Source organism: Emydura macquarii, unplaced genomic scaffold (genome assembly GCF_026122565.2).
Source record: "Emydura macquarii macquarii isolate MOO-44397 ecotype Brisbane River unplaced genomic scaffold, CSIRO-AGI_Emac_v2 contig_1253, whole genome shotgun sequence".
NCBI classification, from domain to species: domain Eukaryota; kingdom Metazoa; phylum Chordata; order Testudines; family Chelidae; genus Emydura; species Emydura macquarii.
In genome coordinates this window covers 50,021,858-50,265,650 of record NW_027131390.1, presented here as the reverse complement: position 1 = coordinate 50,265,650, position 243,793 = coordinate 50,021,858, and the positions used below count along the sequence as shown (strand labels likewise).

At 41.8% G+C, this 243,793-nt stretch overlaps 5 protein-coding genes across 15 annotated transcripts; 1 reads left to right on the top strand and 4 right to left on the bottom strand.

Moving 5' to 3' along the window:
* Positions 1 to 2,961: 2,961 nt before the first annotated feature.
* Positions 2,962 to 38,544, top strand: RPE (ribulose-5-phosphate-3-epimerase). Of its 6 annotated transcripts, none has more exons than XR_010919795.1 (7): positions 2,962 to 3,115; positions 13,563 to 13,642; positions 14,456 to 14,595; positions 15,439 to 15,573; positions 15,766 to 15,852; positions 16,353 to 16,889; positions 38,014 to 38,544. XR_010919795.1 is itself a non-coding variant. In XM_067548739.1 (7 exons), the coding sequence occupies exons 1-6, from the start codon at positions 2,991 to 2,993 to the stop codon at positions 16,473 to 16,475; spliced, it is 690 nt and encodes a 229-aa protein (XP_067404840.1). In that variant the 5' UTR covers positions 2,962 to 2,990; the 3' UTR covers positions 16,476 to 16,512; positions 38,014 to 38,544. The 6 variants fall into 6 exon arrangements, 3 of the variants coding, with proteins under 3 accessions (XP_067404840.1, XP_067404841.1, XP_067404839.1); XR_010919796.1 differs by lacking the exon at positions 38,014 to 38,544 and adding an exon at positions 21,140 to 22,616; XM_067548739.1 differs by having other exon boundaries at positions 16,353 to 16,512.
* Positions 21,607 to 112,822, bottom strand: KANSL1L (KAT8 regulatory NSL complex subunit 1 like). Of its 5 annotated transcripts, XM_067548733.1 has the most exons (17): positions 111,618 to 111,942; positions 108,123 to 108,206; positions 106,155 to 106,273; positions 104,444 to 105,540; positions 87,575 to 87,716; positions 83,282 to 83,479; positions 80,077 to 80,198; positions 63,190 to 63,394; positions 47,091 to 47,253; positions 42,007 to 42,117; positions 40,116 to 40,253; positions 38,610 to 38,731; positions 37,178 to 37,302; positions 30,661 to 30,715; positions 25,128 to 25,240; positions 23,989 to 24,169; positions 21,607 to 23,400 (listed from the first exon to the last, which is right to left on the bottom strand). In XM_067548733.1, the coding sequence occupies exons 3-17, from the start codon at positions 106,170 to 106,172 to the stop codon at positions 23,152 to 23,154; spliced, it is 3,039 nt and encodes a 1,012-aa protein (XP_067404834.1). In that variant the 5' UTR covers positions 106,173 to 106,273; positions 108,123 to 108,206; positions 111,618 to 111,942; the 3' UTR covers positions 21,607 to 23,151. The 5 variants fall into 5 exon arrangements, with proteins under 5 accessions (XP_067404834.1, XP_067404837.1, XP_067404836.1 ...); XM_067548736.1 differs by lacking the exons at positions 106,155 to 106,273; positions 108,123 to 108,206; positions 111,618 to 111,942 and adding an exon at positions 112,721 to 112,822; XM_067548735.1 differs by lacking the exons at positions 106,155 to 106,273; positions 111,618 to 111,942 and having other exon boundaries at positions 47,091 to 47,211; positions 108,123 to 111,179.
* A 1,347-nt stretch (positions 112,823 to 114,169) lies between these two features.
* ACADL (acyl-CoA dehydrogenase long chain) lies at positions 114,170 to 138,989 on the bottom strand. Its single transcript, XM_067548732.1, has 11 exons — positions 138,873 to 138,989; positions 133,722 to 133,883; positions 128,588 to 128,725; positions 127,953 to 128,117; positions 126,873 to 126,939; positions 124,695 to 124,859; positions 124,284 to 124,385; positions 122,774 to 122,887; positions 120,109 to 120,236; positions 117,704 to 117,790; positions 114,170 to 115,121 (listed from the first exon to the last, which is right to left on the bottom strand). The coding sequence occupies exons 1-11, from the start codon at positions 138,941 to 138,943 to the stop codon at positions 115,028 to 115,030; spliced, it is 1,293 nt and encodes a 430-aa protein (XP_067404833.1). The 5' UTR covers positions 138,944 to 138,989; the 3' UTR covers positions 114,170 to 115,027.
* A 15,899-nt stretch (positions 138,990 to 154,888) lies between these two features.
* Positions 154,889 to 175,619, bottom strand: MYL1 (myosin light chain 1). 2 transcript variants are annotated; one of them, XM_067548729.1, is made up of 7 exons: positions 175,377 to 175,619; positions 162,133 to 162,160; positions 158,725 to 158,868; positions 157,253 to 157,426; positions 156,621 to 156,698; positions 155,940 to 155,992; positions 154,889 to 155,196 (listed from the first exon to the last, which is right to left on the bottom strand). In XM_067548729.1, the coding sequence occupies exons 1-6, from the start codon at positions 175,512 to 175,514 to the stop codon at positions 155,964 to 155,966; spliced, it is 591 nt and encodes a 196-aa protein (XP_067404830.1). In that variant the 5' UTR covers positions 175,515 to 175,619; the 3' UTR covers positions 154,889 to 155,196; positions 155,940 to 155,963. The 2 variants fall into 2 exon arrangements, with proteins under 2 accessions (XP_067404830.1, XP_067404832.1); XM_067548731.1 differs by lacking the exons at positions 162,133 to 162,160; positions 175,377 to 175,619 and adding exons at positions 162,421 to 162,445; positions 163,257 to 163,358.
* A 28,145-nt stretch (positions 175,620 to 203,764) lies between these two features.
* On the bottom strand, positions 203,765 to 234,217 carry LANCL1 (LanC like glutathione S-transferase 1). Its single transcript, XM_067548728.1, has 10 exons — positions 234,112 to 234,217; positions 233,712 to 233,808; positions 229,570 to 229,687; positions 216,891 to 217,098; positions 211,888 to 212,023; positions 211,281 to 211,427; positions 208,524 to 208,706; positions 207,838 to 208,014; positions 207,257 to 207,329; positions 203,765 to 206,319 (listed from the first exon to the last, which is right to left on the bottom strand). The coding sequence occupies exons 2-10, from the start codon at positions 233,790 to 233,792 to the stop codon at positions 206,243 to 206,245; spliced, it is 1,200 nt and encodes a 399-aa protein (XP_067404829.1). The 5' UTR covers positions 233,793 to 233,808; positions 234,112 to 234,217; the 3' UTR covers positions 203,765 to 206,242.
* Between the last annotated feature and the right edge of the window lie 9,576 nt (positions 234,218 to 243,793).

Genomic DNA, 243,793 nt, shown 5'->3' with positions numbered 1-243,793 from the left:
GTCTAGGTGTATTTATATGTACATGTATGTGCATAAGAATGTCACAGGATGTATTTGAAATAATACTATTGCCTAGATTTCTGAAGGAAAGAAAACTGTTACAGAAGGAAAATATGACATAGGTTTGATGCTGATCTGTAATTTGTTTGGAAGTTCAAAAAACATTAAAACTAGAAACTCTTGTTAAATTGAAACCTTAAAACCAAGTATAAGTTTATAAATGGTGTAATTCCCTCCCAATCTCCAAACTAGGGCATTCTCTTTGAAATTTGAACAAATCTGAAGCTTTAACAAAGTGTTTTTTTGACTTCCCATTGCCAAAGAAATGTTTAAAAGGAGAGAAACAAAATATTGGAGAAGAAACCAATTTCAATAGACCAACCTTCATAACCACAACCAAGTGGATATGTGATTAAAATATTATCTCAGGGCAGTTAAACAGGACATTACCTTCTCGTTTGCATTTGCTGTTGTATTGGGAAGTAGTTAAGTCTTGCAATGAAAGGAAGGCAGTCTTGCTGTGCCAACCACAGGGAATAGATTTGATTTGAAGCAAATGTGTTTTCAGAGCTTAAGGCAAATTTCCTTAGATAGAACTTGATAAAAACATGTCAAATTATATAATTTTCCTACATTACAACTGCATAATTCATTTTCAGAATCAATGCAACTGGAAAACAAAAATCCACATTAGTAAAATGAAAGCCCTTTAAAAATAATTTGAAAAATTACAGACCCAAAATCTTACAGGTGTAAAATGAGAAAACTATCTACTGTACTTCCCAAAAGTACCTAATTGCAAAGTCTGTGATGTGAACCAAGTGACCAAAGACCAGGGATAAAATACAAATAATAGAGATGTCTGAATTATGTTTATGAGAGAGATTATAAGAGTTTAATGTTTGAATATGCACAAATAATAAAATATATTACAAACATTTAATGTGGTGTGAGATTTTTGTTAAGGCATTACTGTAGTAAGAAGTGAGAGCTTAAGGCCTGTAAAACAGGCTAAGGCTTAAATGGAAAAAGCTGAGTGAACAGAAGTATAAGGGGTCACTCAAGTTAACTGAAACTGGTACAGGAAAGTGCTGATACTGCAAGACTGCCAAAATATTACTAAAATATGTAGCAGGTATAGGAGGTACCAAGATACTAACTCTCTGAAATGACACTTTTATGGATAGAAATGATACATGGAGTGGCGGTGCCCAAATCAGCCAATCAATGGCAAAAGGTGGTATTAGTCAAGAGGGTGGCAACTACCTACGTCAAAGGGGGCAGAACGAAAGAGTATGTAACAGTGTATAAAAGAGGGTGTCAGAAGGAATACCGGCATCCGGTCTAGGGGATAACGGAAAGTCCCGCCGTTGGGCCGAGACCATTGTAACGCCGCCCATGCGAAACTGACCCAGAGATACTCTGTAAGTCATTTGTCATTGTACCGCACGCAATAAACCTGGCCTGGGTGCCTTCGTTGCTCAGCTAACCTGTGGTCGTTTCGACTCATTTGATCATGAGAGCCGTCTCAGTTTCCTGGCCAGAGCTGGGACAGCATCTACACACGGACACACGCACGCAGCCTACACTGATAAACATCGGTGACCAACACACCGATTACCACAATTACTATGGCTACTTCTTCCAGCGAGGACCTCCATCTTTCTGAACTGTTTTGTCTTCCCTGTGGAGCTGCTATTCTCTGATATGTTTCCCCTGCAATTCCCTCCAAGTGCCCAACAGCTAACAACCAATGTGGTGCATTTGCCATGTTGGGAGGCCTGTCTAACATTTATTGCATTCCATTCTTCTTAACAGATTACTTTGGAAGTTCAGCTAATAGTCCCCCTTTCTTTTATTTTTCCTAAGTATTTGTCTGTCTCCGCCTCAACTGCTGCTGACTCATCCTTAGGGTAGGTTAAAAAAAAAAAAAAACCCTGCTTTGGCCTATATGCGATACAAAGTTGGGTGAAAGTGGCAGGCTGGGCAAAGTGTGTGGGAACGTGGGAAAAGGTGAGTTCAGCTGACGACGGCATCCCCGGGTTAGGGTGACTCTGGTGGGCTGCATTATGCTATGAAAGCCGATGCCCGACTTCCATGCAGGCAGCAGGGATGGAGGCTGCCCTAGCCCGGCGTGGTGACTGGACCTCAGCGGACCTGGCTACGAGCAGAGCCGGTCAGTGACAGAGCTGGGGGCTGCGAGCGGAGCCGGTCAGTGCCGGAGCCGGGGGCTGCAGAGGGCGTGACGGAGCAGGTCAGGTCAGTGACGAAGGTGGGGGCTGCGAGTGGAGCTGGTCAGTGACGGAAGCGGGGGCTGCAGAGGGCATGACCAGAGATGGTTAGTGACGGAGGCGAGGACTGCGAGCAGAGGCAGTCAGTGATGGAGCCAAGGGCTGCAGAGGGTTTGACAGAGTAGCTCAGGTCAGTGACAGAGGTGGGAACTGCAGAGGGCATGACCGGAGATGGTCAGTGACGGAGACGAGGACTGTGAGCAGAGGCGGTCAGTGATGGAGCCAGGGGCTGCAGAGGGCGTGACAGAGCAGGTCAGGTCAGTGACGGAGCCGGGGGCTGCCAGCAGAGCCGGTCCGTGACAGAGCCGGGGCTGCAGAGGGTGTGACAGAGCAGGTCAGTGAGGGTCTCTCTCTCTCTCTCTCACACACACACACACACAGCTGCCAGCTAAGCCCTGGGGCAGGGCCGGCTCCTGAGCGGCCTGTGGGAGGGGCCTTTCCTGCCCTCCATCATGGTCTTTGCCCCACCCCCCTCGCGCCGGGAGGGGAGGGCAGGGCAGGGCAACCTTTCCCCGGCGCCGTGTTGCATTGTGGGGCGAGTAGTTCCCGCCGTTCTCCAGGCAGCGGCGGCCGAAGAACTACACCTCCCAGGATCCTCGGGGGAGGGGGGGGTAAGGCGGTTTTTTTCCGTCGTGTCGCGCCTGCGTGCTGCTCGTTTACTTACCTCTGGGCTGGGTGAGGTCGGGTCACGGTGTGGGCATGGCGGCGTCGGGTTGCCGGATCGGGCCGTCCATCCTCAACAGCGACCTGGCGGCGCTGGGCGCCGAGTGCAGCCGCATGCTGGACTCCGGGGCCGATTACCTGCACCTGGACGTGATGGACGGGTACCTAACTGCCGCCGCGAGCGCGCGAGCCCGGCCCTGGCCTGAGGCGGCTGCCTCTGGTCTCGGCGGCCCTGGCCGTTCGGTGCGCGTGACGGGCGGGCGGGCTGCCCTCGCGCCTCCCCCCTTGCCGCCCCCCCCCCCCCCCCCGGACCGCTGTGTTCGGTGGGCTCCGCGCGCGGGCGGGTGGTCGGTTTGCGGAACTCGTGCTGGAAGGGCCAGGAGCTGCCGCGCGCGCATCAGGCGCCTTTCGCTCCGCGGTCGCGTGGCTGGGGGAGGAGAGGCGGGTTGTCAGCGACGAACGAACCGCTCGCGCCCGGGCAAGCCGAGCCGGGGGGAGCCCTGCCGCGAGCTCGGGGGGGGGGCGGTTCAGGTGCACCTCTGGGCTGAGACCCGGGCAGGCGCTAGGACCCGGGGCTGGGCTCCAGCGGCAGCGCCACCCCAAAGTCTCTAAGGCGATTAACCCACCTCTTCCTCTCCCTCCCCTTCCTCTGAGGCCGGGCTGCCGCCGCGCCGTGTAGACGTAACCCAGTGCGGCTGTGTCTGGGTGAGGGGCTAGGCTGCCGGGCATCCACGGCCGGCGGCGGGCTTGTGCCAGCCCGTCCGGTTGGTGGTAACGCTCCCCTTGGCTAATGGTTAGCAACCCGGAAGTGTGTGTTTGCCCCATAGCAGGGCAGGGATGGCAGGCCCTCGAGGGGTCAGCTGTGCCAGCCTCTGCAGCCGTCCCTGACCGTGTCCCTCCAACCTGGTCTTAAACGTTTCCCGGGCCGGGGCTTCCACAGTCTGCCTCGGAGTCTTATCCCATTGCGGTTAGCTGCCCTTGTAACCTGAATCCCGCTTACTGCAGCTTGTCAGGTGCTGCCTGAGCTAGGCCAGCAGGCGGGCAGGACAGTGCATCACTGGCCTCTCTACAACAGCTCCTAACATAGTTAAGACTGTTACCAGGTCCCCCTACAATCTGCTTTTCTGAAGACTAAACGTGCCCTGTGTTCTCTCTTCGAGAGTTGCTCATATGCATTCCATGTAGGTGAGTGCGCGCCCCGTGCACGAGCCTGCAGAAACTTTTCTGCCCTAGCAACCGCAGCGGTCGGTCCCGGCGCCCCCTGGAGTGGCGCGCGCATAGCGCGGTATATAGGGCGCCACCGACCGCGCGGGCCCCCAGTTCCTTCTTTCTGCCTGTGACGGTCAGTGGAACGTCTGCCCCTTGCCTTTAGCAAGTAGCAACCTAAACCATTATATTGTAGATAAGTTCTTTGTTATTTTTATAGTACATAGTTAGTGTAGATATTAAGATAGTGTAAATAGTTAGCCCTTAGGGGCTCCCTTTGGGGCCATGCCGGGCTCCACCGGGTTTAAATCTTGTGCGGCTTGCGGTAAGGTGTTCTCCGTCAGCGACCCCCATGATCGCTGTCTTCGGTGCCTCGGAGAACAACACCGCAAGGACAAGTGCCGCATATGCAAGGCATTCAAACCCCGCACTCAAAAAGATAGAGACGCTCGCCTCCGGGCGATCTTGATGGAGACGGCACTTCGCCCCGACTCGGAGCCGTCCAGATCACCTACGGCACCGAGCGTCTCGTCGGTGCGCAGCGCACCATCGGCACCGACAGCAACATCATCGGTACTGCCTAAGACGGCACCGAAGAAGAAAAAACGGCCAACGGCCGTATCTATGGACTCCCCCCTGCGACCGGTACAGCAGGGGGTGATGCAGGAGATGCCCCAGCCACGTGCCGTTGAAATTGTCCCGGCACCAGCATCTCCTCGTAGAGAGCCTCCCCCGACCCCGGGGGGTGGGGGAGCGCCTCTACAAGGGCCGTCGACGCCTGAGGCGTTCTCAGCAGCACGAGCCCTCATGGCCTTGCCCACGTCTCTGTCCCCCCCTCGGCCGAGGGCATCGGGGACAGCGTCTCGGGGTAAGCCCGCACTGGGCTACTCCGGTGGGAGGTCGAGACGGGACTCGGTGTCTCCCCCCAGACGGTCGGGGAGAGGGAGAGCAACATCCTCCCCCCCCAGCTCCGACCGTGAGTCGTCGAGCTCCTCCAAGGCACAGCACCGTGGGTGCTCTGGAGGTTCCCGGGAGAGCTCCGCATCCGATACAAGAGCTTCGGAGCCCCGGCGCCGCTCAACGCGGCGGGGAAAGACCCGGACGTCGGAGCCACGGCACCGCTCCCGCTCATCTTCGGGCTCTCGGCACCCCCTTCACCGGCTCCGGTGCCAACACAGACTACAGATCGTCCCCGATCATCGGAACGCAGCCCGGTGCGGATCCCGGTGCCCCAGCCACGGCACCGGTCTCGATCCCCGGCAACACGCGGAGAGAGGCAACGGGACACCCCGCCACATAGGGCCCGTTTGCGTTCCCAAACCCCGAGCCCATCCCGCCGTTCGTCACGCGATGCCCCTACTTCGAGCCCGCATCGCCCTCCGGCACCGAGGGTTCGAGAGCGGTACCGACACGAATCAACTAGTCCGGTACGCTCGAAGGCATCAGGGCAGACTTCGAGGCACTACCACCGTTCCCGATCCCCGGTACCGAGAGACATCATACGGTACCGAGATAGATCGAGGTCGCCAACTTGCTCTCCGACGCGTCAGGCGGCACCGAGAAAGGATGCGGCGCACCAAGGGCGTTCTGAGGCCTTGGTACCGAGGGAAGGCCGTTACCATCAGCGCCCAAGGCCCTTCTCTCGCAGCCCGGTGCACCGCCATCGGCACCGGGACGTCTCCCGGTCTCGCTCCCGTAGCCCCAAGCGTGCCCCGGCACCAGGCGCCTCTGCACCGGACACCTCTCCGGTACCGCAGCTTACCACGGAGAGACGACGCTCGAGAAGTCCTAGGGGCCACACCGGCAAACGCCGCTATAAATCGCGGAGGTACTCCTCTTCCTCCAGCAACTCTCCGTCTCCCCGACGCAGCAAGCACCACCACCGCTCCCCTTCATCGCGCAGCCTGTCTCCATCTAAAGGGCAACGCAAAAAGAGCCGGAGATCTCCAAGCCCGGCTCACCCACCCATGCCACCTTACCCGGTACCGGACCCGGTACCGACATGGGGACAAGGCCCATGGCAGTGGCCTTATTGGGGACCTTGGCCACCTCAGACAATTCAGGGGACGGGGTCACTCCCCTCCTCAAAACCTCAACCTCCTCCCCCACCCCAGGGCGGACCGCAGGAGGAGCGCTCGCAAGGGGAGGAACAGTCGTTGGAGTACGAGTCCGACCCTCTGGAGGGGCCCTCCACGGGTCCACTATTGCAGTCCTCCTCCTCTTCCCCCCTGATACAACGTCCAGGGATCAGAGGACCCCCTTGCCTGATTTTAAGGCGCATCAGGAACTCCTTAAGAGGCTGGCGGACAACCTTAAAATAGACCTCAAGGAGCTCTCGGAGGAGGAGGACCCCATTTTTGGTATCCCGGCCTCTGCGGGCCCGTCTAGAGTTGCGCTCCCAGTACATGACCGGGTACTGAAACTGGTCAGGCCCATCTGGGAGACTCCTGCCTCGGTGGCTCCAACTTCAAAAACTGCGGAGCGGAAATACTATGTACCGCAGCAGGGTTTCGAGTACCTTTACAACCATCCAGCCCCGGGCACGTTAGTGGTAGACGCCGTTAATCAGAGGGAGCGACAGGGTGCCCAGGCTAATACTCCCAAAAATAAGGAGTATAAAAAATTAGACCTTTTTGGGAGGAAGGTGTACTCGACCGCTGCTCTTCAGCTCCGCATAGCAAACCACCAGGCTCTTTTGGGACGCTATAATTTGAACCTGTGGTCTTCGCTCCAGCGGTTTACGTCGGCCCTTCCTCAAGATCTCGCACTGGACTTTACCACGGTGCTTCAGGAAGGATCAACAGTAGGGGGCGCTACACTGCAGTCTGCCAGCGACGCGACCGATGCGGCGGGTAGGGCCATGGCGTCCGGCATAGTTATGCGCCGGTCGTCCTGGCTGCAGTCCTCAGGCCTCTCGAACGAGGTACAACAGGCCATTCAAGATCTGCCCTTTGAAGGCACAGGCCTGTTCTCTGATAAGACAGACAGCAAACTGCACGCCCTGAAAGACTCTAGGGCCACCCTGAGATCATTGGGGTTGTATGTGCCGCAAGCGACGAGGCGCCAGGGTAAACAACAACCCCAGAGGCAACAACAAACCGCTCCTAGGCTGCCCCCCCGCCAACCTCAACCTAGGAGAACCGGAGACCGATTCAGGCAGAACAACCGCCGAAATCGCTCCGGGCCGGCCAAAGGCTCCCAATCAGGGCCGCGCAAAAATGGCAAGCGCCCTTTTTGATGGCACGCTCGGGAGCGGCACCTCTGCCATTCTAACGGCCCTCGTAGCCGACCAGGATCTCACCCTACCCTTCAAAGACAGACTTCGGCCTTTCCTCCAAGAGTGGCGAGGCATAACCTCAGACCGCTGGGTGTTAAGTGTGGTGCGGAGAGGTTACGCCCTACAGCTCTCGGCTTTCCCACCGGACTCTCCCCCTACCCCGTCCCTCTTCAGGGACCCCTCTCATGAGCAACTCCTCCTTCAGGAGGTCCGCTCCCTGCTCCGCCTAGGGGCAGTAGAGGAAGTCCCACCTATGGAAAGGGGCAGGGGGTTTTATTCCCGGTATTTTCTTATCCCCAAGGCAAAGGGGGCCTCCGGCCCATTCTGGACCTCCGCCGCCTCAACAGGTTCATCAGGCGGCTCAAGTTCCACATGGTCTCCCTAGCCTCCATCATTCCCACACTGGATCCTGGGGACTGGTATGCCGCTCTCGACTTGAAAGACGCATATTTTCACGTGTCTATCCTCCCTGGCCACAGATGTTTCCTACGGTTCATGGTAGCTGGTGGCCACTACCAATTTGCAGCCCTCCCCTTTGGCCTTTCCTCAGCGCCCAGGGTCTTCACCAAGTGCATAGCAGTGGTAGCGGCCTATCTGTGGCGCAAAGGGGTCCAAATCTTCCCCTACCTAGACGATTGGTTACTTCGGGGGAGGTCCAGACTCCATGTAACCAACAGTTTAGCCCTAACGTGCGCGACATGCAACAGACTGGGGCTGCTCATAAACGAGCAGAAATCCACGCTGACCCCAGTACAGCGCATAGAATTCATTGGGGCCACCCTAGATGCAGTACAGGCCAGGGCCTTCCTTCCACTACCCCGATTCCAAGCTATGACAGCCATTATACTCGAGCTACAGAGATTCCCCACGACAACAGCCAGACGCTGCCTTCAGCTGTTGGGACACATGGCGGCATGCACATATGTGGTAAGGCTGGCTCGTCTCAGACTCAGGCCCCTGCAGGGGTGGTTAGCGTCAGTTTATGCCCCAGCCAGACATTCTCTGGGCAAGATAGTCACTGTCCCACCCCAGGTCCTAGCGTCCCTGAACTGGTGGACAGACCCGAGACACGTGATAGAAGGAGTTCCATTTGCAGACATGGTCCCCTCTGTAACACTGATTACAGATGCCTCCGACATCGGATGGGGAGCCCACATTACCCACAACCTGAGTACTCAAGGCCAATGGTCAATGCAAGACAGATTGCTCCACATAAACATTCGGGAGCTCCGAGCCGTGCTTCTAGCCTGCAAGGTTTTTCTCCGCTTTCTCAAGGGGCGGGTGGTGCAAGTCCTTACCGACAACACCGCAACGATGTTCTACATCAACCGACGGGGGGGGGCACGCTCCTCGACCTTGTGCCACAAGGCGCTGCAACTATGGGACCTTGCGGTGAGAAACGATTTCCATCTGGTGGCGTCTCACCTCCCAAGGGTGAGGAAGGATGAGGCAGACCGCCTCAGCAGGTCGTTCTTACCCCGCCACGAATGGTCGCTTCATGGGGAGGTTACAGCGTTTCTCTTCCGCAAGTGGGGAGTTCCCCATCTGGACCTCTTTGCCACGCTACAGAACAGGAAATGCCCGCTATTTTGCTCCCTGCGCGGGCGCGAACAGAACTCCATTTCGGACGCGTTCCTGATAGACTGGTCGGGGCCACTTCTCTATGCGTTTCCACCGATTCCACTGCTCCCCAAGGTGCTCTTGAAAGTCAAGAGGGACAGAGCGGATATCATCTTGATCGCACCGGCATGGCCGAGGCAGCACTGGTACAGTATGCTGCTCGACCTCTCCATCGCCACACCGATCCCGCTCCCGAGACGATACGATCTCCTCTCCCAGGAACAGGGTCGCCTGCTCCACCCAGACCTGGACTCCCTCCACCTGACGGCATGGAGGCTCCATGGCTAATGGAGGGAGAGAGGGCTTGTTCCGCACAAGTCCAAAGCGTCCTGCTGGGGAGCAGGAAACCTTCCACCCAGGTTGTATACCGGGCAAAGTGGAAACGCTTCACTTATTGGGCACAGTCACGTGGCATTTTGCCTCTGGACTCAACCATCCAGGCCATCTTAGACTACCTCCTACACCTAAAAATGCAGGGCCTTGCCCTGGCCTCCCTAAGGGTGCATCTGGCGGCCATCTCGGCCTTCCATTGCCCAGTGGAGGGGAGGTCTATATTTTCTCACCCGATGTCCATCAGGTTTCTCAAGGGAATAGAGAGGTTGTTCCCACAAGTTCGTGAACCTCTGCCTCTCTGGGACTTAAATCTAGTTCTCACTATTCTCACAGGTCCCCCCTTCGAGCCTATGGCTACATGCCCACTTCTGGTCCTGTCATGGAAGGTAGCCTTCCTGGTAGCCATTACATCGGCTAGAAGGGTCTCCGAGCTAAGAGCCCTAACCTCAGACCCTCCTTACACGGTGTTTTATAAAGATAAAGTGCGACTGAGACCTCACCCGGCCTTCCTGCCTAAGGTGGTGTCCCAGTTTCATTATAACCAGAATATCTTTCTCCCCGTGTTCTTTCCCAAACCACACGGATCGGAGGAGGAGCGGAGATGGCACTCACTGGACGTCAGGCGAGCCTTAGCTTTCTACATAGACCGGACCAGGCCGTTCCGGAAGTCCACGCAACTCTTTGTCGCAGTGGCGGACCGCATGAAAGGCTCACCCGTCTCCACCCAGTGCATCTCCTCCTGGATCACCACTTGCATCCGCACCTGCTATGAGAGGGCGAAGGTACCACTCCCGGGACCGATTACGGCGCACTCAACCAGAGCCCAAGCCACCTCGGCGGCTTTTCTGGAACGAGTGCCCCTGCAGGATATCTGCAAAGCTGCAACCTGGTCATCGGTCCATACCTTCACCTCCCATTATGCCATCGTGCAACAAGCAAGAGAAGACGCAGCAGTTGGCAGAGCCGTGCTGAGAAGGGCTTCGCGCCACTGACTCCTTCCCACCACCAAAGATATGGCTATATAATCACCTACATGGAATGCATATGAGCAACTCTCAAAGAGAGAAAACAGGGTTACTTACCAGTAACTGTTGTTCTTCGAGATGTGTTGCTCATATCCATTCCAAACCCACCCTCCGTCCCCGCTGTCGGAGTCGGCAGAAAGAAGGGACTGGGGGCCCGCGCGGTCGGTGGTGCCCTATATACCGCGCTATGCGCGCGCCACTCCAGGGGGCGCCGGGACCGACCGCTGCGGTTGCTAGGGCAGAAAAGTTTCCGCAGGCTCGTGCACGGGGCGCGCACTCACCTACATGGAATGGATATGAGCAACACATCTCGAAGAACAACAGTTACTGGTAAGTAACCCTGTTTTTCAACCTTTCATCATAGGTTGGGTTTTCTGAACCTCTTACCATGTTTGTTGCTCTCTCGAATCTCTCTCCATTTTGTTCACATCTTTCCTGCAGTGTGGTGCGCAGACTGGACAAGTACTCCAGCGTGGGACAGTTACCTCCCACGCCTTACATTATGACACTCATGTTAATACATCCCAGAAAGATACTTGCTTTTTTTGCAAGTGCATCATATTGCTGACTTATTCAATTTATGATCCACTAGAACCGCAAGATCCTTTTCAGCTACATGTACTTACAGTCTACTCAGCTATTCCTGTTGCATACCTACCTGTGCATTTGATTTTTCCTTCCTAAGTATAGTACTTTGCACTTTATTGAATTTCATCTTGATTTCAGATCAGTTCTCTAATTTTTCAAGGTTGTTTTGAAATCTAATTGTGTCCTCTAAGATGCTAGTAACCCTTCCCATCTTGGTATCATCTGCAAATTTTATAAGCATTCTGTTCCGTTAGCCAAGTTATTAAAATATTAAATAAGCTGACACCTGCTCGATCCCATTAGATACGTTTCTCCCCCCCCCCCCCCCCCCAATTGACAACACACTGTTGATAACTACTCTTTGAGTATAGTCTTTCAACCAGATTTGCACCAAATAATTTCATCCAGATTGCATTTCCCTAATTTGATTTATGAGAATACCATATGGAATTGTGTCAAATGCCTTACTAAAACAAAGACGTCACATCTAGCTTACTCTGTACCCACTAAATCAGTAACCCTGTCAAAGAAGGAAATTAGGTTGGTTTGGCATGATTTGTTCTGAACACATCCATGCTGGCTATTCCTTATAACCCTATTATACTCTAGGTGCTTACATACTGATTGTTTAATAATTTCCTCCAGTATCTTTCCAGGTATTGAAGTTAGGCTGACTGGTCTATAATTCCTCAGAGCCTCTTTGTTTCCACTTTTAAAGACGTGCTATGTTTGCCCTTCTCCAGTCCTTTGGGACCTCATCTATCCTCCAGGACTTCTCAAAGATAATTGTTAATGGTTCCAAAATTGCTTCAGCTAGTTCCTTAACTACCTTAGGATAAATTTCATCAGGCCGTGCCAACTTGAATGTATCCAGCTTATCTCAATATTCTTTATGTTCATTTCCCATTTTGGCTTGCATTCCTTCCCTCCTTAATATTGTGTTAAATATCTGGTGACAATGTTTTTAGTGAAAACTGAAGCAAAATAGACATAAAACACCTCTACCTTCTTGATGCTGTCTGTTATTAGCTTTCCTTCCCCATGGAGCAAATGACCTGTGCTTTCCTTTGTTTTTCTCTTGTTCCTAATATATTTATAGAACCTTATTGGCTTTTATGTCCCTTGCTAGGTGTAACTCTACTGTAATTTTAGTGCATAGAGCACAAATCTGGGTGGCAGGATTTCTGTGTTAGAACTGGCTGGGTCACTATGGGTAAGCACCTTTCTGTGCCTCAGTTTCCCCACTAGTAAAATGGGGATAGGAATTTTTTTTTTTTTTTTTGCTTACAGGGTGTTGAGCATTGCCAAATGTTTAGAAATGCTTTGAGGTCTCAAAGGGCACTGTAATTGGACAGTGTAAATAAGATTTAAAGAAAAAGAGAGACTAACTCTTCTAATGCGGTACCATTAAAAAAATCCATCTGCATTCAGGGGTAATGAGGCTAAAATATCCTATCGACTAGAGTCAGGAGGAAGAGGAGGAAATGTGTTTAAAAGTGGAAGCAGCTTCTGAAAAAAGGAACCTAAATGGGAAGGTCAAGACAATTTCTGCTGCTGTCAATATGGCGCCAGATTGAGAGCTGCCTCTGTGTTACTTATTTTCTGTATTACTGCATCTGAAGAAGAGAGCTGAAGTCTCTCGAAAGCTTATGCCTGCAAATATTAAATTTGTTAGTCTTTAAAGTGCCACAGATCTCTTGTTGTTTTTGCTGTATACAGACTAACACGGCTACCCCCTGGAACTTATCTTAGAGTGTTATATTGCCACTCATCACCATAGTATCTGAATGCCTTTCAGGAAAAATAGATTGGTCATAGAGAAGTCCCTAGAAAACTTCATGAATTATCTGGCTGCTTTTCCATTCACCATCCCTTTTGTTGTTTCAAGGAGATAGACTGTGTTCATGAAAACTGGAATCTAGAAGCCCCATAATTTCTTTAGGGACAAATGTATAAAGAAAGCATTACTGAGTAACAGCATTCTCTCTTAGAGTGCACTTAGAGTGGCAATCTCACTGAAAGCTCTGAGGAACCTGTTGCACCAGATTTCAATCTTTTTAAATTTGTCTTGGTTTCTTCCCTAACAACTTGTTTGCCATTAAAAACTTGATTCTGATGTTATAAAACTAAAAACATTTGAATGCCAAATTTCTGTACTCACACTGAATAGATTATTTTGTATTATGATGATATTTAGAAGCCTGGACTGAAACTAGGAGCTGAACAAACACATAATAAGAGACAGTCCTTTCTCCAAGAGTTTACAGTCTAAATAGGCAAGACAGAAAAAGGGTGGGAGGGAAGACAGGCAGACACACATGACTATTTGCTGAAGGTGTAAATCCCCATCTCCTGCTCCTTAGCCTGTTCCCTATCTACTAACTACACTGCTTCTTGAACCCAAGTCTAAAGATTTTTATTTTTAAATATAATTTTTGTATATTTCTCATGAATGTAGGTCAATATAAAATGCCTTACTTTAGTCACCCTAAAGTGAAACTATATCAAGCCTAAGAACCACAGCTTTTTTAAAAATAAAGTGTCTTTTCTAATTGATAGGCACTTTGTTCCAAACATCACGTTTGGCCACCCTGTAGTAGAGAGCCTTCGAAAGCAGCTGGGTCAGGATCCTTTCTTCGGTAAGGACTTCATTTTTCCAAACTCTTGAGTAACGTGTTATATTGACAGAGGAAAACACAAAACATTGTGCATTTGAATCCTCGCCTGTGGCCCATAAGCACAGGCCACAGCTGGTGGTGTAGCCTCAGAAGAATTATTTGCTGCCAGTTGTTCCCAGTCCTGGGACAGGTTTTGTGCTATCGTGGTTTAGAATAGCCTTGCCTCAGGGGGCCATGATGGCGGCAGGAATCAGTGAAGTGTGGTTACAACATCCCGCCTTCCACATGAGGGTAAAGACGGGGGTAGGGTTGAGCCAGTTATGTCAGATGAGGGTTTCCCCAGCTTTCCAACCCCTTCCTCGGACTTGAGTGCACAGGAGCCATGTCCTGGCCCTCACACTAGGTGATGACCAAATATCTATGGCCAAGCAAAATGCTGTAAAAATATGGTTTTCTTTTTAGCTAAACTAAGCCCAAGGAGGAGAATGTATTACGTGGGCTATTGGTTTTTTTCAGTAGTTTAAAGAAACACTCCCATGTGGCATGTTACCCTGTATAATCTTAGTAGTAATTATTACTAAATATATCCAAATATCAACTTTGAGTATGGATTTATTTTGTATGAATGAACATGCACTCGTTTGAACAGCGCACACTGTTGCTACTCTTTTGCAGCTTTAAGCGCAGTTTTGAATGTTTATCTTTTGTAATCACTCTAAAGAAACTGATACGATATATGAATTACAGATAATATGCATATTGTAATAGTTTAGTCCACTGATGAATGCCAGGTGTGTTTTGTTTACTCATGCTTCTTTTCTTGATTCCTTTCAGATATGCACATGATGGTTGCCAAGCCAGAGCAGTGGGTGAAACCAATGGCAGTAGCAGGTGCAAACCAGTACACCTTTCACCTAGAGGCTACAGACAATCCAGGGGCACTGATAAAAGACATTCGGGAAAATGGGATGAAGGTGAGGAGTTGGTGTGGCAAGAGTAGAGTGCGCATTGCAGTAGCTGCCTCTTGTCTGGCACTGAAAGATCCGGATCAGTGGTTCTCAAAATGTTTGTACTGGTGACTCACTTCACATAGCAAGCCTCTGAGTGTGTCCCCGTGGGCTCCCTATTCCCACTTTGCCCCTAACCCCTGTAACCTCCTTCTGCACCCACCTGGGGAAACTGAACTGCATGCATGGAGGGGCTAGTGTTGGTGCTTGCTCCCACCCTGAAAGCTGTTCCTCCGTGCACCCCTAGGAGACTGAGGGGGAAATGAGGAGCAATGTCAGGGCTTCCTGTATTCAGGTAATTTTTCCCACTTGGGATGCGTAAGGGGAGGATAGAGAGCAGCAGCTCCTGATGCTTGCATCACTGCACAGCTCCAGGTAGGGAAAGTGATCTGGATGCAGGGAGCCCTGGTGTTGCTTCTCACTTCCCTTCCACAGTCCCCTGGAGGGGTGGGGTATCACTGCATGCTCTCTCACCCTCATGTTTCTTCCTCAGGAAGAAAGAGGGAGGCTCACAGCTCGTGACCCCCTACAATCCACTCATAACCACCTGAGGGGTTGCAACACCCAGTTTGAGAACCAATGATCTGGACAATAATGTTTTTGAGGACTAAAGAAATGAAAGCAAGTTATATTTGAACAGAAGTCTTAATCTTGCTTTAATGCAGTAATCAGTACCTTTTTGCCTTAATTGATCCTACAGAATATTTCAAATACTGTTCAAAATATTTAATTATTAAAGTGTGTAGTGATCAGTATCAAAGCCAGTGCTATCAGCACTGCATTTTCATTTATCTTTTCCTCCTTCCATAGGTTGGCTTGGCCATCAAACCTGGTACTGTAGTTGAGTATTTAGCACCATGGGCCAATCAGATAGACATGGCTTTAGTGATGACAGTGGAACCTGGATTTGGAGGGCAGAAGTTCATGGAAGACATGATGCCAAAGGTTGATACTGATTTTGTTTTATTAAATGGAAACTAATCTGTTTTGCTCTCTACAACTTGAGGACTATAGGTGTGTGATAGGAAGGGAGATAAGATTAACAAAACTTCCTTCATCATTTAAATGTTACATCTGAATGTAAAGCCCAATGCCTAACTTTTGTCTTTTTTTTTTTTTTTTGTATGGGCTCATTAGGTTCAGTGGCTCAGGACGCAGTTTCCTTCCTTGGATATTGAAGTGGATGGTGGAGTAGGGCCAGACACCATCCATAAATGTGCAGAGGTAAGGTTTAAAAATGGAACAGCACTGTGGGACTCTCCTTATTTTAAGACATTAATTCTGTGCATGAGAGTGCAATCTCCCTGCTGGGTTTTTTGTTTTGGCCATTTCTTTTCAGATAAGGACCATGGTAGTAGGTTCACTTTCTCATCCTATGGCCACCAAAAGTTCAAAGGGGCTTTTGGTCAAAAAACTTAATTAAGCTGGTGCCCTTTTTTAGGTCGTGTATTCCAAACCATCACCTAAAATACACTACTTGTTTTGTCAGCTTCTGCTGGGATAGAACCATTGCAGCAGAACTATTTAGGGGAAATCATACTCTTTTTCTCACTGGCATGGGTTTTTTTAAAGTACAGAATCTGTGCTGAGAGTCTTGTGTAATGGTGTTTATGCATGCTGCACCCTGACAATTGTCACCTAGCTTTTCCACTATAGCAATTAAGAGTGTATTGAGATTATGTGGTGATGGTCTATATTACAGCTGGCTGTTTAACCTCTTCCAGGCAGGGGCAAACATGATTGTGTCTGGCAGTGCTATTATGAAAAGTGAAGATCCTAGATCTGTCATCAACCTCTTAAGAAATGTGTGTTCAGAAGCTGCTCAGAAACGCTCCTTGGACCGATGAGACCAACTCATGACAAGAAAGCTTGTGTCTTAACTACGTAAGTAGGTTCTAGTCAGGTGTGGAAACATTGCTGCTGAAGCAGGACTGCAGCAATGAAGAATTGTTCCTTCAATGAAGCAAGCAGACAGTTGCTATCCCTTACGTTGCCTGGAGGCTCATTTTCTAGCAAATACCATAACAGGGATTGGATTGAAACAAAACAGAGGGGATAACGTGTGGAAGAATAAGAGTCTGCTCTGTGCCTTCTTACAAAACTGTTTCAAATAAAACAGTTCTTGCTAAGTCATCTTCTGACTAACAAAACTCATCCATTGGCTGTCAACTCAGTGTTCAAATACTATGTGCACTACAGGATAAACCAATCTACCCACAGAAAGAGCACCCTTCCTGAAATAAGATCACTGACTTAGACAGGTATGTACACCCAATAAAGTTATATTTCATTCTCAAAGTAGTGGGAGCTAAAATAGTTTGTCAAAGGGGAAGCTAAGTCTAGACCTTGTTTTCATATGTGGAATCCTTAACAGTAGCTAGTGAAAACTTCCCAAGTTAAATGATCGAAAGGTGTAGCCATTGATTCCTGAAGTATTTTTACAACACCATGTATCTGGCAACACCACTATTCTACAATGAGTAAGCAGTGTGCTTTGATGGGTTAACAAAGCTTAATTATTGAAGAATGAGCAGCCATATTTGTACACAAGCTCATGGAGACTCTAAAAGCTCGGCCTTTGCATGCTAGTTATTCAAATATTTACTAATACTCTCCTGTGACTAATCATAGGTAAATGTAATCCTCTGGCAACTCTTCCACGGCTGGAAGATCCAGCAGCTATCTCAGTTGTTGCCTGTGGATAAAATATCTGGTTAGAATTTTTTAAAAAATGCAATAACCAGCATACCTGATTTACAGAGAAGCCTCTGCCACTGGAGACAAAATAAGATACTCTGAACCGCTGCAGTAGATTCATGGTATGGATCCAGTTTCTAAGCACTGATCTTAGTCGAGAGAGAGGTAGGACTGGCTAAGCGCAGCACAATGGCTGTCTGTCTAAAAAACCATGTTGGACATGGATGTACAAGAAAGAGAGCCCCGTTTTAGTGCTGCTTAAAGAAAGTGATTAGCGGGAACTTTCTGCACACACCTTCTTCCCGGTACTGCAACTCATGCAGTGGTAAAGGGAGATGAGATACTAAGGGTCTACATTGGGGGCCAGAGGGTAAAGGCAGCTTTTGTAAAGATAGCCACTCTAGCTCCCTCAGTAAAAGCAGATGTGAGTATACAGTGACACCAAACTGCTCTAACCTAAGATCTCCAGTTACATAGTGCTGCTTGGGGACTGAGGCATGTTTGTGAAGCCTGGTCTGAACCAAACCACATCAGGGATAAATGTCACTATAGATCAGGACAAACTTGCTGTGCACCGCTTTGCCATAATTCAGTCATACGGTACCCCTAAAACATTCCCTCCACTGTTACTTACAGGAAGTCCTAGGATGTCATTTAACAGTCCACACGGCCTTTCAGTTAAAAAAAATATTATGGTCTACCCCAAGCAGCACTATGTAACTGGAGATCTTAAGTTAGAGCAGTTTGGTGTCCATATCTTTGTCAGTGGGCTTGAGCACGTGGTGTAAAATGCCTGCGTGCCTTAGGGCTGCATTTTAGGGGAGAGGGAAAAAACACCCAGGAAGACCACCTCCCCCTTCTTTCCAGCAAAGTGGGTTGCTGCTAACTGTTCTTACTCCACCCTCCTTTGTAAGTGGGGCCTCTTCCTTTCCAGAGCTCCTTATTACAGGTAAGGTTAAGGGAACAGCTATTAGTCACCATGGAGATTATTACTTCCACCTATGCTTAATTATGTTTTACTCCTTACCAATTGCCCATTTTCTCAGTATATTAGCAAGCAAACAAAAATAACTAGCTGTACATAGACCATTTTCTGTCCTGCATGCCTTTCTGCACTTAAAAATAAGTGATGCAAACATGCTTACATACAGGAAACAACAGCTGGACACAACCTCATCAATGAAAGTACATACTGAACAGGGAGATATTCATGTCTGATTAGGGAGCCAGATGGAAAAAAGCACTTCTAGTGTAAAGCCAACCACACAACCCAGTCAGGGGTCATAGGGTTTGACTGTAACTCACCTCTCCTAAGGGAGAAGTTTGGCTTAAACTTTCATGCCCAAATCAAATGTCCAGATATTGCCTGCAGATCAGTCCCATACCATTCAATCTATGAAAGGCCAAATGAGGACCACAGCACTTACTCATACAAGAAAGGTAAAATACTGTGGAATTCATTCTTTTAAGGTAAACTTCTATAACATCAGTCTCATGATTCTTTATATGGATGCATTCATGCAGTAAATAAATGTTCAACAATAAAAGGGCAGGGATACCAAATTCACATGTAACAGGTATCACTGGGACTAAAATGAGTGCCAGTTGAGAATTATTTGTCCCAAAATAGGCAAAATTGCAATGGAGAACCAATAAAACCACCTAGACTGTAGCATCAAAGCAAACTTTTGTGCACTACTGGAATAGCAGTCAAAGATGCAATTGATATTCTGTAACAAGAAAAGGGTCTTATGGTGCCTGCTATTGTCAATAGAGGAGAATATATAAGAATCCGGATGTGCAATTCAATCCTTACTTGGATGTAGGGTCCTCCAAAGGAGAGTACTGCAAGCAAGCATCTGAACACAGTCAGAAACTATGTTCTGCTCACCACATCTGAGGAATTTCTGCCCTTCCCATGCTTTGATGAAGGTCATGGATCTGAAGGAAGAGGATGTGAAACCTCTCGTAACAGGTCCAGAAAGGGAAAAACAGAGAGCTGAAGAATGCCTTTTGACCCAAAATGGTAAACAAATATACTAAAACAAGACACAGGTCCAATAGTGCCTGAATGCATAATGCTCAGTACTTTACTGACGAGCAGCTATGGGAGGATGGGGAGAGACTTACCTGTTTTAGCCATTATTCCTTACAACTCAACAGCTAAAAGACAAAAAGTTGAGGACATTTTTGGATGTTTAAGGGCGATAATATGAGGGGAAAAACTGAGGAAGGGGCTTTATGGCTTTTTTTTTTTTAAACCTCAGCCATGAACTGTGCATCTAGCAGTTCTCAGCCTGCTGCTAGAACTTTAAAAGTTCATGTGACACAATACACAAAATATAGGTGGGGGAGAGAAGGGAAACTGATAGAAGCCATGTCATGAGAGAGAAAGGTTGCATCTATTATACCCATAAATTTTTATTATTAACGATTGCAGACTACAATAGATGTGTACAGCAGATGTAAAGAAACAAAAAAGAGGGTGACGATGGGACTGAGTTCAGTTCCTAGCTGGGTCACAGACTGCCTGTGTGGCCTTCAGCAAGTCACTTTGTTTCTCTCTCTGTTCTCCATCAGTAAAATGGGGATCATCATAATACTTTTATCCCACCCTGTCTTGGCGCTAGACTGTAAGCTATTTGGAGCAAGGCCTGTTTATTCTAATGTTTTGTACAGATCCTAGCATAATGGGGCCTTGATCTCAGCTGAGGCTTCTAAGGGCTAGGATAATACAAGTAATTAGTATCATCCCTAGCCCCAAGAGTTTTCAGTCAGAGAGATGAGGGGAGAGATGACACTCAAGGAGGTTTATAACAATAAGTTGAGTTTGCTGGAGAACTTGGGGAGTAGTGAAATGAGATTTGAAGGAGACGTTATGTGGTGTGGAGGCTAGGTGGGGAGGGAGGGGGAGACTAGGCACTTGGGGCAATGGAAGAAAGCACACAGGTAATTATGGAAGGCTGCAGAGGGAGCTGGAAGGATTTACAGAGGGCAGGACTGGAATGGAGTGGTAAGTAAAGAGAAACTAAAACTATTCTATTCTTGCCTTATGTCTTGGAGTTCAATGGATGCAGGTGGTCTGCGAGTCTGCTCATCGGCAAATTATTTTGCTGTCAAATGTGGTTTCTATCAGGTGAGATGTGGACTATACAAGCAAAGTTTCTGATGGAAAAGAAGCCTTAAATATTTGCATAGGGAGGAAATATAAAAGGAAAGTTAAAGTTCTGCATTTTGCATCCTGTTTTTCAGACTCTTTCTTTCCCATCTCATCTTTGCCAGGGTGGTTTCATTACTTTTTTGGAAAGGTTTGCCTGTTCACACAATGGGTAGGGGAGAGAGCATCTGAATAGGGACAAAGAGGTTGTGTGTATCCTCTTTACTAGCAATCTCCATTTGTGTGGGCCCTGGAGCTGGCCAGATTAACAAATACAATCTTTAGAAAAGGATGTTAATACTGCTCAATAAAGGAAATTGCCAGGAGCTACTCAGGAGCAATGGAAAGATTTCCCCATCCTACATGATATCATTGGTCCTTACTGATTTTATGGAGCAAGTCTCTCATATCCAAATCCTCAAAAGCAATGCAGCAAGCTGCCCAACAGCCCACTAAGCCGTACAGCTTGGTTAGTAGTCCTACTCAAAAGTTTACTTCAGCTTTAAAATATTCTCTTAACATTAACAGAGAACTCTTCTTCAGGATCCTGGCTGATTCAGACTTCATTATTAAGTCAGTAATTCTCACCTTTAGTTCCCCAGGTTCTGCATGCAGGGAGTTCATGTAACTGATCTGCTTGCTCTGCCTGATACCCAGATCCCAGGACTGCTTCTCATACTGCCAAACAGGTCAGACAGAGCAGGCGGCACTGAGCAAGCTATAAAGCTGCATGACGGGAGCTATCAGGATCTGAGCTGCTCCTATCTTCATTCTGAAGGAGCAGGGGACTGGAGAAGAAAAGAAGAAACTCACTGCACCCTGCTCTCCAACTCACATTCCCAGCAGCAGCCAAACGATGAAGGAGAGAGAAATAAGAAATACTCCATTCCACCCAGAACTAGGAAGAAGGGATTACAGTGAGGAAGATGACCACAATCTGAGAGCCAGTTACTTACTAACTAACTAACATCAACAAATGCAATACTTTGTGGCTCCCGCAAAGCCATTAAAAGACAAAATAGGTCTTCAGCTCTTAAAGATACATACCACTTGTTTTATGTCACAGCCCACTGAAGGGAATCTAAGAACTTCCATCATTAATCAAATTCAGACTATACACAGTGTATGGAAATAACTTTTAATTAAAAAAAAACCTTGCATTGAAGATTATTGTATCAGACATTGAGGCAAGATTTGAGTTTAATTTTCTGGACAAACCAGTGTTAAAAAAGATTTAAAATAAATCAAAATGTGCAATAAACTACAATCTAGCATAGGCTGTAGTGTTGAAACTTGACTGAAATTTTTTCTGATGTCCAGCGTATATTTCCAGTCAATCTGACAGGAAAAAAATTTAAGTTTGACACTAACAAACGGGTCATCTGTCAGTACTGGATATTACTAGCTAAGGAAAATGTTGCAGAGACGCCTATAGTTGCCTTCAATTGATGTACACAGAAAAACTTCCTGCTGACAGTGGTTTATACATACATTCTACTGGTGTCAAACTATTGTTCTGCTACAAGAATACCGTTGTATAATCAGTTCTTGTATGCTTTGTCTTTTATTAGCATCACTTGAAGATGCACAAATTCTAAAACCTGTAATTCAGAATGTATGAATTTAAACAATTTGCTTTTGATTTCTCACAGTGAAATGGCTGGGAATTTAAAAATCAATCTATATTTAGAAACATTGTGAAAGGGTTTTTTTATGCTCTTCTGATGTTAATAATGTTTTCCTTTCTGGTTAGTCATTATACTTGGTAGAACCTTGCAAGGTATCGCTTAGAAATCGTAACAAGTCTATTTGTTGATAAGATATTACAGCACATAGCGTTATTAGTTACATTAGCTACTGTAGATCTAGGAGTTAGGTCTCCAAATATTTAGTGATCCAAAATTAAATTCAGAGCTGCATCTTCATTTAATTCAACCTTTCCTCACCACTCCTAGGCTTCTCTACTCCCCCTGTGACTGAAACGTTTGAATAGTATAGTAGAGAAATCAACTATTGAAATATAGTGATATATTTGTGTTAGTGTTTGAGGATTTCTGCATGAAGCTGCATAACATTAATGAGAGTTAAATGAGTAACTCATTTTAAGCCAAATAAAAGACTTCTGGAAGTGTAATTTAAAACTACTGGTACTTAAATACCCAAGGATTTCAGACATGCATTTAAAGTAGGGCAGATCTTTGCCACATGCTCACGCCACCAAATAAAACAATTTTATTTAAAATTACCCCTCCACCTTACTGTTTTTTCAAGTAGTTTTTCTGTGTTTTGAAGTTGTTTAAAGGAATCAAGTATGTTCTGCTGTCCCAGAATCCATCAGAACCATAAATACATTTGAAAGAAAAAAAGGAAGAATGTGGCAATATGACAACAGAAAGCACTAAACTGTGCCAGATATTTAGGTGTGACCACTTTCAACACGGGGAATACTAGACTTCCAGTTCGAAATAATTAGTTTCTCTTGTGGTTCAGGAAAAAGAAAGCGTTGCGTTTGGGATTTTATCCTGCCTATTACAAAGCAATAAAAAAAAATATATGCTGCTAATGTACAGTATTTGAATTGTGCTGTTATTTCTTATGTGAACAACAGATTTTACCTTACAATTTTCTCTGCCTTAATTGGCTTTCTTAATGAACCACATTATTCCCTGTCACCTGTGTTTTCTTGTTCTGCAGAGTCCCAGGAAAACACTTTTGCAGTCTTCCAGCTCTTCTGCTGATTGTTTTTTTGGTGGCTGACCATTGGTTGGCAAACCGATGGAAGTATATGAAGTGCAGAGGGAGTCACTGGGGAAAGCTGCACTTGAACTTTCAGTCTGATTTGTTATTTGGTCTTGGCACCATAAGGTTTCTATGTCTTCATCCTTTAACGGAAAAACCCGAAGTTCCCACAGCTCAGACTGAAAGGAGTAGTGAAAAGAGAAAAAAAAGAGGGGTCTTGGTTAGCTATGTGCAGAATGATTCTGTTATTAAGTAACAAATGAGTCTTGTTCTTTACAGGGCTTAGAAGGATCTTCAGATACAGGGAAGAATACCATTCTGTTGGGTACCACTTTTCAATGTAGCATGGCTTAATAAAGCACAACTTCAATTTTCCACTGTTAAGAACATCTGTTGCAATCATAATCAGTACTATTTAGAACCCGAATTGGCAACTGCTCAAGAAAAGCTACAGAATATATCAGTAGAGCACCTGCTACTCTCTTGTCTTTGAGGCCAAGACATTTTGTCCCAGTAGTGAAAGTTTTGTCTGCGGTTCCTATTCTGTTGCCAAATCAAAGACTTAATTTGCAAGTGATCTCAATCTGGTAATTTGCAGAAGCTCTAAATGCAATCCAAAAATTAGGGTAGGAAGTTATATGTCTAAGTGGCAACAGAGATGACATGCACACTTACATATGCAATTTTAGGGCCTGATCTAAGACCCACTGAAGTCAGGGAAACTGGGGGCACTCGATCGGGCCCTTAGTTACTAAAAACCACCATACCTCTGCTTCTTGGTTTTCCTTTGAAGATTGTGGGTCCCTTAAACAAACAGAACTGTGAATTTCTGAAATAAAGTCAGAAGCAGCTTCAGTAGCACAACGCAGTGAGGCACATGAGTTGCGATGGCTTTCTTTCAGTACTGGATCTTGTCCCTGCTGTCCGTCAGCATTTTTGCTATAAGATCTAGTGCAAGACAAAACGAGAAATTAAGTTTTTGTTTAGTAACTGCTCTGTCAAATGACTGGAAAGAATTCAGATTTTGTTTTTTAAAGAGGGGAAAATAGGCACTACTCTAAGGCCATGTCTATATGTACAGCACTTGCTGTACCGATACAGCCATGCCTCTACAGCACGTCTCATGAAGATGCTCTATGCCAACAGCAGAGAACTCTTCCGTTGGTATAATAAAACTACCCCCACGAATGTCAGAAGCCATCAGCTGAAGAAGCTCTCTCACCAACATAGCGCTGTGCACGAGTGCTTATGTCAATGTAATTTATGTCGCTCATGAGGATGGAATGTTCACGACCCTGAGTGACAAAACTACAGCCTATGTCGACAAAACTTTTAATGGCTTCTTATTTATATGCTTAGAAGTAAAGATAACCTGAAAAACAGAACTCTAAAGTAAAGCTGACTTTGGTATAAAATAATTACATACATTTTAATATCTTTAACAGTATTTTTTGAAAGTACAAACTTAACAGAATCCAGTACTTGAAGTGTAATGAATTAGATATATTACTCTGTCTTAGGTCCAGAGAAGTCACACACCATTCTTTTATCTACATCAGAGATTATTGAGTGAGAAGTGACCTCCTATTTATTTGACTAAGGAAATAATTATTGAGCATTGCAGCAAACAGCAGCAATGTGATGAGTTCAGAAAGTGCTAAGATTTTATTTATTTTAATATGCCAATCCAGATTTTCTTTACATTTAAAAGATTAAAAGCTATATAGTTTTCCTTAACGAGCAACAAATTAAATGCTATGATACTGTACATAGTAAGCTATTTGATGGGGAATACTCTCACTTTCAAAGTTGCTTCACTCTGATAGAATTTCTAAAAGCTGCTGTGTTAACAATAGAAAATCTCAATGATTCTGTAGGAGTCCTGCATGTATGACAATACACCTGCCTGCTATTTCTTCTGGGCCATCGGCTCTGCTCCCACAACAACCACCTTGCTTTCTCTCTCTCTTCATATCTTGCATGACGTGAAGAAAAAAGTTCATCTGATACATCTTCGATCTGTAATTATAAATGAGAGATAGCTGCTGCCATGATTACACTAAAAATGAAGACAATGGTCTTATATATAGTCAGGTGAGGAACCAGTCACACAGTACAGAATGTGTACTGGAGGATGCAAACTGAGGGTATGGTAAACTATATGCTTATGTTAAATTACCACAGAAAAGTGCCACTACTTGATACATAGTAACTTTTTAGCCTAGTTTAGACATTGGGAGAGGAGAGAGGGTGAACTCAGGTTGATATAAAAATTACTGGACACCCCTATGGGAATAATCAAGAACTTTTTAAAAAAAAGTCAGGGCTACACTAGATTGAAAAATATGAGCAGCTGGGTTACTTACTTGTAAGTTTAAGTAAAGTCAAGTAATCAGCAGATGTATAGGACACTGAAGAAGTGAAGTACAGCACTTAAGATATTTTCCTTCTTAGATATAAACTATCAGTTTCTTTTAGAGCCAATCAAGTTTTAAAAAGAGAGCATGTGTATCCACAGGTAAAGCCACTTCCATTCTTCAAAAATTGGCTCTGCAGAGACCCAAGAGACCCAACTTTCAGAGAATAATCAATAGCAGCAGTGTCCAGACGAAGGGCCTGAAAGTGCTTAACTGAAAAAAGACTTGAAATGAGAAAACAGTCTTTCATCCTTCAGTTGGGCTTCCATTTGAAAGACTAGTGCTGGGTAAACTGAGCTTTGTGCAACAACCGTACAAATCTATTAGGGCACCATGGCAAAGGTGAGATGGAAAGGCACATACAGCACTGCCAAAAGAGCCCTTCTCTGAGCACTAGAACTCCTGCTTACTCATATCCTGATAGTTTACCCTATCATATGTATCCAATTTAGACAGTCTCTGAACAGAGAATGCCTCCTCCTTGGATGTCTCACCAAATATGAACAACTGAGATGATTTTTCTAGAACACTTGGACCTATCCAAATTTTCAAGCCTGGCCTGACCAGACATACGACGAAGCTTTCAGAGGACTGAGGGGTGAATTCAGATAACACCTCGAGCAAAAAGCTGGAGTGACGATAGAACACAAGGTTGTCTTTATGAAATCATTTAAATGGCGGATAACCCATAAGGGCCTAGATTTTGCTCAGACCTGATGGCTACCATATCTGCAACTAGAAAAACAATGTTAGAACCCACTAAAATTGCTTGAAGAGAAAATCTAAATATACCTTGGCAAATTCCAGGAGCCCAGGAGGTTATGAATGAAGCAACAAGTCTAAGTTAATGTTTCACAGAACAGTGCATTGGGTGGAGGGGAAATAACAAGATACTCGTGCTACAGGAGAGTGGGAAACAGCAATGTGCTTTGACCACAGAGTAATGCAGGTGTGACCTCACTAAGAGTAAGACCACATTCCTACTATGAAACCAAGCAGAAAACAGTTACCATTTCAACACAAAAGATTACTTAGTGAATGGTTTGCAGAACTCCAGCAAGATGCTTAGATCCAACCTCATTGGAATTTTGGTTGCTCAGTTAAGAACAAGATCCAGCCTGCTGGGTGAAGCCCTCTGGATCCAGACACCTCCACTTTGAGAGAGTTTGACTCTTCCTTCTTTTGCAGCACACTGAAAGCTGAGAAGAACAAGGGTACACACAAAGAGGAGCTGTGTGTTGTCCTCCTCAAGATACTTTAGGACCAGTTCACAGGCCCGCTTGCTGGCATAATTTAGAACAGTTTCAGGACTGCTCTAATCTACTCCGGCTGCCAATGGTCCAAAAATTCGCTTTAGAACCTCAGGATTGTCAGAGAAGGGTGCTAAGGCCACACCTTGTTTTAAACAATGAATGTTTTATTATTTGCACTGTTCTACTGGTTAATCCAATAAAATATTCCATTTTGTAAGTGTGCCTGAAGATGTTGCAGAATCTTCAGTCAGGTGCCATGGAACTGAGCACTAATTACAGATTTTTAGGTTTGTTTTGCCAAAGAGCACATGGGATGCTGGTAACACCCTACAGCGGAGGACACACAGCCATGTGGTTTCTGCTGTAACCGTGCTAGGCACATGATTTTACAGAATGGATGAGGGAGTTTGTAGCTGTATTAGATGGGCATGCAAACTATTACAGCTGTGTTATTATGCTGTGGTAAATCTATTCGAAAATAGCACTCCTTGGTCAGACTCCACCCCATAACTTCACTGTGAACTAACCCCAGCCACACTGATAATATATAAAGTATTTGTCTCTACTGAAACAAACAATTACTAAATAAACTGCTACTTTTGATTACCATTATCTTTGGCCATAGCCTTCCAACTTAGACAATATTAATTTCAAAACCCCACATTAAGGCAACAATAGATTACAAATTTCAACACAGAAATCAGGAAATTCAAAAGCTACAGTTCCAAAACCAGGGTTTTGGAATATTCTATGTTGGCAGATATAACATTGGTATTGGAACCTTAATATTTACATTTCCTGACTTCTATGTTTAAACTTGTCAAGCAAAATTTTCAAAAGTGACCAGTGATTTTGGGTGTCTAATTTTTGTGTGCCCAACTGATCTTCAGAAAGGACTGAGCCCCCACCCTCTGAAAAATCTGGCCCCTATAAAGTGTGTCAGATTGGCCACCCAAAAATCACTAGTCGCTTTAAAATCTTAGCTCTAATTTTATTGCATTAACATAAGCTTTTGCATTAAGTTTTCTTTTAGCGCTTAGAAGAAATAAAGATGAAATAAAAGGTGGGAAAGCCCTTTCTTGTAGAACTATGGAGTGATGCAACTATTTTGTGCAACTCCTCAGGTTTTAAATTGTATATATATATATATATATATATATATGCAAAGAAGCTAGTTGTTGAGCAATCTATTAGTGACACAGGTAATTCGATAATGGAAAACCGAATAGAAATCTCACCCTTTATATGCACCAGTACATCTTTACCACTTATATCTTTCACAAAAATTATATTTTTTAACTGAAACTTGCTTGATTGTAGTGTCAGGAACAATGTGTGTGTGAATGCAAGTGAGAGTAAGTCAAAAAGAGAAAAATGCAATTGTTTGGGTTTTAGACAACTGGGGAAAAGGGAAATTATTTACCACTATTTCTGATTTTTCAAGTCTCGTTTCTCAAGCTACCCAGTAACTTTAATGAAAGTAAAGAGGTATCAGAGCAAGTAGACGAGCTTACCCCAACAAGTCTATTTCCTCTAATCAGAGAGCTTCCAAAACAATACTACAATTCCAATATAGCAGACACTCTCCAAAGGGAGGAAGAAAGGTAGGATGGGAGAAGACAAACAGAAATTGTCAGTAATTTTCCTTTATCTGATGTATGTCTTCTGCAGGAGGTAGGCTTACTTTATTGTGCTGCTCGAAGCACTTTCTGGCCAAACGAAGTGTCCCCTGAAGTTCACTGGTTCCACAAGTAACACCAAATGAAGGAGTAGTGATGTGACCCAGTAGCTGCCATGCAAATTTTAGAGATGAATACCTCAGTTCTTTCAGCCAAAGAGATGATTGTAACATAACAGGAGCTCTATACGGAATCAAAAGTGCACAAGAGTCCTTAGAGTCTTGCAGCAGGCCGCTCTGAGTGAAGAGTGTGTTCCTTAAGATCCTGGAAAGAGGGAAGTCAATGGCTGTGGAAAACTTTTTTTCTTTGATACCAGGTCTAAAGGAGGAGGAGGGATAAGAGTGCTGAGGGAACAAGTTCTTGAGCAAGAAGTGCTCCAAACAGCTTAATACCCTTGTAGGAAAGGTCTGCTATGTGCTCAGTGCAGCCTTCCTGCTCCAAAGGCAGATATAGCAATTCCTATAGCTACTGCTAAATCTATGAGCCTATCAAAGGCAGCATTAACCAGGAAAAAGGCAGCCTAGGTAGAATCTGTAAGAAAACCAAGAATCTCATCAGCTAAGTTAAGGGAAGCAGACACTAGGATAGAGACAATCTCTTTCTCTCAAGCCCAGAATACAATGCCAAATGAGTGTAGACAGAAGTCAACAACTAGGACTTACTGGGCTCTGCAAAGGGAAAGATTGGCCTTCTTGTCCCTGGAGACTAGAGAATATGTAGGCAAAGTACATTTTCAGAGGGACAAGAGGTGGTGTCTACTTGGGGGAAAAAATATTTTATCCTCTGTGACATGGAGTATTTTCTATCCAAGTGACTAAAGCCAGGAGATCATTTGTTTATCTGATCCCACTCCTCAGAATAAACTGCAGGAGTGCTGCAGGGGGAGGTACTATCTCTTCAGTCTTGGCGGGAGAAAGAACCCCCTTGAAAAGTTGTCTCCTTGGCTAGTTTATTGGAACATCTAACCCCCATGTAGAAGGGGCCCTCAGAATACAGGGCTCTAGAAAGGATATTCTCATCCAGGATGGTACCAATATCTTTGTTTGGGACCAAGCTCTGGATGTTGGTCTTGGAACAGCTATGACTACTGTTAGTCCAAGTAGAGATCAGGCAAGTGGTACAGGTCAGTGATAGTGATTAGAGAGAGAATTCGGATACTTCCAAAGATTTCAGGAAGGTAGCAAAAATGGCAGATTTCTTGTTAGACATTTGAACCATAACAGAGGAAACGTTAGCAGAACCAGGGGGAGGAACCACAGACTGGAAAATGGATCTGATCTTTTCACACTAGGCCTGGGAAATGCCCTGCATGCCTGACTGGAGGAAAGAAAGCTCCCCAAACCAATAAGCCCAGGCGATGCAGTGAAAGAGGCAGGCTGGCCCATACTCCTGAAGGAACAATAGCAGTGGGTGATGAAGAAATTGTTCCTGGTGTGCTGAGGAGTGTGCTGCAGGCTGCATTGCTTCAGAAAGGAAACAGGAAGGAGAAATGGATCACTCCCACCAATGGAAAACCAAACTACAGGGGAAGGAGTAGGCAAAAGAGCTGAAAATAACTTAGTCCCACTCACCCACCCTCAGAACCTTGCCTCAAAAGGTGCAGGTTCTGAGATAGAGAACCTTAGGTGCCTCAACTCTTTGTATATTCTTTCATATCCCACTCTTCTTTCTTTTTAATCCTTAGAGCTAAAAGAAAAAGAAAAAAGAAAAAAAAAAAAAAAAACGGGTGCAAGAAGCCAGAGGCCAATGCGTCATGTTTCTAGGATATGGGCAGGCTGCTGCTTATATACTAGCACTGACTCCCAGTTCTTTCATCTTGCTTCCTAATGGAGATTCACATTGCTATCACCCACTAGTGTTGCCACTGAAAGGTAGGTAGGATGGGAGAAAAGACATCTGACAAAATAAGTATATAAAACACACTTGTTCACACAAAAGCTTAGACGTGTTTTTACATTGATAGTTAATACAAATCAGCTTATTTTTAAAATTTCAAGCTTACCAGGGGTTTTCATGAAACCAGTGACTATTGAAAACGTACACTGAGAAGCCATATATTAAACTGTTGGTTTCATTAAAATGCAGCCTACCTCTTCTTCATCTAGATGAGGTTGTTCCAGAGGATGAAGGTCAACAACTCTCCAGCTTTGAATGAGAAAAGGCTAGTTAGTACAAGGTTAGCCAAATTTAGCCTTTTATCACTTCAGCAGTGAAATAAGATAGTTCTCTCTTCGAGTGATTGCTCATATCCATTAGGTGTGTGCGCACCCCGTGCACAGATTCCCAGAACTTTTTTCCCTTAGTTAGCTCCGTAGTGTCGGCTTAGGTGCCCCCTGGAGTACCGCACTCCTGCCACAGTACATAGGGCGCCGCCGACCCTGTGGCCCCTCAGTTCCTTCTTTCCATCTGTGACGGTTGCTGGAACGCCTGCCTCTTGCATACCGCAAGTAGCATCCCTTATAGCTTTGTTATTCGAGTTCTTGTTCATTGTTTTCTTAGTGATTAGCAGTAGTTAAGTTGTAGAGTTAGTGCCCTTAGGGGCTAAAGCTGAGCCATGCCTGTGTGCAAAATCCTTCCCCGTGAGTGACCCTCACGACCGTTCCCTCTGATGCCTCGGGGAGCAACATAGAAAGGAGAAATGTAGGATCTGTAGGTCCTTCAAGCCACGGACCCAGAAGGAGAGGGACACAAGGCTGAAGGCGATCCTAATGGAGTCCGCGCTTCGCCCAGTCTCCGAGCTGTCGCATTCTCCAGCGGCACTGAGTGTCTTGTTGGTGTGGAGCGCTCCACTGGAACCGTTGTCGGCACCGAGGAAGAAGAAGCGGCCGGAGGCCGCACACATGGACTCCACACTGCTCCCGGGAAAGCAGGGGGTACAGCAGGAGATGCCCCAGCCACGTGCTGTGGGGAGTACTCCGGCACCGGCATCTCGCAAGGAGCCTCCCCCGACTCCTGGGGGTGGGGGAGCGCCTCTGCAAGGGCTGTCGACACCGGAGGCTTTCGCTGCGGCACGCGCCCTCATGGGCCTGCCCATACCTTCGTCCCCCCCTCGGCAGAGGGTTCCAGGACCAGTGTCTCGGGGTAAACCCGCGTTGGGTTGCCCTGGTGGGTGGAAGAGACGGGAGTCGAGGTCACCCCCCAGACAGTCAAGGAGGGTTGAAAGTGCAGGCTCTCCTCCTAGCTCCGACTCAGAGTCATCAAGCTCCTCGGCACCGTGGCACCGAGGGTGGTCGAGGGACAAACGCTTGAGGCGAAGACGTTACAGTTCCACCTCGAGTGGGGACCATAGCTTGGGCTCTGGTAATCCGGTGCGGAGCCCAGCTCAACACCGATCCCCAACGCTGCCTGCCTCGGCACCGCGTGATATGTCACGCTCCATATCTGCGTCGTGACGACACAGGTGTCACCGCTCCCATTCTAGATCTGGGAAGTGTCGCCGTAAGTCTTCCAGACGGAGGGGGCGTTCCACCTACAGCTCCTCCAGTAGCTCCTCTCCTCGTCGGCACCGCAAACACCGGCTCCGGAGGTCATCGTTGTCCTGGAGCCACTCCCCTTCCAGGACCCATAAGCACAGGTCAAGCGGCTCGGGTTCCAAGGGGCGACGCCTGGAAATGACCCAGCAGGTTCCTACACCTGCACCTTCATGGCCCCAAGGCCCCTGGCAATGGCCATATTGGGGGCACTGGGGTACACAGATGGGTCAAAGGACCGCCTCTGTTCACTCCTCGGTGGCCCAACCAGTACCCCCACCGACCTGTCCACAGGAGGGCCACCCCTCGGAGGAGGGGTCTGACCCAGAGAAAGGTCCTTCTACAGGGGCCCTTCCACAATCCTCCTCCTCTCCGGATGAGGCGGCAGCCAGGGACCATAAGGCCCCCCTCTGACTTCCGGGCCCACCAGGACCTTCTGAGGAGAGTGGCGGACAATCTCGGTTTAGAGATTAAAGAATTGTCGGAGGAGGAGGAGGAGGACCCCGTCTTCGGGGTTTCTGAGACAGCAGGCCCATCACAACTGGCCCTTCCTGTCCATGAGAGGGTGATGAAGATAGCCAACACCCTCTGACAAACCCCCTCCTCAGTGGCCCCCACTTTGAAGGGTGCTGAGCGCAAATACTATGTACCTAAGGAGGGGTTTGAATTCCTTTATACGCACCCCGCCCCAGGTTAGCTCGTAATGGATGCAGTGAACCAGTGGGATCGCCAGGGTGGCCAGGGCAACACCCCGAAGGACAAGGACAGCAAGAAGCTGGACCTCATCGGGCACAAGATGTATTCCACTGTGGCCCTACAGCTGAGGGTCGCTAACCATCAGGCCCTCCTGGGGAAATACAATTTGAATCTCTGGTCCTCTCTGCAGAGGTTCTCCTTGGGGTTGCCCCCGAACCAGGCCACAGACTTCGCCACGGTATCGCAGAAAGGGGTGGCGGTGGCTAAGGTGGCACTTCAGTCGGCTAGTGATGCAGCAGATGCTGCTGGCAGGGCGATCGCTTCAGCCATCGTCATGCGCCACTGCTCTTGGCTCCAAGCTTCCAGCCTGTCCCAGGAGGTCCAACAGTCAATACAGGATTTCCCCTTTGATTACACCGGCCTCTTCTCTGAGAGGATGGACGAAAAGCTCCACGCCATAAAGGACTCATGAACCACCCTGAAGTCCCTAGGACTATACACCCCCGAGGCCTCAAGGCGCCAGGCCCACCCTCAGGCCCAGAAGCAACCGCAGCCTCCAACAAGGCTGCCCCCCCAGACCTGCTCAGCCCCAGGAGGGGTTGGGCGCGGTACCGTGCACCCAGTCACCGCGACCGTCAAGGGCCCTCCACGGGGTCTCAGCAAGGCCCAAGCAAGGGCAATACTGCTAATAAAAGATTTTGACGGGGTACACGAGGGTGGCACTCCTCCGTTCCCACTGGATCGCTCCAAGTTATTTACCCACAGGCTTCGGCCTTACTACGCCGAATGGGAAGTCATTACCTCGGACCAATGGGTTCTTGGCATAGTGCTCAGGGGCTATGCCTTACAACTTACGGCCTTCCCCCCAACTCTCCCCCTACCCAGTCCCTCTTCAGGGACCCCTCTCACGACCAACTCTTCATACAGGAGGTCAACTCCCTCCTCACGCCCGGTGCTGTAGAGAGGTTCCTCCACAGGAACAAGGAAGGGGATTCTACTCACGGTACTTCCTAATCCCCAAGGCCAAGGGGGGCCTGAGGCCAATTCTGGACCTCAGACGTTTGAACAAGTTTGTCAGGTGCACCAGGTTTCATTTGGTTTCCCTAGCCTCCATTATTCCTGCCCTAGATCCAGGGGATTGGTATGCCGCCCTCGACCTGAAGGACGTGTACTTTTCATATCACTATCCTTCCAGGTCACAGAAAGTTCTTAAGGTTTATGGTAGCTGGATGCCACTACCAGTTTGCAGCCTTACCCTTTGGCCTTTCGTCCGCCCCAAGGGTGTTTACAAAATGCACGACAGTGGTAGCGGCCCACCTGCGCCGCAGAGGGGTTCAGATATTCCCTTACCTGGAGGACTGGCTGATCCGGGGCAAGTCCAGGGCCCATGTGAGGAACAGCCTGGCTCTTACCTGCACCACATGCACCAGACTGGGGCCGCTCATCAACGAGCAGGAGTCTACTCTTACCCCGGTGCAGCGCATAGAGTTCATAGGGGCCACATTGGATGCTGCCCAGGCCAGAGCCTTCCTCCCTCAGACTCGGTTCGAGACAATGACCGCCATAATCAACGATCTGCACAAGTCCCCCACGACGATAGCCAGGCACTGCCTTCAGTTGTTGGGACACATGGCGGCGTGTACTTATGTGGTGAGGCTTGCTCGCCTCAAGCTCAGGCCTCTCCAAGGGTGGCTGGCCTCAGTCTATGCACCGGCTAGACACCGGCTAAACAAGGTGGTCACAGTTCCCGCCCAGGTACTGTCCTCCCTGGACTGGTGGGAGGGACCCTGGGGAGGTTCTGAGGGTCATTCCCTTCAGAGACTTGGCCCCCTCAGTGACTCTGATAACGGACGCCTCAGACGAGGGTTGGGGTGCCCACATCAGCAAGGACCTGAGCACCCAGGGGCTATGGTCACCAGACAAGAGGGCTCTCCATATAAATGTCAGAGAGCTCAGGGCAGTCCGCTTGGCCTGCATGGTCTTCATCAAATTCCTGAAGGGCAGGATGGTCCAGGTCCTTACAGATAACACGGCGGCCATGTTTTATATAAACAGACGGGGGGAGTGCGCTCCTCGGCTCTTTGCCAGGAGGCTACTCTTCTTTGGGACCTTGCGGTGAGGCACAATTTTCACATATCTGCCTCTCACCTCCCGGGAGTCAGGAACGATGAGGCGGACTCCCTCCACCTGACGGCATGGAGACTCTGTGGCTGACGGAGGGAGAGAGGGCCTGCTCGACGCAAGTCCAACAGATTCTGCTGGGCAGCAGAAAACCTTCCACTCAGGTTACATTCCGGGCCAAGTGGAAGCATTTTACCTGTTGGGCGGAGTCCCGGGATATCCCACCGTCTGGATCGCCCATACAAGCGATTTTGGAGTATCTGCTCCACCTGAAGCTCCAGGGTTTAGCACTGGCTTCCCTAAAAGTGCATCTGGCAGCTATCTCAGTTTTTCACCAGCCGATGGAAGGGTGTTCCCTGTTCTCCCACCCCATGTCAGCTAGGTTCCTCAAGGGGGTGGAGAGGCTGTATCCCCAGGTCCGTGACCTGATGCCTCCCTGGGATCTAAACCTGGTCCTCGCCATGTTGACAGGACCCCCCTTCGAGCCCATGGCCACATGCCCGCTGCTCGTCCTCTCTTGGAAGGTAGCCTTCCTGGTAGCCATTACATCGGCTAAGAGGGTCTCTGAGATAAGAAATTTGACCTCGGAGCCCTCCTACATGGTCTTCTACAAAGATAAGGTCCAACTGAGACCCCACCCGGCTTTCCTGCCTAAGGTGGTGTCTCAGTTTCATTATAACCAGGATATCTTCCTCCCTGTGTTTTTTCCTAAACCGCACGGTTCGGAGGAGGAGTGGAGATGGCACTCCCTGGATGTCAGACGAGCCCTGGCCTACTACATCGAGCAGACCAGGCCATTCTGGAAGTCAACACAGCTGTTCGTGACAGTGGCGGACCGGATGAAGGGCTCACCTGTCTCTACCCAGCGCATCTCCACCTGGATCACCGCCTGCATCAGGACCTGTTACGAGCGGGCGAAGGTGCCGCTTCCAGGAGCTGTGACAGCGCACTCAACCAGAGCCCAGGCCTCATCTGTGGCCTTCCTGGGAAGAGTGCCCTTGCAGGACTTCTGCAGAGCAGAACCTGGTCGTCGGTCCACACCTTCACGTCCCACTACACCATAGTGCAGCAGGCGAGAGAGGACGCGGGCTTTGGCAGGGCCATGCTGATGAGAGCAACTCACTGTTGACTCCTACCCACCTCCAAGGTATGGCTATTTAAACACCTATAATTGAATGGATATGAGCAATCACCCGAAGAGAGAAAACAGGGTTACTTACCAGTAACTGTTGTTCTTCGAGATGCGTTGCTCATACCCATTCCACACCCACCCTCCGTCCCCACTGTCGGAGTCGGCAGAAAGAAGGGACTGAGGGGCCGCAGGGTCGGCGGCGCCCTATGTACCGCGGCATGAGCGCGGTACTCCAGGGGGGCGCCTGAGCCGACCCTATGGAGCTAGCTAAGGGAAAAATGTTCCGGGAATCTGTGCACGGGGCGCGCACACACCTATAATGGAATGGATATGAGCAACACATCTCGAAGAACAACAGTTACTGGTAAGTAACCCTGCTTTCTGTTCCTACTCAGTGTCATTTTCGGGGTCTTAGTCAATAGCACAATGCTGCAGTGCTTGTGCTGCAAACTGTAACGAAATGTCTACATTCAAGTAAAATGATTTTAGTTTAAATAAAAATCATGAAAACTTGTCTACCAACATTAGTTTCTAGAATATCTTTTTTTTTTTTTTTCAATACAGAAACTGAGATCCTTAACATTGTCCTGTTAATATTATTTTAACCTTTAAATAAAACCAGCCCAAACCTGAAACCCAACTCATAAATTTGCAGATAAAAGGACTAGGCATTGCTCGTTTAGATGATTTACTCATTATTTAGTTTAACAAACTTTTTTAAGCTGTTCCAAGAATCAAAGATCTATATCTTTTAAACAAATTTGCAGAACCACATATCAGGAATAATGAGGTTATTGCTGCATGAAAAAATTAAATTCAATCCATAAAATCAGATTTTTTGTTTAAAAAATGTATGTATGTGTATTTCTATGCATTTTACTAGGGGGTGCTTTTTCTGCAGAACTAAAATAAAAAAGAGATAGCAATCTCCAATTAACTACTTAGAGAGACAATCTTCTTAAAAACACACTTCTGTCTGTAATGAGTACTAGAATTAACATTAGACAAAAACATTCCTCTATTTTTACAGTCTGCTTACTTTGTGCAGCAGACACCACTTTGTGTGCGGTCAGTCTGACCACTACCCTTGGATTTTAAGTCAATCTTACACCCCCCCCCCCCCACACACACACACAAAAAATCTGTAGGGGTCCAGGGTACCTGCAAAAAGGGAAAAAGTGAACATACCTTGGAGTAAGGATTTCTTTGTATTGCAGCTTCTCCAATTTAGAGGGAGCAACCAGTGACATAGGAATAACAATATTGTCTATATCATAGGAGCTCTCACTTCTCAGTCTCCGCCTCGAGTTATGCTGTATAACAATTAATGCAAAGGAGTCATTAATGATAATAACTGTATGTTAACTGTAAGACAACAGAACTAAATTTTGTTGTTGTTGTAAATTTAGCAGATAGACAAAAGCAGAGTGACTTTTTAGAATGAGTTTTTCAAAAGCACTCAGTTTTGGATGAACTCTCTTCCCATTGAAGTCAAAGGGAGTTTTAACACTGATTTCACAATTACAGTTAATGCTGAGCGCCACATTTGACAATTCCACTCTTAATAGCGATATTCTTCATAATGTTCAGGCTATACTGAAGGCATTCTAGGATAAATCTACCTACCTATAATCTGACCACTCCACAGATGTTCTTATATTCGATAAAAATAAGAATTCCAAGAGGACAGAGCCTAAATGTAGTATATGAAGTGAATTTATCAATGTAAAATAATCTAGATGGAAAATATTTTTCTGAAAATCTGTAGAAATCCCTTTGTAAGTATAGGGACATGATGAAATTTTCTCAGCATTTTCCTCGTTGGGGCTATCCAACCTCTCCTCTCAAATGTGTGGACTGACTATTCTGGATTACAGTAAATTGTTTGAGTTTAAAATAGGATTCAATCTAAATTACAGAACTGTCTGTTTTCAACTAAAAAGTGTGTTTCAGAATAAATCACTTTCTTTCATCAATTATCAGGTATTTGTCAAATTGTAAGTCTTCTTATTTCTATCCTACAGAATTCCAAAGTTCCACAACACTGAAACCTGAAGACTTCTAGGATGAAATTCTCGGCCACTCGTAATGGGAAGCTTGGCATTGATTTCAATGGGACCTCGATGTCACCTCTACACTACAAACTCATCCACCACTTTACCAGAGGCTTTGCTAGAAGTTCAGTAAATAGGAGTTTCAGATAGTCAAGTTTTGGTAAATCAAGATGCAACAGGATAAAGTACCATACCTGTATTTACACTGCCAGTCAATATTGTATAGCTCCATCAGGAGGAGACGTTGTAATAGCCACCAGTTACAGTTCCAGTGGGAACATAAATCTTAATTCATTTCATTAGTTTTAAATGCAGGGATTTTTTAATAGTTCTTACTGAAAAACTAATTACACGGTGTGTGAAATACTTATCTTTGAAAATGCATTTCTATGTTTTAGGAATATTCCCTTCCCAATACAGACTAGCCATCTCACTCTAACAATGCATGTGTAAAAATATGTAAAGCAAAATAAAATGTGAAAGGTTTGTATTTTTTATTTACTAATGTGCACAACTCTCTGGTGATGATTTAATTAAATCCATCAGTATATTCATTTTTGGTTTACCTGTAATGAGGTGTTTTGGGTCGATCTAGACATCAGATTGACATGGGTCACTGCAGTAAAATTGTTATGGGATTCTGGTTCTGCATGTTGAAAGGAAAAACCTTCAAATCTGTTACTTTCTCCTGCCACAAAAAGATTTTGGAAGGGAAAAAAAAAAAAAAAGGAAGGATTTTTTGGGTCTATTATGTTAAAAGCATTCTCCACAGTGTAACAAATGAGGCCTTTTCTGGAAGCCCACAGCTGAACACCTGAGATTTCATGAACACCTAACAACCAGTTGTAAAAATCCATCACAAATTCATTCCCATCATTATCGTCCCACAAAAACTGCCTCTCTATTTCCAGGTGATAACTCCCTGTTGGAAGCAGCCTCATCATGCCAGATCCTGCCTCCTTAACAGAAGCTATCAGACTACACACAATCCAATAGCAGTCAGGTTGGAAATAATCTTGGACATCATCTGACTAGAGAGAGTGTAGCCTTCCCTGACTGGCCTGCATATCACATAGTCATTACAGCTCCCAATCAGCTTTTCCATAACCAACAGTTTCTCCTTGTCTGATGGCTAAGTGGAATTGACAGCAAAGATGACAAAGGCAAAGTTTGTTTCCTCACCTGCAAGTCTGATTTCTCTTAGTGTAGATTCCACGATCATTCTAGACGTATCATAATTCCTGGGTTTTTTTAATTCAATATCAACATATATAGCCCCTCCTCCCCTTTTGGGGGGGCTCTAAAAGCAAACTACCATCGTTCCCAATTTTCTCTTATCCTGACTTGAAGGAAAAGACGAGAATCCCACACTAAACTAAACATATTTAGAACACTAACTAAGCATAAAGAGGGTCTGTCTAGAGCAGTATATCCAATGCAGAAGAAAGAGTTAAGAGCAGATCCTAGATAAAACATCGTAATGCACTGCATGGTTCAAGTGTATGAACTCTCATCACGTAAGCAGCTCTGCAACTTCTTGGCATGGAGCTTTTATTTTTGGCCTTGGTCACCAGGCTGCTGACTTTCCTCATGGATAATTTCTCCTAGACAGAGCCCAGATTAGGAATAAATATGTAGCACTAATGAGCTAGAGCTTCTGCTGCTATGCAGAAATGTATTGAATAAGAGCATGCTGGAATCAGGAAATTGCCCAATCCGGGTGATAAGATTTTTTTTTTTTTTTTTTTTTAAATCAATGAAATTGTCAGAACACCACAAAATTTACCAGGTTCATAATGGTATGCGAGTGGTTCAAATTGTTGCGTTCAGGGAAATGGAAGAGAGAAAAACAAGCAGAAAATGGCATGCCTTAAATGGCGTACATTTATTATTTGTATAATGCATAATTAGCCTATTTCCCCCATCCCTGTAAAATACAATTTCATAAAGTGATCCACTAATTTATTTGAAAAAACAACTTTGAATAACGTGTGTGGCCCAATGATAAAATACACTCATTTAAGGGTATTTTCAGAAAAAGCAGTAGATTATACACTCTATTTTCCCCTTACCTATCGCTGTCTCACTTAGATGCCTTTTCTTTCTTTCCTCTGAAAACTGTTCAGATGTTCCTGACACTGCTTGAGGTTTGGAGTTAAGCAAGTAGCCACTGCTCCATTGTTTGAGAGAAGCACTAAATTGATTATATTCTACAAGAGAATAAGCATTTGCAAAGTTTCAGATTTGTTTTCATTAGATGCAATTTCTAGTCAAGCTCACTTTACAAACAATAATGAAAGAGATATAGGTACTTATAATCAGAAACATACAAAGTAAATAGTAGAACAATTTTGGAATGTGTGGACACAAAGAATTCAAACCATGGGGGCCAAATTCACCTCTCAGTTATGCTGGTGCAATCATATTGACTTCAATGATTTACCCTAGTGTAACAGAGGAGCATCTGGCCCTTTGTGTCTTTTTTGCTCATAACCATACTACAGCAAGAGTTAATTCACATTTCAGCTAGCATTAACTCATATTTCTAAAAGGACCATTTATATTTAAGCAGTTAGAGATGTAAGAACAGCTTTAATATCAAGCATGTGGCAAAAAAGCAGTTAAGGTGGAACAGGCTCAATGTCTGGTACAGTGGAGATAAGGGATATGATGTAAGGCAGAGTTTCTGCTGGATGCAATACTTTACTATCCCACAGAGCTCATGTAAAACAGCCTTATTTCAGCTGCTGCTGTTACCTTTTTATGCCATACATATACCATTTTAATAAGCTTTTCAGTATACACACCAACTTTTCCTTTATCTCGACAAAGCCTAATCAACAGAGAATAAATACTAGGCAGCTGACTGACTAGTTGATTAACCAAAGAAGTTATTTACAGGGTAAGAGACAGACAAATGTATAGCTTTAAGTTAAACTCACTCAAGCCCTGATTCAACAAGGTACTTAAACAGTCCCATTGACTTCACTTATGCATGTAAGTACTTCACTGAATCAAGGCCTTGGCTTTAACTTTTCCAGCAAACTGGCATCAGTTTGCAAGGATTCTGGGGATGGTCCACCCCCTTATTTTTGTTCTGCTATAATATTATTAGTTTATCAGTTGATAGTTAAAGCAAAGTCAGTGTGGATACAGTTATACTTGTATGAAGGTGCTTATATCAGCATAATTTATTCCTGAATGGGCATAAACTAAAGAATATACTATACCTACATATGCACCTTCATACTGGGATTGTACTACTTTGCTCAGTTTCTAAACTAATATAGTTATAGCGGTACAAAAAGGGTGTGTAAATAAGCCCTCAGTGACCATTTGGAGGGGATTATCAAATTTCTGAGCTAATTCTGACTGCAGAAGAATATGTTAACGAGAGCAATCAGCAACAGGACTATAAATTATTTCCAAGGAGTCTCTACATAATTTGCTTAGCAAGGGCTAAATGAATTAGATGAGTCAACAGCATATTGGTGTGAAACACCTTTTGGCACTGGTTGGTTTTATATTCTCACAAATACAATATACTGGGTGGGAAAATATGGGCCTCTGTGGCATTTGAGCTTTGGCCACTTTGCTACCTCCATCTGAACGCGGGGTGGAACATTTTAATCTTTGCATAGTTCCCTCACAAATTCTTGGGAACTGGTGCAGAAGGCCACACTAAAGGACAACCAGGCATGTTTATGTAGATCCAGTGGCTCTCATGCTTCCCTCCTCCTAACTCCCATGCCTGTTATCCTCCCCAATATCCAATCTTGTGATCTGTTTGAATTGTAAACTCTATTAGGCAGGGACCATGCTTTTACTCACTACATGGATAGCATACACACCTCAAAATACTCAATCATATTTAAGGCAGCATCTAGCAATGCAAAAAGAAAACTTTGAAAAACTAGCTAAATATTAAATCTTGCACACATTAAAATATTTTGCATCACATACCACTGGATGGAGACATTTTAAACTCTGCCCCTAGTGCTGACGTGTCAACAGGATCTCCTTTGAACTTGTCCTCCTTTAACAATGTTTCAAAATATATATGAAGAGGAATATCTAAAAACAAAGGAAGAGGTGTATATCTCTCTCTCTCTCTCTCTCTCTCTCTGAGACCATACTCAGCTATGGACCCAGGAGTTATAGATTTGGTATTATATTTCTGAAATGTATGTATGCCGTCTATTATATTCTGTACAAACAAACAGTATTGCTGCCTCAAGCCCACCAGCTCACAGAGTGATGGTGGGGCAGGACAAGCCCTGACACAACTTACTGACTGCATGCGCTGGACCAATGTCTTCAGATAGTGAACTGCTGAGGAGCCAACAGGATACATTTAAAAAAGGACAAAAGTGAAGCTTGCTTATAAGCAGTAGTAACAGAGTCATTTTTGTAGAACTGAAATATTAGTTCCCTGGTGCACCCTGCCATAAACGTGGGGGACGAGGCGGTTGGTGAGGGTACTCAAAGTAAGAAATGAAAGATGCAGACGTGAACTATGGCCTGGTCTACACTGCCAGTGTATTGCGGCAGAAGTCGACGGGAGATACGCAAGCTACAGAGTAGCTTCCTAACTTCTACTTACTGCGGTGTCCCCACTGTGCTGTGCCAACAGAAATGCCCTGTGGTCGACACAGCGTTACTCTTCTTGCAGGGGATGGATTAATAGCGTCAACTTCCAGGTTTGATTCAGTGGGTCTCCACTGCCACTCAATCATGCAGAATCGATCCTGCACTGCCAACAATGCCACTGGCAGCGTAGACATACCCTCTGATGTGAAGTTATTTCTGCCAATCTTTCATTTCTGTCCACACAGAATGTCTTCACTGCCAAAAGATGTACATTTGTTTTTAACAGCGGGATAGTTAGTGGAGACCAGGCACCTGTAATTTTTACTGTGTAGTAGCTAAGTGACATCAACACTATGCCCCCTGCCTGTGACTGACTTCACCTAGCTACCTTGCACTAAAAATGATAGGTGCTCGGTCTTCACTAGGATTTTACAGAGGCATGACTAATGCATGTTGATCATCCCACTGTAAAAATAACCCACCTAATTTTAGCAATGAAGACAAAGCCATAAAGAAAACAGCCAGAAGGTGAGGGGATCATAGGCTAACATGACTCAAAGCACTCCAATGATCTGATGGCTTGTTTAGTCTTGAAAGTTAAGTCCGATTAAGTAAGGGTGTGAATTTAAAGCACAATAGTTATTCCTAAATAACTTCATGTGTAGGTACTCTTATTCTGGAATAAGACTGTCCACACAAGAAGTTATTCAGGAATAGCTATTCCAGAAATCTACTTGTGTAGACAAACCCTAAAGAATATGGCATGGACATACAGCCAGGGTCTTGTCCCCTTTCTGCACCCACAGGTGCTCAAAAGTCAGTGCTGTGGAGAGCACATGTTGCACTTTTTTGTGATTTGCTAAAGGCTCATTCTAGTCCTCTGAGTAGAATTATTTGTTATTTTTAAAAAATTGCTATTGCTGAATGCCCTGGGGGTAATTTCAAGGTAGGTACCCTATTTCTCTCTCCAACAAAGAAGGCAACAGGGAACTCCAGTTTGCTTCCTGGGGGAGAATTAGTCTGCAAAATATCTCAAGTGCTTAGGAAGTTAGCCATTGTAAAAAGACAGGACTTACAAAAGACGTTTCTGTTTGAAAAGCCCTTCAGGAAACAAATTTACAAAAAGGGAGCAAAGAGAAGAATAAAGACTTTTTGTGCTTGGAATAAAGAAAGGTAAAAAGTCAAGGGAGGTAAGCTTGACAGCTGGGAAATTAAGAAGAAAAAGGAGACTAATTTAAATAGCCAAAGCATGAACAATAATTTCCCAACATTTACATACGACCTTAATCTCAAGCGCCTTGGAGATCTGCAAATACAAAAATCTTTCTACAAGCAATTTTTGCTAACCAAAAAGAACAATTTATTTCAGTAATTGGTAGTGATCTAAGTAAGTTCTTTGTCACAGGATTAATGGGGACCTACAAAAGGTATTTTTAAAATGGGGCTTGTACATTTTCTGCTTCTTTATGAAGTATAAAATGCCAGAAAGGTTTATTTTTCCTGGGTTTTTTTTTTTTTTTTTAAACTTAGAAACATTATGACTGTCTTCCCTGCTTGCTTTTTTTGGGGGGGAAGGCATGTAACAAGGGAGTGTGCAAAGAAGGTGAGAAGATCACCTCCTGGATGCCTCAGAGTTTGTGTATTATGTGCTCCCACACTAAAATTAAAAGTGATAAGGATATCAGCCCTAATCTATCCATAGGATCTGGACAGACTCAGCACACACCATTTTCATATTCTCGTTCAAGATATGTTCCATGCAAGTCTACCAGTTGTCTAGGTACAGATATACATGGATGTCTATATGCCTGAGATATGCTACAGCCACTGACAAGTACTTAGTAAATATCCATATTGCTGTAGATATGTTGGAGGGCAAGACTGGGTACTAGTAGAGACTTACGTATACAAAAGCAAAAATATTTTGCTGAGTCAGTCCAACTGCATTATCTTATTAAATTGCCTACAAAATGGAAAGTCCTGATCCTGTCTTGAGAAGCAAAAGTAGGAATGACAGAAGCCAGTGTCAGCATATGGAACTTGAAATTCCTGATGGAAAGCTCACTAAGTTCCATAATGGGATAAAGACAATTGCCACCTTCTCCTTGCTCTCTGTTCTGTTAAGGAACTTTTTTTTATGGCTCCCATTCTTAAGAAGGAATCCATCCCTGCTCTGAGCAGTGTCTTATGAGAGAGATCTCTGAAAAGGGACTTGCTGCTAAGACATAAATCAAATGGTCCCTGAAAGGAGGGATCAGGAAGGTAGATGAAATGAAGACCAGTCCTAAGCTCGTGACAATATATCAAATGTGAGGCCTGCCAGACACAGAGAGTGTAGGGACAACATATACTACAGCCTAGCCTCTAAGTGCTTTTCTTTATTCTGTCTCTTGTAATTGGTGAGGCTGAAGTTTCTGGGAAGGAGGGTAGAAAGTCCCCAAAAGAAAGGTGTTGTCTTTGGTATCAGAATGAAGATAACGTAACATCCCTCTTCCTCTGTTCAGGCTGAATAAGCCCAGTGGCCTTGTAATAATCTAAATGTCCTTCATTTTCTCTATTTTTGTGCTGAACAGATCATCTTCTTAAAAAAGGAAAGATCTTCAGTTTTGTTGTGACTCATCTGGGAGGCTGGAAAACTTCAGACAAGAATAATGGTGAAGGTCAATGCCGGATACAGCTAACCTGTAAGAGGCATTAGAAACACTATAGGACACACTGAGAGCAAACTTGGACACTACAGACCCCCTTTGAGACAATGCTCTTTGCTATCTTCTTATGCTCTTCAAGGAGCTGGTCTAGCAGTAGAAGCAACCAGTGTATGGGTCAGGAATACAGGAGGGGCCAGAGAGACTTTTAGAACCAAACACTGACAGGACTAAGACTGCCCGTACATTCCCCCTGTTCATGATGGTGTCTTCTCATCTTTAATAGGGTGATTAGAGACCTCAAGAACATAAAAGATTCCTCAGCATTTTAATTTTCTGTGCTCTTATTCTTAAGGTTGAAGAGACTGATCCTAACTCTGGAAAGAATGTCCTGACTCAGGGCTCAGACAGACCCAAGGAGGCCCCAGCATGAACAGCCTCAAGTTCAGTCATCCTCTGTGCTTAGGGAGCCCTGAACACCAATGGAGTTCCTGCACTGGCCAGTTTCTGTCTAGAAACAGCTTTCCTGTCAGCTGAAGAAGTCTCCAATGAAGGCCGTGGGAAGGTAAATCCAACTCCAGGAACATGAAGAGGCATGAGACACACTCAAAGACTCACAGATAGACAGGCTTTAACCAGAGCCAAATCAGCCATGATACTCATAATGCCAAGTCAGTGTCAAACATGTTTTACTCATAAAACATTCATTTTAAAGAAAAAAAGTCTATGAACTCCTAGAAATATTCAAAAAATGAAAAACCTTTAACTACAGAACCACCAGAAAAACACTTGGAAAAAAACAAATAAAGCTCTTTGTGAATGGAATGAAAGGCCTGTGCCCAAAGCTAGCCATGAAAACAGAAATGCACGGTCCTTTCTGCAGCCTCAGCCTCAAACATTCAGTGCCAAGAGAAGGTGCTTGTGATTCCAATGGGCTTTGTTTTCTTGAAGGGTCATGAATTTCTTTGATGCCACAATGCGTATTTTTCATATGGGAATATACAGAGGCAATTTCTTCTGAAGTAGTAAAGATTCTAACTATATTACCCTGGCCACATTGCAGATATGCGGTATTTTTTATTTCAGTTCTCCTGGTTTAAATGTTAAATATATAGCATAACATATACTTTAATGTGCAATGCTATTGAGTTAGTGTCCCTGTCAGAGCATACCAGTTCTGAATTTCCTGACTGATTTTTTCACCACCAACCTTAAAACATTGCATTTATAGTATGAGTATTTCATATATTTATCTTAAAGGGATATCATCAACTGAAATTTATTCAAAAACAGTAAAAATTAGTTTTAAGCTCTACACTTGTCCAAGGTCCCCAAATATGTTTTACAATCAAGTCTGCCTTACCTTTTTAAAAAGAAACAACATATCTCACCTATCACTGCATGGAAGACCTACACAACCAACAAGATGAATTGGCTAACTGTGCAAGAGAAACAGTTAAATACTAAATGCTATCAAGCGTACAAAATAAATTAACTCAAAAAGAAAAATATTCTTCCCCTCTAGCGTCTTTCTGTTGTTGTCATTTTAATTGGTACACACATCTGTAATAGATGCAATATTTTAGAAAGCAGGATGTAATTTTAAGTTGACTATGTCCCTGTAAATTATACTAAAGTCATTTGTCAGAGAGCCTTTTGGCAAGTAATAAACAAGCAAGAAGTATTTCTTTTAAGAGGTTCTTTCATAACCAAAGCTTTAAACGTTTATAAAAACTAAGTCAGACCATAAATTTTAGGATTTTTACAATACAATTTGCTGTTCTGTTGGGAATATGGAATTGGATGTCTCACCTGAGGGGAATGATAAGACAGGATGAAAAGAGGAGTCCAGCTCTGGTAAATGTGGTAGTATTCTGGACGTTGTACTATGCTCATAACCGCTCCAAGTGGAGGCTGGAGCCATGCAAGGCATCTGTGTATTATATGGAAACGAAGCATCTTTAGGTGGCAAAGCCTGCAAGGATATTCACAGAAACATCATTTGAAATGTTAATTTTCCTTTATTCACTCTGTAAAACTGAGCCAAAGAGATAGATACTTTAGTTAGACAAATGACTCAGTGCTATGTAAATCAGAAACAAACACTCTCAAACAAACTTGGATTAGCATAGAAATGATAACTAACTAGTCTGGGAAAGTGATTTGGGACTGTGTATACTGTATCTAAATAAAAAATTAATTTGCTTCATTTGCGGCTAGGAAACTGTAACAGAGTAGCAGCAATTTATTTCCAAAGTAGTTTCCAAATCAGAAGGCAATTGTTCCCAATCAATAATAAAATTTTGGTACTCCCTATGACCAAGAAATAAAAAAGCCAGTGTAGTAGTTAATTTTCAGGCACAACAAATGTGATCGGTACATACAAGGGAAATATTTTTGACATTATAATACCAAACTAAACATCTTTTATTCAGCTTAAACAACCTTAATATCATAGTACCAGTACATCTCCATACATTTTTTAATTTTTACACAGAAACCCAACTACACAGAAAGTTATTAACATTAAAAATTGATTTGAGCATGCCATACATTTCCACAAAGCCTCAAAGAGGAAGGTGAAATCTCTGTCTCATAGAAACTAAGAAATCTAAGAGACAGCGTAAAGAAAAAAACCCCAACACAAAACACAGGAATAATGCAGGAAAGGGATGCAGTGGGGAGTAATGAAGAGAACATGGGGGGAATTTCTAGGAGGAGGAGCGATCTGAAGGAAGATGAGAGAGAGAGAGAGAAGAGTGTTGGCAAACAAGAAAGTAACTGATCTAAGTGCAGAGAACTGGATGATGGATGGTGTAAAAAGTAGGTGGGAGAAAGACGAAGGTAGCAGTAAGGTAACGATGTGCTGAAACTAGGAAGAAATGAGAGCAAAGGGGGAAAGATTATGCTGAGCTTTGAAAGCAAGGGATGAAGATCTTTAATCTGATAGGATGTCTCACAGGCCAACTGAAGGACTGGGAGCAGTGGCAGAGGAAGATAACAACTACAAGAGATGTCGATGCTTCATAAAAAGTTTCATATAAAAACAGTACCGTTCATTTCATTTTCAGCATAAACAGATCCTAAAGCTGAAGATTGTGTCTTCCTCCTAAATAGCTGAACGCTTTCACACACATTCTGTTTTCAAATTGTCCAAAATGGCTCTTAGCAATTTTCACATTCCAGATAATAAAGTCTGTCCTTCAGTAGAACCTTGCTCAGGGGGCAGAGAGGGGAGCAGCACAGGGGAACAGGGACACATTATGGGCATTTCAAGGCCTCCTGCAACAACAGCTTATTTAAGTAGGACCATTTCCCTTCTCTTGCATTGTGACTTCATCTTAATGATCAATAGCAATAGTGGACATATGTGAATTCTTTGTTTTCTTGACGCGTATCTTCGTGATGTGAAGGACAAACATATAGCCTGACTTTTGTTGTCAGATGACCAAATGAACAAGGCAAAGGTACATTTGTAATTTTAACCTCCCTTTCTTCCTAGATTCAGAGAGTAGCAGTCCCCTTAAAACTCACTGCTTTCTGCCCAATGAGTCATCCCAATAAGCAATATGTCATCAATATTCTCATTCATCAATGCTGAAGACTAATTCTACCTATGGCATTAAGTAAATCCATTCCCCCCCCCCTCCCTCCACACGCATAACAATGGCTCTGATAAGTCATTCCAGTATTCTTAGTTAAGGAGTAAAATAAAACTTTTGGAGACCATTCAGTATTAAATAAAAAAGTTTTTCTCCCCCTTCCCTCCCCCTCCCCCCCAATAAGCAGATTCCCTACTCCAGCATTGGTCACAGGGGCTTTTAAACTAAACAACACAGTGCATGGTAGGGTTTTAGCACATGGGATCTCTGATTGCTGTGGGTTACGCATTGCAGGTTTATTCAAAGGAAGCTATATTTCCTGGTAAAATAAATTTATGATTATAGCCAGGATCCTCTAATCACGTGTATCCATGTTCAACTTAAACATGAGCAGTCCCATTGAAGTAAATGGGACTATTCGTATGTTTAAAATTAAGCATGCACATTAAGTGTTGGCAGGATTGGAGCTTCATCTGGACATCCCACAAATCTTACTAAGGGTGGCCCCCTTGAAGAAAGAGGGAAAAAACTGAACACCAACAAACGTTGAAACGTATTTAAACACCATAAACAAACAAACCTGAATGGCTCACAGGAAGCCACTCTGGCTTTGGTTTTTAAAACTGCACAAAAATAAATGACCTGATCCATACTTACAATTTATACCAGCATAGCTATATCGGTCAGGGAAGTGAAAAAAAACACACCACCTGGTAACATAGCTATGCTGACAAACCCCCCAGAGCAGATGCAGCTATGCTGATAGAAGAGTGCTTCTGTAAGCATAGCTAACGTCCTTCGGGAAGATAGTATTCCCACACTAGCAGAAAAACTCCCACTGAAGTATGCTCTCTCTACCCTAGAGAGCTACACTGGCATAGCTATGCTAACATAGCCTCTGTAGCATAGATATAGATTAGATATAGCATAGATATACCCTGTATTTCTTTTAGAGACTATTACATTTCTAAAAAGCCAATACAATCTCTTGGATATGTATTTTTCAAATTGCCTTATCAGCCTATTTACTTGAGAAACCTAAATGACTCCAAGGAGAAATAAATCAAATCTTTCTGGTAAATTAATCTTTCACATTAGATCTATTTTTCTTTAACCATTAATTATTGGACTGAAACAAAACCCAGAAAATACACAGATAAGGCTGACATCTTTAAAATCTAGAGTTTGTCTTTCCTGCCTTTAAGTCAGTTTGATGCCCAACATTATTTAGGTCTGATGAAGTCTGTTTTTTGACCTGCTTTGAAGTGTGTACAGAAATATTCTTCAAATTCTCAATCTATTTAAGAATAGTAATTAAATTTATAAACAGTGGCTACGGGACTATTGTTTTTATTCATGTTCTCTGCCGTAAATCAACTACAGGGACCCTATTCCCAAATTAGCGTTCGGATCATTCAGTGCAATGTTACATAAACAAGGAAGTAAAAAGAAACAACCCTATATTAGCCAATTTGTAATTCAAGAGAAAATAATGATTAACACACACAAAAGAAGAAAACTTCTAGGAAGAGATTTTATTTTCAAACTCCAAAGAAGGTTACTACAAACAATGAAGAATCGAGAAGAATTTGATCTTGCACTGTTAGGAATGTCACTTATTACAGTTGGTTGAAAACTTTCTGACAGAACCATTTTCTGTTGGAACATGCTAATTGAACTAAAAATCAAAATGTCTTGCAGGAACTTATTGATTTTGTTGAAATTTTTTATGAGAAATTACCTAAGTGGTTTGTTTCAATATAGTTAAAATGCCTCATTCTGACTTATAATATCTGAAAGTCAAAATGAAAAGTTGAAATGAAGCACTTCAACACTATCAAAATGAAACTTTTTGATATTTCAATATTTCTGAAACAATTTTGGGGGGAATTTTCATTTGGGAAACTTCGATTTTTCCATTACAATTCAGGACAAAAGGAAATTATAAAATGTCAGAAATTCCCACAAAATGAAAATTCTGAGTTTTGACCATCTCTAGCCATTATCCCCCCAGAGCTCCAACAATTGACAAGTGGTTCATAAATCCTTGGGGTATTCTCAGTAAAGAATCTGAGCATCTTAGAAAAGAGATATCTACCAACTACAGCAATCTTTTTAGAAAAAACCTCTGTGGAAACCCAATTCCTTTATCAGTTTCTTTCCCAAAGAGCTTGCATATATCCAAATGTCTCTCTCCCCCCAACCACTCCACCTTTTTTCCCTTGAAAATGCCTATGAAATCTAAGGTGTAATGTCATTCCTAGTATCTGCTTCAATAACAAGAGTATGGTTGTATTAAAAATAAGGAGATACAGTGTATTTAAAAGGAACTCCGTTTTTTTCTGTTCTTCAAAGTCTATGAAAAGTAAAGAAGATGCTTATAGAATGACAATAAAAAGTATAAGAAGTTTGTTATTTTAAAACTACCAGGGAAAAATGCTTACACCCCAAAGAAAAGCCAATTCACTATCCATGAATGCTAATCCACTCACCCAGCTGTTTATCTTCAGCACTATTTGACTTTGTTGCAGAAGAAATCAGAAAGGGCAAGCAGAAACTATTCCCAAATTCAAAACACATCCTGATCTAAAGAGATTATTTGTATCTTGTTAGTGTGATAAACTGATGATGAATCAATTCAGAGAGTGAGATTACTGCTTTTGTTCTGGGTGGATTAATAAACTGAACAGTGTTGCTTAAGCAGCAGTTACATTAAGAAAGGAAAAAAAGCTTATTACAGTGAAACTTGGCATAAATTTAGGGCACAGTCTTTTGCATTTCAAGTATTAGAATTAAATACTATTCAGAATCAGTATTTGTAACAGAAAAATCAAAGAGCAAAATGTGTTAAGACTCTTGTACATTTCTGAACAATTCTTGAAAGTGTGCCTAAATACAACAAAATAGCATTGAGCTCTGCTGTTACAACCAACTGGCCAAAATTCAGCTCTTGGTTACACCAATGTAAACTGGAGTAAATCCAATGAGTTGGAGTTTCCTCAAATATTCTCCATATACTAGATGGCAGGTCTGCTTTAGATTACGCTTGTGAGGAGCCCAAACACGGCTGAAAAGAAAACACTTCCTCAGAGATGCAATCAGAAATGAAAATCTAGTTGAAAATATGAAGGAAGAGGATGTCCACCCATTACAGATATCAGATTAAAGCCAATACTCAAGAAATCAGTAGTCAACTAGAATTCAGGGAGTTTGAAATGGAATTTTAGGATTATCCTAATGTGAAGTTGCTGCATTTCAAAATGGGATGCCAGCAGCTCCAATTAAGCACCAAACAAACTGCAAACAATTGTTTGTCTTTCTTTTTTTTTGGTCAAGAGTGCTTTATGCATTCATATAGGCAGAGTTAAAGTGGACTTTTCGGTGAAATATTTCTTTATTCATTATACTTTTTTTTGTTTTAATAATAGAACCTAGTGTCAAGATCAGCTCATTGGCCTCTCCTCCGAGCAGAATACTTCATTTATTCCATAAATGACAGAAGTGCATACAAGATAGATACACAAATGTCTCATTCTGCATGATGTACTGAATGTTTCATCTAACAAAGTAAAATCATTGCTGTTTCTAAACTGTAACTATTTTGATTTTATTATTACAAGTCAACTCTAGCTCTCTCTGAAACTATGTATGGTGACACACTAGTCAGCTTTAAAGGCCTAAAGCATTTTACCTCCAGCTATTACATAGGACGATTCTGGTGGAAAACAGAGTAACTGGCCAGGCATGGAGAAAAATGTTTGGAATACTCTTACATATGAATATTTGCTCAGCGCTTGCTATGTATGCATACATATCTATCTACATAACATGTCAGAATGCCTAACGTGTTGGAATGCCACTAATATACCCAAAGACCATAATATATGTTATTCACCATTAGTTATGAATAAAATCTGGGATGGAATTCCCTGCATTGTCCCACAAATGTAAAATCCATAGAGCCTTCCTATAACATTGCTTGCAAGACTGTATATACTAAGGCTATAATTGAAGAGTTTTACCAAACACCTAACTGGGGTAATTTTCAATCTCTCTCCTCTGTGCCTCTTTGGAGGACCACACAAAATCACGTAGCTAGAGTGAAATTAACACAGTTCTTTATAGTCAAAAACTAATAATTAAAAACAATTCTCAATCTCTGTATAGCACTAAATTTATGGACCCATAAACTCAAACTATTTTAGACTGAGATTGTAAATGCTGCAGACAGAAGTCTTCTATTTATTCACATGACAGGTAGACTACAGCCAATGGCAGTGCAAGCTGCCCTATGAGGGCGAGAGGGAATTGGTCTGTCGATGGCCTCTCTATTAAGACTGCCAATAAGGATACTGTAATGGAGGGTTTTGTGGTGTAGAGAAGTTTGACAAGGAACTGAACTGAGACTATCAAATTTCACAAAACATCTATCAGATGATAATAAACCAACCTGTTCAAATTCAAATGTCTGGTCTAAGGTCATAAAAAGATCTGTAACCATTTCCATTTTCATGGGCCATCCATTCCCTCACAGATGCTGACTAAAATTTTTCTTTCCAGTCTGAGCCATATTATAATACACACAGAGCATTAGAAAGATTAGCCTGTTATTCAGTGGGAGTTGTGTGTTTTGCCTGAAACACTGACCTTTTATTTTTAATTGAAAAGAAAATCAACTGAAAATGGAAGTTCTGTGTGTCATCATTGACCAGTTAAATAAAACAAAGGAAAGATCATTTCGTAATTTTACTGACAAATTTTGAAAAAATTCTGTCAGGTAGGAATTAAAAGAACGGATTTATGGTCAGGAAAACATCAAAAGGAAATATAAAAATTCTTTGCTGCAGAAATCTGAAAAGAACCATGCTAGATCCTTACTGCTGAGAAACCTCCTTTCCTGGATTGATTGGCTGCCAGGAAAACCATATAGTGTTCCAACTTTAATGCTATTTTCCCATTAGATAACACATAAACCCACTGGGGCTACAGGGTTATAGATCTCTTCTTTCTGAATAGGATTTTTATTGTTAAAACTAGAAGCTTTAGGCTGTTTTGTTCCAATTTTGTCAGCTACTACTTGTATTTACAGAATGGTGACTGTATTCTCCAGGGAATGTACTGCTCCCCAGCAGACTAATCAAGAAGAAACCTTTTTCCATTTCTACAAAGCATTTTGTAGAAGTAGAATTGATCATCTACTTGAAACAAGTTTGCAGGAAAGTTGGCAACACAAGGGCACTCCTTATATTCATTGCTTTTTTGAGACTAGCTGTGCCAAGCAGCTATGCACAGACAACTGGTGCAGTCAACATCTGGGGATACCAAGCAAAAGATCAACAGAATACTTTCAGTGCAAATGAAGGAGGAAAATTACTTCAATGTATGGAAGACAGCTCCAGAAGAACATGTTGGACCGTATTATTACCCTAAAGAAACATTCCTTTTAAAAATGTATTTGCTGAGTAAATTAGAGACAGAAAGCAGGTAATTGTAATAATGATTCACAAAGAAATCTACATGAGTATCTTGTACCAGCATGTGAGTGGCAATATGGCTAGATTTTCCTGGAAGAGATTCAAATACAGTCTACAAAACAGCTTACAAATATTTATATATCATTTCTCTCTCGCTCATCTCCCTTCTCCCCCCCCCACCACCACTCCCTACAAGCAAAATGGGGTGGAAACCTCAAAATGCATTCATTAGTCTAAGTAACTGCATGTTCATACTGTATTAACTCTTACCTTCCTCCCACCCCTCCCTGCATTGCTGTCAGTTCCTGTTTTTGTCTTAATTTAGATTGAACAACAGTTTGTATTAACGTAATGCAAAGAAGCCCCAATCAGGATCAGAACATATTAAAACACTCCCTGACCTAAAGAATTTAAAACCTAAAATAAAACCAGAAGAGAGATTCTGGCTTTACTTATTGTAATAACCATATAACAGAACTGCCAACCTTCAACTTTCAAAAATCATGAGCTGGGCCCTAAAAAGAGATTTAATTTTTTTTTTTTAAATTATTGTTTTTTTAATTTGCCTTCTGTTTTCTGAGACTTGAGGGTACACACTCACTTCATGTTTTTGGAAGTTTTTTTTGAAACCAAGAAGGCTAGAAACTTTAAAAAAAAACCCTGGGATTCTTATGTAATCACAAGACTCCAGTTGCTGGCTCTTTAGAGGGAAAAAACTTACCGCAAGAGTTGACAACACTACTATGATGTAATTTTTACTTCACATGGCTATTCCCATTACGTGTGGGAAATACTGATGCTCTGACCTACATCTATTTGAATGCACACCTTTTCAACAGTAATTCACCTTTAGTACATTATTTATAAATTTGAGTTGGTCCAGACAGCCAAGTTTGTCAAGTTTAACCAGTAGATGGAGACACAGAACACAGAAATTTTAAGACAAGGAGAAACATAGTACTTCTCACACTGACAATGAAAAGCCTAGGGCAGCTTCAAAAAGAAAGAACCTAGTTTGGGAATATTCAGATTCTCCACAGCCTTTTACCTTGTATAATCATTTATAACTGTGTAAAGGGAGTGTGACATGGTTATAAAACACCACCAATTCAGATGTAAGAAACTACTTAAGGTGCAAAACAGCGGATAAGAGCTCTGTGTAAGCTCGAAAGCTTCTCTCTTTCACCAACAGAAGCTGGTCCAAGAAAAGATATTACCTCACCCACCTTGTCTTTCTAATTAGGACCAGAGGCATTTAATAGTGTGGAGAGATTAAACACAAAGACCAAGAAAGCAAGAACTGTGGGTTTACCTGGGATGTTACACGAAAAACTACCAAAATCAAATGTAGAGGCAAGAACAAATTCTCTTTCTGCATTATTATTAGCCATATACACTACAGCAGACAGCACAGATACATTTCTAACAAATACACTAGAACATATATCATGTAAAAACAACAATAAAATGGTGAACAACTGAAAAGGGTACTAGAAGGATGAAAGCTTTTTATTATTTGGCCAAGTTGAGACTAGAACTTAAGCCTTGTGCTTTTTTGCCCACAAAGTAAACACTTCTTGAGAGAAGTCTAGTTTTATTAAGTTGCAGTCCTCTCAACCCATTGCTTCGAAGCACTTTCAAGTAAGGGAACTGCATGCTATCAGTCACAAAAAACGGGTTGTGCCTGCAAGAAGCAACCACTGCATGGCTTAAGACAAGATGCAACAACAGGTGGGTGACATAAGCAGCAGGAGAGGAAAGGAGAACAATGGTTAGTGGTAAGATTGTGTGGCTGAATGGGTTAGCTAGCACTCTATTTGATATCAACTAAGTTTAAAGCTTTTTGGTGTTTAATTAAAATTTCTACCTCTGCCTACTTCAGATCTAAAAAAAACAAAAAATAGAAAAAACAAAAAACCTTCTGCTAGTTTCCAGGAGTTATTTTTAATTTTGCCTTTGCATATTTTCAATTATATTTAAAATTAAACCACTTCCTATTACCAGATTGTCTTTTTAAATTATATTTATCGCTTTAAAAACTTAAAATAATACCAAGCAATACAAACAGCTCCCTGGTTGCAACCTCTCTCTTATCCACCACCAATTTCTCCACATTTCCATAACTCCATTCTCCCCATAATTCTTAAACATTTATGTAGCTCTCAATATCACTGTGAGCAAAGTAAGTTATCATCTCCATTTAGTGGATGCCAAAATATATACGGAGAAAGTTTACAACTTGCTAATTGTCAAAGCAAATGAGTGGCAGAGCCACAGCTGGAATTCAGGAGTTCCTGGTCTTCCAGTCTAACACACCATACACTTTCTGTGTCTGTGATGTACAGAAACATACTAGCCTGGATTCTACAGTTCCGTAATTGTTCAAAATCATCTTGAGAAACAGCATGCATGTATTACAATCAGACCTTCCATTTTGAAAGATGGTTTGGTAACAATGACTTACATATTGATTCTTGAGGTCAAGAAATGGCCTAAATGTCTAGTAAGATCTTTTGAAAAACGAAATAAAAATAGAAGAAGAACAGAATAGAATTTATCCAAAGATCGACACTGAAGCAAAATAGGATTTAACAGTTGCTCAGAAAACTGATATTTATTAGGTTTTGGAATTAGTGAAGAGTCTTCAAGAGAAAGTCCCTTTAGGAATCAGAGGAAAAACTGACTGCAGAGCAAGAAAAGACCAATTTCTCACCTACAGGTCAGTGGTAGTACTCAGTCATGCTGAACAGGAAAAGCCTGGCCCAAAGGGACGAACAAGCTTCGGAGGATATTAGGAATCAGCAAATGGTTGTAAAAGAGTCAGATGAGCCTGTCCTATTAGATTTATTTGTTATCCCATCTCTCCCAACCTCCAATAGGCTGCTTGTTTGTCTCACCCATTTGTTATTTCTTGTCTTTCAAATTGTACAGATTTTTGTGGCAGGATTGTCATTTACTATGCTTGTACAGTGCCTACCTATCACAAAGGGATCCTACCAAGTTGTGTCATTGAGGTGCTACCACAATATAAATGTTACGTAATGATAAATGAGATCAGAGCCAAGCAGAGGAGTATACAAAAGGAGCTCTTTTCTGCAAAAGAAGAAAATAGCAAAACAAAGGACGGTGTAGAGAGACTCACTTGGAATTAGCACTGAGAGATTCCAGGACATAAATATCTGAGAACGATCACAAGTATTTCTATAGCACTGTAAATCTACATGGCACTGCAAAGAACACCACACACACAGTCCTTCTCCCAAAGGCCTTACAATCTGTCAGTAGGACAAGAAATCAAGAATAAGGCACTATACATTTTAGCAATATAGAGATTAACTAAAAATAGCTTCCCAAAAGATGATGGTGGGCAAGAGGCAGCATTTGGCAACTGGGAAGCTGAAAGTTATTCCAAGCATGTGGGGGCAATATGAAAGGGTGTAAAAAATTGCCTATAACCACAGAATAAAGCAACCCTGGTCAAACTATTATACCAGAGTTACTTGATCCGTTCAATATAGGAAGTCAGATTCAGAGGATGCTTCTTAACACCAGTCCCAATATTAACAACTTTGCTTCACAGCAACAGTCCTGTCCCATTGTCTTTAATGTTAATTGGATTCGGATGCTGGCAACAGACGTGCCACTTAGCAACATTTTGGAAGAAAGACCTGAGCTTCAGGCAGGTATGCACAGCTGCAGCCATGAAGGAAGTGCTGCCTTCCCTGCCTGCAGCCAATGCTCAGCACATCCCAGTGCTTCTTTATCTACAGCCCTGCACCGGGCCTGGGACCTGCTGCCCACACAGGAGGCTGAGGCACTCTCATCCCTGCCCTACCAAGGAGCTTCTGCTGACGTCCCACTGCTGTGGCTGAGGTTGGATGGGGAGGCTACAGGCAGAGCAGCAATGGGGAGGGGTTTGAAGCCAGGGTTTATCACAGGGTATGAGGTACTTTGGGCCCACGGAGCCGCACAGTACTTCTCCCTGCATTCTTCAGGCTATGCCTGCCTTGACACCAGGGACCTGGGTTCAGCATGTCCCAGCACTTCCTTCCCTGGGCTGCAGAGACCCCAGGAAGGTTTGCATGGGGATGTGCTGAGCACCAGTCAGAGGAAGGTGTGTGGAGCTGCAGCCAGTGAATGCACATCCCAGCACTTTCTTCCCTTTGCTTATTGGCAGCTCTCGGATAATAGCCACTTTTTTCCTGGGAACGGAGATGGTTGCTAATAAGCGGAATCTACTGTAATTAGTTATCGCATCTCAAATCTAGCTAGAAGGATCTTCAGACAATGTAGTCATCTTTAAATTATCTCAGTCAAATTACTCCATTGTATTACTTCATCCACCACCATTCTGGGACAATGGCATCCTGGAAAATGTTATTAAAATGAGCTAGTAAGAAGTTGGAAGGAGACCAAGGGAGGAATAGTTTCTTTACTTCTCAGAAAGAAGATAGTCCAGTGGTTAGGATGCTAGTTTGGGACTCAAGAGACCCAGGTTCAGTTCCCTGCACCTTCACAGATTTCTTTTGTGATATCTGGTAAGTCACTTAATCTCTCTGTACCTCAGTCCTCCATCTGTAAAATGAGGGAGACCGTACTTCCCTATTTCACAGGAATGTTGTCAGGCTGAATACATTAGAGATCGTGAGGTGCTCAGATACTATGGTAATAGGGGCCATATAAGTACCTAAAATAAAAAGAATATGGTCATTCCTTGATAGAGAAACCAGTGTCACATTACTAAATTGAATTAAGAATTCAGTATGAAACTTCATATATCCCTTTAAGATTAAATCCATCTCTCTCTGTGCAAGATCATGCAAATTTGCTGAGCTATATTGGTAAACTGATAACTGCATTGTCTGGCAAAATAACTGCCAATCTCAGGGGCCAGTGCCCATTTTGAAGCCTTATCCTTAGAAGTTCTGCCTAATCGAACAATCAGCCTGGGCTGATACTCAGCATTCTTCTACTTCATGCTGAACAATCCAATCAACGGCTGGGTAATCAACCGTGGCAACTATAAGACTAAAAGAATGTGACAGCAAGGCTGCTAGGCCACTGAAAGAATAAGATTTCTTGAGGGAAGCAATACACTGATGACAGCTCTTAATTCGAGGACTTGATATCTATTTAATTTAGGTTGTCAGAACATATTTAAAATGCCCAGTCTGATTTTGTCACTTACTTCCTTGGCAGGATTTATTTTCCTTTGTTTCCAATAGAGACATTACATGCCTAGCTTTTTCTTTCTTTCTCCTTAATTTTTAACATTTTAAATTAATTTGATGCTTATGAAAGGCCCTAGAATGACAGCACAGGAGCACCACATCTTTTTCCACCCCCCTCCAGAGAGCAGATATAGCACACAGCAGCAGCAGTACAAACTTCTCCCTTCTGCCCCTTCAATTTGCCTCCGAGTGAGAGGGAGCTGCTCTAGAGGCAAAAGTTCAGTACACTCTTCTAGGCACATGTAGGTCCTTTACTAAGACCTGGTCTACACTTACTGGCAAATTTGGCAGCAGTTGATGGGAGATATGCAAGCTACTTCACATCAACTTCCTAAAGTCCACTCTGCGCGCCCTCTCCAGTACACTGCGCTGATGGGAAACATGTTCCTGTCGACACAGCATTACTGTTTTTCCGGGGGTGGATTTATTAAATCGATTTCCAGATCAACTGAGCAGGTCTTCACTTCCCTAAGATATACCCTAGACACACCCTAAGATTTCCAGTTAGCACAACTGTGATAATGGTGATGTGAACACCCATCCCCTGGAACCTGGACTAAAGCTATCAGACATTTGACATAAGCCTTCACATAGCTTTCTGATTGTAGGGACTTTCAGTTACTACTTAACTGGTCTGAATTTGAATTGGCAATCTAGAGACACAAGTCTCCGTTATCCTATTATCAACTCCTTGGGCTACAGAAGTGCCAAAGCAGAGATACCACCATACAAGCAAAAGTTTCAGAAATGAACAAATAACTTTTCCATCTATAAAGCCCACTGCTAAAAACGTATCTAAAAACTGGACTTTGAAAAGGCTACTAGGAACTGAATCCAGAGATTCAGAAATGGTCCGATTTAGGCCCATGTTACGGTTCCTTTGTGCTGCAGAAGTGACATAAAAGGAACCTTAAAGCCATTCTCAATGAGTAGATAAGGATTCCTCCAAGCTGAGGGAAACCTTCAGCAGGTGTGAAGCTAGCTCCTGGCCTCTCCCTATAGATGTATAAGTATAGGTGGAGGGACCATCAAAGCACAGTGCATTCCAGCAATCCTCACCTATATAATAGTCCATAGGGAGCTATCACATGCAAACTATAGTGGCCAATCTAGGCTTGTCCAGACTAAGACTTAAGGTGTTAGCCAATGCTCTAAATAACATATTTGAAAACCGAGTAGACAAGGTATGCTGTCTTTAACACATAGTGAACTGGTTGAGCGAAAGCCAGGGGATGGCAGGGAGTCTTTTACTAAACTGTCTTAGCATGTAGCACATGTTGAAGTGTACACTAGAGCTGTAGAAGACAGTAGCTAACTCCTAACACCACACCTTTAAATCCTCATATGTCTAACTTGCAGCCAGTACCATCTCTGTCCCCAGACAGTCCCACAATCAAAGAAAGAGAAAAGGGGAGTAGAGCCACATTTGCCTTCCACCTCTTAGTGGCCCCATGCTCTGGTCCTGCACAGCTAAAAGGTCACTGCCTTTCTGTTCACACATACCTACTTGTATTAATGTTTCTATTGGCTCCCCGCCCAAACTGCCTTTGGTCAGCACTGTAGTAACTTTGGGTCATATTTTCAAAGGTATTTAGATACCTAAAGACACAGGTGGCACTTCTGAAAATCCCACTACGCACCTATCTGGGGATCATTAGGCTTAAAACTCTAGATCTGTGCAGAGAAAGGTCATTCAGTTTCATGGAGGATTTTGTTATTTCAAAATTTAGTTTTGTTCCTATTTGGAAAAGCAGTACACCTGACTGGCTGTGCCACAGCCGCAGATCCTGGAAACCCTGGCAGCTCCGGCTGAGCCAGGAGCCTCCAAGCTTGGAGGCCAGCACTCTCAGCACCCAGTGGGCTGAACGGGAGACAGCAGCCTGGAAGCAACTCTGCAGCAGCCCGCCAAGCAAGCCACAGAGAAGTTGGGAACTTAAAAGCCCCACTCAATGGCAGTGTGCCAGGTGAACCACAGAGAAGCTGAGAGGCATGGAAGCTTAAAAGCAAGGGCCCCCAGAGCTTCCAGGCTCTTGGTTGCCCGGCAGTTCGCCACGCGGGCTGCTAAACTGCTGGAAGCCCAGGTTGCCAAGAAGTTGAATGAGTGAGATGGTAGGAAACCAGAAAGGTTTCAGAGAGAAAACTGCCTATTTTTCATCAGACCTTTGTCAAAATCAAGCCACCTTCACGAAACATTTTGATTTCAATGAATCAGCATTCTCCTATGGAACAACACTCTGCCAGATAATTTCTGACCAGCTCTACTAAATACCTTTGTAAACCTGGCCCTTTTTGGTGCAGAGAGGTGGAGATCTTTTCATTAATCTAAGAAGAATATACTGTATAACAACTTGAAATCTTGCTTCTTAATGGCAATGACTTAACCATTGTATCTATAGATATCTGATCATATTCAGATTAAAAAAGTCTTGCTTATCTATTCATGTGGTGAAATCGTGGCTCACTGATATCAGTGGGAGTGTTTCCATTGACTTCAATGAGGTCAAGATTTCACCCACGCGTTTATTATGCTTTCCCTTAAGGGGTTATCAGTACTGCCATTATAATTTTCATATATCCATTGTCTCTCTTATTTTCAGAGGCTTTCAGAAAATTTAATTTGCAGGATTAAAGATGACATACTATTGGAAACAATTAAAAACCAAAACAAATTTCACGTTAGTATAACCATATGTACACACAAAAAAGTAGTTCACTAGTGCCCTTCTCTTCTATAACTCCAATGCAACTTTAGACTGGAAATGCTAACAGGCTGTATATTATTATGGTGCAAAAGCACCATTACAAGACAGTGTCTAAAAGGTACAGAAAGGTCGTGCAAAGCATCAAAGCCCCCTAGGAATAATGCTGCTCTAATGATGACCTTACAACTAATTGGAAGATAGAAGACAATTCAGCTCTTCAGGAGCAAAGGGCAAACTCACTCAGTATTCATAACGTTTGGAATCACAGTGTATTCCTGTTATACTGAACATGACTACAAACAGCATTTGTTTTACTCAAGTAGCAGTCTAAAATAGATTTTTCCACATTAAGCATTTAATTCAATTCAGTTTCTTTGTAATGGACAAAATCTTAATTAATAACAGTCAGTTGTAAGGCACTACTGATGCTATGAAGGAGCAAGCAGAACTGGTTGGGAATGGCAAAAACGGAAACAAGATTAAGATATAGCAGTTTAATTTCCCACACAATAATGAACTACCAGCTGTGTAAACTTTCTTTAGTTAAACAAATACTCTAAAAGCAAACAGCTAGCAGATTTATGTTGTAGCTTGTTTCCTCAACAGTAAGGTCTCCTTAAAGAAATCATTAAATCATCCCACCCCTGACTGTAAAATGAACTGTAAAACAAATGCATGATTTGAGAAGGCAGGGTTCTAATCAATTTTTACTTTCAACTCCTTAACTGTGAACTCCTGCTGACACAGCTAAACTCCTGTCATATGTACTGTACACTCGCTGATTGTACTTGAACAATCAAAACAGCAGCACATAATATACTATTATACCAGACTGACACATGCAGACACTGCCAACTGGAATCTTGGATTTTGTCTTCTAAACAGAGAGGAGACAGCTTTACCTGTTGATTCCAACAACATGCATTGCTCATTCTGTACAGTTTCCTCTTCTGGAAACTATGAAGTGGCCTTGTTCGGGCAGATGTGCTCATGATAGTTACAGATGGAGATCTTAGCCTTGTCCTGTCTTTTCTTCTTTTTTTGATGTGCTGATGATCAAGCAACCGGCTACTAGAAGATGACATTTCCTCTCTGTTGTCTGAAGCTCTGAAATGCCATGAAAACAGTGAAATCAGTCAAAAAGGTCAAGAATGCTCAATATACAAAGACAACCTCTTAAAAGTAGTAGATTTACACACTAAAGCATGTTAGCCCCATAATTGTAGAGGCACTCACAAGTAACACGTGTGTTTTAGCATACTATTCCAAGATATCACAACTGGTGGCATAAGAAGTTTATCCTTGGTTTGTTAATATAATGAACTTCCTTTTGTTACACTCTGAGGAATTCTGTATTTATCCTGTTCACATTTTCTTTTCTAGTCCCAAAACCTATGCTAAAACGGAGTTTAAGATTAAGAGTACATAACAGTTCCTGGAATTATAATGCTTGCTTTTGGAATAACTACAGCAACTCAGTAATGCCTTAATTTTACCTTAATACTAAGAACTCTATAGCTCAATTCATGACATTTCCCTATTTATCCACATTCCACTGAAGTCAATGGAATTACATCAGTGTGAGTGATGGAAGAATCAAGTCCATTACCTTGTTGTCTCAATGTAGCATGGCTACTTAAACTAAATTTCAATTATTTGGCAAATGTAACTAAATAGAAAAAAAAACTACTATAAATCAAGGCTCATTCAGAATAGAAGATATCAGCCTAATGGGACAAAGTGGGATACATTTTATCAAAATCAAACTCTATTTTGCATTGTGTTCAACACGTCTCAACTTGCCGAAGACAAGCCTAAGGAATTGCATTCTAGACAACAGCCCCGCCCAGGAAAAGCATTTGACATCTTGCTAAAGGACTCTCTCTTAGAAGCCATCAAGACAGCAATCTGGAGCCACTGGATTTGATTGTGTCTCAATTAATGCCTCCCACCCCCAGACGAACAATGTTTTTTCTACACAGGGGCCCACACCTGAGTAGGGGAGGGAGGCTGGAGTCTTCCATTAGAGCACATGGTAAGGAGACTAAAATTCTATTCTATTCGGAGGAGGATTTACAGGGGCGGGGAGGAGAGAGAGAAAGAAAGAAAAAGAAAGAAAAAGGCACGCGCACACACCCCGGAGGGGAAGGACTCCACCCAGTCTAAACACAGACCCTGGACTCCCAGATGGGGTGAGATCAGACCAGGACAGGACAGGGCACATCTCCAGGCTTCTTATTGTTTTCAAAGATCTGGTACTTATTCTGGATAAGAAATTCCATTGCTAAACCTATATTCCTTGTTGACAGGTAGCGCCTGAATGAGTTAAAATAGAAGCCCAGAGAGCCATCAGCCGAAGAACAGCATGTGTAAGTGAGTGGGGGGGCTCAAACACTAGTTTCAGGGTCTAGGGAAGCTGGACTGCAGAGTCCCATCCACCAAGAAAAGTCCCAGGCATAAAGTCTGAGCCTGGGAATGTGCCTTACAGACAGAGTCAGCTAGAGTTACTAGACTCTGTCCAGAGCCAGTTGGTTTTGAAGCACATGGGACCAGTGATTAAATCCCTCGCAACAGGATAACGTCCATTCAGAAGGGTACTGGGCTAGGTTGTAACATTTATCCTCTGTCACGCATGGATTTCTCCAAGGGTAAACATCATCTCCCTAGCCTGAACCACATGCACACTGCTTAAAAACCAACATTCATTAGCATCCAGTATTTTAAAAAGGAACAAAAACTATAACGTGAGAAAGTAATAAAAAGCAAAAAATAGTACAAGCACCATATACATAGTAGCAGACATGACTGAAAGCAGCTATATTGCAAAATTAAAGCTAGTTTGCCTCAATAGGCCAATTTCAATGCAGAATCCAAAATACCCTCCACGTGGGTGGGATTGAATCAATGAGCGCGCACTGTATTTTTATAGTATCCTGTTTTATTATGTTGCTGTAGCAACATCTGCCTGCAAAATTAAAGGCTCACTACTAAAAGCACTCAACTGTGCATTATTTTTACATCAGAAGACCACAAACAACAAAACATTGAATTGCCTGAGAAATGTCAGCAGATGAGATATTCAGGGCCTGATTTCATAATAAGTAATCTTTTTTCACCAACTCTTGTTATTTTTTTAATCTTGTTTGATAAAATCCACAAATCACAGATTGCTTATACAACTGTTAAGTAATAACAGGCAATGAAACAATAGAAATGAGCTCATTACAACACCAGCTATCAATCTTTTCTAACAACTAGCTCTAAGCAAAACAGAGCTCTACAAAACAGGACTGTGCCTACAAGACATTTCATTTATTATAAAACAATTGTATTATAAAAATGTATACTGTATTACATACAGTGCCTTGAAAGGTATGAAGGGTTTTTTTTGGCATGAAGCACAATGACTACTTTACTTATCAGTGATGGAGTTAAGCAGGCGACACCAAGTGCTAATAAAACCTTTATACCACCCAATACTATCATATATTTTGTACAGTATGTGTCACATATTAACAAAAAATTAGGAAGTTATTTTAAAAATTGGTTTATCTTTTTTTAAATGACCGTTTCCTTCCACCTGCAAAGTCACATTATTTTCACTACAAGCCCAAATGTACACACTTATGAGAACAAGAACTTCTTTTAAAGCCTGTACAAATTTATTTAAAATAGCTTTTCTATACATAAAATTGTCACTACTTTATACAGTCTGATCTCTCATGACATAACTAATGTCCAATTTCCTGGACAAAGGTGACCTATTTCTGGGATCCTGCTTATCCCCTGTAGCATCTCTATCTCCTAAACTATTATATCCCCTACTACAATACACACACACACACACTCTCTCTCTCTCTCTCTCTCTCCAATGATCACTTCCATACCTCACCAACCCTTGAAGCCTCCTTGCCCTGTGGACCTTTGCCCCCTCTCCATGTTGCCCAGGTCACCTGCTCTTCCTCTTCCATTCCTCCCCTTAACATTTCCTCTTGATGTTCCCTGACTCTTGTTCCCCATGTCATTTAAAAAAGGGTGACATTTGCCACTATCGATAATTATCAGAGTTTAAAAGTTGAGCTATGTAGAAGAGAATGTGGACAGTTAAGCTGGGCATTAATAGGAGGGGCTACAGAGTTAGACTACACAGCTGAGGAGCTGGGATGGGTGGCAGAGGCCCCTGCCATTTAGTCCTCCTGCTTAGCTTGGTTGCCTGATACCAGAGCCTAAACCAGCAGCCTCGTTCTATGGATCCTTTCCCCTTCCTCCAAGTCCCAAACTCCATTCCACAGTGAAGGTCTTACACATTGTACTTAATTTTTAACTGTTTTTCTCCTCTTATTTTATTAATGCTACCATTAATAACCAACAGAACGAACTATGAAACTGAGTAAGGAGAAGGAGAAGTGGTCCAAGAAAGTGGGAAGATAGGCTTAGACTTGGCACTGGGGAATGGGGCAGCACAGTCAATAACTCACTAAGAAGCCCAGCTCCCCAGTCCCTGTGAATTCTGCCTCCTTAGCCTCGCTGCTCTGTCCGGCTCTTCAATTGCCTGACTAATGTCCTTGCCAGCTCCTCCCACTACCTGCTATTAGACTCCCCATATCCATGGAGGTACACACTGTGGCTGTGCTTTCTGACAAATTCTTGGTACCAGAGGGTAAAGTTCTCAGCGCCAGCAGTACTGTTCGGGGCTCCAGTACAAAGTCTGTTGCACTGACAAGTTATCTAGATGGATTCCCCAACCCAGATTTGAAGCATTCATTCCTATAAATGGAAATTCAGATGGCTGTCAAAATGAAACAGACTGGTGACTGACGAGCTAGGCAGCAACTTTGCAGAAAAGGACCTGGGGGTAACAGTGGATAAGAAGCTGGATATGAGTCAGCAGTGTGCCCTGGTTGCCAAGAAGGCTAATAGCATATTGGGCTGCATTACTAGGAGCATTGCCAGCGGATCGCGGGAAGTGATTATTCCCCTCTATTTGGCATTGGTGAGGCCGCATTTGGAGTGTTGTGTCCAGTTTTGGGTCCCCCACTACAAAAAGGATGTGAAGAAGTTGGAGAGAGTCCAGCGGAGGGCAACAAAAATGATTAGGGGCTGGAGCACAAGACTTATTAGGAGAGGCTGAAGGAACTAGGCTTGTTTATTCTGCAAAGAAGAAGAATGAGGGGGGATTTGATAGCAGCCTTCGACTACCTGAAAGGGGATTCCAGTGAGGATGGAGTTAGGCTGTTCTTAGTGGTGGCAGATGACAGAACAAGGAGCAACGGTCGGTCTCAAGTTGCAGTGGGGGAGGTCTAGGTTGGACATTAGGAAAAAGTTTTTCACTAGGAGGATGGTGAAGCACTGGAATGGGTTACCTAGGGAGGTGGTGGAATCTCCATCTTTAGAGGTTTTTAAACTGCGGCTTGACAAAACCCTCGCTGGGATTATTTAGCTGAGGTTAGTCCTGCTTTGAGCAGGGGGTTGGACTAGATGACCTCCTGAGGTCCCTTCCAACTCTATGATTGTATGATTCCATGAAAGGATATTAGAAGTCAACCACCACCAGGTGTGGAACTCTTGAATTTGTTATGGCACTGTCAACAGTACTTGTAGATTGCCCTTTCTTGTTCTGAAACTGATGCTTAGCCACAATGGCAGAGCCCACATTCTCAGTAAGAGAAACAGACTCATGTATGTGCAGACCATAAGCTCAGAATACTCAAAAGGTTATTTACATGCCATGTGGCTCCACCTTTATTGAAGCTATGTATTTTTTTAATGCGTCTTTCCACGTAAGAAAGCAGCCAACACTTTAGAGTTAAAAACTGCTCTTATGCAAGTTAGGCTCTATGTCTGAGTGAAGGCAAAGTTTTATGCAGAAAGAATTGGGGAATTCTCCCATAAGGAGAGGCAATTTTTGATTTAGTCCTAAGTGGCACACAGGATCTGTTCCAAGAAGTTAACACAGTTGAACTGCTTGGCAATACTGACTATAACGTAATTAAATTTAACATCCAGGGGAGAGGCGGGGAAGTATCAAAGAAACCCACTACAGTAGCATTTAACTTCAAAAAGGGGAACTATACAAAAATTAGAAAACTAATTCAATGGAAATTAAAAAGAATATGACAAATGCCTGCAAACTAAAGGGAAATCTTAAAAACACCATAATAGAGGTGTATACCCCAAATAAAAAATATTAAAAAGCCCATAGGAGTCAAAAAAATGCCACCATGGCTAAACAGAGGAAAAAAGAGCAGCTGTAGACAAAAGGACATCTTTTAAAAATTGCAAGTCAAGTCCTACTTAGAAAAACAGAAAAGAGCATAAATTCTGGGATGTGAACTGTAAAATATAATTAGGTAGGCCAAAAAAGAATTTAAAGAGCAGCTAGCAAAAAACTAAACAGCAAAAAAAAAAATTGTAGGAATATCAGAAGCCTGCCAAACAATCAATGGGATCACTGGACAATTGAGGTGCTAAAGGAACATTCAAGGAAGAAAAGGCTGTTGTGAATGAGCTAAATGAATTATTCTGTATCAATCGTCATTATAGAGGATGTGAGGGAGATTCCCACACCTGAGCCATTCTTTTTAGATGACAAATCCAAGGAACTGTCCCAGATTCAGCTATCAATAGAAAAGGTTTTGGAATTAATTTAACAGTAGTAAGTCACCAGGACCAGATGGTATTCATCCAAGAGTTTTGAAGGAACTCAAATATGAAATTGCAGAACTACTAACTGTGGTACATAACTGTAGCAAGGCGCTGTGGCCTTCTTCGGAGCCTGGGCCCGAGGAAGGGTCGCTCTGCCCCCGCTGGACAGAACCAGCCCCTGCAGGCCCAGCCACCCGGAAGCAGAGGGGTGCAGCCAGGCCCAGGGCTGGCAGTATAAGAGACAGGCCCAGTAGCTCAGTGGGGAGAGAACTGCCACTGGAGGCAGATGTGCTGTCCCGCCCCACCAGCTGCAACCAAGGCCTGAACTGGGCCGGGCCTCCACCCCAAGCAAACGCCTCCCGGAGCAGAGGCCCTGGGAACAGCCCAAGCGGCCAACTACTAAGGGCCCCCTAGACTGGACTAGGCCTAAAGGCCCCAAGGACTGGGCCAGGCCTCTGGGCCCCCATGACTGGACCAAGCCCCCTGAGACTGAGGGCTGGGAGATCCCCCCCCGAGGCTGGCCCTGATCTGGAGGAGCTGCTGGACGCCGAACCCCCAGAGACGTGACAGGGCCTGGAGGAGCTGCCTGAGGCCGGGCCATCCCCCGAGCCCTGTGACCTGGAGGAGCTGCCCCTCACAGAGGAGCTCCCCGCCTTGCCACCGCTGGACGAGGAGGGTCTGGCGGGCCAACCCCGGGCCATGTATCCCAGTGACCCCGAGGACCTGGCCGACTCACATACCTGGGGATACATGGAGGAAGTGGCCCAGGGATGGCCATAGCCAGTGGCCGGAATCAGGAGTGGAACCCCTCCATCAACGTGTTGCGGCGGGACACCCGCTGACTCAGTGGCGAACGCCTTTGTCACTGATAGGGCCCTGGGCTGGAACGCAGTGGAGACAGGTGGGCCTGCGTCCCCCTACCCACTTCCCTAGCCACCCCAGGAGAACATGCTCTCCATTCCCGCTACCGAAAACGAATCTTCTTGCTTGCCCGCCCGCCCTGCCCGAGGGCCGGGGCAATAGACTGCTCGCTTGCCCGCCCGCCCTGCCCAAGGGCCAGGGCAATAGACTGCGTAAACAGCCCGCCTGTGGGAAAGCTCCTAAACCTCTGCTAATTCCCCTCAGCAGACGCGCTGTGGCCTTTCTCGGAGCCTGGGACTGAGGAAGGGTTGCGACGCCCCAGCCGAACCGTGCCGGCTGCTTCTACAATAACCTACTGCTTAACTCAGCCTCTGTACCAAACAGCTGGCAGATAACTAATGTGATGCCAATTTTTAAAGAAGGCTCCAGAGGTGATCCTGGCAATTACAGGCCGGTAAACTAGCTCCAGTAGCATTAGAATTCCTTGAGGAGGGTCAACAAACACGTGGACAAGGGTGATCCAGTAGATATAATGTATCTGAACTTTCAGAAATCTGATCTGACAAGATCCCTCACTAAAACTCTTAAGCAAAGTAAGGAGTCCTGGGATAAGAGAGAAGATCTTCTCATGGATCAGTAACCGGTTAAAAGATAGAAAACAAAGGATAGAAATAAATGGTCAGTTTTCACAATAGAGAGAAGTAAACAGAGTACCCCAAAAATCTGTACTGGGTCCAGTGCTGTTCAATACATTAATAAATTATCTGGAAAAAGGGGGAAAAAAACAATGAGGTGGCAAAGTTTGCAGATGAAACAAAATTACTCAAGATAGTCTACTCTGGACTTAACTACTTCCGGCTACCAAGGGATCTCACAAAACTGAGTGACTAGGCAACAAAATGACAAATGAAATTTAATGTTGATAAGTGCAAAGCAATGCACAAAGGAAAACAAAATCCCCAACTCTCCATACAAAATGATGGTGTCTATATTAGCTGTTCTTCTTGAAGTGATGGCCCCTATATGTATTCCAAACATGGGCGCGCATGCACCGGAGCATTTCTGTAGCAGTGTCTGTTGACCCACACATGCATCGTACATTGCCTTGTGCTCAGACAAGGTTATATGAGGTCATGCAGGACAGCGCCCCTTCAGTTCCCTCTTACCGCTGCATGATTGGAATCGGAATCCTTGTTCCTCCATGCTGTCAAGTGCACGGCAGGGTTTTCAAGCTGACTGTTATATTGTACAGATTGTTGTCTGTTCCCGTAGGTGTGTTGTGTGAAGTATGACATGGTGACGTAGGCACCAGTTCCACAGCTGTACTGCTTCTTGACAGAGGATGGGTGATCTAGCGCCACTCTGTTTACATATATGACTGCCATAATGTTGCCTGAGAGAATGTGTATGTGTCTAGACTGAACAAAGGGCAAAAGTGCCTGACAGGCACACTGGACTGCACGTAGCTCCAGGATTCTGATGTGCATCCATGATTCTCTAGGGGACCAGAGGTCTTGTGCCGTATGGCCCTATATGTGGGCAACCCAGCCTACAAGGGAAGCTTCTGTGGTCAGATTAGTATGGGGGAGCAGGGAGGTTGCAGGGGGTGCCTGCCATGACCTTGGCACTGATGCATTTGCCCAGACTGCCCAGACTGGTGAGTAGTTCCCGCAGCCTCAGGAGAGTGATGAGGAGTTGGCCTCGGGATGATGCCACTAACAGCCAATTGTCCAGGTAACGAAAAAGGGAATGGCCCGAGTGTCTCATATGCGCCACCACCACAGCGAACACCTTTGCAAACACTCGAGGGCTGGTGGCAATCCCAAAGGGGAGTACGCAGAATTGGTAATGGGAGTGTCTCACCATGAAGTGAAGAAATTTGTGGTGGGCAGAGTGGATGGCCACACAGAAGTATGCATGCTTCATAGCGAGAGCTGTGAACCATGCTCCAGAGGGAAAGGAGGAAACAATATGGTGGAGGGTAGTCATTCGAAAGCAGAATTTATGGATGAATTGGTTTAGTGTCCGCAGATCCACAATGGGGTGGAGATCTCCTTTTTTCGGTATGAGAAAATAGGGAGAGTAGAAGCCATGGCCCTGATAGTGTCGTGGGACTTGCTCTATAATTCCTTTTTCAAAAAGGGTGCATGCTTCCCCTTATAGGAGGTCTAGTTGTGCTGGGAATGTATGGTGGGCCTGGGGAGGGTGGTGAAGGGGAAAGATATAGAATTCTATCAGATATCCCTTGTGTAGCACCAATTGATCAGCAGTGATCCTTCTCCAATTGTGAGCAAAGAAAGCAAACAATCAGGGAAGCTGGAGGAGGGTGGGGAAAAGGTTCATGGATTTCTATGTACGAATCAAAAGGATGTTTTGAGGGTTGTTGATGCGAGGTAGACGCCATAGAGATGGAGGCAGTGTAGAATCTCGGCTATTGTGACCACTGGCATTGGCGCATCTGGCCCTGCTGACATGGTTGGTGGAAGGATGGCCTGTTCCGGTAGCAGTTGGGGGCCAGAATATATAGGTCCAATGACCTCAGTGTGGCTTGGGAGTCCTTGAGTGAGTGCAGAGTCTCATCGGTTTTGTTGCTAAACAACTTTTGGTTGTCAAAGGGTTTGGACCTTCTTCAGGAATCCCCATGCCTGTAGCCAGGAGTCTTGTCTGAGCTGTACCCCTGTGGTCAGGGAGTGCACCACCATGTCTGCTACAATCAATAGCTGTCTGGAGGGTGACCTTGGGTCAGCAACTTGCCCTCATCAATGAGGGATCTGAAGTCACTTTATCTTTCCTCTGGCAGGGAGGCTTGGAACTCTGCCAGCTTTGCATAGCACCAGATGTTGTACTTCACTAGTATGGCTTGGTAGCTAGCTATTCTAAATTGTAAGTCTGACGAAGAGTAGACCTTCCTCCGAATTAGGTTGAACTTCTTGGCCGCCTGATCTGGAGGGGTTGTTCTGAAGTGTTGCTGGCTGGTATACTGCATTGCTGCCCGCACTACAAGGGAGTTAGTTGTGGGGGGTGGACAAACAGAAAATCGATGACCTTGGCTGGACAAAATAGTGCCTCTCTGCATGCTTAGGTATAGGGATGCAGAAACGTGCCAGACTGCTTGGGCTGGTTGAAGGATTGCTTTATGAATTGGAAGTGCAATCTGCGAAGGGCATGTAGGTTGCAAGATAGCCAAGAACTCGTTTTGAGGATCTTTTACGTCCTCTGCCGTGAGGTTAAGGGCTGTAGCCATCCAGCAGAGGAGGTCCTGATACTGCCCTTAATCATCCGGAGGGGAGAGTATTGGAGGAATGAGTGGCTTGTCTGGGGATGATGATGCCCCAATTGGTATTGGTGGTTCTGCCAGTGTAGGGGGCATAGTCGAGGTGCATGGCTCTTCGTAAACAGAGGGAGTGTACTCTGATGGAGACCTGTAGTGTTGTGGTGGCACTTCGTGGCTATGGTAAGGGTCTGGTGATGTCAGTAAAGCCAAGCATGTTGGTCCCTTCGCATCAGCAGGCCATGCAGAAAACAGAACCAGTGCTGGGCCACTACATATGATGGCAAGTATGCTTATTGTCGATACTGCAGGCTATGAGGTGGCGAGAAGGATGGCCCCGGTTCTGATGACCACTCCGAGTCAGAGTGGCGTTTGGGAAATGGTGAGGCCATAGGAGCCGGCGTTGCTGGTCTGGTCATTGCTGGCTGTGTGGGTGTGTCAGTTGTCATGGCAGCCGCAGGCTCTGGACTGTCCGGGTATTATGTCTTCCGTTCCGCTTTGGATTTCTTTGGAGCAGGCATGTCTCTGTGACAGTGTGCGACTTCTTGCCTGGCTTGTCACGGCTCGGAGAGGTAACGCTGCGCTTGGAGGTGGATCTTACCAGAGATTCCCCCCATGTCCATGTCTATGCTTCTTATGCATTTTATGGGTCGTATTTGGTGCTGGTTGTACCATTGGTGTCGGATCAATGGGGAGCATACGCACTGCCGATGCGGCCAGGCGTTCCGATGGTCCATTGGTGCCACTTTTGAGAATGCAAGTGGATGCACTGCCTCCTCTATTAGGTGTTTTTGGAGTCACAGTTCTCTAGCCTCTCTGGTTCGTGTTGGGAATGAACAATACAGATGGAGCACCAAGCAATAACATGGGTCTCACCATGGCTACACAGGCAGTGTTGTCACCAATTGAGAAGGATCCTGGGCAAGAAGCACAATTCTTAAACCTGACCTGTTGGGACATAAATTAACCTATGACTGTCCCTAGACTAACTAAATTTTTTGTGTGTGTATGTGTTTTACTACTACACAAACTATGTTCTAACTACAACTATAAAGAATACAAACTTTTTTGTTTTTAGCTACACAGTTCAAAGGCAAAAAGGAGAGTTGTTCCAACTCTGGCCATGCGGCAGTAAGAGGGAACTGAGGGGGCATCATCCCATGCATGGCGCATGGATCAGTGGAGACTACTCCAAAGAGTTCTGGCTCTGGCGCATGGCATGCATGCGCATCCACGTATGAAAGCCACAAAGGGACCAGCAGTCGAAGAACCTTTAATAATAAAGTAGATCCAGAGCCAGATGTTCCCTCCTCGTGCACTGAAGGCATTTGGCGTGCTGGTCCATCTGGACATTTTCTCATGACACACTCCATCTGCATCCAAAATTGTAGGACACCAGGACAGCAAATGGCAACAGAATGTACTATTCTAGAACAGGAAATGGATGATGTCCAGATCAGAACTCACAGACAAACACCAATCTGGAATTGTGCAATGATATGGACCTACCTGTCTTAAGCCAAGCACCAAACTTCCAATCAATTTTAAATGTTGTTTAAATATAACCTATCAAATAAATAGAAACATTTATTGCACTGCAATGCAATCAAGATGAATAACCGTTCAGAGACTCCAATGCTTAGCAGCAGGAAAAAGAACAGAGCTCTTTGAGACTAGATCCTTTATATATCTTTTCCCACTTTGGATACATGTAGGGATGCATGCACACATGTGCAATCCCAACTGTCATTGCTTTCTAGACAAAGAGGAGCTAAAATGCATTCTCCCAACAATGAGGATCTGTCAAGAGGTATTTCTCAAAAAAGAACTTTCAAAAGAGAACAGTCCTAGCAACTTTATTTAAAAGGGAAGGTTACCATGAATTGTTTGTTTGTTTATTCTTTCCTTCTGCTGGCTAGGGAGCTGCATTAAGCAAAGTTGGAAATAGCAAAAAACTCATTCTCATGCAAGTTTTCCTCAGCAAGGTTGCTTCTTTGAAGTTAATGAACTGGGTACAACTCACAGAGCAAATCTTATCCCCTCTTCAGACACAGATGGCTCTCTGTCTATAGTTAAACAGTAAGTTTTTGTTCTGCTGAGAAGGAAGGATACAGTGAGTCCATGAACAGGGTCTGCACACCCCCCCTTGCACACACCACAGTTCTGCAATGGCTGCCTGTGCGCCACATAGGGTGGGAAGGATGGGGCCACTGAATCAAACATTAGGGATATATCTACACTGCAGCAGGGAGTGAGCCTTTAGCCCAGGTGCTCCGGCCTGGGCCACAATGTCCGCATTGCTAGAGTAAGCCTGTCTAGTGGGGCTGGGAGGTTCACGCCCATCTGCAGTGTAGACACACTTTAGGTGGACCTACCAACCAAACCCTCCTGCAGCAGAGGGTTGCAGAAGCAGGTGCAGCAAAGCTCTGCTACCACTCCATGCACTGGCAAAAGCCTTCGTGTAGGGCAGAACGTTTTGCCCTCTATGAATTAAAAGTCAATCCAACCAACACAAGTGGTTTGGGCAGGAGACAGGAAGTCAGAAGCCCCAATATTTGGTTTTCAGTGTGTTCAATTAGTTTGTATGGACTGCTCTCTCTCTATCTACTGTAGTATTTCACTGCTTTGCAGCTTTCATTCTACCTTCTGTCCTCTGACAAGTAGTAAATGCTTCTTCAGAAAACAGTGCCTCTCTCCATGATAACTATTACACACATTTGAAAGGTAGAGAAATAGGACTCACTGTTTTGAAAAACACTCTAAATTTACTGTCAGTGATTCATTTATTTAAATTGATAAAACAAGAGGAACGTGTATGAACAATAGGTGCCTCCAACAAATATAAGAAACACCAGCCCGTAACATAGTTCTACTAAAAATCAAACAGCACAAATAAATCCAATTCCTTCTTCCCTTATATTTCACCCCACACGATATTTCCCATTTCAGTTTCTATTTGTATTCTAAACCTCAGTTCAACTTGTTGACAGTTTTACATTACTTGCAAACAATGAAAAACCTAGAATCCCTATAGCAAGTACATGACAGTGCCCTCTCTCTCCCCACAAGTTTACATCTTTTAGGCTAAGACATGACAACAAAGCTATACTAGCACAGTAGCATACAGCAAAGGGCAAGGAATTCCCCCCCCCAGCACGCCTCCCCCCACACCAAGTATAGTTTAAAATTTGGCAGATCCCATTCTAAAAGGATAGTTCAGAAAATATTTCTAGAAATAAATTTGGTTAAATAAACAAAGATAACATCTGAAATCATGATGTTATGGTTAAAGCACAGGACAAGGAGTCCGGAGACTTGTCTTCTACTCCAAACTTTGCCACAAACACCCTCTGTGACTTTAGGCGAGTCACAAGAGGCCTATTTTCCACAGATGGGAAGCACTCTCTTTTTCCACTGATATCTCCTCCTGATTCGTACTGAGAAAGTAGGGCAATCAGCTAGTTATCTTAGGTGCCTGTATATGAACGCAAGAAGTCTGGGAAACAAGCAGGAGGAATTGGAAGTCCTGGCACAGTCAAGCAACTATGATGTGATTGGAATAACTGAGACTTGGTGGGGTAACTCATGTCATGGATGTTCAGGAAGGACAGGCAGGGGAGAAAAGGTGAAAGAGCTGCACTGTATGTAAGACAGCACTATGACTGCTCAGAGCACCAGTATGAAACTGGAGAAAAGCCTGTTGAGAGTCTCGGGGTTAAGTTTAGAGGTGAGAGCAACAAGGATGATGTTGTGCTGGGCGATTGTAATAGACCACCAGACGAGGAGGATGAGGTAGACAAGGCTTTCCTCAGACAACTAGTGAAGGTTTCCAGATCACAGACCCTGGCTCTCATGGGGGACTTCAATCACCCTGACATCTGCTGGGAGAGCAATACAGCAAAGCACAGACAATCCAGGAAGTTTTTGGAGTGTGTTGCGGACAACTTCCTGGTGCAAGTGCTGGAGGAACCTACTAGGGACATGCTCCTCTTGACCTGCTGCTCACGAACAGGGAAGAATAGGTAGGGGAAGTAGAAGTTGATAGTAATCTGGGCAGGAGTGACCAGAAGAAGGTTGAGTTCAGTATACTGACAAAGGAAAGAAAGGAGAACAGCAGAATATGGACTCTGGACTTCAGAAAATCAGACTGACTCCCTCAGGGAGTTGATGGGCAGGAACCCTTAAGAGGCTAATATGAGGGGGAAAGGAGTCCAACACAGCTGGCTGTATTTTAAAGAAACCTTACTGAGGGTACAGGAACAAATCATCCCGATGTGAAGAAAGAATAGCAAATATGGCAGGCGACCAGCTTGGCTTAACAAAGAAGTCTTCTGTGAGCTTAAACACAAAAAGGAAGCTTACATGAAACGGAAGCTTGATCAGATGATCAGGGAGGAGTATAAAAATACTGCTCAAGCATGCAGGAGTGAAATCAGGAAGGCCAAAGAACAGTTGGAGTTGCAGCTAGCAAGGGATGTGAAGGGTAACAAGAAGGGTTTCTACAGGTATATTAGCAAAAAGGTGGTGGTCAGGGAAAGTGTGGGCCCCTTAGAGAATGGGGGAGGTCACTTAGAGACAGATGATGTGGAAAAAGCTGACGTACTCAATGCTTTTTTTGCCTGAGTCTTCACAGATGAGGTCAGCTCCCAGATGACTGCACTGGGCAACACAGAATGGGGAGGAGGTGAGCAGCTCTCAGTACTGAAAGAACAGGTTCAGGACTATTTAGAAAGGCTGAACATGCACAAGTCCATGGGGCTGGATGCAATGCATCCGAGGATGCTGAGGGAGTTAACTGATGTGACTGCAGAGCCATTGGCCATTATCTTGGAAAACTCGTGCCAATCGGGGGAGATCCCAGATGACTGGGAAAAGGCAAATATAGTGCCCATCTTTAAAAAAGGGAAGGAGGATGCGGGGAATTACAGGCTGGTCAGCCTTATCTCAGTCCCTGGAAATATCATGGAGCAGGTTCTCAAGGAATCCATTTTGATCGACCTGATTGCCTTCTATGATGAGATGACTGGCTCTGTGGATGCGGGGAAAGCAGTGGACATGATATACCTTGACCTAAGCAAAGTTTTTGATATGGTCTCCCACAGTATTCGTATCAGCAAGTTAAAGAAGTATGGGTTGGATGAATGGACTATAAAATGGATAGAGAACTGGCTAGAGTATAGGGCTCAACGAGTAGTGATCAATGGCTCCATGTCTAGCTGGCAACCGGTCACAAGCGGAGTGCCCCAGGGGTCGGTCCTGGGGCCGGTTTTGTTCAACATCTTTATTAATGATCTGGAGGATGGGGTAGATTGCACCCTCAGCAAGTTTGCAGATGACCCTAAGCTAGGGGGAGTGGTAGATACCCTGGAAGGTAGGGATAGGATACAGAGTGACCTAGAAAAATTGGAGGATTGGGCCAAAAGAAATCTGATGAGGTTCAACAAGGACAAGTACTCTTCGGATGGAGTCCTACACCTAAGATGGAAGAATCCCATGCACTGCTACAGACTGGGGACTGACTGGCTAGGCAGTAGTTTTGCAGAAAAGGATCTGGGGGTACAGTGGACAAGAAGCCAGATATGAGTCAACAGTGTGCCCTTATTGCCAAGAAGGCTAACGGCATATTGGGCTGCATTAATACGAGCATTCGCAGCAGATCGAGGGAAGTGATTATTCCCCTCTATTCACCACTGGTGAGGCCACATCTGGAGTACTGCATCCAGTTTTGGACCTCTCACTACAGAAAAGATGTGGACAAATTGGAGAGAGAGTCCAGCTAAGGGCAACAAAAATGATTAGGGGACTGGAGCACATGACATATGAGGAGAGGCTTGTTTAGTTTGCAGAAGAGAAGAATGAGGGGGGATTTGATAGCAGCCTTTAACTACCTGAAAGAAGTTTCCAGGGAGGATGGAGCTAGGTTGTTCTCAGCGGTAGCAGGTGACAGAACTAGGAGCAATGGTCTCAAGTTTCAGTGGGGGAGGTCTAGGTTGGATATTCCGAAAAACATTTTTAACCAGGAGGATGGTGAAGCACTGGAATGGGTTACCTAGGGACGTGGTGGAATCTCCATCCTTAGAGATTTTTAAGGTGTGGTTTGACAAAGCCCTGGCTGGGATGATGATTTAGTTGCGGTTGGTCCTGCTTTGAGCAGGAGGTTGGACTAGATGACCTCCTGATGTCCCTTCCAATCCTAATCTTCTATGATTCTATGATATCAACAACAGTTGTGGGTACTCAGCATCTCTGCAAAAACAGGTTACTAATTTTTCAAGATCACACCCTCTGTGCTTATGTTTTTTGTAAAATAAGGATAGTACTTACCTCAATTTTGTTCTGAAGCTAATGTTTATTAGTACAGTACTTTAAGAGCTTTGAATAAAAGATGCAACTTGTAAACAAGTGCAAAATGACATTACTGAAACTTTTTTTGCTAATCATTTCACACGATAATCTGCTATAATGCTGCAGGAAAGTAAATTTATCAAAAGGATTCATCAATCATGGAATGTTTGTGATATATAATTATGACACCTTAAAATGTTTTTTCTTCTTTAAGAAGTGATTTCATTGTTAAAAATGGCAGGAATCACCACATATTAGAGGACTGTTCTTAGAACAACATGCTCCAAAGTCTAATCAATTACATCACTTTCCCCAGAAGAATTTATTCTGCATAATAAATACAATTTTAAGTTCACAAAAATGAATGATCTTCCTTACTGTGTTATTTTTACCCCACTTCACAACTGTGTTTGTCATATGAAGCTTTCAACTTGTATATAATGGACTGTGGAATTTATGGCAACTTCAGTAACAAAACTGGTGAACTATTTTAATGTCAAAAGCAAGCTGCTACCTTTATTTAAATTTATTAAAATAAAGCACTTTCCTTTTTATATTTACTATTGTAAAATTACTAGTTTCAACTGACTTAACATTCCACAGAAACTGCTGAAGTTACAGACTAACCTGTTCTCAAGAAACAAAATTACACCACATTGTCACCTACCTGAGAGAGATGCCATTGACCAGCTGTTTATGTTTACAAGACTTGGAAGAGAGAGGCGAGGAAATGGGGGACAGATTGAGTGGAGCAATTAGATTATTGATGATTTCACTCAGCTGAGCACTCTGAAAGACAGTAGCCAAACTTTTCATTCAGACTGAGCATTAATCTAAAAGATGTTCCCTCCCACCCCGATTCCATTTAGTATTCTTGATCTAGTTTTCTCCATGATGAACAAATAAATACAAGATTTCTGTACATATCAAATATGCTATGCTTGTTATTTCACAAGTCTTTGAACTTTTAAAAGCAATAGATTGTGTTTGCTGAACCACTGCCAAGGACACAGTTTAGACATTTTTAGAGCAGGATATTTAAGAAAAACATTAAACCTGAATTTTTAAGTCACCTGTAAAACACACTAACTTTCATATATGGGTTACTAAATAGCAGAAGAAACTTTGCAGCTAATGGTACAGCTGCAATTCATGACTTCTGAACTCAGCATCCAGATTGTTTCAAGAGAAAAAAAGTCTGGCTGCTTACTTGTTATCATATGTTCTGTTGGCTGATAAATAAAAGTTTGGTCATTGAGAAAATCTTCTTAGTTGCTCACTTCAGTTGAGAAAAAGTATAATAATGAGCAGTATAGCAACATTCAGAGCTAATAGAAACCAAAGGATGCTAGAAATTATATAAATTCATATCTTCATTCTTATTTACTGGTATGTTCAAAAACCATATTGAAAGTCCTCATAACAAAAATCATGATTTAAGAATTGCCTGAAACACAGATGCAGTTCATTCGTTAAGATTAAGAATTTCTTCTTGTAAAGTGATGAACTATAGACAGAGTCCAGATAATATTTCACAATGTCTTTGTGTTTTAAATGTCAAACCTTACTGGTTACTCGGACATTAAATGTAGTCACTGGCTTATATACAGGTGAAACTGACTACTGGGTTCTAAATAGTCTGACTTCGCTAATGATGCATAAATTATGTATACCTGAAACAGCAGACACATGCCTATCTTTTTTATTTATTAGGATTCACTATTCCATAAATAAGATTATTTAAAGCAAGTGTTCTTAAAGGTTTCATAAGAAGTCTTATTTGTACTTTCAAGGATTAAAGTATATGAAAGAAAACACTTTTTCCATTTCATTTTTAGTCATGCTTCTTCTGAAAAATTACTATTTAAGAGATGTAACAATATATTTTACATATGTGAATAAAATCACCAAGGCAGAAAAAAAAGCAGAGAAATAGCAAGTTAGTTTTAAAGTCTGAAACAAAGCAAATAAGATGCCAACAAAACATTAACAAGCTGTATACAGCCCTGATACCAAAACCAGATGAACACAAAAGCACAAGCATAGCTGCAGATGTTTAAAGGTATAAGGGAAAATAATCATGAATTGAAATGTGGTTCTGTTCTGAAAAACAACTGTAAAAATGGCATTATTAAAGGGTTCCAGGTTTATCGTGTCTCACCAATTCATATCAGTTTTTCTTTTTTAGTTCACAAATAAGAAGAAGATTCTTCTTTAAATGAAGGCATCCTTTAGAGATGGAGTTACAGAGGTATAACTGAAGGCACAGTTTGGCCTACAGCATCTTTATTGCTGGAGATAAGTTAAAAAAAATCCAAACTTGTCTCAGAACCTAGGTTGATTTAAAGCAGTGTTTCTCAATTAAATTTGGCCACGGAACCCTTTTGAACTCGATAAATAATTGCAGAACCCCCCAAACTCTTAACAGTATTTTTACATATGGGGCCAAAAAAAAGTCAAAATAAGCAAATTATATACAAACAACTAGGTCAGCGTTTCTCAATTAAATTACACTCATACTCGATACCCTCCGCCGAAAAATCTGGGACATCTTCCCTTTTTTGGTGGCGCGGAGAACAGCTGCTCACGGAACCCTAACAGTGTTCCCGCAGAACCCCAATTGAGAAACACTGATTTAAAGAATTGGCAGTTAGATATATTATCTTTTTATTTATAATCTGAGCAAATATGACATGGAATTAGTTAGAATAAATAAGGAAGACCATTATTTCAGTCATTTTTCAGATTTTTCACTTTTAAAGCTGTCGAAGTATTTAGGTACTTCAAAACACCTCCGATGTTAAGATCAAAGTAATTGCTTTAAAGGTGTTCTGCAAAGAACTGAAATGTTGATTGCTCCAAGTAAGCAGGTTAAGAGGGGACATTCTAAAAATACCCTCCAGTTTACTTTGTGTCTTTGCTAGCAGGTTGTATATTTCCTGCTTCATTGTTTCCTCTGTTTGATAGGTCTCTTTCACAGCAAATAGGAGAGGCAACTTTATAAAATTAGGAAAATGTGATGATAAAGTCACAAAATCTTGGCAGGGGCAGTCAGGAACAGGTGTAGTACCTGAAACTACTTTTATCTCACTTTTTAAAAAGTTGACTAGATTTCTCAGTGATACATCTGAAAGTATGATCGATCTTATATTTTCTTTGTTTGGCGTAACTAAAAGCAAGTTTTACTCCACACTATCCTAACCAGTTTTCCTATAGCTCCTCCAACAACCTGATCCCCTATATCTTTAATTGCGTACTTCGAAGGTTTTCCTTTCCCTATTAGAGTCTACACTACATTTCCTAGAATACAACTTAGAAATGAATATTTGGGACACTGTGCATCAAAATCTGGTTCTCAGCTATGCCTATGATATGCCAGTGAAGTCAGTGGTGTTACAGAGCTGTAACTGTTCACAGAATTGGCCCTATGTTTGTTGGGGAGAGCTGGTGAACCATGTTTTTTTTAAAAATGGAACTTATTTTTACAGAAAAGTTGCACTCAGTTTCAGGACTATAATTGTGTGAAATGATAAACAGTAGCAAACATGCACTAAACTGAATCCTTATTAAGGACAAGCATTTCCATGGAGAACTGTTAGAGCTGTTGTGCGGAAACCCAATGTTTATCTCTGTTATGCAAGAGATGGCCAAGTTGATTAAATCAAAACAGAATTACAGACACTTCAGGAATGAAAAGTTAATTTGTAAACCTAGTGACCAATTTATTTATCTAAGACCTTAAATTCATCAGCAACCACTGTTAGGAATGTGAAATATCTTTACGGTTCTGTGAATAACTGCTGCATAGCTTGCCCTAATTCTGTAAAAGGTCACTTGGCTCCATTTGACACTCAGATCTTATTTTATTTTACCTGTTTTTCTATGTTTCGTAGAAGTAAAGTAGGGCTGCTTGGTGACATTTCAAAATCGTGTTCCGGAAAAGAATCCTGTCTCTCAAGAGTAGTTTGAGAATTCCCTGTGGTGTTTAATAAAGCTTCTGGGTTTGTCAATTGTGTTTGCTTCTTCATAATGTCTTTTGGAAGCGGGAATTCTTCTAAGATCACCATCCCCTAGACAACAGCAATTGAAAACAGTTGGTGGACAACAAATTAACCCTCCTCAATCATTTTCAAGTGACAATCAACTCTGGAACATATCTTTTAAGCCCACAGCAATTCTTTGGAACAGTTTTGAATGTGCCTGGGGCATACAATACGTAAATAATACTTCATGCATTTAAGCAATAGTAAAGCTGTAACATTCATTTTTTTCTTTAGCAGCACTAAACCTACAATGTGTCATAGGACTGCCTCAGAGCCTGTGCCAACTTTAAAATTACAAATCCATACTTGATTGCATCAAGTATGTGATCCTTTGCCTGCTGTTTTAAGATGATCGGTTTCCTTTTTGAAGAAACAAAAAACCAAGCCTTTGATTTCCAAGTTAGTTAACATCTTTACAGCTGAGAGGTTTACTCTGAAAGTCCTTAAAATGTTCCCTTTCCCTTCTCCCCCGCCGTTGCCGCCCACACAAAATGTCAAGGTTTCTCTCCCCAATCCATCAAAGTTTGAAACAAAACAAACAGCCTTTCACCATAATTCAAGATAAATGGTTTTTTTTAAGTTATGCATTTTCTTGGATTTGTATTTATGGAGGCAACAACCCTATATAAAATAGTTCTTCTATGAATCTCATTGTTTTTCAAGGCCATCTGCAGGAATACAATATCAGCCTCAATATATTTTTGTGGTATCTCATCTGGAGTATAAATAGTTCAAAAAAGATAAATATCACCTTTCACAGTAATGAACACCAGATGTTTAAAAACAAAAACAAAAAACCCCAGCCTCTTTGTTCTCCACAAGAAAGATTACAAAAAGCATTCAGATAAGTTTCCTAAAATAAGAAACTGCGAAGTCAGAGACATTATAGCATACAGTAAAATAAAACAATAACCAAAACAGAGCTTTGAGACAACCAAATCTATTTCCTCAACTGGTCATGCTAAACTGCCATTAGCCTGAACTTATATGTTTCTTTCTTTTCCATTTGGCAAAAGTCTACAGAAACTTGGAGGCACTAGCTGGGAGTGTAATTCTGGTACTGAGAGCTATCCAGATATCAATCTGAGCTACTATTCAGTGATGAAAGAATGGGATCTTCCAACTTCACCTTCTCATGTTTTGGTTTCTAGTGAGAGTGCTCATTTAAAAGTTATGTAGGTTGAAGGAATGGCCTGGTATGGAACTCAATCAAGAACACTCTTATTATTTCTAATATCCAATAAGAGAATGGTCTCTGCCTTTGCTGAGGCTCCTGTGATGCTTCCGTGTTTGTGTTTTTATTGGATGGTCCTCCCTAACATCACACGGACACCTTGAGTCCTGCCTCAATGGCAACTAGCCCTAGAATCTGAAAAAAACCCAAATCCTTATTCTAGAAGGAAAGCTGGGAGGGACACAAGCAACACGGAATTGCCCTTATATTCTTGAATCTCTCCATTGTTCAAACTAAACAGCAAGATGAGCACCCAAGAGCAAAGTTAGAGACTGAAGAGCTGTTGCAGTGAACCTAGGTGTGGTAACCTATATGTCCACTGAAACAGGTACTCCATCAGGTTGGACCTGGCTTCTCTGTGCTAATTATCAGGAGATGGTCCAGGTGTGAGTAAAGCTTATCCCTGTATAAGTGTACTTGGACATTATCATATGATAATTTGTGGACCACATAGCCACAGCAGCTGAAAATTAGGCCTTGTGAAAGAAATGTGAAGAGGCCTTGTGAAGAAGGCCTTGTGAAGAAATCCAGCTTCTTTGAATCCTTTTCTCGGGTCAAAAAGGAGCATCTGCCAGACTTGAATCTCTCTAATGCAAGATGACAGTCACAGACCTTGGTTCATGGTGGATGAAAAACAAAATTCAAATCCTTTTTGCTACACTTTGTAAAGGTAATCGTGTCTCTTTACCATAGCAAATATTGAAGTAGATTCAAACTACATGTTTTTCTCTTGTTCTAAAAGTCTTTTGTTGCCATTCCCATCAATGTTCCCCTTGATTTCTAGTATGTAGCTTATTTATTACTTGTTTTGTGCGGGAACTGAAAAAGGCACAAAGCATGATTTGGTTGTAGTAGATGCTCTACAAACAAAAAGAAAGACACACAGTCTCTGCTCTGAAGAGTTTACAATCTAAAACTCCAAATTCAAAGAGTAGAAGAAAAGAAAAGGACATAAAAGCCACAAGATGCAGGTAAACAGTCATTTAAAAAAAATTTTTATTAGAATTCTGTTTTATTTTTTAACTAATATATTGCACAACTGGAGTGGGGGGAGGGAAAAGAAGGAAAGGAAAGGAGTTAACGGAAAGAAGAGACTTAAAAAGAAAGGCAGGGATGGGAGACATTAAAATGAGAGGGCAGGTGAGGGAAAGGAAGAGGAAAAAGGAAGAGAACAGAGAGAAGGCTGGAGAGAAATATGGAGGGTAAGGAGAGGAGGCTGGAAATACAGGGACTGTAAGCAGAAATGGTCCAAAAATGGAAGTGAACATTGCCACAAAAAATTACAATAAGAAGGTAATGGTTTTTGGTTGGTCAAAAAAATGAGAACCTGGAGACCAGAACATACACAGTTTTGGCAACAGAATAGTTTTTGGTTTTCAGCTAAATTTTTCTGGGTGATTTCTCTCCAATGACGAGTCTCTCTCGGCTCCCTAGAGCCCTGTACTTCCTCCTCTGAATTCATGGGGGTGGAGAAGAGGGGGACTGCCACAGGGGTCTCCCTCACCCCACTTTAGTCTAGTGTTCAAGCTAGATGTTTCATCTCCCCAAAACATTGTAAACTCACATTGTTTTATATTAAAAAAAAAAAATCAATCTTAAAATTGTAGAATTAAAAATTTAGTATTAGAATTTGTGTGCTAAGTGTTCTACCTGTCAGCCGGGAGACAGAAAAGAAAGAGGTCATCAATCAGCCCTCATGCCTTTTCATAGCTACTACATTGGTATAATATTGATACTGTACAAATCAAGTCCCAAATTATTTTAAAAACTGAAACAGGATAAACAATCTAAAAGGTAAAGGAAACAGATATCGACATTCACTAAGTGACATAAAGCCAAATATTGAACAACACCGTTGATAAAAGGGACTGAACAGCTGCAAAAAAGGATGCCACTAAAAATATAGAGCTGAATCATCCCTTCCATGGCAGAAGCAGAGAGAAATTCCAATCCGAGGAGAGAGACCCAGATGTGAGGGAGGAAGTGTCACTTCTGCAGCATTATCCCCTGGGAAGGGATGGGCTGGGGAGCATGGCAACATACTCATACAACTAAGGAATTACAGGAATAAGAATACTGGCTCTTAGTAACTACCATTTTGCATATTTCTTCCCATTCCCACAGCCATGCTCATACATTTAGTGTATGACTAGGTGCCCCAAGAATAAGTGCAGAGGCCATCCATATAGATACTACATGGATTTCAAGAATTCCATGGGTGGACCTTCTAGATAGTTCCATAGAGGGAGAGGAAAAGGCAAGCCCCAGAAACTCTTTCTACCACTGCCACTACAGCAGGAACAATTAGTGAGCAGGAACTTGCAGAGTTTTTGGCTTCCTATGCAGGGAAAGAGTTGGCTAACCTACAGAACTGAAGTGCTAAATCATGCTATTCTTAGCATAACATTCCTAAAACACAGTTTAGCAATTGTGACTTCCTTACTTTTTATTTTAAACCTGTACAAACAAAACAGTTGATATCAGACTGTAATTCTAATTCTAATTAGCACTTGACATGTTCAATGCACTTTACAAACATTAACTAATTAATCCTCAAAATATTTTTGTATGATAAGCATGTGAAAATTACGGTTTCATTTTTATAGATAGGGAAACTAAAGTCACTTCCCCAAAGTCACTGAGAGTCAGTGGCAGAGCAGGGATGGGAACTCAGGAGTCTCTGACTCCCAACCCTGTGCTCCCACCCTCTAGATAACCATGCTTCTTTTTTTCCTGATATCTTCTCATTAACCTTTGTAATTATTTGCAATACTTTGCTGGGATACCAGAGCTGCTTTAAAAAAACAAAACAAAACAAAAAAACCTCTTACTGGAGACACTATAAATGGATTATTTGAAGAGCCCATTTATGAGCACACAGACAATACCTTGGTGGCATGTATCTGCCTGTGAAGGTCAGTTAGTTGTTGGATTTTGTATTCTAACTCCGAAATCTGGGTTTGAAGCCATGTCCAGCGGCAGCCAACTTTAGCTCTATCTACAAGCCACTTCCATTCAGAACTATGGTTGCTGTGAAGAAGATGAAATACTGGTTAGTCCAAGAATAAAGACAAGCACTTTTTCATAAATGCACGTTCATAAACTGCTGCAAGCATCTCACTTGCCTTCAGAGAACATCTAATTAGATTAACACAATACCACATCAACATCTCATTTACTTCACTAAGACTGGTACAAGTTTCTTGCACCCAACATTATATTCACCATTTAACAGATATTGCAACTTTCCTATAAGCAGCTTTTTTTCTGTTGTGAAAATTAAAGCCAAAATCAAGAGTGGGTGGGTGAGATTCTGTGGCCTGCATTGTGCAGGTCAAACTAGATGATCATATTGGTCCCTTCTGACCTTAGAGTCTATGAGTAACTACTGAACTAGATTAGTTAATGTAAGTTACAGATTTTAAAAGAATTCCAGTAAACCTACCAGCAAAAACCAAAACATTTCTACTTCTGTCAAGTCAAACTGACTTCCATAAGCCTCCAGAAATGTCATCTCACTGACAATTCTATTCTAATAATGCACGACTCAATAGTTAGCAATTATATATGTCATGCTATTCAAAGCTGTAACTGTACTGTAGGTTAGTTTTATTTTATTCTTTTGTTTTTTAACCAATTTTATGAGCACAATTACAGAATTGTGTGATTCGACTTACTTTTTTTTAAAACCTCTCTTTGGACTGTTAAATTACCTACTTGTACAATATTTAATGACTCGTAGAGTTCTAAAATAGACCTCTTGATATTATTAAGCCAAGTTCATCCCAGGTGTCAATGAATTTTGTTCAATGTGCCTACTAAATAAATATATCACATATGGTACTTCACCACTCCAAGTGTCATTTTAACATTCGAATGTATTTGAGCCACAAGGTCACAAAATGCAGTATGTCTTCATTAACACCCTCCTATTAACCGTCCAGATGGAAAAAAATTAAAATATAAACTGATATGTTTTTACGCAAATTGACAAGCAGAGAGCCACAGCTAATTCAGAGGCAAAATAAAAGCAAGACTTGATGCCTGGCCCTTTTGGGAAGGTATGCTGTAGTCAAGTTTTTGAGCTCAAAACAGGAGTAATTAATGAAATTCTATGTTCTGTATTATACAGGAGGTCACACTAGATGTTCTAATTGGCTTTAAAACAAGAGAAAAGCCTAAACCCACTATGAACAGAAATAATTTTGGAGGGAAAAACAAGAGCCATGGGGTCAAATTCATCCCTACATTGACCCTGGGGCTGGTACAGAGACACTGCAGTTTTATTGTTTCAGGGTAAGCACTGTGCCATCTAGCTCAATTGTATTAAAAGAGAATAACATTTCATACTATAGAAAAGCCCTTAGTAAAACCAGGGAAGATCAGATCTGACAACCCTAATATTTCTAAGATAAAAAATAGGCAGATAAAAAAAGCTTTGAAAGCCATACCATAACCTTTCAGTTTTCTTTATCTAACATAAAGAAGCAAAAAGAGCAGAATCATTCTTAAGTCACCTTTAAAAATACACTGTTCACCCCATTTTAACGTACACAGTCTTCCAGCTACTGGGCACGAAAGCTATATGTAACTTATACCCTCACTCATCAATAAATGAATACAAAGGAATCTGAGTCTTAACTTTTTCAATGCATCTGAATTGGGTTCCTGAAGTCAAAGTACTTTAAAGCAGTAATCTAGATTCAGTTTGTGAACTAATGAAGTGAATGAATTCTAACTGAAAAATAGAATGGATCATCTTTAATCAAAACTGAATAAAGCCTGAGAATCTGCAGAAAAACTGACTAGAGTACATTCCATTTACAAGTTTTATGAATTCCCAACAACAAGCTTCGTACTAGCAAAAAAAATCATATGTTGTCAGTTCATGATGTTCTAAACTTTTGGTGATCCCTTATTCTCATTTCTCTTGCTTTATCCAATTATTATCGTTATTATCTTATAGTAACCTGCTTTGATTACTTTTGGGTTAGCCTGTCTCTCATGATAGAAACAGTAAATAATATTTCATATTTGTATTGATTAAAAGTCAAAAAATTAATGTAAAGGGAAAAAAAAATCAGAGCCACTCATGGAACAAGTCAGAGTTAAATATAATAGCATGATAAAGTGACAAGGGGTGCCTGGAATAATTATAGTTCGTCTCAGTGCCCTATGATGGTTCAAAAAGTTACCAGAAGGAAAACAGCTGCTTAAGGAGGATATATCAAGTCCCCTAATTAATCATTTCAAGGAAACAGTACAGTGTAGCTGAATGGATATAAGGAGACTAACAGAATATGCCACTCATTGGAGAGATGCTTGTTTCTGCTCTTTTCCCAGTAAGAGGGGGGAAGCAAGGCTGAAGAACTGAGGGAGATATTACAAGAAATCCCAGAGCTGGAATTTGCAAGCAATGTGTTAGGCTTAAAGGCCCAAATAAAATGCAACACAGTTTATGGAAGAGGGGCAAAGAACAGTCATGTTCTAATATGAAAATTAAGCAAGAGGAAAAACTCTCTTCACCAAGAACAACACAGAATGAGAGAGAAAGTGTCTACACAACTGGAAAGAGGGGGAATGAGCCCTAGTTAGTCTTATGTTATCCATATGGTATGAAGATATCCATGCCCAGATACCAAACCATAATGAATAAAGGAGCATTAATTGATAGAAACAGATCATCATCCATTGTAGTGTATCTGTGCCATTACCCTTCACATTAAAAAAAAATGTATTATTATTTTGCAATATTAGATCTTGGACTAACTGTATTTACAGCCAATTCTGCCATCAAGTATGTATTTGTCATTCCCTCAAAAGTCAAAGCAAGCTGCGTGTCTGAGAGCAGACTCAGCCTTAGAATAGATAGAATAGATTAATAGTAAATATACACTGTATTTAAATTTTCATAACATTGTTCAATTAGACTGCAATATATATATGCCCTTAGGACACCCTGTAAGGAAGTGGCTAGAATACGGTAGTATGATTTATTGGTATGTTGGAATTATCCGTTTGTTTATTAGCTATGTTTTGTGTCACATGACTAGATTATAATTGTTCATACTTTTGGGAAGTTTTTGTTGCAACAAAACTGGGTATCAGGATTGCCAAGTTTTATTCCCAACTCTACCATTAACTTGCTGTGTGATCTTATGCTAGTACCATCTCTAAAACTGGCATGTTAACCTACCTCACAGGCATTGTGAGGCTTGTTTAATTGTTTATAGACTATTCTGACATCCTTTCATAGAAGTGGCTGTTCACATCAAAGCTTATTTTTGTAATTTAATTGACAAAAAGTAACAAGCCACTATTCCAGAACAAAAAAATCCCTCACTCCACTGAGCTTGGTTGGAACAGATATTTTATTCACTCAGGAAGTCACAGATCGCAAGTTCTGCTTGCCTCAATCTTATGATTAGGCTAGGAAGAACTAGGTATTTATCAGTAAATGTTGATTTCACCTCATACACACATGCCAACAAAAATATTTCTATCTATAATAATCACAATGAACAGATAAGTTATGAAAAATGATGCTCGAGAACTTACTGAAGTTTGATTTAAGGATATTTGCTTTGTGATATTTTGACATGTGATGTTGACAATTTGTGTTTTAATGGTTAGAAAGCTTTAACTTTTTTAATCTCAATATCTACTGTCATTAAATAATTATTGTCTAGCCCCCTCTATTGTCTGACACCCCTGAAATTGCCCACAACTGTGAAAGTTTGAAAAAAATAAAAAAATCCTTAAGACTCATAATTTTGCCCAACAGTGAAAACTGAGATTGATAAAAATAGAAAAATGCTTAAGAATAAAATTGATATCTATTGAAATTATAAAAAAACAAAAATTTAATTCCGCCAAGCCTACTTATGATGGACATGAGTAGCGCGCACACACAATTTATCCATATATTCCTTTCCTATAAAGGATAAAAGCGAATGGGATAAAATGATGATGAGGATGAAGTACTAGATATTCTGTATAGTACACAGTTAACAAGTTAAGTCATCCCAATAAAGTGGCATGTAGAGGATCGTACTCACAGTGAAACCATAGGGAGGGCAGGCTATAAGAAGACCATGCAGGGGGGATGCTGCACTCCTATACGTATCTCTGAACTCTACCTGTTGGCTGAATGTGTGCATGAGGGGGGAGAAGTTGTCTCAAGGCAGGGCCAGAGACCTCAATAACTGAAAATCCACAGAACAAAGCTCCATGAAGGAGTACAAAGCAGTTTGTGGCTGCTACTATAAACCAAGAGATTATAGTAGATGTTACAGAGTGGAAGCCCCACGCTCTGGTTCTACATTGGGAAAGACAAGCAAGGACGTTTCTGTACATCACAGTCTGTGTATGTCTTCACTACAAAAATGTACTCCGTTTTTGTGCTGGCAATAGGAGTTTGATCCCATCCTCATACACTTACAGACAACAATACCAAGCATTTTCTCCTGTGTACAACCCCAGACCAATAGCAATGCCACATTTTCAGGGTTCTCCACTTTTCAGTTTGCTAGAAAGATGAAACATTACTACTTCCAACTCAAACATAGTCAGAGAGTAAATTATATGTTTACAATGTGTTAAATGATTAAGCAAACACACCACTTAGAGCAGAATTGCTGCTTTTACCTTAGTTACAATTATATTCTAATATAGTAAACTGATTTTGTTTAATGGCTACATTTTATTTAAAATTTTCCCACATGATATGCTGGAACTATTTCAAAGAAGCAATTTTTCATCTGAAACACTGATTTGAATTTCTACTGTTTTGGTTAAATTGCAGCAGTCAATCCTTTGTGACTTGCATGGAAGAAAACAAATAAATGCAGAAGAAAAACCAAATCCACAAAAAGGTCAGACAAATGCAAGGAGTCAGAGCATAATCAAATCTATAACTAGAAGAAAGAACTTGGGGCTGGCAGTATAGGGGCAGTGCATTACAAGTCCATGAAGAAATTCATTCTCCAGGTCAGTAGAGGCAGCCTGAGCCTGGAGTGGCACTAAATGAAACCAAAATAAATGTATTACTACTACGAGCCACACCCAGCTGTCCTGGAGTGGAAGGACAGATTTTAGCCCAAAAGCTGTTGATAGGACAAATGTGTTGATAGTATAGATCATCTTTCCCCCCCATCCTCAAACCCTCTATATCCCTGCCCCCTACAAAGGGGAAAAACAAAAAGCAAAAAACAGAATTTAAGCATGGAAAGTACCTGCAATTATATTTTAAAATAATGAGATGAAACCAGCAAGAATTTTTTCAAAAAAAAAAAAAAAAAAAAAAAAAAAAAAAAAATTCATTTTACACATGCTACCATTCATCAGTGGGCTAGGATTTATGTTTTACCCAATATCTATAATTAAGCAGTGCCAAAAAAACAAAAAAAGGCAACTTAACTATATGAAGAGAAGAACTGTTAGCAAAGTAAAGCAGCAGCCTCATGCTATGCATATACATTTTATTGTGAGGGATTTCCTGCTTCTGTAAATATAGTTTGAAAAATAGGTCTTAAGTAGAAAAGTAGTAGTAACGAACAAGCAAATTAAGGAGAATTTAGGATGCAGAAGGAACACAGGATCAGGTTTTGCAGGGCTAGTCCAAACATGGAGGTTGCTGAGAAGTCATTAGATTGGGCCATGCATATCTTCAAAGGGCAGTATGTGATGTTCTCCATCCACCTGCCTATGCCCTGGTCCTATGCCCTGAAAACTGTGGGGGAATTGAGTCTCATCAGGGATGAAGGGATTGGACAGCATAAAAAGCATGCCCAGACTGGTATATGTGTTTGTGGGAAAAGAGTTAATGGACAATGAATGGAAGTTTCATATTAAACAGAAGGAGGCACAAGCTGCAATGTGCCCCCACCAGTGTTATGAGAAAGCAGTAAGACCAGCCTCAAATGTACAGAATCATGAATGAGACCTCAACAAGGAGATTGGTTTAAATATGAGATTTTTAATAAGTAATAAATCAATTTTTGCCTGCCTAATTTTTTCATCTTTAGGGTGACACCATTCACACTCAGTTTGTTTGTGATCATCTCAGATTAAAACATTAAACATTAAATACATATACAAAAATGCAACCTCCTTATTTAGTACTCAGAGTTGACTCAGCTTATCCTCTCCTCCATCCTACGAGAGTAGCTTTCATTCTGTCTCTCTCTAGCCCCACCCTTCCTATCCTTAGAAAAGGGGATAGAAAGGGACAGAATGGCAAATGTCTAGAGCATGCATCCATGATCCCCCCACCCACCCTCTAAGTGCACTTAACCCTTTTATTTCCTCCTTTTCCTTCAGTCTCCTACCCCTCATATTTTCTCTCTGCCATGCCACATTCCCCTGAACCCCCTTTCAGTCTACCTCCTGCTCCTCACATTCCTCTGAACTCCTCCCGTCCCAGTCTGCTCCCCACATTCCTTTGGTACTTCATTTTTATAATGTTTCACCTCTCTACTGCCTCCACACACTCATTTCTAGCAACTCCATATTCTATCATCGCCTGTTTGGTCCTCACATACTGACTACGGGGGCCACCATCTTTCCTGGCAACAGCTAGCTTTCAGACTCACTGAAAATAAAGGAACATGGCCATTTCAGAGGAGAGCACATCTTTGCAAGTTTAAAGGTAAAAATCAGAAATTCTTGAGAACCCTTAAAAATTAGCCAAATATCACAAGTCAAGTGATAAAATCATGAGAGACAGCAACTCTGGAAAGTGACCGGCAGCCTGATTCCCCAGGGGGGAATAACTAATTAGATACATACAGCTATAAAACAGCTCATACTCCACAGCACCTAGCACTGCAGCACAAACAGTAAACATCAAACTAGCATTAGCAGGCCCCCATGACTGAAACTGCATGTTTGACAGAACTGTCTGAATTGGCCCCGATGTTCCTTGCAGCATTTTACACCAGCATTACAGCCAGCTTCATTATGGCCCCAACACACAGCTAAGCTCAAAAAATGATCAGTTTGAATATAAACATTGCATTGCAGGTCATTATGGTAAACGCATGGTTCCTATTATATTTCAACAGTGAAATTTCATTTTCCTCCAAAAATTGATAGTCAGACATTACTTATGAAGATAAGTAAAGACAGAATATGTTGAAGTACACACTAAAGCATAGTTATGTTGAATAATGAAAGTATTTTAAATGAGATTAGCCATTAGTTTTAGGTATGAAATAAAAAAGCCCAAAACAAAAACTAACACATACAATGGCTGAACAAACATGTCCAATTTATGAAATGACCTGTAAATGCTTTCTCAAGGACTAAATCTTCTAGCACGCCTACCTAATGTTTGTTCTCAGAATGAACTAACACTGGTCACCGCTGAAGCATTAATTCCCCTGGACCAGTTAACTATAACTGCATAATTTAAAAAATGACTGCTGTTTTATGTGTTCAATGTATTGCGTACATTCCAGGCAGTCAAAATTTGTTTAAAAAGGTGAAAACATAAACTGTAACAAATAGCACCCTCTGATATCATATGTAATTACCACCACATAACAAAACACTGTTTACTTTGACAGCTCAATATTGCTCTTTGCCCATCACAGAAGAATGAATACAGAGAAAACAGGATAATATGCTGTTATAACTACCACCAGACAAAGCTATGCACAGAATATCAATTGAATCAGACCTCAATGGAACTCTGAAATATACTGCTATTTCTAAAAATATCTGTAATCACTTAAATCTTCTGGAGCTTCCAGCAATATTATCCTTCCTGGAATTTAACAGATTTTTTTCTTTTAACGTGATAATTGTTTTTCAGCATAACAGTACATTGCTTCAGAACAGATGAGTTACTGTTCTCCATATCATCTACAGACATCAGTCACTGCTTATCACAACAATTTCTGGCACCTATTCCTGATCCCTCCATCCCAGATATACTGTTATCAGTTAGTACCTTCAGAACTGCATCCAATAATTACATATTCAAACACACACACTCACATGCTTCACAACTTGTTTTCCAACTTGAATAACTTCAAGCAACTGAAGGTTTAAAAGTTCTAAAGAGGGTAAACACCAACTGATATATGACACTGAAATTATCAACTCTGGCAGAGATTACAATTCATTTTCAGGGAACTGATGTCATATTGATATACAGGGGGGAAAAAAAACCAGTCAAGTATGATTTCTATTTCTGTATCTCCACATATCAGTTCAGAAGATACAGGAGTAAATGGCAATCCCCCGAAACAAAGCAAACCAAGCTATAGAAGAGATCTGAGAGTGAAACTGAAGAAAAATGGAAGATCTCTAGACAGGGATGACTGTCTTGAGAACCTGGCAACCAAAAGCTTTATTCACCTACAGAAGTACACATGTTGAGCCTTTAATACTTGGAGAAAGTTTAAAAGGAGAATTGCATAGCAGCCTTATATGACTCCTCGTTAAGAGTTGTTGTATATTCCAACCTAACAAACTACAACAACAAATACTATCTACAGTGGGACAAGATAGTGTTTGCAGATATGGAATTGCTGAATACACATAATCACCCAGCTAGAGAAGTCTTGAATGCTTGGTAACCTGAATTAGGGCTCAATACAAAAAATGCATTCAGTTGGGCAGAAATCCATGGTATAGAACAGTCTGAAGCTGTTAGGGTAATTGGTTAGGTAACCCAACAGATTCTTTCCATTTCTAACCCAGGATTCTATTTAGATAACTGATCATTTTAGAGCTCTGCATGGTAAAAGGCCAATTTATAGGTTCAGATTGAACATTAATTCCTCTGGAATTAGCAACCTGTGGAAATACAATTAAGCATTAACCTTGCCACATTTAGAAACAATCTCTCTCTCTCTCCTTAGATCTCTAGCTCTAAAGGTTCAATAATGGGCATCATAAAGCCTCTTATACCTTCAACTACCTCAGTGCCTTCCACTAAACTTTAGAATCTTTAAGACAAGAACTATGAGGAAGAGGAGAAGGTAAGCACGAAGTGAGAATGTGCAGAGGCAAAAACCCTCAAAGAATCATATTTACTGGTGACATCTCTTTCTGCTTTTGAAATGTCCTCTTTATATTCCTATGATCTAACTAGAGTACAACCCCCAAGAATGTTGGCTGAAGAATTCCAAGTACTCAAATATTGCAACACTGCCCCTGAAAAATAAACGTGGTCTAGATGCAGTCAAGAAGGGAGTGCTATGTAAGTGCGAGAACAGAACTCCAGATGTCAGAACTACATATATCTACAACAGAAACATTATAGAGGAAGGCCATCACTGCTGCTTTAGCCCTACTAGACAGTCAATCCTAAAACCATCAGATAACAACACACTATGCAACATGATATTCTTTAGCTAATCTAATACATTTTAAACAGGCACGAAGTGAAAATAGCATTCCCATTACCCTCATCTCCAAATGTTATAGAAACGTTTGCTGGCTTCCTTAATATCTTAATTCTGTCCAAATAAAATCTTAAAAGCCTCAATACCTAGGGGTATGAAGCACACTTACTTCTTGCAAGAAGATTCCAGACAGAAAATTTAGAGACTGATGGTCTGGTTTAAAAGGAATTCAGACACTAGGTAAAGCATTTAAGATGAAGTAGAAACTATGTCTTTATGGAATGCATGAAGGGAGACAGCTATAAAATCCTGCAAACTCATTCACTTTTCCTCACAGATATATCAGCTTTTATTATTTATAACACTTCCCTTACCTAAATGACATCTTTAAACTTTAAATAACTAGGCCAAGATATTTAAATGTGGGTACTAAAGTTAGATTCCTAACTCAATATTTAGTTGCCTAAACAAGGCCCTGTTTCACTAAAGCACTAATACATTTTTAATTTTACCACATGCCTAAAGTTAAACACATGCTTAACTGCTTTCCTAAAAAGGGCCTGACTGTCCTGATTTTTAAAGGTGCTGAGCATGTGTAGCTTCCACTGAAACCAATAACATCTATAAAATGAAGATAATTCTCTCCTATTTAACAGGAGTGTTACAAAGATAAATTAATTACTCTTTGTGAGGTGATCAATTACTATGAGGAGCACCATGCAAAAAGCCTATAATTAAAATAGCCAATTTACATAGATTAGTAAAATACAAAGCCAATTTACTACAGGAATAAAACTGTTTTCAATGTTCCATTGAATTAGGTTTGTGAGGTTATCAAGTATGCACATGTGTGTAATTATTAAATTTTCTGATCTGCCACACTATGTTAACTGATTGTGTATTAATTCGTCATTTTCATAACAACAATGCCAAGTTTTTATTTAATGTGCATTCAAAACTTATCTAACTAGAAGGCTTTGACATTCTTGGGTTTGAGATCCTTGCAAGTCACGACATGTCAAACTTTCTCCCTTACATTAAAATCTTGCAGTCTGCTTCCAGTAGCTGTGAAGATATTAATATAATTATATGTTAGAAATCAGTATCTTTACTTGCAAGCACCCTGCTTTCATATGATAAGACATCATCCTTGCCCAAAGCACAAGTTATTATTGCAATAAGTCAATAGTCAAAGTGAAAATGAATATGTGTAAAACCTTAAAGAATTTTTATGCTTGTCTTACAGAAAACAAGCCAATTTAAATGGACTATATTCTGGAATAATACGTTCTACTTTACTATTTGGAATATAAGAATATAGAAGTCTTGCTTTTCTCTTCCTCCATACTAATGGTAATTCTCCTCTAGTACTCCAGGGAGGGACAGCCAGTAATAGAGAGAGATTAGACTTTGTGAAAAAAATAATTTATAAACATTTAAAATCAGCATGTTAGCAGCTATAAATTTATATTGATTTGAGTACGCAAGAATAAATATATCTTAGTCTTTTATCCCAAGATGAAATTTCCTGGACTTGTATAGTAAAGATGAATTAAATGCTGAATACTCAAAACCATAGTTGATTTTTGACCTTAAGATAAAAAAAAATTGCCAACAAATAAAAATAAGAGCAGCATTCAGTCCTAGAAGACTTTTTGCAATAAAGCTCAATTTTCATCTCAGATGTGTGGTGTATTGCTGCACATTTTGAACAATTAGGCCCTGATCCTATTAAAAAAAACTGCAAAAATTGACTTTTTCTACCTTTTCCAAGATTCAAAGTCAAAAGGTTCCTATCATCCCAGACTCTGAAGCAGAGTGCCTGTCCATGCTCTCTACAGGTATGCCTCGTGAACTCAACTGATGTTGCTTAACAAACAACCACAAGGCTAAAAAAAAACCACTTAGAACAGATTAGATCTGGAGACAATCTAATCCGGGGGTTGGTCTAGATGACCTCCTGAGGTCCCCTTCCAACCATAATCTTCTATGATTCTAAGACATTAGGCAGAGAGTATTTTCTTCCTCAAGAAATAAATGTGTGAAACAAAAGCAAACTTACCATCTTTTCTCTCTCTAACCAGACACCCAAAGAAAAAGATCAATTACTGTCTCCATACATTCAGATTTACAGAAGAGTTGCCAGATGCAATAAACCAAGGTATGTCCTGACAAAGCAGTGGATGCTGGGGAATTTCTTGATAAGGGTTTAGCAATTTGACATCTGGGCAATATCACAAGGCCCAAATTGGTTTTGAACAGAGCTTCAGAAATGGGACAAGGGAGCTCTTCTTATGGTTACTAGGAATTCACATCCAGTTTCTGGAACGATTCAGTAAATCTGGTGAACAGTCATCTCATACAATGGTGCCTTCACCTGAAGATCATCCAAGTACTGTCCTGTTGTTTCAGGATGGCAACTAGCACAACAAGCAGCTATGTGAACCCATGAGAAGTGGAAATGGGCCAAAGGACATTGCTTGGGACTGATGCTGCTCATTAACAATTACAAAGTTTAGGAACTATTGGTGGCAGATAGATCATCATCATGTTCCAATGTTACTTGAAATCTATGGAGCATAAGAAGTTTCTGGGAACTATTTCTTAGATCACAAGATCTGAAGTAGCCATTCTGAAATGAGTTTTATACTCTTGAGAGGATGAGAATGGATAGATCCAGAATCATAGCAATAATTCCAGATCCTTATATCATCATGAAGAACCTGGAGCTGAAACCGAGTCTCCCTCTCTTGATGAGACAGATTATTGTTCTGCTAAACAGTCCACAAATGTTTGTTTTTTCATATCAGATTGAGAGAGGAGGTGAAAGCAAAAAAAATTACACATGAGGAAACTAATTTAATTTTCATAGTGAGGCCACTGACTGGTATGGACATTGCTCACGAGTTAGATACGCTCATTCCACTACAGTGGAGACAGGTTAGGCTTTTTTTTGCCATTTTTTCCTCCTCAGAGTTCAGATTCCCTTTGCTGCAAGACCACACTCTGACCTAAGGAGATGACTACCAAAGTTGAAGCTACATTAACTGGCAGAAAACAACCCCACTGTTGTAGATTACAGAATTAACAGAATTAAATTGCACAGAATATACAAATTTAGTTTTATCAAGAATATTAACATATAGTGAGAATCTTTCAAGATCAATGGAGGCCCTCCATTATGAGAAATAAAGATTACAAGTAAGGAAACTAATACACTTCTCATACACAGTAATTACATTACTTATGGAAAGCAGTAAGAACCAGCTCCTACAGATCTAAGAAACATCAAATACAGTGCAATACAAATCCATCTAGGAGAAATAAAATGTTATGTGCTTTAGTCTAGGGCAGCCATTTAAGATGAAGAGAGAAGGGCAAATGGTTGCATTGCAAGTCTTACTGTTCTCCACAACAGAAAAGACTGTGAGAGTTTCACATGAAGTGTATTTTCAGTAACTGAAAACTGTTGGCCTTGCTTTTATGGTTATATCAGTGCAGTTCACCAGGCAGGTCTGCAGAAGGCAGATAGGTAGAAAACCCTGGGAGGAGATAGAGGATGCTAAAGGAGAAACCTCATATCTGCAAGAAACTTAGGAAAGGTGAAAAAAGTCAGTGGTTCCAAGATTGGCATAGCAGTGAAAGAGAAAGACAGATGCAGGACTAGTCTTCACTGTAGTATTAGCTCAATTCACAACTCAAGTATTACTCTAACCCGACTCCCATCCACACATAAAGATCTCTAACTCAAGTTAAGATTTGCTTTCAACCAGGTTCAATTCTGTGCTCTGCCATGGATTCCCTATGTGACCCTGGACAAATCACTTAGCCTCCCTGTGCCTCAGTTCCCCAACTATAAAATGTGGATTATAGCATATGCCTACTTCACAGGGAAGTTGTGAGGATAAATACATTAGAGATTGTGAAGTGTGAAGTGCTTTGAGATCTACTGAGGAAAAGTGCTATATAAAAGAGATAGGCATTATTAATATTATTAAACTCTAGCTAGCCCATCAGGGTGTGGATTAAACCTCGAGAGTTGCTGATGCTGGAACTACTAATGAAGTGGGGATTAAGCTACTCTGTGCTGCTTCTTCAGAATTCTGCAGTGGGGACTGCCATCACTGGAGCTAAGCTAACTCAAGAGGAATTAATCTGAGCTAACACTGCAGTGAAAACAAACCTGACAGATAGCTGTGAATGTAGAACAAACTGAAGACAGAAAAGAGGAAATAAAACAGATGAAGGACTGACAGGATTAGAAATTGAACCACTCTTTGCAAGTAAAAAAAACAAAAACAAAAAAACTAGTCTTACTCTAAGTCTTAGATTATTTCCTTCCCTTTGAAAATTAGAGAGTAAATTAGTCATCAGTTTTCCCATTCAATTCACATAACCATGAAGTAAGAATCTCAGAGCCAGCACTATTATTCAAAAGTTCAAAACTAGCAGCTAAGAACAAGTATGTTGTTTCTTCTCCACTGGGAGGAGTTGGTGATGTTATTTTTCCATTTAAAACATTTCAAAGGGAGCATAACATTTGGTCATTTTAAAGATTAGTGTGTGCAAGTAAAAGTTAGTTGGCAATTCCTTACATTTTGGTCTGATATTTAATACAACAATATGTACCATTTTCACAACAGACAGAAAAATTAAAATGCACTTTGTCATCTTTCCAGACTCAAATAGTTTCACAAAAGACAAAAACAACATGATTAATTTAACACTACACTGCAACTACTGTACTATTTTAACAGGAGCTAATAAATGTATAATAAGGGACAGAGCCCTTTTCAGCAGGGCCTGAGATCCAGTGCAATTTAAGATAAAACTTTCCTGGTTTTTACTGAATGTTGTGGTTTTCAAAGGTCAAACTAAGAGACAGAAATATTGTAATATACATTTATTAACTCTAACTTTAGGACTTAGAAAAAGAGTTACCAGACACCTACTAATCAGTGAACAAACCTACTAATCAGAGGCCATTACAAAAGACTGGAAAATCCATCAGCAAATCCAAGGACAACCCCCTATGAGAAGTCCAAACCTAAGAAGCTGGAAATGTAATGGGTGATGGGATTCCTACCAAGTTGCTGTCCCTAGACCCTGCTTGGAGGCTCTGTCTTTTATGTCAATCTCTGACTAGCAGGTATCTAACACATTTGAAATCCTGCTCAACTATTTTTAGCCACTGGGAGCATGCCCGCTTCCCTACCTTACCCCTGGCCTCCTGGGGTGTGTCTACATTGCAGCAGGAAGGTGTCATTCCAGCAGGGTAGACATACATGCGCTAGTTCTGCTCAGGCTAACACCTACAAATAGCACTGTGGCTATGGCAGCACAGAGAGCAGCACAGATATTTGTAGGTGCTAGCTGCAGCAGAGCTAATGCATATATCATAGAATATTAGAGTTGGAAGGGACCTCAGGAGGTCATCTAGTCCAACCCCCTGCTCAAAGCTGGACTAACCTCAGCTAAATCATCCCAGCCAGTGCTTTGTCCAGCTGCAGCTTAAAAACCTCTAAAGATGGAGATTCCACCACCTCCCTAGGTAACCCATTCCACTGCTTCACCACCCTCCTAGTTAAAAACTTTTTCCTAATATCCAACCTAGACCTCCTCCACTGCAATTTGAGACCATTGCTCCTTGTTCTGTTATCTACTACCACTGAGAACAGCCTAGCTCCATCCTTCCTGGAATCCCCTTTCAGGTAGTTGAAGGCTGCTATCAAATCCTCCCTCATTCTTCTTTTTTGCAGAATGAACAAGCCTAGTTCCCTCAGCCTCTCCTCATAAGTCTTGCGTTCCAGTCCCCTAATCATTTTTGCTGCCCTCCACTGGACTCTCTCCAACTTGTCCACATCCTTTTTGTAATGGGGGGCCCAAAACTGGACACAATTCTCCAAATGCAGCCTCACTAATGCCAAATAGAGGGGAATAATCACTTCCCTCAATCTGCTAGCAATGCTCCTACTAATGCAGCCCAATATGCTATTAGCCTTCTTGGCAGCCAGGGCACACTGCTGACTCATATTCAGCTTCTTATCCACCATAACCCCCAGGTCCTTTTCTGCACTTGTCCTTGTTGAACCTCATCAGATTTCTTTTGGCTCAATACTCCAATTTGTCTAGGTCCCTCTGTATCCTATCCCTACCTTCTACAGTATCTACCACTCCCCCTAGCTTAGTGTCATCTGCAAACTTGCTGAGGGTGCAATCCATCCCATCCTCCAGATCATTAATGAAGATGTTAAACAAAACCGGCCCCAGCCCAGACCCCTGGGGCACTCCACTTGTGACCAGCTGCCTGCTAGACACGGAGCCATTGATCACTACCCGTTGAGGCCGATGATCTAGCCAGTTCTCTATCCATTTTATAGACCATTCATCCAACCTATACTTCTTTAACTTGCTGATAAGAATACTGTGGGAGACTGTATCAAAAGCTTTGCTAATATGTCTACCTGTCTGGGAATCACATCTTCAGCTGCTGTGTAGACATACCTCTAGATGCTGCAAGGTAGCAAAATGTCTATGCTCTTAACCCCAGCATCCATTTTTTTATTTCTCTTCCCCTGAGAATAGTTTTAATGCCTTCCTCTGACTATTCACAGATTTCCAAAGGCAAAGTAGAATGAAATTGACATGATTCTTGTCAGTTCAGGGCAGCCCAGAGTTCTGATTAACAATACTGAAAGTGATCCCTGTCCTTAATTGAACTCTGCCTGCCCCCGCGCTCCACACCTCCTTGGGAAAAGTATCAGTAACAAAAGAGGCACTACTGGGATCTGTACAGAGACTCAGGAAGACAACTTTAAAAAGATATCCTCTGACTCAATTGATGAAATCATAAAAACAAGATTTTTTTTAAAAAAAAACTTTACATTCTCTAGAAAGTGGATGTTTTGATTCCCACCAGACCAGAGAGTTTCTTACTCATGCCAGTAAGTGTTAAAGGCTTGAAAAATCCACTTTACTCAATACTAATTCTTATTAATCCAAAAGAATAAAATTAAATATCTAGATTTTACAAAACAAATGCCAAAATTTGTTCTCATTTACAGCACTGACCTAATTAAGTTACTCTGGTACAGTGCTTAACACTCTTATCAATGCTATGATATCAATAAATACCACAGCAATGCGAAGTGTTGCTCTCTGTATGCTACAACTTAATAAAATATTTGTCTCTTTAATATTCTATTTATTGAACAGCAAATTTAGGGCTGGATCCTGCCAAGCTTTGCTCACATGAATGGTCCAATTGACTTCAGTAAGACTAATTGCTGAGTAAGGCTACACACATGAAAAAGAGCTTGTAGGTCCAGACTCTTTAATTTCTGGGTTTGTAATAGCTGTTAAATAAATACATCAGAAGTCTAGCAATAGTTTAACACTTACGCTTCCACTGTTTTTCTGACAGTCTGTTCATCACAATCTTCATCTGAGCTGCTGCAAGTGGCATCAGAGTCCAGATCTTTCTCCATGTGAGACAACAGCCCTGCAGCAGAGTGTGCAAAACCCCAGATTTCACCAGGTTTAATGCTGAATCCATTCTCTGTGTCTTTAGCTGAATTATTCTCCAAGTTAGTAGTACTGTTTTCTGTCCTAATTTCAGTGCATCCAAAGGAGCTACTGTCCAAAAATCTGGTTGGATCATGAAAAACTTTCATTCTTTGGAGCTGATGTTTCACAAAGGATTTCAGCTGGTGATCACAGTGTTTGACAACATGCTTTGCCAGGAGTATTTGTAAACGTTTCTGAGCTCTTTTGGCCCGACTGAGCACAACTTGTTGCTTACTGACACACTGAAGTAAGTGAGCACTCAACTCCTCTTCTTTACAAGTGGGGGCACAGCTCACAATCACTTTTGAAGGTTCATGCACAACTTGGTGCAATAAATTCCCTTTTTCTGTCTCAGCATGTACTAGTAGAGCCTTACCCAAAAAGCCATTCTTCCGGTACCATTTACAGTTTTGAACCTGCATTTCTTCTGCATTACTGGATTCTGCCAAATTCTGGGTCATAAGTAAAGTTTCCCCACTGACCTGCTCTTCAGGTTCTGAATTATTAATCTGACTGACCTGTGTGGTAGCACCATTATGTAGTGGATTTCTCATCTTGGAGCAGTTGTGCTCTTCTGAATTCCTTTGCTTACCATTTTTGTTTTTTATATTGAACTGAGAATTTGTGCTCATTAATAAGACAGATTGATAATGTCTGGAAGACTGTGGAGAACCAAAGTGTTTTACACTGAAGATATCATTACTGAGGTTGGGCTCAGTAGTGGGAAACCCCAGGACTGAGCAAGTAATCTGTGTGATAGAATCCTCCTTTATCGTCTCTTCGACTGCTCTGGAATTTTCCATGCACAAAGTTGTATCAGACTCCATAGCTCTAGAGGACAAAGAAGGTGACAAGTGGATACCATGACCTTTTGTTGCTGCCTCTCTGAGGGCTGGTGTCATTATAGCTATTGTAGGTAGTTTACAGCAAACCTGAAAATAACATGGGATATATAAATTGTCTAATTTTTAATTACAATATACAAATAAAAGACCATTCCAGATAATGTTTATTTTTTATTCTTTTAAAAATAATTTTAAACCTAACCAACTAATGCAAATTCATCTGACAGACAGGGCCTGACTGGATTCCCTCAACAGCCAAACAAGAACAATTTTTCAGTATCAGGCAGGGCTGGTTTCTAATGCAATAAACAGCTTCCACTTCCAGCAGAAGTTCTTCACTGCAGGCACCTTCCCAACTGACCAGTTCCTTAGGTTCACAGGAGCAGGGTTTCTCAGTTGTGCACACTAGGAGGAGAGAGTCTATGACCAGCTTGAGGTCTTAGGCAAGCTGAGACAAGACAGTGGCAGGGAGGCTAAAAACCCATGGGAAACAATAAGTTTGTTGAAAAGGTGACTATAGGGCAGTGCTCCTTGTTTTCTCCCTTATCTTAGGAGTTCCGCTGGCTGGGTGCCTTCTCCAGTAGCCTCCCTCTACTGTTGTCAGTTTCATTGGCCTCCACAGCCATTGCCTAGCTCACTTCTCAAGTCTCAGGTCTTGTTACATGATTGAAGTCTGAAAGGTCACAATCATCTCACTGTACCTTAGTGCTCCCTCCCATTTACTTGTTTCCATCTGTTGTCTTTCTTCTTATAGGTTGTAAGCTCTTTGGGGTTGTACACTGCCTCACATACTGAGACCCTGGTCAGGGGGTCTTTGGTACTACCACCATACAAATACAAAAAATAAATATTAAAATACAAGCTTTAGCTTTGGAGAATGAGGTATTTTGTTGTCTACAGCTATTGTTTGTATTGAACTAACACTACCCTCCCCTGGGGAGGTCAGCTATAAATCCTGGCTGGGGCTCAATAGAATGCCTCTTATAAGGAACTGCCTAGAAGATGCACTGAATCAAAACTCAGGCAGTGATTAGGGTCCTTAATCTCCAGACTTGTCAACATTTTTAATGAAGGGCTGAGAGATGATTTCTCAGCATTTTTTTTTTATAACTATAACATTTAAAATGTTTAAAAGTAATTGGTCTTTAGAACATTAAGTCCATTGTAACAAAGCTTTTTGTCTGGCATATCTTTTAATTTGGGGAGCTGGGGGCTTGGGGTTAGTGTTTTTCCCTTATCTCCGACAAGTGTGTGAAAGAATTGTGATAAATGGAAAAGATATAGATGAAGTTGCTAACATTTAAAGCAGGGGCAGAAGTCAGGCTTTCTGCAGCGTTTACAAGCTTACCATCCCACTGTAAGGCTTACGAAAGCCCCGAAAGGAGTCCCTGCATTAAATTTTCTTCGACTCTCAGCAGAGGATATCTTAAAGGGATAAACCTGCCAATTTGTTTGCTTTCATAATTACATCTTCCTTTTCTAAATAAAATATCCTCCTCCACTACTGTGAAATACCCATATAAAACAGAAGGGAAACTGACTATACACAAAGAGCAGTCAAATGCACAAAGTAAACAAATTGAAAACAAAGACAAGTTTCATATATGCCTATATACCCTAAGATTCTATTCAGAACAATATAGTACAAATTTTTCACACAGAAATGTGATGTTTGAAGCATATCCTTTCAGTTCCGCTGCAAGCTCCCTAAATTCCAATAAATACAATTTGCAAATTTTTCATAGATTTGGGAAAAAAACATTGAAAACTCAAATTAATCCATCAAGTTTGACCAAATTAGCAGAAGGCATTACTCCTGATGGAAGAAAATGCAAAAAAAACCAGATTTTGAGTTCCTGAAGCAAGCTGCTTGAGCTACAACATGGTTAAAAATGGCAGAAAATCTTTTTCAATGGAAAAAACACCTGATTTTTCAAAATGTCCAATAACCGTTCCACACGTTCCAAAACATATCATATGATTATCTGCCACAGCAGAAAATATTCAGGCTTTTATTTTGTTTCTGTGCAGTCAGAGCTAAAAACCAGTATAATTCCAACCCTAACTATGGAGTTTACTATCTCTCCATAATACGCTCTGAAAACAAAGACAACCTTGTCAGTGATACAGGACTGAAACAAAGCATCATCCATGAGACTAAACATTTTTCATTAAAACTGTCTTGAGCTCCATGAAAACTGCACATTTTTCCTTTTGACAAGTTTGGGGTATTTTGTTGCATTTTGGCACCAAGTAGTAAAAATAATTTCACTCCACCCTCATTGAAAGTAAGCCGCTAGGACCAAGCTCTTTCCTTCTCATAAAGAAGCAAGTACTGTAATATGAGGTTTGTGAAAAGGCAGAAATTTTACACTGGAAAAAGCTTTCTTGTCAAAGTAATACTTTCTGAAGATATTTTTCCATTGTCTAATACTTTAGGTTTCCACACTAGAGCAATAAAAATGTTACTAAACTGACAAATAAGTTATTTTTAATTATTTGAAGTTCAACTGTTATCTAACTGTTGGTTTTTGACATTGAGAATCTGGTTTAAAAAAATGTAAAAGAAAGGACTGGGAGAATATTTTTTCTTTTAAGAAACAAAAGTAGCTTACATACACGGTAGAGCAACCAATGTTTAAAATGACTATGTTTATCCTCACTAATACCTTAATTATACAGCAAGATGTAGCCAAGAATTTCAGTTTTGTACACAGCATAAGGGCTCCTTCTGATCCACACCCTTGCACCTACTATAGCACACAAAAACAACATTTAAAAAAAAACACCTATTTAAATTATCATGAATATTATCCAATCCCCAACAGTCACTATTCTTCAATTCCTCCGCACCAAGCCCCACTTATCTTCTACTTCTCTTAATTTTGTCTATTATTTTCTCATTTTCTCTCACCATCTTTTTCTTATTTCTGTACTTTTCTAATCCACTCCTGACCTCCTTTGAGGCTCTTCTTTGTAACCCACTACATTGGCCTGCTATTTTCACATGTTTAAAGGGATGCATTGAAGACTTAAGTAAAATAATGTCTTCATATTGGCTACTAACACCAGCTTGGATTATTAAAAATAAAGAACTTTTAAATTCTATTTACTTTTACATGGGGAAATATTGATTTACTTTGGGTATTTCTCTAAGAACAAATAATGTAGAAAGATTGGTCAGTTTCACTTTTGTTTATAGCTCCTATCACTTTATGATTCTCATGCACTTACATACTGCTGAGGCTTTCGTTTGTTTCACAACATTTCAGAAAAATCTTGAAATATAAAGGTTTTACTGATTATTTTCTAAACGAAATCAGTATTTTTATTGAAAATGAAGTTCTCTTCTAAACCCATCTGTGCACTCCTACCCTTCTTCCCACATTTTGAAATCAAATTCTAAAAATTTAGCCTCAAACTAGCCTGCTTAAAGAAACACTATCAACTTGACAACCTTTTTTTCTCTTTTGTATCAACCTTACTTACAAGTAACACTTCAAGTTACTATAACAAAGAATAGAGAAATTGCAAATATTTTTATTTGTTTTATGAATTTACAGTATTTCATGTATAGAAACTTTTACTGTTTCTTCTACACAAGTTAGTATTTTACAAATGAGAAGGCATTTTAAAAAAATAGAAATATGAGATTGTAAAAATAAAAGTTTGCCTGAGTCAGGGCTTTGTGTAATACCACAAACTACATTTAATAGTCTTTGAAATGACTACAATTCAAGTTGATAGCATCCCTTTAAAAGACTTGTTCCTGAAAACCATTATTCATGCAATAGCCATTTAATCAATGGGACTCTTTGAGGAATAGAAATTTGCAGTAATGATGATTGAAGAGATGCTGGCCCAAACTGGATGCCTTGGTTAGGGTTATGAAGGGCAAAGAGAAGGTCACACAACCACTTGGGACTCTACACTGACCTAAAAGAAAAAAGATATAATTCAAGTCGGCAGCTTTTGTTTTTTGTTCAAAAGCAGTACAGATACGGACTATGAATATGTAAACATTTTACTATTTTCTTCTATTAATAACTCTGAAAAACAGGGCAATGTGGGGAGTCTCTGTTTTCAACAGCTCTTACTGTGCAGTCAATACTATACAGAGGGAGCTGTGAACTCAAGCATTATGTACTCCCTAGCAGTTATAAGTCATAAATTACTCACCTTTGAAAAACGCACACCTAAGTGGTCTCTCTTTGAACACAAAGGGAGCTCAAGTTAAGACAGACCACCCACACTGTTTTAATTACACAAAACATCAAAAAGGACAGACTTCAAGTGGAACTTATTACTATTCGTTTATGATAAATCCATAACTCATTAAAAGCCCTGAACAGAGTAGATTTTTCCCCTTGTTCCTCAATTATATTGAAACCAGGATATCACGTTATTCCAATATTTCAAAATCTATCACCACTATCATTAACTATCAGTTCAGGAGCATGTTTTAATATTTAATTGTTTATTTGTAACAGAACATTTAATATAACTGGCTTTTCAAATCTATCGTGCTAAAATTAGGTAGGTTGGGGGTTTTTTTGCATTAAATGGATCGCTCAAGGCTTTCAACATATTGTATATATGTCTCTAACACAAATATTTGTATTTCTTCTAAGTACATTACAAGCTCCATAAAGAAACTGTATGTTATTTCAATGATCCCTTTGAATCAGTCAGTGTATGAAGAGGTTCCATGAAATGTTTTTTAAACAAGACCAACTTAGGGCTTATTCTCTTGTTAACATGTGGATAATTTATATTTGCAATTCCATTAACATTTATGGGAGTTCCCAATGTGGACCAATGGGATAAAAGAGCCTTTTGGGTGAATAGGTCAGTCTTCTGTGTTTATGTGCTTGCTCTCTCAGTGACATCATACATTTTCCAGTTTTATTTTTCAAGAAGTTTCATGGAAATTTTTTGGTCAATCTTAGGAAACATTTACCTTTTAGAAGGAGGCAGAGTGTAATAATTAGACCAGGGGACTGTTTTTGACTCCACATATGACCATGGGCACGTTTTATACCTACACAGTAACTGTATGTTCCTTACCGTAGTATGTGAGTGCCTCACAATCACTTTTTTATCCTTAAAATATCCCTGTGAGATAGGGAAGCATTACTCTGTTTTACAGATGAAGAACTGAGTCATAGGGTAGTTTAAATGACTTGCTCAAGGTCACACAATACATCTGCAAGGATTCTTGAGTTCCGGTCCAGTGCCTATCCATTGATGTTTTAGATTACCCACACCACTCAAAAATGATCGGTGATTTTGGTACTTGGGATAGCCTGGGCCTGATTTTGAGATGTCCTGAGTATCCTAACCTCCAGACCAAGGCAATGGAATCTGATAATTAGGCTCAAACGGGGCACCCAAAAATCACAGGCTACTATTGAAAATGCCCAGCTGGAAAATCAGTACACTGAAACAATGCCTATACCTTCTTCATTGTACTGTTGGGCGGCTTGAAGTATCATGTGCACCTATTATGCTATATTACAATTAGTACTTGTAGATCACTTTGGGTTCCTTGACTGGAAAGAGCTGTACAAGGACAATGTATTAATACCTCATCCAAGACCTTGACAGAAATTGCAGCAAAACAGCCAAGGAAAGAACAGTAGTTATGGGAAAATAAAACAAATCACAGAAGAAAGCAGAATAGCACAAAGAGGCACCTGAAAACTACAAAGTGAACACCCTTCCAAAACTCAACAAACTAAAGTGGAAACTGACACTGTATGTATAGACAGTTTTGTTGTTTTTCTTGTATAACCAAAGTAATAATTAATGTACAAAGTAAACAAATTAGAAAGACAAAAATTCTACTCTATTTCAGTTAATCTTAGATGTTACCTATAACTATACTCTGTAACAGTATTTCAGACAGAACTGTGATTTTTTCAAAATAGCATCCCTTTAAGGATAGAGTACATCATCCTTTTCTATACATTTCCTAAATTTTGTCACTTTTAATTTACAACCCAGACATGCTCCAAAATTAGTTTTCTTGTATCTGATTTTATCCAACTCTATACTAGTCTGAGAAAGTTCATGTTTTAACTAGCATTTTCCTAAAGAAAAATTGGAATTCTGTAATGTTAAACAGTTTTATTTTTATCACATCTGTAAATTCCAGCACTTACGGAAGATATGGAGAGAGCAAATTTAGCCATTTAGGGCATTTACAGATTCAGTTCCAGCCTTCAAAAACACTTTCCTTGGTAAAGTACCCAGCAAAGAACAAGTGACTTTCTTTTCCCCACCACTTTCTCTGAAGTGGCCTACATTCGGATCCACGACACATGTTGCATTTTATAGACCAGATCGGAAACCCCACTGTTTTCAAGAAGCTTCATTTAAACACATTTCGTAATTATTACCGACCGGCAGTTGTTTTGTTTGTTTGGTTTTTGGTGAGAGCAGTGTGCTGGCCGGTATTCCACACTGGCTACATGGGCACAGGCGGCAACTGGTTTCCCATGGGGATAAATGATAAACAGAGGAGAAAGCCAAAAAAATGCCCTCCCACCGCCCCCCCACATTCCGTTCCCTGCCTCCAAGCGTCCCATCGCTTCCCGACCTGCAGCGCATGTCCCCCCACGCACTGTCCCGTCCGCCCCCAGCTGCGGGAGTGGAGGCGAGCCGACGACGCCCCCTCCCCAGCACGGGGCGGGGCCGCCCCCTCTGGCAGGACACGAGCGACTAGCCCAGCCACGGGAGGGGGAGATTTAGCAGCAGGGAAAGGCTGCCTCCGCACCTCATTCCACAGACTCCGCCCCTACACACTACATCCCCGCCCACTGAAGCCTATAAGCGCTTCCCATTGGCCGCCCTCCTGACACGCCCCTTTGCCCCTCTCCGCCGGACACTGAAGGACGGGGCGGGGCCTGGCTGGGCCGTGTCTTGTGCGGGCGGGGCATGGCACAGAGCGGGGCAGCTGGAATGCGCCGCGCTCTCCACACGCCCGTTTCCCCCCCACCCGCGACCCAGGCCCCGCCGCCTCCCCCTCAGCGTCCAAGCCCCGCCCCATCTTCGGCCCTGCCCCCGCCTCAGTCTCTTTCTCTCGCTGTTCAATATTTATTATTGGGAACGAGCCTCGCCGCCCGCCTGTGCCTGGGCTGGGGCGGCCGCGGGAACCAACCGCCTCTCGGAGCCGCTGCCCAGACGGCAGGGCACCCACACAGCCGCGGCTGCGCCCGGCTCAGCTTCCAGCTCACGCCGGCCCCGGAGCCACACGCACACTTGCCTGCACGCCGGCGCCGCTCTCTGGCGTCCCCACAGCGGCAGCGACGACGGCGGCGCCTCCCGCCCGCCAGAGGCGCGCGCGCGCGCTCTCTCTCTCTCTCTCTCTCTCTCCCTGCCTCTGTTTAAATAACAGTCAGCAGCTCCCCGTCCCTCGACTAAAGGCGTCTGGGTCTGGCCCGGGCGGGGGCGGGGCCTCCTCCAGGGGCAGAATCGGCCAATCGGCAGCCGCAGGGGTGGAGTTATGCAAAACGAGGGAGGGGGCGTGTCCTAAGGCGGGCTGTGTGGCACGTATGGGGGTGGGGGGTTGAGAGCGCGCAGCCGGCAGTCAGGCGGGGCTGCCTGCTCCAACCCTCGCCGGGGCCTCCCGTTGTAACCCCAGCACGTGCACCCACGCGGAAGGAGCCTTCGTACGTCCCCCCTCCTCTAGTAGCTGCAGGTTCTCTAGGAGCCTCTTCCACCTTTCTTCCTTCCCTCCTTCAGGACCACCCACAAGAATTTTCCCGCTGTGTTTCTCCATTCCTGGAGTAATAAAACGAGAAAAAGCAGAGGCACGAACATGCACCACAGCCTCCTTTACACTGGCTGCTAGATATCATCTTCCTTGGAAGCCATACACTACAACCAGTGCAAAGGCTTCTAGGGCAGGTGCAAATGCAACAGGTAAGGACTCCCAAGTTCACCTAGATATGCATTGATACAGCCTTATACTCTTTCAATATGCCTACATTGCAAGGACATACATACTGTGCCCATGATGGAAAAAATAAGGTACAATATGTGTATCAATTTGGTCAAGTTTTTGGTCTATCACTTTTAATTCTGAATGAATTTAGCACTTATAGAATTTAAATGCGACTGACAGGCCTAGAGACTTAAATCTGTTAATCCTAACAGTAGTTTTAGCACTAGCAAAAGCAGCCATAAATTTTTCTTACTATCCCAAAGTTTTTCATTCCTAATATGACAAGTTCACCCTCTAACGTAAGTGGTTTGATCCTGTCTCCATTCAGTTCCTGGCTTCTCTGCTAAACGTGACATTAATAAGCTTACCACTTGTGGCATTGTCTTTTTAAACCATAAACTCATTTGCCATACTACAGAAACCATAATGTTATTACTGCTTATTTCTAAAAGATAACAGATTTGTAAAATGCATCGTAGTCAAATCACTAGTTACACATTTGGCTTAACAAAAACCACAATTATATAGTTGTGTAATTAATTCAAAACAAATATTTAAAAGCTGTAAAAGCCTACATTAGCAGCACTTTTACTCAGATACCAAATCTCCAACTGATGTCTGCAAACTAATTGTGAATTGGCCAATAAGCCTTTATATTTATAGAGATCCTCTCACACATTCTTTAAAAATCAGAGGATATGCTATGCTGAACTATAAAATGTGCCTTTTCTTACAAACCATATCAAACTATGGATGTAACCAGGGCACTTCTAAATAATTATTTTATTATATTTTACTTCTGATATTTCAAATAATGCAGAACATTGGTACTTTGCATTTAAAAATTTTATTAAGCTTTTGTATACAAAATAAGTACATATTGAAATAAGGCAATTTGAGTTTCGTTGTCAGACTTATTACATTTTTGTAATTCATTATAAAGCTCAAAAATGAAGATCACTCACTCATTTGTTCTCATCACCACAAATGAATGCAATGCAAAAAGCCAGATGATTGTAGGAGGAAAATCAATTATATTCCCAAACAGATAAATTATTAAACAGAGGTAGGTGGCAGAGAGTCAGTGATAGGCCCAAGTTCTACAGTTACATTTAACAGTGTAAGTCCAAAGTTGTGATTTTAATGTGGTTGGGTTTTTGCTTTTTTTAAAAACACCCCAGCTATTGTTTACTTTCCAGAAAGAAAGTGGTTTCTTTGACAATCTGATTGTGTTTAATTCTGAACATTTAGGACTGGATTTAATATAATGATATTCTGTTTCAAAGATTAAGTTAATTGTAACATTCCAGAGTGACCATACTTTTCACTACCAATACATACAAACAGATCTTCCTGCCTCTAAGACTTTTTTGAATCATCCAAAGGATTAGTCCTAGTGTTTTCCACCAGGGAACAGAGCATTACAAATTAATTTTCATTAAATATTACAGACCACAGATACAAACAGCCCATTTTATTATTGTAGTTTAACTACAACAGTTTTTAACAATGGTTCCTTTTTCTCAATAAAATATACTACATCTTCTTCCTGCATTCTGGTGCCTGATTTAATACCATATTAATTGTGCCAGGATTCAGGAAGCTGTCTCCAGCAAAGCCAGATGCCTATTTATCAGTCACAATGTCTCTAGCAATGAGCTCTTTCATTATTTCATTGGTTCCACCGTAGATTGGCTGGACACGAGAATCCACAAAAGCTCTGAAAGAGTGAGTGGTTAAAGAGATACTTTTAAAAAATAATCATGTGCAATATGATTTAATAAATTGTTAATAAATGGGAAAATCTCTTTAAAGATCCAGCATATTTCAAGTGTGATTTGTCTGAGTGAAAACTCAGATCCTCTTTCAGGATATTTTATTAAGGAGAAAACAAAAGCACAGTGGAGTTACCATCTGGGTTGCTTAGGTTGTTATCATTTGACCACATCTTGTCATCAACTTTCAAATAAGGGAACTTGTGCTTTAATTGTCATACTGCAATTTGTCAGTATTATGCTGGTAGAGAAGTGAAAACATGTGAAAGGATTATAATCTAGGTTTAAGTGAAGTTAAAAAAACCTGACTCAGCAGCATGTATGGGTTTGGCAGACTGTTTCTCAAGTTGAAATGAGTAAAATTAAGATTTTCTGATTTCCCCAACAGAAGTGTTCAAAATCCAACTCATTAAATTCTAGAAACTTTCACCAATAAATGAAAAAAAACTGAATATACTTGCTGATACTCAATATGCATTGATGATAAAAACATGGAAATTAAAATGAGCCCAAGTTTCATTTGTCCTGTTGTGAAAAGATCAGAAAAATATATAGCATGGTAACTCCAATACAAATTGCTCTTTTAAAAATGGCCTATCATTCCCTTTTACAATGGTAAATGATTTCACAGAAAAAATATCCTCCGCTGGAGTTAAGTTTGTATATATCTAGACGCTACTTAAGGGGCAAGGGAAACTGAATATTGTAGTTTTCTTTATACCTAGAATGAACTTTTTAAACAAATGTTAGAAATCCTAGAAATGAAAAAGTATGGAAATATATAATTAATTCAAACCACCTTAACTCTGTCCTATCCTCTTTTGCATGTAAGATGAAGGTAATATTACTAAAGACTTTTGATGAAGGTCATCCTAATAAAGGTTTTTAATTCACAGCTTGAGGCTGTGGACATCTTAAATCCACAGAGCATTAATTTTGGAAATATGTTTGACATACAAATGTGATCACCTGCTACCTTGCAATCCTGTAGTGCGTAACAAACCTTATTTGATTCATAAGCCCCATGATGTATGATTGCTGCTTTCCTCTGCCAAGTCTCACAGAGTAAGAACATGTTTATATTTGAAACCTTGTACATCTCTGGAGAACTGTCCCTCAGTGGTCACTTGTGGTTAAAAGATTTTTTCCCTTTATTTTCTATGTGTTTCTTTTCTATAGGCTACCTAGCAAAATTATCTTTTATTTTTTTCTGTGCTTCCCTCCTTTTTATAATTTAAAACATCTTTTATATTCTGCACAGCAACATCTCCTGGTGTTTGCCCTCCCTTTCCCAATTCTTTTATCATTTAACTTAAAATGGGGAAGGGAGGAATCAAGCACTAAATTAACAGCTGTGGAGACTGAAACCCTCCATTTACCCACAGCACATGTACAACACGTGAGATGTAATCTCGCCTGCACTGCCTTACCAGTGTGCTTCTCTGCCCTGAGAAAGAGACCACGCCTCTAGGTCCAAGATAGTAATTCAGGTGCCATACTCACTGAATCCATTCCTTGCTGACAGGGCTTCTAATTGTGTAGTGGGTTCTTACTAAGGTGTGAACATTTGCCCACTAGGAAATGAACTGAAACTACCAATTCATTTCAGACAGGCCACTGAACAGCCATCAGACAGCTACAGCTTTTAATCACTGCTGACTTCAGCTTTATCTGAATTGGTGACTGAACCCAACAATGAAAGGCTCTTGATCTCCAAGCCATCCAGTTCTCCTTTCCCCATAGGTTGGGGACTAAGCTGTGCTCCTGAATATACTGTAGCCCGGGCAGTAGTGTAGGGAAATGGATAAGAATCCTGCTAATTTTACTCCGTGAAGCACTAAACAGCATCACAACCACAACTCTCCCCAAAAAGTAATTTTTAAATTCAGTATCCATGAAAATATAAGACTCCCACAGCTCTGCAACATTTAAAAACCCATACTTAGGTTCCCTGCCAGACAGTTACTACCAGTACATAACAACAGGAGCCCTAAAAACCTGCGTAGGGATTGCTAGATATGCAGATAATATAATGGAGTTCTGTACTGTAGAGTCACTATTTACTCACAATGGAAGGAATAATAATTTCAAAATGTGACTATGCACAATAATAAAGAGAAAAAAAGTTACCTTAAAGCAGCATTAACAAGGTAAAATGTTATTAAAGGGAAACAACTTGAAATCAGGTCCGTTTAAAAAAAAACTGAGTTAGAAGTAATTTCTGACAATTCATCTGCCCTAAAGTCCTGCCATTTTTTGAAGGTTTTACTATGAGACTTTTTTAAAATGACTTTCTCCAGTATCTGCTATGAGAAAGATACAAACAAAAGAAAAGCTGCCTAATTGATTATACAGAGGAAATAGTAAACCAGCTATCCAAAAGGCATTTCCTTCAAATGTATTTGTAAACTGCTTTATATTAGTAGTGATTGCTTTCCCTCCCCATTTACAAATACATGTGAAGAAAATGCCTCATTTCACTTTGCTATTAATTTCTCATCATTCAAGACTGACATGTTACACTTACTTTGCAATTGGATACTCCCACATGTATCCCCATCCTCCATGGAGTTGTACACACTGAGTAGCCACACTGTTCTGGAGATCAGAAGCCCTAAAATGGCAAGAATAGACGTTTGTTTTTGAAGCATGTATGCTACTAAATCTATAAACAAGTAAAACAAACATTTAACTGTCAAACTTTTCTTATATAGAATATCCTTATCCAGAATGTTAAGGAATTATCACAAATTTTTTTATTTTTTTTTTTAAACAAAGAGGACAAGAAAGGAGCAGCAACTGACAAATGGTTTAACTTTAATAATTCAAGAATTTGGCTTTTCTTATAGAACTTTCATAAAGGAGGACTTTCAAATACAGACAAGTTTGTTGATTGGCATATACAACATGAATAAGCAAAAGGAAAACAAAGAGGTTGATTTTTAAAACAATGGGTGTTCTTCCCTTTCAGCGAAGTCATAATGTTATTTGTTCACAGCCTTTTTCCTTTGGCAATATACTAGGATACCCTCTGTACACTGATAATACCTGATGATGCCTTTTTTTTTTTTTTTTAAATGCTAAGAATCTCTACGTTGCACTTTTAAAATATAAATGCTGGCTAATAGACGCTCCAGTAGTTTTCCCTCCACCCCCATTTAGCTGTCTCTATAATGTTATGTACTTTCCTAGCAGAATTCGATACACTTTCTTATCCTAGACAGCATGTGATTTGTTCCCTGCATTTTCTCTTTTGAAAGCTGCTTGCTTGCAGTTATATCAAAAACTCAATAAATATAAATTTTATAAAACCGCACAGGATTTTGACTGTACTTTGGGATCAAGCAAAAGGTAATAGTAAGTCATGGAAGACATACTGTTCAAACATGTAACTTCAATAATAGCAAAAGGAATATGAAAAACAATTAGTCAAGTCAATTTCCATTTTATGTAAGAGTACATAAAATTTTCTCTTCTCAAGCTTGCTCCACTGCAAACTTTTCTCTTGAATTATATTACACCAGGTTTAACCCTGAAATGGTGTCTTGCTGAAACTATCCATCCTAAATAGATTTTCAGATTCATTTAAATAAGTACTGTAACTATATCATCATGATAAAACCTATAGATTTTTCAACAGAAATCAGCAGTAAAGATGTATAATGCTTTCCAAAAATGTACCTTATTTAACCAAACATCTACCTCAAAAATAGTCAATTTTGGTTAAATCTTAAGAAAGTAAGGATATAAACTACTATATAGTCAAATGAAGTACAGTACACTGATGCTAGAGAAAGAAGCAGTTTCTCTGTTCAAGCAATTTTTAAACCCATTCAATCTATATGGAAAAGTTACAGAAATTTCATTATCTATATGAATAAGGCCACTAAATATTGTAGGTATAATGATGTTGGTGAATTTGCAAATTTCTTGCTTTGGAAAGTCCATTGATGAAAGTGTATATTTAGGCTGGCACTAGTTATATATATCCTTCTCCAAAAAGCTGAATGCCTCTGCTTTTATACTAGATATTCAATGTGATCTGTGCTAAGAAACACTCAATCAAAACCCTTCTGTTTAATGTAAATGTTCTATCTGGATTCCCTTGGCATTTTGTGCATAATTTCTCTCTATTTCTTTTTTTTAAATGTCAGGACTAAAACTTGTACATTTTCTGCAAAATGTTCTGTCACTTTCTAGTCTTCATTTTTTCTCACTTCCGCAGCTAACTTAATCTGGCGCCAGGACAAATGTATTACATTAGATGTTTCTACTTGTCTAACTTAGTCTGGTTAAACATAAGTTAATAAATAACTGCAAAAGAAGTTCCTGGGGCTTTATCTGTCCAATAAAAAAAAAGGAATTATGAAAGGAAGAAGAGCTAAATCTCAGAAACAATAAAAATACAGCTAACTATTTCTTCCTGAAATCTGATAGTTTTCAGAAAATGGCTATATCAAATACCTAGCTTTTTATGTCAGGGTTTATCAAATAATATATCCAAAACTTATTTCATATTTTATAAATCACATTAAGATCAAACTTCACTTTTAAAACTTTTTCAGCTTTATAATTAAATGTTTTTTTAAAAAATTCAATAAAATAATGCTCAAGTGAAACAATTTAATGAAGCTGAATTTGGATCACATTGCTCAAGTAACCTTTATCCTAAAAGGCAACATTAAGTGCTAATTTTGAAATTCTTTGCATAACTGATACCTATGTTCAATGTACATCTCTGTGATTTATGCCACATCACTGTAGTTTAGTTAGTTGGATTAATAAATTCTGATGTTAAATGCCAAAGATGATTTAATCACATGTAATATTACCTTTGAGCTAAAAAATTTGGTTAGTTACTTCAATGTTCCAATGCTAGAGTCCAAAAAAGTTCATACAAGTAACACTTTCAAATTGCTTTAACATGCATACCAGTATTTTGCCATGGAAGCTGTGGAGGAGTCCAGATGTTTCTTTTCATGCAGCTGGAGACAGCTGTCCAAAAATGTCCGCCCCACGCAAATCTGAGTTTTCAGTTCTGCTAACTTATGCTGCACAGTCTGATTTTTGTTGGGAGGGAAAAATGTTTGTTTTTAAAACAGGAAATATTTAAAAATAAACCATTGAAAGGAAAATATGCCAATAAGGTCTTTGCAAGGAAATGCTTTTGCACAAGCAATGTTATGCAGGGAGGAAACACTACCACAGTAAAGACGGTATACCAGTACAGCAACTGAAGTTCTATAAAACAGAGAGCAGCTTAATTTCCATTTCTTTTAATAGACTCACATTTCTGCCAGTGTAATCAAATAGGATTTGCTCAGAGCCAAGACACCTTTGAATCAAAGAAAAGCTATACATTGTGGTCTTTTACTCACAAAGTCATGTGTTTATCTATATATTTTTAAATAAGAAAACAATATATTGGAAGTGTGAGTTTATAAATTCCTAGATAGTATAACCTATTGGCCCTGGACTGAATGTTTTAGCAACTTGAGCTCCCCCTTCTGGTAAGAATGTGTTTCTATTATTAACAGATAGCAATTTCCTTAGAGAGACAAGGTGAATGAGGTACAGTAAAATATTTTATTGGACCAACTTCCTCATCTACTTTGTCTCTCTAATATCCTGGGATCGACACAGCTACAACTATACTGCATACAGTAATTTCCCTAGTTTTTTGGCAGTTTCATAAACTACTAAATCTATTTTCTTAAATGCTAAATTTATTTTAAATAAATAATGTCACAATCCAAAAAACTTTTATTTATCTATTTTCTTTTATTAAAGAATAATTAAATTTCAAGCACCACAGAGGGAGAAGAGAGGTTCAAAGGGATACAAGTAGGAATAATTGGATACAAAGGAAAGTTTCGACTGGCTGTCAGGGAAAGTTTTGTAACATTGAGATTTGTTATACTATGGAAATAGAGGGAGTCCACTTCTACCATTACATAAAGCTAGACTGGGCAAGCACTCAAATATGTGGTATAAATCTCTACACTGGCAGGAGGAATGAAAAAGACAAACTAACAAGTCTTTCCTCAAATTCTTAAACTCCTGTATGAGTGGGCTTCGTATTTCCTTTTTCCAAGCTACAGAAACAAATAGAGAACAGATTTCAAATCCTGTAATAAATGAAATAGGCAAGACAGCAGGCTAATTATAAAGGAGTCGGCTTTTGATTACATACACAGTTTAGCAATCAGCAATGAAAGGAAACACAGAAAAGCATACAAGTGCATAATGTTTTGATAAAAATACTGTATTTTTAAAAGTTTATTGGAGAGTGGCTATCTTGCTTTAAAGCTAACTATTAAAGAATGCCTTATATGTGCCCTAAAAACTACGATTTTTAAAAGAGATATTTCCATAGTGCTAAGTATGGAAACTGGAAATGCTAAATCACACCTGGAAATTTTATGAATAGCTACTTAAGACGTCTTACTTCTAAGGTCCCAATCCTAGTCTCATTGAAGTCAATGGGAGGTCTGCTTTTGACATAACAGGAAAATTATCAGGAGTCTAAACTGGGACTCACCGGTTTTGGTTTGATCTCAAGGGCACATTTCAATTAATAAAAAGGTTACCGTCTTCCAATCTGTATAATTCATCCAGTTCCCATCACAAACACTGGAACTTGGTCAATGTTCTTATAAAAATGTTTAACAGCTAATGAAGTTTTCAGAATAACCCCATACCTAGTGTTTTAAACTGAAATTCTTATGATCATTAAGAAAAAAATAAGCAATGCTTTTTGAAAATTGCTACGTTTGAGTGTAGAATCCCAGAGTCTGTATTTTACTAGGATCTGGTTAACAAAAGTTACCCTGGTTAAAAAAGACACTATGAGAAGCAGAGCCTGTTTTCATGATTTTAAACAAGGAGTAGATATATAGTTTCAAAACACGTATCTAACTCTCATTAATGACAACGAGAATAATATGCACTGTGGACAATATATAACTCCTTATGTGGAGTCACTTTTGCATTTAGTTGCCTCCCAGCTGAGGAATCATTTACAATATCCAAAAAAACTGAAGATTGTATAAAATAATTATTTGTCTAACACTTCACAGGCATTAAGACAAGGCCCCTGCTGTGAAAACTTTGTGAAGTATCAATCACAGGTAGACCCTGATCCTACAATGCATTGTGCACAGGTGGGACCCCCCATGCCTGGAAATCTACCCAAGTCAACAGGACTCCGCTCACGTGCAGAGGTCCACCCATGACAGTGCATTGTAAAATCAGGGACTCAGACTGTAAAATGCAAATTTATAAACAACTCTTTTCACTATATATTTATAAACCAGGTCAGCAATGCACTGCCTACTGCAAATCTAAAAGCAGCAGCAGCAGCAATGGATCTCAAGAGCACTTAGTCATTTTTAATTTAAAATTGAACATGGGGGAGAAAGTCACTTCCAGTACTTGTTCCTAATCCAACTTTAGAACCTTTGAAAACAGTCCAGTGATTTCGCTTGCTTAACATCTCTGGTGAAATGAAAATTACATATATTACATGTATCTATATTGAGAAAGACAGAGAGACAAAAAGAAGGAATTTTGTCTGTTTTTCTTGGTTTAAACTCACCTGTAAATGTGCAATTGTTTTCCCAAAAGCTTTTCTTTGTTTAACATAGTTCCTTGTTTCTTCGAACATGAATTCACAGCTGGCAATTGCCAAATCAGCAATCAACAGTCTTTCCTTTGAGACAGAAGCGATAAAGAATCAGAGTTCTTATCCAATGCAATTAACCTCAAATTTCTCTACACAAATAGATACACACACAGGTTGGGATATAAAAGTTTAGTTTTGTGTGTTAGTTTTGTTCTTTTCCATTAAGTTTTTAAGAAGACAAAGCATAACTGAAAATATTGTCACTCTAGTGGATACAATTGTCTTGCCAATTTTAAAAGTTCTTTGTGACATTCCAAAGCTGCATTAGCAGGACAACAGGAAAAAAAAATCTAAAAGTGAAATTTAGTACTCCTATTGATTTAATGGAATCAATCATAATTTGGCTCAAATTTTTCAGTAATTTGGTTTTAATCTTTCAGTGCAAATAAAAAAGTAATTTAAACAAGTTTTAGAAGGACACTGTCTAAATACATTTAAAAGTTTATAATTTTCTCCCCACTCTCAAACTATGAAAAGATTTAAACCAAGATCCATTTGCTGCAGAATTGTTTTTAACTTAACCACATAAATAATCGGGTTCATTATTGTAGGATTGCTCATGAGCACTGCTGCTGTGTGTTTTTTCAAACCCCTGAAATACTCTCTTTGAAAGAACTAAATACTGTCTGGAATTTGCACAATGAAACAGTAGGTCTCTTTTTGACATATAGTATAAAATTAAGTAAACATGATCTTTATTATATGATGCAACTACAGAGTCATAGTTTATGCTTTATGACAAAGCACACTAATAAGCCAAGCTACTTTGGGCTCAAGAAAATGCTTCCACTTTTCAATTTTTTAAAAATAGATTGAGAAAGTAGTTTATCTGATATTTTTCCCACTGGTAGAAGAGCTGCAGGTGCGTTTTGCATTAGCCTTTAGCCCAAAGAAAAATCAACTTGGTATCAAGAGGCTTATGGGAGGGGTGGGGGAAAGAAGCATTTTAAAACTGTTGACCCGAGTGTACAAGTGTCGAAATGATACCACAGTTGTTTACAGCATTCTGTTTTTAAAGTCTATTCTAATCTTGGGTTCTTCAGACCAATGCTATTGACTCAAAGATCTGGCCTTGAAATCAGGTATGAAAATTTGATACATATAATATCCTCTCTGTAGCAGTTGTTATATCTTCCCTTACTAAGATAGTACCCTAACAACATAGTACCATAATACAATTCTTTGAATAGAAACAATTAGATAGCTAGCCATTTCAATGATATTCCAAGATGATTCACTTTGATTTGCAGTGCAGAATTCCTACTACTGAAAAAAAGCAGCAGGCTGTGGTTGTAGGCGTCCTATCTCTGAGACTGAGGTGTCTCACCATAATCCATGAACTGCAGGTGGCAGTTTCTAGCAAAGACCAGAATAAAGTCTTTGTGCTTTTCCTGCACACAGCGTGGGTTTGTGTCAGCCTTACCTGAGGGAGCTCTGCCATCAAATAGTAGAACCCTTTGTTTTCTTTTCCAAGCAAGGCACTGGCTGGCAAACGTACATCTTCAAAAAACAGCTCTGCTGTGTCCTAAAAATGGTTTTAAATAAAATATCTGTAATGTCAAACTCTCTCTCCGATTTTCCTTTTATCCAGTTCCTAACTTCTACAGCCCAAATTACATACATTCATTGGAGGCTGTTTGCTCTCAATATAAATTTCATTCAACTGCAACCTTTCCTTGCAATCTAATTTAGAATGTCCTGTTGCTGCAGTTAAAACTATGAACTGAAGTATTACTACAGCTGCTTTTAATCTTTACTGAGAGTACCCCAGGGAATAACAAGTCCTTTTAGATTGTCTCAAAGTCCATCATGTGGTCCGGCTCATATGACTTACCTGTGCTTTCAGGCCTATTTTTTCCAGCTTGCGTCCTTTGATGAATCCTTTCATTCCATTCTCTACCAGAAAAAGGCTGATCCCATGAGCAGGGGAGTGAGCCTCACGGTTTGTAACAGCAACAACAATCACTACATCACTCATCCAGCCATTAGTGATGAATACCTGTAAAAAAAAAAAAAAAAATCAAGATGGAATAAAGCTGCATGCTGGCTGACAGCTAGTTAGGAAGAAGAGAATATTATAAAGTAGCAGTACGTGAACTGTCACACACGTCTACAAATGAACATCAGTATGTAAAAGATGATCAGTATAAGTAAGTGTCCAAAAGGTTTAAAAAAATCTAGATGCATACAAAACAAAGTGTTCCTGTACAGAGTCTATAAAGGAGAGATGGATTCAAGTGGCATAATTCAGATCTGGATTGCAAACACCCCAAAGTTAAAAGGTGCTGGAGCCTGAGGTTTTGGTCTAACCCATTATAAATAGAGGGGACAGATTTAAAAAAAAAAAAAAAAACCACCTAATTTGTATTTGTTTATTTTGAACATTCCTAAAGTTCAGAGATATTTAAATCCAGATTTTTAACTCAGGATCATCTCTACTATAAAGATTCCTTTTATGAACAAGAATGTCAAACTAACATGCAGATGACCTCTTCCAAAGTTTAAAAGGGAAAGGTATAAAATGGAAAATCATTGGGAGGTTCCCCATTACTATAGCAAATTACTATAATTCTGTACAATACGTTATCTCCTCATATTTAATATTGTATGAAACACTGACACATGCCACAATGGGTGGAAACTTACAGTTGCATTTGTTGTATTGTATGTTTTAAGTCAAATTCTGATATCACACGACAGGCAGAATATAGACACAGACATGCCAAGTATAAAAATGAGACAAAGATTCCTAATCATACCAACCAAAAAATGACTGAACTGCCTTGTCTTGCCTAGGTTCAGGCATGCAACATATTAAGTTTATTTATTTAAATAATATCTTTTACCCACTTGTGGACAAGTAAACACTTACAGTTTATTATTTTATTACTGCAGTGACCAAAAGCCACAATCTGGATCAAGGCCCCACGGTACTAGGCTCTGCAAACACACATAGATTTAGCCCATAAATATGCCCAAAAGTCTGTAAGTAATATGCAATTCACAACAGGAAGAATGCTTGAAATATATTGAAATCTAAGTACTTTTACTACTTTGAGCTTTCATCCAAAGATTTCAAAGCATATTTACCCAGACAGGCAAGAATCATCTCACAATTTATTTACAAATAGGGAAACTGAGGCTCAGGATTATATAGTAATTTTCCTCAAAGTCAAAAAGTGAGTTAATGGAAGAGGTAGGAACAGAATTCAAGTCACCTAGTCTCTCTTTTTAAACACTAGACCATGTGGTCACCAATGATTCAGTTTTTAAAACAATAAAATGTCACTAACCCAGCTGTCCCAATACGCAAAAAAAAATAAAAAAAAAAAAAAAAAAAAAATCAATTACTAGGACAGAACTGTAACTAAGACTTTTTAGTTTTAAAAGCATTTTTAACCAAAAGCAATGCCATTTAAAAGTTTTTAGAATGACAGCCCGCTACCTCAACTCTCTTCATTCTTTGTACTAGAACTTAGCGCTTAAATGAGATGGGTGCACGCTGCTAGCCTTATCAGCTTGGTATTGGTTGGCATCTAACATACATGGAACAATACATTCACTGGATAAAGATTCCGTTTTTGTGTTGAAGCAGTAAAGGAGCAAAGGTTTTTGTTTGTTTCCCCTCAATCAATGGGAATGCACAGCAGGGTGGCTGTTCTACTGCCAACACCACTGAACTGAGAAACAGTCTTAGCCTTATACTGTGCAGACTGAATATGCCAATCAAGGAAAAGAGCAAAGTCTTATGATGGGGCTGCTTTTTCGTTCTCCAATAAAAGCTGCACAGAGAAGAGCCTGCTCTGTTGATTGATCCATAAACTGTCAGTCTCCTAAGCTGTATGGCTGGGGAACATGAATTCTTCTAAGATGGAACTGGTAGAAAAGGAAAAACAAAGGGGTGGAAAGACTAAATGCTGGACAACCAGCTGTAGAACAAAGCAAATTCTCCCACTAACTGGATGAATTCAGTACACAAGCACCATAAGTCAGAGCATCTCCATTCACATACCTTACTTCCATTGAGAATCCAATCATTTCCATCCTTTTTTGCATACGTTCGTACACCCTGCAAATCGCTAAAATTGATGGGCAAGAAAAGCAAGTCATTTAAGAGAACAATCCAACAGTGGCATGAAATTCACATTTAAAAAAGAATCCCAGTATAAAATAAAGAAGAGAGTGGTGTCTCGAACTCCTTGTGGATAGTGCTATGTACAACAGTAGTAAAAAACTAAAACAGGGTTCTGGGATGTATTAAAAAGGGGCTAGAGAATATTACAGAAACAACAAGTGTGTTATATATAGTGATGATGAATCTCTGTCTCTTCAGTACAGCGAATGATGCTTCTTCACTTTCAAAGTGGGATTTCTGCTCACAGCAGAAGTAAAAAAGTGCACAAAAATATCTATTAGTTCAGCAGCATCTTATGTTGACATGGCCCATCAATTTAGGGCTGCCTCAGAAAGCAGATACCAGCCACTCAGGCACCCTGCACACACGTTGACCTCTAATCATATGATTCTCAGGCACAGACACTTGCTGTTTCTAGGACCTATGGACGCACAGCACAGAAGGCGCAGCTACCCATTGTGCTCCCCTCTGCTATGCTTAGGGGATTGAAGTGAATGATCCTGGATCAGTAATCTCTACCTAATAATCCTACTGTTTACACTTATAATATATGAATGATAGTACAGGAGAGAGAACTCTATTCTGTACAGCTTTCAGGGAAGGAAATAGGGCCTCTTACGAAAATCAGAAGCAAAGCATAATATAAGTCAAGCCTCCTTTACTGAGTTATTACATTACATATTAAAGAATTTTCATGCAACAAGTAGGCTAGTATCTGTTTGTGCAGAATCTAAAATAAATACAAAATCCTATTTGTCCAGGGCCTGATGGCAGGGTCATGGGTTTGGAACAGCCACCCTGAAATGACAAAGCTGTAAAAGAGCAATCTATAATTAAAGATTATTTTAATGGTTCTACCTATTCTGGGCTACTGCCATGTAACTATGATACTCAGAGTTTATACACAGTGAGATCAGGAAAGCAGCATGGATGTATCTGTTGCCCTTTTCAACTTACCTGCCAGCCCCTGGTTCTGTCATGGCTATAGCACCAATACATTTGCCTGCTGCCATTTCAGGGATAAACCGTTTAATCTGTTCTGCTGAGCCATAGTTTGCGATGTAGGGCATGACAATATCTGAATGAAGGCTGAATCCTGGGCCAGTACAATTAACATACATCCTTGAAGAGAAAAGAATAAAGTAAACTTTAGCAGAAAGCGTGACAGTGATTTAGATACTGAATTTCACACTGTTAAAACAGAGAACCAAAATAGAAAGAATTTTACAATTAAAAAAAAAGCATCAAAACCACTATCACAATTTTAACTTGTGACATCCATGTTCTTATTTATTTCCAGAATGTACTTTCGCTGCTAAACTATTGCATCCCCCAGTCTAAAGAGAATGTTTCCCCTCCCTTCCTCGCAGTCCTAAAAACAGAATACTATGATATTTATTATTTAAACAATCATCTGAAATATCTAAAGTAGGGGGTACTTATGCATGTCTAAATTATCACTTCTGTGAAAGGAAAAAACTATTACAGTCTGTGAACAAATTCTCCTTACAATACAAATAAGGAAATCATATGAACAAATAAAGTCTTTTGACAGTATCAGTACGATTCTTGTTGCAGTGTCTTGTACTTACTGTTCCTCCCAGACCACTGCTGAAGAGAGTAGATCCCCTCCAATGCCACCATGTTTTTCTGATATATTGACACCCAGCAGTCCCTGTTGTCCAGCTTTTTCCCAGAGTTCCCTGCTCACCTGCCCAGCCTTCTCCCATCTGCAAATTATACAGGAATGAGAAGTTAGTGGAATTCCCCTCATACTATTTGTGATCTGCCACAGCTGCTGCTTTACACCATGAAATCTGCTACCAAGTAAAGTTTCAATGCTTAAGAATAAGACTTTCAGTCTCAGAAACCAACCTACAACACATGAGGTACATAAAACAGTAATTTGTATTTTGCCAGCAGGGGAGAGGTAGGCTCCTCGGACTCATGCAATGTACTTAGGATCTGAAGTCTCCAAGTCTATGCATTAACATTAGGTTGCAAAATTACATACAGTATGGTCGGTGGTAAAAAGCTAACTCTGCTTCCAATTTATAACCTGCAATTTCCTTAACTTTCAAATCTGATATGTTTGTGAACACTACCACAGATTAGTTGATTTTTGTGGTATTTTGGTAAATTGACAGCAGAGGAGCTTCTGGAGATAGTCCTTAGATTTTAACTTGGAAGAAGAACTAGAGATTCATAGCAGAGGTTCCCTGTGTGTTGAACTTTCTTCCTCAGGCTTTCTGCTACACCAGAGTTGGATAGTCTTCAGGATGCAGTGCAAGGCTCATCTTTTCAGCCACACAGACTAGTTCAGAGACCTTTCATCAGAAGCAAGTGAAATGAACATAATGTATAAGCAACAGACACTTCACTGACCAAGCAATTTTGTGTTGTCCAAAGAAAGTACAAGAAATAATAAAGAGAGTTTTACAAAAGCAAGATACATTACACTATAAAATACTGCATGTGCTAGAAGACTAATGAGATCAACACCTTCCTACTTCTTTGGATGATACTTTTCCTTGGATTATTATTTTAAACTTCAAAGATGAACCCATCTTCACTGAGAACTCATATGTGATTCCTTAGAGCAGGGGTGGGGAACCTTTTTGCTGTCAAGGGCCTGATGGTGGCCCGGGGGGGGGGGGGGGGGGGGGGGGGGGGGCGGGGGGGGGGGAATTCGGCGGCGGGGGGCAGTGCCCGCCGCCGAAGTCCCCCCACCGCCGAAAAGAGGCAAACGGCGGCAGGGTTTCGGCGGCAGTCATCGCCCCCACACACAGAACCCCGCCGCCGCAAAACCGCCTTAGAGACACATGGGTGGGCTGTCCCACTGTCTCTTTATCCAGTCAATTCAAACTTCTCCTCATTCCTATCCTCGCCTCAGATAGCCCACACAAGTTTCTCTCCCAAACACTGTCTTTCATTCACTCCCGACTTCATTCCTTCCAAGCAACATTTGCCATGAGCATCCACACCTCCACATCAGCCCTTAAAAAACCAACACACCTGTTCCACGAGGCCTGTTTTTGCTAACATACATATTCGCCGTTCTGCGTGAGCCCAGCTACTTACTATGTGTTACCATTAAATCTATTTATTCCTTAGGATCGGATTTTTCTAAAGCACCTGTGATGCAGGTGCACAAGTCCGACTGACCTTATCTTATTGGGGAAAAAAGAAAATCCTAGGGAAGACAAGGCAGTGGGTCAATTTTACACAAGACAAAGACTTACCTTCCCTAGCATTTTACCTTGTGTTAGCTAGCTTGAGTTAAGAACACACCTTTTTCTCCTAGCGCAGACACTGCCTCTGAAAATCAATTGGACTTGTGGTCCTAAATCACTTATATGCTTTTGAAAATCCCACACCAAGCTCTTCAGGGCAGAGACTTTGTGTATTAAGAACATAAAAGCTGCCAAACTGGGTCAGAACAGGGTCCATTTTGCTCAATATCCCATCTCCAACAGAAGCCCATATCAGAGCTTCAGGGGGAGTGTACAGAACAAGGCAATTACGGAGTGATCCACACCTACCTTCCACTCCTGGCTTCTGGTAGTTAGAGGTTGATGGTTGCTCCTAGCATTGGGTTGCATCCCTGACCATCTTGGCTAATAGCTATTGATGGATCTATCCTCCATGAACTTATCCAGTTCTTTTTGAACCCATGTTACACTTCTGGCCATCACAACATGCTATGGCAATGAGTTCCACAGGTTGTGTGAAAAAAGTACTTTCTCGTTTGCATTAAATCTGCTGCCTATTAATTTCATCAGATGACAAATGGTTTTTGTACTGGGTGAAAGGGTAAATAACACTTCTCTATTCACTTTTTCCACAATCTTCATGATTTTATAGACCATTATCATATCCTCCCACCCCCAGTCATCTCTTTTCTAAGCTGACTAATCCTCATCTTTTTAATATCTCCTCATATAGAAGCTATTCCATATCCTTGATCATCTTTGTTGCCCTTCTCTGAACCTTTTCCAGTTTCATTATATCTTTTTGGAGATGGGGTGACCAGAACTGGATACAGTATTCAATGTGTGTGTACACCATGGATTTATAGTGGCATTATGATATTTTGTCTTATTTTCTATGCTTTCCTAATAGTTCCTAACATACTGTTAACCTTTTTGACTGCTTCTGTGTGTTGACTGGAAGTTTTCAGAGACCTATCCAAGATATTTTTTCTAATGTGCATTACCTTTGCACTTATCATTGAATTTCATATACTATTTTGTTGCCCACCATCCAGTTTTGTGAGATCCCTCTAACACCTCACAGTCTGCTTTGGACTTGAATAATTTTGTATTGTCTGCAACCTTTGCCACTTCACTGTTCACCCCCTTTTCCAGATCACTAATGAATTATTACACTACTGGAAAATGCCACGTGCATCTATAGTTCTACAAAAATGACTAATAATAGCTGAGGTTTACAGGGATTGGCGTATACATTTTTAAGGGACATTGTCACATTAAACTCTAGTCAGTTGCAAAAAATTAAAAGTTAGTGTCAGGTTCTAAACTTGCCATGATTCTGTGGCAGATTTTTTTTTCTTTTTTGTGTGGCTTTATAGCCATATTTTCCTATTTTATAAGTGTTTCTCTTTCCCCTATTGCTATGTGAAAAGACCCATGCTAACAACAGAAATAAACTGACTAACTTTGCAGAGAAGGTGAATGTGACTACCCATAATGTGCTTTAAAATGCACAAGGTAAAATCTCTTTCTTCTAATTCCTTTCAGTTACAGTAATATTAGGTCTTACTTATAACAGTAAGAAGTGAAAATTATTTCAGACACAAGAGTGATTTTCATTTAATGGTGTTTTATATTCTCTGGTTTGGTGGAATGGCATTGCTCAGTAACTATAAATGAAAGAAGAGAAGCTATATTAAGCCCCAGGGGAAGGGATCATTTTTTTGTTTGTTTGTACAGGTCTTATGTCAGTTGAATGCTGGTCTATCAGTAAGGCCTCTGGGTACTATGGTAATACAAATAATAAATAATACTTGGCTGTGAAAGTTTGTTGCACTCTCTCTCATGTTTATCTTCTCGAGAATAATTATTACAGACATAAGAGAGAAGTTCCAGGAGGAAAAGATGAAGAGAGGGAAGGGACAGAAAAAAATGTCAAAAGGTAAAATAAATTAAATTCACCTTTTTATTATTTGCTTTTCCAGGCCAGGACTGATAGTTACTTAAATCTTTAGTTGGAAGACTCTCCCTATTGAAGAATGGGACACTATACTGTTTATGGTTTTGCAGACATGCACTGCAGCCCTAGAAAGAATAATCACCATATCGGAAGTACAGCTAGCCTTCCGGGCTAACTGCCTAAATTTAAGTGGAAGAGCAACATACCGCCCATCATCCCATTACTCTCATTACCAGAATTAAGGACAAAGTGTTTGATATTAACTTACTGAGTCTCAAGTACGTTGGAATTAATTCTGAACAGAAGCTTCTCTCCTAGAATTAGAATGACAACTAAACCCATTTTACTGTAAACAGTTTTCAAAACTGGAATTTGGACTAGGAGATTAGAAGATGAAAATACACTAAAGATTGTGCCTGAAACAAGCTAGCTACACCAAATATAGCAATGGAACTGTGAAAGGGATGAATAGATCAGGGGACTGGTAACTGAAATATTTCATCTCTAGAATACTGTTCCAGCACTAGCAAGAGCAATTCAACATCACTACCATCTGGTCTCTTCTCTTTGACATCTAGAAGAGCTAATTTTAGGACTGGTTTACATACAAAATTGTACCAAAATAATGAAATCTCTTTTAATACATATATTTTGTTATTTCTGTGCAAATGTGTGTGTCTGTGGACACTCTTATTTCAACTAAAAGTGTCCTATTTTTACTGAGCTAAAACAGGGGTCTGTTTGTTTGTTTCTTTACTAACGTCATCCTATTTCAAGTTAGCTACAGTTGGTAAAAAACAAAACAAAACAAAAAAACACCCCAACAACAAAAACCACATCTTTAACTCAATCAGAATAGGACATATTTACCCTGAAGTAAGAGTACCCATACACAGACTTGCACAGAAATAAAAAATGTGAATTAAAACTGAGTTAGCTGTTCTGGGGCAAGTTTGTGTATGCACCAGCCTTTAGTCCACTTTTCAGGGGACAATTATCCACAATATAAAAACCAACACAACTAAGACCTTTAGATTGTAAGCTCTTTGAAGCAAGAACTGTCCTCTTGTTCTGGGTTTGTACAGTGCCTAGGATTCTGATCCATGACTGGAACTTCTAGGCACTACTACAATGCAAATAATAAATAACAGTGATAATATAGACACTCTCAGCAAAGGTAATAATAAGATTAAACTACCTTCTCATCCCTAGAGGCAAGTTCTCAGAGTCAAAGCACACTGGTGGGGAAATTTGCATTGCTACTATCTGTGTTGCATTTGTTCCGAATATAAATAATAAGCTCCTAGCCAATCAGCCTGGCATCCTTTCATGAGAAATACAAAAAACATTGTTTTTATTTCCTTCAAATGTGTACTGTAGGAGATATGCAAACCAAGATCTAGATATATATTTTAAATACATGTCAACACAATTTTTTAAAAATTAAAATAAACTTTACAGTTCGCTTGTTATATTTAGACCATCATTCCCAGAGAATTCAGTGAAACAGCCTGGAATTAGTAGGCAACATAAAATATCCGAACCATATCTTACTCTGCATGATAAGGAACCACTGCTTCCTGGAAGAATTTCCTCACACTTTCCCTGAAGATATCATGATCCGAAGAGAAGATCCGCCGAGTTCCAATATCCATTAATGTTTTAGCAGAAGACGTTTCTTGACGTACCAATTCATGATTTTCAGTTTGCAGATACCTAAAATAAGAGACAGTCAAAGCAGCTGTAAGGAACTCTACATAACACTTCTTTAAACAGTGAAAGCTTATCTTGGTCAAGTACTTGGGGGCACAGTGAATGGCATTGGCCTTCCAAAAGAACATAGGACCACAAGGGAACTTCAGGGTCATTGAGTCCAGTCTCCTTTTATAGCAGACAAACCCAGCATATAATCCTGTTAAAAAATTTTCAATGCGGAAGGCTAATTAATATGGACATTTGTCCACATCATAAAACCATTATGCTACTTGACCTGATTGACAACCAGAAAAAAAACAAGATTGTACAGAGCAAGAGATGTTTCAGGTCAACTTTGACATGCATTCGGCAAACCTGCATAGCAGGCTTGAACAAGCCAGGTCAAAACACACACTTGCATAGGGCTAAGGTCCAGCAGATGTAGTCCCACACTTTCAAACTCAATAAAATCAATACCAACATCCTTCAAAATGAAATTACAAGTAAAACTAAACTGTTAAATTCTGCTGCTTCTTTTGCCACTCAGATTGTCTGTACAACCTCATATGTATCACATTATAAAAAAAATCTAAACCCAGCATATTACAACTTAAAACTCTATGAATAAAAGTATACCATAACATTCACCTGTTTACTCTGGGCATGAACTCCACTCCCTCTTACCTTGGTTATTTGAGGTTATTCTGCACATAGCTCTAACTTTAAAAACAACACTTTTAAAAGTAACTTCTAACAAAGACAGCTGCTTTAATGTGCATTAAGGACATTAAATCCTATAACTGGCTTTAAGACTGAGCTTGCTAAGTTTATGGAGGGGATGGTATGATAGGAGTGCCTACAACGGCATGTAGCCAAACTATGGCTGCTAGCAGCAAATATCTCCAATGGCCGGTGATGGGACACTTGATAGGGAGGGTTCTGAATTACTATAGAAAATACTTTCCCAGGTGTCTGACTGGTGGGTCTTGCCCACATTCTAAGGGTCTAACTGATAGCCCTATTTGGGGAAAGGAAGGAATTTTCCTTGGGGTCAGACTGGCAGACACCCTGGGATAATTTGCCTTCCTCTGCAGCATGGGGCACGGGTCACTTGCAAGTTTAAACTAGTGTAAATGGTGGATTCTCTATAACCTGAAGTCTTTAAACCATGATTTGAAGACTTCAGTAACTCAGCTAGAAGTTAGGGGTCTATTACAGGAGTGGGTGGGTGAGGTTGTGGCCTGCACGGTGCAGGAATTCAGACTAGATGATCATGATGGTCCCTTGTGACCTTAAAGTGAGTCTAACTGGGTTGTGCAGCAAAAGCCACCTCCTCCTCCCTCTCTGATAAACAGAGCTCTAAAAATAAGAGGTATCATCTTTTTTAAAAGATCAAAAGTGAAACAGCACTAAAGCTCAGCAGATAAACCCACAACCACAAATACATATAAAAATAGAGAAAATGTGGATGAGGTAATATCTTTTATTGGACCAACTTCTGTTGGGGAGAGAAAAAAGCTTTCGAGCTACACAGAGCTCTTCCTCAGATCTGGGAAAGGTACTCAGAGCTAAATACAAGATGGTTTTGTTCCTTATCATTCTCCTTGTGTGAGTTTATTCAAGAAGAGCACAGTGATTGTCTAGTTTCACCCACATAGTTATTGGGGTATTATTGGAAAGGAAACAACTCCCCAACCTTCCCAAACTCATCATCAGGCAAGCTCTCAATAGACCAGGATCTGCCAACTCAAACTTGGCAAAACAACAGATGCAAAACCTGCAGGCATATATCAACACCCCTCTTCCCCATGACATACCTTTCAAGATCCATGGATCCTACACATGCCTATCACAACGCATGTGGACAAATTGGAGAAAGTCCAGAGAAGAGCAACAAAAATGATTAAAGGTCTAGAAAATATGAGGCAAGACTGAAAGAACTGGGTTTGTTTAGCCTGGAGAAGAGAAGACAGAGGGGACATGATAACAGCTTTCAAGTACATAAAAGGTTGTTACAAGGAGGAGGGAGAAAAATTATTCTTCTTAACCTCTGAGGACAGGACAAGAAGCAATGGGCTTAAACTGCAGCAAGGGAGGTTTAGGCTGGACATTAGGAAAAACTTCCTAACTGTCAGGATGGTTAATCACTGGAATAAATTGCCTAGGGAGGTTGTGGAATCTCCATCATTGGAGATTTTTAAGAGCAGGTTAGACAAACACCTGTCAGGGATAGTCTAGATATGACTTAGTCCTTCCATGAATGCAGGGGACTGGACTACCAGGATGACCTCTTGAGGTTCCTTCCAGCCTTATGATTCTATGGTGTACCTCATCCAATGCTCTAAATGTCCCAGTAACAACTATGTGGGTGAATCTGATAATCACTATGTTCTCAAATGAACTCATACAAGAAAATGATAAAAGATAAACACATCCTATAACCTGTGCGTGAAAATTTCTCACAAAGTGATCACTCTATATCTGAACTGTCAGTCCCCATCCTCAAAGGAAACCTGCATAACACTCAAAAGATGAGTCTGGGAGCTTAAATTCATAATTCTGCTAGATAGTAAAAATAGTGAACTGAACAAAGACTCTGGATTTGCGATTTATTTATTACAACAATCTGTAATCCACTAACCTCCTGGCCCCCTATTTGTCCTATGAAGGCAGTGGTGCTAATGGGCCACTCCGCCTTGAATGGTCCCTTAGAACATGTGCTAATTACCAATGCTAGGCAATCTGTTCCACCTTGTATTTAGCTTTGAGTACCTTTCCCAGGCCTGAAAAAGAGCTCTATGTAGTTTGAAAGCTGGTCCCTCTCACCAACAGAAGTTGGTCCCGTAAAAGATATTCCCTCATCCATCTTGTCTCTCTATATCCTGGGTCCAATGTGGCTACAACAACACTGAATATTTTAAAAAATAGCCAAGGAGAGGCTAACAGCAACATACAGGTTTTAACTGACCAAAATAATAAAGGTCCCTCTAAAGATTATGGATAAGATTTTTATTTTGACATACATCATTTGATAGTCATTACCCCATGAATTAGGCTCTCTCTTGGGTTTCTCGTTTTTGGTCTGTGTCTTGTTTTACAGTAGACTCTTGCTAAGCTATACATTTTAAAAAGATCCAGAGGGGTAGCCAGGTTAGTCTGTATACAGCAAAAGCAATGAGAGTCCTGTAGCACCTTAAAGACTTAACACATTTCTGTGGGCATAAGCTTTCGAGGGCTGCAACCCAAAGTGGTTTGTTAGTCTTTTCTGTTAGAAATTTGTTGGTCTTTAAGGTGCTACAAGACTCTCGTTATTTTAAAAAGAGAAATCTTGCTGCATTTACAGCAAAGATTTACTTGTCAAAGGGCTGGAGCGAAGTTCTATATTTTAATGCTCTGTGGATTTTCTAAGTACATATGCCACAGTACATTAGGAACTGCATTAATAAAACCAAGCTACAAATAGCAGAATAAATTCTCCGATGCAAACTACTTTGTTCATCATGGGCCCAACTCCCCCCCCCCCCCAACACTTATTTTACCAAGCACAGTGCTTGAAACTGTGCACAGTCACACACACCCTCTGAAGTATGATGTTTGCAGTGGTGTTTGCAGGATCAGTCCCTTATTGGCCAGCCTGTAAGGCAGTGATTCATCCTGACACTGGCGCAAGTATTACCAAGGATTTGGAATGCAGGAGATAGTATACACATTACCGTAATGAGATTTGTATGCAACACATTACTGCAATCTATTTATTCTATATTTTGTATTTTTTTCAAACACAAAATAAATACACTCCTACACAAACACATACACACACATCCCCTAACAAAATAAATCCTACTAAAACCAAAGGGTTAAATTTTAAACACTAACCAACCACCACCCTAGGGACTCCTATTGAGGGACAGAGACACTGTATTCCACTGTCCTGGGAGGATTTCAAAGATCTAACAGGGTCTTTTCCTCCACTCTCTCCTACGATCTTAAGTCACAAAACTTTAAAATAAAAAGAGGGGGGCAGTGTGTTACCCACAACCACATTTTCAATTTTAAAGATTTGCTGAACTTAGTTTGTTAAATTCTTTGCTTTGAAGCACGTGTAGTGTGTACAGAGTTCATGGTGGGCATACTCAAAGTTTAATTATAGAAATAAAATCTGATCCAAAAATTTGGGGGCATAAGCTTCTTGCAAGACCTTAGGGTGAGACCTCCTGATCTGATTCTGACCGTCAAAACAGCTAAGGTTGCTTGGGCGTTGCTTTGTCATTATCTGAAATTGCCATGCAGGCAGTATCTGGGCCAAAGGTCACAGCTACTTTCCTTCTAAAAAACTACCTTCACATGGAGTTTACTCCAGACCGCACTTTAAAATTCACACCCTACCTTAATCCAAATGAACCTTCAAGAGTAGACAAACTCTAAGAGATGGGGTGCAACGGAGAATCCAACAGGGAGGCACAAAATAAAAAAGCAGACACTGTTAGGAGGAGAGCTGAGACCTGGGCACCCCCAAATTTAGGGCAGGTTCAGAGCTCCATGCAGACTTCACAGCTGGGGCATAGCCAAACCCTGGCCCAAACCTCGCAAAAACTGGGGAGCGTGAGGGAGACCCCAGATCCTAGAATTATTGTTATTGCCATTAATATGCCACTATTTGTGGTATTGCTCAGAGGCCCCAGTCTGGGCCTTTTTGCACTGAGGCCGTGCAACAGCGTACCCAGTACCCTGACACGCGCACACACACTGTACCCTGTACCAATGCTCGCGCACACACACACACACTGTACCCACTACACACAGGGAAGCAGTACGCGCACACAGACAGTGCGCACACCCGCACGCGCAGAGTCCGGAGCAGGCCGGCACCCCACATTCATCTGCGGCCGGAGCCGCCCGGCTCGGTCGGAGGCTGATGCTCCGCCAGGACTCGGGGTTTCTCTGCCGCGGAGGCCCTTCCCCTTGGCGGCCGGGCAGCCCGAGCCCGGCCCCGGCGCCGGGAGTGCTCACCTGGCTGGCGCCCGGGCCTCCAACCCGCAGAGGGGTCGCAGGGCTCGGCCCAGCAGCCAACGCGCCGCCATCTCGCCAGGCCTGGGAGCTACGGACTGAGCGTGTGACTGGGCCCGCCCCGAGCCCCGCCCGCGGACTCCGGAGCGGAGCCTGCCTGCCTGAGAGAGCGCGGCCTGTGGGGCGCCCGCCCCCTAGCCGGCGTGCCACACACACCCCCGGCCACACACACTCCGCCCCCCCCGCCAGTGTACAATACACACAGCCTCCCTTGCCACTGTGCGACACATACACGTACACACCCTGTCATGCAACACACATAACTTGTCAGTGTGTGACACACACACCCTGCTAGCGTGCAACACACACGGCCACACACACACCTACATCCCCTGCCAGTGTACAATACGCACAACCACAGAGCCTCCCTTGCCAGTGTGCGACACATACACCTACACATCCAGTCATGCAACATACAGCCACACATACCCTGTCAGCCACACACACACACCTACACCCCCTGCCAAGTGTCCAGCACATATACCTAGCCCCCTGCAAGTGTGACACTCAACCCCATGCACCCCCTGCCAGTGTGCAACATACACAGCACCTCTCAGTATGCAACACACACGTACACCCCATGCCAGCGTGCGACTCACACACACCTACAGCCCCTGCAAGTGTGCGACACACACACCTGTCAGCGTCCTGGCTGCTTTTTGCACTGCCTTGCTAGTTAAAAGATGTAATGTGCCAGGATTTATTTTCACTTATGACACATTAGAGCAGTCTACAGTTCACACCTCCATCGTCCGGACTGCAGTGCCATGATATGACAAGGTAAGAAAAATGATAAAATAACATAAAAATGCAGATATTATATTAGTGTTTGTGTGTTAAAATGGTTCTCTACAACATTTCAGTGATAGCTACAGTCAGCACTAATATTCTTCATATTAGTGGGGATGGGGGCCAGTTTTTCTGCTTCTTGGAGGTGGCAACCCATCTTACCACACCCACCTCCATATCTGAGTGTGCAGTACACCCTGTGCCACAACACACCTACCAGTATGCAATGCACACATACCCACACTGAGGCAAAACACACAATTTACCCCCGAGAGAGTGTGCTGCACACACAGCCACATATCTCGCTCACTGCCTGCATAGGAATCACATATGCTGAGCAACAACATACATTACGCACACCTTGTCAGAGTATGCAGCAAAAACAGCCTTGCACATCTCCTTGCCAGTGTGCAATGCACACATATACATCCATACACTGTGCCACTATACCTCCTTGTCAGAATGGATAGCAGGGACACACACACACAGCCATAATACACACACACAAGAAAGAATACAATACAACACACAGCACTTCCCTGGCAGAATGTGCAGTATGCAAACACAGACACATCTCTTGCGAGGGCTTGCTAACTCATTTCCTTCCCCATCCTTTGTACTAAGAGGGATTTATTCCATTTTGTCTGATGAAAGGTTTGCCAAGAGCTCTTGGATTCGCCTTGCTGCCAGACCTTTTAGCTCTGGTTGGTCAAATCTTGGAGCTTGTTGGCTTGTTATTTCTGATGCTTGGGCTGAGCATTTTTGGAAATCTGGCCACTTCATTTAAGTGTCTAACTGGGAACTATTTGGTGCTGAGCTTTGTTGAAAATCTGGCCCCATGTGCATTGTACTTATTTTATTGTATAGCACATGGAGATGCTCCTTGACAGGTGGTGTATAAATGTATTTCATTATAATGTCTCCTTGGACCACATTATAATTCCAGAAATGGAGCTGGAACGTATGTTAATTCACTTACTAAAAGCTTTTCTATTAAATAAGCTTATGTCTCATTCCTGGTTATGTGTCTCCAAATCCGCTTCAATATCAAACAAACAAAACATTTAGAGGCATTCCTTCTAACAATTACTCTTGCAGAATAAAAGATTTCTACTCACCAAAGCCTCTGGCACAATAGGGATCCATGTAATCAAGTGCACTGCAGGCTTTTGGAACTACAAATCCTTTCAATACATCTAAGCCTATAATAGGCTTATAATAAAACATCTGTATGTTTTTGTAATGTAAATATTTTAAAACTTTACATTGTTAAACTGAGGAGGAATGACAAAAGGAGCAGAAACACAGGGGGCAAGACACACAAAGGGAAGAAGGAAAGGAGAGGATAAGAGTCAGATGAGAGGGCTTTTTTATTTTTAATTATCCTGAAATGAAATTATTTCAGGCAATTAGATTACAAAGGTTCAATAACCTTTCTGAGCCGCAACTCTGCATTTATTCCTCAAATAAAGAATATCTGTCAGAGTCAGCTTTTGGGGCCCTATTTTGAGGAATTTTAAAATGTAAAGAAGAACCACGTTTCATTTTAAAAAAGTAAGCATCTAACTCTTTTGCTAGGGCTGGAAGAGACCTCGAGAAGTCACCAAGTCCAGCCCCCTGCGCTGAGGCAGGACCAGATAAACCTCAACCATCCTTGACAGGTTCTTTTCTAACCTGTTTTTAAAGACTCCCAATGCTGGAGATTCCACAACCTTCCTTGGAAGCCTATTCCAGAACTTAACTAACCTTATGGTTAGAAAGATTTTTCTAATATCTAACCTAAATCTCCCTTGCTTCAGATTAAATCCATTATTTCTTGTCCTACATTTAGTGGTCCTGGATCACTATCCTGTCTAGAACAGCCCTCAGCATATTTGAAGATTGTTACCAGGTTCCCCCTCGGTCCTCTTTTCTCAGGACTACACATGTCCAGTTTTTTAACCTTTCCTCATAGGTCACATTCTTTAACTTTATATCACTTTTGTTCCTCTCCTCTGAACTCTGTCCAATATGTCCACATGTTTCCTGAAATGTGACACCCAGAATTGGACACAGTACTCCAGCTGAGGCCATACCAATGCTGAGGAGAGCTGGACAATTACCTCCCATGTCTTACATACAACACTCCTATTAATACACTCCAGAATAATATTAGCCTTTTTTGCAGCTGCATCACACTGTTGACTCATATTCAATTTGTGATGCACTATATCCCCTAGATCCCTTCTAGCAGTACTGCAACCTAGCCTATTTCTCTTTTTTTTTCTGATTTTTCCTTCCTAAGTACATTTGATTTTTCCTTCCTAAGTGAAGTACTTTGCACTTGTCTTTATTGAATTTCATCTTGTTGAATTCAGATCCGTTCTCCAATTTGTAAAGGACATTTTGAATTCTAAGCCTGTCCTCCAAGGTGCTTGCAATCCCTCCCAACTTGGTGTCATCTCCAAATTTTATAAGCACAGTCTTCACTCCATTATCCAAGTCATTTATGAAAATACTGAATAGTACCAGACTCAGAACAGACCCCTACGGAATGCCATTAAATATGTCCTCCAAGTTTGACAATGAACCATTGATAACTACTCTTTGAGTACCGTCTTTCCACCACTTGTGCACCCACCTGATAGTAATTTCATCTAAACCACATTTCCCTAGTTTGCTTATGAGACTGTCATGTGAGACATTGTCAAAAACCTGACTAAAATCGAGATATATCACATCTACTGCTTTCTCTTTTCCACTAGTCCAGTAACCATGTCAAAGAAAGGAAATTAGGTTAGTTTGGCATGATTTGTTCTTGACAAATCTATGCTGACTATTCCTTATAATCCTATTATCCATCATGTGATTACAAATGGATAATAATTTGTTCCAGTATTTTTCCAGGTATCGAAGCTAGGCTGACTGGTCTATAATTCCCTGGGTCCTCTTTGTTCCCCCTTTTAAAGATAGTTACTATGTTTGCCCTTCTGCTGTCTTCTGGGACCTCACCCGTCCTCCAGGAGTTTTCAAAGATAATTGCTAAGCATTCTGAGATTGCTTCAGATAGTTTCTTAAGTACTCCGGGATGAATTTCATCAGGCGCTGCCAAGTTGAATACATCTAACCTATCTGAATATTCTTTAACCTGTTCTTTCCCTGTTTTTGCTTGCATTCCTTTCTCCTTGTTTTTAATTGTTCCAGTATAAACTGACATGCATCAATCACTACAGCTGAAAGTTTGCCAATGAATTTTCATGAAGATTATTATTAATTTGATTTGATTGTTAATAATTAGTAATTATTATTATTAATTTGCAGAGTTGCCATCTCTCACAATTTAATCACAAGCCTTGTGATATTTAGAGATTTTCTCGAAGCCCCAACTCCTGGATTCATGCCACAGTCAAGTCATCTCTCGATCTTCTTTTGATAAACTAAACAGATTGAGCTCTTTAAGTCTCACGCTAAGGCATTTTCTCCAGAACTTGAATCAGTGTTACGATAAATAGCTTCTGAGGGAAGATGATATACAGCGATTGTGTAGAGGGTCATGTCTAGGAACTGAGAGAATGTTACTTTCAGGAAATGCTTGATCAGAGAAGATAGTATATGTGGAAGAAGGCATAAAAGATGAATGTTGCACTGTCTTGGTTCTCTTTCTGTGCTCGCATAATGAACACAGAATATCAGGGTGCTGTACAGCTGCTGAGCCATAACTGTACATTTAAATCTGCCAGAGGCAGCCACTGGGATCCTGTTTTGCGGAATTTTGAAATGCATCTTTCATTAAAAAACGTAAACATCCCGCGCTTGGAAGTGTAAACTGATACACATTTGCCAATGAATTTTCATAAAGACAGTGATGACTATTATTATTATTATTAACAATAATTTGTAGTGATATCAACTTTAATGATTTTATCATGATTCTCATGATATTTGGTGATTTTCTACAGGCCCCAGCTCCTGAAATCATGAGATTACATGAGAATCTGAGTTTTCATTTTAAAACAAACAAACAAAGCCCCACCCCAACTTAAAAACATGACCCTCAAAAACAAGAAGGTGAAGAAAAATTGTTCTTTTTCATAATTGCATGATTTTCAATCAAGCCTCATAATTCATTAGTACCTGACTCATGATTTTTGAACTTTTGGGGTTGGCAATACTGAATTTGCATTGCAAGGCTAGAAGCCACAGCCAAGATCAGGGCCCCTGTTGTGTTAGGCTCTCTACATGCACAGGGTAAGAGTCACTCCCTGTCTTGAAGAGCTTACAATGTAAATAGACAAGACAGACACAAGAAGTATCTTTTCCCCACTTAGCAGATGAGGGGAATTGAAAGTGGTGCTGCGAGGCACTTGCAGCCCATGCAATCACAGGTGACCCTGAGGCAGCGAGAGGGCCTCCTGAATCCAGATCTGGCCCATAAGGCCTTCCGTTTGGTCCACCAGGTATGAGGCACTCCTGCTCTCCGCTGGAACTTCCGCTGTAAGACCAGCCCCGCTACCTGGCTCCAGCTCCATCTTGGGCTCCCCTTGGCTCCGGCACCCGTGCTCCACTGCACAGTTCCCATGCTGACACACCTCTGAGTGGCCTCCCCACCTGCCAGGATGTTCTGCAGCTGGGAGGGAAAGGGGCTACAAGGGCTAGGGTGGCTCCTCACCTCCCCTCCTGGGCCCAGAGCAGGGAGCAGAGAATTACCTTTAAAAATGCATGTTTCTGTAGGACAAAGGCATTGTTACACTGAGATATGCAGTTATAAGGTGAAAGATTTTTCATAGCTGAACCTTTATGTAGCATACCATAAGCTATAACTAAGTATAATATTTTTAACACAAGCAGAGTCAAACTTCTGGTCAGTTGCTTCTTTAATAAACTACTTCTTACACAGTAAACCACAAGATGGCAGCACAGGAATATAGATCTCTATTATTGCACCTAACACAAATCTTGCATCTTCTTGAATGTCTCTTTTTTTCCCCCCCTTCCACCAGTATGACATATTTATGGTTAAGGAACATACTTTCTAAGGTGGAATCAGAAGCGCCTTCATTAGAAAACCACTTGCAGTCTGCAAATGGATACTGTCTTTTTAAGATGAGAGTAATCCTACATGGAATCCAACAAGATTGAAGGGGAAGTGTAAAGGACAGGAGCCTGTGTGAATAGAGCTCCGTGCCTCTCAAGGGGCAGCATGTATAATAGTCTCCTCTGAGAAGCATATAGAAGAGATGTGCAATGCTCAGATCAGGGGAGAAAGTAGTGATACTTTCATGACCCCTATCAGCCAAGTTCTGTCCCCTGAAGACACCAAAAAAGAGACATGAGCAAAGCTGGTTGAAATTTTTCATACTAAACTTCTTTTTGGGGGGGAGGGGAGGCAAAAAACACCTTTTTAAAAATTATTTTTTTGGTTTTGTAAAAAATGCTTTGACAAGGATAACAGTTTTAGTTTCTCATGAAATCTTTTGTGATATCACTGCTTTGCTTACACTCATTTCGCAAAGCCTAACTTGACAGCCTGTGGCGGAGTAGTCTGTGCCCTGAAAGATTGTGGGGCCAAGGGAGAAAACCCATTATTGTTTCTTTAATGGCCCTGAACTAGAAGCCTTGCAGAGCTGGTGGGGCAGCACTACCCTCTTTCTCAGCCAACTGGGATTGTCTGGGAAAATTTGGGGTTTGTTTGGTTTTTTTTGGCTGCAAGTCTGTTTTTGTTTTGTTCATTTCTTTATATTCTCTTTTAACTTACAATTTCTTATGGGGTCACTGCTCCAGTTGAAAACGATCCATGTTCATTTTGGGGCTTACTGTCTGAGAATGATATTTCACATGTTCATCAGCCTGAATTTGATTTAAAGCGCCGTGCATAGGGCCTTGCAAGAGGCAAAGCTAAAGCATAGGCTATTTGAGAAAGGATGGTTCAAATGAGAACACGTTTGCAAGAGAAGCTGAAATAAAATTCCTTTTCTCTTTAGCTGAACACCATATTACTGTTGGTGCAACAGATAATTTGTGGAGTCTCCTAAAAGATTGGGTTCTAGACTTGAAGACTGCAGAGGCTTATGCATGTGCTCAAACTAAAGCATCCTCCATATGCATCCTGCAGTCATCTTATTTTGGAGAAGATATGAAGTCATTGTTCTTCTGCCTTTCTGTGGGTGGAAGCAATGATCAGGGCACTGAAAAATGAATCCTATTACACAGTGCATATTTGATGTCAAATCATTCTGCTACAAGTTTCTAAACGTGCTTAAGCAAGGACAGCGTTGCTGCTACTATGTTCACTGCAGTGTCCAGTACTATGGAAAGTGTTGTATCCCATGGGATAAGTGTGTTGGATTTGGCTTTGATAACACATCAGTGAACGTGGAAAGCACAAAATATAGTCAAAAGTCCTTGATGACAAATGTCTGTTTTATAGATTGTCCATGCCATATGGCACCCAATGCAGCTTTACAAGTGGAGTGGTAGAATCTGTCATTAATTTGGATAAATGAATGTGTATTGAGGATGAAGGATTCCTTAACTGTGTTTTTTCTTGCTTTTAGGAGTTTGCATTGGTTGGATATGGTCTTCTTGTGTTTACAGGAGTTGAGGTGAAGTGGTTAAAATGTGTTAGAACTCTTGTTTTACTGTTACAGTATTAAACAATTAACTGTCATTGAGGTTTGCATAATGAGCTTGCAGTGCTATAGAGCCTGGTTTCCATGCACACCTGAACTCAAGATCCAGGCAGGCCACCCAGGATAGTGGAAGAGACGTCTCTTTCCTTCTCTGTGTGCCTGTGTTTTGGCCTCACATGATCTGACCCACAAGAATTAAGATTGTTTTTTATCCCATCTAGGAAATGCAAGAGCTACTATTACCAAATCAATACCCAACACAGAAGATGGAATATGAACTTGAAACTATGGAACAGAAAAAAAAAATCTCATAAAAGTAAGTAAAAGACATCCAGGTTTTCTTTTCTAAAACAAAACAAAACAAAACAAAAATATATATATATTACAGCTTGGAAACTTTAGTATGAGACCATTTTTTAAATTAATGAGTTAGTTAATAAGCTCTGTCATCTGTAGGGTGGAGAACATTGTGAGACATCTTTGACTATTATCCCATACTATATTAAATTAGGAATGGAGCTGTTTGGGGTTTTTTGCTTTCACAAACAGCCAAACGCTGATTGTTTGTTTAAACAGGAAGGAATATTTTTTCAGTGTGGAGATTCAATGTTTGGAAAGATGGAAAAGGTCAATGAGTTATTCAAGGAAACTTCTTTGTTTCTTTGATTTGATAGAGCCATGCAGTCTAATAATTCAGAGGAGCCAGGGCAATGTGCCTAGACTTGATTTCCTCTCAGGGACAAAGTGTGAGTGCTATATTACTATACACAATGTATATATTGTCCCTTGAAATCTAGAAATCAGTCTGTGTGAATGGAATCTACTTTGGGGCGTGTGACAGGATGAACAAACCCTATCCCTAGGCTGGCAGGAAACAATTCCTTTTACCTGGAAAGGGCCTCCACTGCCTGTCCTTTCTGCAGAGACACTCAAAAGGCAATGGAGAGAGTATCTCCCCTATAAGTGTTCAGTTGGTAGGGAAGGAGAGATTGAGAAGATGTGCATTGACTAACTGAGAGAAAGAAGATCTTCTTATGAACACACTGAGGGCTGAGACTGGGGACAGATCCCAGGATGGAACCTTGATTTTCTTTCTTTGGGAACTGGCTCGATAAACTACTCTTTATTTTAACTATAGGTTGGGAGAAGTCTTCTTGTTCAGTTTGTACTTTTATAAGGTCCTGTTCTGTCATAATTCTTCGGTGACAGTGTGACACTCTAAAACTAACCCTCTCAGCACCATGTGTCCTTTCCCTGTGTTATTACTGGTGTGTTTGCTGTCCCCTGATAGACTCACTGCAGGGTGGATGTAACTAAATTATCATTATCATTAGTGGAAAGCTGAACACCTCCATGTTAAAGCCTGGAGTGAGCTAAACTCTTTACATTTACATTTCTTTAACACGCATGTAGTACATTCAAAGTTGCATGATTTTACGTGAATGAAATACAGTATTTTCATGACGCCTAAAGAGGATGCTTTGCTTTGCATTAACGGAACTGTACAATGCTTCATGCAAGTGGCTGCTATGCTAAATGCTGGGTTTTTCTATGTTTTATTTTTTTATCACCTTGTGCTATACAAATAAAAAAGCTAATATAGCAACAGACTCTTAACAAGAAACTCATATAAGTTTGCCAGTTCCAGAATGACTTAAAAAAAAGAAAATAGAGAAACTATGCTGCTAGTAAACAGTTTTTCTGTCAGTAGCTGTGTTTATAAAGTTTTATCTCAGAGCAGTAATGAATCCAGTCTTAAATAGCAATGTTACCAGCTCTAAGCATTCAAAAATCATGAAATTGGCTTAAAAATCAAGAGATATAAAACATAATAACTGATGAGTTCTTTGTCTTCTGGTGTCTGAACTTTGAGATTGCACTGGCTTCACATTTTCAAGACTTTCTCTGCATCCATGTGAGCTACAAATGTATGTATTTTTAAATGCAAGATGAGATTTTCTCATGCAGTCACTTGAGTCCAAACGTTTGGGCTTTTAGAAAAACATAAAATATTGCAAGAGGTTGGCAACATTCTCTTATTGATAGACTGCATATTGCATATTAGCTGCACAAAGTGAAATCCACCCCACTGCATTGATGCATAAAGCGAAAAGTTCCAGGAGAGTCTTTGTCTTGAGTATAAGGACTGCTTGTGGAATGTCTGCTGCTGGAAAGGAGCGGGGTGGGAAGGGGGGAATAGGGAGTAGGGATGTATGGAGGGTTCTCTCTAGACAATTTCATTTGCAATAAGCAATGCAGCAGACAGGTAGAACTATAGGAAACACAAATATGATGACAAATCTGTGTTGAATGCCACGGATTAATTGTTTGCCTAGTAGCCACCTGGCCTCAATTTGCCTTCCTGAACTTCTGTTCCCCCTCCAGATGTAGTTCATTCCTCAAACATGACCCTCTTTCTTCTGTTTCACTCATCATAGTACAAGCAGAGCTGGTCAGATTCAGAGATGCTCTGCTCCCCGGGAGCCATTCTGCCTGCCACAGGAACGCTGCTGAGTGAATTTCATGCCTAAATGTTCTTCCTCTGGGGAGGAATATACCCCTGAAAAATAAACTGCTTTGCAACTTCAGAGACACAATAAAAATATATTCCTGTGTTTTAAAAAGAGTTAGAATGATTAATTATTATACTTTTTTCTTTTAACCAAAGTGAGGTACTCCACATTGCTACCAAGGCAGTATCAAAGTGCGTTTTTATAGCTTTTATCAATCTTTCATTCATTGCTTAGTGCATATTCCTTCCAGAGGATCAGCAATAGCATATCCTTACAACAAACAGTCTGATTTAGGACTGCTGTTGCCTATCATTTCTACATCAGTTACAGCAATGAAATGTTTATGAGCTAAGCTATACTGTCCCTCTGAACCATAGATTTTGGTAATAGAGTTTGATGCTCTAATAAAGTGCAATCTGATACTCATGGTGCTAATTATTTTAGAAGGTTAATGTGGGAGTAGGAGCTTACATTTTCAGCAACGTTTCAGACTTCATTCTGAAGTATAACTTCATGGATAAAGGAGAAGAGTTGCATTTTACAATGCAAGATAAATTAGACATAGAGGCAGTGTCTTTTCTTTTCCAGACTTCAGTGCAACCAGAGCCTCTCCCTGCAGCACCAGGCCTAGAGCTAGCTTCCGTGTCAGGAACACTGTTCAACTTTCCATTTCTGGACCGCAGCCTCTCTCAACCACATCCAACTCTACTCTCAGCTAGTGGGAGGGCAGGTGCCAAGTCCACTGCCCCCTGATCCCAGGGCACACCTCTCTGTCTTCCCAATCCCTACTCTCCTAACTTCCCCCTCCTTCCTCTGCCCTTCCCGCCCACTGTCCTATCTTTCACCTCCTATTTAAAATATTTAAACATTTTGGTACCTGCATGTTTGGAAGCATAGATGATATTGCTATGAATAAAATAAAAAACGTATAAATGAAAAACCATTCAATTTTCAATGGTTTAAAAATGGCTGGGTGGGAGGGCATTGAATGAGCAGATGAGTGAGGGTATGGTGTGTGTGTGGGGCACGGGGAGGAGTCAGGGTGGTAGGAAGCTAATTTCAGGGTCTAGCTGGCAAGCCAGTGCAACGGTGTGTTGGCTGGCAAATTTAACTGGCAGAAAAGGTGCCTTTCTATCTGAGCTACTGCTTCTGACTTCTGTAGGATTCTGCATGAGTGCAAGGGTGTGTGCTAGCAGATCCTGATGCAGAACTGGGGCTAGAGCGTGGTAAAGAGTAGTGAGGGTAGTACAGCATGCTTAGAGACTAGTGTGTTAACTGCTATTGTGTAAAGCTGTGGGGTGTGGCTTCAGACTGGTCCCAAAAACCACCCTCCGGATTGGAAGGTGGGGTTCTGGACAGCAAGGATAGCCTGAGGAGAACAGAGGTTCTGGCTCCTGGTGTGTTAGAGCTAGGTAATGCTTACAGTAAAAGAATGTAATTATTAAATACAAGTTCTTGTTGCATTAACACAATTGTTTATTCCTTGCTTTTTAGTGTTTAGAAAGGTTCATAGATTTAAGGCCAGAAGAAACCATTTAGTCCAATCTCCTGCATAACACAGGTCATTGCTTTCACCCAATAATTTTTCCATCTAGCCCAGTAACCTTTAGTTGAGGTAGAACATATCTTTTGGACAGAGTTGCATGCATGGTTGTGAAGAAATGTGCTTGAGCAACCTCAGTGCAAAGGTGAATGATTTTGTGGGTGGGAATTGTACAATGCTTATGTGCTATAGGACAAATAACATTTGATGGCATCAGGAAATCTTGTTAATTGTGTCTTCCGCCTCCTGTCTAGTAGCATCTTTCTGATCCTCTAAAGTTCAGTCAATATTTGCATCATATATGTAGGACTGCATCAAATAGTGCCGTGTTTCTGGGTGACACCCCCAGACAGGATGGCAGCAGCACTAAACCTGCTTAATGGCCTATCAAGAGAACTAAAATGTACAATGAATCCAGCGAAAGAACCCGAGGGCTACACCTTATGAGTCACCAGGACATGTAAGAAAATACCTATGGCAGGGGATAATGAGGTTTTTCCATGCCATGTGCTTGACGTGTGTTTGGGACAAGCCACATGGCAAAGGCACATAAAAGGCAACTGCACCATCTCCATCTTGTCTTCATTCCTGCTTCCTACCTCTGGATCAACTCATCTGAAAGTGAAACAAAGTGAAACAAGTGAAACAAAGGATTGAGACCCATCCAAGTACTGGATGCACGCCAGAGGAACTGTACAAGCCTGCAAACTCTACAGTTCTGCTGAGAATCTGATGTATGTGGATTTCAAAGTCATTTGTATGTATCTGATTGTTGTGATCATTTAACATCTCTCATCTTGCTTGTTTCTTTCCTTTATAATAAACCTTTAGTTTTAGTTATTAAACGATTGGCTGGCAGTATTTTGGGTAAGATCCAAACTTACATTGATCTGGCAATGTGGCTGACCCTTTGGCGATCAGGAGAACATTTTTGGTAAAGAGAATAGAGTTTTACATAACTTATCTTTTTACTCGGCCTAGTTGCTAATTGGGAGCCAGAGACTGAAATGCAATAAAGGGGGCTGTGTAACTTTTTGTTTTAACTTCCTGATATAACCAGTATGACTAATCAGAAGCACTGTTTGTGACTGGTTGGTGAATCTAATTGCACTGTTAGCCCCCAGTTTGGGAGAATCTGCTCTTCTTTTTGTAGCCTGCCTTGACCTTGGCATTTTCAGGTGGGTTATCCTAGGCACGGATGGATCACACAAGGGACGACAAAGCATGGTTTCTAAGTTAGACCAAAAATCTTTGTGTAGCCAAAGTTCATTCAAATAGTGCAGTGCTTCTTTTAGCTATGGTTTCTCCCTTGTCTACACAGAGGATCTAGTGTCTACTCTTCTTACAAATCCTTGGGGTTTGAAATCAGTCCAGCTCAGTCCATATACAATCCACTCTTGGCTGGGGTCCTTAACAAGCCCTGGACTTCAGAAGAGGCAGCTGTGGTGGTTTCTTTGCTCAGGGATATGGGCCCAGACCCCTTAAAGTAAGACGATGCCTAACTCCCATTGAATTTGCCTTTGAGGATCTGGGGCAGAGAGCTAACTCTGTTCCTGAAATCCAGTGGATGGAATCTGTACATTCTGTGTCAAGTGATACACTTAAATCATCTGTGCTCTGGGAGTCTTTAATCAATCAGCCTCACTGTCTATTTTAGGTTTTCATGCTGTCCCCATTGCTGTGGTGTCTGAACACCTGACCATTGCACTTAGCTCTGCACACCAGCAGTCATTACTTTGCAGCTGAGGTGTCACATGATATTTGTTTCTGGTACTCGGGTTAAATGGCCAATGATGTTGAACAGGAGAAAGAAAGTTCATTAACAACATTATATTTAAAACATAAAGTGAATTTAATGGTTGTGAGAGGTGTCAAGACTACCAGGACAGGTAGCTGCTTTTTCTGCTCACAACATGAGTAAATCCAGGGCAAATTTCCCCATCCCGTGTCCCACCCATGTGCATCTATTCTGATCTGCAGGCACCACTTTTGGGGTGAGAAAGTAATTCAGTCTCTGGCTATTCAGTCATCGCCCTTCTGAAGATGTCAACTGCAGTGGTAATTTTTGTGTTGTCCACAGAGTGCAGGAATAAAAGTGGGAGGCCTGAATTGGACAACCAACGCCCTCAAGAATTCAGTGTTCTTGGTGGTGAGTGAGTGGCTGGAATGGAGGGATTATAAATGTATTTCAATAACTAGTCCAAGCTTTAAATCATTCCAAGGGGAAGCAAATATTTTCCCCCTTCTCCAATACATAAAATATGAGGATTAGTTGGCGATTTTCTGACACAACATTTTTTAACTGGAAAATGTTAATTAATAAAATCTGTAACTCTTCATGAAAAGGGTCTGTTTTGATGACTCTCCTGATCTGAAAAAAATAAAAAATGTAAAATCATGCAGCTTTAAAAATATTGCAATTGTTTCATTTTAAATTTGAAATGATTTTTTTGTTTTGAAAATTAAGTTAATTTATGCTAAAAGAGGTTTTTAAAAGGTCAGTCTAAACAAAACGTTTGTATTGACTCAGTCAAAAAACTTTATTCATTTGTGAAAATGTTCAAAATTTTGATTTTCCGAATTCCAAATGTCAAACAAAAATTTTCTAAATCCAGACTCTCACAGAGTGGGAAAACCAACTCTATAAAATGCCACAGGACTTGATCTTATTATCATGAATAGAATGTTATCTATATTAATCTATGTTCTGTTTGGTAAAATTCTTCCTGCCCATCTCGGTTTGGAGTAGGAACAGTAATGGCTTCGGTTTCTTGCCTGCAACTCCTATTTGTAGAAATATTGCCAAGTTTGTTTGACCTCAAAATCTAGGTTTCTGTTTTAAACAGATGCGGGTTTTTTTTTAAATGCACTCAAAGTTGTGGTGCTAAAAACACATACACGCGTGTGTATAACTTTACGTATTGCAGTATAGTCCCATGTAGATCTCTGTAACACTACTTGCATGTGTTCCTGTTTACAGGATAGGGCCTAAAGTCATTTTAAAAAAATAAAATCCACAGTATTTCTCCAAAAAAGAGAAGAAAAGATTACGTATTTCGTTGGTGTGTTGGAAATCCAAACACGCAAGCATTTACCTAATACATGAACATTAGATAGTGAAATACCTTTTGCACTTCTCTTTCACATTATTGTAAACCAACAGAATAAGTGGTGAAAATTAGTTAGATTTTATCATTTCTTTGGGTTTAATTAAGTTTAGGGGGTTTATTAGTAAAGGAGTTGTGTTTAAATATATGATCTGTATCTTTTAAAAAACGCTTTGCTCTAACAGTTCCCTGGAATGTCAAGCCCCCCAATAATTTATTGCTATAAATAACTTGCCAGAATTTGTCTAATTCTTTTTTTTCCCCTTGCCTTTTTAGGGCAAGGTTAAATAAAGACATTTTGTCTACTCTCTCATCAGATGTGCACAAGTGAGCTGAGCTTCTCTTCTGGTGCATGTAGAAAACCTAATAAATTACCTGCTGACTGAAGTCTCCATGCAAAAATAATTCTAAGATTAATTTGTCCATGTTGGCCTGCATGTTAAGGGTTTAAATATAAGTTGTTTCTGAAGACTTAGAAACTAGCCACCTGTCATTTCTCCAGCTGGTTGGCATGTTAAGGATTATTGTCACTCTTCACTCCCCCCCCCCCCCATTGCACCTGCTATCACTTGAATTATGGGCATTTCATACATAGTAACTTAATAAGGTTAAGTCAGACTGTAATAGAACAAGCTGACACTCGGATAGGGGATTAAAGCAGCTTTATGAGCGCCCAAGGAAAAGGAGCTACATTTAAGGGAGAGGCATGCCAATAACAAGGCAGCTTTGGCATTTAATTACTTTAATTGTCAGTGCAGAGTTTGTAGTCATATACTGTACTGTAAACTATATGAGGTTGATTTGACTGATACATTACCATTAACAGGGCATTGATATGCTTTTGATCATTTGTTCTGTTCACTAATTAATCTCTAGTTCACAAGAGAATCTATAAATATACCTCTGTCCAGAGGACCACTTCCCTTCATCTCTAAATGGTATTTCTGGGCCTGCTCATTCTGTCATTGATCTCTTCTCTGTTTGTGAGATTACTGTTCCATCATCTTCCTGTCTTCTTGGACATGTATGGGCATGAGACTTGGGTGTGTGGCAGGAGAAAAAGGAGGGAAGGGCTGGTACAACAGCCCAGCATCTGTCTATTGTAGAACAGTGAACTGCTCAAAGGCTTCCGTAGCGTTCTGACAATAACTATGACTCTTCTTCTCTAGAGAGCGACTTGGTGCTAATGCAGGGAGTGGCTCTCTAATTGCTCCTCCTTCCGATCCCTAGAGAAAACCACTTTGATCCAGATTAAGCAAACCAACCCCCAAAGAAAACTATTTTTTCATAATACTTTATTTTATGAAATACAATATACAGAGAAAATAAATTAAGATTTGAGTAGTGTTGTGAATGGGATTTGAACAGCTTGGTAGAAAGGAAAGACTTTATAGCCACAGACTGACCACAGGGATTTATTGTCACATTTTTCAAGGGGATACATTGCTTCATGGCAAACAACATGGAAAGAGAAATAATTGGGCTTGATAACTGTACAATTTATTCCATCTAGCTTGCCTCAGATGTTCAATTTGTGAAGCATCAGTATGATGATTGAGATGTAGACACCTACTGATTGAAAAAAAAAAGTGCTGGGGTGGGAGGCATAACTCCTGTGTGGTTTCCATATTGATGGTGCTGGTTGGAAGAAGAGTTTCACTGAGGCCAATCTCAAGTGCATCCTGGTTTTCAGAGTCTAAACTTATTCTGGTAAGGAGAGAAGGGAAAGTTAGATTCCATGATATCTCTTCTCTTCTAGAAGCAAGACTTACAAAGTGACATGCAATGCATTTTATTTCTTAGTTTTGGATCTCAAAGTTTCTTGTTTTTTGTGGTAATGTTGAAGATTCATGTACTAGCTGGAAAAGTTTCTCTCCAGTGATATTATAATCATCAGAAAAAATGGTTTTAAGTAATTATTTCATTTAGTTTCAGGAACTATTATTATCTGTAGTTCATGAATTTTCTCCCCTCCCTTTCATGTTAATCTACAAGTTTGTTGCAAGAAGAGGTTTGGGAGACTTAAAAGTGATCGGAAAATATTCATAGATTACAGCAAGTTTCAAGTAAATATTTTTATATATTAAGCTCTTGTATATCATAGTGAAGATACAGGCCACTACTTAAGCCTCAGCACTTTCATGTTAACTGATAAGTTAGATATTTAATCATTTCACAGATTGGGAAATTGGGGCTGAGGTTAGGGGACTTGCCCATGGTCATACTGCAAGTCAGTTGTAGAGCTGAGAATGGAACCAGAGAATTCTAACTCCCAGTTCCTTTCTGTTGCCCCTGGACCACATATCCTCCCTTGATTTGTATAGTAAGAGACTGGTAGTTATCATCACTTGGGAACCACTATCCATTACTGCTGGCTACATGCAGGTGGAAGCCACTAAACAAAGAGTCTAAGGGAGAGAAGGTAAAGCAAGCAAATAAGAGGGACATACCGTATTGTATTTTGTGAAATCCATTTAAAGAGACATGATGTGTCTTACAAATGCTGTGGAATAATACAGATATGATAATTAGTAGGGAGGGGAAGTGTTATTTTAAAGGTATTTCACAGATTAAACAGTTTTGAGGCACTCAAGCTCTATTTCTTTTAAGATAAAATGTAGTACTGGTCAGGCTGAGCTGCTGAGATGTTGTAATACAATTCTTAGTCTTCAATCCTGTGCAAGTCAAACGCCCCTCTCACTACGACGTGGCTCAGCTGAATAAGTGCCAAATCAAGAGTTGCCTCTACACTCTGGCTTTGGCTAATTCTACTTACAATCTGAACTCTTCCAAAGTAAGTTAGAGATTCTGGGCTGAGTGTAGTCTTGGCATAAACAGAAGCAATTTATGCCGTGGCTGAATTTTAGCCCTTTATTTTCGTATCCTGATTTCTGGCCAGGCATGTTGAGTGCAACTATTTAACAATCTCTGCTAAAGAGCTGTCTTTTGGAGTAACCCTTTTCATTGTAGCCTTGTCTAAATGATGTATCTAGAAGGCTCATTGACTCACTCCCTGATTATTGGCATAAAAGGATTCCACTATTAAAAACAATCAGTCATGAAACTTTCTGAAAGAGGCACCAAATGCGTAACAGAAGAGAGTGCTGAGGGTATTGACTGGTAATACCTACCCTCATAGTTGATGCAACCACTAGAATCTTCCTGTCCTTTTAGCAGTTCTTCTACTTCTTCCTCCTTCATCTTCTCCCCTGAAGCACAGACAGAATTGGGTTCGTTTCCACATCCCATAGACTTTCAGAAATCATGTTAAGCTTGCATGCATGCCAGCTTCTTTGCTCTCTCTTGCTCGGTTATCATGGGTTCCTTCTATCCTCAAAAAAAGTTTCTTTCAGTTATGGCTCACCCTTCCTTGTAAGGGCTCCATGCACGCTCTCAAAAAGAGTGTACTCACTATTCAACAAGATGTGGAAGCCTTGGACCAAATCCTCGGCCATTGGCCAAATAACTTTGTCCCTGCAATCTACAGCATTGTCTCACTATTCCTCAGTCTCTTGTATTTTTTTTTTTTTTTTTTATCTCTTAGACTGAGTCTAGAAATAGTACAAACATTTTTTTGCCTTAGACTCTAGACTGGGTTATTTGCCTTCTGTCCTTTTATGTTACCACTCAGAACACTCACTAGTCTAGTTTTGTAGTCCTATGCCTGTCTCAGCACTGATTGTAACACCCCTTCCCGCTCTGTCTTATGTCCATAAACAATGCTAGCTTTTTTGAGTCCCTCGCAGAAATGAAAACCCCTTACCCAGAGTAGCCAGTACGTGACGGAGTTCAGCACCCATGACTGTCCCGTTGCCCTCTTTGTCAAAGACACGCAGACCTTCAACAAAGTCTTCAAAACTCCCTTGTTCCTTGTTGTTGGAAGCTGCCTGCATCATGGGCAGGAATTCTTCAAATGTAATTTTCTTGGCATTCATCTCTGGAAGGAAAGTGTTTAGTTGGAACACTACTGGAGACAAAGCTGTTCTATAGAATTCTCTTGAGTCCCCACGCCGGAATATGAAAGGTCCTCCGGCCTCAAGCATCCCTTCTTTCCACATTCCACTGCTCTGCTCATCTTTTCACTTTTCTTAAAGACATTATTCATTTGGATTTGAATATTTCCAGCCAGTGGTGGATTTTGGTAGGGGCAGGATGAGTGTTCTGGGAGCAGGCTGCAGGACACAGTGTGGTGGAGATTCTGGGAAGTGCTGCAATTGATAGGGCAGCTGTAACTTAAACAGGCCCCCAGGGTTGTCTAAATTATGCCAGAGGCTTCTCCAGAGCAGCCCAAGACTGGGAGGGCAAAAAGGTAGCTTAAAGCTACCTTAGAATCCCTCCATCCCACCTTCTCTTGGCCTGTGAGTTCTGTGCTGCCCTTCTTAGGGGCAGAGCACAGAATCTCCTCTGTGCCTCAGTTTCTCAATATGCACCGCTCACTTTTGCAAAATGCTTACACATTAAGTATAATTGAAAGAACAGATTAGTGCTTTTGGTTGATTGATAATTTTTATATTTGTAGCCCAAGGTCCAGTGTGCTTAGAGTGGGGTTACATATTCAAGAGCCATATGGGAATTTCAGAATAGGAAGAGTGCAAGGCAGTAACTGTAACAATTTCCAAATGGTACTGCACTAAGCATTTAGCTCTTGGTCTTTCAAACTGCTCTGCTTCGTCATACCCCTTTGCCTACAACGGGGCTTGGGGCTGGAGTTGTTCGCACAGAGCTCATTGCAGGATTGGGGCCTCAGTCAGGAAATTCCACAAGTTAAGGACACTCCAGAGACATTAATTTCTCCTCTTCCTCCTCTTGAAAATCCTGTGTATGTATTATAGTATAAAATGAAAGTTGACATTTAATAAGAGCACAGATGACATTTATTACATATGCAATGAGTCCAAATTAGTAGTCACTTTGCATTTCATCTCAAAGGCCCCAATTCTGCAAAGACACAAGCACATGTCTAAATTTACATTCAAGAGTAGTCCTGCTAATTTCAAATTACTCACATACTGAAATCTCTTCAGATCAGAGCTAAGATCTGTTTTCTTTTTGTGGATCTGGAAATGTTCCGTTTGCCAATATTACAGACTCTGCTGACTTTGCTACCAGAGCTTGTACATTAAAAAAAGCCTTATGAATACGCACCTACACAGCACGTTTGCTTAGTTTACTATTCCCTAACTGGGCAGGGATGGCATTTCTGCATCAGGAGCCTACAGTCTGTAAGATAGTTACCTTCATTGCTGGGGTTGCCCAGGATCTTCTTGATCTCAGCATTTGTAGGGTTCTGTCCCAGAGCACGGATGATATCACCAACCTGGCTTAAGACAATCTTGCCTTCACCTGTCCTGTCAAAGAGGAGGAAAGCATCCTTGAAGTCTGCAAGGAGGAAATGAGAGGGTTAGATGAGATGGGCAGCTCACTATTAAGTAGCCAGTATTGACAAAAACCTGTGGCCAGATTCTCTGCCACTGAAGTCAGTAGAGTTAGACCGGCAGAGACTTTGGCCTATGGTCTCAAGCAAAACTTCACATCCTATGACATTTTAGTATAACTATTTTTAACTTTCTTCTATCCACCTTTCATCTCTTTCCTGGCTCTAATAGCCAACAGTAGTTTCGTAATTGCCCCATGTGGTTACTTTAAGTGCCAGGGAAGATGCGCTTGCTATAAATGTCTCCATTCATGAACAAGTTTCTTTACCCAGCCCATCAGTAGAAGTTCTTGAATAATCTTTTTGATTTTTATTTCACCAAGGAGATGAAAACCTTTTGCAAAAGCTCCTTGCAGTACAAGAGCCCTGTCTGCTTTGAAAGACTCAGACTGAGATTCAGCTGTATAGCTGTTTCTCAGCAGTATGGCTGTTAACATGAAATTTGACATATTTGAAATTTACCCCTTGCTTTCTCTCACAATGTTGTATTGCTATGAAACGTCTATCCACATCTGTTATCTCATATAACATTGTACCCATCCTGGGTGGGTCATTCCCACACATAACAGTACCCGGGGGGTCTGTTTCTTTCTTTCTTTGGCAATGCTTGTATAGTTTGCAATGCCAGTACATTCTGATTGAATCAAATCTCCCCAAGATGATAGATATCCATTTATTTTCCAATTGCCAGTTGAGACCTTGGAACACTGACATTTCTTCCATTAAAAATGAATGTGAAAAATCCTGTTCATAGCATTCTCAGTCTTCATCTTCAACTGCTATGCCCCACTTTAATAATTTTTATTTTGTACTTTAATAGGATTGTGATAAATAACTTAGATAAAGATCCATCTCATTTGACTTAGTTTTGTCAAGAACGGTATCATCTATGCCATAGATCTACTGTAATTTAACAGACAAAAGTTTGACCATCCTGTGTTTTAAGTGCAATGTGGACTAATTTGTGCATTTCACTATAGCTGCTTATTCATTTTGAAAACGCACTTCAGAGGTTCAAGGCATTGATTTGTACTGTATATAGGTGGCTGTTCTTTCTGTCTTGGGACAGACTTAGGTCAAAGCCACATGCCAAATTATGTCTTAATTCATCTTTCTCAGGGACACGTGAAACTGATGTATTTTGGTGCTAGCTCCAGCTCTCCATATACAGTCTGCCTGGAGGAGTTACTGCCACTCAGTTAAACTGCTGATGCAGTATGTGGTTCTGCTAGACTGCAATATGACACATCCAAAATTAATCCCTTTACTGTCTAATATGTTGAGACCTATAATGCATTGCTGCTAGCTCTCTCCCCTTACTCTCCTTTTATTGCAGGCTATAACATTTGGGCATTTTGGGGTTGTACGAATCAGCATCTTGTAATCTACAGACTTTGTGTTGGCTGTTTCCCAGAGGTGGAAGTCTATGGAACTTGACCGATGGATGTATGCCAGCTGATCTGGCCCTTCATCTTGTGTGTTAAAGATATTTATCCAGAGCTAAGTTTAAAATGTGACTCCTTTTTTGCCACCAGCAAGAACACAGTGTTCCAAGACTGTATTTTTTCCTCTCTTGATTTTTTTAAAATTAAAAATGGGTTTAATATTCATTGATGCTGCTTCCCAGTTCAGTGAAAAGGGCCCGATTATAATCTCTCACTGACACTTTTCCCCCAGTGTTCCTCCATTCAATTCTGTGGCGCTAGTCCTGATTTATACTGGTTTAGGCAAGTCCAAAATCTGGCCCCAAACAATGTTATGCTCAGCTGCTGATTTTATAACACACTCGAATAGTTGTAATGGGTAGGGTTAATGTATTCCAAGTTCTTTTTCCTAAGTGGCCTTTAATTGCTCTATTACTTGGATCAGTCATCACAACTTTGCAACAGCTGGTTACTTTGAAATAGCAGGATGGAGGCTGGAAAAGCTGCTGCTTTGTTATACACAAGCATTCCAGTTGACACAATTTTTCCATAACCATTCCCAACCCCTTTGTGAAAGTTCCCTATTTATAATTAGGCTTAAGTCCAAATCAATCCCCTTAATGATCAGGAGTGTTTGTAACCAGAGGGCCTGGTTCTGATCTCAAACTGGTGTAACTCAGTTGACTTCAATAGTAACTTTTGTTGAACTCTGGTTTTACTGAAAGCAGAATCTGGACCAGGAAGTTCAGCTTGAGACTTCATGATTTAGGTCTGTCTTCAGCTGATGATTTTTCCCTTTCTGTCATTTTTTTGTTTTCTAGTTGGTCCTTTATACCTATCCTCAAAACAGGAGCTATTCACAGCAAGGATCCACTTCATTTTGTACTGGGGTTTTGCTGTTTTTAACCTACATTATATTATTTAACATAACCAAAATGTGTCCATTAGGATATTTAAGAACACTCCTGAGGCAGATTTTATGCTCTTCAAAGGGGAATTTCTAAAACTTCAAGATTTAAGCCAGACCTGTTTAGGAAGACTGCAGATTTAACTGAATAATCCTGTAGTTTGCTAGCTACTGATATAGCAGCAAGAAATACAGCAGCGAGCATAGGATAGCAATACATCTAGATTATTATGCACACCAGTGTACTTGAGTAATTTGTGAACTACTTCCATGCTTCATAAGTGTATTTACAGCAATACAGCTCTCTTCTTTCTCATATCATCTCGCAGCCAAGAGTGAAAAGCAGGTATTTCATAGAGCTTTTTAATCTTCCATTAATGTAAATAACAATCCAGTGGAACTGCAACTAAGTTAATTTTTCAGCTTTGCTTTTCCCTTCTCCTGTGTTGGCCTAGTTCCTTACGATTAAAAATTGCTTCTTAGCATCCATTTGACACATCAATGACACACTTTGAAGAAGATGTACCAGGTACAGATGGCCATATTAGAGGTCCTATTGGGCCTATGTACCTGGCAGATTAGGCAGAATGTAAACATACAAATAAGTGACCTGGATCAAACCAGGATCCAGCTCAATCAACTTCAGGTGAAACTGTAGTTGCTGTTCTACACCATGAAAGAAGAACAACTGACCTGGACATCCAGGGTCAGCTCCTTAGCTGGTATAAGTCAGCATGACTCCTGTGTAGTCAGTGGAGCTATACTGATTTATATCAGCTGAAGGTCTGGCCTCCTTTCTTCCTTAAGGTTAAACTTTCTAGCAGCATCTTTTATCAGAATGCACATATAGGTATATTATTGACTGTCTTGTGACTTACCATCCTGCTGTTCCTGGGAGAACTCGATCTGTTGGAAAGAAATCAATCACAAAAAATAGCTTTAAAAAAAGGGGGGTGGGGAGGGAACTGTTGGATTTTAAAGCATCCAACTACCTCCATGAGTCATCTTTCAAAGGGGCAAAAAATGAGTTTGTTTTGTCCGATTCTCAGCTGTATCTTGGATACCAACAGATTAGCAATGAAGAAAGTTCTGGTTAGACTAGGGAACATCTAGTATTTCGTAGTATTACCCCAGTACTACGGAAGTTCAATTCCTGTTCCACTTACCGGCAACCTGGTCAGCACTGAAGGACTGCAATTGGGAGGGAAAAAAGAGAGAGAAAAAGAGAACTAGTACTGTTGAAAATGCATTGACAGAAGAAAGAAAATAGCACAGGTAGAAAAGGTAGCTGAGAGTTCTAACATCCCTGTCCTGCCAAATGTAACTAGGCCATGACTAGTCATATTAGCGAGTGTCTGCTTGGTAAAAAATGCATCACAAGACTATTTAAAGATTCTGTTGAAATGTATATTGAGGGTAAAACCAGGGCTGCAGCTTAAGCAACGAGTCAAACATCTCTTAACAAAGAAAGAAATTGTTAATGTACTTCCAGCCATTTATCATTTTACTACAGACACACAATATTGAGATCATTTGAAGTATCATTGCTTAACCAGCAGCTCAACATTAGGATAGCAAATAAACCTACACATTAAATCCTTCTTCTTTCTGAATTAGTTGTTTATCAGCACTTCGTTCCTACGGTACTATGTTGTTATATGGTTCCTTTGCAACCACAACAGATTGCATCATATACAAAAAAATTAGCATAGAATACTGTGATAGTCTCCATTCAGTTTAAAGTTATAAGAGCTACATTGCTACCACTAGCCAGTGTAAGAAACAAGATTAACTGGACAACCTAGCATAATCCATTAAGCTTCACTTTTCCCCCAAGGCCAAAATAAAATCTTTAGAGGTCTCTGCTTGCTTGGCTTCCTACCGCAAACTAAACTGTTTTTTCTGGCCTTCTTTCCCCCTAGGTCTAACCCAAACTGCAAGCCAGATACACTGATTAAAATGATTGGCTCACTATAAAGAATTAGCTGTCCTGTGGACCCACCATGATTGAGATGGTTGGAAAAGAAGAGTAGCAGATGGGCTGGAGGAATTGGTTGAGGGCTTCTTGAGTCCCTGAGAGAGTGGTCCTTCTTCCCTTGCTTTTCTTCTTATTATTTATGTAAAGGCTGTGACATCACAGCCAGCTCGGGTGTCAGAATGAAGCAGCCACTCCCCTTGTAGAGTTCTTTAGCTTTCTTAGGGCAAAGGGATAGATCCATTTCTTGACAGACATTTTACTGTGGCTATTTTTAGGTGGCCAGAAAGGGGCAGGGAGAGACAAGATTCAGGGAGGTTTGAATCTTGTCAGCACTTTCTAGATATGTAACATAAAGAAGGTATATTCCTTCTTGACCTACTTTGGGTTTCTTTTTCTGAAGAGCTCCTATTTGTTCAACAGGCCACAGAGAGGGAGAAGCTCTATGTTTGTCCATCTGGCTAGTTTTACATTTTCTCATACGGATTCTTGAACACCCCCACCCCCCCGCCCAGGAAGCAGTGGATACTTGAACAGGCTGAGGTTTTCCAGCCAGCAGACTTGGTGCTTGGTCAGAAGCCCTTTGAAATCAGTAGAAAGACTTCTCTTGACTTCAGCTTGCTTTGAATCAGGCTCTTATTGTGCCGATGTGGTGCTGCAGTTGGGCATTATGGTGTGCAAATACTACTAGCCTGCAGGACAGTTATTGGTTTAGTTCTGACTTTAATAATGTCAATGATGATTCTGAACAACTACCTGATCCATCCTTTCTTCCCTTTAAAGGTTGACTTGACCTACTCAGCCCAGTATCTCGAGGAACATTTTTACTAGAAAATGTATCAGAATGTTTGGACCCTCTCCATTGCTGAGGTTGTAATTGAAGTTAATATATTGTATGCCAATGGGTAATTCATTTTTAAGGAGCCTACTGATTTCCTAGTCTCTGCTTCTATAGAGGTCTAGATTGTGCAGGACTTCTTCTTTATATAGAGCAAAGTGAAACTAGTTGGGAGCTTGCATGGCTGTACTAATCTCTTTCTAATGACATGACAGGATGTGATGGACATACATAGTATGTTGCCTGACCCACTAATGTGGCGGAAATGGGCAGACTAGAAGGTTCACTTTTCTCTGGCTCATTGATAACTGTTAGGCATGAGGAAAACATTTAGGGGCTGTGTGACCCTAAACCCCTCAATTTATATTTCCTGGTTGACAGTTTAATTTCAAAGATGGATGAAGGTGACATCAGGCTGAAGGTTCCCCCAATGTCTTCGTTTTCCACACATAACAATGCTTGGGAGTGGAAGGAAAGAAAAGACAAGGGGGGAAAATCAACTTGGTGAGCTCCCACTCACCCACCCACCCACCCACAGCAGTGATGGTGGGTAGCAGCCTCCAGCACTGACTGGGAGCAGGAATCCCTCCATCTCTCCAGGGGGAGACCTAGAAAGCAAATTGTATAGTTCCCTTGTGGGGAAAGGGGAGCTCAAGAAGGTTTTGGCATGCTGAAGGGGGAATTGACACACTTTTCCCAGGGGTGGGGGGCTTGTGGGAGATTTTGGAAATTGGGAGAGTGCCTGTTCGTAGTGGTGGAGGGTTGGGCCCCCAATCTCATGTTCCAAGGTGGAAAGTAGAGGACTTCATGGTAGGCTAGCAAGTGGAGCAGTCCTAGGTGTGTACTGGGAAGGAGTGGTAAGTGGCACAGGTCTAGTCACCCTTGTGACTGCCTCTAATAACCAGAGAAAAGACTAGCCTACACCTCCAAACTCAAGATACGAAGTGTCCTAGAAAGCCAGGGAAACTTGGCTCTGAAGCTCTCCCATTCACCTCATGGGAGGGATGGTGGGTAAAGTTATGGGAGAAATGTGGCCTGGTGATCTGAATTCAAATGTTGGCTCTCACACTAATATGCTGTGTGGCACTGAGCAGGTTTACTGAGCTTTCTCTGCTTCTGTTTCTCCATCTATAAAACGTGGCTGGTAACAGGTATTTGCCTTTTTTCAGAGGGGAGTTATTTAGTTACATTACTGATGAGTTTGACCTAGTGTCTGAGAAGTCTTCCCAAACATGAGAAATGTTACACACATCCTCAGTTATTATGAATTATGGTGTTATATTATTTATGTATTTAATGTCGGGAAGGGGAGTGGGAAGTGGGCAGGGACAGACCCACGATAGACAGCAGCAATGTTTGGATTGTGGGGAACTCATTTGTATGAGCTTCCCATGGCCAATCAGCTCTGTGAATCCCAAGTGTGGAGAGGTGGGTTGCCATTGTACACTGGGCTGATGCCCTTGTTTAGCTTAGCCCAGTTTTCTGCTGCACTGAGAGGCTGTCAGATGCCCAGCTAATGCACATTGGCATATCTCTGAAGTGGGGCTACACTAATTCACATCGGCTGAGGATGTGGGGCAAGAAATGAGAAAGCTGTGACCAGAGCTTGGGTGTAGATTCTAATTGGTTAATGATGGGAGCGGGGGGAAATGTGAACTTTTAGAAGATTATTACAACCTCAAAATATTATTTAGTGGATTTCCTCGGCTAGTGCTAATGCAGTCTGTTGCCGCTTATGGAGTTTAAATGTAGGTTCCAATTTTAGCCCTTTACTGCCTAGCAGAGTTGACTGGAAGATGCTCCACTGAAAAGATTTTTGCTGTTGAAAACCTGGAGTGTTTTGTCAGTAGAAATATTAATGACAATGTTATTCCATTTTCTGACCAGATCTGTAGCTGGCTTAAAAACTTCATCCCAAAAATATATTTGATGAAAACAAAAATATTTTTGGACATAAATTTTCATACACATTTTATATTCAATCCGTTCTACTTCCAGACTCTAGGAGTTGTATGGAGAGGGGATGGAGGCACATGTCGGCATTGATCCTGCAATCAGAGGCATAAGGGTTGCACCTTACGGAACTGATGACTGGATTGGCATTTTAGTGCCTCTATATGGCTTTGATGGGCTCTGAAGGATGCTGCTGACTTGCATGGATTAACAGTGTGTGTGAAACAGGGGCCTGAGCCAAAACCATTTGAAGTCAATGAAAAGACTCACTGACTTCAATAGGCTTTGGCTCAGCTGGGGAAAAATTGATATGCCAGAGACATCTCCCATATTGTTACAGATTCTATATTAAAATGCACTAAGCAAAATTTTTGATTTAGAGACAGATTCTGATATCTTCACTTCTACTGAATATTGCCTTATGCTAGTATCGTCCCCCTGACTTTAATCGGACTTCTCCAGGAGTAAAGTACTACTCAGTGGGAGAAAGGGCAATGGAACATGGCCTTTAGTGGGAAAATATCGCAAAAACATATTAAAAAAAATTAAACATCGATTTTTAGTTTATTGCTATTCACGTAACATGCTTTGTGGTCCTATTTCTAGTTCTGCACTGATGTTTGGTGAGGTTTGTAAAATGTTCTCTGGCTTTTGAAAGATCTGATCTTTTGTGAATAACTATTTCTGTATTGTCAGACTATGCAAAGACTGAAGGACCCCATGGGAAGATACTCAAATTGCAGAGAAATATGTAAAATAAGAACAAAAATAATGAAAGGGCTGGAGGGATTGCAATGTATGGAGAGACCTAAGGATCTGAATTATGATTGCTTTACTCAATAATAACTATGTATGATCAGATAACTATCTAGATGGAGCTGCAGGATTTTAACACCAAAAAAGGGAAGGACACTGTTGAGGTGTGGGGTTTGTGACCACCCTATCCAATGTGGGGTCCTGACTAGATCCCAGATTGAGAGCGTGGGAGTGCTCCTAGTGTGCAAAGGGGGCTGCAGCATAGAAAAGGCCAAGAACCACTGGTGCAGTGTTCCAAGAGGTGTGGGTTGCAATGCATGAAAAAGGGCAAAGGAAAGTCCTGACAGTGAGGTCTGTTAGACTGTGAAATATTCTCCCAAACCCCAGTGGGAGCCCAGTCACTTAAATCATTTTAAGACCAGACTGGACAAAATGCTGTAGGAACAAACCTGAACTGGCTAGGGTGGTGGCTAGATGACCAACACTAATGCAATAGGCCATTTTCATCCCCAATTTCTATGATATTCTGTACAGGCATAATGGCTGTTAAATAGCATATTTTCAGGGTTTGCTTTTTTCTGACTTCCTAGGAATAAAAAATGGCTATTGACTTGAAAGCAGGCTACCCAGTGCCCCACAGCCTGCCACTGTGCAAAGCCATTTACACTAGTGTAAAGTGGGGATGAAATGCTATCAGTTTTGATCTGGTAGCGCTCGCTTTACATTCATTTTGCACAGGGGTAAAATGCCTGCACAAGGTGAAAAACACTGGAGGATGAGGCTTTGTAAGTGGAGATTTCATCTACTCCTCCTGGCGTATGCCCCACTTTTGGGGGTAGAATCCATCTTTTTGCTATATTGATGTACAAAGCCTAGCCCTGGTTGAGGCTGCTGGAAACCAAGGACTGATCTACATGTGCAGTGCTTCAGCTGCACCATTGTAGTGCTTTAGTGTAGACACTATCTACTCTGACAGGAGGGGTTTTCTCAATGGCATAGGTAATCCATCTCCCCGAGATGAATTCTTCCATTGACTTAGTGATGTCTATGTGGGGACTTAGGTTGGCTTAACTACACCACTTAAGGGTGTGGATTTCACACCCCTCAGTGACGCAGTTAAGCCAATCTCCTTTTCTAGTATATATCAGGCCTAATACAAGACAAATAACGGCAAAGTCCTAAGGGCCACCTTTTCCACATGGTGACACTGGCTTTCTACCTGCATGACTTCATTGATTCCCGGAGTGATCAAGTGTGGAGGAGCCAACCCATAGAACTCTCAGACATTGAAATCACTGGAACAGGACTTGATAGGCGGTCCATCATTATAGTTGAAAATGCTGTGTGTCTGGCAATGGCCTACCATATACTGGATGTCTCAGAGGAAGTTTTGAAGCCCTCAGAATATATTAATTCTTCAACATCATATACTGGGGAAAAATTTCTCTGGACCTTAGCTGACAATCTGCTAATGCCCTGCAGCATGATAACTGATCACCAATAACATTTTGACACTATCTAGTGTAACTGCAAATGCTATCTCTTCACTGCACCTAATTGATTGATACACAGAGGATTATATGCCTCACAGAAGCCACAATTGCCTCACTAAAAAGCAGGGATCCTCTCCTTCGCATTTACACTGGTCTCAAATTGGTGTAACTCGGTTAACTTTAGTGTAGTTACCCCTCATTTACACTGGCTCAAGGGAGAGGAGAATTTAGGCCTAATGGATTTAGTCCATCCATCAGGAGCAGATTAATGCCCAAGGAACAAAGGTTCTAGTTTTATAATAAGTCCCTGCTGATACAATAAAAGAAGACAATAAAAATGAATGCATCTGATTATATCATCAGAATTGCCTCTATAAAATAAAAGGTCAGATGCATCTTTAAATCTAAAGGACTTAAATACAGATGAATTTGTTTGTTTAAATCTTTCCATGCAAAGTCAGAAATATATTACAGTCCCAACACGGCTACAACAACACTGCATATTGCGATACTTGGCTGTTATGGAGCAACTTTTGGATGAAACTAGCTGATCAACTCATTTGCAGTATTAAAATGCTTGCAAGCAAAATGTGGTACAGCTGCTGTGCTGATGGTATCATTTTGTATAGATTCCATTAGCTTTTCAGAGGGAAGTAGCATTCATTTGGGCTAATTTGTAAAAGTGTCCCTTTTCTAATTGTGTTTCGCTTTGCATGAATTTCTAGAGGATGTGAGTAGGAAATTCAATGCTGTTGACATCTAGTGATAGTCTCAAATGGATTAGTTGTTTTTATATGCCTCCCAGTGGTCATGTTAGTATATTAACATTACTTGAGCTATTGCTGCTTGACATTCAAGTACTGTGCAATGGAGCTGGTCGGGAATTTGTTGACAAAAATTTGTGTGTCAGAAAATGCTGATTTGTTGAAACCGAAACTTATCATGGGAAAGATTTACTTTTGCCATGTTTCTTGACCTGTCAACGTTTTGAAAAAATAGCTGAAATGTTTTGTTTTGACATTTTCGAAATGAAAAATTCCAACTTTCCCATTCAAAATGTAAGCAAATCAATTATAATAATTTTTTTAAAAAATAGTCAAATTTGAAACAAAACTCCTTCCCCCTCCCCCCAGATTTTCAGTTTGTGAAAACTTTTGAGATTTTTGGGTTTTGTCCCCATTTGGGATGGGAAAATCTTGACTTTTTTTATGTGAAGGCAAAAAGTTCCCCACCCAGTTGCCTGGTATAATAAGCCAGCCAGTTGAAGGTTACTATTTGGTAACTACTATAAGATCCAAATATAACATCAGGGAAGTTAAGCGAGAATTTCTACTGTGGATAGCTCATATCTTCTTACAGATTACTTATTTCTTTCCTACTCACTGGCTAAATAAATAACCTTTCTTCAACCAGCTTATGTGAGCCCAACTCATATTTTTAGTTTCTATGTATCTCTGACAAAGAGTATTACAATAATATTCCAGAGAGTGGAGCTGTTTCGAACTACAGATTTTTCCCCTTTAATTGCTATCATCAGCAAAACAGGCTATTTTGGATTTTGGACAATTTAGCCCTTTATGTAATTTATCTTAATTTCCATTATTCCTGGCAAAAATTTGTGATAATTTTCTTCAGATGTTTACAGTTGGTACTATTTTCTTGTTTTAAACACCACTGAAATATGCAAATTAGTAAGAAAGGGAAACTGACACAAACTACTTAACAAAAAGGTTTTCAGGTTAGCAAACATGGGAATGAGAGATTTGCTACAAGCAAAGCCAGGTTTCACCTGTGAGAAGTTCCTTGTACAGAGGAAATTTATGAAAAATCCAAGTTGAACTCCCCCCACCCCAATTTTATTGTCAGATAAACTTTTGTTTTGGCAAAACAGGTAGTCTTCAACATGTCACCTGCAGTGAATTTTGTTTTTCACATGACAGGATTTCAGAATCAATTTGATTCTGAGGTCTGGGTTATCCTCTGCATTAAGGCCGCTTTGTGCCACTGGTACAAAGAGAATAGAGAATCCTCAGCAGGTGTAAAGCAGTTATAACCTGGTGTATGGGTGTGGGAAAGGGCATGGCTTGGTCTTTCCTGCCTCACAGTGATCCCGATATGCTGTAGCATCCCCTTGGTCAGATTTATGTCAGGGGACTGGCCTACTGTGGAACCAGCATAGGATTGGGGAGTGCAAAAGTGGCTTGTTCACCTTTAAAGACCCCCCCGCCGCAGTGGGTAGCTCTAGGCACTAGCGGCCTGATCCAACATACAGCCGAGTCAGTGGTTGTTTTTTCATAGATTTCAGTGGACATTGGATCAGGCCTTAGCTGAGGACCTGGGCAAAGAGTCCAGAATCTACTAGTTTCAAAAGAAATCATTGTGAACTGAATTGAGTTATAATTTACATCCAAGTTCCTTAATCTGTAGCACCAAAGGCACTGAGTCTGCAATGTATTCTCTCTCATTCAACTGGCATTTGCAGTTGCATTAACCATAGAGTGGTTGGTTGTACTGAAGTTCACCATCCTAGAAGCTTTCTGTCAATGCATTTAGCAGTTTACCTCTCTTGTTACACCCCTGGCAATGTCCATTCAGAGACGACCTGCTTGAATAGTGAATGCAACAAGAGATAAGGAAAATTTGAGAAGCACTTTATACCATCTTAAGAGTCATCTATTAAAAAAAATTACAGTTCACAACCATGCAACAGGTTTTCTCATGCGTCATGCAGTAACCAGTTTCCGAGGATGACTTTTTAAAATTTGAAGATGTGCAGTATAATATTGCTCACCAGGCTGGGGTTTCAGTCCTGATAATGCCATGTTTGGGAGGCCATGTTTCCAAAACCGATGTCATTTATAGTGCTAAAGCAGCAGAGAGCCTGTCTCCATTCAAACACTGGAGATCCTGGGACTAGTTCTCTGTTGCCTTGAACCTTATGTATGAAGTGCATGTATAATACTACCAGAGGATAGTAGCATTTTACACTCACTTTACACAAGTTTAAATGATTACATAGGGTGCAAGAAAATGGAGAATCAAGCCCACTGTCTCCAGTATCTGGATAGAAAACACTGAAGTTGGAAGCTGTGCTGGTTTGCACCTGCTCAGCATCTGGTTCAATGACTGCTAAGGCACTCTGGGTGGGACATTTCACATGAAAGGAAGTGAAGGTGAAACTGCACAAATAGAACTTCCCCTACCTGCAAAGAATGCCAAAATCTGGCCTGAGTAGGAGAGGTTGCAGAGTTTGGCACAGTGGATATATCAAACAGCATCTGGACAGTTCTGCACTTTCTGGAGGACTAGCTACAATATGTACAGTTTTCCTTTTTTTTTTTTTTTTGCAGTGCAGTAATATACAAGACAATAATTTGATTTTACGGCACCTGTTATTTTTGAGATAGCTCAAAATGCCTTGCAAGTCACTTGTTAAATACCAATGACTGTAATGCTGTGCCAATGAATGTACACATAGGCAAAGCATAATGTTATGCCGCACATTTTAAACGATAATTCAAACCTTTGTTTTCATTGGAAGGGCTAGGAAAGAAAGCATTTGATGTAGCAGAAGCCTACTCTTTGTATTTAAGCAGTCTGTAAATCATACAATTGTCTGGTTGGTCGTATTTGTTTTAAGACATATTCTCTTGAGAGAGAGCATGAATGAGCTAAAGTACCTCTACTCACCCAGGCCAAGATCCATAAAAGTATTTAGGCTCCTAACTTCCATTGCAATCATTGAATATCTGTCATCACATCCGTGACTGCAAAGTTACTGGTATTCTTATGGAATTGACAAGACTTGACACGCTTTTCCTTAATCGCTACTGGTTCCTTTTGTGCACACAGTTTCTCTGCCTTCGCTTATACATTCATATTATGTTTGCTGTATTGACCCGTACACCTGATATTAAAATCATTAAGCGTGGCAGTAATCAATAACAAACTATAATAAAAACCCATCGTTGAAAGGTTTTGGGAAACTGGGTTTCTGAATATTTGTTATTCTCTGTATGGGGACAAATAGTGCCTCATACATCTGAGCTGGAACAAAATATATGTCCTCATCTTCTTAACCCTACCACTTACTTCCCCCATTTTTCCCAGCCTACCTCATCCTTTGTTATCACATGCTAACCTGCTATCAGTCAAGAACGGGACAGAGTTTAAGGAGTAGGTAGAATGTTTATTCCCATCTTAGAGCAGCATCAATGCTAATCAATTTTTAGTCAATAGATGGTGCTAAAAAGCAGTACATTTGGCACCAGCCCCTGACAGCTCAAATGAGCTGCTACATATTTGCCTTTGCCTGAGTTCATGTAAGATGCAAGGACGGCTGATAGTAAGGAATGGGATGAAGTGTGTGCCAAGCTTTCCAAAATGGATTTTTGGGTGTCTTCATCTTAAAGGGCCCTGCCTTTTAGAGGGTGAGTGCTCAGCACATCCTGAAAGCCAGGCCACTTTAACGTGTCTCAGATAAGGTGCCCAAAATCAGCAGTAAGATTTTGAAAATCTTGTCCTGAGTCATTTTACAATAATATTGTATCTGATGCATTTGTAAAGCAATAAGCATCTGCTGACTTCTGCTTCTTAGTCGTATCTTCTGACTTGGGGCTTAGTTTTACAATAAAGTAGGAAGCTCTGGTTTTTCATAAGCCCTTGTTAAGAGTCTGGGTGGAAATTCTTAATTATAGAAGTTTTCCTTTGGCTCAGCAGCTTGAACGACAATGGTGCCACACTTTTCCTGACATTTACCCCATTGAACTAGAAGGAGGCCGTATGTTCTTGTGATTAAAGCACTAACCTGACTCAAAAGACCTGTGTTTAATGCCTGTCTCTGCCGCAAGCTTCTTGTCTCACCCTGAGTAAGTCAACCTCTCTGTGCCTCAGTTATGGGGAAATATTTCCCTGCCTCTGTGAGGCTGCTGGGAAGTTAAATACACTAATGATTAGGAAGTACTTTGTTGATAGGAGCCAGAAGTACTTAGCTAGAGGGGGAAAAAAGGAGACATTTGTAGGAGTGGAGATTAGTGGTCAGAGCACAGAACTGGGCCATAGAAATTCATTAGATCCATGCCTGTTTCTGTCATGTGTTCATTCTTTGACTGTATGAAAGTCACCTAACATCTTTGACTCAGTTTCCCCATTTGAAAATGGGAATAATAGTACATACCTACCTCATACATACTGTCTTATTAGTATTTTTATTTTAAAAAGGAGGAGGGTCTCTTTTTTATGCAGACAGGACTTTTTTTTCTTAAGGAGTAAAGATAGAATTCTTTTATTCTAAAACATCATGACTCCGGGTACAGATGGGCTATATTCTGTTACCAATACCAATCAGACTACATGCAGAGCCATTGCTTTGTGACCAATAGCTGTTTATCTCCAGTGTAATATGGAGCCGCATGAGCGAAGAATGGGGTCATGCTGAACTGCTGAGGTGCCTGAAAGATCAGCTTTAATTTTTTAGATGGTAATATACAGTTGTCTATTTATGCAAAGATAGATTAGCTAGGATCACTGGGGTTGAAAATTCTATTTTCTCCTAATGAACTGGACACATGCAGCCATCACATCAATTTAAATAATTTAGTAGAGAATCCAGCCCACATTCCTCCTCATAACTGGATGTTTGTAAAAGTGAAAGGTTTAATCTAGTTTTAGAAAATATTGCCAAAGATGGTGGGATTGTGTTCTCAGCCTTTATTATGACCATTCTGAGTGTTTTAAAATGGCTTTTAATTTTTGTTTCATTGATCAGTTCAGAATCAATAGGTAGATAAATATTGTTTTATCCACTCTGGAATTTTTTTTTGTTTAAATGAAATATTGACTTAACATTTAAGATCAGGCTGTGAAAATTAAAGTAAACTTAAAAGATTTCAATAAACAAATAGATCAGAAAGTGTCTGAAAGCCAAGAGTCAGGAAACACCACGCTGTATGTGTTAGTTAACATAATTCATTATGGGTGTTTTGTGACTAAAGGAAGGAGAAGGAGTTATCAGAATTGTTTCTGAATCCTCTACCCTGCAGTTGTCCATATTAGGCAGGACTTATGTAGAGTTTCCCAAATTGGTAATCTGACCAAGAAGCTTCCCAGGTAGGTGGGGAATGACTATTTATAATATTGCTCAGAAATACAGGTTGATCTGTCTCCTTCATCTTCTCCATCTCCCTTTCCCAAATACAGAATTCCTCCTTGCAGACAGTTCTCTTTAGAGTGTCAAGTCAAAAATCAACAATCAACTTAGCTTAATATCAGCATGCAAAAGCCAAAGAAAATGTGAATTCAGATTAATCTGCAATCTAAGAAAAAACTCTGAAAGGCGTTCCCTGTTTGTTAGTTTCACTTTGCAGGAACTAGTAAATTACGAACAAAAGCATGAAGATGAGAAATATAGTCACTGAAACGTTTCCCTTAAAGGTTTTCCACCTCATGATCTCATTTATCAATGTTTGTAGTAGCAAAGCTAAAAGGAAATGGGTGGAATTGCCAAAGTTGTCTTTTATGGAGAATAAGCAAAGCAGCTGTCAAATAAATGCGCTCAGGACTAAAGAGTTAATTGCTGCTTCCAAAAATTTGGAAAGGAGTTCAGAATGAAAGTTGCAAAGTAATGAGTCACTTTGAAATAGCGGGAGGGAAGGAGTTGAGTTTCTAGTCTCACTAATTCGGTTTTCAGGCATCTAATTTTGTGTGTGTGTATGTGAGATTATATTGTTGTTATATATATATATATAATAACTTTTTCCTTTAGAGTTCCTTACATGCAGCTCCACTGAATAGGCAATGACTCAGGCCAGGCTGATGTTGATAAGATAAAAGCTACACTAGACACTAGGTTAAAATTTTTTTGAGCTTGCCAGGCTTTGCTTTTGCATTAAAATGTGTGCCATGCCTTAGATATTTCCAGTAATCTAGATAAATAAAAAGCTCAGATAAATCAGGAAATCCATTCTGGTTACTCATTCATTTCACTGCTGTCCCGAACCCAGAAACATGAAAATGTTTCCTGCAGGTTTCAATAGGGAGCTGCTAAATTTTCCAGCTTATATGTGTTCTGAGGGCTCTTTCAGTGACCACACAAGTTCAACCATTTACCTTGATGCTCTTGAGATCAATTGCTGGTTCTTTGGGTTTAGCTGGTTCTGGGGCAGGTGCTGGGGCGGGAGCTGGTGCCGGTGCCGGTGCCGGTGCTGATGCCGGTGCAGCTTTCTTAACGTCCTTCTTTGGTGCCATTTTGTTTGTTTGTTTAAAAAGTAAAGAACCCCAAAAACTCTTAAAAGTGATTCCTGGGTAAGGAGCAGTGGTCAAGATGATCTACAGCCCAGAGCCTTGGAGGAGGACCCAATGTGTAAAACACTAAAAGGTCATATATATATTTCACTTAGTGCCTAATACAATCTTGACACATGCCGCTGGATTGGACAGTTTGCTAGTCAAGGGGGATGTCATTCTGGCTCAGACTATAAATGGAATATAAAGGGTCAGGGCGACGTCAGATCAGGGGACTTCAGTGGCCTTTTTTAAAAAACCTACCCTGCATTTTTTTTAATACATGAAAAGAAGAGAGAAATATGACAAAGTCAGTTTCAGATCTCTTGTTGACATTCAAATACAGATTGACTTGCATTCTTTCTTGGTAGAATTTCAGTTCTGCTGAGGTCATAAATCTTTTTTCCCCTCCATGCTTATGTGTCACTATGAGAGGATTGTGTTTCAAGATGGAATTTTTAATTTAAGGATTGGGATGATCACCAATTTCCATCCTCCTTGACCTCCTTCCTACAACCTCCTTTACTCCTCCTCCGCTTCCTTCCTCTGCAAAAAAGTGCTGATCAAGAAAAGACTTGTGGGTGTTTAAAAATAAAGCAGACGTATATGGAAAACCAACCCCTCATGCTTTCAGCTGGGTGTCTCTGCCAGAGAGAACAGCCTCTAAGAACTATCCTGCTGCTCTGCCTCTTCCTTCTTATCCTCCTAAAAAGCTATGATATAGTTGTGTCTAAAATTCAAAATCACTTCCTTTAATCCAGTGTCATGTTTTAGCCAATGAACTGAGCCTCAGATAAAATGAAGATTCACTACATGATGTTTTCCCATGCAGAAGCTCCCCCCCCCCTCTATTTATAATCACAAACTATCAATCAAAGGAAACATTCATATTTTCTTTTCTAATTGAACTGCCCATTGTAAGCCTCTTATTTATCTTTCCACACTTCAATCTCCATAGAGACCTTTCCCCTTCCCATGCTCTCTGGCTTCTTTCACTGTGGAGAAGACAGCTGAGTTTTTGCTGGATCCCTGATATTTTAATCAGCAGAGCAAAAAGGCTTCAATTTCTGTTTAATTCAATTACTTCACCTCCAAGTCCATAGGATTTAGAATTCCTGCAGCCACCTCAAGGGTAGAATATTTTTCTCCTTGTCTAGAAAACGCCTACTGATATAGGCTTCAGACTCCTGCAGTTTTATACTAATAAGTGCAAGGCTATTAACAGAGCCATTATTTATGTCCTTGAGGATTGAAGAGTGTTATAATTAGAAATCATCCAAGGCTCCTACAGAATCCTCCTACCCCTTCTTCTCAACTAATAAGCCATGCAAGCACTTACATTCTTTTAAAATTGGTCTTGTGGAAAGATAAACTTACAGACACACCAAAAAAAAAAAAAAAAAAAAAAAAAAGAAAACCAACATAGAGCAGGAGAAGAATGGTGTGGTCTCAGGTCTTAGGACACATGAGATCAGTTCCTGGCTCTTCCACAGATGACTGGAGTGATATAGAGCAAGTAATTTTTTTGAGTCAGTTCCTTTTAGTCAAGAGAACTATGCTGATTAACATCAGTTGAGGGTGTGGCCTTTAATCTCTGTGCCTCAACTCCCTGTCTGTAAAATAGGGATAATACTTCCTCTGTCCTGCCTTTATCATTTTAGTCTGTAAACTCTTAGGAGCACAAAACATTGTATTTAGATGAAATATATTGGCTAAAGGTACATAACCCAGTCACCATGGCTAACGCATCATTAAAAACCCTTTTAACCCTTTATTAAAAATATGGAAAAGAAGGAAAAATAGTTAAAGCATTTGAAATGTAAAATATGAAGACTTTTATTGAAATAACATCCCTTGTTCCCTTTCCCTATAGCAGGGGAGAGTTTTAGAAGGAAACCACCCTGTTTTGACAGTCTCTTAGATGGTACCAAAGATGGTGGTAACTGTCCTTTTGGGGAAAAAGGGAAGGTAGTTGAGTTGGGTTGCTGTTTTTGCTGCTGTCATTCAAGTTGGATCCCATTTTATCCAGGTGGTGTTTGGGTTCAGTTGGAGCTGGTAGGGGTGGTGATGACATCTGGATCCCTCTGTCTGGCCTGGTCTGGTCAGGACATCTTTCAGGATCAGGATGACAAAGGCCTGGAGTCCCAAGAAACAGTGGGGGTGGCAGCCATGATGATGGAACTTGCTCGAGTAGCCTCCTTCTGATCTTCTGTATTTCCCTCCCCCCAAGTCTCTTTCTTTAAGGATCCAGAAAGAGAGATGGATGGAATAGCTCATGTCCTCATTATTTTGTCCACCAATTAATTCTAATATCTGAAACATCCATTTTGCTTCATTAATTTCTGGTTCCACATCTTCTTTTCTACCAAGCATGATTTCAGCATAGTCTTTGAATCATATCAACATGGCCTTTTTTTGTTTGGACTAATTTAGTCTCTCTCTCTGGTACTCTTGCATCTGTTTATAGCATTCATTATTGAAAGCAACTTGACTGTTTTCCATCAATATTTGTTATTACAGATTGTTGTGTTATCTTATAAACTCTTACATACTTTTTACAATTGTGCTCACAATTAGGGTAAATTTGTTGGCCCAATTATTGCAACAGGACAGGGGACGGATCACTTGATGCTTGCCTGTTCTGTTCATTGACTTTGATGCACCTGGCATTGGCCACTGTTGGAAGACAGGACACTGGGCTAGATGAACCATTGGCCTGACCCAGTAAGGCCGTACTTATGTTCTCTCTCACTATGTTTAAGTGCTGCTGCTGGTACGGTGAAGCCCTGATCTTGGTTTAAACTGCAAAATACTAATGTGATACTTCTGTTATAACTGCTAACCGCAGTGTATATAGATGCGTGTATCCTTTATCTATACCCACACATGCGTGTTGTAAGTGTGGTCAACACACCCAGGTGTGTTCCCACATTATAAAATGATACCGTAAGGTTTTCTGTACTGCTTAACTTGCCAAAAGGCAAGAGTCTCCAGTGACTAAGCTACCATTGATGTAGAAGCACAACTGCAGCGAAAGCCACTAGCAGCATTGAATCAAGGCAGCATTATTTGTTTATGTGGGAACGATTTAAAACACAGAAACACACACACTTACATGGACACACATTTCTAGGGCTGTTAGCATTGACAATAATGGCAGTTAGGTATTCCTAGGGGCCCCGGCGCTTCTACAAGCTCGTAGACGTAGAACAAAATGGGATGAAAACTAACACATTTAAAAAGAAAAGTTAAACTTTGAAATGCGGTAACATTTTGAGCCCAGTTCCACAGATCAGGGTCTATGTGGAAAAAAAGATTGATCTAGAGATGTTTCATATTCCCCCAGTTTCCCCAAAGACAGTTAGTTTTAGTCAGGTGTTCAGGCAAAATAATCCTATATATAGAATTTAAGAAGATAAACAGCTGTAAATAACAAAGTGGAAGGGTGACTTGGGTTCAAGTGCTTGCTCTGCCACAGATTTCCTGAGTGACCTTGGGCAAATCATTGAGTGTTTCAGTTCCTCATGTGTGAAGTGGATATAATACCATGGCCACATAGGGTGTTGTGGGGACAAATACGTTAAAGATTGTGAGGTGCTCACTTAGTTTGGTAATGAAGGCTGTGTAAGTACCATAGACACTGTGAAGCCATAGAGCGAAAGTCTGAGGGACACTTAGGAACTGCATTTCACTTATGTTTGGCTGGGCGATGAGTCTATATGCTCTGACAGCACTGTTTCATGCTACACTTCAATCAATAGTGGCAGACACAGATCCACTTCCAGGTGTTATAGCAACAAGGCTCCTCTTCTGCTTTTGATGATGAATAATCCAATGTGGTTGTCAGTGTCAGAGCAATCTTTCTCTCCCTGCTCCCTAGCATTGTGTGTTGACAAGGCCCACTTGTGAGGGAAAGCAACAGCGACAGCTGAAGATTCTTGTTAGTGGCAGCTGATGCTTTATATGTTCAGCTTCTAGACAGTGTTCAGTTGCTTACACTTCCCACCCTGCTTGCTGCGAGCCACTTTAGGTGTGTGTGTTTGGGGAAGAATTTTACCCTAGGTTCTGAATATTTACTCAAACTCATGCACCTGAGGTTTAGTTTGCCCCTCTTAAGAGGGCTGTTTTCATCACATATTAAGACTTGCAGTATATTAAGCTACATCCTCCTAATTGAAGGTTACATTCTTCAGCTCTTTAATTCACTTCCTTCCTCTCCCAGAGAAAGCATCCTCTCTATATCTACAGCTGAGCTCTGTAGATTCTAACATTTTCTTCCATTAACCCCACTCCCACCCCTGCCCCAAAACTTGATCCATCCAGTTAGTAAGGACTAACTGGGGCTCCCTTCAGAGCCCAGTTCCAGCCAGAGGGGCCACTGTAGAACAATACAAGACACTCTTTGTCCCTGAGAAATTGGCAATCTGGGGAAGAGAGCCCAGGAGCCCAGTAGTCAATGAGGAATTTGCCATTGATTACAGTGTGAGCAGGATCAGCCTCCAGGATTTACAATCAAGGCTTCTGAAAAGCGTAGAGCATAAACATCCGGCTTATAAGGTTGGGCCTTTTTATATTATAATGCTATTAGTCTTCCTCTTGGCTAAAAATAATAAAATGGTTGGAATGTATTTGCTAGATCTTCATGCCTTCCCCTCTCTTTATGTACTCTCTCTGTTGCCTTTTACCAAGCACTTTTCACCCTGGTATCCAAGTGCCCTACATGGACTAAAAGCACATTGAGAGTTGCCCAGGTTGGTGGGTGGAAGGTGAATCTCTACCCTGTCCTGGATGCAGTCCCTTAATTTGACCATGATATCAGTTTTGGTGCCATTTTGAATGTGTAGTGAGAAGGCGATCCTCCTGGCTCTATGTGCTGTTGTTTTTGAGTGGGCCATCCAATTTCCTTTTGGCTCTGATGCTTTGGGGAATGTTGTGGCAAAGAGGGTGTGTCTAGCAGTGTCACCTGAAGACTGAGATTGAGGGAAGAACTCTTCCTTATCTCTTTGGAAGGATGTTCTAAAGTCTTGGGCATCTACTGTTGCAAACATGCTACTGGCTTTGATGGACTGCTAGCTGATCTGACCCAGTCTGGCAATTCCTATCTTCCTATACATTCAAGACAGTTTCGTAATATCATGACAGGTGTTCAAGCGCCATTTTTTCTCCAGAGCTAAGATTCATCCTGCACCACCTACAGCATGCAGCAGCACACCTCGTTATTGTTGTTAATTATAGGTTTTGGTAGTGCCCATATTGTGCGAGGCACTTCCCATACAGGCAAGGAGGAGCAGTCCCTGCCCTAAGGATAGACCAACAAACAGATAGAAATTGTGAGGAAGAGATAACAGTGTTCAAGCAAAATAAATGATCATGCTAAAGTTTGACCCATCTTGGCTAAATGAGATCTTATATACATATAAATTTCATTACAAGTCAGTGGGATTCCTTTTAGACACTACAGGAACCGTGGGCTTTCAAGGAGGACATACTGTGGTGAGATTAGGGGCCTTGCGGCTGAATTTAGGAAGGGATTCTATATGGAGGAGAGAGCACGGAAGAAGGCATGGAGATGGCTGTGGGAGAATCTGACAAGTGGACAGTCCAGGCCGGCATCACTAAGTGTGGGGTGATGTGAAATGAGCAAGGACAGACATGTATCAGGGGCAGAACTATATACGGTTTTGATGGCAGTGACAAGAAGCTTGAGCTAAAAGCAAGAGTGAAGGGAAAGCTAGTGGATATGGTCCTGTCGATTTATAAACCAGATTTTTATAAGGCCTGTAGTTTGACTCTGAGGCAGACTTCCCCATAATACTTCAGAAATCATGAGAAAAAAAGCTTGCTAAGAATCATCTTTAAAAGATTTATAAGAATGGTTACATAAGGGATATTATTTTTAGAGATGTCCTAACAAACTAATAGTAGACACTTAAATTAGCAAAAATCTGTACCAGACAGATAAAGAGATGTTCAAATATATTGGGAATTCATTTGGGTACAAATAATTTTTTTGTCTATGAAAAAGAGGAAATAAGTGAAGGTGAAACTGTTTGCAGCTGCATAATTGTACCAAGCTGTAAACTAACCTTAAAAGCAAAAGAGACAACAGTGTGAGCTATTTGACTCAAGGTGCAAAGAAGTTTCTCCAGAGAATTGGCATGTATGTGCTTTTCTGTTATTCATCGACTAACAATATTTAAAATAAAATCGATGGAGCTGGCTGATTTGAGGTCTCTTTAATTATTAAATAAAATCCTTGTTTGTTACAATCCCTATGTCGGGTAATGAAGATGACTTTAGCAGGAACATTTTGGATAGCCTGGAAGGGGCAGTGTGTGTGTGTGTGTTTTTAGAGAATATTTGCCCATTAGCTCTATCCACTCTTATATGTTCTCTGTCAGCTGGTCTCTAGCCATGGAAGGAGACTAGCAATGGCTGCAACCAAGACAAAACATAGACATAGGCCCCAGAAAGAGAAGGGGAGGAGTGATGATTATTTAAACAAGGAAGGAGAAATAAAACCAGCCCTCCGCGTTTATGAAAAGCATAAGTGAGAGAGGACTGGCCTTAATTCCAAAAGAGAGATTTGAGGAGTGTTAGAAAAAGCGTGTGTGGTGTGTCCATCGATGGGGGAGAAGGGCACCAACTGTTGCTCCAAATATAACCTGTGGCTGACTTTGCACTTGTGGCTTATTGCTTTTCTGCTCAAGGCTTTCTAATTCTGTCACAGAGGGATATCAGTGTCTCCAGACAACCACTAGTGAGACATGCGAGACATTCCTCTGAGAACTCTCCAGCACCTTAGCTACTCTCCTTCTCAAAAGGGGACCTGCCAGGGGAAAAATAGACTTCTAAAGTTGCATTTGCCCCTTAACGCTCACAGAACAATCAAGAGGCCACTTCTCCTGATCTGTGGGCCTCTCTGAAAAATAAATCAAATTGCTTACATGCTTTGCAGTTCATTTTCCACCATCCAGTGTGACTTTTAATATTCATTCAATCTCCATCAGAGGGTTATCTTTTATCCTCACACAAACTTGAGCTGATAGGCAACAACCCCACCAAGAGTACGAAATGCAGATGACTGGTAAAACGTAGCTGAGAAATTAGTGACAGCAACTTCCCCCAGCACCTGTTCATATCTACTTCGGTGAGATCTGTAGCTAAGACAAGACACGTATCGATTCTCATCAGGCAGGATTCTTTACAGAGGAAAATGTTCGCTGGCAGGGCCTGTGGGATAGTTCTCACTACTTGGTTTTAAATATAAAGATTAAGCACCACAGAAGATGCTGTTCCCAACACAGTCACTCATAGTGTACATATTATAATCCCCTTGGTGCTACTTTGGGCAATTAGAATTCTTGTAGCTTCAGTGCCCCACAACCTGTGCACCAGCTGTAGAGATTCACTGCCTCTTGTCTCATTCCTGGAATGTGTAAGGAAAGAATTTTATTACTGCTCATTTAAATGAGCTGTGTCTTTTTGAAGTCCCATTTCAATAATCTGCTAGAGAACAGAATGACTTCAGAATTGGAAAGGGCATGAGAGGATGGCTAAGTAAATAGCACAGACTCCCCACATACCTGCATAGCTTAGTTTCAATGTGGCTTATAGCACAGCAACCTTTTTCTGGGCAAACAAAACCCTAAAAGGTCTTGAACCAATTCAGAATGGAAGAGCCAGACCCTCAGGTAGCATAAATCAGCAATCAATTGAAGTCAATGGAGTGCCGTTAATTTACACCAACTGAAGATCTGGCCCGAAGACTCTCAAAATTCAGGGAACGTGTCCTTTTTTGACAGTGCTGTAGTCTATAGAGCTTTGGGGAAATCTAGGATCATTACCATCTAAATCCGTTTCCTCTCCAGCAGTTTGCAAGTCGTCTTTGCAGTGATTTGTAGCACTGACAAAATTTTGAACCCAAAACACAGAGATACATCTCTCAGACTTTGCCAATGTACTTTTCTGCCTCTTTTCTAATGAAAACTCCTAATTCTGCCAAATGCAGGATGCACAATGCTTAGGTATAGCACCTGGGTGTAGTTTGGGGGTGGGGGCAAGCGAAGCCTTGGGCAGGCATGGAATTTGCCCCCCACGCACAGCCTCGTTGGCCTGGCTGGAGCTGCCCCCCTCAAAAGTAGAAGTCAAACTGTACTTATGTAGCGGCACATGTGGGACTCTCAAAATGTATTGAAATAACCAGGTACAACGTGGCGAGTTATGGCCTGAACCCCATATTTTCCAGACTAATGCCTGATTCCTGGTGTTATATTAGATCACGTATTTAAGTATGCATATACCTACAGTAGTTTGCATAAATTGGAATCTGCGTGCAGGAACAAGGCATTGGAATTCTTCAGTGATTTCTGTGCATTGCAATATACATACTGACATTCTGGTTACAGCAAACATCTGCTTATAAGACGTTAGATGACCTCACTGTATTTTGGTGCAGGTCCATAGGGAAGATATTCTGGGAAAATACGCTTACCTGAAGCTCCTTTGTAACATGTTGCTATGCATTTGTAAATGACCTGTTGTGTTTCACACAGCTCAGAAGTTCCCAGTAATAGCCTAGGTATTAGCCCAGTGATTAGAATGACACCCTCCACCCCTCCAACAAAAACAAATAGAGTTCTAGTTGGGTATTTTGAACACATCAACTTTCATGGCATCTGAAGGCGCACAAATGTATGTAAAGCACAGATTTAGTCTGTTAACATTATTGTCCACCTCTTTCTCCTGTAACACAGCGACAGCATGCTTGAGAATTTCTTTTGTATCTTCTTAATTTATGTATTTGCTACCTGTAGATAGGGTAGTTATTGGGGGAGAGTAAATGGAAGAGGTGGATCTGAGTGGCTTTTGCACGTTGCGCTATGTGAAGCTTCTTCATGGAATGCATTTTCATCCCAAACTACACTACTCTGCCGTGGCAATGCTTGGGTGTCTACTTCCACCAGGAAATTTCCTGCTCAGAGGCATTTCTGGCTATGGATACCATTGGGGCATTCACGAACAGTGAAGAGTTTGTAAAGGGCTTGAGACTATTTAGTTTGATTGTGGAAAGTCCTGATCTCTGATATCTATTTGCATGTTTGCTGTGCTGGTCAAGCCACTGGTCGAGCTGCTCTTCCAGTGTGGCTGTGCCCCTGGCTTGCCCCCAGGCCAATCTCCTGGCTTCCAGTTCAGGTTGTGTGCCTGTTAGCAGCATCAGCGTGGGCTCACTGACCAACCCATGTGGTCTTCTTCCAGGATGGCCCCTATACCAGCTGACTGGCCCAGATCCAACCAGATGGCCTGCAACCAATTGCCTGTCCCCCCTTTGGCAGGGCTGAGCGCCTGCTCTGGAGCAGCATTCCTCTCCTCCAATGAGAGGTGAGCTGGCAGCAAGAAGTCAGGGATAGGATTTCACCCCATCCTCTAGTCAGCCAGGGCTCCGGTGGCAGAAGGGCGTGCCCCTAATCAGTGAGGTCTTCTGGGAGGAAGACTTGTCTCTTTCACACTACTGACATGGGGAGTGGAGGCTCTGTGGCCTTGATCAAGATTGCGGCCCCGCTGTCCTGGAGGACTAAAGGATCCAGCCCTAGGAGTGTTACCTGGTGCTTAGGGCAGGGAACGGGAAGGGAGAACTACTGGGGTTCAAGTCCCAGCTGTGCCACTGACTCATTTTTTTACCTTGGTCAAGCCACTTAAATTTGTTGTGGCATAGTTTACCCATTTGTAAATGCTTTTAACAACACACATGTGTTTCATATGTATGTTAGGAGAATTAACATTTGTCAAGCACTTTGAAGTCCTCAGATGGAAGTCTTTATGCAAGTGCAAAGTACTGCTATTGGAGGAGTATCAGTAAATAATATTTTAATATTAATTTTCCTCCTACCTCTTTTTTTAACTCCCTCCCATCTCTTTCAAGTAGACCTGTTAGCTGCCTTTAAATGTCCAGAAACCCCTGAGACCCTTATTTAGAATTAGGGAGTCAAGTGACATGATGTAGCTTAAGAATGTCATTCTGCTTCCCATATGACCTATGAGATCAGAGGTTATTATAGAGACATATAACAGCCCTGATAGAAATTTCCATTGAAGCAGAGATCCATAGATCTTAGAGAATCAGGCAGTATTTCAAAACATGGGTGGTGACAGACTCCAGAGTCAGGGATCATATGAAGAGTTTCATACATCTATCCACTACAGAAATTATTTGTATCCATTGCAAGGGGTAATTTCAATCTGCAGCTTCAAATGTTGTGGAATGGTTTTAATAATTAAAATGAAAGTGACTATTTCACACACCATATCCAGGATTTGGGGCTTGAGAGAGTGCTTGAGGAAGTGACATAGGCTATGCCGATTACACAATCAGAGAACTCCATTTTGTGCTTAAATGTTCAACACAGAAATCTTTGTCTGCTTATCAAACCAAAGTGCAAAATGCTTTCCAGTGTCTTATAGCTCCAAAGTTGCCAATTTGAGAGGCTGATGATATACTGTATGAGGATGGCTACCACTGAAGAGGAGCTCAGAAGTGTCTATTATTATTAAATACTTTGGGCCAAATTCAACTGGGCAACCCCTATGAAATCAACAGAGATACAACAGGTGATCCTGGCAATTACAGGCCAGTAAGCCCAACTTCATACCAGGCAAAATGGTTGAAACTATAGTAAAAAACAGAATTATTAGACACATAGGTGAACACAGTATATTAGGGAAGAGAAAACACAGTTTTTGTAAAGAAAATCATGCCTCACCAATCTATTAGAATTCTTTGAGGAGGTCAACAAACATGTGGACAAGGGTGATTCAGTGGACTTGGACTTTCAGAAAGACTTTGACAAGGTCAATCACCAAAGGATCTTAAGCAAAGTAAGGAGTTGTGGGATAAGAGAGAAGGTCCTTTTATGAATCAGTAAGTGGTTAAAAGATAGGAAACAAAGGGTAGGAATAAATGGTCAGTTTTTACAATGGAGAGAGGAAAATAGCAGTGTCCCCCAAGAATCTGTATGGGGACCTGTGCTGTTGAATATATTCCTAAATGATCTGGAAAATGGAGTGAACAGTGAGGTGGCAAAGTTTGCAGACAAAACAGAATTACTCAAGATAGTTCAGTCCAAAGCTGACAGCTACAAGTTACAAAGGGACCTCACAAAAATGGGTGACTGGGCAAGAAAATGGCAGATGAAATACAGTGTTGATAAATGCAAAGTAATGTGCATTGGAAAACATAATCCCAAGTATACATACAGAATGATGGGTCTATATTAACTGTTACCATTCAAGAAAGATCTTGGAGTCATTGTGGATAGTTCTCTGAAAACGTCTGCTCAAGGTACAGCTGCAGTCAAAAAAGCTAACAGAATGTTTGGAACTACTGGGAAAAGGATAGATAATAAGACAAAGTATCATAATACCACTATATAAATTCATGGTATGCTCACACCTTGAATATTACATGCAGTTCTGGTTGCCCCATCTCAAAAATATTTATATTAGATTTGGGAAGAGTATAGAGAAGGGAACAAAAATGATTATGGGTTTGAAACAACTTCCATACGAGGAGAGATTAAAAAGACTGGGAGTGTTCAGCTTAGAAAGGAGAAAACTAAGAGGGGATATGATAAAGAGTCTATAAAATCATGAATGGTGTGGAGAAAGTGAATACGGGTAGTGTTAATTACCCCTTCACATAACACAAAAACTAGAGATTCACCAATGAGATTAATAGGCAGAAGCCTTAAAATATTCATAAGGAAGTACTTCTTCACACAATGCATAGTCAACCTGTGGAACTCCTTGCCAGAGGATGTTGTGAAAGCCAGAAGTATAATGGGGTTCAGAAAAGAATGAGGTAAGTCCATCACTGGCTATTAGCCAAGATGGTCAGGGACTCAACCCCATGCTCTGGGCATCCCTAAGCCTCTAACTTGCAGAAGCTGGGCCTGGATGACATGGGATGGATAATTTGATAAATTGAACTAGCCTCTGTCAGAAGATAGTATACTGGGCTAGCTGAACCATTGGCCTGACCTAGTATGGCCATTCTTATGTTCTAATTTCTTACCCCCTTCAACAGTCACATAAGGCTGAAATAAAACAATTTCCAGACGCAATTAAGAACTCTAGTTCTGTTGAGTATTTCCCTAGGCCAGCGCCATTCAGGCAAACTTCATGCATTCCCTCCCAGCCCAGGGTATGGAGGGTTCTGATAAAGCCAGAGACCTTTCTTTTTCAACGTGCCTCTTTGCCAATGGGACAGTGACTCCATCATCTTGGATGCTGTCGATATTCCTGAAATCAACTACCATTGAAAGTTGTGGTTAGGGAGATGACATCACAGGCTCAAACCACACTGATTGGTTAGCATTGAAATGTCACTTGCAGAAGTACCACCCTGTAGAGGCTGTATTTGTGAGAATATTCTTAAAATATAGCGCCGCCATTAGGCAACACTATGATATTTGCTGGGAAGGGGAAGAGATGCACCAGCATGAAGTTGTTTCAGTTATGTCACTTCCCAGCCCTCATGAAATGCATCCTACAGCATTAAGGCCTGATCCAACTCTTATTAAAGTCAGTGGAAAGACTCCCCATTGGAGTCACTGGAAGTTGGACTGGGCCTCAAAACTCAGTTCTTTTACTGGGTGTCAGAAGGTCCACTCACCTCTAGGGGCACCTCCTCCTGGCTGCTCTGGGGATCAGCTCTTTCTGGGTCTGACACCACCTTCTGCTGCTTGCTGAATGCCCTACCCTCTCTCTCTCTCTCTCTCACACACACACACACACACACATACACACACCACATTTTAGGAAAGATGTGGACAAACTGGAGAGCATCCTGAGGACAGCAACAAAAATGATACAAGGTTTAGAAAACCTGACCTATGAGGAAAGGTTAAAAAAGTTGGGCATGTTTAGTCTTGAGAAAAGAAGATTGAGGGGGAACCTGATAAGTCTTCAAATATGTGAAAAGCTGTTACAAAAGCAGTGGGTAACAATTATTCTCCATTTACACTAAATGTAGGGGAAGAAGTAGTGGACTTAATCTGCAGCAAGGAAGATTTAGATTAGGTATTAGGCAAACTTTCTAACTACAAGGCTAATTACACTCTAGAAGAGGCTTCCATAGGAGGTTATAATATCCCCATCACTGGAGATTTATAAAAACAGGTTGGACAAACACCTGTCAGGGATGGTGTATGATTACTTGGTCTTGCCTCAACAGAGGGGGTTGGACTGGATGACTTCAGTGTCCCTTCCAGTACTAAATTTCTATGATTCTTTGATAAATCATGACACTAAGTAGTCTATTGATTCCAGCTCCGATATCCTTGATGTATGCAGAAGACTTCCATATCTTCCCCCTGTCATGTAGCTGATATGATACTATAAGCTAAGATAATGCCATGGAGATTATGCAGACAGAGGAAGCTTCTCTGGTATGTTTCCCCTGTACAAAGATGACCTTCATTTGATCTTATTGCATGTTACCTGAAAACGTTAACCTAATTCTGGTACCTTGGGCTGATATGGGAATCACAACTGAAAGCTGAAATAGCAGGTGAATAACGGTAGCAAATGCTCCATTCTCATCCAGATAAGTGAAAGTAAAAATAATTCTAATTATGCAAATAGCACTGGATTCCCTCCATTTTGGCTAACAGAGCTGAGTGAATACTGCAAATGTTGCTGCAAATATTCATCTGGATTTTTAAACAAGTTCACTTCAACTTTCTTGAAATCCCTCTGTCTTTGCTGTTCATGAAGCCTTTTTTAAAAATTGGCATCACATTAGTTATCCTCCAGTCATCTGGTACAGAGCTTGATTTTAAGCGAAGGGTTACATACCATACTTAGTACTTCTACAATTTCATGTTTGAGTTCCTTCAGAAGTCTTGGGTGAATACCATCTGGTCATGGTGACTTATCACTAGCTAATTTATCAGGTTGTTCCAAAACCTCCTCTATCGACACCTCAGTCTGGGACAGTTCCTCAGATTTGTCACCTAAAAAGAATGGCTCAGATATGGGAATCTCCGTTACCCTCTGCGGTGAAGGCTGATGCAAAGAATTAATTTAGCTTCTCCGCAATGGCCTTGTCTTCCTTCAGGGCTCTTGAAGCACCTTGATAGTCCAGTAGCCCCACTGATTGTTTGGCAGGCTTCTGATGTACTTAAAATTTTTTTTGGTTTTAGTTTTTGCGTCTTTTGCTAGTTGCTCTTATACTTTTACACTTGACTAGTCAGAGTTTATGCTCCTTTCTATTTTCCTCAGTAGGATTTGACTTCTAATTTTTATATGCTGCCTTTTTGCCTCTAGTCACCTTTTTTACACTGTTTAGGCATGATTTTTGTCAATTATTTTTGAGACAGAATTTGAATCTCCAGTTACTGAAAGGTTTTAAACAATACTTTCCTGAAATCATCATCATCTTCTTTTTATAATAATAATTATTATTTTAATGATATTTAACAGATGGAATGTGGTAAAGTCTGACAGCCCTGGTGCAGGCACTGAGATTTAATACGCAGTATGAAGCGTATCCTGTCATGTGCATTCACTCCTCTATCTGAGGATGATGAATGTTGAAGAGCACCTTTAAAAATAGCCCAATATGCTCTAATTTAGTAGAAGATTCATTTTATTTCACAAGAGTTTTAAACTGACATTTCTGTAATTAACTGTAAAAGTGTCCTACTGTACTGTGCCTTCAAAGGAAAGGACAAAAGCTGCTTGTCTGAGTATTAAAGTACAAAACAGCAGAGTAATTTAGAACCACTGTTTCCTCAGTCTGTTTGTTCTCTGTACTCTGGGATCAGATGAGCTGAGCTCCTTCTGCAGCAGCAATTTAGAATTAGACAGATGAAGAGAACAGTCAAACATAACAGTGGTGAGAGCTCTCAGGATAATAAGACATCTGTCAGGAGGAATGTGTTGCTGGAAGGTTTGTTGGTTTAGGATTGCTTTTCCCCTTTGTACACTTCAATTTGGAGTATTGCAGCTGCCTCGGTTCTCTGTCATTCTTTGCATCAGTAATAAGATGGTAATGCTTATTTATTGGCCAAGGATTTCATAAGTAATTTTGGGCACCCAACTTGATCCCGATTATAAGAAAGTGTTCAACACCCATGCACTGAAAATCAGGCCTCTTTAATGTATTTATATGAACACTAAAAAAGTAGAGGTGCCACAAATCTACGTCATTTTTTAAAATCTCAGCTGCTTTTGAAAATCCCATCCGTAACAGCAACCGTTGGCCTAATTTTGCTCCTATTTGAAGTCCAGGAGACTACTTACCTGTGTACAGTTACACGTGTGTGTGATGTGATTGTAGGATCAGGGCTTCAGACAAGACGCAATGGAAGGCAAGAATATGGAGATGATAGAGGCAAAGACAATAGCGTGAAGACATGGTAAGGCAGGGCAAGGGAGGGAATTCAAGACAAAAGAGATAATGTGAAAAGAGTGGAAGCGGTTGTGGTACTTAGCACTTAGGTATGTCTTCACTGTCTGTGATCAGATACTGAACTAACACCACTAACTAGTTAATGAGACCTCATAGATTCTAAGCCCTGAGCGGCAGGGATTGTCAGTTTTTTTACATCCATCCAGCACCGAGCACAATGGGACCCTGATCTCAATTTGGAGCTTTGGATGCTACCATAATATAAATATTTATTACTACTAATACCCTTGTGATAGAGGGAGGGAAATATTGCAATTCCCAGATTAACAGATAGGGAGACTCTCTCAAGGCCACACGGGGCAGTGGCAGAATCAGGATTAGAATTTAGGAGGTTCGTTTTATTCTCTTAGACCGCGCTGGCTCACAATTCAGTGTACTTTCTAACTCTCTGTTTCAGGATCAGAGGAGATTGCAGGCACATTTCTCTTTTTTTCACATTCTGTTTGCTGTAGCTTTTTCCCTGGCCAGAGGCCTTGCAACTACCAATCTGATTTTTCTCTTTCCATCATCTTCTCTCCTGCCTGGGATGCTTGAAGACCCATATATCTTGGGCACTCAGCTTTGTATTCATAGCTAAAAGGTTACTTCCTTCCAGTGATTTAGTTGGATCTAAAGAAAGTGTGCACATCTCCTGCAGCATCTGGCCTGGTGTTGGGTGGATGGCTAACAAAATCCTACTACTTTTAAGACCTCCACTACAGTTTGGCCAATAGATAGGATGTATTTATTACAATTCAGTTTTCATGCAAGCAAATGACCTTTTCACTGGGAACTTACTGCAAAGTTTCAGAGTCATTTCTCCTTTTTAAAAGGCTAACAACCACCACCAAATCAGTAGATTGAATGCTCTTCATGACAGAGACTGTGTTTGGGAAGCAACTGGAATAAGGTGGGCATGACTGCCATCTAAATAATAGCTAATAATACTTAGCACTTGTGTGGTTTTCTGAGTTTCACCTGGGTTACCTTAGCATACTGCAAAGTGGCATTTACTACTCTCTCACAAATAGGAAAGAATTCAGAAATAGGGGCCGTGCTAATTAAAGGCTCAAATTGTGAGCCCTGCCACACAGAACCCTTTTACTTATCTCTATGGGCTACCTGGATCGCTAGAGCTTGCATGAGGGAGAGAGAGCAACTACTCCCAGATGGACACTGTGTTAAACTTGCACCCTTGTGGATTTGTTCTATGGATACATAAAGGAATCTGCTTTCACATGTGCAGGCACTACACTTATTTTTTGCTTTAAAAATGTTTAATTGATCTGAGAAGGAGCTACCAATGATTTCTTTCAAGTGATTTTACTTCATTGGAACCAACCGGCTGAGGATCTAGCTCTTCATCTGTACTAAAAAGGGATTTGTTCAGGAATAGAAAATTCAATTGGTAACTAGCGATTTTGGTTGGCCCTTCTCTAGTAAGAATTACATGGTTCACAAATATTCAGTTCTTAGTTGGTTAGGCAGATTTGCATTGAGCCAAAGTTGACCCAGTCATAGCAGTGGGCCTATCTTTTTAACATTTTATAGAGCAGGGAGAAATGAGTGGATAACTGGCCACTATTTTTCTTCTTGTTAGGAATGTCCTTTGTTCCCTCATTAATGTCTCTTGTGACAAATCAAGGATATTGCAAGTAAGTACTAATATTATTGCCTTTCTGTTTTACAAGGTAATAACTCAATACTTGAGTGGATAGACAAGGCAGTGGAAGACAAAGTAGTTTATCAGAATGAATGAATCAGATCAATGCTGATGAAAGCCAAGGGAAGATATTATTGCTATTGTAATACAAGCTAGAAAACGAATGCTTTGGTTTTCAAACAGGGACCAAACTAAAATCTCTGATCCATTCACCTTGGAAATTTGGGCATGTTTGTCTCCAGATCTGGACCTGGCTTTCATGCCTGGCCTCTTATATATCCTTGCACAGGGCTGAGCCAAAACCAACGGAGTAGGACATTTCCAAACTCTGGCGAAGTTTCAGCCAAACTTTGTGGCACTGACCCAGCTTTGAGGTCTGATTCTTATTTCACTTAGGTTGGTTTTACCCAGGTGTAATTCTACTGACTTCAGTGGAGTTACTCCTGTTTTCCACTGAAGTAACTGGGTTCAGAATCAGGCCTCTAGCTTTTAATTCCTAATAGGGTACTTGGGGACACCTGTTATTATAGAAATTGATTTTTGCTGTGATCTTATCACAGAATTTAGGCTCAAATCCTCAAAACTATTTAGGTACCTAATCCTATTGATTTCAACAGAAGTTAGGTGCCTAAATACTTTTGAGGATCTGGGCCAGAATGACTATTCTTTGGTTTGAGGCATCAATCTCTCATTTTGTATAAATGTTTTATTTTTGTGTCACTCATAGCAGCTGACCAACTTCCCCCACATTTTTCTCCCGAGTGTCACTGATTTTAGGGAGCAGGAAACATCATCTCAGAGATTATAGCAGATTGTTGCAAAACTACAGTGCTAGGGTGCTGTTAATGGTGAATCCATCACGACTGCGTTCTCCTCACTAGTGGAAAGCATGCCTTAAGAAAAGGGGCTTGGGGGTTATAATAAAACTAAGCCAAATGCTGGAAACATGATGAACTCATCTGATTAGAGCTAACAGGCGCTATGTGGAACATTTGTTCCAGTTCTGTATGCTGTTGCATACTGCAGTGGAACTATTTATGGGCCCGGCTCGAACTGGATTTATGGACGATGATGAACCAACAGTGGATTCAATTACAGTCTGGGATCACTGCAAAAACTGCGGCAAATTGCAATCACTGCAAAACAGCCTTAGTATGAGAGCCATCCAATCAGAATTTACCCTGCCAGCTAGAAATTCTTGAGCCATGATGAAACATACTGTGGTGATGGGTTCTTATTTTTCCCTCTTAAGACTTTCATAGTTGCCTTTGATCTATAGCAGCAGGGTTCCTGCTCCATTGGGCTCACCTTCTCCTCCATTTCATTAGCTTCGGTGCAATAAGAGAAGCAAAATTACATCATTACCATGCACAAGCTCCACTGATGGCTCATTCAGATCAGGATCCAGTTCACATTTGCCCTCTTCTGGCCAGATTGCCTCTTCCCATAAAAAAAAAAAAAAAAATCCATTGGGAAAACATCTTGAGGTTCATCTTGCAGGGCATTCATGGATTTCAAGGCCGGAAGGCACCGCAGTGATCATCTAGCCTGACCTCCTATATAACCCAACTCATTCAAACAGTGAGGGCTTTCTAAGGGGCATTCCTTCTAGTGTGTAAGGTGCCCATGGATTTGGCAAAGGGGGATAACTCCTGACCTCGTGGAGCCAGGAGCTTTGAGGGAAAAGGCCCTTCTTCCTCCAGCTCTGATTGGAAACTTTGTAGCTGATAGACTATGATTGTGTGAAGGGTTTGTTCTAGGTTGTTTGTGTAACTGTTTTTTTTTAAATGTGTCAGGGGTGGCCATGCCTTTATGTGAAGTGTGCACAAAAACTCACTCTGGGAGAATGTTAGCGAGAGCAAAGACGCGCTTGCATCAGTGTTTGTGAATGAAAAGGGTTGTGAATGAAGCAAAAGCAAGCTCTATTTTGAACTGGAAGGAATGTTGGCAGAAAGCTCGCCTTGCCTTTTCCCCAGATGTATCTGTTTTTGTTTTCCCATGAAGGAAGCTGTACTATAGGGCAATGATGCTCTTTGACCATAGGAGTGGTGGTGTATGCCACGGTCCTGAGCTACACTATCCAGGAGAGAGGGAATACAGTATTGGATTCCCATGCCCATTCTCCAGGGTCTGTTATGCTAATTAACTGAGCCATACTGGGGACGGTTCATCCTTGATGGAATTTCCCTGCCCCTCCTTTATCCCCGACACCAAACAACATGACACTGCCGCGCTCCGCTCCCCAGTTATTTGGAGAGGATGCTGTATGCGACAGCTCTCTGTCACTCTGCCGTTGCTATGACAGTGAATCTAATCCAGATTTCCTACAGGGACTGGCAAAGCATCAGCCCAGGCTGATTGAAATGGTGCAAGTTCTTAGTGGAAGGCAGTGGACTAGCATCCCCCAGGTAATGAAACTAGCTACCATAGGATCTTTCATAAAATCATTTGCTTTAAATCTGTTCTAAAGTCAGACCATGGTCAGGCCTGAATTCCTGTGTCTTGGTAGTGTACTGGCCTGAATCTCCACTGCCTTTATGATTCTCATCTGTTACCCTCTGGGGTCTGAGCTAGGATCCAAGGTGCTCTCTGATACCATGTTATGTAAAATTTAAAAAGTCTTCTGTAGAGAGAGCAGGTTGTATTTTAATACATGTTAATGGGTCAAGGTGGACCCTCGCTCCCTTACGCAATTACCTCAAACAGCCAGCACAGGTTAAAATACGTGTCCTGTCCACACAAGGGCTTTAAACGTTAGTTAAAAAACCCCAACACCTTTATTTTAGTTTAGACACAATCCTCAGATATCTTCTACTATCCCCTTCTGTCCGCACTGATTTCTTGTATCTGTGGCTGAGCCAGGCGGGATGTGATGCTTGGCTCTTAATTAGTTATGCATTGGTGTTAACCGTACTCGTGCTGTCCCTGGCAGGCCAGATTCTTGCACCTCAAGAAGTCCTTCACACCTGTGCCCAGTGGGCGTAAAGTGCTGCAGAATGATAGTGTTCTTACACCCACTCAGCACAGGTGTAAATGATCTCACAAGGGGCAGTGAAATAGAGCATCAGCCCCCTGCTTCTGATGTCACTCAGATATCACACAGGCTTTGTCCTCTTCCTTTTAGGGGCTGCTGGGCTCTTCCAAAGGCATCAGCGGCCCTGGATTGCGCCTTTGCCTTATTCTTAACTTCAAACCTTATTAGGCAGAATCTTTGCCACCCTCCCACATGTGTCTGTGTGGCTCTTCTAGAAGATCTTGCTCTTTGAAACCTGCCCTTCTCCCCGAAGCCTTTGGCTCCAGGGGCATCCTGGGATGTTTTTTTTCTGAGTAGAGGATGCTCAGCAATGAAATATATTACACACAACTGGTCTGTCTGAAGTTTCTCTAGTAGCTGCTGGGAGGAGGGGGTAGCTTGCAGATATGTGTGCTTTTTTGTTTAGCCCCATTCAATTATTTTCGCTAGATAAAGTGGGTGAGTTTTACACAAGGCAAAATACGGAGAATTTTCTTGAAAACCTATTTTCACGCAGGAAGGTAACTGTGAATCCCCTGCCTTTTTATAAACTTGCTTGGTGTTAAGGGATGCAGATTGGCAGTGGTGGACTAAGGCAGAAATTAATAGACTGGGAAAGGTATCTAGCCTCCCCCCACCTGAGGTTCCCAGACCTCGCAATTCCACTGCCATTGATATACATGGGTAATTTTGAAGTTCATGCACATCTAGAGGGCCTCCATATTTCACAACATCAACATCCCAGGAAATGTACAAACAAGATTCCGTCCCTGATTTAATCTGAGGTATGTCTGATGATAATCCATTCCTGGAAATTAGGGGCCTGATTTTCCACTGACCTGACTATGTGTAGTCATATACTGTGGTGCAAAGAGAGTGCAAAACAGTGCCAGGGCAACCTGATAGCCTATGGCACCTGCTGTGCTGTAGCGTGAATTGCTACACAAACTCTACAGCACTGGAAAATCAGGCCCCTGGGGTTCGTATTGAAAGGATATCAAGGTTTGGAGTTTTATGTGGGGAAGACAGCTTGTCTTTTTGATAAGACTCATAATCTCTCTACTTAACTATATCATTTAGGAGAAAAATGTGGGACTGTAAAGGCCAGAGAAGGTTTCACACTGGGACTTCTAAAATGAAGGACTCTAACTCATACTGGACACCATCTATTTTGCTGATTGATTTTAACTTCCTAAAGTGAGACTTCTCTTCCTAGGAATGATCCTGTCTCTCCGTAAAGTGGGCCCCAGACAGGATTCCATTTGTGGTCATCACATCTTCCACACCTTTCTGAATGTTCCTTGCTGTGAATAACTGACCATTGGCTATCAGCTTTAAATTCAGGCTGTTTTCTTCTGTCCTGTTCTACCTGCTTGTCTGATAAAATCTCACTACTAAGGACAGAGAGCAGCAGTTAGTAGGACACTGTCTCACAACCTTCCTTCAAGCAGCGCCAGTCATTGCTTTACTTTGATTCATTTGGAACCCTAAACCAATCCATGTGGTGGTTACGTGGCCATTCTCCAGGCTGTTATGGAGAAGGGCGATGGTGGAGACCCTGAGTGTCTGATAAAATGGTACTGTGTATCAGGAACATTATTATTTGTAGGCTTGGCAGAATTCAGTTTGTATTTTTGTTATAATTTCAGCAGATACCAATGTTTATTTTAAGCATTTGTTTTATTTGTATAGATTTTAAATTTTCATAGTTGTGGGATATTATAGGAGGTCAGACAATGGTGCCAGTCAGACACAATTATTTAATGACAGTAGATGTTGAAATTCAAAACGTTAAAGCTTTACAACCGTTAAAACATTGTCAACATCATACATCAAAATTTACAAAGCAAATAGCCTTAAATCAAACCCTAATGTAAAGTTCTCAAGCAGCATTTTCTTTTCTTTCCCCTATGTGTGAATTTTGCTTTCAATGGAAATATTTTTTTAGTTGGTTTGTGTGTGTACAGTGAAATTGACGTTTATCAATATTTGCCATTAAAAATCTAATCCTTCCAAACCTAATTATTTCTCAAACAGCCATGTGTTGGGTCTCTAACTGTACTGTGCCTAGCACAGTGGGCCCCTGATCTCAAACACATAGTACGAGACAGTACTTGCCCCGAAGAGCAAACAATCTAAATAGAGAGAAGAAATACAACTAACTATCCCAATTTTACAAATAGAGAAGTAAAGTACCTGGAGATGAAGTGACTTGCTCAAGATCATTCTGGAAGCCCATAGCAGAGCTGGGTATTATAGTATTGAGGCTCATTCAGTCTAGTGCCTTAACCAGAAGACCATCCTTTCTCAGTTTTTGGAAACACTGCTCTTATCTTATCTTAGTCCTGCTTTGAGCAGGGGTTTGGACTCAATGACCTCCTGAGGTCCCTTCCAACTCTAATATTCTATGAACACACCAGATCAGCACGTGTCACTCTGTTCCTTTATCTGAGGTTTCAGTTGTACCAAAGGAGTATGTTGTATCTGCCAACTAATTGCTAGACACTAGCAGTGTTTGGTGGTTACGTAGAGCAGTATGGCTATGCTGGGCGTATGCATCTGAATCGCTGTTTGTCTGTATAAGACATTTGGCTTGGTTGAGGCTCTGATGGGAACCCTCTGTGTATTTTAAAGGCACAAGCCCCACCACCTAACCCAAAGAGGAAACCTCCCTTTAGCCAAGGTAGACAGCAGCAGGGCTGAACTTGTCTCAACTGTAAATGGCTTTCAGCATATCTCACATTTTCCTCCCTTTTTGGCCATTGCATGTGGGAGCTAATCCTGTCCTCCTCACTAGCTGTGATGCCTGTCACTTCATAGTCAGCAGATTTAACCAATTAGTGGAGGTGCCTATCTGGCGACTGGACTCAGTCCATGTGCATTCTGTATATTACTGCAGCTAAGACTCAAAGACTCTGATCTGTAGGCAATAGCTAGCAAGTGAGCCAAGCCAAAACTTTCCCGGACTGGTGGGAACAGCGATAAGCTCATCTCAGCTGGAAGTGGCTCTCTGCATATCTTAGAGACCGCTGCCTTAATGAGACACGGGAACATTGTTTAGTTAATCTTACAATCAACATGTGTAGCAGGATTGCAAAGAATTCCCAGGTCCCCTTTCACAGTTCACAGGCTGTTTGTAACTCCCACAATACTCGCTGCACTTATGGAGCACACAGCCAGCCGCTCCGCAGTTGTTACATGTGAATGGCATGCTTATGAAAGGCATTGGCTCGACAGACTGAATCTCTGTTTACTGATCAGCACAGGGAAGCCGTTCAAGCTTCCCCCAAAGTAGCCCATCCAATTGGCCTGTATCTCTGCTGGAGAGACAACCTCTGGCTCAGTAAAGCCATGCAGGCTCTGTTTCTTCTTTTGAATCTTTGGTGAGGTTACCAGCATGGATGATAACTGATGGTGGTTTCTGTGATGTCCCTTAGGAAGTGGAGTAAGCCCTGCAACTCCTTGCACCTGGGCTACCCACCGTCATTAGACAGCGTACCTAGTTTTCCTGGCAGTTCTGGGAGCATCAACCTACTCAGAGCCAATGGCAGGGCTAGATTGGGGTCCTCTGGGGTGATTGATGAACCCAATCCCTTAATCTAATGCAGGAAAATCATGTTGCAGACCCATCTGAAACCACTAATAACCATTAATATCAACACCTATCAGGACCCTGCTCATGAATTCCTAGAAGTGGATTCTCCCTGGTCTTGTTTATAACCATGCAAAGTAGGTTCTCTCTCTCTACTATTCTCTTTGCATCCACTTTCAGTGTGGCCCATGGCTTTATTGTGAGTCTTGTGATTAGGTGGCATTTGTCTCAAAGCCCAGCTCTTGGAGTCATGTAATTTTGTGAGAATCTCCATTTTCTTTCCTTTTACTTAAATATATATATATTTGCTCTAATATATATATATATTTCCATCCCTCTGGGTTAAGGAGAAAATCTTGAAAACATGAACCAGTGAGTCTCAAAACCAGAAGTCCAATAACATCCCTTTCCCTGCCCCAAACAAACAAACAAACAAACAAACAAACAAACAAAGTTTATTTTTAAGAACTCATGATTTTTAAGCTGTTCCCATGATAGCCAAACTCTTGGGGTTGGCAATACTACGCTTTGCACTCACTGGGCTAGATCCTCAGCTGGTGTAAATCAGAATAGCTCCAGTATCTTTGCATCAGCTGATGAGTTGTCCTGGTCTAAGTAGAGATGTAAATAATTACACAAGGTGCAAGGCAGTGGAGAATCAGGCCCTTTGTGCTCACCTGTTGTCCAGTGATGTCTTTTGGGGCTCTGCATGAGCTCAGCTTGTGGTTACCAGCCAGCAGATGTCACTATAAATCAACCAGGCTTACCCACCCAGGGTTAAATTTGTAGATTGATTCAACAGAAAATGATGGTGTCTGAAATCAGGACCAGATTATAGGAAAGGTGAGTAGGCATGGGCATAGAGCCCCAACTCCTGGAGTCAAATGATGAGAACAGGAGAGAGAGAGAGAGAGTGTGTAGTTAGTGCTGCTCCTCCAATTCTTGTGTTCTCTGCTAACGTGGTTGTTCTCACTAGTAATGCCAGTCACCATTCTACTTCTCAACTGTCCTGTACGCTCAGACAAGATAACTCTGATGAGCAAGACCCCCAGTTCTCCATTGGGATCTTTTGGTGCTGATTGCTTCAGAGCCCCAGTGAAGTGAATGCAACTATGTGAAGCAGGGTTCTATAGCAGTGGACCCTGGTGCAGAATTGGGGCCTTACATGGCATCTATGGGAAAACAACAGTAGACTTCAATAACATTGCATTAGTAACATGGGAAGGAACATTTACTCTAGCTATCTAGGTAGGCCCTTTCAGCTAAGCAGCTTTGCGTGCTCTCCTATCTATTTCGTCAGTTGGTGCTATTGACTGTAGTTCTCTGCCCTTAATGTTTTTGAGGATTATATTCCGTTTCAAGAAAGCAGGACTCACTGTTTCTAAAATCAGTGTTGAAGGAGTGGTAAAAGGAATTTTAAAAAATAAATTATGGTAAGCAGAGGCTAAATTATGCATCAGAATTCCTCATTAATGTAGTCATTGGCATATTATGGGCCCAGGATAACAAAGTAATTACACTCTTCACTATTCCATCTCTTAGGGGTAAGTTTCCTAACAGAACTCCCATTCCAATCATGTGCATGCAAAGGCAGGGGATGAGGAGGAGAGAGATTATGCCCTTTAAGATGGGAACCGTCATTCTCTGGGAAGCACATAATATTTTTCAAAGAGTGTCGTCAAGGTTGCCCATTTTCATCATTCGTTAATACAGTGGGAAGAATTCAGGGATTTGGGATAGAGGATGTTTATGGCAGCAGAGGAAAAATCCTGCATGAGTTTTAGCAGTTGTTCTTGCCAGTTTGAGACAGCAGGCACTAATCCTGTTTCAAGATTTAAAGAGAACCCAATTCTTCTTTGGAGTTATTTTTGCACAATTCAGTATTGGGTCATAGCTTTGCATATCTAATCTGTTATGTTAGGTTTTTTTTTTAAATTTTCTTTTCAATGTGACAGCTGCTGGGGGCAGAATTAGAGCAAATTTGATTAGTGTTATTGAAATAGAAGAGAGTGGTGTACAGTGGTTAAAAGAAACTAGGATTTAAAACTCAAAGGTTACATTACTAGCTCTATCATACCATTTATCTCTCTGCAAACAGTGGTGCGATGCTTAAGTAAATATTTGTAAATGATTTGGACATTCTTGGGCGGAACAGACTGGAGAAATGAAAACTCATTATTTCCAAGCCCTGTAGTAGACACTATTTTTCCCCCAGTAAAATTTTTATTTCCCTATGTTGTCAATCTGTGCTTTTCCTACTTAGGACTGACCCAAACAATGTATAAATTGGTTCATGGTGATCAACTGTTTCAGTTAGTGGGATAAATTCAGCCTTGTTGGAGGGAGGTAAAACACCCTTAGAAGTCAATGGCAACATAGCTGTTTTACACTGCAGCTGAATTGCCCCAGTGGTTATTATGAACAGCACTTTTTACAGAGTTCACAAATGCACAAACATTATTTCCAGTGTTACAGGGTATTTCTTGCAACAAAAAGCCAAATGAACATGGCAAGTTCTTTAATTTTAATAGTGAAATTTGCAAACCAGAATAGCGAACATTGTCCTTGTGCTTAGCCATAGCAATAAAATCATTGGACTGTACTGCCATCTACTGGAGGGAAAACATCCCTCTTCTCTAATCACCGTGCCAATATTTTAACATGCCTTCCACAAAAATATTCCTTTTTGCCTGTGATATACCTCTGCGTACAAGGGATATATGTTGTTGTAGAGCAAAACAAACAGTTCTCCATACTCCTGTGCATTTTAAGAACAATATACAGGCTCTAGCCCGGTAGATAGCCTCATAACTGCATGGACAGCGTGTTCCGACTTGTGAAATACAGTAAAGATTATAAAATGCCTTTACAAGTTTGGCTCTTCTGCAGAATACTGACCTGCATCAATTTCCAGTCTCACTTTATATGCTAAGACTGGTAAAAAAGGGAGAGCTTGTATCTTTTTAAAAAGAACACATAGATTTTTTAAGCTAGTGTTGTAGACAAATATGCAGCACAATAGCAATCTGAACATAAAAAACAAAGGCAAATTATATACATACAGCTATTTTTAATAAGATTTCTCCAGGAGGGAGGGCTGCACAATTCTAGCAGCACGACAGAGCGCTTTAAATACTGGGGATGAAATCATGCAAAACTACCATTGACTTCAGTTCAGGATTTAACCCCTCCTATATATTATGGGCAGAGCTAGTATCATTGTCTATTATTAAGATTTCATGGCATTTCCTAGTATAAGACCTTGTTTTCAGTTGCTTATAACTTTGTCAAACTTTAACCATTTGGGCTGATGATAGTCAGGTGTCTGATATGTCTTGCATACCCCAAGTTTAACCTCACTTAAAAACTACTTGCTTCCAAAATCAGACATAAACATACAAAAGTGTCACAGCACACTATTACTGAAAAATTGCTTACTTTCTCATTTTTACCATATAATTATAAAATAAATCAATTGGAATATAAATATTGTACTTACATAGTATATAGAGCAGTATAAACAATTCATTGTCTCTATGAAATTTTAGTTTGTACTGACTTTGCTAGTGCTTTTTTATGTAGCCTGTTTTAAAACTAGGCAAATATCTAGATGAGTTGATGTACCTCCTGGAAGCCCTCTGTGAACAATGTCATGGTGCTGCATGAGACAGGAAGTGCAACTGAGAAGCACCACAACTAACCAATATTGTCTGTTTCCTCAATTCTTTCAGTTATGGGTATCTGACACATTACTTTAAACAAGAATGGAAATAGGCTATTCAAATTGATGGAGTCCCTTTAATAGAGCATGCAAAGTTTGTAAAGACAATACTGCTTACAAGTGAGTTTTTCCAGAATAAAGAATACTTCAGGCCTGGACTCTACATGAAAGCTACAGGGGTACAAAGTACACAGAACTGAAATGAGAGAGTCTCCTAAAGGATAAAATAAACCACGTTTTATTTGCCCTGGGGAGGAAAGAGTGTGAGAGACAGAGTGACAGTATTTCCATTTCCCCTTCAAAAACAGAAGGACAGAAAAAGCCATGCTGGATCAGAGAGGCAGGCAAAACAAGGCCTCAGAACATTATTTATCATCAAGGAAAAAGGACCAACTAGTGGGCTTTTGTTTTTTTCCAATTTAAATTGCAAAAAAAGCAACAACCAACAAATTATCATGAAAGGACAGGGCCAGGCAGAGAGAGAAAATCAGAACATGGGGAAGTGGGCAATAAGCTTCTTGGAGAGGTAGTAAGCTAAACTAAACTGGAGAAAGAGGAGTTGTAGCTCAGTAATGCAAATCACTTGTCTGCTGTAGTTGGGCACTCAGCAGCAGTGATAGGAGACCTGTATGTATGTCCATGTGGGTCCTCTATATACAAACCAGCCCTGTTATGGTCACAGTATTGACAACTCCAAATGTTCAAACATGAGTCACACATCCTCTCCTTGCAAAATAGAAGACTAGTGTTGAAATCATAAGATTCAGAAGAACATCAGTTTTCGATTCTTTTTTATTTGCTTTTTGAGCCCTTAGGTCATGACATGTTTCTAGGCTTTTTGCCAAACCACAAGGCCTAGGAACTTTTCAAAATGAAACCTGATATTTCTCAGCTACAGGAGTTGGGGCTTTAAAGAAAGCTAGACACATGATAATTGCGAGTATTGGAAATTCTGTATGTATTCAGAGACTTGCAATACCTTGCAATATTTGATGGCTGCGACCAGACGGCCAGGATGATGGGAGTTAGCCAGCAGCACTGACAAATTCACCTGCTTCTGTGAAGCCACAGGTGGATTTCTCTTTGCAGGCATTCATGCCAGGTCAGCAGCATCCTATAAACAAGTTCCATTTAGGTCTTTCTGACCGTGCCCACCAAAGCAGAGTCCCAGCAGCCGCTGGTGTACTCTGCTCTCTGGAGATAAAATGATTGGGCATTATCCACAAACAAGATTAAGAAAACAGGACCTACACCTTGTTTGTTTCTGCATTTTATTGAACAACTCTCAAACTAAGAGTTGTACACCATGACCCCAGCTGTTTTCAAGTAGTAGTACATGTACAAGCACAGTAGCATACATGCTGCTGGAATACTCTGTGCAACAGGATGCATGAACTTTTTCTTTAATAGAAATTATGTTTAACAGGAAATCTAAAAAAACAAGATAAGGTTCTCAATTCAGTGGTCACTACAGGCAAGATGCAAGTTAACTTACAGTAGGCTTCATTCATAGCACTATTCCAGAACTATTCCATTAGTCAAATCCTCCTCCCTGGAGAACACTTTTTGTTGTTGTGGTTGTTCACTGCAGTCAGAAACATTTCCATGAGAGTCTTAGCTGGTCCAAAGCTTGATTCTTTCGATTGGGACACCCAGCCAAAGACAAATGAGCTCCACTGCGTTTCCAACTTTTCTAATTAGCTGTCCACACAATCAGTGCTGAAGCCTTTTGTGAGAAAGGCAATGATAGCACAAAGCTTGCCTGCAATGGCAAAGGAGTCTGTGCAGAATACAGCTTACACTGCTTGCTCAGGCAATTCACACAAGAGGGTTGAATATGGTTTTCTAAGAGAAGTGCAGTCTTCAGGCAATATAAGTATTTCTAGCTACTGACTATCCGCAGCCTTGAAATACCAAAACCATTTCCACCCTTCTTCAGGCGTGGGGCAAGGTGAGGAATGTGAGGTCACCTCCAGCAGCCACTGGAAGAGCTGAGAAGCAGGTTCAAGCACTCCGGCAGCGAATGGAGAGTGCTCACTTACCAGAGCACGTTTGTTAGCAGGACAAGAGTTTACTGGGACAGATCCTCAGCAGGCGTAAATGAGTGAAGCTCCATCAATGGATTAATGCTGATTTACACCCAATGTGTATCTAGCCCATTGACTGGAAAAGGTATCTAATCAATACCAGTTTGGGGCAGATTCTCCAGCAACTGGTTGGATGGGTTTTTGTTCATGTGTCAGGCTGCAGTGTGTAGTAACAAGCACGCCAAGTTACCCAGGTCATGGAAGCAGATGAAGTAGGAGGGATAAGAAGCCTGTAAAGCTGCGAACAGAACCTACGTCCATAACAGATTAAACCTTGGCAAAACTCAGTGGAATAGGTTTCTTTTCCCACAGTGTCTGTTTACAGGCCTGGTTCACCAATCTAACAGCTACAATATTGCATATAATTTTAAGTCAAGACTGCAGAAAGCTTTCAAAACTGAACATGAAAGATTATACTTGGCAGTAGCCTAACCCTTTTGAACTGAAACTTCCAGTGACTGAGGGTGTTCTCTTGTAGAGTTTAGCATAATATGGTGAATCTGCACAATAGGTTCTGGATTATGTATTCTCATCACTGACACAATGCAGAAAGGCTGAAACGCTGTCTTTGCTTATAAAGCAGAAAGGTGTGAGGTTTAAGAGAGGACTCTGGCATGTCAGCTATAGCTGTGACAGTTATAGTCTGCCAGGAGATGGCATAAGATATACTCTTTCATCTTCACAGTCAACTGCCCAAGGAGCAGCTCAGGATGATTAGGAAAGAGAATACTTAGGTGCAAATAGGAGGGTAATAGTCATAAGATTTTTCCAAAGACAATACTGTAACTAAGCTTCTATCATTGTTACTCCTGACAAAGTTAAAGGGACAAATTTACATTCAATAGAAATGTTTTTCTCCCTGGAAACATAAAATACATAAGATACATAAAATAGCAAAGCTCTGAGGTTGCATATCCAACAAAATACTGTACATTTCCCATCTTTAGGAACCAATAACAAAAAGCCACTTTTAAAAAAAAAATCTAAAAAAAGAAAAAGACCACTAGAAACATTTTAAATATGGTACAGAACTGAAACCATCAACAGCAGAACGGCTTTACTCTACAAGAGATGAGTTTGAAAAGAGACTCAAACAAGCTCCACCTGCTTGTCCAAAGGACATGGACTGCAGTAGAATTCGTGCACGGAACTGCTGAGAAGGGTTTTATAGCTCAAATGCTGGGAACTTGGCCTTTGTTGGTACCAGGAGATCAGCAAGAAAATATATCGTTCCAGCCATTCCTGAAGGAAAAAACAAAATTGTTATTTCTCAAAATGTATTATAGAGAGATTTCCATTGAATTTCAGGATTATTATAGGGTAAATCATGATGTGTGAGTGTGTATCATGGAAGACGGGGAACCAGGGGACATTTTCAAAAGTGCCTACATGACTCATGCGTCTAAGTGCATTTTTCCAAAGTGATGTAGGCAGTTAGAGAGAGATTTTTAAAAGCACAAAAGTGCTTAATATACAAATATGCACCTTGGTACTTCGATGAATCTCCTTGGACGCTTATCGGCATTTGTAAGCATCTAAATACCTTTAAATATCTGGTCCTTCGATACTTTAATTTTACCCCAGATCCCCAGCTGGTGTAAACTGTCCTAGTTCCATTGACTTGGGGGGCTCTGTGATTTATGTTTGCTGTGGAACTGGCCCAGGGTGCCTTTCAGTAGTGCCCCCTGCTGGCAGATTTATGGAGCAGCATAAGTAGCGGCATTTGGGAAAGCTATCTGTTGCCCAATCATGGACTAGATCTATGGCTTCTTTTGTTCATTTTTTCATTATTCTTTGGAGGTAAACTGAAAAGAACCTGCACAAAATAATAAGTGTATAGAGGTTGGCTGGGGACCCAGCCTGCAATTACTGTAGGTCAAGCTTCAACCCTGTCTCTAATAAAGAGTGAGAGTTATGTCCTGTACAAGTGGTGAGCACAGGAGGACTTGGTGCTATGCTAACCTCCAGCCTGGCTTGCAACAGAACAAGGAATTCCCATTGTAGTCATTATCCACTGCTGTTAAAATCTCACTTGGGGGAAGGGGTCAAAACAGTGGAGGTGATTCTCCTGACACTGATTTTAAGGGGTATTAATGCAGTTACTCTCAATTTACACTAGTGTGAGATCAGACTCAAGGTTCAGAACATATTAAGGAGAAAAGGATGGACAAGAGATTACCTTCAAAGAGAGAGAAGGGAGTGTCTGGAGTCCGGCACCCATGCTCCCCGTAACTCAAACACCACTCTGCAAACTGAGGAAAGAAGAACAAAGCGTCCAAATTTTGTAGATGATGTGACATGGACATAAAGAATATGCTCACATCCCACCATCGTCCAGACCTCCATCTCACACTGGATATGCCAGTGGAACAGACAACAGGCTGCTGCAAGGGGGTGCTGTTGCCTGGAGCCCAGCAGGCTGTTGGTCTGAGGGCCAGTGATTGGCGTGACTGTCGAAGGACCACAGTGGTCTATGTGAAATGACTAGTTAGTGCTAGCTGTGTCTCTGCCAAGCTAGAAATTAGATTACAAAGGAAAGAACCGTCACATAGAATGCAGAATCAAAGCATCCTCCAAGGTAACTGGCTCCAGAAATGTTAGTTACATTCCACACGAGCCTGACAGGTTCCTCTCCTTAACAAAAGATGTTCCTGTGATTTTTTTTGTAGGATAACTTTTAAAGAAGTTGAGCTATCCCCGTCTTTCCATGACCAGTGACAGGAATTTCTCTCCGTGTCTGTTGCTCATACAGATGCTCACCTTGCAGGCTCTATACAAGTATTTCATGTTGTGAGTGAGGTTGTACAGCATTAGGAAGGCATAGGCGTTGCCAGCTGTCCCATGGCACAGCCCATAACCTTTCTTCAGCAATCCCCACTGCCAGATCACTTCTGCGCACTGCAGGGCATCGCTCAGATACTTCTGTTCAGCAAACACCTGTGGAGATGACACAGAGAGAGAGAAAGATCACACTCACTGCGATTTTCCCCTATAGCATCCATGCTGGGGTGGAGCAGGCCCACAGCTACATAGCTAATTAGTCCCTATCAAGAGTGACTTCTCCTACTTAAGCAATGGCACTGTGACTTTGTCTGCTACTGCCTAAGATTTTTAAAGTGATAAGTAAAGCAGCATCACCGTTATTTAACTCACAACTAGCTGTCACCATTAGTCACCTGCCACAGCATGAATACAACACGTGGCTGACTCCTCCAGCAATGAGAGCATCCTGCACCTGCTGAGACATGTTCAGAAATCATTTACTAATAGTCTGCTTTGCATTTTGATTGGTGTGTGTGTGTGGGCATGCACGGTGGTGCTGGTGGGCTATTTCATTAGAATATTATATGTCCTGGCAGGGTAGGGATTCCCGTCTAGGGGTTTCCTCTGAGATCAAGTTCCATGTTTAAATCTCTCCGGTCACTGTTTGCCAGGATGTCCTGTACCTTATAGGCCTGCGTGAGCATGTAGATCACGCCAGGTGCCCCATGACACCAATGGACAAGCAGGTCTCTATTGTCATCAATACAAGGGGGGTAATTGCCTGATGGAAACTTCAGCTGGCAGACATAATCCACACTGGGTTTGACTGTGTTATGCAACTTCACTTGGCTCACACCAAGGCCGGGCTGAAAGAGACAGACAAGAGAGGCTGTTAAACCAGGAAAGAAGTACAGTACTCTTCCCTTCCCACAACTAGCAATGCTAGTTTTAGAGGCATAAGCAACTTATGCTTCAAAGGTGACAAGGGAGGTTTGGCGTTATGGATTCTTTCCAGCTTCTTCAGAGGTGCTACATCAGCTCATATCTTTCCTCCTATACAGGTGGGCGAGGAGAACTGTGGTGGCTGGCTGCTCAGAGCCTTGGGTGAGGGCATGCACCTGGTCACATTCTATGCCTCTTCCTCTGCAGCAACAGCAATTGACTCTAGAGGGTGCTCCAGCCAGTCCCCAGCAAGGGAAGTGTGATGGGCGTGTTCACCCCATACTAGCCCGGAAGGGGTTAGAGAGATTCAGATTCAGAAAGGACAAATTAATCTTAGGCCGCACCTCAGAGAGAATTGGACTTGACTGATAAATTACCAATTGCTAAAGAAAGCCAGCTTGGGGAGAAGCTGGGTAAGGTATAAAGCCAGGAAGTATGCAGCAGAAAGGGACTGCAGGGAGAGAGTCTGAAGTCGCTCTCCGGGCACAGAAAGGTGGGTAGAGGGAAACCCAGCAGGAAGCAAATGCCCTGGGCTTCTGTCCATGACAGAAGGGGTTTACCCGAGGAGTTGTAGAAAAGAAAGTGTGGAAAGCAGAATAGGAAGAAGCCCAAGGAAGGAACAGCAAGGGCTGAGGCTGTGTAGATCTTGTCTAATGACTACAGGGTCCCTGGGCTGGAACCCTGCGTAGTGGGTAGACCCAGGTTTCCCACCAGCCAATGGGAAGTGGTGCAAGACTGGTGAAAGTGGCATCCGGACAGTTGGTTTGGCGAGACTTTTGATACTCTGGAAGGTGAAACCTATATCATCACCTAGCTGGAGGGTGATTGCACCCCCAGTTTTAGAGAGTGAGAGGGGTCGTGGGGCAGGTGAGCAACAGACGGGGGAGCTTGACTGGACAAGAGCTGACCTCAGACCCAGCCACAAGGAGACTTCACACTGGTGAGTGAACCCCTGTTACAGAGAGAAAAATAAGGAAATCCCTTTGGATTTTAAGAGGCAGGGAAAAGACAAATCTGAAGGAGGTTAGGAATTGCTTAAGGGATATGATCAGGATTAATGAGATGAAATGAAGCAAAGGAAAAAGTTAGGATGATCATCAGGAACGATTCCCAGACAGCAAGCCCTAGCAGATCACGTCCCCCATGCAGAACACCACACCCCCATAGTGAGCTGCTAGGTCAGGTCAGCTCAGCTTGAAGATCTTAATTCTTATTTCCACACAGATCATGTAAACAAACAGGTTCAAGGGTAAAAATAAGTTTAAAACTAAGGGAGCAATTTAACCATTGAAAAGCAGGAATCACTCTAATCTTTCAATCATTGAAAACAGGAATGGGTCCTCCATGTCCTCCTCTAATTGCACTGTTTTGGCCAAAAAGTATATATAGTTTTGTTTTAACTTAGCAGTTCTGAGCCCCTTGGAATGAGCATTTTAAGCTAAGAATCAAATTGTTCCCAAATTGATAACTTGCAAATTGAAAATCAATACCTGTGATGTAAAGCCACCAGCAATAAAGAATTGCATAGAGTCAGATGTCCCTCTCTGCACCTTCCCTGGTACACTTTCCCTGTAAGCGTTTGGTTGCATTATGCTTGGCTGGTCTTTTCTATACCCCATGTATTCCAGATTCAGCCTGTAACTTTAAAGGAAACTGACCCCCTTCTTGCCAAGAAAGCCTCAAACTCTATGTATTGCACACAGTAGAGCAGAAGCCCGCCATGCCAGACCAAAGTGAGCACTAGCGTTTGTTTAGGTGGCCATTACGTTCACTTGTATTATGTAGTAGTACCTGAGAACTCACTGGAAAGTACTCAAGTGGTACAGGTTTAGCAGCAAGCTGATTCAAACACTGCAGAGTCTGGATAGCATAGCCTGGCATTCAACAAGACTCAGCAGCCAACGGAGAGGTTTGAAGTGAAAACTGGAGTCAAATAGGGATTCACAGTCTGTCCAATACTTCTTGTTCTACCCTTAGAAAACACCTCATCCAACTCCCTTAGTAACATTCATGGAGGCTGCATAATATCGGATCAAATTATCAATCACCTACAGAGCAACACAACCAAGAAGCAGCAACCAGCCTTTACAGAAAAGCCAAAGAATGGGGATTAAAACTGAATGAACAAAAGACCAAATGAGAGAGATCAAAAGTCAAGAAATAGGCTAAATTATTCACTAATGGTATAGACATCGAACAAGTAGACATCTTGTGCTACTTGAGTTCCATCAGAACACGGCAGCAGCTATGAAGATATTGATGAGTAGAGTTACTGCCAGCAAAATATTCGTATACCTCAATAAAACCATTTGGAACCTTAAACCAGTGTCTGCGGCAGCTAAAACGAGATTATATACAACACTCATTATACGCATGTTATTTTACGGTTATCTCCCTTTGCCTAGTTAATAGCCACTCCTCAGGTGTCCCAAGTTCTAATTGGAGGGCATTAGAAGTGAAACAGCTGGTGAAGTCTTTTCTCCCCGGGTGTGTCTCACCTGCATGAGATAGTAATAAATTCCTGCGAGGCCGTGGGCGGCCCCTACGTAATACTCCTCGTACCACTCATACATCAACGGGCTCTTCGCTGTGAAGTTCCTCCTTTTGGCCAGGCTCTCCCCGGATGCCACGACTGTATCGCAGACCTGCAGGTGGAAAACCAGACATGAATGACGACCACTCTGTAATATATTGTCTCTCCCCTCCAGCCTGGCAGACAGGAACCAGCACAGCAGGTACATCAGTCCAAAAATACAGCCATGCACCTTTGTTCTGCACATAGAAATCCTAGCTGGTGGATGGGGGGGAGGAACAGGGTCTTCTTCAACTCTAGGCACAGACTCCAAATGGATTAGGAAGGACATCTAGCACAATATCCCTTTGGAAGAATGGTGCCTGCAGCAACAGCTGGAGCTTCCATGCTGTGGCTTTCACACGAATCACGGCATGTTTTCACACACGCCAGATTTAGCTAGACCAGCATCTATTTTCACCCTTCCAAAGTTGTGCTCGGTGGGAAGCAACAGAACACAGAGGACAAACAAGTAGGAGGCGGGAGGCTAATTTAGCCTACACTGAAGAGCAACCAGAGGGATGATAGGATACCTGTTGAATATAGTTTTGAGGGATTTTTTCCTCTCCGAAATGCTTGTTCACAAAGTGCAGTGCGTAGAGATATCCCATGCGCCCATAGAGCATTTCATCAGGTGCTCGCGGGTCGAGTTTGTGCAGCTTAAGCAAGCTGGAAAGAAAGATTCAGGTGAGGAAGTAGATTGGCAGGAACAAGCTGTACAAAAACACCCCAAACTGTAACTACAGTGGGAGGAAGGCTAATGTGCTAGATTGGGACTCACGCTATCTGACTCCAGTTCCTAGTTCTGTCCCCAGACTCACTCTGTGTGACCTTAGGCAAGTCACTGAATCTCTGTGCCTCCATTTCCATCTGTAAAATGGAGATAATCCTGTCTTTGTCCCATCCTTTGTCTGTCTTACCTATTTAGACTGTCAGCTCTTCAGGATGGGCTGTCTTATTACATATTTGTACAGCGCCGAGTGCAGGTGGCAATGCTGGAATTCAGATAATAACGTAGATAGTCAAAGCCAAGTTGGTAACTGCTTGGGGTAATGCAGGATGACCTTTTAAAGCAATGAAAACTTCTCTTCTGTTCCCCTTCCCCTCAGTCACATGCAGTGCTTTCAGAAATTCACTTTCAGAAGTGATCGGCGTCATTTTAACTCTGATTCCATAGAAGTCAATGGGAATGTTACCATCAACTTAAAATGGGAGCAGAGTTAAGTCACTGCTAAGCATTTCTGAAAATTCCACCCCTTATGATTAAAAGTCTTGACTGTGAAAGCCAATTAACTCTCTCGCTGTTCCAAAACAGCTGGGGTCATATCCTGAGTGAGGAGGGAAGGCGAGGGGGCTGGGGGAAGAAATGTGAATCACTGAGGCAACAGTGCACAGTGGAGTAAGAAGAGGTGGCTATGAAATAATTAGCCTCTATGGGGCACAGAAAACAGTGAGTCTAGAGTGGGTTAACTAATTATAATCACAGGGTCAGTCCAAGTGCAAACACCACAGGCTTCTTTCGAGTGCAGTCACCTACCAGAGGAGTGAGTGTGTGGACTGCCACCTGACTGCATCAGACATTAACACATAGACAGCACAGAGCAAGAAGCCCAACGTAGTTTGAAAAGTCCTTGGGTCATTCTTCTGTCTATTAGCATGCTGACGTTGGTGACATTCGTGCAGTATTTACATTGATTGACAACTCTTAACTTGGGTGCTTTGCAACCCAGTTGCTCAAGATGCAAATTACCCTGAGTTTTTGCCTCTCGCCACTCTTCCAACAAGGTCAGAAGTTCTCCCCTGCCAGAGCATTACGTCGGAGGCAAAGAGGAAGGTAGTGTTTTTCCTTCCCCTGAGTCACTGGCCTGGAAAATACTGTCACTTTCAAAATGACAGCATGGGTGCCGCATTTCCTCAAGGCTGCTCCTTTCAGTGCCTTCTGCTGCCACATTGACAGACACAAGGCACAGGAACGGCAACCCTGGGGAACCACTAGTGCAGGGCTCCCCGTCACAGTCGCGTGAGGGAACAGCCAAGGTACATTGTCAGCACTTGCTCTTGGGCAGCACATTACATTCTTTCAGAAAAGAAACAGCTGATTGTCCAGAGTCCCCTGGGATCAGATGGAGGGCGCTGGATTCCGGCTCCCTGCAGCAACATCTTTGCTTGGGGTTGGACTCGACATGACTAGAGATATTTAGAGAGCGAGGGTTGTGAGACAGATTTGGTGCAGGTCCTCACAACCGGCAGCTGCCGAGTGCTGCGCTACTCTCTGCAGGATGTTTCTCACGCGTGAGAGCAAGTCACTGACTGACTTCTCACCCTACCTCCCATGCATGGGCGGGGGGGGGAGGGAGCAAATGTGGGTGGAGCAGGGGAGGCAGGAGCCTATTTCCCACACACTCCCCAGAATCAGGCAGGAGGAAGAGAAGATCTCTCTCCCTTTCGCCCACTCTGAGTTGCACAATCCCCTGATGACCCTGTTTCCAGGAAGTATGGGAGAAGCAGCTGGAGAGTGATCTCCTGGTTGCTGGGTGGGAGGAAAGGAGTGCCAGGAAGAACTGTGCCAGGGTGGGAGGTTGTAGCAGGGGTGGGTTACCTATGGCAGTGAAGGCGCACCTGGGGCAGCTGGGTGGGTGGGGTGCCTGGAGTTTGATGCAGTGTCTGGGGAGTTGCCAGAGCCTGAGGGACTAACCGCTTGGGGAGAGTGGATGGGTGAGGGGGTGGGCAGATGGTATGCCATGGGCAGGAATCTCGGGGGACTGTGTGAAAAGCTCCCTGGGGCAATTTGGGTGGCAGGGGTTTGGAGCATATAGGGCCAATGTTCTCTTCCTATTTTGTACGGCTGCTGCAGCTGCCCCCACTTCCTGGTGGGCCAACCTCTCTTCTACCCTGGTCCCAGGGCCCACTGTGAATATCTTCTGGCAGCTCCTCCATGGAGCCATGAGCATGGGTGAGTGTCTGGCATGGTTTGCCCCTCTCCCCGACACCTGTCCCCTTTGCGGCATCAGGGAGACCCTGGCGCATGTCTCTCTGGAGTGCACCAGGTTGCAGCCTCTTTTCTGGCTTCTTGCTCGGTGTCCTTTTCTGTTCCCTACTTATGCCCCTTTGGCCCTCACACCTGTTCCTGTTTTTCTTCATTTGTTGTCCCATCATCATTTGAGCCCTGGGTTCAGGAGCTCCTCCCTTTAGGCTGAGGGAGGGGCTGTGAGCGTGAGTGGGTTTATGCTCGCTGGAGTAGTGAGGGAAGGAGGAGAGGAAGCCTGCAGGGTAGTTTTTGTCAGCATTTTAGGAACTGAACCACAGAGTAAATGTGAGAATCAAAGCTAATACATTCCAGCGTGGCAGGCCTGCCGGATGTGGGCGTGTCACACAAGAGGCCAGACGCCTGCCTGGTAGTCTTGCTTGTACCCAGAATGCCATTTTCCATCAGGAGGAAGGTGGTACAGGATCCTGGAAATTAGATACCACGGCTACTAAGCCAACCTATTAACTCATCTGCTGAAAATGAACCGCATCTGGAAGAAAGGAAAACGCAGCAGCTGTGCAGCGGGAAAGGATTTTGTGGGCCAATGATTCTAGATGCAAACACCTGGTCTCATGAATGACTAGGAGACAGCAGGGAAACTCTGGAACACAGGCTCTAAGAAGATAGTCCAGTTTTTCACTGACTTCTGGAAGATTGGCCACCTTGAAGTGTTCTAGCCCCTCAGGAGAGTAAAGCACAGTTTTTGGTCATGAACTCATTTAGACAAGTGCTAGCAGCCCCTCAAAAAGAAGCTTATGTGTCTTCCACTGCTGCGAGAGCTCCACTGATAAGCTCACTTCAGCCTTTGTGCAGATAAAATGTTCTCTAAAACCTCTTTGGTTCCCTGTGAAAGAGGCATAGCAATTGCTATCCTTCTCTATACAAGAAACTAAGAGCTTTCCACTCCAAAATGCCACAAACTCTTCGGGAGCTCAGTAATAAGTTCAAACCCCATTCTGTGTTTTGATTAATAGAAATATTTCTTGTGGGAAAAAAAGTGTTTACAGGGTACTATGGCTTGATCTAAAACAATCAGAGGACAGGCAGCAGGAAAGTCTAACCTAACCCTGGCTTTTGAATACCCCATTTTCTGTTCTCCGCTTGCCTTTCAGAAGTAACCGATTTCCGATGCTCTATCCTCCATATGCCGTTAGATGGCAGTGCAGAATTTATCTGAATTTCTGCTCTGCCACAAAACTGATGCAGTCTGCAGAAGGGACACAGCAAGGGATAATTACAATAAAAAAACATGATCTGAGATCTATTACAATTTGGGGTTTAATTCCCACCACAATTGTACATCACAGTTTGAAAGAATAATGTCCAGATGTCCCTTTTGTAGGCAACATCACATTAGCAAGCTTCATCAATCTGATGCAAGGTTGACCAATGCAATATTGTTAAGATCACATGTATATATTTCCAGAATAAAGAAGGGACTTTTGTCTCTAGACTGGTTCAAGCTGCATATTTCATGAGCACTAAACTCGCATCAAAAAGAAGAAATTCTTAATCTCAATTAAAATTAATGGGAACTGGATTTCCAAATCCTTTCAGCAATTCTGAACTTCTTCTCCTTCATTTTTAAATGACTGTGTTGTATGACCCTCATAGCCAGAAAACAGAATATTCAGCATCTATTTCTGCAGCTATTAGGATCTAGTAGATTTATTTACTGGTCAACTTTAAATGGAAAGTTTGCCAAAGTATTTTTCATCATTTTAAGACTCCTTATATCATATACCTTTGAAAGCTTACCATTGAAATCTGCTCCTCTGCTAAGTGTGTTTTCTCTGTTGCATGCTATCCCTATTCTGATAGTGTTCAGTGGCTTGTGTTTAAAAAATATCAACAACAAAAATAGAGATGAAAATACAATTTAAAAACAGATATAAAATAAAATGAAAAAGCTTAAACCATAAGCTTAACCTTGATACAATGTTTCTTTAAGTGTGGGGTGGGGCTGTTAAAAAATTTCCAAATCTGTCTCCTCGTCCCCCCAAAAAAAATTATAATGGGGGGAAAATACTGACTAAATATTTCCAAGTTTTCCCCCATTTTCAACCAGCTACAGAACCGGTGTAAAGTTTTCAAACAAAATCAATTGCTGTTTTTAAAGATTTTGAAAAATGGAAACATTAATAACAAACCAACCAAGCAACCACAGGCAGTTCCCCCCCACCTGTTGGACCAGTTCTAGTGCTGCGGCAATCCCTGCTCAGTGAGAGTACACCCAGAAAAGCAGGCTGTAACCATGGGCCAGTTAGGCAACCAGGATCAGTTTACGTCCTTAATGACGACCATTTCTCTAGGATGCGAAGATTCTGTTGCATGCTTCTTGTCCAGCTAGTGAATCCTCTCCTTCAAACAGAGCAGTACAGCAGACCCTAACAAGGCTCAGAGGGACATTCAGCATGGTAAAAGCCCAGGAGTTTTGGACACCAGCTCAGGTGCCCGAAAGCAATAACATTAGGAACAGGTGAGCACAAACAAACCCTGCAACATTACCGAGTGATGCAGGCTTCCGACTGCGTCTCATCCTGTAATTTGTGGTACACCACGGCAGCCACTGCCAAAGGGCCAGCATCCCCACACAAGAAGGTGATGGAATGCCTTGTCAGACAGTTCGAGCTCTTCTTCACGTACGCCTCTGCCACCTGGAGGTAGGAAGGGTCGCCAAACACATCATACAGGTGCAAGTAAAGCAAGGCAATGCCTGCAAAGAAAGAAATGGGTTAAGCCCGGGGGGTGGATCAGCTGTTCTGTTGCTCCCCCCCAGCACTATATACCTTTGTTGCACTAACTTTAAAATATAAAAACCCAATTGCTTATGGGGGAGACAAAACAAATATTAAACCTAGATTTACTGATCAGTGTATCTCCACTGGGACATGAATAGCTCCCTGTCTTTTGAAGCGTGGCCACTGGGTGACTTTGGGTACGTCACATCGCCTCTCTGCCTCAGTTTCCCCATCTGTAAAATGGCAATAATTGTCAAGTGTACAAAGTATAACTTTGTAGCGTTCTTTTAGATCTATAGGTGAAAAGCACTGTATAAGACGAAGATGGTATTATTGATTTATTTGATTAAACAGACAGGCCGCCTGCCAAGTTGCAACGACAAATAAATAAGCATCAGTGATAGATAGGCAAGAAAATATTTGCAGTATTGCAGCTGTTCTCAACCTCGACCATACTGGGACCCCATTTTCCATAGCAAGATGCCCCCAACCAGCCTCTCATCTGACTGGGACCTCCCAGCCATCAAGCAATATAGGAATCGCAGGGTGTTTACAATCCTCTGACACCTGTTGGTGACCCCTAAATAGAGAAACCCTGGACTAGATTGGGCCATCATAGAAAAAGGTCATTTTCAATCTCTCCCTTATTTCTCTCTGTACAGAGAATCAGCTGTTTTCAAGAAAAGTATTGTAAACAAAGAGATAATTCCTTAATGCACACACCACACACTAATTCTGAGTGCAGCCTTTGTCTGAAACATAAAGAGCTATTCAAGAGCCAGGAAAATGCATTCTTCCGCCCCTGACTCTTTCATACCAGGCATCTAGCTACATAAACAATGCCGCTGCTAAAAGGCTATGTCAATGGGCTTGCTTGGAGCCTTGCTCCGTCCCTCTCTCATCCTGTTCTTGAAGCCTGTTATACATAATTGAGGAGTCATCTGTGTGTCCTTATTCAAAAGGTCTGTCACGGTAGATAGAAATTCCCTTCTAAAAACCTGCTAGACAGAAGGCACCTTCAATAGGAGCTATGGGCTCGGGGCGTCCTCAAAGAATCTGTATCAGAGAGGCTAGTGGCCTGCATCGCTTCCAGAAAAATCTCATTTTGCCCCTTACAGTAAGCTTTCCATCTCATTAACCATTTCTAAGATGACACAGGTCCTGTGTTTAAGCCTAAATTAATAGAGCCAATCTCTGCAGATTTCGATGCAGTTTAAAAAAAAAAAAAAAGCAGCCTGAAAAATTACTTTCCACTGTACTGGGGACAATTTTAAATTTAGATCATTTTCTCATTTTGCATGGGTAATCTCCAAAGCTTCGTGCTACAGACAATTCAATTTCACATATATATTAAGGGCAAATTTCCATTTGCTGCCAAAGTTAATAACATTGTCCGCTCTCTAAGCAGTTCAGTGTTAGTATTTCCACAGAGAGAAGCTCAGATGTATAGTACCATCGCTCACATTTGTAAGGACATGGACATGAAGCTCTTTTTAAAGGGGAATACTCACATACTAGGTAGCAAACATGTCTCTCCATGACTATTTAGCACCTATCACCTTTTTTAAGTTCTTAATAGGCCTGATAGCCATTTAAACAGCACGTTTATGGAGTTACCTGTTTTAATGTTTAGCTATTCACTTTATAAGCAAGCTTAATTAACAAGCTTAATTTTTTATGTAAGTACCACGGCAAGAATAATGCCAGGGTTGAAGTCTGGAAAAATAAAAGGGAGAAAATACAGGTACCTTGTGAGTTTATTTCTTCCAATCCCTTCTTCCCCTTCACCCCCACCCCCAAATCTTTTAGTAACTCCCTCCCTCCCTCCTGTCCTGAACAACGAACCACTGTTTAAATTGGACTTTTTGTGCAAAACCCCAAAAGCTCCAAATCACAGTTGGGGTTGAGGGACTTTGCATAACTGGAAATGATGGTATCACTTCCCAAATGGTGCAACCTTTTCTTTAAACCAAAAAGCTTTTGAAAGCTGGTCTACAAGCCATTTCCTAGAAGTGTGTACAGCAACACCCCTCATGGAGTGGTGACTTCCCACATGCATGTTTAGATATATAGATACACCAATGACAGATTAAAAAAATAAGAGCATCAAATATCCATTGGCTCATGATTAAGAACTAGTCAATGTATATTAGAGGCGGCATGGTTGGAGGACAGAGTATAGGACGGGAAATCAGGAGGTCCTAAATGATAATCGCAGCACTGCAATACACTCTGTGTGGTTTTGGGCAAGTCGCTGCCCTGCCCTGCCTCGGTTTCCCCATTTGTAAAATGAGGGTAAATACCTCACCTCCCAAATTTGCAGAGTGGGTTGAAGATGAATTAGATAATATTTGCAATATGTGTCTAATATGAAGAGTGCTGTATAAAAATTAATTACATGACATAGGAAGGGAGGCTAGATAGCAGAGCAGATCACTTCCCCTACCTTTGCACCCCTGGAGACCTGCATTCAGTTGAATTGCTTCAAACATATGTGGCTGTCTCACTCCAGCTCCCGTTTGTGCTCATATTAGCTACCACATAGCTGGCAGTCTATGGCCTACCATAGAGAAGGATCTGCAGGTTCTATTCTAGAAAAGGACCTGTCACCATAATCAGTGTCTGAGCATCTGCCTGTTGTGCATTAAGCCACATGGATAACATCTATCACATGTGGTTGGTTCTCATACTCATCCTTTCCCCAGGGGAAGAATTGTGTGTGCAGTAAAGTGTTCTGTTTTGGTAGGGTTTTGTTTTGGGGGATTGTGTTGGAAGAGGTGCATTTGTACAGTTACCGAGAGGATCCAATACTTATGACCTTTACTTTAGCAACTACTAAATCCATTAATCGCAGTAAGCAGTACCAGAGTTGTAAGATATTTTAGTTTGCTTGAAATCTTGTTACAGTATATGGCACATATAGTTAGAGCATCTCAACCAGCTAAAAGACTATTTCTCTCTCTCTCTCTCTTTCACACACACAAAACTGCTTCAGGTATATATTGAACTTAGGGCCTGTGAATGATACTGGATAGTCAGCACCTGTAAACTGCAGGTCCTTGTGATACACAGCAGCAATGCAAAGTTCCCTAACTTAACCACGCCAACCCTGAACAGAAGGGATCTAAGGCAAGGGGGCAGCCTACTTCCAATATCAATTCAACCTTAGTTTCTTTGCCCAAACTGCTGCTAAGGACACCAGTTAGATGGTGGTTTACAGTGTGCAGACTCCAGTCCACTAGAAACTGAACTGCAGCGAACTTGTGTCACAGAGGTCATGAAACTGCCCTGAGAAAGGGAATTTTTGGTTATTGCTCACTGGGACCAGATTCAAACCTGCAATCTGGAGGGAGAAAAGGCTTTACACTCCCTTCCTCAAACCTATAAAGCAAACCATTCAGAGCCCTCAAAGCAGGAAGTTATAAATGGGGGGGAACTCACGTATAGTGGCATCTAATAGAAAATATGAAGTTATGTTAATTAAACTGAGGATCGGGGAGGCCATGCACTGGTCATACAGAGGATGCTGCTGGGCTCACAATATCATGTGCATTTTTAATGTTCTATATATAACATCTGTCAGCACCAGAATACACATGCACCAAATGCAAGTAAAGTTGGGGGTGAAGGAAAGAACTAGCTGATTTCTCTTAAAGGGACACTATAAACTTGAATTTTAAATAATGTGGTCCAGTGGTTAGGCACCTGGGTTTATTCCTGGTTCTGCCACTGACCTGCTGGATGACGTTTGACAAGTCACTTCATTTCTCTGTGCCTCAGTTTCCCCATCTGTAAAATGGGGATAGATGATGATACCTCCTCTGTAAAGCAACTTTGGATGAAAAGTGTTAGCGCTTAGTTACTTTAATAATAATAATACTTACAGAAGTTTTTCAAAGAGCGTTTCTTAAGGCGCACGCTTTCACTGGCGTGTACAGATTTAAAAAAAAACCCCTTTAGTTTTTTAACTAGGGGTTTTCAGCTCTGTTCTGATAAGTCTATCAAAAGATTATTGGGCCCATCCCTCCTCCCCTTCTTTTCGGCACACGTGCCTGCCTGCTGCCTCTTTAGTCTCAACTTTGCTGCAGCTTGTACTGGCAAGGGCCTGGCTGCATCACAGGGGTGAGAAACTGCTCAAAATTCTGTTGGAAACAAAATTCTCTCCTTTTGCTCATCTCTGATAAACAACAGGTATCTTGGAGGGGCAGATGCTTTGGAGAGGGGCCACCTGAGGGCTAGTTAATGTTTGGTGTTCAGAGTGTGTCATGTTAAGTAAAAATGCGATTTAATTTAGCCATGAAGACAGAAGAAAGATAAACACCCTTTGAGCAGTATATCTCCAAGACACAGTCAGTAAAGGCAAAATTGCAGCTGACTAGCCTCAGGCAGAATATTTTCTGTATTTTGTATTTTCAGTATTATTTATTTATGGTGTGATCCAAAGCCCACTGGAGGCAATGGAAAAACTTCTATTGACTTTGAATCATGCCCTGAAAGCATGGACCTTTTCTGAAAAGTGACTCTGTGAAATGGCAGGGGGGAGATCCATATTTTTCCTTCTTACAGGTCTCTGTAGGTACTCTGTTTTCAATTAATAAAGATTTTTTATCACACTTTATAATAAGGTTCTATTTATAGATAGTATATAAAAGGGTTAATAAATGATTAGAAGTTTTATAAGTATTAATCAATTGTCAGATTGATAAAGAATCCAACAGCTCCACATGGTTGCTTATAAAAAGTGCATAATCACCTGTAACCAGTGATGTGTTTATAACCATCTATAATACATTACTCATGTCTAATATGCTTATAACATCTATTAATCATTTATTAACCCCTTTCAGAACCATTTTAAAATGCAACTTTTTATTGAAGTGTGACACTTAATTTCTTATTGCCAGCCCTGCAATGCAACGTGTACTCCGAAAGTCAAACTATTCTTTCCATTTCATGCGGTCACCATTATTAGAGTTCTGCAGGCCAAATTGGGGCCTCACAAACACCTATGCAATCCCACTGTGGTCAGTGCGATTATAAGGATGTAGCTGACTGGAATTTACCATGAATTTGTTGCTACCTAAGAAGGAATAGAACCCAAGTTACACTCTTGTCTGGGTTTGCTCATCCAAGATAACAGGAACAGAAATAAAAATGTATTTTTGTTAATATAGGTTGCTAAAGGCAGTGAATAGGAATGAATAAAAAGGAAATAATCTGGAGTACAAAGGTGCCATTTTTACATAATTACTCTTCAGAGCAGAAACACACTGTAAGACTACCCTTTTGTTCCATTTGCCACCCAAACTCTAATGCATCATCTTCCCTTTCCACAAACCCATTAAATGCACAGATCCAACAGATTTGCAGGAGTGATCAGTATGGGACAAACCTATGGTCATACCAATAGATGTACCTGTAGCTCTCCTCCATAGTATCATTCTACAGATAAAATGATCTATGTGGTAATTTAGGCATAGGAAAGATGCTCTCCCAGAGGTGAAGGTGGTTAGGAGTTTGGAAGACCCAGAACACTTCCCTGCTCCGCGACAGACTCCCTATGCGACCTTGGACAAGTCATTTAGGCCCAGGTCCGCAAAGATATTTAGGCTAAACCCAAAAACAACCCACAAGTGCTGAGTGTTGGTTTAACATTGATCCCATTGAAGTCAATTCAATGGACCACAATGGAGGCAATTCTGAGCACTTTTGAAACTCCCCCCCGCCTTAAATGTTAGGATCATAAGTGTGACTGGAGCAGATATCAGCTATAATTGACCTGGAGAGCTCAGCTGGCATCTGAATTGTATGGGGTGGCAGAACAGAGATTAAGTTCAACCATATGTTTATTCACTGTGGGAGAGTCTATTGTTGTTTTAAATATGCACTTTAACTTTTAAACACTCAAAGTCGTAAGAGTCAATTTTTTCATCCCCTTAAGATTTCGGAGTTTTAAAGTTTTCTTAACTAGCAGTTTTCCTTTCAAGTGATGTGACTACAGGATGGTATAACTCATCCTGACCTCCATAAAATGGCATTGCTCATTTAGATTCTGCCTCAGCTTTCACACTAATAAGCTTTTCACACAAACTATGCTGGAGACCATTTTAAATAGGGCTCCTTACATTGACTTCACTGCCTCCCAAACCATGAAGAGCCTGATATCCTGAATTATAAACAAAGGATAGCTTCAGGATCACTGCAGTTTCCTTAGGGTATATCATCACCCACAGCGGCCCTCAGTACCGCCAGATGGATTCTTTGGGGTCGATTGAGTGACAGTGAAGACCTGCTCAATTGATCCGGAAGTCGACAGCGTTAATCCACCCCGCAAAAAGATTAACGCTGCATCGACTGGAGGGCATTTTCCATCAGCCCAGCACAGTTGGGACGCCGCGGTAAGTAGAAGTTAGGAAGTTGATGGGAGATACACAAGTACATTGAGTAGCGTGCGTATCTCCCGTTGACTGCTGCTGAATTTCGCCACAAATGTAGATCAGGCCTTAGTAGCCATGGGACAACACTGTCTGGTTACACACTGGGGATGGGAAACCCTTAGAGACACCCAGTCAGTATTTATCAGAACCCAGACTCTCTTCGTATACCCCAGGCTTACCCTTCATTCCAACCCCTGCACTCTACTTTTGACAGGCTGTAGTTCGCTATTGGCGAACAAGAACATACTAGCCTGTACAAGTGAGCAGGAGGGCCATGAGAGCAGCTACTCCAGAAACGGGAAGTGAAGAGGCGCTGTGGAAGAAGGCTATTTGCTGACATTTGGAGCTGTGGGTCTGGGTAACATCCGCTGAGTTGGGGAGCGCTTGTGTATTTCATGTGATCAGGAGATACATTTCTTCCTGGAAAAGGAGATCTTTTTTGTTGAGTAGCATCACCTTGTTATACTGCCTCAAACACTCCCCTAGCAACTCACCTTCCAGCCTCCCCACACAGGCATCCGGTGTTGCCACTCAACCTGCTCTCCTCCTTTTGACTCCAGTGGCAGAACAGTAGCTCTGGTAGCCTCTCTTTTGGGTCTAGGTGTAGCCCACCAGTCAGTATTTGTCCCCCTTGTGCCTGACCCCACGGAGGATGTGAGTCTATGATAGCCCCTGCATCCAGAGAGCCTGGTTTTCTAGCTCAAGCTGTAGCAACCTGCTCCTAGCTCTGGAAGTCCCTGCTTTGAGGACTGGTATTGGCCAGAATGGCGATCATCCTACTGGCACTTCTGGATTTCAGTCCCTTGTGATGTGGGGCATGGGAGCCCAGTGCTTGGAGGCATGTGCCAGATTTCCCACTCAAGAGAATTCTAGTGATGGCAGAGAAGCTATGACAACTCCTGGGCTTTATATAATCTTACTAACACAGAAAAGAGCAAAGGAAACAGCCCTTCTCCAAATTTATCTCCTGGCAACTGAACTCAAAGGGCCTAATTTGTCACTGCTCTGCCGCTTGTATAAGTCACTTACATTTGCACAGAATCTATGTAAGATGCCGCTCAATCAGACAGACAGCATGTGCATCCGCTTTGCAGAAGGTGCAGGCCAACGATGAATTAGGCCCTAGGAGTCTGGATAATGGACTATGTCTGAAACACTAAACCTGTCCATCTATCCCTAGTGAAAGCTGGTCTCTCCACAACTCCTTGGGGCACAGTAAATTAACCAGAAACAGTTTACCATACAAATCCAAAAGAGTGATTATCTTTCACCTTATTAGGACCTATTTCATTGACCTTGTGTTCCTTCAGTGCCTACTGGGAACAGGTTGATGGTCTGAATTCCTCTGGGTAAGAGATTCTCAAACTGAGGGGCAGGCAGAATGTATTCTGGGAGAGCATGAGACGCTTTAGGAGAAAAAAACCAAAACAAATAACTTACTGCACACATTTTACCCATAGCAATGAATAACTAGCAATGCTGATTCCTCCGGACATATCAAGTCCTCAGATGGCGCTGTGCATTTTGACAGATTTCTGTTAAGCTTGCACAGCATTATACAAAGTCATTGCCATCTGTACATGAATCCATTTGCTACGATGTGGTGTGCACATTTAAATTGTGAGCATGGCCCACAATCACAGTTTTGCTTTTGCTCTTGTTACAATGGATTGTTGGCTCATTCGTGCAACAGAAAAAAAAAAACCAAACAAACAAACCCTAACGCAAGTGAAAAACAAGCCAAAACTGATTCAAGTGAAGCACTGCCGCCACATACATCAGCATATATACTTGTGTGGAGGGGTAGCGGGGGGAGGCGGTGGCACTATAAACACGTACAGACAATAATAATAAGTTTGAGAACCACTGCTCTGGATCATATATATCCTCTGCTGTCCTGTGCAGCTCTCATCTTTAAAGTTCGCTGTCTCAGATGCTGGTTACTATGGATACAGCTTTGGAAAAGGTCTGGCAAAATCCTGAGTCACAGTCTCTGAGGGGGTGAGGGGGGAGCACAACACAACACACCTTCCATATCTCCTTCCCATCAGCAAAACATATGGAGGACACATGGGCTTTTTGGCCCCCAGAAGAGCTCAGGGTCCCAGAGGCAGTTAAGAACCAAATGATAAACTAGCAGCTCAAACCAGTGCATCTATTTTCAGAGCAGCAGAGTAAATAACTGCTTGAAGCCATAATAATGTCTTGGAAAGGTCAGCATGTAAATTATTAGGTGTTCTGGGACTACAGTTACTTGCCCTCGTTTTTTAACATGTTGCCTAATAATCTTGAAACGCACATCACACATTACAGGCACATGAATATTTGCACTGACTCTTTCTAGTTCAGGCAGACCTTGCTGTCTCTTTTATGTACCACCATATGTATATATAGAGGAGATGCCCAAGAACTTGGACAACAGGTGGATAGAGGACTTGCAAATGCATAGGAGGGCCAGCTTTTCCTCGCTTCATTTTAGCTTATGGCTCATAGACTTGGAGATACAGTATGATCCAGTGGTCATGGGGTAGACAGGGACTCAGGTTTTAGTCCCAGCTCTACCACTGGCTGACTGGGTGACCTCAGACAAGTCACTTCTCCGTTTCCCTTCCATCCTTTATCTTGCCTATTTAGATTGTTCACTCTTCAGAACCGTGTCAATACACAAACTGCAATGGTTTAAAAAACAATTATGTACAGCTAATATGTACAATGTATCAGTTCAAAACAGGCTTCCAGCAGTTTAACTTACATGCCTGCTATACAGATATCAGCTGGGTTTTACATTTAAGTGTCCACACTAGTGTTTAGCTAAATTGGTTAAAAGACCACAGACCCTGAACTGCTGCAAGAAGTAGGGATGCCCCGACAGAAGTGAAGGGAATGTGGTTTTTGCATGTGTACAGTGGAAAGAATAGACAGAACATATCTGAAGTCTAATTCCAGCATATGCCATGTATTCCTAGGCCTAATGTAGCCCACTCAGGTGGACTACATCAGAGAGAGGAAGAATGTTTGCAGAAAGCCACAGCCATTCATTTCAAATATCTCTCGTTAGCAGCCACAAACGTGCTGACTGATTTCAGACGCCTGGGTGATGATTTACATGAGAAGATTCTCAACAAGTCTTGTCGACATAAGCAATTAAGAGGAAAAGCTGCTGTCATGGCCCAATTAATTTTCTACCCAGAAACAACGTTGAATAAATTAATCTAGTGATGATTAGAAGGGGGAAAACAGACATGGAATAATATCAGCGTGTTCCATTTCTCTGGCTGAGACTCACAAAAAAGTCCTTCGTAGGCTTCTTGTAAATGACAAGTTGAGAAGCGTGCTGTGCCGAGAAGGAACGAACAAAGGGAAAGGAAGAATCCCTTTTGTGTAACTCTCTTCCGAATAAAAATGAGTGGAAGTCCTACCCATAGCATTGCTCATCGTGTCATCCCTCGAGTTGTTTTCCTTCCTAATCAAGGCTCGTACGATGCTCCTTAAGGCTGCCCTATGCAGGGATAACAACCCCCTGTACTCCAGGGGAGATGAGCTCTCCACCCAATACACTGTAGGAGTCTTGCTAATGTGAACTGTTTATCCTCCAATCTTACATACTGAGTTGTACTGGTAACAGGCAGAATCCATTGTAAATTCAGATAACATGCCTATGCTCACTCCAGAGGCTGCCATCCTTTTACCGGACTGCCACATTAACACTAGCTTTCTTGCACGCAGTGTCTTTCATCCCAAGGGATCTCCAAGCACACACAAGCTGATGGAAATACAGAGCGTACATGGAGATCAGATCCGCCACCACTGGGTAGAAATGCAGAAACTGTTGAACAGTGACATCACTGATTAGTGCTGGTCAGGAAGTGTGCATCACGCATCAGGAGGAGCTTGGGTGAGTCCTCCTGAATTGGAATTTGACCAGCCTACCACAGTTAACCTTCTTACACAAGCGCCTTGGAATCAGTAATAGTTATAGGTTGTCCGGGTGCCAGCTTGCCATCTCATTCAAAAACTGGCACCTCTAGTAGCATGACTATGCCTTCTAATGCCAGGTTTGGATACTCGACCGGCAGTGACTGAGCGAGAACAGTTCTCTCTGATGAGCTGCCAGTACCATTTTCTGTAGCACCTAGGCACAGATTTAGCTACGCCAAGACCAGTCTGAAGATCTCAGCAATATGGGTACCGGCATTGGCATTGCAGAGAAACTGGCATCCCCTGAATTGTCACCAAAAACCAGGTCACTGCTTGTCAGCCGTGTGTGATGTCAGGTTCCCATCCTCGGGGTGCTGTGCAGTGCTTCTCTCCACAGCGGGGCCTCCTACAGGAAGAAGTGTGGGGAGGGGAAGGGCATATGGCGGCAATGGAGGGACCACCTGGCAGGGAATGAAGAACTTCTCTTAGGTCCAGAGAGGGAGAGTAGCAGGAAAGCAAAAACACTCACACAAAGGAGAAAATGGGTAAAAAAAGGTGTGATGGTGGCAGTGCTCTTCCTTGGTCCATTTTGTCTTTAATGTGCTCTACCAAGGGAGCAGGCAGGGTTTCTTTCCTAAACATTACCGGCTGCTGCAGTAACAGGGGGAAACAGTTTTAGGCTACGTCTACACTAAAGCACCATCAAGTTAGCAGTCTAAAAACTTGAGTGTGCCCGTGGAAGCCCGGGCAGCGGCAAGCAGCAGCATGGGCTAGCTGCCTTGAATACAGGGTCCGGCAGGTTTGTTCTTGGGGCGGCTAGCCTGTGCTTCTGTAGACACACTACAATTTTTAGTACACTAATGCCGTGAGAGCTAGCACGAGTAGGTCACACCCCCAACTCCAAGTGTGGAGGCAGCCTTAGACTCTGACTTCTTCTTGTTCACCCAGACAAGCTTACTGACCAGTGGGATCTAACACAAAGCCAGTCCTGGTTTTGGTGGAGGGAAGCTTGAGATGGAGAAGGGACTGCAGACCAGTTATCTGAAACAGCCCCTGATACTTGTCATGGCAAGTCTGGCTACCTTGGTCTGAGTTAGAGGTAAAGCTATTTTTGGTAGCTCTGAAGAGAAAAAAAAAAAAAGTCACTTCAAGGACAGGGATTCCTGATTTATATGCTGTCTGGCACCTTTTCTCCTTTCCCCCCTCCGTTGAGAACACTGGGCCAGAATCAGTTTGGGATCAGTCCATCGGCATTAAAACACGTAACCCAGAACAAGAACTGGTACAGCCTGGTGATCATGCTACATCATATAATAACGGCAAAGATTAGCTACCCTGAAATAAACAAACATTCCCTATGTCAGCGCTTAGGCCTCTTTCGTAACTGAGCCAGTCCCCCTTAATCCACAGTACATAGAGGTAGCTGTGGACGGTGACAATGGAAGCTCCCACGTGCTGGCCAGCCCAGATGGTTCCATCCAAACTGGCTAGGGCTGAGAGGTGTTTGGTCTATTCAGGCAGTGCCCAGTGCAGATTTTGTCATGTGCTGCATCCATGTCCACCAGCAATGGCACCCACAGCTAGCTTCACACAGGGCAGGTGCACCTAACAGCAAGTAAGGAGCGAACAATGCCATCACAACTGACTGGGCTGGATCTGAGCCCGCATCTGAAAGGTAAAAGGCTCTGATGTTGATCAGCCCCTAAGTCATCTAACCCACCACACTTTCTTTGTAAGATCATGATCACGAGCATGCCCTACATGGCAATGCAGTGCCAAAGATGCCTTGTTCCCACCCTCTGACCCCAGCTGCCAGAAATGGGGAGGGCAGGGGGCCCCCAGCTTCAAATATATTTTTTCTTTTTTTAAATCACAAGTAGTGCCAGGGCTGCTTCATGGCGTAGTTTACCCTGATCATTTCTGACTGATACCGTGCATCAGAGTTAACAAGGCAGCATTGTTTTTGTTTTGCTTTTTATTCGAGGAGGCGGCAGCCGGATGAGCCTAACCTCAAAGGCAGCTAACAAGCTGACTTGGTCTGCCCCACACAGCTGGCTAGTTCAAACATCCTTCTTGCTTGCATTGCCCTACCTGCCCAGCCAGTGTAGCCAGTGCAGTCCCTGGGGTCAGCAGATTTCAAGCCTCTCTCCATCTGTTGAAGCAGCTCCCGGATCTTATTGTTCAAGCGCTGAGTGAACTCGGGCGTCAGCTGTGGATAGTAAAGACATACCATACATAAGTAAATATCAGCAAACAGATCGGGTGAGGGCTCATCAAGCTGCTGCGAGCATGCACGGCCGAGAGCAGGGACTACACCGGGGAATGGAGAGTCTCCGGTAGCAAAAGTAGCCAGAAAAGCATGTTTTCAGATTTGCCTGGCTGTAGTAGAAGGTACTGGAATCTAGGCCTGTTACCTCAGCAGCAGCCTTTTTGCACAACCATGGGTTCAATGCCTAGAGCTGCCTGGCCCACAGGTGCGGCTTGAGGAAGTTGAGAGGGGTGGCTACTGCTCCAACAAAAATATCCAGCTCAACTCCAGCCTGCTCCCATTCAGAACAGGGTGCAAGACACAGCTCTTTGCACTGACTTTTCGCTAACTGCAGGCTCCAGGCCTTTGGTTGATGAGCTAGATTCTCTGATCTTTCAAGTTGTGGAATTTCAGGAGCAACTGGGGTGCTGTGCTTTAATCCCTAAATTTGTGAGGTGATAGATGGTTTTAATCTGAAACAAAGTTCCTGGAGGTCTTAGTGCTGGGCACTTTTTAATAATAAATCATCTTGGCCTGATTCTCCTCCTTCACACCAGAATAATAATTCCATTGATGTTAAAGGAGTTACTCCTGATGTCCACCAGAGCAAGATAAGATCTTAAGGATTCAGGCCCTGCACTTTTTCCAATTTAAAAAGAGGACAAACTTTTAACTGAGAAACTGTTGGCACATTTGGATAATGCTGTTGAATAGCCTGTTCTCTATGGACTCATTCTGCTAGTTGCAACAATTCATTGGCATAAAATGTTTGTGACAATAGCATAGTTACAAAGAGTGAGACGGACTTCTCTCAAAGGCTAGGCTTTCAAAGGGGCCTAAATATGGACCAGAGTGTGGCATGCTGGTGTGGGGCTCAGGAGACCTGGGTTCTACTCCTGGCTCTGCTATTGGCCTTGGGCATATCATGGCCCCTCTGTGCCTCAGTTTTCCCATCTCTAAAATGAAGATAATGTTTGTAAAGTGCTTTGAGCTCTATGAATGAAAAGCACCATAAGTACTGGGTGTTCTTCTATCAGGGAGTTAGGTACCCAACTTCCATTGATTCAGTGGGAACTGGGTGCCTAACTCCCTTGAAAAATTTTAGCAAGAAAGAAGCTATTTTTTTACTTTGCCCAATCTTAATAGGGTCATTTTAGTGACATTCTTCTGATCCCAAAAGTCTCTGACACTGGAAAGTAAGTACTGACCGGGCTGTTACTAATAAAATGGGTTGTAGGAAGCAATCCACAAAATGGAAATCCTCCTCATTTCAACCTTCCACACCCAGTCTCCCACAGGTTATGATGTCACATGTTTAGCCTTTTTTAATTTTAAAAATCTAGCATTCATCAAGGCATTTTTGCTATGGTTTACCAAGCTGCTGGATTTTGTTACATGAACTGTAACATTTTGTTCATTCTTCTACAGGCATATTTTAATTGCTTTGTCCTGGGGCGTGGGGAGATAATGAAACCAAACAGTAGGCTGGAAAAAATTAAATTAATTTGTAGAACTTGGCTCCATACTTACTACTATAATTGCAGCCCATTCATAGCACCGTTGGGATCACAACCTCTAAATCGCCACAACTGACTGAATTAGTCTATAGCGTAAGATAGACTAAGCACTGTGATACTGTACTGGATGTCACAAGATGGCATCACCTTATAATACCAAAGTATCTACCATACTGTATGGGTACATGCTCTCATGATAATTCCAGCAGCATCCACCAATATATTAAGAGCCTTTAGCAATAACAAAGGGTTTTGTTTTAACAAAGTTGAAATGTAGTTGGGAGTTCAGATGCACCAAAATGTCTTATTCCAAGGTTTGGCTGTTTATGCACACACAGGCATACGCACTGCTTCCTACACACCTCTGCTGGGGGGAAGGGGCACTAATGTTTTGAAGGAGAGTATTTTTCTGTTAGGAACACATGTAGTAAAGGTGATGGTATAATGTGGATGAGCATTATTAGTGTGCCACAAGTATTCACACTGCACTAAGATATGTAGGCTAGAAAAGGCAGCTGCAGTTTAGATAGATCCCAGCTAATCAGGTAGAAAAAATCTAAGCATGTCCCAAATCCTTCCTTTTCTTGTAGCCTGCCACTTAAGTAACTCAGAGGCTGCAATCCATGCTGCGGTCTCTGGGTTAATACATGAAAGAGGGCACATCTCTTGGGTCCAATCCCCTGAGTTGGAAGATTTTGAACTAGTTCTGCTTGTTTGATTCTGTTTTCCAGAGCCTGTCACAAAAAGCGCTTTGTGCAATAAATTGTGATTATTGTTTTTAGTCTAGGAATCTGGGTTAGGCACAAGAGATCTGCTCTGTTAAATGTGTGCCTAAAGACTTTTTCTATGTATATATGCTTCTAAAAGAGCTGAGAGGATAAAAAGTGCAGTGAGTCAGAACTGACTCATTGGGGTCAGACTCTGGAAGCAAATCTCAGTGAAACACTGTGGAATAAAAACTTCAGGTAACACCACCATCAAATCGAGGCAAACACCATGTACCCAAAGATCTTTAAGAATTTCCAAATCCAAAAATATAAAGTTAAAGCTTTGAAGGTGCTTCTTAGCAGTGACAGCCGATATGTTGCACCTTCCACTGCGAAGACTCCTGTGATCTGCACACTCCATGCATCAATCAGAGATGGGAGACTGCAAGTCTCCTCTGCCAAAGTGAAGCAGAAACCATGAGGGCACCTCTAATGACTACATGTCAGGGCATCTCTTCCTGGCTCTGAGATGCACTGCTCATAAAATGCAGAGCCAGTCTAAACAAGGTGAGTGCGAAGCTGCCAAAGCAAACACCGCTCTGGTGTTTGGCTGCTTCGTCATCTTCAAAGAGTATTACAAACATTAATTACTTAAGCTTCACGTAAGTTTTAATTTACTGATTGAGAAACTGAAGTAGAGAGATTAAGTGACTTGCCCAAGGCCACTGAGAGTTGTTGACTATAATATAGGAGTTCTTGGCTCCCAGACTTGTTCTCAGATCACACCTTTTCCCAAAAGGCTGCAGTCCTTTCATCTTACTTTTCCAGTTATTACAATAAAATGGAACACTGCTTCTAATCCAAGATAGACCTCAACAGATATATGAGCATCCACTGGGAGATCTAGACTATTCGGTCTCTCTCTCTGTTTCTTACCCAGAACAACTGTGGCCTTATAAAATAAGCCCCAAGGGAAGGGTCAGTGTTTCTCTGATTTGGTGCCTGTATGGAGTGGCTTCTTGCCTTGCCAGTACCCAATAAACTGACAGCAAGTGGAAGTGTGAAAACAAAAGCTTGTTTTTTATTTGTTCATGGTCTCAGGGTGTTTATTACTCAAGTGAAGTCAAAATTTTGTTTGCAATGTCACAGATAGCTGCTTTGGAAATTGGTTCTCTCCCCATATACGCTAACTTCTCTAAATGTGAACAGACCCTTCTGACCCCTTTCCCACCCCTCCCCGCAGGAGCCAGTGATTTTGATCACACAGCACCACTACCCAGGTGCACAGACTGGCCTTTTTCTCCTGCGTCCAAACCTCTAACCTACATCAGGATTTTCCCTTTAGCCTTCTGCACCCTACCATATAAAAGGGTAACTTGACTCGTGATTTCATAGGGTTAAAGCAGATTCTATAGTTGCTTTCAGTAACTGGATGAGGCTATAAATAGGAAAACTGTCCCAGGGGACAATGGCAGATACCTGAATGCTGACCTGGCACAGGCAAGCCTATGAGAAGGCCCAAGAAAGTTCATGAAAATATTTTAAAAAAAGAAACATCCAAGACGCTATTAACAGTGAACACGCACGTCCCGTCTTGAGGCATTTTAGAAGTGCAACCTCTGCCTTTCTCCAGGAGACTGAATACTGCTAATCGCTGCCATGCCATAGAAACAGGAGAAAGAAAAATTAAGCTCAGACAAGCCCTTAAGAAGGAAACACTACAGTGCAGTAAAATGAAGTCACTTTTGAGCCCCGACTCACCCGCCCCGAAGAGTCAAAGTATCCTGTGGCCAGGGATTTGTCATAGTCTGCATAGGGATTCGGGAAGGCCCTTTGGGCCATAATGGCAACAGCAAACCTGCAAGAGAGTGAAGAGAAAAAGCTGTGATCCAGTTATTTGACCAGGCAGAGGTTATTGCTTGCTGCTGTTACAGCTAGCTACCCCCTCCATCCCAGCTCCCCATGAGCTGCAGAGCAGGCCGGCCAGATTCTGCAGCTGCACCCAAATCTAAACAAGCAAGGGAAGAGCTCAGGGATCTAGAGAAGCAGCACGACAGCCTAATAACCCGACCACCGTTGTACAATACAACCTCACCCAGAACACAGAGGGAATCGTTTAAATGAAACCACATTCAAATCCCCCCCCCCCCCCCCGCCTCACCCTGCCTGCAGCTGAGAGAGACAACAAGAAGCAAAGCAAAGCAGAGAGAATCTGACTTTTCCACCTCCCACTTCCTGCTTCCACAAACCAATGAGGGCCTGGAGCCCCAGCCACACACACTCCAGCCTCTTAAAGAGACAGTCAGCGAAGTCTCCTTTTGCAGGGCATTTTTCTGCCAATCCGAATTTTTGGGCAGGGTTCCAAGTGCTGAGCTCATTCAAGACGTTGAGGCCAGCGACTGGCTCTAAAACACTTCCCCCAGCACGTTGTGTTCTGCCAAGTGGCTTTTCCAAAGGGTGGGGTTTTTTTTAAAGTGGTAAAGATGGGTTAAGAATAATTCATAGCACGTTGTTGAAGAGCCAGATAATATATTGATGGTATGTAGACAATTAAGTATCCAGCCAGCTTGATCTTACACTCAGCCACAGCAGGATTTTTAACATGTCTTATAAGAATATTGCAAGTTGTTCCTTCCCCAGCAGAGTCCTGATCTGTGGCTTTTTAAGGTATTTTCTGTAAATTAGTATCATTATGGTTTGTATTATTGTAGTGCCTGCTGAGATCAGGCCCTCATTGTGCAAGACACGGTACGTACATATACTGGGAAACAGCCCTGCCCTTAAGAGCTGACAGCTTAAATAGACATGGGTAGGAAGGGAAACTGAGGCACAGAGGGGTGAAGTGATTCACCCAAGGTCACCCAGCAGGTCTATAGCAGAGCCGGCAGCAGTTTAAGGATATTGATCACTATTTTGAAGCTGAAGATGTCTCATATTTGATGTATGTGGCTGGCCTTTCCAGCCTGCTATAAACCTCACATCTGCCCTCTTGCATTGATCTCCAAACTTAATCCATTTGTTGATCTGCTGCTGCAGCCCCCCTCTACCCCTCCTAGACTCTGTCTCATCATTCACCCTCTGTGAGGGGAGCTAGGTTTTGGGCAGAGAATTAAACCAACTTTTCCAGTGTTGTCACAGGAAGGAAGGCTGTTGCCCTCTGTTGGTAATAAGAATACATGATATAGTTGATAAGATGTAAATTCAATAGAATTGTTATGGGCTACAAATAGCTTGCTGAGTCCAGCTTGTACCACTTGTCTGTCTGGGAAGTTATAACCTGCTTCCCTTGAGGGTATCTGAGCGTGTAAGGCCAGATTTCAGCAGCACCTTGTTTCAGACTCATTAACTTGATGGGACATGTCAACGCCCAGTTGGTGGACTCCAGTATTTGTAGCATTCCAGCCTCCCTTGTGTCTCACAGTTCAGGGAGGAGGTGCTGGCTTGCAGCTGGGCTCCAAGTTCATGGAGCGGCAGAAAACCAGATGAAGATGTATCCACAAGGGTGAACCTCTGGGCCCATACAGAGCCCTATTGGAGACAGTGGGGCTCTGTGGCATTGTAACACACAAAGATTCAAATGCAGGATCCAGACTTAAGGGTTTACTGGAACCGTTTTCATTTGTCACTGATGGGAACATGCAAGAGAATGTACTAGGCTTTCAAAAGTGGATTATAGTGTATTGTACGTTCCAGTTTTCCATCCATTTGTCCTTTTTGTCCCTTTCTGTATTACAGTTTATAAAGTTAAAGATCAAAGAGTGTAATTTATTCAAGGAAGCAGTGGGGGAAAATACAGTAACCTTCAATTTCAACTCCCCTTCCACACAGTGATTCCTACAGTACATAGTTCTGATTGTTTAATCTGCAAATCTTGCCATCATTGCATTAAATTCAAAGGAGCCAGACAGGTTGTGAAACGTTAGCATTCAGGTCACTGAGCAGAGTATTGGCAGCAATAGTGTTGGGACTTTTGCTCATATCAAAATTCAGAGAGTTATAACCAGCCCTATATTATAGTCTGATATCCCTATTTTAGAATTACATCCAGTTCAACAGCAAAGATCTAACATAAAGCACATAGATTTATCTTCAGACATTCTTTTGTCCCTTCCATGGTGAAAAGTTCCAGAGTAGCCGTGTTAGTCTGTATACAGCAAAAACAATAAGAGTCCTGTAGCACCTTAAAGACTAACAAATTTCTGCAGTTGCAGCCCATGAAAGCTTATGCCTGCAGAAGTGTGTTAGTCTTTAAGGTGCTACAGGACTTTCTTTTGTCCCTGATTCCTTTCAAATTCTTTTAAAATAATAGTCACTTAATGTCAAAGATCCTTTTCCCAAACTATCATCTTCATTCTCTCTGCTCTCTCCCCAACCCCCCCAACACAAGAGATTCTACTTGGACGTACTATTGTTTAAAGCATCAGTGTCAATTTATCGTAGGCCTCTATGGATCTGTCAGTGCCTGTGATTACATCACCTAGCCTGGCAATGTATGTGTCTTGCTTGCTATGGTTCCCCAATAATCTCCCCAAAGCCACAGGCTACAGAGAAATGGTGAAAAGAGTGGAGGAACAAACATACGGAAATCAGCATGAGAGAGAGAAGCTGCCGCCATGTTAGCTTTAGAATACCAGTCATTCTGAATTTATTAGTGAAAAGCTTAACAGTGCAAATCTGCTCTTTTAGAAAGCAGTTGGTCCAGTTGTCACTGTCCCCACAAAGTGTCACAGGAGCTCCGGTAGTGTGCCTATAAGTGATTTATGAGACATCAGAACAACTTGACATTAGTTGGGAGATATTGCCAATACACAGAAGGATTGGGATATCATATAGGAAGATCTGGATGACCTTGTAAACTGGAGTAGAAATAGGATGAAATTTAATAGTGGAAAGTGCAAGGTCATGCATTTAGGGATTAATAACAAGAATTTCTGCTATAAGCTGGGACGCATCAGTTGGAAGTGACAGAGGAGGAGAAGGACCTGGGCGTATTAGTTGATCACAGGATGACTATGAGCTGCCAATGTGATATGGCTATAAAAAAAGCTAATGTGGTCCTTGGATGCATCAGATGAGGTATTTCCAGTAGAGATAGGGAGGTATTAGTACCGTTACACAAGGAGCTGGTGAGACCTCATCTGGAATACTGTGTGCAGTTTTGTTCCCCCACGTTGAAGAAAGATGAATTCAAACTGGAACAGGTGCAGAGAAGGGCTTCTTGGATGATCCAAGGAATGGAAAACCTGCCTTATGAAAGGAGACTCAAAGAGCTTGGCTTGTTTGGCATAACCAAAAGAAGGCTGAGGGGAGATAAGAAGGCTGAGGGAGGGAGAGGAATTATTTAAGTTCAGCGCCAATGTGGACATAAGAACTAATGGATATAAACTGGCCATCAGGAAGTTTAAACTTGAAATTAGACGCAGGTTTCTAACCATCAGAGGAGTGACATTCTGGGACAGCCTTCCAAGGAGAGTAGTGGGGGCAAAAAACCTAGCTGGCTTCCAAACTGAGCTTGATAAATGTATGGGGATGGTACGATGGGACAGCTTAGTTTGGCGATTGACTGATCTTTGACTACTGGTGGTAGATATGCCAATGGCCTATGAAGGGATGTTTGATGGGGTAGGTTCTGAGTTATTACAGAGAATTCTTTCTTGGGTGTCTGACTGGTGAGTCTTACTCACATGCTCAGGGTTTAACTGATCGTCATATTTGGGGTCATGAAGGAATTTTCCCCCAGGGCAGATTGGCAAAGGCTCTGGTTTTTTTTCACCTTCCTCTGTAGCATGGGGCACGGTTCACCTGCTGGTGGATTCTCTGTACCTTAAAGTCTTTAAACCAAGATTTGAGGACTTTGATAACTCAGTCATAGGTTAGGTGTCTATTACAGAAGTGGATGGGGTGAGGTTCTCTACTCTGCAATGATCATATTGGTCCCTTCTGACCTTAGAGTCTATGAGTCTAGTTGGAAAAGGTACTACGCAGAGAGCAGCTGGGTTTTAATCTCTTGATTTGCCAAGATCATATTTCTGAAGGTCAAGCCACTCTCCAGCAGCTAGTGAACCTATCACAAATGTTCCTGTTTTCATTAATTAATAAAAAAAAGCAACCTACAAACAGAAAGTTTAATTTGTTCTCTGTACCTCAATGTCTGAGACATTTCCCTTTTTATCCTTAATCTTTTGGTTTTGAGCAGAAAATACATACAATAGTGTAACAAAACTGTGGTCACCTAAGACATAATTTTTCATCATATGCAGCACATGATAGCTGCTCAAAGCTTCATGGCAATAGTGAGGTTAGAACACAGAATCTCCTGCTCCAGAAGCACAGGACACCACTACATGTGCTAAAGAAGAATCCCCATTAGCCTTTAGCAGTATGGGACCTATGTGACACAATTGAGCCGTACTGATTTCATCCAATAGATGGGAGTGTTACCCACTCCATCCTCCCCAGACACAACCCTAGCTAGTTAATTATAGCATCAAGAAGCTGTGTTGAGGATTTCCATTTTTATCTGAAACAAAGCGCTTTCAATACCTCTGCCTTGAAATGAAATATCCTGCCCCGAACACTTTATTAAATGCCTTCTGAAGATAGATTTTTTTCAAAAATTGGCATACTTTGACTCTCTTTCCCCATTACTCTAATGCTGCTTGTTTTTTCTTCCTCATTGGTTCTTCCCTACTCAAAATTCAGATGGGATAGAACAAGAGAGTGGAGTCTCCCAGTGATAATTATTAGCCTCTCTTACACATGATTTATTCAGCATTAGCATAGCTGGAGATATTAAATGCATAAGCTTGCAGTCCAGAGTGGGCTTCAGAGATCAAAGCGTACCACACATTTTATTCCCCTTTAAAAAGAAAAAAAGAAAACGAAATCAGATGTTATTTCCATCATATAGCTATCTGTATAACAGTGATGAGCCCAGCAACCCTGTTGTTCTGAAAGATTAGAGCACTGTATCTGACCTTGGTCAAAACTTTAACATAATAAGACACTGAAAATCCTAGTGCAGTTCTGAAGTGAAACAGAAGGTTTTCCAGCAAGGCGAGGATCATAATTGGCCTTGCAGTGATAAAACCTTTCATTTCAGAGGAGCACCCTCATGATGAGACAATCAGATATTGTTTCACTCTGATTTGCAATGGCAAGGAGGCAACAGCACAAAACCCACTGGCTGCACTAATTATTAGTGGTCTCAGCGCAGAGGCCAAGGATTTATCATTGTATTATGTGATTGAGTTGTCTGTGATAGCAGGGAACTGGGCTGAAGGGCTTAGGAGATGCCTTCCAGTCCTATGTGCCTGTGACTAAACCATGGAATGACTGGCTGTGGAAAATGAGCTACTTTAGCAGTTGTAGCAATATTTACTTGCAGATTTGCAGCTGAGCCTCTAGATGTCACCATGCTATAGTGAGCACACAAGATAATTTAGGCTTTCCTGCCACACGCAGCAATGGAAGTCAATTTGCTTAGTTTGTTAGTGTTGTTTAAAAAGGTCTGGTTTCACGTATTGGGACAGGAGTGATCCCTCCAGGTCATGTATATTGGTGAAACTGCTGGAAGAAGTTTGTAGTGCTGCTCTCCAGGCTATTTTTCTTTTTCTAGATAGTAATGCATAGATTCATAGATTCCAAGGCCAGAAGGGACCATTGTGATCATCTGCTCCTATCTCCTGCATAACACAGGCCATAGGACTTCCCTTTTAGAACTAGAGCATATCTTTCAGGCAGACATCCAATCGTGATTTAAACATTTGCAAAGTGAACAATCCACTGCAACACTTGGTAAATGGTTCAACTGGTTAATTAAGCTCAATGTTAAAAATGTGTGCTTTATTTCTAATGATCGTCCTGGCTTCGTACCGGGCACTGTGTTAGCTCCTGGTGCAACCTCCAACAAGGAGATGACGCTGTGATCCCTCCGGCCCAGAAAAGGGAAGTACTGGCAGAGTGGAATGTGGGGCTGGGGCTAGTGTGTGAGCAGGAGCACCAATCCCAAGGCAGCAGCCTGGAAAGACCAGATAGCAGGTCCTGAGAGCTGGGCCAAGACAAACCCTAATGCTGCCAGGGGCCACCTGTAGCCACCATCCAAAGGTACAAGGCTGCAGCCCAGAGGACTGTGCAGAGGAGTTACACCAGGACTCTGTTACCTGGACGGGGTGCCCCTAAGGCCAAGTTTCTCTTGCTTTCCTGTAATTATTAAAGTAATTGTGCTTAGGGCATTTGCACCTTTTATTTCTGGTTGCCCTAGTAAAGGAATTCGCTGTTGCTCAGAGTGTGTGTTTCTATGATCCTGCCAGTGACCAGGTTGTGAAAGACTGGGTGCTTGGAGCGCCTGGAACACTGGCCTCATGGAACAGCCAGCACCCTACCTGGCTTGTTGTATTGCTGCACTCAGAGCCACACCTTGGGGTGTGTTATTGCACGTGGGTATTTGTTACACACCCATAGGCATGCTGCATGTGTACCCTATGTGGTAGCTCTGCTGTGGGGGAAGAACGGGCTTCAGGGTCCAGGGCAGTCAGTCCGGTACATTTCGGGCATCCACTGGATCTCTTCTGAGAGCAGTGGGAACTGCCCAGGGTTTGCTGCTCGATGCCCCCATGTGGTACCCTTGTTTTGAGCTTTTGCTCCTCACTCCCATTCCCGATTTTCCCCATTTGTTGTTCTCTGTATTTAGGAAGGCCCTGGGCAATGTCCCCTCTCATTTTTTTTTCTTGTTTACTGAGCAGGCTACAAACTCCACTGAGCATGAATTTTTGTCCTTGGGCAAGCTTATCCTTTTTTTTTTTTTTTTTAAATGAGGGGTAGGTATGGGGGAGGGTGGCTTTGTTTGTGTGTGAGAAGTACGAGGGGGGGTGAAGGGTGTGTACAGGGTTATGTGTAGAGGATGAGGGTGTGCAGGAGGGTTGTGTGTGTGTGGGGTCAGGAGGATGTGGGGGTTGTGTATGGGGGCGAGGGGTGTACTCAGATGAAGAGGTGAGAGGGTTGTGCAGGCGGGGTTATGTATGGGGAAGTGAGGGGTGTACAGAGAGCTGCACCAGGGTGGCTCCCCCTCGTATCACATGCTAGTCTCTGTTCCTGCCATTTGCTCTGGGAGGTGATTTGCTCTGCTGCAGCAGTCTTAGGAGCTAGGCCAGGGGTCCATGTTGGGGGGGAGAGGTCAGACCACACCTCCCCAGGCCTGGGGTTTCAGACCCCCCACCTCCCTGGCATTCCCAGGAATGGGTCTGGGCTGTAGTTCCCTCCCCTGCTATCTCTTGGCAGCAGAAGTTGCTGTGTTCCTGAACACCAATTGCCAGGCTGGGAGTTGGTGCTTTGGCTGTCAGGCCACAGTTCTGGAGATGTCACTGCTCCAGGCCAGCAACACAGACGCTGTCTGGGCCCCTCACCCGAGCTCCTGTGCCAAGGGTGTCCCAGAGCTGCTGCTGTGCCCGGCCAGGCCAGGCACGTCCCTCCCCAAGATGGGAAGCCCTTCCACTCCCCCGTGGGGAGGAGCCGGGCTGTGCGTGCCCCATCCCGGGAGCTAGGGGTGAGCAGAGCAGGTTCATAAAAGATCACCCCACGTTCCTCTTGGGGTGCACGGAGGAGACATGAATGACAGATTCTCCGACTGTGCCATGCATACAAGATGGCTGCACAGCTGCACAGTTCATATGGGAGATTGGTTTGGGGTCCCGTGACTTCTTTTTCATCGGAGGGGGTGGGTGTGACCTACCAAGGTACAGTCCAGACTAAGAAGCAGCTCCGTCACCCCTGCCCTGCAACCTTCCTTGCCTCACAATGCCTTGCTAAAGTAGATCCCACCCAGGCTGCTCACAAACAGCCTTCCAGCAGGCAAGCCACTGCGTGAGCGTCTGTATGTAACTGCAGCCTGCCAGCCCCACTGGGGTTACATTCTGACTCTCACCTGCTTTAGTTCCACTGCAGGGTGACCCCAATACACATACATCCCACCTTCAGTTGTTCCCAGAGAAATGTATGTCCTGTACTGTGCAGCCCTTTCCTGGACATTACACATTATATAAAGTCAGTTATTTCTTTAATAGAAATAATATGCACACAATCTGCCACGCAAATGGAGTTTCCCAGACACTTCAATTTAAACACACTGGATTAGATAAAACAACAAAACAAGATTATCAAGTAAAGAGAGAGAGATTTTAAGTGAGAACAACTAATGAGGCATAAAGTTCAGAAATTGTTACAAGAAAAATAAAGATAAAACACTACTGGTGCCTGACTTAACTTTGCTTTGAATTTAATACAGTTTATTTTCTCACCACATGCTTTCAGCAGTATTACTGACAAAACTCTTTAGGTCAGGACCCCTCCCACAGCCCAATGGCTGCTTCCTTTATCCCTTCAGGTGCAATGAATCAATGGGTGCGGGAGGGAGCTGCCTCAGGGTGTTTGTTCCTCCTTTTAATAGTCTCAGTCCCCCCCAGGAAAACATTTCCAGCTGGGTGTCACTAGAAAAAAGGCTATGTGGAAGGATGTTCCCTGCTGCTTTTTTCTCACCAGTTTAAGCTTCCTTTGTTTCACTTTCAGTTTGATGACTCAATTTACTGCATAGATGCAAATGAAGCAGAGTACCCATTCCTTTGTTTAAGACAGACGTGTTTGCCAACCTCAATTTGGAATATGTGTTTATAACACCATATAATTGAATCTTATAACTTCACATACAATGTTGCCACACCTATTTGACCAGGGCAATAACGACCAGCAAATTATGAGTTTTCAGATCATACTTCACCAGGCACACTGTATGCAAAAAATATTATAATAGTGAGTAGGATGTGAACACAGGGATGTATTCTGTCACAGTGGGTCTCTGTTGTTTTTGGTGTGCCCAATGTCCCAATCTCAGCATTTAAATAGGCTAGTATGTTTCATGAATCTTCTGCTCCTCCCCCCACCCTTGATTTCTTTCTGGACCATTGGGAGTTGTCTGGGATTCTCTACCCAGTGACTCTCCCCTCCCCCAGATCTCTTGTTTTGACCCTATGACCTCACTTCAGTGCCTGCCCCTTGTTTGGTTGTCCCTGGTCTTAGTTGACCTCTTCCAAGGACATCAGATAGAAACTGGTATATTTCGTGAATACTAAGCCCAATATTTTCAAACTTGGAAGCCTAAAGTTAGGCACCTGTGATTTCTCAACCTGCTCCAAACAAAATCGGGGCCCACTGCGTAGGGTCAAACTCACCCACTATCTGTGGTTTGGCTTTAAATAATAAAGGAATGTATGGCATCAACTCCAGCCCATGCTGTCCCCACAGTCTTTGCATTCTTAGAAATCCTGCTGTCGTACAGTTCTGTCCTAGATGGCTCTGCCAATAAGCCACTCCCACCTAGCATAGAATTAACAAGCCGCTCCTGGGAGTCAGCTGGAATCAACTCACATCTCCCAGTGGGTTCCCACACTATGAACAGCCATGACTAGCAGGGTGGGCCAACAGAAGAACAGGAAGCTCTGTGACAGCATCTAAATAAATGGGTTTTTTTTCTTCTAGAGATGCAAAGCTCTTGCAGCATCTTTTGTAGTTAAAGAGAGATGTGGCCACTCAGCACCTGCGAAAACTACCTCAGTAGCCTGCAGTTACACATGCATTTAACTTGGCACACACAAGCAGTGCCAGCAATTGATTTGTCCCGTTGATATCAATGGGGCTCCTCATATGTGTAAAGTTAAACGTGTGTGTAACTCGTGCGTCGAGTTAAGTGTTTGTTCAACTGTTTGCAGGATCAGGGCCTTATTTAGGTTTTTTTGGAGCAGTGCCTACACAGTGCCTACACAGCACTGCAAATGGCAATGACTAGTCAGGCT

Coding starts and splice junctions, on each gene's coding strand:
- RPE (XM_067548739.1), top strand. CDS start 2,991: ATGGCGGCGTCGGGTTGCCGGATCGGGCCGTCCATCCTCAACAGCGAC. Junction 3,116..13,562: donor CACCTGGACGTGATGGACGG/GTACCTAACTGC, acceptor TCTAATTGATAG/GCACTTTGTTCCAAACATCA. Junction 15,853..16,352: donor CCATCCATAAATGTGCAGAG/GTAAGGTTTAAA, acceptor AACCTCTTCCAG/GCAGGGGCAAACATGATTGT.
- KANSL1L (XM_067548733.1), bottom strand. Junction 47,254..63,189: donor CATGTTGTTGGAATCAACAG/GTAAAGCTGTCT, acceptor ATATCCTTGCAG/GCTTTGCCACCTAAAGATGC. Junction 42,118..47,090: donor TGTCTTATCATTCCCCTCAG/GTGAGACATCCA, acceptor CTTTGTTTTTAG/ATATTCCTCTTCATATATAT.
- ACADL (XM_067548732.1), bottom strand. CDS start 138,943: ATGGCGGCGCGTTGGCTGCTGGGCCGAGCCCTGCGACCCCTCTGCGGG. Junction 117,791..120,108: donor GCTTCCATGGCAAAATACTG/GTATGCATGTTA, acceptor TTGCCATTTTAG/GGCTTCTGATCTCCAGAACA. Junction 115,122..117,703: donor TGGGAGTATCCAATTGCAAA/GTAAGTGTAACA, acceptor TCACTCTTTCAG/AGCTTTTGTGGATTCTCGTG.
- MYL1 (XM_067548729.1), bottom strand. CDS start 175,514: ATGGCACCAAAGAAGGACGTTAAGAAAGCTGCACCGGCATCAGCACCG. Junction 158,869..162,132: donor CTCCCAGGAACAGCAGGATG/GTAAGTCACAAG, acceptor TCCTCCTTGCAG/ACTTCAAGGATGCTTTCCTC. Junction 155,993..156,620: donor TGGTTGCATCAACTATGAGG/GTAGGTATTACC, acceptor ATTATTCCACAG/CATTTGTAAGACACATCATG.
- LANCL1 (XM_067548728.1), bottom strand. CDS start 233,792: ATGGCCCAAAGGGCCTTCCCGAATCCCTATGCAGACTATGACAAATCC. Junction 217,099..229,569: donor TGGCTACACTGGCTGGGCAG/GTAGGGCAATGC, acceptor CTTTCTTTGCAG/GCATTGCCTTGCTTTACTTG. Junction 212,024..216,890: donor TCGGAAGCCTGCATCACTCG/GTAATGTTGCAG, acceptor CTTTCTTTCCAG/CTTGCTTAAGCTGCACAAAC.